This window comes from Acipenser ruthenus, chromosome 4 (genome assembly GCF_902713425.1).
Source record: "Acipenser ruthenus chromosome 4, fAciRut3.2 maternal haplotype, whole genome shotgun sequence".
NCBI classification, from domain to species: Eukaryota; Metazoa; Chordata; class Actinopteri; order Acipenseriformes; family Acipenseridae; genus Acipenser; species Acipenser ruthenus.
Window position 1 is genome coordinate 65,369,802 of NC_081192.1, and position 242,908 is coordinate 65,612,709.

At 37.5% G+C, this 242,908-nt stretch overlaps 6 protein-coding genes across 17 annotated transcripts; 2 read left to right on the forward strand and 4 right to left on the reverse strand.

Moving 5' to 3' along the window:
• Window positions 1-8,163: 8,163 nt before the first annotated feature.
• zgc:136930 (uncharacterized protein LOC563946 homolog) lies at window positions 8,164-16,520 on the reverse strand. Of its 2 annotated transcripts, XR_009328506.1 has the most exons (10): window positions 15,730-16,520; window positions 15,252-15,312; window positions 14,608-14,703; window positions 14,337-14,519; window positions 13,605-13,730; window positions 11,459-11,679; window positions 10,605-10,648; window positions 9,612-9,682; window positions 9,154-9,198; window positions 8,164-8,512 (listed from the first exon to the last, which is right to left on the reverse strand). XR_009328506.1 is itself a non-coding variant. In XM_059022651.1 (9 exons), the coding sequence occupies exons 1-9, from the start codon at window positions 16,449-16,451 to the stop codon at window positions 8,484-8,486; spliced, it is 1,527 nt and encodes a 508-aa protein (XP_058878634.1). In that variant the 5' UTR covers window positions 16,452-16,520; the 3' UTR covers window positions 8,164-8,483. The 2 variants fall into 2 exon arrangements, 1 of the variants encoding a protein (XP_058878634.1); XM_059022651.1 differs by lacking the exon at window positions 9,612-9,682.
• Window positions 16,521-21,879: 5,359 nt separating this feature from the next.
• On the reverse strand, window positions 21,880-47,891 carry LOC117400552 (leucine zipper transcription factor-like protein 1). 2 transcript variants are annotated; one of them, XM_059022653.1, is made up of 10 exons: window positions 47,682-47,891; window positions 43,569-43,693; window positions 40,980-41,174; window positions 36,179-36,239; window positions 35,472-35,543; window positions 30,486-30,551; window positions 30,250-30,327; window positions 25,553-25,711; window positions 24,951-25,054; window positions 21,880-23,818 (listed from the first exon to the last, which is right to left on the reverse strand). In XM_059022653.1, the coding sequence occupies exons 1-10, from the start codon at window positions 47,682-47,684 to the stop codon at window positions 23,800-23,802; spliced, it is 882 nt and encodes a 293-aa protein (XP_058878636.1). In that variant the 5' UTR covers window positions 47,685-47,891; the 3' UTR covers window positions 21,880-23,799. The 2 variants fall into 2 exon arrangements, with proteins under 2 accessions (XP_058878636.1, XP_058878635.1); XM_059022652.1 differs by having other exon boundaries at window positions 25,553-25,729; window positions 47,682-47,890.
• An 8,852-nt stretch (window positions 47,892-56,743) lies between these two features.
• Window positions 56,744-153,986, forward strand: LOC117400285 (dnaJ homolog subfamily C member 13). 3 transcript variants are annotated; one of them, XM_059022655.1, is made up of 58 exons: window positions 56,744-56,968; window positions 70,442-70,522; window positions 78,548-78,623; window positions 88,159-88,308; window positions 88,624-88,665; window positions 89,511-89,711; window positions 90,087-90,293; window positions 91,424-91,519; window positions 92,141-92,232; window positions 92,635-92,801; window positions 101,590-101,669; window positions 101,763-101,932; window positions 102,118-102,217; window positions 103,216-103,323; window positions 109,632-109,787; window positions 109,892-109,948; window positions 110,305-110,426; window positions 110,512-110,587; window positions 111,167-111,262; window positions 111,755-111,898; window positions 113,411-113,428; window positions 113,912-113,994; window positions 114,640-114,793; window positions 116,867-116,970; window positions 117,141-117,300; window positions 123,444-123,506; window positions 123,696-123,797; window positions 123,931-124,035; window positions 125,559-125,761; window positions 126,507-126,591; window positions 128,402-128,556; window positions 128,797-128,842; window positions 129,119-129,273; window positions 131,167-131,368; window positions 131,453-131,568; window positions 131,740-131,818; window positions 132,300-132,435; window positions 132,869-133,053; window positions 133,727-133,801; window positions 134,118-134,237; window positions 134,772-134,951; window positions 135,282-135,449; window positions 135,807-135,920; window positions 136,372-136,488; window positions 136,613-136,790; window positions 137,528-137,619; window positions 137,880-137,979; window positions 141,462-141,536; window positions 141,724-141,836; window positions 142,326-142,495; window positions 142,959-143,001; window positions 145,112-145,285; window positions 146,581-146,760; window positions 147,657-147,797; window positions 148,047-148,190; window positions 148,677-148,776; window positions 149,435-149,542; window positions 153,041-153,986. In XM_059022655.1, exons 2-57 carry the CDS (start codon window positions 70,455-70,457, stop codon window positions 149,494-149,496), a joined length of 6,705 nt encoding a protein of 2,234 aa, XP_058878638.1. In that variant the 5' UTR covers window positions 56,744-56,968; window positions 70,442-70,454; the 3' UTR covers window positions 149,497-149,542; window positions 153,041-153,986. The 3 variants fall into 3 exon arrangements, with proteins under 3 accessions (XP_058878638.1, XP_033855901.3, XP_033855902.3); XM_034000010.3 differs by lacking the exon at window positions 149,435-149,542; XM_034000011.3 differs by lacking the exon at window positions 149,435-149,542 and having other exon boundaries at window positions 103,216-103,320.
• An 8,284-nt stretch (window positions 153,987-162,270) lies between these two features.
• Window positions 162,271-190,031, forward strand: LOC117399451 (DNA topoisomerase 2-binding protein 1-A-like). 2 transcript variants are annotated; one of them, XM_059022656.1, is made up of 28 exons: window positions 162,271-162,591; window positions 163,457-163,551; window positions 163,970-164,104; window positions 164,544-164,687; window positions 165,078-165,259; window positions 165,359-165,552; window positions 165,859-166,038; window positions 166,344-166,522; window positions 166,711-166,874; window positions 168,595-168,848; window positions 169,149-169,456; window positions 169,548-169,720; window positions 172,657-172,868; window positions 173,051-173,352; window positions 174,295-174,471; window positions 175,959-176,071; window positions 176,252-176,375; window positions 176,769-176,936; window positions 177,678-177,783; window positions 179,298-179,481; window positions 179,596-179,825; window positions 181,908-182,077; window positions 184,478-184,574; window positions 184,772-184,935; window positions 185,039-185,179; window positions 185,690-185,779; window positions 186,156-186,317; window positions 189,739-190,031. In XM_059022656.1, exons 2-28 carry the CDS (start codon window positions 163,465-163,467, stop codon window positions 189,883-189,885), a joined length of 4,587 nt encoding a protein of 1,528 aa, XP_058878639.1. In that variant the 5' UTR covers window positions 162,271-162,591; window positions 163,457-163,464; the 3' UTR covers window positions 189,886-190,031. The 2 variants fall into 2 exon arrangements, with proteins under 2 accessions (XP_058878639.1, XP_058878640.1); XM_059022657.1 differs by having other exon boundaries at window positions 162,272-162,591; window positions 181,914-182,077.
• A 12,213-nt stretch (window positions 190,032-202,244) lies between these two features.
• On the reverse strand, window positions 202,245-219,618 carry LOC117400595 (protein CDV3 homolog). The gene is made up of 5 exons (XM_034000783.3): window positions 219,178-219,618; window positions 212,527-212,603; window positions 210,602-210,741; window positions 204,886-205,045; window positions 202,245-202,579 (listed from the first exon to the last, which is right to left on the reverse strand). The coding sequence occupies exons 1-5, from the start codon at window positions 219,358-219,360 to the stop codon at window positions 202,450-202,452; spliced, it is 690 nt and encodes a 229-aa protein (XP_033856674.1). The 5' UTR covers window positions 219,361-219,618; the 3' UTR covers window positions 202,245-202,449.
• A 4,855-nt stretch (window positions 219,619-224,473) lies between these two features.
• On the reverse strand, window positions 224,474-235,470 carry LOC117400775 (phakinin-like). 7 transcript variants are annotated; one of them, XM_059022662.1, is made up of 9 exons: window positions 234,889-235,470; window positions 231,841-231,923; window positions 230,986-231,142; window positions 230,109-230,270; window positions 229,307-229,435; window positions 227,216-227,451; window positions 226,340-226,422; window positions 225,343-225,404; window positions 224,474-224,716 (listed from the first exon to the last, which is right to left on the reverse strand). In XM_059022662.1, exons 1-8 carry the CDS (start codon window positions 235,342-235,344, stop codon window positions 225,349-225,351), a joined length of 1,362 nt encoding a protein of 453 aa, XP_058878645.1. In that variant the 5' UTR covers window positions 235,345-235,470; the 3' UTR covers window positions 224,474-224,716; window positions 225,343-225,348. The 7 variants fall into 7 exon arrangements, with proteins under 7 accessions (XP_058878645.1, XP_058878646.1, XP_058878642.1 ...); XM_059022663.1 differs by having other exon boundaries at window positions 224,474-224,719; XM_059022659.1 differs by lacking the exon at window positions 225,343-225,404 and adding an exon at window positions 225,664-225,733.
• Between the last annotated feature and the right edge of the window lie 7,438 nt (window positions 235,471-242,908).

The window sequence follows — 242,908 nt, forward strand, 5'->3', positions numbered from 1 at the left end:
CGACTGTCCTCATTATGCGAGTGATGTAAGGATACACGCAAAATGATTTGCGGGTGCAAAACCCCCATAATGCTGCCATAAATCGTGTTTAGCAGCTGTAAAGTCTGATTTTACTGGCAGCTAGAAATGCGGTGTATGTAAAGAATGGTGTTCACCTGGCGTTCTGCACCCGCTATCAAATTTGCACTTTGCCATTATTTATCCATTACAATTATATTGAAATGCATTCAAATGAAGAGCATGGAATTGGGTGTGATCTGGATACTAAGCTGGCGCAAACATTGTAATTTGATGTAAGGATTTTGCCTTGCACTTTTAAGAACATAAGAAGAACATAAGAAAGTTTACAAACGAGAGGAGGCCATTCGGCCCATCTTGCTCGTTTGGTTTTTAGTAGCTTATTGATCCCAGAATCTCATCAAGCAGCTTCGTGAAGGATCCCAAGATGTCAGCTTCAACAACATTACTGGGGAGTTGGTTCCAGATTCCCACAATTCTCTGTGTAAAAAAGTGCCTCCTATTTTCTGTTCTGAATGCCCCTTTACATAATCTGCATTTGTGACCGCTGTTCCTTGTTTCTTTTTTCAGGACGAAAAAGTTCCTTGGGTTGACATTGTCATTACCTTTTAGAAATGTGAATGCTTGAATCAGATCGCCATGTAGTCTTCCTTGTTCAAGACTGAATAGATTAAATTATTTTAGCCTGTCTGCCTATGACATGCCTTTTAAACCTGGAATAATTCTGGTCGCTCTTTGCACTCTTTCTAGAGCAGTAATATCCTTTTTTAGTGAGGTGAGCAGAATTGAACACAATATTGTAGATGAGGTCTTACTAAAGCATTGTAAAGTTTTACATTATTTCCATTGATTTAAATTCAACACTTTTCATTATATATCTGAGCATTTTGTTGGCCTTTTTTATAGCTTCCCTACATTGTCTAGATGAAGACATTTCTGAGTCAACATAAACTCCTAGGTCTTTTTCATAGATTCCTTTTTCAATTTCAGCATCTCCCATATGATATTTATAATGAACATTTTTATTGCCTGCGTGCAGTACCTTACACTTTTCTGTATTAAATGTAATTTGCCATGTGTCTTCCTAGTTCTGCTGTCTAGATCATTTTGAATGACCTTTAATGCTGCAACAGTGTTTGCCACTCCTCCTATTTTTGTGTTGTCTGCAAATTTAACAAGTTTGCTTACTATACCAGAATCTAAGTCATTAATGTAGATTAGAAAGAGCAAAGGACCTAATACTGATCCCTGTGGTACTCCACTGGCTACCTCGCTCCATTTTGGGGTTTCTGAGCTAGACCCCAGCGTCAATCTAGGGACCCCTTTCCCTGCACATGTGAAAGTGCTGTGTTCTCTGCACTACTTAGCCTCTGGTTCCTTTCAGACCACAGTTGGAATGTCTGGAGAGATAGCCCAATCCACCTTTTCCAGAGTGCTAGGCAAATTTCCTGATGTCATGCTGAAAAGGGCAGGCCAATACATATAATTTCCTAAGGATACTTGCATAACTCATGTTGGCTGTGGCTTTTCCAAACAACTCTTTCATGCTGAGTGACCTCACCCATATGACCATAAGGACTCTCAGCACCTTCTCAGAAAAAGTTTCTTTTTTTTCCTGTTTTAAATGCTTACATGGGCGCAATGCAATTAGAATTTTGCATCTACCCCCATATCCACTTCGTAGAGGATTTCATCATCTTGCTTTCAGCACCAATAGGTTGCTAAATACAAGCTTGTACACTCTTGTGGTTAGCCACACTGCACTGCCCTATTATGGTGCTAATGCAGCTTGATTTAGACATCACTCTATTACATATTCTTTGTCATTATTTTAAAACCTTAGTACAAATGTAATATTTCCATCCACTAGGGGCAGAGTTTTGCAGGGGTGCTGCTTAGAGATTAGACATGAGTCTTCTATTAAGGCCAAGGGGTTTTTAAAAAGTCACCAAAGCACTAATCTGAAAACGACCCGTTCCCAACTGGTTAGGATTAGTGAGAGTCTATTTTACCATTGTCCAAAATCGGTTGCTAGGCTGTGCGAGCACTTTAAAAAATGCTACTTTTTCATATATACAGCTTAATAAATATTTGAATCTACTGCAAACCCATACTTATATTAAAACAAGGTTTGGGCAATGTGTTATTTAGCAGCTTTTTTAAACACTAAAATGAGGAAACCAAAATGCCTTAGACAAGAATTTCCTCTGTGTCCTCTGCAGCATCAGAAAGCTTCCCACAAGTTCAGAATAACTGAGGAACACATAGCACAAATCATAGTGAAACCGTACTAGGAAATAGACTGTGGTCAGCACGTTTCACATGTTCTTGGTCTGTTTGCCTTATACCATTTGGCCACATGCTGATAGCACGCTTGTCTTCTGGAAGTTTCACATCTAAAAATGTAACATACAGCACTAACTCTAATGGCCATCAAAGCATGATTCTTGTATCACAAAAAATAAACCACACACAAAAATGTTGGCAGTGCATCACTCAACACAGCCATTATATCAACCTGAAGAAACTCTAGCATTTGGAAGTCTAAGGCAGCGTGTCAAAATTGTTAAGGGGGCTTCATAGTTGTTCTGATAATACAGTATAGTATAGTACAGTTACAGTATAGTAATAAAACAGATTACCAAAGTTTTCAAAAAAATGTAAGCTTGATATATTATTTCAATTTGTATAATTTGAAGTTCCTTATTTAAAACTATCACGTTAATAAAGTAGAGCAGTGTTTTTCAACCTTTTCATCTCAAGTACCAGTGTTTCCAGCAGGGACCACCAGGTGTACCAGTAACTATGTGCAATCTTAAACGGTTGAGACCTGCCCCATTACAGCCGTTTTTCTCACTGAAAATGTGACTGCATCATCTAATGGCTGCTTTGGTTCCCCATCAGTAACTGAAAGTTCACAACAAATACCTCTCATCATAATTTCTCAATTCTCTGTGATTCAGTGGGGTACAAACAGATTGATACGTTGCGATTAAGGGAGTATCATCATAAAGAACAACTACCAGTTACAGGTCCGTCACTTACCAGTAGTGGTCCTGCGTACCAAAAAACCCACTGAAGTAGAGAACTAATCACAGGCACAGTGATGGGTATGTTTGCAATGCTTTGTACCCAAAATGTATGGAGTTTGTTCGAGTGATTGAGAAAATGGGATTCATAGCTGGAACTGCACTGAATCAGAAAAAAGGTGTTGTATGCTGTCATTCAACAATATCTGCCAAAGTGACTTAGAGAATATTGTTATCATGTTATTAAACTTTAGTATTTGAAAAACTGCTCCATGAAGACGAATTGTATGATATTACTTAAATGTAATCAATTATAATAATCTCATAAACAAACGCAAAACCAGCATTCGGGAGCTGGATCTTTCCCAATTTACTGTGAGTGTTGTGGTGGTTGGCAACAGATTACGTATTTTTGTTAAAGTGGGTCAAAAAAAGGTTGAGACCCCCTGTTCTAGGGCATTTATTTAAATAGCTGTATGTAAGTGGCATTTGACAGGACTTGGTACTGTATTTCAATTTTGATACTCCGGACATCAAACATAGCTAGTTTATTTCTGAGAGCATTACAACATTTTACTTGCATAGTAATCGTGATAATATATTTCTGCTTTTTAAAGAAAATAGAAAAAGTGTCCAGCCAGCATCTGCAGCTACCTGTTTTAGGGAACCGTCAAAAGAGACCAGACAGGAAATGCCATTATAACCACAACCAGACAAAAAACCAAAACAAGTGTGTAGGCCAAGAAAAAAAAAAAACGGTGCTAGTTTAGTACACAAAACCTCTGGAAGCTATTAAAGGTACCACAGCCACTTGAACTACCCTATAAGAAGTGGTCAAACACATTGAAAAGCATCAAAAGCATCAACAACAAAAGCATATAAAAAGATTTAATGAACCCTGTGATTTAACAGACCCTTTGATTTATATATTACCAAACCAGTGACTAGTTGACTTTCATATACAGTAGTTTTACGTCACAGACACCAATTCATTTTGTCACACATTTGATATACATTTTTTTTTTTTTTTTTACCATGTGCAAAAGCTAATACCAAGTTTCATGGCAGTTGGATAAGTTCTTCTCCAAATATATACCAAAATGTAAGTATGACATAAAGACACCCCCCTATATCTCCAGAATCTAATATTCTCAATAACTTATCTTAAATAATGTTAATGCCAAGAAATGTGAACTGTGACGTACGACTGTCCTCATTATGCGAGTGATGTAAGGATACACGCAAAATGATTTGCGGGTGCAAAACCCCCATAATGCTGCCATAAATCGTGTTTAGCAGCTGTAAAGTCTGATTTTACTGGCAGCTAGAAATGCGGTGTATGTAAAGAATGGTGTTCACCTGGCGTTCTGCACCCGCTATCAAATTTGCACTTTGCCATTATTTATCCATTACAATTATATTGAAATGCATTCAAATGAAGAGCATGGAATTGGGTGTGATCTGGATACTAAGCTGGCGCAAACATTGTAATTTGATGTAAGGATTTTGCCTTGCACTTTTAAGAACATAAGAAGAACATAAGAAAGTTTACAAACGAGAGGAGGCCATTCGGCCCATCTTGCTCGTTTGGTTTTTAGTAGCTTATTGATCCCAGAATCTCATCAAGCAGCTTCGTGAAGGATCCCAAGATGTCAGCTTCAACAACATTACTGGGGAGTTGGTTCCAGATTCCCACAATTCTCTGTGTAAAAAAGTGCCTCCTATTTTCTGTTCTGAATGCCCCTTTACATAATCTGCATTTGTGACCGCTGTTCCTTGTTTCTTTTTTCAGGACGAAAAAGTTCCTTGGGTTGACATTGTCATTACCTTTTAGAAATGTGAATGCTTGAATCAGATCGCCATGTAGTCTTCCTTGTTCAAGACTGAATAGATTAAATTATTTTAGCCTGTCTGCCTATGACATGCCTTTTAAACCTGGAATAATTCTGGTCGCTCTTTGCACTCTTTCTAGAGCAGTAATATCCTTTTTTAGTGAGGTGAGCAGAATTGAACACAATATTGTAGATGAGGTCTTACTAAAGCATTGTAAAGTTTTACATTATTTCCATTGATTTAAATTCAACACTTTTCATTATATATCTGAGCATTTTGTTGGCCTTTTTTATAGCTTCCCTACATTGTCTAGATGAAGACATTTCTGAGTCAACATAAACTCCTAGGTCTTTTTCATAGATTCCTTTTTCAATTTCAGCATCTCCCATATGATATTTATAATGCACATTTTTATTGCCTGCGTGCAGTACCTTACACTTTTCTGTATTAAATGTAATTTGCCATGTGTCTTCCTAGTTCTGCTGTCTAGATCATTTTGAATGACCTTTAATGCTGCAACAGTGTTTGCCACTCCTCCTATTTTTGTGTTGTCTGCAAATTTAACAAGTTTGCTTTCTATACCAGAATCTAAGTCATTAATGTAGATTAGAAAGAGCAAAGGACCTAATACTGATCCCTGTGGTACTCCACTGGCTACCTCGCTCCATTTTGGGGTTTCTGAGCTAGACCCCAGCGTCAATCTAGGGACCCCTATCCCTGCACATGTGAAAGTGTTGTGTTCTCTGCACTACTTAGCCTCTGGTTCCTTTCAGACCACAGCTGGAATGTCTGGAGGGATAGCCCAATCCACCTTTTCCAGAGTGCTAGGCAAATTTCCTGATGTCATGCTGAAAAGGGCAGGCCAATACATATCATTTCCTAAGGATACTTGCATAACTGATGTTGGCTGAGGCTTTTCCAAACAACTCAGTTTCATGCTGAGTGACCTCACCCATATGACCATAAGGACTCTCAGCACCTTCTCAGAAAACGTTTCTTTTTTTTCCTTTTTTAAATGCTTACATGGGCGCAATGCAATTAGAATTTTGCATCTACCCCCATATCCACTTCGTAGATGATTTCATCATCTTGCTTTCAGCACCAATGGGTTGCTAAATACAAGCTTGTACACTCTTGTGGTTAGCCACACTGCACTGCCCTATTATGGTGCTAATGCAGCTTGATTTAGACATCACTCTATTACATATTCTTTGTCATTATTTTAAAACCTTAGTACAAATGTAATATTTCCATCCACTAGGGGCAGAGTTTTGCAGGGGTGCTGCTTAGAGATTAGACATGAGTCTTCACATACAGCACTAACTCTAATGGCCATCAAAGCATGATTCTTGTATCACAAAAAATAAACCACACACAAAAATGTTGGCAGTGCATCACTCAACACAGCCATTATATCAACCTGAAGAAACTCTAGCATTTGGAAGTCTAAGGCAGCGTGTCAAAATTGTTAAGGGGGCTCCATGGTTGTTCTGATAATACAGTATAGTATAGTACAGTTACAGTATAGTAATAAAACAGATTACCAAAGTTTTCAAAAAAATGTAAGCTTGATATATTATTTCAATTTGTATAATTTGAAGTTCCTTATTTAAAACTATCACGTTAATAAAGTAGAGCAGTGTTTTTCAACCTTTTCATCTCAAGTACCAGTGTTTCCAGCAGGGACCACCAGGTGTACCAGTAACTTTGTGCAATCTTAAACGGTTGAGACCTGCCCCATTACAGCCGTTTTTCTCACTGAAAATGTGACTGCATCATCTAATGGCTGCTTTGGTTCCCCATCAGTAACTGAAAGTTCACAACAAATACCTCTCATCATAATTTCTCAATTCTCTGTGATTCAGTGGGGTACAAACAGATTGATACGTTGCGATTAAGGGAGTATCATCATAAAGAACAACTGGCGATGTGTACCAGTTGCAGGTCCATCACTTACCAGTAGTGGTCCTACGTACCAAAAAAAATCACTGAAGTAGAGAACTAATCACAGGCACAGTGATGGGTATGTTTGCAATGCTTTGTAACCAAAATGTATGGAGTTTGTTCGAGGTATTGAGAAAATGTGATTCTTGGCTGGAACTGCACTGAATCAGAAAAAAGGTGTTGTATGCTTTCATTCGACAATATCTGCCAAAGTGACTTAGAGAATATTGTTACCATGTTATTAAACTTTAGTATTTGAAAAACTGCTCCAAGAAGACGAATTGTATGACATTACTTAAATGTAATCAATTATAATAATCTCATGAACAAACGCAAAACCAGCATTCGGGAGCTGTGAGTGTTGTGGTGGTTGGCGACAGATTAGGTATTTTTGTTAAAGTGGGTCAAAAAAAGGTTGAGACCCCCTGTTCTAGAGCATTTATTTAAATGGCTGTATATAAGTGGCATTTGACAGGACTTGGTACTGTATTTCAATTTTGATAATGCAACTCCGGACACCATACATAGCTAGTTTATTTCTGAGGGCATTACAACATTTTACTTGCATACTAATAGTGATAATATATTTCTGCTTTTTAATTGACATTTTTACTGTGTCAGTACTGTTTAATGTTTATTTAAAAATCTTTAAAATGACAAAAGACTCCAACATAATAAGCTTACAACGTCGTATTAGAACTTTACAGAACCCCCATGACTTTAATCTCTTTATCACTACAGCAATGGGACCAGAGGAAGGGCGGATGTGTAAAAAGGTGGATAAATTAATCCTGTTCTAAATACCATTATACACAGCTGTAACAATTACTATATTCACACAGTTATTGTTTTGAGATTCAGCTTTTATTTGGGAGCTCCCCTAAATCTCTTGTTTAGAAAGACCAGAGTATTAATGCTTGTGACAGAGTAGCTGTCTGCCGTGTAGGTGTGTGCATTTGCTGCTGAGTGACAGGCAGGAGAGCGAGACGGAGGTTGAAGTAGATACGCCCCGCAGCCAAACAGGATTTATTTACATATCAACACACAGAACAGCTCACGTGACACTACCAGCAATGGTTGCGCACGGAGCTCATACAACACAGTGTACGGGAACTTTGGTAGAATCTACAGTCTCTGAACTAATCTTCTCTATTCAATAATAAACTAACGTTGCTGAAGAGATTGATCATAGCGGATAAATGGTTAGGGCGGATATGTGATGGGCAGATACATGATGGATTACAGTACTTACTATTTCTGTTTCCCATCTCAACATAATAATGAGATGCACTCAATCAAGAAAAAAGTCCCTCTAAAATACAGCTCTCAGCAATAACAGTCGGTTATAGGGACTTTTATTTTGACAAAAATCTGAGTATGACGTTCAACTGACTTTCTTTGCAATGTCCCCAGTTCACTAATGACTCGTGGTACAAGAGCCATCTTACAGTTTGCAGTATAAATCAGCTTTAGTGTTCATTTCTGTTGACAATGTGAAAAAAGTACAGTGACAAAGACACAGTCTTTTTATAATGCAAGACAGAGGGATTTTATTCAGGGATAAGGAATTCTAGATTTCTAAAGAAAAGCTGCATTGTAAATTGACAGACTCAAGGCACCGGTCAATGCATCGTGAAGAGGAAGCTTGATTAGCTGGTTTTAAGGGATTGAAGAAGTCTCTGTATCTTCTAAAAACAAGAAGAAAAAAAAAACAGATTACAAAAGTGTATGCCCCCTTACCATGGTAAATTTGCACTGTAATTTTTCAATTTTATCCTATGTATTTACTATAGTTTACCATGGTTTTTACCACACTTGGCTTATCATACTTGGTTATTGTTTGCCATGGTTTCACTATGCTTTACTACACTTTGCAATTAAATTTACATTATCCAACACCATCCATTCTCCCCTCTATCCTGTACGGTCATGGTTCCCATTTGTCCCATAAAGCTATTACACTAACACTAGTAGTCTTGTTATAAGGCGGAACACAAACAGCACAGTCTCTTAACTATGGCTCCCGACTACAGCGTTATAAAGGGGGCGCATTATAGTTGGTCTTTTAAGGGACCCAGATGCTCTTTAAGCTTAGGGAACACCAAGCCACATTTTCAGGAACAGTGGCTTTAAACCTGGTTCCAGGAGGATGTGATGGCCTGAAACCTAGTCTCCTGAAACCAAATTCCAGGCCACAAAGTGGCTTCATGTTCCCTCAGCTTTATACATTTGACTATTTAAGATCTGTTAAGTATAGATGAGCTTGTTTTGTTTTTTATTTATCACCCCGGGTATACTGATTTTAAAAGGACTGTTGAAAGTATTTTACCTGCTGTGATTGACATTTCTTTCTTTTGCAGTCCACTATTGGATACTAGAGGAAACAAATACAAAATACATTCTATTAATAGGATTGACAAGACATATTGTACAGTACCAGTACTTGAGTGTAAATAAGCAGAAGGAAGTCAACAAGAGTTTAACCATTAACCCCCTGTAACATTCTGTCTCTAGCGAATGAAAGAAATACATCAGTCGCAGAGGGAACAGGTTAATGGTTACAGATGTACTTTGAGGTTAGACGTGATTCTGAGAGCTTTTTTGAGCCCACAGGGGTGCTTTAAACTTCTGAGTTTTAAAAATTCCCAGAATATAGGCACTGAAACAGAATGATACACAATTAATCTAAACAACAAGAATACATTAGTTAACTCTGTTATTTCATACCCATACCAAGTTGCTCTTTAAAGATGTCATAAATACTGTTAAGTACTCATGATGACTTGCCTTGGCTGGTATTTATTTTGTCTTTTCTGGGGAGTGCTGGGGAGTGCTGCAGGAGTGAGGGGCATTCCATCCTGGGAGAGGGAAAAGCTTTCATGAGAGTGCTCCACACCGACTGAGCACTTTCCACCAGTCACTCCCCAAGGCTTACGGCAAATCAGGTTCAGACTCCTAATCTGAATATGAGTTCACTGTGAGAGAATGTCATCAGCCAATACATAGACAGTAGCAAAACACATTTTATTTAGCTATTATGGTTATTACTGCCCAGACCTACTCCATATATGACTATGATGACAAGGAGGCCTCAAAACGAACTGAAATAACAAATAATGTATTGCTAAGCTTTGTCAATTTAATTGAATGTATGGTGTGATTCTATGGGCGAGGATACAACTACTGCTTAAATATAGTGCATGCCTACTCCCCAAAAGTCTTGAAGTTCTTTCTCCTCTCCTCCTCTCCCCTGCAGGGCATCTCCTTTCTGGGGGGGTCAATGTTCCATCCCCCAGGCCCTGGTTGACTTCTGACAGTGTCAGTCTCACCTTAATTGAGATCCTGGGCCAAAACTTTCTAAATCTCTCCCCTATTCAGTCCACAATACCCTATGTGTGTTGCCTCTCCCTTTTAAAATGTATTGATTATATGAGTGTGTTGACTGAGCATTTCAGATCTGAATATATTAATTCAATTTGAGTGTTGAGCTTTGCCATTTTTTAAATTTACTTTCACCTCTCATACACCTCTAACTTGCTAAACGTGTTATTCATATTGACCAACACGTAGAAAGCTTTACAGTGTAAAATATTGGATTGTGCACTGTGAGGCTGTTTAATACGGCAATTGAGAATGCTTGAAATAATACCCCAAGTGAGAGTGCCTGAAACATTCTGTAATATTAAAACAGTAATTATCTTCACTTGAGAGGAAAACTGACTATTCATGACCTAAACATTGTCTTTTTCAACATATGCAACAATGTTTTGGTGTGCTTACCTGAAAAACTGTATGTTCCTGAGTAAACTTCAATGTCTGGAAGTCTGTGAATAAAATATTGGACAATAAGTATATTAATGAAATGTACCAGTGGAATACCTGTGTATTGACCAGAGGAAAGTAGCAAAATGATTATTTGACCACATTAATAGCAACATATTCGAAACAAATATTACAAAGCGTTATGATACTGTTGCATCACTGGTTTAGATATGGCACCATGTTCTATAATGAATTACCATGTGTTATTATGGTTGACGTAAAAAAAAAAAAAAAAGAGTCAACTCTTGGAATTCCATTCAACTACAAAGTCCATTTAAAACGATGACATCACAATCAGCCACCTACTTCAGCCATGTACAGTATTCCCCTCATCACCCTTTTACCTCTTCTTAAAAAGAATCACAAACTACTAAATAAAGGATGGTCATGAATTGAAAACAAATGTGTCACTTCTACTTGTATTGCTATTCCCTCATACACAGACGTTTGCCTTTCTCTAATCCTATAGTGTTTAAGTTGTTCTTCATATCATCATCATTGGAAAGGATGATTTATCTCAATAGCTTTCTTTCCAGGTAAAATATTTTAAATAAATAAAATAAATGCACTCTGCAGTAGACTAATTTAGACACTTGCTTATATGATGCATTGTATTACACTGCAAATCATTGCTGCCACCCATAGCACACTAGCCGGGATAACTACATGTGCAGTTTACCGTAACTAAAAACAAGGTAAACTTGAACAATGACTGGTAAACCATGGCTGAATTGTACTAATGGTATTGCTCGAAATACAGTTTGCCATTATTATTTCCATGAAAAGAAAAATGTTATGAAGAGTAAACTCACTTCAAGTCATCTCCTTCCAACAGCTTCCTGTATGTGGATATCTCCCCATCGAGAGCTAGTTTGACATCGAGAAGCTCCTGGTAGGACAGGATCTGTTTGTGGAGGTCCACCTTTGCTACTTCGATGGCCGACTCCAGGCTTGTGATTTGAGCTTGGTATTCAGCCACCCCGACACTGCTTTGTGCGTGTGCTTCTGCCAGGCTTTGTTCTAATGAGAAATTCTAGAAAACAATGTGGTTGTATATATAAGTGAGTATATATAGAAGTGAGTATATATTAGTGACTTGCAATTTTCAAAAACAAAATATATTTAAAAAACTAAGAAATCACTACAATAGACAACAATGAGTGCTGTTCACTTCATAAATCTGCTACAATGAATTAGAGCAAATAAAATCCACAGCAATTGTACACCCATATCAAAAAATAGTATAGAAAAAAAATGGGCAGCAGTGTGGAGGAGTGGTTAGGGCTCTGGACTCTTGACTGCAGGGTCGTGGGTTCAATCCCAGGTGGGGACACTGCTGCTGTACACTTGAGCAAGGTGCTTTGCCTAGATTGCTCCAGTAAACACCCACCTGTATAAATGGGTAATTGTATATAAAAATAATCTTATAACAATTGTAAGTCGCCCTGGATAAGGCGTCTGCTAAGAAATAAATAATATTAAAGTATAGCAGTTTTCAAAATTACTTTATTTTACTGTTGCATCCCTATTGGTGCTATTGCCCACAGAAACCTGCCCAATAATCACTTTGGCAGTCAATTGTCAAATATCTATTGCCTTCTGTTTGGAAACTGCAATAGAATACAACATTAGTACAGTTATTATCAGTATAGCTTTTCAGTCCCTTTGCTGGTAGTAAAAGTGGTATTTCACTGGATTGATATCACACGTTTGCTGCTTGATCAAGCATGTCTCCATTTAAGAGGCTCAGTCTTGATGCTTGAGTGGAGAAGTAAAACGTTTCAAGGCAGAACTTGAAACAAAGAAATTGATGAAAAAATTCTAGTTCATTATTTTCTACAATAGAAAAGCATGTTATCCTATACTGTAATATTCTTAAATGTCAGTGTTCCATTAAAAAACAGCATCAATACATATGGAAAGTCCACTGAAAAGATTATCATTCTAGATGTACTGTAATATTGTTTCTCATAACTAAACAGATAAGAATCTTAATTAAAATCAATCAGAGTTTACAGGAAATAAGCCGTTGCTACAACGGATGCGGTCTGTCTTGATTCAAAGTACATCTAAATCCCACAGACATAATACATACTATGGTATTTTTTTTATTGGGTTTGATTCCAGTAACAATTAACAGCAGATGAGTAACAAAATATATTTTGCTCAGAGGACTGAGAAAGCCATAGTTTTGCATTTGTCCTGCTATAGTATACAATACATATATATATGTAACAGTTATAGGTTATATTTAAATGGTTAATCAAGGGGTATTCGTTTTAATAATTAGAAAGTCTAAATAACATTTATTGTTAACTGAAAGTGAAACACAGTACAATGTTTAAAAGTAAATCAATAATAGTTTGTGATATAGTGTTTCCTAGGGGGAATGTTTTGGGAGGAGTTCAGTTCCGCTAGAGGGAAAAAAAAAAAGAGAGAGCATGTGGCTTGTGGTGGTGTGCTCACATTATGCAGCGAGAGAACAGTCCATGAGTTTAATGTGGAATGGCTGTAACGTTGGACTGTGATTAAAAATCACCTTCTTGGAGACAATATCTGGAATGGTCTTGATTTACAAACCCACATGAAGTCTCGGCAGTCTTACATATATATAGATGGATAGATATATAGATAGATAGATAGATAGATAGATAGATAGATAGATAGATAGATAGATATTCTTTCCTCTTCATGCGTTTTGGTGACAGAATCAAGTTCAGTAGAAAGACTTTGATACTTGGACTCCAGATCAATGCGAAGGTCGATAAATAGATATATTCACATAGCTTTATGTGTGTCTGTTAAAACCATATCAAAAAGGTTGAAACTTAAAAGTATTACACTTTTTACCCTTTTTGTGGCTCTTGACAGCAGGATGTCAGAGGTCAGATTTTTACACCGTATTTGCCATAACTATGGTAACAGCAAGGTTAGTCAGGTCAGGAGAAAGTCACTCACCACGGCGAGAAGAGACTGTAGTTCCAAATTCAACGTCTGTAACTCTTTTCGTGCTACTGAGACTTCAACCTTGGCTGCTGAAATGGCCTCTGTGCTCTTGACTGTCACACTTTGAATTTCATCCATCTGCAAAATAATTGTTGGACTGTGGTATGTGCTGTAATGTATACTATGTATGTAATTAACATTGCCACCTATTCAAGTATTGTAAGGACAGTCACAGAATTTTATCATCCAACATAACAATTTATTTTTTCTCATGTAAAGACGGGTTTTATCCTGCATATTCCAATCCAATGATTCTGATGCCCCCTTGTGGACAAAAAATATAATATTGGTATTGTCTCTTTAATCAAGCCTGTGTAGTAGATGATTTTGACATTATATTATGTAACATGGAAATGTTATTGGTGAACATTTGGAATGTCACTTGTAATACTGTGAATATTACTAAACCCATGTAATTTGTTCCATACATTTACATTCAAATTATATTTGAATTCACTTTAAATTATTTTAATGTAAATATATATCAGAGACCTAGAACCCTGCTATACACCAGTTATCTGGTGACCAGGAATTATAGGGAACTGGTCATGAAATGGTTTCATGTTGTTACCCAGTTATTTTATGAAAAAATGGTCACAAAGTCTCACATCAGTATGAATAAAAGTTAATTAAAGGAAAACAGCAAACATAAACAGTGGCCAGAAAATCAAATTAAAATCTTACCTTGAGTTTGAAGTAACTTTCTGCCTCTTCTCTGTGTTGCTGGACAGATTTCTCGTACTCTGCTCTCATCTTACTCAGTGCCGTTGAGAGGTCAAATGATTTGACTGTATCTACCTCAATCATGGACACAGATGAGGTGTCGCTGGTGGTGGAACCCAGTTTAACCTGCAAGCTTGCCAATTCCTGAAATATACCAGGATACAGGTCTCAGTTAATGAGATAGATAGATAGATAGATAGATAGATAGATAGATAGATAGATAGATTCTTACCTCTTCATGTGTTTTGGTGACAAAATCAAGTTCAGTAGAAAGACTTTGATATTTGGACTCCAGATCAATGCGAAGGTCTGAAGCGGTTTCGATATCCTGTTAATAAGACACATAGTTTAAATATTTTCTACTTACCTTTCTTTTTTACATATTCTAAAACTGATATACAGTGCACTGATTCTATCTTGATTTTAATGTTGGTATTCAAATAATAGAGATAGTCAAATTCAACAATTCTACAAAGATGAGGGCATCAGGATGGCTACAACCTCCCAAGCTCCCCAATTGATGTTCTGTACATTTCATAGTAGCCTTTCCAAAGCACAAAATACAGGTACAGCACCTAAAAAAGTTCAACAAGACATTAAAATGCCAAATTATCATTATACGAAGACATAATCAATCTTGCCCATAGAATATGCCTCTACATGTTTGATACCATAATGACTCCATGGAAATGTTACAAGTTTACAGTTTTATTTTAAGTAAGCTTATGCCAATATTATGATGATACTGTATAATTGATAATGATAACACTGACAGAAGTTCCTTCTATTAGTATGCAACTAACCATACACAACAGGTCAATCAAGAAAAAACTAGTAGTGTTTACATTTTGACATAATAAAATTAGCTCACCATACCCTTTTCATGGCTGCAATGTCCGCCTCCAGCTGATATTTCACTCCCATTTCAAAATCATACCTAAAGAGACATATTTTTATGATAACTTTAGTGTTAACAATAGCATTAGATATAACAGGTGCAATACATCAACCACATTTCATTACACTTGTTTTAAGCAACACATATTTCATATGGTACAGGCATAACTATTCATCTATTATACTGTAAGAATTGTACTGTACTGCATATACATTCGTCTGACCTGGCAGCTTCCTGATATAAATGTTGATGTGTGTATGTAGAACAATTACCTTGTGTCATAGTTAAAAGACAACATCTGCAATTTCACAAACTGTCTAAAATATACCAAATAAAGCTTATTTTGAATATAACAGCTGTCCCTGTTATAAGTAACAGCAATTTGAAATATGTTTTTCAAAGTACATCTAAACAATATTAACGCAAGAATCTTCAATACATTATTTAAAAACCTACTTGGCTTTCAGTTCCTCTGCGGTTCCCCTAATATTGTCCAGCTGAATCTCAAATTTGATGTTTTCCAAGGTGAGGGTCTCCATGGTGGTCCTGAGCTCTTTAAGCTGGGTATCGTAGTTGACGTTAACAGAGGAATCAGGTGCCACAGAGGCCCCCCCAGTCAACTGATTCAACTGGGCCTCCAGGCTGGCGTTCTCATTTTGTAAGAATCGCACCTTGTCAATGTAATTGGAGAAGCGATCGTTCAGGCTGGACAGGGTGTGCTTCTCAGATGCCCTGGTTGGTATTGGACGAGGAAGGGCGTGCATGGAAGACCCAGCAGACAGGGCAGAGCCTAGGCTCAATCCCCCTGCTGTCAGCGTGCGGCCCATGGCAAAAGCTGGGCTAGGCAACAATGCGCCAGCAGAACCCATGCCAATGCCCATATTTGCTGTTCCCATACCAAGACCATAGCCCACACCCATGCCAGACCCACCAATCCCAAAGCCAGCACCACCAAGCCCATATCCACTGCCCATGCCAAGGCCACCTGCTCCCATTCCAATGCTACCTCCTATACCCAGGCCACCTGCTGCCAATCCGCCACCTCCACCTAGGCTCATACGGGACATACTAGCTGACAGCCCACTACCAGCCCCCAGCCCGTACCCAGCTGACAGGCCTCGGAATCCTGAACCCCTGCTGCCGGAGCTGCTGGATTGGTACGAAATTCTAGATGGCATTCTGAGAATCGCTGTTCAGTCAAGTCTAACGTAGGCAGCACTGAACTGGGAGCATGAGCAAAGTGCTTTGGGTTTTCAATGTATTTATAGGCTTGAAAGCAGGTGAGGGAGCTTACTCCTGGTCATGCATTCCTTTTGCTAGCGTCTGCCCTCCAGCTATGCTTGGCTTTCTTTTTTAGATTAACTACAGTACAAGATTGGATCTGCCAAAATAGTTAGTTATTAGTATCAATGTAAGGTATTTGTGAGTGTTGTATAAGAGCAGGTAGGGTCTAGGCTTGCTTTTTATTATTGACTAATCTTCATTATTTTATAAGCTGTTATGTATACATATATACAGTGGTTTGCAGAAGTATTCACCCCCCTGCAAAGTTTTCACATTTTGTTGGCACATGAGCGTACTCCACAACGCTTTCAAATTAGACTTTACATGTAGAATCTACACAAACTACTCCACATTGATAAAGTAAAAAAATGCATATAGAATATAAATAAGTAAGATTTACAGAGAAAAACAGATTAATCTCATTAGCATAAGTATTCAACCCCTTTGCTACTACAACCCCTTTGCTACTTCTCTTCAGCAGGGACTGGGAAGCTTGTCAGGATAGAGGGGAGAATGGATGGTGCAAAGTACAGGCGAATCCTTGAGGAAAACCTTTTTGAGTCAGCCTAGAATCTGAAGCTGGGAAGGAAATTCACATTTCAGCAGGACAATGACCCGAAGCACAAAGCCAAAGCCACACTGGAGTGGTTGAACAAGAATATAATTAATGTTCTTGAGTGGCCCAGTCCTGACTTGAATCCAATCAAAAATGTATGGCGAGACTTGAAGATTGCAGTCCATCGACGATCCCCAACAAACTTATCAGAACTGGAGCAGTTTTCCTGTGAAGAATGGGCAAAAATTTCACCATCCTAGTGTGCAAAGCTAGTAGAGACCTATCCAAAAAGACTCATAGCAGTAATTGCTGTAAAAGGTGCTTCTACCAAGTACTGACTTAAGGGGCTGAATACTTATGCAAACAGAAAATTTCATTTTGTACATTTTCTTTGCACGTTTTGACGTCTGACATTTAACCTCCTCCTCATATAACATTGTTCAGTTTAACCACTACAGCTTTGAATAAAAAAAGTATGTTTGAAAAAACTGTGCATACATTATTTGTAATTCAACAAAATGTGACATTATTGGTAGGAAGTGAATACATGCAGCTATTCATATACAAAATATTTCATAGGTTTTTTTTTTAGTATGAGAGAACTGTCCTAGTGAAAACTATCACTACAGTACATTTTGAAATCCCTTATTTTTTAACTCTAATAATTAAATGTGTGCTGCTTTCCTTGGTCTACTTAAAGTGCGAGCAGTAAAAACACATGCACATATGGTTTCAAATACTGACCCATGTAGCATCTAAAACTTTCTGTTAACAAAGAAAACCATCCAATTTCAATGCTTCAACAGCGACTTTATCATTATTCAAGTAATAATAAATTGGCACCCCTATCTCTGTTCTGCTACAATGTTTGACATTGATATTGTTACGTGAGAAACAAAATCTACAATAGGCCAGGGGGTACAACGTTAGACTCTTACAGGTTTTTCATTTCCTATACCAAAGACCCTATTCAAATGAACACATAAGAGGTAAAGGGGCTGATGTAAGGATAGGTGTAGTGCAAACAATTGCAGATGCAAAATACAAATTGTCTAGCGGCCAGGCAATTATTTTTCACTGCAGCCTATGTAAGCTTAAAAAAATAATAATAATGAGCTTCAATCATGATAATGAGGGTCGCAATGAGCGCCGCCTGTGCATCGGCCTATTTAGCGGCCGCACTTACAGCCCAGAGGTGAGGTGAGTTAGGAGTGCAGAGAGCAGTAGGCGCTGTATAAGATTTGTGGAGCATGAAAATCAAAGCAATCAAAATAATATGTTACAAGGGCAGCAAAGTCCACTTGGCACATGGAAAAAAGAAAGGTTTTCTGAGGAGGACCTGAGAGTCCTTATGGCTGAGGTCACTCAGCATGACATTTACTTATTTGGAAAAGCATCGCAACATCAATTATGTTACCAGAGAGGCCATATGATCCTCTAGTGGAGAAAGTCAATGCTGTCAGTGTTACCAGGAGGACAGTCAACCAGGTGACCCTGGGATTGAATATGCTGGGTCTTCTCCATCTTGCCCTTCTCCTCCAAAGGTTTTCCTGCCTGTTCTCAACAAGAGTCAAGCATTGCTGCATCAGGAAGTGTACCACAGCAACTATCCTGAGGCCAATGCCAGGTCTCTGAAGGTGTGTGGTTTTATACAACTCTTAATTACTCGCTTCTATAATGGTTTACACCTTGTAACAGGAGGTGCAAAGTTTTTGGAGGGTCAGCAATTACCCAAGTGCATCTCATTATAATGTGTGCGCCCTCTTAGTATTCCAGATCCCCGCCCGATTTCATGCTCTTTTCTTTGAATACATTTCAATATCATTTAAATGGATTAATGATGGCAAAGGGCTAATTTGATACTTTGCACGTATCCTTACATCAGCCCCTAAGTCTCTTAACTGATACTTACTTCCTTCATGTTATTCAAACCAAAGCATTTGTACCAGTCAATAGTACACCAGCTATAAAGTATGAAAGGTGAAGTTCAGAGCCGGTCCAGGATGTTTCTGCATTGGCTGTGTTATATGGGGAAAATAGACAATGAATCTGAGTTAGTGAGATAGCAATCAAAAGAAAGCAGTGCAATCGATTTCACATGCTTCATCCTGATGGGACTTGGTTTCATCAGTATTTTAATTTTAATGTGTTCTATGAACTGTTACCATTGGCTCTTCTACAAATTATGAATTATTATAATGGAGCTCCACTGGGCAGCGGCAGCACTTGCTCCTGTCCAAGGAAGAACATTTGGCTGTGTGTTGTTTTATGGGCTTTGTACTCACAACGAAATTTTACTAATATAAAAAAGCAATATACTTGACCTTTTATTATCCAGTGTTCGCTCTGTAGCAATGGCATAAACTAGAAAACTATTATACAGCATTCTTCCCAACTCTACGGCCAGGTCTATTCCATTTCAGTGCAGTGGTCTATGTCAGTACTATTGCCACTGGAATTCTTGCCCAAGTTTACATCAGTAATTAGGGTTTAAGGATCTGACCACCTTTTTATAGGCTCAATTTTAGTTATAGTACAACAGTAACTGTTGGCAGGTATGCTACAGTAGATGCAGTAGCCTGTATCATTGATACAGCCAGTTTAAAGTGTGGCAACAAGTCTGTAATATGGACCATATTGCATCAAGAACAAAAATTAAATAGCCTCATGTTTATACTCCAATGTAAATTTATTACGTGTACTGAATTCATACCAGTGGTCTTGTGTTCCAGGATACTGACCTCAGCACCAAGCTAGAAAGCAAGTTAATTTGAAATCTCCCTTAATATAACTCACAGGGCAAGAACCTGTTGGCTTTACATATGTCTTTAAAGAGACATACATGTGGAATTATCAATCTGAAAGAACTAAGATCTAAGGTACAAAAATGCCCAGGATGCCCCAGAGACATTTAATATAGCAGGAAATATACTGTATCATAATATATTGAAATGTATCTTGTATCATAGCCTTTAGTAGTATACAACCATTATTTCTAAACTGTAGCCAACTAAATATATTAAAATTATAAATAACTTATATTTCTGTAACTTAATGAATCTCTGGGTTTATTTTTTGAAATTCATGTAGCAGACTTTAAAACCCAAATTAACCTATACATGGACTGATCAGGGTTATTTTTTCTTTCTAATACTTTTTTTTTTTTGCTGCATGTGCTTCAATACAATCTGAACTCTCACAATCTGAAATAGTCGTGCAAGGCCAAATTGGAACACCGTCATACATTGAATATTAATAGGGTCATTTGAATTTTGAAGGATAATTTCTCTCTAAAAGAAAACATGTTAACCCAAATTGATGAAAAGGTAGTACCAAAGTAGCATGGCAAAAGATTTTTTTTTTGTACTGGCATGCAAACCAAGCTATTGTATTCAGTTACTGCAACACGCTGTAGAAAGATGTGGGGTGTGGATCAGTGTGGAGTCGTGGTTTGGGCTCTGGACTCTTGACCAGAGGGTCAGGGGTTCAATCCCAGGTGGGGGACACTGCTGCTGTACCCTTGAGCAAGGTACTTTACCTAGATTGCTCCAGTAAAAACCCAACTGTATAAATGGGTAATTGTATGTAAAAATAATGTGATATCCTGTAACAATTAGAAGTCGCCCTGGATAAGGACATCTGCTAAGAAATAAATAATAATGGAATGTGTGCAATTAATACTGCAGATTCAAGAGACAGAAAGTTGTGTCAGTACTTTGATGCCTCACATGTTAAGACAGAGTACTTTCAAAGTCACATAATATATGGAGAATGGTACTATCAGATTGGAGCATGCCTGGGGAATGTATAATATTTGCCACATTTGAAGACATTATACCTCAAGACTGACATGTACAGTGAGTATTGAAATACCTACTCAAAGACTTTATATTAAGTTACCTGTAAAAAAATGTTATAGTGGTCTTCCATAACTAATAAACAAGAAGTAGTACTACTGTTTGAAATGCCAAAATAAACTTAATAAATTAAATGACAAATGCTTAGATGGCCAATACGTGGATCGGGATCACAAAATATTTTTGGTGGATCTTGAGACAACTCAGAAAAACCACCACGTCTGTGTCATGACAAATCCTTGTTTGTCAAATTAATACATTTTTTTCAGGAATGGCAAAAAACTATTATAATTTTGTGATGCAAAAGTATTGAACTGCACAAGAAAGGAAGGAGAAAAAAAAATGTGTATATATTTAACAATACATTTGAGCACATTTTTGTTTTTTTGTGTTTCCTAAATTTTTCAGTGCAGGCCTACATTTTTTTTATTTAGGTGCATATGTGCCTAAAAAAAAGTTAGCATAGAGCTCTGCTTGCACCAAGTTACAAGATTCAGATGAAGCATGCTGGTAAGTTTGTTTTATAACTACCTATGCTTCATATTAAAAATGCTTTGGTTGTGCGTTTGTTACATTTTGTTTGTTACATTTTTTTTGTTGTGGTTGTTTTGTTTTATTATTGCTATTACGTATTGGACACTATTATATAGCTTACTGGTGGATCGCGGAGTCCGCTGAGATCCACCAAAGTGGACCACACTGTTTGGTGTATTGGCCACCAAACATCTTTTTCTTACATTGTAGACACCGAAATCTTTGTCATTTAATTTATGAGGTTTCTTTTATTATTTCTAAATGTTAAAACGGGACACTATTTTCTATGTTTTCATGATCTGTTTAGTATCCTGGACATCATCATCTACTGTTGACTCTGCTTACATTATTAAACAAAAAACTAAAAATCTGAACAAATGTCTAATACCATTTATTTTTTCCAAAGCTATACATATAATGTAGTCACACCAACAGCCTTTGAAAATTAGGTACATAATAGGTACATTCATAAAATCAGATACATTTTAGTACCATAACATGATCCCCTCACTGTTCCCTTTAATAAGAATACAGATACACACCTATTCTGTAAAAATAAAAAAGTACTATGTAACACCAATCCATTTCCTCTCTTTGTATACAGAAGAGTGCAAAAAATATATGTAACCAATGACTTCCACCTTTAAGTAAAGGAAATCATTATACATTAAGGGGCAGATGTAAGGATCCAAACTGCATAGTGGCCAGGCAATTATTTTACACTGCGGTCTATGTAAGCTTAAGAGCAATGCAAATTACTTACACATAGATATTCAGCAGCAATCATGATAATGAGGGTCGCAATGAGCACCGCCTGTACATCGGGCTATTCTGCGGCCACACTTACAGCCCCGAGGTGAGGTGAGTTAGGAGTAGAGAGCAGTAGGCACTGTATGAGATTTGTGGAGCACGACAATCAAACCAAATAAAAAAATATGTCAGCAGTTTTCTGAGGAGGAGCTGAGAGTACTTACGGCTAAGGTCACTTGGCATGAAATTAAGTTATTTGGAAAAGCCTCACCCAACATCAGTTATGCTACCAAAGAGGCCATAATGGACAACGGCAATGCTGTCGGTGTTACCAGGACAGTCAACCAGGTGATGAAAAGGTGAAATTCAGCTATTGGGTCTAGCATGACCTGCGGAGTGAGACGATAACGCTTTAGCACCGCATCCTCCGACATCCCAAACAAAGTGACCCTGGGATTGAATATGCGGGGTCTTCTTCATCTTGCCCTTCTCCTCCGAAGGTTTTCCTGCCTCTCCTCAACAAGAGCCAAGCGTCGCCGCATCAGTAAGTGTATCACAGCAGCCATCCTGAGGCCAATGACAGGTCTCTGAAGGTGTGTGGTTTTATACAGCTCTTAATTACTGGCTTCTACAATGGTTTGCACCTTGTAAGAGGTGGTTCAACATTTTTGGAGGGTCAGCAATTGCCCAAGTGCAAGGCAAAATTCTTACATTTCATTATAATTTTTGCACCCGCTTAGTATTCCAGATCCTCACCAGATTGCATGCTCTTCTTCATATGAATACATCTCAATAGCATTTAAATGGTTAATGATGGCAAAGTTCTAATTTGATAGCAGGTGCAGAACGCCAGGTGAAAATTCATTCTTTATAAATGCTGCATTTTTAGGCTGCTAAAGTCCCACTTTGCAGCCGCTAAACACGGTTTGCGCCACAAATCACTTTGCACATATCCTTACATCAGCCCCTTAATGTGCTTCAATGACATGAGTGTATAACTTTTTGGAATGCATGAGCAGAACGTGTTAAAGCAAAAATAATTATATTCCTAAAAGTTGAGGCTAACTAACAATGTTATAAGACTTAGTAATGCACAACATAATATAAAATTGAATTGGAAAAGGGAAATCCAGGTGAAATGTAAAAATCTTAATTTCAACTCTAAATCTATTTAGATCTTCACTGGCAATTCATGAACGCTGCCCCCCTCAACTTCACAATCACAAGTTTTCATTCAGCTAATTTTTCAGTTTAAGCTATTTTCTCATACTGACACATCACCCTATTGCTTTAAATTAATATATATTTTCTATAGCCTGATTGATAATAGGTGCTAGTTTTTGAAAGTTAAAACTAAACATACACTATTTATATTAATATTATCAGTATCATCATTATTGCTGCCCAGTAGCATGCAAGTATGCAAGCATTGGTCCTATTCTGATTCCTTCGTGAGAACAGCAAGTAGAATGCCATTAAATTCCAAATTCTTAGGTTTCCAGTAGTGACAGCTCTTTCCACTGTTTAAAACATGATACGACACATTCACTCATCAGGCTCATACCTAAAAAGAGAAAAAAAATCAAATGATCAAATTGGTGCTAAAGTATCCTTGATGAGTTATTAGGTTTAATACTACTAGGTAAATACATTGTCATTGTAAATAGGCAAATGCATGCAAATTCTTGTCAAACTGTTTTGTTTGCATGCAATTTACACCCACAAACCAACATTGTAAAGGCATTTCTGCCACTGTTTTAGGTTTCAACAATAATACCCTCTGCATCAGGAAATAAGAAAGATTGTAGATAGCATTATATCTGGTAATTCACAATGTGGAAGGTATTATTGTGATTATATAAAAGGATATGAAATGTTAATTTGAAATTCATTTTTGATTTATTTCTTTTTTTATTATCCCAGAGGAAAGCTGTTCGTTATTTTCTCTTTTTTTCTGGTGGGGCACAGACATTTTTCGTTTATTTTATAGTAATGAAGTCTTAGTCACAATATCAGGGATTACAGATCTGTGTTTAGCCCATCATAAGTTTTGCAGCTATTGCTATATAATTAGGAATACCTTTTAACTTCCTGTGTTTTACAATATGACATTGACATTTTGTTTCAGCATGTATGGCTCATAACAATATACAGATTATATTTCTATATGCATCTGTGCAAATGGTGTGTGGGTGTGGGTCTTGGCTTGTCAGCCACAAATCAGAAATTTATTTTTTGTTAAGAAAACCTCACATCAAGACATGACCAGAAAACAATCACATTTTAATGCACATCTGAGTTTAACCTATTTATAGATTTACTGTAAAAAAGTAAAAACTCAAATCGTGTTAAATAATAAATGTGTAACAAAAAATAAACTTATTGATACTTTTACCATGTATAGGGTCAAATTCACCAAATTTCTGTGGCATTTAAAATCAATAGTAAGGTTAATCAACCAGGGCATTCATTTGACAACAAGGACATGCCAAGTAATACCAAGTAACATCTTTGTTTGTCTTTTCTCTGCAGTTACTGTTTGTGTACTTTGGGTAGTCACATCTTTTGTTGGCGATTTTAATACCTGCACCACTACATTGTACTTGAATTTAAGACGCAGGATAAAACTCCATCTTAAATTTAAAGGAATACGGTATATATTTAATATACGACAACAATACGTATCATAAACTTACTTCGAAAGGCGTTTTCTTATCTCCTTTATCTGGTCATTCTTCTTGGTCAGCATTTCCTTCATGTTGCGGTATGCTGCAGTTTGCTGAAATTTCTTTTCTAATTCCTTACAGCAGTTAAAAAAAACCAAAAAAACACAACATATCACTACCAAATATAAAATTCACACTGGCAATATTACTTTGGATTTTAAAACAACAGGCATCTCATTCTTTATAGTATGGATGAATCATAACAGGTCATGAACATCCTTTAGAAGGAGGGTAACCAGTACTCCACAAGTAGAATACAAGATGCAGCAACATAAGTTGTTCACTGTTCTAAAATCACAAAACACCCAGCAAATAACACTACAGTAGTTTTGATATTTTTATTCAGGTCATGAGAGGTATTGACACAAAAAGTAATTTCATTGTCCTGACATGTTTAATGTATAACAATATGTGGTCACATGACGAGTCATGTAATCCACTTGATTTACTGTATACAAACTGTATGTGCAACAATTCATCAACAATCATTTAAAAGCAGAAGGATCTATGTGATTTCATGGGGCGAGTCAGTTTTGTGCTTTGTGGGTAGCAGTGCAGTCTGTCCTGGTTACCTTTTCAGCCATGGTAAGCTGTTCCTGGACCTTGAGGAAATCATGCTTTGTTGCCACAAGGTTTTCCTCCAGATTCTTTTGTGTCACTGTACTGGCATTTAGTGTCTTCTGGAAATCAGATCTTAATGCTGCCACTGTATCTTCCAGGTTTGTGATTTCCTTATTTTTTAACGCAAGCTGTTAACACAAATAATGACAATGAGAGAGTCTTGCTGGGGCAGAACACATTTATGATGATTATATGTACTTTGGCTATAAATTGTTAAAAAGTCAAGTCATCTATCATATCAATCAAATGTTCATCTACTGATCGATCACAATGTTGAGTGATACAGATAAGTTTTTAATAAAGAGTTGATTGTAAGTCTGATACATATATACTGCCACAGCAAATTACCTTTCTGTACAAATCCACGTCGCCTATAGTGAGGGGTTAAAATGTTATGGGGAAATTTAAAAGCCTGCTACCCTCTTTTTGAAAATTAACGCATGAGTAACTATATTGTGTTATAGTAGGGCTTCTGTTTTTATTAATTACATTTTTAGGTGCTTATATTTAGCTATTTTCGAGTTTTATGTAACTTATTTTCTGGGCTTTCACTTTATATATACTGTATGACATTATTGTTTTTGGTTACTTTCCAAATGCTTGAGACATTTTTTTCTGTCAAAATATGTATAGTAACTCGACAGTACTTGCACACTTAAGTTGTACCTTCTTTCCTTCGCTGTCTTCCACAACGAAATCCTTATGGCAACGGGCACATTCTTCCGTGGTTTTTGTGTGTAGGCATTTTTTTTACATTTACCTTTGATCTCCCACAGGTTAAGCAGGAAAATTGGCTGGGGATAGTTCACCTCACAGCAACTCCTACTGGTCAGACACTTGACTGACAAGGGCAGTCTGAGATGAGCCAGACTGGGCCTCATCTCCGGGTTCTCTAACTTAATAACCTGTTGCTTATGCTTGCTCCTAATTTCAATTTTATAACAGTATAGGTAAAATGCAACAGGTTTTTTAATAAGCGCCCTATAGCTTGGAGATCGCAGGTTCGAATCCAAGCTATGCCACTGCCGACCGTGGATGGGAGTTCCCAGGGGGCGGCGCACAATTGGCCAAGCGCTGCTCAGGTGGGGAGGGGTTGGCTTATCGCACACTAGCGACCCCTGTGGCTGGTCGGGCAACTGCAGGCCGGCCTGTACACAATTCAGAACTGCGTGGTCCTCCGACACTGCAAGTTCTGAGATGGCTGCATGGTGGGCATGCAGAGCGAAAAAAGTGGATGGCATTTGTTTCGGAGGACTCGTGTGCTCGTCTTCATCTCTCCCGAGTTAGTGCGGGGGTTGCAGCGGTGAGCAAGGTTGAATAATAATTGCACATTCCAAAATTGGGAGAAAATCGGGAATTAATAAAAATATATATATATTTTTTATTATTTATTTTTGTACATACCATTGATGATCCAGGAAAGCAAAGAAAAAAAAAACAATATGTTTTAGTTGCCATGTATGTAGTAATCTGGCATGAAAAGTAGTAAGATTTAGGCCATTCATACACCTCAGATGTCTATGGTTACCGTGGTTTTTAAAGTATAACACGCACCTATGAAAAATGTTTTGAGGATAATGAAGACAGGTGCAGGGAATACATCAAAATACGCATTTCCTGTGAACGCGCAGCACAACATACACGGGAGCGCAAACACATGTTGCATGTACAGTTCTGTGCCCACATCTATGCCAGAGAACAGCTGAGATGAAAGCCACTAAAACTTTAATACCAGAATATACAGGTTTCCTGAAAAGCTTGTGGGAGTTGCTGGTAGTGGATCACAATAAATCAATGAGATCGTATAAGAACTACTGCAACCAATGATACAGAATAAAGAAATTATTTTTATTTGATGTTTTGCTAATAGTAACACATTACAATTGATGTCCCATGCATCATAGCAGTAACACTAGGAAAACGTGGTTTACTACGATATGCTAAATTAAAATGCATCAAGTAACATATAAATCACGGTACATGTATATAATTTGTATACAGTGCTAGTTAGCTGTAAATAAAATGCATAATGTAACAATTACGTAAGGTCTATATATATATATATATATATATATATATATATATATATATATATATATATATATATATAATTATAATAAATATACTTGCAATGCAATAGTAAATAGGGATTTAGTTGTATCATTTCTTGATGATATTTACAAACAGATGATCCTATTTCCAAAGACATTTCTTTGGATCAGTTAACCCTTTCTTATGCAGTGGATTGTGGGCAACTAGAAGACTAATGGTGGTTCTTTATTTTTGGGGTGTGTTTATTTACAAACTTGCTGGGACTTTCTCCCAAAATAAATCTGGATGTAAATGGACTTGGACCCAAGTCGTCTACAGTTTTTTTTTTTTTTTTTTAATCTTACTGACTTTATAGTATAATAATGATGAGACAAGGTACTGTACATTAAAGATAGGAATTTCTATTCCCGTTTTGATTACAGTACAAAAGCTATATATATATATATATATATAGTATGGAGAACAGCTGATCAGTTTTACTTGTTTGCTGCTCATGAAAATATATACGAGCCAATTTGCACATTCACTTCATTCATGTGACAGGCAATTTTAAAATCCCGTCTCAAAGTGTCATTGGATTGTGGAGCATGTTGGCAACCCTAGTCACAAGTCGACACCGGCAGTAACGCAGACTGGCTGAAAGTATGACCGACAGCTACGACCACTGCTGCGTCAAAAAGTCTGAGAACTCAGGGGTGCTTCAGTCCTTCTGGCGCACCCGTAGAAGTGTCTGCAGCTGACGTAAGGCTTTTGTCTGCGAGAGAAGTATAAACCAACCTTAACTCTCCTTCCTATGTTTGGAGTCCTGTCATTCTTCATAGATACTCCAGTTTCTCCAGTTACTCGGGGTGTCCCACAGGGCTCTGTTCTGGGCCCCTTACTTTTTTGTATTTACATGTTACCACTTGGCCAGATTATTAGACGCTTTGGCCTCAGGTATCATTTTTATGCTGATGATACAATTATATGTGTGCACGAAACCTGATACAAGCACTGCTACCTCTGTCAGTTGCCTTTGTGATATAAAAATTTGGATGCAACTGTTTTCTTAAACTAAACTGTGACAAAACAGAAATTATTTTAATCGGTTCCCAGTCTCTTGTTTAGAGAGTTGGTAATTTTAATTTGGATATTGACAATGTAAATGTATCTGCTTCCACTGTAATACGTAACCTGGGTGTTATTTTTTATTCTTCTTTGACCTTCGAAGCCCATATTAAAAATGTCACTATGGTGTCCTTTTTTCCATCTCCGCAACATTGCACGGATAAGGTCCCTTTTATCTTTCTCTGATGCTGAAAAACTGATTCATGCTTTTATTACTTCTAGGCTTGATTATTGTAATGAATTAACTTTTTTCTGGAGTCTGTACAAGAGTTATAAGCAAGTTGCAATATGTGCAGAATTCTGCTGCCCGTGTTTTAACCCATACAGCATCTCGGGAACATATTACACCTGTGCTTTTTAAACTACATTGGCTCCCAATACAATTCAGGGTTGACTTTAAGATCATGCTCCTCACATACAAGTCGCTCCATGGCACTACTCCGGGATACCTGCAAGACCTACTTCATGTCTACTCTCCTGTCCGCACTCTCCGGTCTTCCAACTCTGGTTATCTTCCACCACCAATTACCAAGCTATAGTCCATGGGAGATACAGCCTTCTGTAGAGCAGCTCCTTACCTCTGGAATGCACTACCCAGCTCCATAAGAGACTCAGCGACTGTGGAGATTTTTAAAATCCACCTCAAAACACATCTTTTTAAACTAGCTTTTAGGGATCTGTGTTCATGCTGTATCTTACTTTGTTGAATGTATTTTTATTACTGTATTTTATTTTGCCCTGTCATTTATCTTGTCTTCTATCAACTATGTTAATTGCTTTGGGATTGGAAAGGCGCTTTATAAATAAAATGTATTATTTATTATTATTATTTCTCTTATACAGGTTCTCCAATAGGCATGTCATGAATAAAATGCGTGCAGTACAAAACCAGTACAAACTTACATTAAAAGCCAATAAGTCAATGTTATTGATGTTTTGTATCAATGTTATTGATGTTTTGTTTATTGTTAGTTTATTTAGTCCTCGAACTTAGTACTCTGTTTCAAACTGCTTGTGAAAACTAGAAAAGGACCATTGTATTATTTTTTTTTTTTTAAATGCAGTGAATTAAAAAATTAACTAAAATGGAGACTGTATGGCAGCCTGTGGGGAGCATAAAGAGGGAAAATATGAATGCAGTCATCAATTGATTACACAAACATGAGAGCTCCCTTTTCAGATTTGGGAGAAAATGTCTATAGTCCCTATGCAACTGTAGAGAAATGAAAAAACTGGTTTATCAAATAAAAATCAGCTACTGACTTGTCACCTACACAGATGCCACCCACAACAATTTCAAACCAGATGGAGGTGTGCTTAGCAAACATAACAGCTTTGGTAGCTCACATTTAGAATTGCAGTTGACACAAATCGAAATACCACAAAAGAAAAACGAACACTCAACTATAGCTTTAGAGCAGAATCACAAAATAAGCACATTTTTTTCAAATCATTTACACATCCCGTAATAAAGTATGATTGAATGTACCTTTTGATCTCCTTGTATTCTCTGTAAATCTTGCAGAGCTCTTTCCAATTTAGATTTTTCATCCAATGCACTTGTAGCCTGAAATTTATTTTAAATGTTAAATTAGTGTCCAACCTCACATCAAATGAAATGCCACAGACAATTGTTTCATGGTCCATTCTAGTTGATCTTTACCTGCCTTGTACTAATGACTATAGCTTTGAAGAACCTACTGTAGATGCTGGTGAATGTTTTACCTGGGATTCTATTGTCCGGAGTCTGGCTTTCAGTTTTTCGTTTTCATCTTGTAATCTTAAGATTTGCTAAAAAAAAATATATATATACAATAAATATAGTTAACATTTGGTCACACAAGAGACTTTAATTCTTGCTTCAATTGAATGAAGTGTTTATTTCAGTTTTGAAAATGTTTTGTTGGTTTGTTCTTAGGAACATTACCTTATTTTAAACTCCTTACATGGAATAACAAAGGATTGAAAATGGATTTGCATAACACAAGTCCATCACCATTTGTGCAGTACAGGAAGGTTTAGGTGAGGCCACATTACATAAAGTGTGGTGAAGTGAAAATAAAAAAATCTGAAAAATAAACATAGTAACAAAACAATATGGGACTTTTATGCTGCTGAGCGGTACAAAGTCAACCAGTTTCCTAACTGTTTTTTTGTGGTCACATACCCATTTTAAACCCTGATTAGCACTACGTTTCCTTTCCTAAAGTAACATTAGGAAGTTCTAATCATGAGACACTAAACCTTTCAAATGTTTCCACTGGGGAAAATTATAGCTGTCTAAAACAGCTGTCTAAATATTTAAAGACTTATTATTAAGAAAATATTTGAATATTGCAAAGGTCTCTAGATAAATATTGGTATGTACATAGGATGCTGCTTGATAAACAAATATGAAGCCAACCTCAACTAAAACACATACAGTAATAAGTCACATAAGAAAGTTGGTAGGTGGGGCTGATAGATATTATACCAACATGCTGAAAAATATGTATTATTTCCAAGCATACATTCAAACATATCACAGTTCTATATGGTTCACATGTTTATGTTACAATAGAATTTAACTGAAATCTAAAAGCTTCTAAGATGTTATCACTTTTTCTGCATTCAGGTTGCATTCGATGAGCTGCACACACAATGCTGTGGTTTTGTAAGATAAACACTTGCAGTTTTTAATTTGAAAGATCTAAATAGAAACATGCATATTACAGTAAGGCTGTGCTCTTCTTTAATTTCATAAGCATAGTTGCTGGCAACACGTTGCATCAAATAGAGAAATCAAGCCAAAATCCCCCAAATCATCATTTTTATTAGAAACACGTCTTGAGGTTATGATCTGGTATAACTGGCCACAGACAAGCCCAGCTGATATACTGTACACTTTTGTATTCAGCACTTTAATAACTCTTTCCTCTTAATAGCATCTTTTAAGGCAATGATTTGTACTAATTGTTTAGAATATTAAGTAGAAGCATAGGCTAAAGGGATAAGTTTACTTCTTTATGATATTAGGTTGCCTTGGCTAACACTTCAGATTTTATATGTTAAAAACAGTATTTTGAAACGCATTAACAGTAATACCTCCAATATCATAGGTGTGCCACCTTTACATTTATATAATAAACTCCATGTGCACCTAACTCCTGATTTTGTTTTAGATTACATCTGTCCAGTGCCCCAGATAAGCTGCGTACTGGGTGTTTTACACATTGAAAAAATATAAATTATGTATGTTGGTGGTTTTCAACCTTTATTTAAAACTGTACTCCTTCTGCCTGGTGGTTTCAGCTCAAGTACTCCTTTACAATTTTCACTCTACTAAATAGCATCACAGTTGCAATAAAAGGAGGAACAATCCAATTAACAAATGTATTCTTTTTTATTACCATTTATTTAATATATAGTTTATATCACAACAGTTTGGAACAGACAAACTAGTTGTTTAGGATAGAATACCAAACAGTAGGCCTAATTCTTAAAAGTTTTAATTACAAGTCTGCACAGAATCAAGACAATATTTGGGAATCACTTCAGAAACACACGTAATAGCTTTCTATTCAACAAATTCCAAAACAGTCTGCACAGTAAGTGTTTATCATGTTACCATTTACTACCCCTCTCAACATAATTGTGTGTGCCATTTAAAATAATGTTTACAACAATCTGGATATACTCTATCAAACAGAATGCAGCCGAGCCTAATAAATAAAAGAAAAACGTCAAATTATGAATATCGTGATTATTATTTATGTTTACCGGAGCATGTATACTTAAAATGCAAAAAGATTATGCTCCATTGATTAGTATTATTAAATTATATGATGAGTTGAAAACTGAAAAGTTCATGAGCAGCACAGCACGCTCTGAGCAGAACTCTTGAGAGACATAATTGTCAGATGCCTGCTTCACCCACCCTAACAGAGTGGAAATCAGCTCAATCGAAATGACACAAAATATGCATAGCAATGTTGTTGCACACCTTGAGTTTGCATATTATCAAGCTTCTTGTTCTTAATTGGTTCTCAATGTTCAATTGTAAATATACTGCATGCGGTAGCTAGAGAATGGATCATAGAAATGCTGGGGATTTCTGGGATTTGCCAGAAACAAGTGACCAATAAGCCTGGGTTTTTATATATATATATATATATATATATATATATATATACACAGTATATATATACAGTGCCTTGCAAAAGTATTCAGACCCCTGACCAATTCTCTCATATTACTGAATTACAAATGGTACATTGAAATTTCATTCTGTTTGATATTTTATTTTAAAACACTGAAACTCAAAATCAATTATTGTAAGGTGACATTGGTTTTATGTAGGGAAATATTTTTAAGAAAAATAAAAAACTGAAATATCATGCTTGCATAAGTATTCAACCCCTGTGCTGTGGAAGCTCCCAGTTTACACCGATGAAAGAAATTGCCCTAATGAGGACACAATTACCTTACCATTGGCCTCCACCTGTGAACCATTAAAGTTGCTGTCACATTTTCTGGATAAAAACCCCACTCTTGAAGGGTCATTGGTCAGGCTGTGAATCTGAAGGAAAATTAAGACCAAAGAGCATTCTACAGAAGTTAGAGATAAAGTAATACAAATGCATAGATTAGGGAAAGGGTACAAAATAATATCCAAGTGTTTGGATATCTCAGTGAGCACAGTTGGATCAATAAATCAGGAAGTGGAAGCTGCATCACACCACCCAGGCACTGCCAAGAAAAGGCCGTCCCTCAAAACTCAGCGCTCAAACAAGAAGGAGACTTGTGAGAGAAGCCACAGAGAGGCCAACAATCACTTTGAAGGAGCTACAGAGTTCAGTGGCTGGGAGTGGAGTAATGGTGCACCAGTCAACCATATCAAGAGCTCTGCATAACACTGGCCTGTATGGGAGGGTGGCAAGAAAGAAGCCGTTACTCAAAAAGTACCATCTGAAAGCACGTCTGGAGTTTGCCAGAAAGCATGAGAGTGACCCAGCTGTGATGTGAGAAAAGGTTTTGTGGTCAGATGAGACCAAGATAGAGCTTTTTAGCCAAAACTCAAAGCGCTATGTGTGCTGCAAACCTAACACTGCCCATGCCTCAAGACACACCATCCCTACAGTGAAGTATGGTGGTGGCAGCATCATGCTGTGGGGATGCTTCTCATCAGCAGGGACTGGGCATCTTGTTAAAATTGAAGGAAGAATGGATGGAGCAAAACACAGGGAAATACTGCAAGAGAACCTGCTTCAGTCAGCTAAAAAACTGATGATTGGGAGGAAATTCACCTTTCAGCAGGACAATGATCCCAAGCACAAGGCCAAAGCAACATTGGAGTGGCTCAAGAACAAAAAGGTGAAGCGTCGTCCAACCAACCTGAACAACCTGGAGCAAATCTGCCAAGAAGAATGGGCCAAAATCACTCCGACACTGTGTGCAAAGCTGGTACATACTTACCCCAAAAGACTTAACCCTTTGCGGTCCATTGTCGGACTGGGTCCGACATTGCAATTATTCCTCACAGGTCCTTTGTCGGACTGGGTCCAACATCATTATAGCAACGCAATAAACGGGTGTCTAGTCGTTTTTTCTCCGGAAAAAGCCGAGAAAACCATTCAATTGCCGAGTGGGAGCGACAGGAGCCGAGACAAGTCGAAAAAAAAAAAAAAAAAAAGCGTATCTCATGATTAGTCATACATGGTATCAGGTATGAGATAACGGGGGCGGTCGTAAGTAAACAAGTTGGCTGACTGAATCAGCGCACAGAAAACACAGACATTTGCAGAGCTTTTTTGAGATGTTATAGTAATAAAATAATAACTTGGATCGCATTATTGAGGAGTTTGGTGATAAAACAAGTGATCCGGAGATGATCGATCGGTATGTACGACTATTATTATTATTATTATTATTTATTTCTTACATAGGTGAACACTATAGCAAACGAAAGGGTGGGGCGGGGCTGGAGATGCCTAGTGAGTGCTTTGTTGATATGCAGGGCCATTTAAACCCATTTGACTGTGGAAAAAAATACTTTTAAACAGCGCGTCTAAAATTAACTGCGCGTGTGAAAATTAATTATACCTGACATGCCTGACGCGCAATTAATAAATGGACCGCAAAGGGTTAAAGCTGTTATTGCAGCGAAAGGTGGCTCTACCAAATATTAATGTGTGGGGGTTGAATACTTATGCAAGCAAGATATTTCAGTTTTTTTATTTTTCTTAAAAATATTTCCCAACATAAAACCAATGTCACCGTACAATAATTGATTTTGAGTTTCAGTGTTTTAAAATAAAATATCAAAACAGAACGAAATTTCAATGTGCCATTTGTAATTCAGTAATATGAGAGAATTGGTCAGGGGTCTGAATACTTTTGCAAGGCACTGTGTGTGTGTGTGTGTGTGTGTGTGTGTGTGTGTGTGTGTGTGTGTGTATATATATATATATATATATATATATATATATATATATATATATATATATACACATTAAAGTATGTACAGTATTTATTTACTCATGACTTCAAGGTAATGTTGCATTTTACTCACCCAAAATACATGTTACTCACACAGTGTCTAAATTTGAGAGTAAATTACTCAATGACACATAACCTTATCTGGAGAGCTGAACATGTCAATGCAATTCTACTACAGGACAGTTTTCTACTATTTCAACTTGATGAATGCTCCAGAGTTGATGCAGGTCTTACCTTGTTAAGCAGTTCTGACACTCCACCTTCATTGAGGGGAGCAAGCTTAGGTTTGTTAGATTCTTGGTTTGCCTAAAGACAAAACAGCTAACAGCAATCAGCGAGTCAAAACCTAGACAGGAATTCTCAAGTTGAATGTGTTATATTCATTGTTGTTTTCGATCACTTGTATTGAGAACATATACAGATCCCGTACTCTGCTTATGATTATTGCAGCCAAGCATTCTGTTCTACATCCGGGATTCCATTAATTCTACTTAATGTTCAAATGTGTCATAATTTGTTTCAGTTATTACATCCTTTTAAAAACATGTCTTCTCTCTTAGTACAGCTGATGCAGTAGAGTGTAACTATTTGTTCAATGAGGGATTTCTTAATGTGTTTCTTACATTCAGTTTTGCCGGGTTAATGGCTCCACTTGTGTATGAGCAACAACACATTTGAGTGCCCTTTTGACACAAAGATGCAATGACTGAAATATCAAGTGATATACAAAGTGAATCTAAACAAGAGTACATTCGTTATAAGTTTGTCCGCATAAAAACAGTTTTTAATGTGACATTAAATTAATCTTGAAAATACAGTTGAAAGCATTTTTCCCTGCCTTCTTTGTTTTGAATACGGTCCATTTTTTGGAGACCTTGCTAAATTAGTACCATGCTGGTTTTGAAGACATTTAAAAAAAAAAAGGGTGTATTTAAGCTCACCTTTTTATTTGATGATGTAAATTCTGTCTTTTCAAATTCTGCAACTTGTTCTAAAAGCTCCCTAGAATTAACAGAAAAAGAATTTGGTTAATAAATAACCTAAGCAATATAAAAATGTATTTCTATACATGTTACCTAATATAGTGTCCTTTCCTAAACCTCTACCAATGAAATTGTCTATTTCTGATACCTACAGTTTGTTTGTATCACAGATCTAATTAGTTTTTTTTAACAAATGTGGAAATCTGTAGATAAACTATAGGGGGTGTAAATGGATTTAGTTCCTGTTTAACAGCACAAATGTGGCAGAACAAAAAAAAAATACATATGCAGGTGGTTTAGACTTAAATTATTATTTTAAACAAAAGTCATAAAATAGAAGTTGATTTAGAAGTTGCTTTTGTAGTACTTTTTGAAAACTGCTGCCCCAAAGGCTCCTTTTTTGCCTTGTTGGTAATTTTTTACCAGTTTTTAATGCTTGCGTTACAAAAATAATAAATCTTGTGAAACAGAGTTTTCTTATGCCTGGAACAAGCTCATACAAATATGAAATATTAGGGTTCAATAGCCTGCAGCTATGACAAACGCAAAATTGTAATCAAATAGTTTACTGTCAGATGGTACAGTGAATTCTTATTACACATATGTAGTTTGCCACATCATCACTAATATACTGTAGCTTCTAATGACTAGATACACAAGCCATTTATGTTTTTTTTTTTTTAAATAGCAATAAATATATTCATGAAATATATTAAATTACTGTACTTCTAACATCTGGTTTGGGGGTAGAAGGGGGTGACACTGTATTTTAAAATAGGACACACAATTGGTGATTCTTATCTCTTATGTTTATGAATAATTCAACTCTTCTTGTTACTCTACAACAAATTGTTTCAAAAGTTCCTTGCAGCTTTTTGTCTCCAGAAGCTTTCACAAACTTCTCCTCCCCTAATGAGAGCTTTGCAAAGGCAATTTCAAGACTCACGGAATACGATGCAGCTACACTAGAAAAGTGATTTCTTGTACTGCAGCTTTTGACAAATAGTTCTGCTGGATGTATAGAACTGGAACCCAGGCTCTGGGTTCAGCACCCCTGATGCTTTTAAACCATGTCTAAAATGTGTGCTGGGCCAAATATTCAAACAAAAAACAGCTGGCTGTATTCATGCAGCAATTTCTAAATTATTATATCAAAATGTTATCTTGCAATGAAATCTGAAACTTTTTAGGAGCTGAGAACAATTAAAAAGGTCAAATTAAGCAAATAATTAGTTACATTAAGGTCAGCAAAGCTGAATACAATTAGAAACTGCAGGGTGTCAACAATTGGTTATAAAAGGACAAGGGTCTATACAGTAGCTGTGTTTTCAAGTCAAATAACAGTAAGAATTTCAACAATATTAATTTGTGATTGACCTAAACAAACTTAGTAAATACAAGTCTCCAGTCTCTAGCTTACTGCATCTGGATCCAAGCAGCCCACTGTTAAAGAGAGAATAAAAGGCTAAATAAAATAAAAGTATTTTAACCTACACAGTTATTACACTAGTCAAAGCTATTATGATGCTGTAGGTTTAGTAAATATAATACACATTTAAGTTAAACTGTAGTTTTATTACAAATACAGAAAGCGTTCTCTTTTTTTTTTTAGGTACTGTTTAACATTATATTCAAACATGAGATTGTAATTTTATTTATTATTACAGTAACATTACTGTATCCTAATTAATTAATGACTGAATTAATTCATTCCGCTCTTTCTCCCCCTCTGTCCTTGCCTCCACTGCTCTCTCTCACCTCCCTCCTATCGATTCCTTCTCCCAACTCTCTGTACTCTGCTACCTCCACCCTCTTCTCCTCCCTCGACTCCCTCTGTCCCCTCACCTCCCGACCTGCTCGCCCCTCCCCTCCCCAACCCTGGCTCTCCTCTGCGCTCCGCTCAGCAAGAACCACACTGCGATCTGCTGAAAAGAAATAGAAGAGAACCAAACTCCCTGATGCCCTAGACCTCTATCGCACTCTCCTCTCCTCGTTCTCCTCTCTCCTCTGCTAAATGTACTTATTTCCAATCTGTAATCCAAGCCTCCACTAACAACCCACGTAAACTATTCTCTTCCTTCTCCTCCCTCCTAAACCCTCTCCCCCTCCTCCTCTCTCCTCCCTCCTCTATCTCCTCTGATGACTTTGCCTCTTTCTTCTCTTCTAAAATCTCAGATATCCGCAAACTCCTTAACACCTCTCCCTCCCCCACACCCCCTCCTGCTCCAACCCCTACACCCACTGCATCCCCTACTAACTCATCCTCCTTCTCCACCTTCTCTCCCCTCTCAGACTCTGACCTATCCTCCCTGCTCCAGGGTCACAAACCCACCACGTGTGCCCTGGACCCCCTCCTCACTGACCTCTTTCAAGCTGCTGCTCCTGCTCTACTTCCCTTCATCTCCTCCCTTCTCAACACCTCTCTCCTTCAAAGAAGCCTCCATCACCCCCTCCACAAAAAACCTACTCTCGACCCCACCTCCCTCCAGAGCTACCATCCTGTCTCCCGCCTACCCTTCCTCTCCAAAACCCTCGAGCGGGCTGTACACCGCCAGCTCTCTGCTTTCCTGTCCAACCACTCTCTGCTCAACCCTCTCCAATCTGGCTTCCGCTCTGCTCACTCCACTGAAACCGCCCTCCTGTCTGTCACCAACTCACTTAACTCTGCCTCTCTCTCCTCTGTCCTAATTCTCCTCGACCTCACTGCTGCCTTTGACACTTTCGATCACTCTATTCTACTATCCTCTCTCGCTGACCTGGGAATCTCTGGCACTGCTCTGGCCTGGTTCTCCTCCTATCTCTCCAACCGCACTTACCAGGTAACCTGGCATGGAGCAACCTCTCCTGTTCTCTCTCTACGCCCGCTCCCTGGGCCCCCTCATCACATCCTATGGTTTCTCATACCATTTTTATGCTGATGATGCTCAGATTTTCCTCTCCTTCCCCACCTCTGACTCCATCATCCCCTCCCGTATCTCCACCTGTCTGTCTGCTATCTCCTCCTGGATGCACTCACATCACTTCAAACTCAATCTCTCTAATATCTGACCTCCTTTTCTTTCCCGCCTCCTCCTCCCCCTCCTCTGATCTCTATCTCCGTTCCTCTGGAATCTACCACACTCTCTCTCTCCTCCTCAGCTAAGAACCTCGGAGTCACCCTGGACCCCTGCCTCTCTTATTCCCAGCACATCTCCACTCTGGCACGCACTTGCCGATTCTTCCTGAACAACATACGAAGAATCCGGCCCTTCCTCACCAACTACCCCACCCAACTCCTGGTCCAGGCCCTGGTACTCTCCTGACTAAACTACTGCAACTCCCTCCTGACTGGCCTCCCTGCGTCCGCCACCCGTCCGCTCCAGCTCATCCAGAACTCCGCTGCTCGCCTGGTGTTCTCTCTGCCTCGCTTCTCCCACGCAACTCCACTGCTCCGGTCACTCCACTGGCTCCCCTGCCTCCAGAGCCCGCTCCCTGACCACCTTCTGGCGCCTCCTCAAGACTCACCTCTTCAGACAGCACCTGTAGAACTCCTCTTTTTTCACCTCTGGACACTTATCACTCTTCCTTAAATGCGCTTTACTTGCACTTATCTGCCCCCTATTTTTTTGCATTTAATCCTGTACTTTAGAGACTGTAATCTGTCAAGTGTTATTTAATCTGTAGTATTTTGTATTTAATTATATCCTGATGTAACTATCACTGACACTTATCTGCTCCGTTATTGACTTGTATTTTGTCATACTTGTACTTGCTAGAACCAAAGTCATTGTATTGATCTTGCTCTTAATTGTATTATTACTTGTACTGTGATTCTTGAAATGATTTTTGTTTACGACTCTATTTCTGCTAAGAAATAAATAATAATAATAATAATAATAATACATAGCAGCATACACGCAAGGAGCCCATTCCTCTGCGTAGTCAGTACTACACTTTGGAATAGAGCCAATGTCTTGACCAAGCTTCCGAAACACCTAACCATTTGAAGCTCTGGTTAGGAATCAGGCACGAGCTGAGAACCGAACATGGTCTTAAAGGTTATATCCAAAGCAGTCATGAAAATGCACCTTCTAGATGGGGATTTTTACAAAGGAAAAGTTCCTTTAATTTAATGGAACTACCATAAAGTATGCAGAAATAAACTTGTCTATGGTTACATTATTATTTGTATTCATGTGTATCATGAAGGTGGTCCAGTGGTTAAAGAAAAGGGCTTGTAACCAGGAGGTCCCTGGTTCAAATCCCACCTCAGCCACTGACTCATTGTGTGACCCTGAGCAAGCCACTTAACCTCCTTGTGCCCAGTCTTTCGGGTGAGACGTAATTGTAAGTGACTCTGCAGCTGGTGCACAGTTCACACACCCTAGTCTCTGTAAGTCGCCTTGGATAAAGGCGTCTGCTAAATAAACAAATAATAATGTATCAAATCCTTTGTTGGCCCACTCGTGGAATTTTGCTCATTTTAAGATATTTTTTCCTACTTTGTATCCATTTGTGTGTTGCCATCTTTAAACAATATAATCTTTAAATTGTTATCACATCTAATAATGCTTAACAACATACAGAAGACTGAAGCTGTTTAAAGATGGGGCGCACATAAAAAGTATGACAAGGGGCCTACATTGTATAGGACTCAATACACATGGAAAAAAATAGGACTGTGCCAACTTCAGAAAATATGTGCCAAGGTACATCCACTAATGCTGAAAGAACTCCCACTGTAAAGAAAACACATCCTAAACATTATTAATAACAATACCTGTTTTCCAGCTCTGAGACGTCGGTCTGGAGTTTCAGGTAAAATTTCTCCGCTTGTGAGAAGAGCTGCCGCAGGAGCAGCACATTGGTGTGGGCAGTGTGTATGAGTTCTGACTCCACCTCTCCGTGTACAACCACCTGCAAGCCATCCAACATATCAGACACTTCATCCACTGTGAACGTTTCCTCCACCAGCCTGTAATACAGAACAGGCACAGTTTTAGGGAGTTGAGCAAAATGAGGAAAATAGTATTGAATTATAAAATTGATTATATCCAACACGACATATACTGTACATCCACAATACCTCATATCTAGACGGGTTGAACAAAAAATAAATAAATAAATAAATAAATTATATGGAGTATTGTAGACGAAAGGCGGTCAACTCTACTGACAATTCTAAAGAACAGACTATGCTGCAGAAGTTGAAAAACAGTCAAGATACAGTCAAGGAAGAGCAACATGTAGAAAGCGGATTGGAAGAACCGCAAGAGGGGCTAGTGCGTAAAACAAAGAAACGCTGTGATAGTGGGTATGATGTTATGTGGGGGAAAAAATGGAAATGGCCTTTTTACAGCAAGGAATTGGGTGGTATGATGTGCAAGCTGCCAGAAACACAAAAAAGATTGCAAAGGATAAGGGGTTAAATGAAGCAGTGTAGCCTGTGTACGAATTAAGGTGAATTATTATTCAATTTCTTATTATTATTCAAATTCTGTCTTATTATATATTTAAGGTAAGGCAATTTTATTTTTTCTGTCAAAAGTGCTCCCAGCTATAATGCTCTGCCACCCAGCTATACAGAATTTCTGGGGTGAACCCTGTTTTCTGGAGTGGAATGGCTCTCCAGGGCTGTGATTGGACATCCCTGATGTAAATGTTTTGTCCAACAAAAAAGTGCAACTTAAGCAAAATGTAGTAAGAGATTTTATTGCGTCATTACATGTAAAAAGTTCATTGATTTTGTTGTTAAGGGTTATGAAATTGTTGGTTTGCATTTATATTTGCCACATGCATGCCCTATAGGTTCCTATAAACACCAATCTGCTTCTGAAATAGTTATACAAGATATTTAAGACTTTCAGGTATTCTAGACAGTAGTGAACTGGTACTCGAGTGCTTGTAATTACGATTGACCAACTACTAAATCCAATGTTTAAAAAAAAAAAAAAAAAGCTCAACATTTGATAAAAGCCCCAACTCGTCCCAATCAAAAAAAGACTAAATCTTCCTTAATTTGTGCTTTACAAACACTCCTTACAAATATGTCGCCATAGCCCCAGAGAGAGAGCCCCGCACCGCCAGAGCCCCAGAGAGTGAGCCCCACACCGCCAGAGCCCCAGAGAGAGAGCCCTGTGCCACCAGAGCCCCGGAGAGAGTGCCCCGCACTGCCAGAGCCCCAGAGAGAGAGCTCTGCACTGCCAGAGGCCCAGAGAGGGAGCCCAGCGTCGCCATAACCCCAGATACAGAGCCCAGCACGGCCATGCGGGAGTGTTAGTGTTAGTGTATTGCTGTGAGTAGACGTGCGTTTTGTGTCAAGGCAGTGCTGGCGCGCTGTCTGGGGTGTCACATGCACAGTGCAGCTGTATGTAGATGGGGTCTGTGTTGGCTGCACTGTGATTTGTGGTCGGTTCTGCCAACCAGCTGTTTGCGTGGGACCGGGGGTCTGAGCAATTGGACCATGTGTATGTAAATGTACCTCTGTGTGTGTGAGCGAATAGGGCTTTGGGGGGATCACTATTTAGGAGCTGCCTGCGTGCAGCTCAGGGTCGTGTTGTGGTTTTCATGTAGCTCTGTGTCCTGGAGATGTCTATCTGAGCTAAACCATTTAATAAGTGAGCGTCCATTTGCCTGCTGTTCCAATCTTCAATAAAAATAGCAGTTTTCACTGTATCCTGTGCCGTCTCCATTTCTTCCTGCTGCCGACCACATACGCTGCCACTACAATATATAGCAGATTGTTAAGTATCTGGAAAGTGAATTGAATGCATTGATTGCTAGAATACTATTTCTAGTAATCGGATAAGGTGTTAAATAACAATGAGTACCGGGTGCATTTAATAGATCACTTTTGGGATGTAGACTTATTTTGCATCTATACTTTCTACTATATATATATATATATATATACACACACACACTCAGGTCTAATGGATTTAATGGATTCAATCAAATATTTTAAACAGAGATGTCAAACAAAATTACAGAAAATGTGAACAAAAATACAGATCAAAGAATCATGATAAGTTTTCAGTATGAAATGTGACACACTGTCAAAATGAAAACATTACAAAGTTAGTAGCGGGTATGATCTCCCTGAGCATTAACACAATCCTGGCAGCGTTGACGCATGGACCTGATCAGCCTCTGGATAGACTGCTGTGGGATGTTCCGCCACTCTTCCTGTGCAGCTGCAGCCAGCTGGCGAAGGCTGGCTGGTCGCGGTTGCCCCACCGGTTGGCTTGAACAACGCAACAGTCAGCAGAATAGTTTTTAAGGTTCTTAAAGGTTTGGTACCTCTTTATCGGAATGTTCTGGTGGAAAGGATTCACACTGGCTACATACAGGAAACAAAAAAAACCCTCACCTGCTGTCTTTTAAATCTTGAAAGCAGGAGTCCACAGTCTTCAGCCTGAGAGCTCTTTTTGAGCGAGCAAACCGCATATAGTTGATGACTTCATTTTGGTGATGCTCACTGAAGCCAAGCTCTGCCTGTGAAGGTAAGAATCAGTGACATGTTTTTCAACATTGATTTTGATACAGTAAGCGGCCATAAATTATCATGTCTATAAAATACATTATACAGGTTGAGGCAAAAGTTACAGGACACAGAAGGGATTAGGCCTTATTTGTACATTCACTTTATAAAGTGTTCTTTGCTTTATCCTGTCCTAGAACTACATAGGTCAGTGATTTCAGAAAATCGGGACTTTTGCTGTCCTCAGTATTTAAGTATTTTTTTTTTCAATTACATCCTAAATTGACATTTAATTAAATGTTTATATTTTAAAGAAGGATCAATTTACTACAAGTTATCAATAATATTTTGAAAAAATATACAAGTGTAATTTATAGAAATTTACACTTAAGTCAGTAACATGGTTAAAATAGAGTGTCCCAAGCTAAAGTCCCAAAATTTCAAAATCTCACCAACAAAAATATTTCTACAAGTTGTAAAGCAATTCAGCCTCTCTGATAATAAACAGTTGTATCTTTTTAAATAACAAATAATCAAAACATAAAAATAAATGTCAAATTAGAAATAAATGCATTTTAATTCTGAAAATATCATGTCACGCAAAAATGTCAACTTGGTCACAGTTTACGGATTTCGCCAATTTAAGTAAGGAATTTAAAAAGACAGCTACAATGTTGGGGTCCTCAGAGGGGTCCTACCTCACTGCTGATAGGAAGAAGATGAGAGGCTTGGTATGTTTTTATCTTTTATTTCTTTTTTTCATAACGTATGTAGAATTGATAACCATAGCATGTCAACTTGGTCCTTAGTCTCAATTTGACAAAAGTTGTTTAAAATATTCAAACTGTACAGAAAAGGCAAAGGTTATTTGTATACTTTGGTCTAACATTACAATGAGATGGGGTTTTTTCTGCAACTGTCATTTTTTGGCGTGAAACCAAGTGACCAAGTTGACATGGCTTGTGACTAGGGCTGCAAACTACTTTTTAGTGTTGTTATTATTATTATTTAGGTTGGCACGCTGGTGTGGTGGTTAGCGCTGCTGCCTCACAGCTCTAGAGTCCTAGGTTCGAATCCGGCCTAGGGGTCTGTCTGTGTGGAGTTTGCATGTTCTCGCCGTGTTTGTGTGTGTTTTCTTCCACAGTCCAAGGTTGATTGGTCACTCTAAATTGCTGTGTGTGTGTTTGTGGCGTCCCATGCAGGGTGTAGTCCTGCCTTGCACCCTGTGTCTGCCGGGTTAGGCTCCAGCTCACCGCGACCCTCTAAAGGATTAAGCGGTTATGATAATGGATGGATAATTATTATTTAGACATGTAGCAGATGCCTTTATTATTTTTTTTAAGGGGGGAAGGGGGGGGGGGGGGGAAAGAGATATTTTGTTTTCTGTTGATACAGTGCAATTTTGTAGGCATGCACACTGAAACACACCCCCCGAAATTTTATAATACATTAATCAGTTTTTTTTTTTGTTTTTTTTTATAAAAATGTAGTCGTTGCCAATAATTTTTGTATTATTTTCTCCCAATTTGGAATGGCCAATTATTTTTAGGATCAGCTCACCTCTGCCACCCCTGCGCTGACTCGGGAGGGCAAAGACGAAAACACGCTGTCCTCCAAAGCGTGAGCCATCAGCCGACCGCTCTTTTTCACACTGCGGACTCACCATGCAGCCACCCAAGAGCTACAGCGTCGGAGGACAACGCAGCTCTCGGGCAGCTTACAGGCAAGCCCGCAGGCACCCGGCCAGACTACAGGGGTCGCTGGTGCGCGGTGAGCCGAGGACACCCTGGCTGACCTAACCCTCCCTCTCCCCTCCCCCCGGAAGGCGCTCGGCCAATTGAGCGCCACCCACTGGAAGCTCCCATCCTCGGCGGCAAAGGAATAGCCTGGACTCGAACTCGCGACGTCCAGACTATAGGGCACATCCTGAACTCCACACGGAGCACCTATACTGGATGCACCACTCAGGAGCCCACATTAATCAGTTGTATTACATTATGGAAGTTATTACCCTATAATATTTTAATGTTCATTTTAAATAATACTTGAAAAGTTAAATTCTTTTTTGCATTGGCTAATTTGTTAACAGTTTTGTTTTTGATAAAATATCAATATGTATTAGATTGTTTTCTATTTTTCTTGCTGACATATTGCACTTAATGATGTTTTTATTTATTTCTTGTTGAAATATTGCACTTGTTCGTACTGTCACATATTTAAAATATTCTATTTGATAAATACATATTTTCATTTTTCTTAATTCTATATTGTTTATTTAAAAATCATTAAACAATTTCAAAGAATACTAGTCACTAGTCAATTCTTATTCTTGTCAACGCGGTCACGGTATTGCCACAAGATTAAATTGCAAAATAACAATAAAACTGCTCAACATTTTTTTAAATTGTTCAATATAATGTTTATCCACTATACTAAAGATCATCAGTAGCATAGTTTAAAAAAAAAAAATCTTGTAAAATCAAACAAAAAATACCAATGTATTGTACTTGTCTCCATTTAATTGTATACATTTCTAGGCAGAAAATTGAAAATATATTTGTTTGCATCATTAACAAGATCAGATGGTAAAGTCTTCACAAACACTATAAAAATGGTTTGAATAATAATTTGTATTTACATTTTTTTAAAATGTTTTGTGTGACCAAGTTGACATTTGAGGGACCACAATGTTTGTCTTGTTGCCATAGCAACACAAATTTGGTGGCAGCTTGGCAACTTCAGTTCCGTGTACTCTAGGGGTAGTAAAACATTTTGGGACCAAACACTAGACACTGCATTGAAAAATAAAAAAGAAAAAATGAAAAAAAAAAAGCCAAAAAGTCCCAGTTTTCTGAAATCACTGAGGTACACCCAGTACATCCAAACAGAGAATTACACATGTAACTAGGCGTGTTAGATACAGTTTAATTTCCTCAATGTTTTAACTTTAGTGTTAAATGCTTTTAAACTTTAACATATTGGGATTTTTTGTAATCAAGAAGGCCCTCATGAGGAGACTCCATTAGGGTGCTGTTGCTTTCTATGATGCGACGCTACATTAAATGCGGATGAGACTACATGTGTGCAACATGTATGTGTATATCTTCGTTAAACATTTAGCCTAAACTCTAAACTATTAACACCCCTATCATCTCCCTATTTAACACATTTTGTCTGCAGCAAAATTACAGCCCCTTTGGGAATATTATTTATTTTATTTTTTTTAAATCACCATGACAGTGTGTCAACTCCTTTCAAGTGCTCCAGAAAATAATGTTACAGGTACATTACAGTTAAACAGACAGGCCTAATAGTTTATCCAACTAACTGTACGTTATCTAAAGTTGCTAAACAGGTGCACAATCATACTGTAGGTCAAAACTCCGCGTTGACCCACATCAATGAATGCTTCTCCTATAAGAAGTCAACCCAAATAACCATCATCCATTTATTCATTCATTAACGACGGCTTTTGGAATGGTTTGCTCTGTGGCAAAAAGAAAACTATTTGTACAAATAATTTTAAAACCAATTAAATGTTGCTTCCAACAGGACGTGACAAAATGGACAAATTAAAAAGGTGGCCTTATCTGAAATAAAGTAAAGCAGCTGAGGCTAAGCCGTGGGCGTTGTGACTCATGTACTGCTGCAACAGTAAACGCGATAGTTAAATCAGTCCCTAATAAATATCAAACAAAAATACAGTAAATCGATAACTATACGCCCTCTAGTGTGCATTATTAACAACAGCAAAAACAAAATTGGCTATTTTTTTTTTTTTTTTTAACAAAGCGATGCCAAATATGACGGTCAAGTATATATGTAGCTGTCAAACTAAAACAAATGATCAAAGTTTAAAAATGCTTGACAAATAATACATTTAGTATAAAAATCTATCTTGTTTCTTTTGTATTTCTCCGTGGCCTGCGTGTGTTGGGTTTTGTTACCAAGCACTCACTAGCTGCTAGGATGGATTTCCAGACTTTTCTTCGCAGTACTTACCATTTTAATCAATGGACAGTCTGTTTCGTTCAATGCACTCCAGGTGTGTTGCAGTTTATTTTGCAAAAGTTCGGATTCTTACACCCTTTTTTTTTTATCGATGTTGGTCATTAACCGACTGTCTCTAGCCAGCGCCGCTACACCTGGAAACGAACGGCGTCATCACTTTGGAAACCGTATGCTACGCAATTGATACCGACGTAAGCACAACACAGAAAGCACAGACGTCATGAATTTTCTGGAAAGAATGGAACTGGAGTTCTTATCTGGATCACACGAAGATTGGCTGCATATCTGTACAATTTTCAATCTATTATTATTATTATTATTATTATTATTATTAATTTCTTAGCAGACGCCCTTATCCAGGACGACTTACAATTGTTACAAGATATCACTTTTTTTTTTTTTTTACATACAATTACCCATTTATACAGTTGGGTTTTTTACTGGAGCAATCTAGGTAAAATACCTTGCTCAAGGGTACAGCAGCAGTGTCCCCCCACCAGGGATTGAACCCACGACCCTCCGGTCAAGAGTACACAGCCCTAACCACTACTCCACACTACTGCCCATTTTTTTTTTCGATACTATTTTTTGAAATGGGTGTACAATTGCTGTTGATTTTATTTGCTTAATACATTGTAGCAGATTTATGAAGTGAACGACGCTCATTTTTGTCTGTTGTAGTGCTTTCTTAGTTTTTTAAATATATTTTGTTTTTGAAAATCTAAAACAAACCCCGTTAATTTCACAAAACTAGTAAGGAACACAATGACACATGCAGCAATCTTTAATTTGTTTAAAACAACAAATTAAAAAATGCTGCTAAAATGATTTTGACGTTTTTTGGGAATACATTTGTTGAGTACTTGCTATTCAGTTATTATTATTATTATTATTATTATTATTATTATTATTATTATTATTATTATTATTATTATTATTATTATGATGATGATGATGATGATGATGATGATGATGATGATGTCTCAAATCATTACAAATAATTGATTTAATATATAGACAATGATAGCTAAAAAAAAAAAAGAAAAAAAGAAAAAAGAATACATTTTTTAACAGAATATATTGTTGCCAGTGATTTAATATGCTGTGGAAACATTTTGCGCATGTTTGTTTTCTAGCTAATAGGCTACTTACATATATCTACCTACCTGATTCCACCAAAGTACAAACTGTACTGTGTCATGTTATCACAGTGAATGGCAGGGAGATACTAATATTCTTATAACGTGTAGTAGGGATTCAAGGAAATGCATGCACATGGATTAGGGAGTGGTTAACATGTAGAAAACAGAAAGTACTGATTAGAGGAGAAACCTAAAATGGAGCGAGGTAACCAGTGGTGTATCACAGGGATCAGTATTAGGTCCTCTGCTATTCCTAATCTCCATTAATGATTTAGATTCTGGTATAGTAAGCAAACTTGTTAAATTTGCAGACGACACAAAAATAGGAGTGGCAAACACTGTTGTAGCAGCAAAGGTCATTCAAAATGATCTAGACAGCATTCAGAACTGGGCAGACACATGGCAAATGATATTTAATAGAGTGTAAAGTGTAAGGTATTGCAAGCAGGCAATACAAATGTGCATTATAAATATCATATGGGAGATGCTGAAATTGAAGAAGGAATCTATGAAAAAGACTTAGGAGTTTATGTTGACTCAGAAATGTCTTCATCTAGACAATGTGGGGAAGCTATAAAAAAAGAAGATGCTCGGATATATTGTGAAAAGTGTTGAATTTAAATCAAGTTAAGTAATGTTAAAACTTTACAATGCATTAGTAAGACCTCATCTAGAATATTGTGTTCAGTTCTGGTCACCTTGTTACAAAAAGGATATTGCTGCTCTAGAAAGAGTGCAAAGAAGAGCGACCAGAATTATTCCTGGCTTAAAAGGCATGTCATATGCAGACAGGCTAAAAGAATTGAATCTATTCAGTCTTGAACTAAGAAGACTACGCAGTGATCTGATTCAAGCATTCAAAATTCTAACATATTGACAATGTCAACCCAGGGGACTTTTTCGACCTGAAAAAAGAAACAAGGACCAGGGGTCACAAATGGAGATTAGATAAAGGGGCATTCAGAACAGAAAATAGGAGGCACTGTGGAGAGAGAGAATGGGTCATTGACTGGTGTGACCTTTGTTGCAAAAAAAGAAAATGTTCACCTGGAATAAAAGGTGTTGACTTTCTTCCCCACTGATGATATGTTATTCTTAAAGGCATTAATATTATATTATGTGTTTATTTGTTCTTTTTTCTGCTTATATTATTTGACATGCTTACTGACTATTCCAGTTGAAATTTCTTCTGAAAAGAGGGTTACTGAGGGGATGTGAAGTGGAAAGCATTTAACAGGCTTTTTCTATGGACTTCAGTGCACTATGAAACAGTCCCCACTTTACTTTCCAATAATCAGCCTTAAGGTGCCTTTCAGAAGCATTTCGCAGAATAGTTACTTAGCATAGCAAATAATTATATTAGCAGAACCAATAACAGAGAACACACGTCATAGGATATTAAACAGGGTAAGCATTGAACATGTCGTATGATGTAAAGTATCCCTTTAATGTTAACCCAAAAACATTTCATAGTCTGGTATTAAACAAAGCACAACCTATAGCTTTGGTGATCCGGTATCATTTTCATCCACTTAGTTTTCATAAAATTGTAATGGTAGTGGAATCTAAATCAAAAGATTTGGGACAGGCCTCTGAGTGGCTCACCAGGTAAAGGCACCACCACTTGGTGTGTCCGCAAAGTTATTCAGTCAGAGGAGAGCAGGTTTGCCTCCCGGCTGTTATAAATTGTGGGTTCAGTGAGACAAACTACACACTCTTTATTAAGGGGAAAATCAAAAACTGCTGATGGCTTCTTTATTTGCTTATTCCACTCTCTAAACTCAGACTCTTGGCAGGGTCTTACTACTGTATATATTAATGTTCCCCAACTAACACTTCCTGGTGGAACTGAAACCCCAATACCAAAGGTTCCTACCTTATTAACTATACAATACAAGCAGACAGTCTTTGTTACTGATTTCACAAATAGCATTGGCTGCTGGTTAGGGAGGCAAATTTGGGAGACTTACCGAATGGTTCGATGCCCAGTGAGCTAAAGCTGACACCTGCAGAGCAGGTCTTTGGCCTCCAGGGCCATCATCCACTGTCGATCTTGGCGGTGCAACTGCTCTTCATTCAGTTGCCTGCCATAGGTTAATTTAATGTAGGCTAAATTTCCTTATATTAGTAAGTGCCAGTACCATATAACACAATACATGAGTAGTTGAAATTGTATTGCAATAATAATTGCAAACATTGAATATCAAGCAACCAGCAAAAAGAAAACAAAAATATTATCAGTAATTCATATTATCAGGAGTCTAAGCCAAATGCATGCTGTCAGTTTTTATTGAAGTTACAGTAACACTGAAATCAAATTTCAATTACAGAACAATGAAAAGTATTATACTTTTTAAAAGTACTGTGCATTTTATTGAAAATACAGTTCTATACATTGCATTGTATGCATTGCAAATGAACCATCTAGAAAATTTATAGTATCAGGAAATGTGTCTAATTTGAGGTCATTTTAATAAAAATTGACTTTATTATATTTTAATGTTAAAAAATGACATCAGGTTAAAGAAAGTTCTTGGCTTCTATTCCTTACTAAGTACATCTGTTACACTTCCTAGGTAATTTCATCTCAATCCAGTGTATTCAAGCTCAAAACATGTAACTGGCTGAAAGCATGTCAGTCAATGAGGGAAGCAGCTGATTGGTTAATGACAGGTTACTTCACTATTCAGATCTTTATCATTTCTCTCTATTGCTCTGTTTGGCTGACATCTTGTTGTTGACCTGTGTTGTTTTGCTTTGGTTCCTGGTTCTTGAGAAATCATGTGATATTGTGACCACAAAACATATTTCAATTGTGTTATTGAGGCAAAAGGCTCGTGCATTAACTCGCTGTGCACTACATTTTTTTTAATGTATGTTTTATTTCAGAATGTTCTGTTCATTGTAGCATTTCATTTCCACGCATTTAACAGTTAATAAACAGTTAAATGAAGGCTAGCCCCAGCTGTTTTTGTGATGAATTATTAAACAGCATTGAGCTGGGTCCTTTACTGTGTCTCAAAGCTCTCTTTTTTTGCTGTTACAGAGAACTCTCTTGCACGATGGCTCGCTAAGGACAGTGAGAAAATGTATCTTGAGATCACAAGATAAATGATCTCAGGATCGCTACATTTCAGACATAACACATTTTTATTTTAACTTTTGTCAATGTCCTCAATGAGCCACAAATACAGCACAAGATACAAAACCCAGACAACATTGTAAAAGATTACCTCTCAAATGTGTATTCCTTGTAACATTTTAAATCAAATAAAACAACACATAGAATACAGTAATATACAAGTAATAAACAAATCACTTTTTATTTTAGGAGACTGTGTGGTTCAGTGGTTAAAGAAAAGGGCTTGTAACCAGGAGGTCCCCGGTTCAAATCCCACCTCAGCTACTGACTCATTGTGTGACCCTGAGCAAGTCACTTGTGCTCCGTCTTTTGGGTGAGATGTAATTATAAGTAACTCTGCAGCTGATGCATAGTTCACACACCCTAGTCTCTGTAAGTCACCTTGGATAAAGGCATCTGCTAAATAAACAAATAATAATTATATTTTCTGATATAATTAATATGCACAGCTTCTATTTCTATCTACAATCTAATAAAATATGCTTGCTGTAATAAGATCAGGTTTAAACACTACCTTATGAATCCCTGCAAAAAAAAAACTCTTGGTGGTCACCTGTTCTTACAAGTCTGTAAACCCAAGAACAGTTTTTCCCCAATAAAAGTACATGACAAGGACACCTTGAATACGGTGCTACCTGTCTTAAACAGCCACAGCTTTTCAGTATCTTTGGTGAATCAGATTTCACTGTATTTAAAAACGTATTATAAATCATGTATGGGAAATCAATCAGTCAAAGTTTAGGATCTGTACACTATTCATTAAGTGGGATTTATAATAATTAAATATGTCATGTTCAGGGGGTCTCTTATTATTGCAGAAATAATGTTGAACTATTTGAGCACTGAGAACCGCTCAGCTTTGCCCAGATTACACACAATGATCTATTTTACAAAAAGACACGTTGTATATACTTATACTAAATGTACTTGCTCAAGAGTTCTTTTGTTTGTTTTTTAAACACAAACAGGCCAGGGACAACTGACTAGAATGGCCTTGAACACCAGTATTGTTGTGTATTCAGAGAAACTCATACAATGTTTGTTCCATGCAATATCGCTTTATTGTATTACAGCATCAAGCATAGTAATATTTCTTAATCTATTCAACATACAGAGGTCTTTCCTTGTTCCACAATACAACATCTGACTCGTCGGCGCACACCAGTTAGATTTATAACCTCGGAGTGAGCATGTATAGTACACATGCATGCAAGCTCACTCATTACCCATGGAACATATATATATATATATATATATATATATATATATATATATATATATATATATATATATATATATACAGTGCCCTCCATAAGCATTGGGACAGTGAAGTCAAAATTGCTATTTTTGCTGTACACTCAAGCAATATGAAAATACGATTAAAAGATGAATATGAGGCAAAAGTACAGAATGTCACCTTTTATTTCTGGTGGTTTCAAGACATACATGTTTTACCAACTAAGAATAACAGCACTTTCAGAGTTCCATCCCCCCATTTTATGTGAGCATAAGTATTGGGGCATTTGGCTCACAGGTGTTTCTGATTGATCAGGTGTTTCCTGTTGCATTGATTGTTCACACATAAAAGAGCTGTGAATGTGTAGTCTCAGTTCTATCCTTTGCTTTTGCCTTTGGAGTCTGCGCTTGGTGTCAGTAGGCATAATCCAACATTTTGACTAGGGAGCTGTCTATGAAAGAAAGGCAAGCGATTTGGATGCTAAAAGAAAAGAGGAACTCAATTAGAACCATAGCACAAAAGTTGGGCATAATCAAATCAACAGTTTGGAATGTCCTGAAAAAGAAAGAAACCACTGGTGTCTTCAGCAATCGGCAACAACCAGGTCAGCCAAGGAAAGCAACAGCAGTTGATGACCAGAAAAATGACCAGAGCTGTGAAAAACAACCCTAAAATAAGTGTCAGTGAAATCACCAACAACCTCCAGAATGCTGGGGTGAAAGTGTCACAATCTACTGTTCGCAGAAGACTTCGGCAGCAGAATTACAAAGGCTACACTGCGAGATTCAAACCTCTGATCAGCACCAAAAACAGAAAGGCCAGATTAGAATTTGCTAAAAAGTACAGAGATGAGCCAGTAGAGTTTTGGAACAGTTTTATGGACAAATGAGACGAAGATTAACCTTTATCAAAGTGATGGGAAGGCAAAAGTGTGGAGAAAAAAAGTAACTGCAGATGATCCAAAGCATACCACCTCATCTGTGAAGCGTGGTGGAGGTAGTGTCATGGCATGGGCATGCATGGCTGCCTCTGGAACGGGCTCACTCATCTTTATTGATGATGTAACGAATGATGGTGGCAGCAGAATGACTTCAGAAGTGTACAGAAGCATCTTGGCTACCAGTGTACAAGAAAATGCCACCAGACTCATTGGGCGGCGATTCACAATGCAACAGGACAATGACCCAAAACACACTGCCAACACAACCAAGGAGTTCATCAGGGGAAAAAAGTGGAAGGTTTTAGACTGGCCAAATCAATCTCCTGATTTAAATCCGATTGAACATGCACTTCACTTGCTGAAGAGGAGACTGAAGTCAGAAACTCCCCAATACAAGCAACAGCTGAAAATGGCTGAGTAAAGGCTTAGCAAAGCATCTCAAAGGATGATACCAGAGTTTGGTGATGTCAATGGGTCGCAGACTCACTGCTGTTATTGCATGCAAGGGATTTGCGACTAAATACTAGATTTTATACTTCTTATATTTGCTTTAAGTTGAATTGTCCCAATACTTATGCTCACATAAAATGGGGGATGGAACTCTGAAAGTGCTGTTATTCTTAGTTAGTAAAACATGTATGTCTTGAAACCAGAAATAAAAGGTGACATTCTGTACTTTTGCCTCATATTAATCTTTTACTCGTATTTTCATATTGCTTGAGTGTAAAGCAAAAATAGCAATTTTGACATCACTGTCCCAATACTTATGGAGGGCACTGTATAAGTATGGCTAGTAATAGATACATGGACATAATCATAATTTGAACACATTAGCGCGATTTACCATGTTAGATCCTATTCTTAAAGGCCCGTTTGGAACTGCAGACCAATGCAGTACCTTCACACAGCAGCTAGGGGTCTCTAGTAGTTCACTTTCTATAGACTGTCGTTGCTTCTTAATGCCTGCTTCATGTTTTTATACCTAAAATAGGTTACTGCAATGACAAACCTAATTTATATCAAAGATCACAACAGATGTAATGCTGCCAAATCCATCATTCTAGTTCTTAAAAGTAAGTTTACAATTAACCATACTTTCCCCATACCTATATACTATAGTATATCTAATACCAAACCTTCCTGAACTTGATCATGCTTGCCTATGCTTTACCAAGCTTTCACTATAATCTACATATTTTACTATACTTTTATAATTGATAATGCATTCACTTTTAAAAGGGAAATTTAGCATTATTTCCTTTAACCTTTCCTTTCCACTGGGTAAGAACATAATACAGTGATAACTTCCTAATGTGATCCTGTTTGTACACCTTCACTTGGATCACACAATAGGGTTGATTCATAAAGTGGTAGATATTGTACTAGCTAAATATAAAAGGGATTTTTTCATTACATATTAATTTCATTCAATTATCAGTGATTCTATTATACAGTTTCACAGTACTAAATAACTGTGACTTGAGACATTATATAACTTTACACTATATTTCAGTACCACAACATTTATAAAGTCAATTGTTGTATGACTAAATCAGTGTTCACAGAATTCGGTGTAAGAATCTGCTAAACAATATTCCTCTTCTCCAGTATTCTTTGATGACTGTGCTTAACGCTTCCATTATGTATAAGACCAACTCATTAATCAGCAATAAAAAATATGAATCTTGATTAAGGATGCCCAGCAATTAAGTTCAGGGGGCAAACAAGTCAGGAAGACTCCAGTCTGAACAAAGTCAGCTTGGCCACTCATAAAGTTAATTTGCTTCTTGATAAGTTGACTTGTCTTCAGACCATTTAAGGACATTAATAATAATCCAAAAGCCAATTCAACATAATGACAGGTCCCCAAGAAAAATGTACAGAATTGTATAAGTATTATGAAATTGCAGGAGCTTGTATGTATATTAAAGAACCCTCTTTTTCATATAGGGCATGCCTTCAGCAGCAGCGTCTGCAGCTCTGCCTAAGCTCCGGTGCAAGACTGTGTCCACTGCTGTCTGATTGGTGTCTTGGCTAGTGTGTGGCTGTGACAGTGCAGCGTTCCCTGAACTGCTGGGCGTTGGCACCGGCTGATTCACAGCTGTTGGCGGTCCCTTGGTTGAGGTTTCCGTCCCCCTGTGAGGCCACGCGGGGGGGTTCTTTAGAAAGAAAACTCCTCTATGAATTGATGGATTCATTTTGTCTTTTGAAGTGAGTAATATTCTTTTTTTTTAGTTAGGAGTTTAATTGCAATTCAGAGGCCATTTTTTAAGGCCCACAAGAGCTGGATGAATAGCATGTGGTGTCAGGACGGTGGTGTCAACAGCCAATCGACTAATATTTGAGTTTTTTTCAAATACACTAATTACTTCAAAGAAATACATTTTGTTATATGCAGTGCCAGAGGTTCTGCTACTAAAATAAAAAATACAGGGGAAATTGGTCAGCCTCGTTTAATTCATCTTTCTAAATACAATCTCAGAGCGGTATCCAATTTGACTATTCATATTATTGCATTTGTAAAGCAATCTCCAAAACCAAACAGTTAAAATGTGTTAAAATATAGTTATGCAGAACGGCCAGATTTACAAGTCTTGGTAGCCGGTGTTTCAACTTCCTGCTGGTACAATCAGCTGACAATCCCATGACAGGCTGGGCGTGGCGCATGCGCATTGACCCGTTTGTTGTAGAAGGAAGATGGCAGCCTCCTGAGTGAGAGCGCAGAGCTGGTGCCAAGATTACAAAAAAATAACAGTAATACACATTGGAGGGGGACAAAAACAAAGAAACAAATCCCGATTGAGATCAGCATTCCAGGTAAAGAAATCTAATTGAGTTGCACGAACATAACGGAAGAAGAGTCAGTCTGCTTAATGTCTAAGCAGCTGCAATTGCTGTAGGTTGGTGATGACAGTCTGGACTTAGCCCTGCTTACTGAGTAGTCTCGGGAGGCCTTTTTGATTTAGTGTCTGATGTGTTGAGAATTAATGCAGATGAAATAGATATGTATTCATATTTTTCAGGAATTTGGGTAACGTTTTAGATGCATGAGACAAAGTGATTTGGCAGGTTTCTGTGGACTTTCTCGTCTTGCTTAAGTTAGCTGACTAAACAAATCAAGTTCTGTGAGCTACTTATTTTGCACACTAACGTTTCAAAATATAGTAGAAATAGGCGGTCTAGCGGAAATGCTCGGTGTTAGGTTGCAGTGTTTTCTAAATTAAGATTTTAATTTTCAAAACAGCCAACTTAGAGGTACAAACCACGTAAAAACGTGATCACTACACGATTTCATTGAATACAACATGTTTTCATATTTTTTTTCTCATAGACAGTTATGTGACCATAACTATTAGATTTGTATCCTGAAGTACTGTATTGAGCTGTACACAAATCTGGAATAATAAGGATACTGTAGTGTAAGCCTTTTTTAACCGAATATGTAGCTCTGTTATAAATTGTCGGTGAACCATTACAATACACCAGCTATATGAACAGAATATAAAAAGTTTAACGATGCCTTAAGTTCAAATTTCTGACGTGACAACTTTACAATTAAGTACTTTTTACTGTGTGTTTTTAGGTATTGTAATACTAGGTTTTATTTTTTTCCGGTTTACCCGCATACGATAATTAAGTTTAATTATTATAAAATAAAAGATAAGGGGGGGGGGGGGGGGGGGGGGGATTTATTTAAACAGAATAATTAGGCTATATGTCAAAACAGAGAAAACATGGTGTCACTGTCTAAGAGAAAATCCTAAATGTCATCTAGTCAGGTACCCAACCAATTAGAACCTGGATAGGAAGCTGACAGTGGTTACATGCAGGAAGATCACCTTCTTTCCCCTTGGTGTTTAAAATCTTCTTTGTCATTGCTTTTGGATGGCAAGTGACTCTGTATCAAAGAATGCACACAACACTGATGTTTCATGAGGAACTGTCTCAAAAGTCATTCTGTATGCCGTTACTGTAAACTGTTGATTCCCAAGCTTCCATGAAGGAACTGGAGGTGTTTATCATTGAGGAAACTGCCATGCGTCTCTCCGAAACAATTTAACTGTGTTAAATCATTTTAGTTGTCCAGTAACATTTATTGACAGTGAGATGACCATGTTTTTAATACTGTCCAGTTAAAATTAAAATAGGCTAAGCCTTGCAATTCAAAAAGTACTGTGACCCACAGTGAGTTTTTTGTCAGTTTTTCGTTAAGTATATGTAAAGCTACAAAGCAGTATGTAATTCAGTAGGATAACATAATTCAGCAGGTTTATTAGGCTTTATGAAACAAAATGAGTTCATTCTATAGGGTGATGCAAAAAACATACAGTAGCTGTTTTCAGAGAGTTGATCCATTTACAGCACAAGCAGGCAAACCCAGTAGAGACGGCTCTGTGTTTGCAGCCATTTATGTTTTTATTTCAGTTCTAATCATTTTAGCTCTAAAGCTATATGTCCAAACATATCGACCTGTTGAATATTTTGAGCAGTGATGGTTTTTAAATCTTGTCTGCTTGATTTGAATTGATTTCCTGCGTTCCTACATTGTAAGTTTGTGTAAATTCTATTGGGTGTTTTCTGAAGAAGGTGTTAGTATTTTGATACTGATTTGTACTGTATCAGAGTAGCTACAGTAGTTGCTTTTAATTAGAGTTATAGTAGGGTAATTGTTAGTGGTGGAAGTACTTTATTTTACCATGCTGATGCTTAGTGACACATTTCTTTATTGTACATTATTATTAAACCTATTTTGAAATTGGTGGTTTTAGAATTAAAAAAAATAATAATAAAATAAAAAAAACATATCCCTGGTATTTACTATTTAGTTTTCTATTAATTTATTTTCTATGTAAAGTTAAATACACCACCATCACCATTGTAAAATTGCTGTTATTTCTTTGACATTAAGGGACCTATTATCACAGTGTTTTTCACTTGAGAAAAAAAAAACAAAAAAAAGAACATCTGTCCCTTAGTCCTATAATGAGCATAGAAGGACTCCAGTACAACCAACTAGCCCTAAAAATAGAGAATGGCTTTAATAGCCAGTAATAAATACTGTAGCTCCCATAGCACTGTTAGAGTGGAAACAGATATGTGTATTGTCTGGGTAGACAGCTTCTGTCATTTTGTCCACTGTCACACATCTGTTGCTTGTTATGATGCACTTGTGACCATAACTTTTCTTCTGGTGGTCATTTTTCTACAAACATGCCATTTTGAGGTCCCGGGAGCCTGCCTTGATGAACATTGTGCAGTCACTGCATTGAGGTACGAGACAGTTGCAAGGGCATCCACTAATCACTACTTATGAAGTTACGATTTTTATACTTTCTTATGATGTAGCTTTCATCTGTTTCTAATGGGTCACATGACACTTCATGTGAACAAACACATTGCTGACTATAGGATTTTTTAATTTCTGTTTCTAGTCTTCAGTTTTATATGTGATACAGTATCAGAGAATTTGAAGAACCTGACTTTTGCAAGTACAATCTCTACAAAGTTGATTTTGGCAAGAATTTTGTTAGAGATGTTATGCAGTATTCAATTGCTACTGCTTCAGCATTTGAGTGCCACATTGTTGGAAGAATTTGTTTTACACTTGACACATATCACATAATAGTAACAGCTAAGTAATTCATTAAGAGAATTGGGCCATTGATGCATGGTTGAAGAGTTAATTTGACATTAAGTTGAGTACGAAAGCCTGCAGGGTGAGAGGGTGGGGATCAATTGGACAAAGAATTGCATGGGTAACTGATTCACCCGGATTCTGTTGCTGAGGAGCGATAGTCTGCCAGTGACAGTAATGATCATTCTGCATACTCAAGGTACATTTTTTATTGATATAGAAAAATCCTACTGTACCTAACACTTTGAATGCCCTTAAACATAATAGTTGAAATAAAGGGTACTGCAGCGATTTTTTGAAACCTTTCATAACACAGTTTGCGCTTTGGAGTTTCCAAATTTCAGTAAACCTCATGTTATTAGTTTATGAAAACGTGTCTGTGGCCACTGTTTACTGTGAAGAAACGGCAATGGCAAGGAATAAAAAAAAGAAAAATAAATCAAATGCGGTGTCAGCGAATAAACAAAACAACATTTAACTTGAACTGATATTTGGCATCCTTTGTTTTGTAGTTAATTCACTGGGGTAAAGTAAGCCCTACACAACTTATTCTTTACTCCTGGGATATTCTTCTGTTTTAACTTGTTACATATTGTAAGGTCTTGCTCTAAAATAAAGCCCTTGCTTCTGTGCTGTCTCTGCCTGCGTTCAGAGCAATATGATGGCTTTTGTTAGTTTTTGAAAAACGAACGAGCGAATAGCTATTAAATTGAAAGCAATTAAACAGGCTATTAAAAGCTATTAAAAATTGAGCGAATATCCGAACATGAAAATCCTGTGTTCGTCCCAGCACTAATATATATATATATATATATATATATATATATATATATATATATATAATACTGATGCACAAAGGAAATGCAACACAGGTCTAATGGATTTCATAAAATATTTTAAACAGAAAATGTGAACAAACATACAGATCAAAGAATCATGATAAGTTTTCAGTATGAAACATGACACACTGTCAAAATGAAAACATTACAAAGTTAGTATCGGGTATGACCTCTCTGAGCAGTAACACAATCCTGGCAGCGTTGACGCATAGACCTGTTTTGTTATCCCAAGGAACGGTACTACTCAAACAATCAACTATTTAAAGTGTAAATAACATTATGTATGAGCTATTGATGTAAAACTTATTTTATTGTGTATCAGTGTGCATGTATCAGTGTGCATTATAAATTACGAGACCGAACTAAGGCAACTCTGTCTGTCCAGGGTATACGAGAAACACATGCAAGCAGTTTTACAGCAAGTGCAGCATAAACCAGTCTGTGTTGTTGCAGCTGGAACTACATATGGGAGAGATGTGTATTTAATTGTATTTAATTTGTAATCAGAGCTTGAATTTCATTTTTTTGTGCTGGGGGGATTTTTTCCCCCTGTGCTGCAGCCAATGGGGGAGATTAAAAAATTTAGGGGGGAATGGCAAAAGAAAAGGTACTTTTGCATATAAAAAACGATATATATTTTACTGCATCATCATTCACACTGGTGTTGCTTTAAAATAAGCTGCTCTCAGGAGACCTAACAGCTGTTCATCACTGTGAGACATTGCTTTTGCCATTGCCTGAGGTGAAGTTTTTGCATGCAGCAGAAGAAAAAGGTGCTTTTCTTTTTAACCAGCTCTCCATTTCTTTTTGTAACTCTTTACACTCAGCCTTATTTCCACCTGTTTTTCACTGTTTTCATTTATGTATGTTTAACTACTGGATAGTTTGTACTGCATGCATGTAACATATCAAATGAAAGGCCACCAAATTACCTTTCATATTATGTAAGTTGCAACAGGATCAGGTAGAGTGGTAGAGATGAGAATGTATGTGAAAAAAACCCAAAAAAACGCTTTTCCAAAAAAATCATTTTTATCACTGCTATATATATTGTAATCATAGCTTCTAAGCTTTCCAACGATACCGCCCCTTTCAGTCTAGCTGCTAACCTATGCTGTACACATGATGAGAGGCTTAACTTCAGGCGATCCTAGTTCCGGCTAGGAGTACCGCATACACACACTGAATACGTCTATGGAAAACCCAAAGTAATATGTGTGTAACCTTCAGTGCGCTGGCGCCGCAAAATGAATGGGGCTGAGTTTTAAGAGTTAAAGCGTAAGTCACTGCTTGCAAAACAACACCTAGATAGACTTAATATTGTCTTTTTTTTCAAAACTGTTTACTTACTGCAGTGTACTGAGCTTCTATAATCCTTAAAGATAGCGGCTGAGAATCACGTATCAGAGAATAAAGTCTTGCGGTACTTAAAATATCCAGCACTAATTTTATTTATTTATTTATTTTAACCAGAACTAATCAGAATGCGGCTCATAGTGCTTTCGTCACCGACACCCACTTCCTTAAAGATTATTGTAGTGTTTCAGGCATTCTAAATTGGGTGAAAAATACAGTAGCTTGATGTCTTCAAATATCTCTGCGGGATTTTCCCGCACTGAAAGTTGCAGATATGCGGGACCAACTTGGTAAATGCGGGATTCCCTCAATCCTGCGCTGAAATTCAAGCCCTGGTAATTTTATGAAAATGGTATATTTTTGTAATAATGCCCCTCGTTTGACTAGTCTGTATACAGTCAAACCTGCTCATGCGACCACCTTTATTTAGCGACCAACTGGCCTAAGCGACCACTTTAAATTCCTCCCAATGATGCTTGTGCTTTTATTTAACTGTATTAAGCCACCACCTGTCTAATGCTACCAACGACCACAATTCTCTTAACCAGCAACGGACTCAAACCTGTATTAAGCACCCTTACACAGGGCTGTTATAAGAAAAATATGGTTTTAAATGGTACGTCCTAAATTCAAAGGAATATGGTAACCATTTTAGCAGTCTTTTATCCATAATCAGTAAAACAACAGTGCTCTCTTGTAAAGGAAGAGAGAAAATGTGGAGAAACAAAAGGTCCTCTCTAGATGACAGAATTAAAGTTATTAAACTTGTAAAGACAGTAAGTGCCAGAAAAACTGCTGGAAAATTCGGCACTAGAAAGATGCAGATACAGCATTTTGAAACGGAAAGAAATAGGGCTTGAAGTTTTAAATTTTTATTTATGTTCACCTGACAGTATTTTGAGCTGATTTCAATATATTCATTAAACTGTTAATTACTAAACAAAGTCACTTCTTTTTACCTTGATGTCCTGATTGACCTGCTGATTTTGTTTCACCTTCTTCATTATTCGAACACAAGAGCAAGCAATGACATTAATCACTTTCCCTAGATTCTACTTTAACTTGCATTTCATTCTCGCACTTGCCTGGAAACTAGGTAGCTTCCAATGTGTCAGTTTCGTGTTGTGTTGTTCTTTCCCGCTAATTTAACAGAATGTTCTCATAATTAAGATGTGGTGGCTTAAGATTTAAAGGCAAACCATTAAAAGGAAAGTAAACACTGAAAATTTCAAGCCAGAGTATGAAAACTATGTGTGCGGTAATCGAAAAGATCTTATGCTTTTGCTGGCGTTGGTTTCAGGATGCAATGAATCAACACGTACCTGAAAGGCAGACACAGGCATTGAAATTTGCAAAGGATTTAAAACATTTTCTGTGACCTGAGACAGGCAAGCATTCATTACTTTCACAAAATAATTTGATTTGTAAATGCATTATCTAAATGAATGTTTTAAATTACATACTTCCTTTTGTTCCTATTATATCTTCTGGCTTTTACACTGTTGTGTAAGACATACATAAATACAGGAAAGCATGTCAGAGACAAACAGAAAATTAATAAGTTACGGGCCCTCTTTTAAGAGACCACCTGTGTTAAGAGGCCACTATTAGACTGATCACTTTGGTCCCCAGTTCATATCCCAGCTCAGCCACTGACTCATTGTGTGTCCCTGAGCAAGTCACTTCACCTCCTTGTGCTCCGTCTTTCGGGTGAGACATTGTTGTAAGTGACTGTGCAGCTGGTGCATAGTTCACACACCCTAGTCTCGTTTCTTGTAAAGCGCTTTGTGATGGTGGTTCACTGAGAAAGGCGCAATATAAAAATAAAGATTATTATTAAAAAGAAAAGTAAACACAGTGCAGTAAAATTGTTATTATTCTAGATTTGTAAATATACAAAAATTCTGTGGATGATGTCATGATTATTAGAATAGAATGTTCATTCCCAGAGGTTCCAAAGTTCCCAGTCTGAAGATAAACTCTCGTTCCTTTTGTTTCCGAGCAACATTTGTTCCATAGCACTGATTGATCACACAGACTGTGATGTCTTCAGCAATGTGATCATCACTGTTGAAGTGATGGGCTACTGGAAATGCAGAGGTTTTAATGCGAATGCTTCTTAAGTGTTCTACAAACCAGTCTGCTAAACGCCTTTTAGTTTCCCCAATATACAATTTATTGCATTTCTTGCAGATAATGCAGTAGACTGTTCCTTTAGAGGTACATGTAAAATGCTCATGAATGTTGAATGAAGATTTAATGCTTATCTCTGTTTCAAAATGAATGTATTTACAGGTATTACATTATGGTCTATTACATGGATATGTGCCTTTCAAAGGTTCCCCAGAAGGACGAATAGCACTGTTCACCACATATTCTCTTATATTATTGTCTCTTCTATATGACATCAAGGGGGGAGTCTTAAAAATAGGTGCTGTAGATGGGTCTTGTTGTAAAATTTGAGTTTCTTTGCACACATGTCTGTATCTTTCTGTTGGTAGGGTGGTAAGTGAGGACCAGAGGGATTCTATTATATGTGTTGTTATTATATAAGGCATTTTTTCTATTTTTTATTTGAAATGCGGGATTTAGCTTTGGTGATAATGTTGTCCGGAAAGCCACAATTTAATAAAAACACACACAATTCCTCACTTTTGGAGAAGAAATCTTGATCGTCGCTGCAGATACGACCGAGTCTTAACAGTTGTGAATAGGGAATAGAGTCACAGGGATCAGTTGAAAACAGATTTTTACAGCAATACAATGGAAACACACCTAGACTATGTCTTAGGTGCATTGATGACATCTTTGGAATTTCCACCAGCTCCAGTGAGGATTTAAAACAGTTCATTCAGTCAGGAACACATTTCCACCCAGCCCTGGATTTCACATGGAACATATCAGAAACGGGCAACAGTATATCTGTCTTAGACATTTCCACCACTGTTTTGAATTCTACCATTAACACCACTGTCTACTGTCTACTACAAACCATCTGATTCCCATTCTTATCTGCAGTATGTCTCCTCACACCCTAAGGCTTGCCGTGACTCGATTCCCTATTCACAACTGTTAAAACTCACTCTGCTGAAGACATCACAGTCTGTGTGATCAAGCAGTGCTATGGAACAAATGTTGCTTGGAAACAAAAGGAATGAGAGTTTATCTTTAAACTGGCGAGTTTGGAACCTCTGGGAATTAACATTCTATTCTAATAATCATGACACGATCCACAGAATTGTTGTATAATTACAAATCTTGAATAGTAACACGTTTTTTAAACAGCTGAAGGGCTTTAGCCCGAAATGTCTTCAAAATAAGAGAACTTTTTCTTTCATATGCCTTCATATGTGTACACTGCAGTCTTATATATAGATTTTTTATATATATATATATATATATATATATATATATATATATATATATATATATATATATATATTTTAATATACCCACCCCTTGTTATATTGCCCCTCGCTATACTGCAGATTCGGATATATCGCGGTCCTGGAGTTGGCTCCCCATTTTTACTGTCTAGCTGCGTATGCCTTAGCTGCAATATACATAGGCACTTAGAATTACTGTTTGTTTTATTTCGAACAGCACATCACAAACAACAATATACAAAACAATTAAAAACAAAGCATTAATATCGTACTGTTATCATATACACACGTATTGCACAATAACACAAAGCAAATTAAATATCTACTTGCTGAAGCGGTTTTTATTTTAGCCAACAAAGTGTTCACATGTGGCAGCAATGCACTAGCAAAAGCCACAAGGCAGTGACGTCAGCTCCCTAGCAACACGCCTCCTATGTTGTTGTTGGGAATGGATTATTTCAATTTATAAAATGGCTTGGATAAATTAAGTGCTGTGATTGGCTGAACAAGATCACATGGCCATGCAGTAATAACTGTCTTACCGCACAGCTATGACATCATAGACCAGCTTACTTACCTGATCTATTAATATTACTACGCCTTAATAGTAACAATTATCTAAACAGTGTTTCTGTAGGTAAAAATGTCAACATACAACTGAAACAGCATTTAAATCACTCAACAATCTGTTTTTTTTCTTCATCTCTGTCACTAAGAATTACAGAAAAATTGGCAAATATACTGCTGTATTTATTTAGTCAGAGATGAGAACAAAGAAAACTCCAAGGCAAGCAGTAGCAGTAACTACTGCTTGCAATCAAACAGTATGTTACAATCAAACAGTCTTCAGGGACTATTTTTTCTCAGTGGAAGGATAAATAATATATTTCGTATTTTTTCCTTAAAGGTAGTTTGTAATTACTTTCAGTACAAAAAATTAGCCTTTTTATAAGCGAAATAACCCACTCCAGGGCGTGTGGTAAGAATTGTCTTGCCACACACCCTGTCGTGGGTTATTTCTTACGCAGCGGTTTTGTGCATTTGAGAAAGGAGAGGAAGGCTCATGAAATTAATTGGAGACTGAAGTTGATGAGAAGCAATTACCCTCTCCTGTACGAATTAAAACCGTGTGCTGCTTTTTATACGAAAAATTATAAAAAAAACAGTCGTAAACAAATACATTTCAAGAATCACATTACAAGTAATAATACAATTAAGAGCAAGATAAATACAATGACTTTGGAGGATTTATACTGGACCCTGATGTACCTGATAAAATGAGGGAGTTTTTCTGTGGGTCTCTCGCTATGTCGTGGCCCTCGATATATAGTGGATTTATATTGGACCCCGACACCCGCGATATATCGAGTGGATGGTGTGTGTGTGTGTGTGTGTGTGTATGTATGTATGTATGTATGTGTGTGTGTGTAATATATATATATATATATATATATATATATATATATATATATATATATATACTGCTGTGCAATAGTCTTAGATATGTTGCATTTTTCTACTCTGATGCATTATGAGCATCAACAATTTACTCAAAACCTCCACTAGCGTTTTCTTCTATTATAACAACTTTGACTTGCATAAAGACTCGCATCACTTGATTTTCAAGGTGTGGTATCTGAAGCATAATCAGGACTGGAAGACCCAAAAAGCTGTCTAACAAGGATGAGCAATACTTAGATAATATCCTTAAGGAATAGAAAGAAGACAAGCGTTGAATTGACAACAGAGCTTGCAGAAGGCACAGGTGTCGTCGTCCATCCATCAACAGTCCAAAGCACCTTTGAACATTTTTCCGTAGTCCAATTTCTGTGTTCTTGTGCATATTTTAGCATTTTAGTCTTACTTGGATTTCAGGTATTCACCTCTTTATCCCCTAAGCTGTGATTTTTGAAGCCTCTAACCAGTGGTTCTCAAACTTTTATGTTCGCGGACCACCTGATTTATTTATTTTTAATCTTGGTGGACCACACTATAAACAGTATGGCTGACTGAAAAATAAGCACATAAAAAATCACTATAATACTAAGAATAACCGTAGACTTACATTTCTTTGTTTCAATGCGATGGGCGGGTCTGTTTCTGTGAGCAAAGTTATTTTAGAATTGGAATTTTAAAGAACGGTTCTAGTTTACTTTTCATTAACACAAATTTACCGAAAGGTTAAAAAAAAAAGGGGATTGTTTTATTTTTAAATTGATAATTACATCAGAAATTTATTTATGTGAATTAATAATCTGTGAAGTTATAATACATCCATGAGGTACCAGCACAGCTGGAGCTACGACTCTGCAGCTATAAACTTTATATAAAAAGGAATGTTTGGATGCTGCACGCTGATTGGCTGTTGAGGATTTTGTACCGTGCAGAATAGTACAGTGCACGGCAGAATTAATTTTTTGCCGAAGCAGTTCAATTAATAAAATGTCACTACACAACATATAAGACTTGCAATAAATATACATGTTGTTGTGAGAGGTCTTTTGAAGTTTTTAAAAATGAGCGACATTCCTTTCGTCACATTTGATCTTTTCAGAGGCATGACAGTGTGGGGGGGTGGTAATTGACTTAAAAACAGTTTGTCTAAAATCTAAACGGTCTGTTCCGATAATGTTATACTTCAGTGTGTAATTCTGCTGCCCAAGCGTAATCAATTTTGCTATGTTAGCCTCCATGCTGGTCTCAATCGCTCCATAAACAGTGCTGACATAAACCGCAATGATAGTCTGTTAGTGACCATGCCAATAATGTATTTTTGTATTAACTTCTCCGAATACCTAACCCTAAACCTAGACATTAAAAATCATCCGATGCCCTCAGGACACTTTCTAGTGGATATTCCTTTGTGCTGCACACTGACAGCAAGTCCTTCAGTTGCCTGCTCTGAGTATTTCGCCAAACATACCACAAAGCATTTGGGGATATTGGAGGATACACAAAAAATGTAGTTTGGTATTATAGCGTCCACACTACTGACAAACCTCACTGATGCGGTCTAATTAGAACCGGACTCGAGACTACCTCGTTCTTGAGTACGGTATTAAACGCTGTGTAGTGTGGATGCTAATCCGTATTTAGCACTTTTAAGCCGGTTTAAATGCAACTAATATGGTTTAGTGTGGACGGCCTAACATTGTGGGTTATGTCAGCTCTGTTTACGGAGTGATTGAGACCAGCATGGCGGCTTCATTCATTTTAATTAATTACAATAAATGGAAACGTTGAAAACCTCCAGTTTAATGTTTACAACAAATAATACAACCTTGTTTGAGGAACTATTTTTTTCTCCAAAGCAGAATATATATATATATATATATATATATATATATATATATATATATATATATATATATATATATATAATTTTGCTCTTGGGACTGAAGTCATTGCATTTTGTATCAAGCTCTTAATTGTACTGTAATTCTTGATGTATTTTTTGTATACAACTGTAAATTGCCCTGGGTAAGGGCATCTGCTAAGAAAAAATATATATATATATATATATATATATATATTATTATACACTTTGCTCACCCGTCATAACATGCCTCGTTATAGTGCGGAATCGGTTATAACTAGGGCCCTGTGAAAATCGCGATTTCACGGGCTGTGCGGAAATCGTGAAATTAGCCCAATACCGCGATTTTTACAATATTCTTAAATAAAAATAATTTCATAATTATTTGCATTTAATAGAAAAAAATCACATTAACGAAACTGTACAGCTCTGCTATGTGCCTGCGTGTAATATTTGCCGTGCACACAGTGCTGTGCAGTGATTGTAATGTGACTATATGCAATCTAAGCAGAACATTAAAATACTACACACTGTAAACAAGAAAATGGATGTCTCTAAAAAGGCTAAAAATGTGTCTGCAGCAGATCATGTAAAGCAGTGTCCAGCAGTTTTACACAGCGATGGAGGTAAGCTCTTGTTCTGTACGTCCTGCAACGTTACTGTAGATCACTACCGAAACTCGTCTGTTGACAAGCATTTAGATTCACCGAAAGAGAAAGGCGGAAATCCAGAGTTGTACTGCGACTGCTTTACCTGCAAAGAAACAAAAAATGGTAACTTGCATATTCTAGAAGTCCACTTATTAAATTTTGACCTTACAGAGGCGTTTGTTTGCGCAAATAACCCTTTTGAAAAGACAGAGTGTAGCAAATGGTGGAGCGATTCCTTCATCAGCCCAGCTTAGACGTGAATACTTACCTAAAGTTGCCGAGTATCACAAGCAGGAGATTATGGAATTGGTAAAACAGTCTGGTTGCTTGTCGGTGGTCACTGATGAGTCGACTGGTGCCCAAGATCAGTATGGGTTACACATTGTATTTGTTTTGCAAGACCTAAATGGTGAACATGCATCTGACCTACTGGAACTGAAAGCTGTTCTTGCAGATACACTTTACCTGCAGGCTGTTAATTACAAAACCGTTTCAGCTATTGTAAAGTGCTTGAATAACTTTGATGTTAATTTTGATGTCAGTGCATTTATCTGTATATTTGCTGTTTAAAAAAATATATATATATATAATCTGTACATGTAATTTATTTTATGTTTCCGTGCACATTCCATGAAATATGCTACTTTACCCATGACAATGCCGTGAATTTTAAAGAAAATTTCTGCGATTTTCACAGGACCTTAGTTATAACACGGTAGGGTAGTGGCTCCCATTTGCTCCATAATGCCATTGCAGTAGCCTTTTTATACTTGTTATAAGGCAGAACACAAATAGCACAGTCTTGTAACTATGGCTCCCCACTATAGCGTTATAAAGGGTGAGCACTGTATATATATGCTATATGTTAATGTAGCACAATGCACGCCTTGTCGTGTATGACTTTACAAGCTGCTGTGGTGAGTGCACGTGAGCGCAATACACGAAAAATTGGGTTTGCAATGGGATCTATAAACTATGCTGCTGCTTCACTCCCGTAATTATATAACCTTTCAACGGACCACCTGAAAGGAGCCAGCAGACCACAGATTGAGAACCACTGCTCTAAACAAAATTGTGTTCCTAAGTTTGCTTGTCTTTTGTGTTGTAGGTCTTGCTGGAAGATGAACATCCTCAAAGACAATAAAGACTTAGCCTGTTTCTACACCACAAAGCACTCCTGGAGGGGAAAGTAAGTGCCTGGTTTTCATGTAGTGTTGAATGTTAATATTGGCTTTCTAATAACATCAAAACTCCAGGGTGCCAGAGCTCATCCTTTATTAATAGGCAGTAAATCTTCTAGAAATGCTGTTGTCTTTATAACAGTAAATTTGAGTTAGTTTTTAGATGTTGGACTAAGCCTGTTTAGGAGGTCCTTCATCTTGAAAATTGTAAACATCTGTTTCTTGACAATAAAGACATTTTTGAAGCTCTGCTGCCTGTTGGGTTGCTAAATACAACCCAGGCTTTCTTTTTACATGTGTTTTATACTCTGTTACTAAAGACTGAAAATGTCAAGTAAACATTAAAATGTTGCTATTATCTGGGTCTATTTTGTGAGATTGGAGCTTTGGGACTTCCTCTTGAGTTGTAAGTTTTGCAGTTATACTACTGAGGCATACAGTACATCAGAGAGAAAGTTCTGCAGTGTCACCGTTCCATTAAAGAACGTATGATACTTGCATGGAAGAAACCTTTCCGTGCTTGTGCACTACTAAGCTTTTGCCTTGACATGGAAAAGTGACACTCTTATACGTTATACGTTGATGTACTGTGAGTTTTTAATCATGAAGTCTGTGCTTTTTGTAGTGCCCGTGCCCGTGTCAAACAGTTTTGAGCACAAATGGTTCTTTTTCCTGTGAGCTGTCTGCACAAAAAGAAAACGCACACAGATTGAATTTAACAATTTGGGTTTCCATGTAGGTAGACAATATATTTATAAACCATACATTTGTAAACATAATTTACTGTTAACTTGTACTTAATTGTTTAAGTATATCCTGTTTAAGTCATGAATGAACAAGTCTAACAGGAAATAGATTTTCAAAGCCAGTCCAAGTCTGTATCTAGTCCAGATCTAGTCCAAATACTGTAGTTGTAAAGTCTATTTGGTAACCTAAAAGTGTAGCTGGTTGGGGTTCCCTGTTACAGTTTGGTTTGTTTATTTACTAAGTAACTGCACAACTGTAGTTTGCTAACCACTTTTACAAAACCTGTACAAACAACTAGGCTTTGAAAAAAAAAAAAAAAAATACTCGAACTAGACATTTTGTCGGGGAATGCAGAATGCTCTACATTGCAATGATGAGCAACTGAATGTACATAATGTTAGATGTTTACATTTGAGAGACTTTATATAGATTCACAGTTCTTGAAATTTACAGTTGCGAAGGATTTACAGTTTTGTTATGGTGCATTGCTGGACGCTCGATTCAGGAAAAAAAAGGTATGCTGTTTTTAAGCATACACATTCTAATCCCTTTTCAAGGAAGCACATGTATTACTAGATTAAAAAGCAGAACTACCTATGTAGTGAGAATGTATTGCAGAAAAGTAAATTAAAACAGACATCGATGCTCTTCTCAAGATTTAGTTTCATTCACTATGTTATCTCTCTTGCTTGTTTCATAATGCAGGGAGCTGCTACTTGAACCATGTCTTAACTACTTGCTCAGTTTTTTTTTGTGTTTTTTTGGTGTAAGAATTTGAGAAACTAATTATCTACCTAGTGTGTGTTCATTTTAAGCTTTGGTGTTTTGGGGGCAATAACACCGAATTACAAAACAGCAACGGTCATTGAAATGTCTATATAAATTAGCAATTTATACACTGAAGACATGAAAATAGTTGTGTATTGCACCTTTGTGTTTTATAGTATTGCAATTTCAAGCATAGAATCAGATCTCCTTCTACCATATATGATCATAGAATATGTGATTATGTGTTAAAATTGTGTTTTTCTTTTTTTTTTACTAAGCTGTAAATTAAAAAAGGACATTTAAATATAGGTCTACATTATTTGAAGGACATTCACACGTGTGTGTGAAATAGCGGACAGTGAAGCATCGAAAAGAAATTCAATTGCAGCTGCTAAAGAAACGGTCTGAAAACCCTCTGCTGTTTTATTTTTATTTTTTGTGAAATGCCTAAATGATCCAAACACAGTGGAATGCAAACTGTGCAAGTGGCTCTTAACATATGAAGACACAACCACTTTTTCTGCAGTACTTGACAACTGTAAGTTCTTCTTCTTCTTCTTCTTCTTCTTCTTCTGGACTAATTGTTGTGCACACATTTCTTACCTCAGCATTAGGTAAATCTTAGAACACTTTGCTGCAGCTTTAGACAGCTTCCTTCTTTCTTTTTTAAATGTTTTTGAGTTGGCATGGGGCTCACAGATGGAAAAATCAATGACACTGCCAGTGAACACATGTCATTGAGAATTCCTGGAAGCACGGTCATATTGAGCTTCGTCTAACAGCGTCCTTCCCTCTGTTTGACCTTGATTAACCAATGATGCAGTCATCTTTCTCGTGGCATAGTGCTGGCAGGTGCACAGTAAAATGAATGGCAACAATAATACATTATGATAATTAGTCATTTTCTTGCAGGACGGAGATTAGACAGAATTAAATTGCAACTGAACGGGCCAGCTGACGCTGAGCAAGTTTGTGAATGGGTTGTAGATCAGATGTGCTGGTGCTGAGGGACACCGGCAGCAATGACGGGCGGGCATACAGGCAACTTTAGCCGTAATTTCTTTTTAAATTTGAGAGGCATTGCGGAAAGTGGCTTGGGCACTGCGGCAGTTGCCGCTGGTGCCATCGATTATTTCGCACCCTGATGTGCAATGAAGGACGGTAACAAATAAACATAATGATACAAATAAAAATGTGATTGAATACAAATGCTTGTAAGCATAGATGCTGTTTTAACACCAGCAGAATACGGTAACCTCAGTTTCATGCAACAGTTGTGACGGTGACCAAACGTGTGCGAGTGTTGCGTATAGATTTAGTATTTAATATCGTAAATAGCAGAACCCAACTCACTGCAATTTAAACTTGTTTTTACTGAAAAAAATAAGCGGTAATATGTAATCCTAACAGCTGTCTGTGTTACGCTGTCAGATCAGGACTTCACTCACACTGAGCATTGGAGCTGCAATATGCTGTTTCCCATGTTACACAATTAGAGGTGCCGTCACAAATTCCAGACACAGCACTTGCAAACTGTTTAAAATATAAACATGCTGAGTTAATTGCAGTCATCAGCTGCATAGATTAACCATTCAGCAGAATGAGGCAACAAACAAGTGAGTACAGACATTAAGGTAAGATCAATTTGTTTCTCCTGACTCAAACAACATGGAGTGGGAGTTCACTTTGTGTGTGGAGTTCATTATCCTATGAAGAAACCATTACAGATGATCTTCATCTTGGTTTAAGTTTGTGTTGGGCACAAACAAGCGAGGTAGCATGTAGTGACTTGCAATGCTCCATTTTTAATCTTTATTTATTTATTAATTGTATTTATTACATACATTACCTACATGTAGTTGTATGGTATTTGTACTGTAACAGAGTTGATTCAGCAAAAGTGAAGGAAAGGGGTTGACTTTTCATATGCCATAAGTTGACAATGCAATTTAACAGTATTTAGAACATTGTTTAATTTTCATTTCTTTCAATGCACTGTTTCCGTGTATTGATGGATCATGTACATGTATTAAGCTGTAGTGCGGGGTCAGATTCTGCAACATATGCTGTATGTAGCCTGTATGTGGGCAAGATCATCTGAAATGACTGGGTTTAAAAAATACTGAAAGTATTAATTCGGTTAATGACACTCATAAGAAAGCTATACATCTTGAACAGCAGGTCTGTTTTACGTGCTCAGAATCTATATAACCTTGAGAAAATGTTGATACTGAAAATCCACAAACTGCAATCTAGGTCAGTTTAGATTTGTTGACTGAGGAGAGCATTTACAGCCGAGTCTTAAGGAAATTCAGTTTCTGGACTTGTGAGTAAAGTCCATTGGCCGTGTATTAATGATACACGTACTGTAACTTGCTGGAAAGCTGCAGTCTGAATACTGTAACTATGCTGTGTGAGCAGAGCTGCTGCTGTGCCGTGCTGGAAAACTTGGCCCGAGTTTATGAAGACTAAGGTTTTTTTTTTTTTTCATTGTTGTTTTTTTCTTTGACCTGAGCAATGTTCTTTGTCTGCTCCTCACAGTGCATTTATCTTGCTGAGATCAAGAGTGTCTCCCAAAACATGTCCATTGTAGATATTCATTGACACTCTTGTAAGCATCCTGTGACACTGACAGGAAGCAACATTAAAAACACCTTTGATGTGAGTTACCACTAGGAACATATCTGTTTAGTTTCAGTTGAAAGTTTACGTGAAGAAATAAAGAAGCATATTGTGTGGCTTTCTTGTACAATGATATGTGCTACTGTATGCAGTGCTCAGGTTACAGTAGCCTGCCTACAGTATATGAAATAATTGCTGGAGCATAAAGCAGGGTATTCTCAAAGGTTTTAGTGTTGCTGACTAAAAAGTGCCATTACACATTCAAACTGCAATTAATGTGAAGCGTAAGCTAAACCCCCATTTCCACTTTGCTCACTTTGTGCTTCCTTAAAAATGTGCTGTTGTCAGGTGTCAGAGTTCAAGGGCATGTTTTGTTCACTGAGAAGTCTCATCCAACAAAAATAACTTATCCACGCTTTAATTTTTCAGGTTTAAACTACAGTATAACAAACCACGTTAAGTGACAATTCTTTTACTTTTCATAAATGGTTGGTAGATATTAAAATATGATTGCAGTGAATCATTTCTCATACGTTGGTGTACATGTAAATGTATTTTAATGGAGGTATTAATAAAAAGGGATAGTTCAGTTCTAAAATGGAAAAAACTGAATCGTTTTGGTTATGTTCTTTATTTTACAATTACAGTATTTTTTTTAAATGTTACACATTATATATAAACAGTCTCTTACCTCTTTCTTACAGCACACATAGAACAATGGGAGCAGGCTGAAGCACACTACCACACTAAAATTTAGGTCTAGGGCCTGCTTTGTTTTAAAGAACTAGGACAATAATTCTGTCATGGGCTCCTGCTGAGATATTTAATGCAGGACTGTATTAGAAGGTTCAAAGGTTCGTTCGCTAGCCAGGGATTTGAAGATTGTTTTAAACCTTCGAAGGTTCGTCAGACTGCATTCACGCACTGTGTTTTTTTCCTTTTTTTCTTTCTGTTAACAGAAATCGTTTGACAATGTGTGAAATACTATAAATCACACATGAAATGTCACTTTTTTGTATTAAAATCTACTACCAAATTGTTATACGTAACAACTCTATATGGCGCCGTATGGAGCAGGGTATATTATTGTGCCAAAGCACTGGGGGTGGGGGGGGGGGGTACCTATAGAGGTTGTAATGCTTCAGTAAAATATGTACTGAATACCTAGTGTACAGTACAGTGTAAGAGAAGTGCTATGGTAGAATATGTATGAAATATAACACTAATAATTTTAATTTCTAAAAAACTGAGCACCGTCCGTCCCTCCCCCTCCAGCTCATGTTAACCAGAGGCAAATTTCTTCATTCGCTATCTCGACAACAAAGCTGTATTGAAAGAAATGTCTCGAAACCCATCTGCTGTTTGGGATTTTTTTTGTTAAAAAAGAAAAGTTAAATGCAAACTATGCAAGCATTTGTTGATGTGTCATGGAGGCACATCCAATCGCTGGGGTCACTTTACAATCGTAGGTTCGTAGTAGTAGTAGTAGTAGTCGTAGTAGTAGCATTCACTATAATCTGTATCAGTTACACAATGTGTTAGATGTTTGAGTTGAACTTCCTGTAAGTGAACCTGATGCATTAGCACTGTAACTGAAACCACGAGTGCTTTCCTGGTTGATGGGAAAAGGCTTGGCTTGGTGTCAGAGGCATGAAGAGGAAAGTGAAAGCTAAAGTTATACTGTACAAACCGGTTCCCAGTATTCTAGTAGGTGGGTTCAACTCCAGTTAATCTGCATCTACTGTAATCTACCTGTACTGTACTTCTCTCCTCAGTAAAAAAATATAAACTATAGAGCTTGGGTTGATAGAAGGTCTTGGATCATAAGGGTTTTATTGTGAGTTCAGAACAGTCCTGTACCATTTGAATATTCTACAAAGTCAAGATAAAAGAAAATAAGGGTGTGTTCAATTCTTTACAGTTCCTTTGATAACCTGGCGAACGACTAGAATGCATTATGTAGTGCAGGAAGGATTGCATTTAAGCCCCATTCAATAGGCTTCCTCTGGATTGTTGCCAGGTCTATAGCTGTGAAAGGGTGTCTTTTTTAATCCTAGGCAAGGCCTACTGTTTATAAATATTTAATGTACTGTAAGGCCTATTTGTGAAAAAAATGTTCCTTGTCTGTGTGAATTTAGGTTGTGTGTGCATGCCTGTTGGCAGTTTAACAATAGTTAAACATACAATAATGAGACTTGAAAGGCTAGTAGGAAACACGAGAAGGCAAATTCTATACTGAACAGTACTGTAGTCCGCTGTGATATGTGAGGATTTGCCATTAAGTTGCAGAAACATGGACAGAGATCCCCTTGAATGACAAACAATTTGCATAACCACGAAGAATGAAAACAATTCAGCTGCAACTGGTCAGCAATTTTGCAGAAAACTGATAGACTTTTAGGGATACTGTGAAGTATCTATATGGCATAGTACAAAGTGGGTGGATATATTCTGTGGCTCTAGTAAATACAGGAGTAAAATATTGCATTTCTAAAATTGTACAGTAAAGCTGTAATACTGTAAAGAAACTGTTTCCAATATGTATCATTATAGTATGCTCCACCAAATACTGTATCAGGAAGTGATATTTTACTCTCTCAAGGTTTATTGTTTCTGAAAACAAAGGAGGAGTGAAGCATTAGGTTGAGGAGGTGTACTGTACAGTATTACACAAAAAGTAGGTGACTGTGCACCTTTTGTTTAACTGCATAGTTGGTTGTGTTTATTGCACACCACTCAACCTAAGGAGAATGGATGGAGGACAACGAGGGCCATTGAACAGTAATGGAAAACAACTGTTTTAATTTACTGTATTATAAATAACATAATGTTACAGATTTATAAAAATAAAATGCCACCTGTGTCCACATGTCATCCTGTAAATAGTACAAACAGCAAATAACACAAACAACCAGCAGCACCTTTTCCATTTTTAACAGTAGTGTTGGGTGCCTTATAAAAGAGACATCGTTTTGCATAGTTTGAGCAGTCACTCAAAATGCAAGGAATTACATGCCTTACAAAATGCGAGACATCCTACACATGACATGCTGTAGTAATTGAACTTTTAGTACACCTTAGAATGAATGTAGTGTATCATTCTTTCTAGACATGTTTTGATTTTATTTTTAATGTCTTCCAGTTTAGTAACTTTAACAGCAATGTGGAAAATGTATTTGTTCACAAAAATGCTGTCTACCGCTCTTGAAGGTCCTGTTATCCCCATAGTAACCGCAATCAAAACAGTTGACATTTTCAAGTAATGACCCAACAGGGATGTCAACTGTTAAGAAATGACAACAAAATGTTGAGCTTTCCTTGTCTCATGGGGCCTCCCATATATGGAATATTTTATTACAAATGGAAATGTGTCTCATCCTCAATAATACCTTACACTACTGTATACTTATTATTAATTGGTGTAAAAGAATCCTTCAAGGCCCTACAAAATTGCTATGTATTCAGATTTTATATTCAGATGAGAACAGTACATTATCCACAATACAAGAGTTGAACAAATGTCATATAACAAGGTGCCTAAACTGTGACTGAATTGTTTTCTGTGTAAAGTGATGTTAGTTTCTGTGACTTTTACCTCATCCGGTATGGCACATACTAGATGCCAGCTTACCACATTTTAGCTCTAGAGAGACTTAATGAAATGATGCTCTCTTTCCTGCCTATTTGAAAATATGGTACAGAGAAAATGAGACTGTGTTGAAGCAGGAGCTGTACTCCAGGGGAGATAACTCGTGTCTGAAAAACACCATCGTTCCATTAATTGTTATGTTTAATGTTCTAGTAAGAAGGCAGTGTCTTAGTTCAGGTTAAAATTGATTTAGTCGGTGTGGTGCCAGTATTTCATGTCAACTGAACTTATATTTCTCCTTTTGCAGGTACAAAAGAGTCTTTTCTGTTGGCAGCCATGGAATAACCACCTACAATCCTACCACTCTTGAAGTTACAAATCAGGTATACAATTATACATTGTTTTAATTTTCACAACAGTGTTTGGTTACTCTAGTGTGTTCCAGTAATACAATCATACTAGTAGATATAATTTCACATTTCACGTTTTGGTAAGGTTACTGTACTCTATGTAAAGTTGTTTCATGTAAAATATAACCTCACATTTGTACAACTACATTACTGTACGTACAGTTGTCACGTTCAAACACTTCATTCATTCTCTAGCAGAATAAGGGGAGGCAAACAGGAGGACAACTCCGATTTGCATAAACTCCTAGAGTGCTGTGTTCATGTACTGGCTCACAGATTTTCACATACCCAGACAACATTTAATCAGGAATAATCACTCAGACTCACTTATTCAAAGTTTAACGAATCAGAGTATATTAGTACTCTGTTGGTTTATTAGCGCTTAATGGTTTGAGTGATCGCAGATCTACATTGAATCCTTGCTTATAGACAATCCAGGCAGTCTGGTGTCTTTGCAAACTAACAGCATTAATACTATAAAGCAATATGGTGACATCACGTCCCTTAGGCACCCAATACACTTTCTGATGCATACAATATAACAACATCTCTAAAGCTAATACAGTGCTACCCCTTTATAACGCGCCCCGTTCTACTGCGGAATCAGTTATAACACCGTAAGGTCGTGGCTCCCATTTCCCCCATAATGCAATTTGATTCACAAACTTTGGGTTTTATTTTATTTAACGTTGTGTTTTGTTTTGCATTACTGTATTTAAGTTGAATTGGGGACATACAGTACTTAAAGCTCCCGTCCTTGCACTGTTTTTTTTTTTTCTAAAAATAAAAACAAACTGTCCGTTAATGTTACAAAACAAGTACGAAACAATACAAGTGTGTATAAACGTCCTTGGATTCTGTGTTGTTTATTTAGTTTACAACATTTATTATAAAAAATATACAATTCGAATAAGAGTGATGTATACTTTAAACTGGTGGAAAAGCAGTTTGTATTATACTTAGTGCTGGGACAAATATCCAAATATTCAAACAAATATTTTTTTTACATATATTCGGATACAAAAATCTGATGTTTGTATTCGCTACAACTGACAAAAATACCTTGCACTTATTTACCGTCTCACCAAAATTTGCCAGACAGTTTCAAAAAATGGCAAATGAAAAAGAGCTCTGTGTGTTATGTGAGATTAATACATATAAATAAACACAGAATCAACACAGCAGCTTGAGCCTGTATTTAAAAGTTTTAGACGGCAAAAAGTAAACAACCCACTATAGTGACCTCTGTGGAAAGCCATCTGGGACAAAAACTCGTTGTGCTGCTTTAGAGTGAGCCAGAATCTCATGGGACAGAAAAAAGGCAAGCACATCATTCTGAAATGCCTTGCTTAAACAATACCCAACTTCCTGAAAATGTTGTGTAGTGATTTTTATATAGACTGTATATAAAGTCTTGAAGTTAACATATATTTGGTAGCATTTTGCTATCCAAAACTCTTAATTTGTTATTACCATGTTTCTGATACCTTACGCAGCAGTATATGACCGACCCTGAATGAACACATACATAATTACTGGTGTTAACTTTTTTAACACGTACATTATTAGTGGGAAACCATTGCTAATAGAGCTTCCCTATAGATGACTGAGGTTTGTACCGCCCCATGTAGATATGCGCCAGGCCCACAATGGAAATCGTATTGGACAGTGAAGTACAAATACCTACAGCAGCGGTTTTCAACCGGGGGTACTCGTACCCCTGGGGGTACTTCTAAGGGTCATAGGGGGTAAGCAGGATGACTAAAAAATGCACAAATAAAAATGAAAGTAAGAGAAAATAATGATCTTGAATTTTTTTAACGATATTATATATTCTCTAAACCACGACATATACTTATTTAATCTTTGTTTAGCGGGTCAACTTTAACCGCTATGCTTTTTAACTTGTCGTATCAGTGAAGCACAGTGTTTCTGCGTTTTTTAAAAGTATAAATGCTCTGGTAAACATAAATAGTCGTCACAATACTTATACTTGGACGGTTTTTGTTTATTACCACGACTGCATTTTATTAACAGCAATAGCGGCTGGTTGAGTATGTGTTTGGTGTTTGATACATTTCTTACTGGCAATAGAAAAACAAAGGAAAACACAAGTCAGAAAGTGCAAAGCGACAAAGTTATACAGAGACCCTTTCTTCTGCAGGTAGCAAATCCTTACTACTGCCTTAAAGTTAATTTCTAGCCCTGATATTATATATTTGTTGCGACTTTCTGTTATGTGGAATGTAATAAACGAGAACCAAAAAAGTGAGCTTTTTCCCCTACACTTTACGATGCCATTTCCACATTTTGTTTTATTTGTTGTGTTAAAGTTAAATTTCAGTTTTTGTTTGCTTGTTCAGCTACAAAGAGGCACAAGTAAACCTCATGTTATTACTTTATGAAAACGTGTCGATGGCCACTGTTTACTGTGAAGAAACGGCAATGGCAAGGAATGAAAAAAATAAAATAAAATGCGTTGTCAACTTTATTTCGGGAATAAACAAAACATGTTTAACTTGAACTGCTATTTCGCATCCTTTGTTTTTTATTTAATTCATTGAGGAAAAGTAAGTCCTACACAACTTATTCTTTACTCCTGAGATATTTTTCTATTTTAATATGTTACATATTGTAAGGTCTTGCTGTAAAATAAAGGCACACACACAGGGACCACGTCCCCCCTGCCCCTGCTGCTATGATGTCTCTACCTGCGTTCAGAGCAATATAATGGCTTTTATTACTTTTTGAAAAAAACGAATATTCGAACAAATATTTAAATTATGAACAAATATCCGAACATGAAAATCCTGTGTTCGTCCCAGCACTAATTATACTGTATGTATTGTAATGACCCGGGATTTATACTGTTACACGACTGGTCTGTGGACCCTATGTGTCTGTGTGTGTGTGTAATCATGGAAGCGGTATGCCTCAGCCAGGATCGATTGATGTCCACGTATGCGATGACATGAAATCCCAGATCAACGGGGACGGAGCTGACAGCTGAGTCAGACAAGCTGCTGTGTGAATGTGCAAGACTGTTTGTTGTTTTTGGTGTGGCCCAGGCTGACCGGGGCCAGGAATAATTGTCCCAATAAACCATGGATTCGAGTACCTGCAAATTGTGTGTGTGTTTCCTTCCTTCATTTTCTACGGTATGCTACAATATTAATTTGGCCATTGTAAATCATTTCGTGAACAAAAATGCCAAAAGTCGAAACACAAATAATAATGCTATCCTATAACATCATGCATCAGTATATGTAAACTATATTCAAGATCATGCTAACCCTCCATGGAGTCTTTCAGCACAAAAGGTTTAAGTACAGCAACAAGTCAGCTTGCAAAGTGGTGTTCTTCAAAAGATGGATCAGCCAACCCGAGTTGCCAGGTTTGACTGATAGCAAACTGTAATTCTGCACATATATTTATAGGACTTTTCTCTCATTATCTTGTGCGTCGAGGCCTCCCTGTCATAAGTTAAAACACCTGTTGTGTCAGGCAACTTTTCTCTGAAACTGAAAAACATAGTTGTCTGTGCCAGGAGACTCCCTTCCTCCCAAGATAAGCATGTCCTGTGGCAGGCCTAAGTTAAAACAGATGCACATAAGGTATTATGATAAATGCATGTTCGAGAGGCCCCTATAGGGTATTTAGTTATGTCAACTCTTTTTCAGTTTTAAGCATTTTCTAAATTTTCACAGTTTTTCACAATACTATTCCTGCTTCTGAAAGTTACTTTTCGTTCAGTGGTCTCCTGACCATAGTACTGCTTCCAGGAGATCGGGTGGCATGCAAAGTGCCTTGAGAGACCCTTCTCAAATCCTTGTTTCCAGGTTCCCAGCAAGGCTGGAAATCTTTTGCTGGTACTGCTCTTAAAGGCTCCCTCAAAGCAATCACTGGGTTAGGGATCCAAAGCTGAGAATCACAAATGTGTTTTACTAAATCAGTTACCTGGTATCTACATGATACTTTAACTCTTGTAGCAGAATTCCCATCTTTACATTCTAGTTTTCCCAAATGAGCCCTTTTCACCTGATGCGTTTCATTACATCCCATACATAAGTCTCCTCATATCTTCTGGTTCAACATTTAAATGAGAAAAGGATAATCCTTGTGGGTCATTAGGTGCACATTCAAACGGTATTCTACAATGCTCTACCATGTGAGAGCATGCAGGGCAAGGCATCGGTTCTGCTTGTGGCAGCCCAGTTCTACCCCACTGGAAATGTATATGTTTTAATTGCAATTTCTATTATATTAAAATACATCCTTCGACCATATCATTAACACATTATTATATTTCAAAATATATTATAAATCGAATATTAATACTATATAAACAAAATGGCAGCACACTTATATTGCAATTTTATGTCAGGCAGACATAGTTAAGGTTTGAACAAAGGTTCTGTTTAAAGTCGATTTTACAACCAGCTCAAAAGGGGGGTAAAAAACCCACCAGTATGCATGAACATTTGTATGTGTGGTCAGATTGGCAGGTAGCATTTGGTTGAATACTTTGAGACAGAATGGCGTAAAAAAACAGCTGTTTTTTTTTTTTTTTTTTTTTTTAAGAAATGATTAAGATGCTTTTTTATACACCTGTATCTCAAAAAGTATAGCAAATTAAGGAACCAAGCTCAGCATACGCATAGTCCCGGGGGTATAGATGTAGAAATTGAACCAACGGTCTGACGTTACTGCTGTCTGACGTCGTTGCTAGGCAGAGGGACTTGCGACCGTTGCACTGAGTAGGGAGACATGGAATTCAGCACACACGGGTCACATCGGTGTTTCTGGCTGGATTAAAACTGGTAATCAGTGATAATGTTTTTTGTGTTTGTGCCTTCAACACTGGGGAAACTAATAATATGTTTTTAATCCGATTTTCATTTCCCCCCCTCTCACTTTTGTAATGGTACGGTCGGGAGTTCAATGATACCGTTCCATTCCACAAACAAATCTATGTTGCTGTCGGTATTAAAATTGTTAACTTCACTGTGCTTTTAAATAATAAAACATGAAAAATGAAAGTGACCCTGTGTATAGTGTTACTTATTATACAATTAAGATGCAATTAAACTGATGGGGGCGCAACCTCTAGCATGTAGCTATTGCAGCAATTGCAAGCAATGACACTGTTACAGTACAGATTTCTTTCTTTCAGAGGTACGTACTGAGGTCCACATTTAGCAAAGTTTAACAATAACAAAATGTTGGTTGACAACAAGACATAAATGATAAAATGCTCCTGTTTACAGTTTTTAAAAGAATATTCCAAAATGAAAATGATTTTGAAAAGACATGAATGCATTTTATACATTTATTCCTACAAAAAAATACTTATTTGGAATGTCACTTGTGCTGATTTAGAAAATAAACATACTGCTCCATATCAACAGATTTATATAGTGCCATTTTAAAATTCAAACACGGAATTCATTATCCCCCATATTGTTTATTAGTTTATTAAAATTATATGATCTTGCATTTCTAGACATTGTGTGCATGTGTTATTTGTGTATATTATTTACTGTATTTGTTTAGTAGATTTATTAAAATGATAAGATATTGCAATTAAAACAGCACTTGCCAATTTCAAGCATGACAGAGTTGTAATTGATAGGAAAACATTTTAGACTCTGGCAATTGTGTTCCACAAAGGGAAAACCATCAGCCATGGTCACTGTGTTGCCTGGCTGCGAAAAGATGAGTAATGGTTTCAGTGTAATAATATTCAGTGCACACAACGCATCAGACTGCCTAAAAACCTGCATGATTCTTACATGATCTTTCTAGAGAGAGTGGACAAAGCCACACAACATGAAGAATAACTGCCCTCAGCACTACTGTTCAAAGTTGTCCCCACCTCTCCAGCCCCAGGGGCAGGGATTAACATATTTCACATTTGATTTGGCTTCAATAAATCTGTCTTTTAAAAAAAACAAAAAACTTTACATAATTGGTGCGTGTCTCTTTCTTCTGTGCTATTTAGTGTCTCAAGATGTGGTTGTTTGATTTTTCAGGATGCCTTATGGAAATTCAGTAGCAAAAACTTCATTAAAGTAATGTTAAGATTTGGTTGCAAAAGTCCAAAAGGTTAGGAAATTGCAAGTTAAGGTAGCCACGCAACCTTAATTCTGCACCTTTATGTGTGTTTCCTGTCACACTTGACATCACATATGACATCATCAATGACATCGGCAATGACATCACTAAGCACATGTCAAATTCTCATTGAAGACTGGCCATGCGGGCGTAACACTGAGAAATCATAGTCCTTGTGACTGGTAACATTAGCATTCCCACATTGTTTGCTGTCAAGCTAATTATTTCACCAGTAAAACCAATAAACTCAGAATACAATAGTGCTATAAAATCAATTAGGGACCTTCCATGTATTACTGGAACTAAAGTTAAACAAGTCATATTTCTCCAAACACTATCAGCAATATTCCTACAAACAATATTTTCTGTATCTGGAATCTGCAACATTGGCTTTCTTGTATTAACTGCACTGTTTCGTGTGGCAAAAGGAGTCACTGCATTTTCTGCAGTATGTGTATGTTTGCACTGTGATTAACCATTCTTCTTTCAAACTTTACAGTTGACTAGGAATTCTTGCTAACAAGAGCCAAGTTATGATATTAAAATGTTTTGGTACAATTGCAGATTTCTGCAGTTCACCGTTGTGAAAATGTAATGGTATTCAATGAAGTACATAAACAAGTGGTGGATTGTAATGCGTGGATGTTATGCTTTCAAGAGACATAAAACACTGCTTCATGTACCACAGCATACATGTAACAACAATATACCATACAGTACTAACTGTAATGGAAAGTGTTAACATACATGTAGGGTTTGACATATTGCATGCCCCATTTGTTTTCAGGTACTCCTTTCCACAAATCTAATACTCATCACTACATACCTCAACATGAGTTACACATTTCTGAGTACAAGGAATTCTGTTGTTTATTAAAGCACACATTGACAGCAAACATTGTGGGAATGCTAATGCAGTTACTGAACATGTTACCAATCACAAGGACTATGACTATGAAAGAACAGCTCCCTGTAACAGTAAAACCTAAAAATAGACGAGCAGATATGAAATAGGAAACGACTTTAGTAATGTAAGATAAGGAAGCTTTATTGTCTCTGTTTCCCTCGTATGCAATTTAAGTAATTGTTGTAGTAGTAGTAATAATAATAATAATAATAATAATAATAAAGCAGGTACAATTTCAGTTGAGTATCAGCTACCCAGTTAATTCAACTTAAATGAGTTCACTGTTCTTAAACTCGTTCGAGCATTCACACCCAAACTGCATCCATATGTGAATGGAACAAATATTACAATTAATGTATCTAAATGAAACTTGACCACGGTGGGACTCGAACCAGGGTCCTCACGATTTGCTTTCTGTCACCCTCCCAACTGCTATTGGAGATTGCAGTTACAGCAGGTATTACGTTACAAATTAAAATGTAGTGGAGCGCTAATATTTTGACTTCAGGCACTCTAAGTGTGAGTTATTAATTTAGGTTGATGTTACGTTTCTGAAACTATCCAGCTGCTCCCAATTCCCCCCTCCACAACAAAAGTTTTATTTAGATACATTTATTGTAGTAGAATGTGTATATAAAGTAGCACTTGCTTTTAAAGATAAAACTTCACTAGTCTGCGAGTGCTTATATCTTGCAGAATGCTTTTCAGTTAAATGGTGAATATGGATGTAGCTGGTGTGAGCAAACTGGTGAAATGATTTCCATGAAGTTTTATCGTGTCTACCCTGCTGCATTTCCTAATGTACTGCAAGCTCATGATTTTGTTGTTCAAAATGCATTACATGCTTTGCATTTTGATCAGCCAGTTAAGGGAATTAAATCTCTGTCACCTTTAATGGTTATTCCTTGTTTTGATATGGCTGATGGCTTTGTTCCAGATTACATGCATGCGGTGTTACCAAGTGTTAAACAAATAGCATATTTGTGGTTTGTCTCATGTTCTCATGGGATGTACCATGGTATATTGGTAGTAAGATAGCAGGTGGATGATTTGCTAAAAAGCTTTAAACCTCCAGACGAACTATCCAGGTACACAAGGACTCTAAAAGTTAGGAGATACTGGAATGCGAATGAGTGGACAAATGTTTTACTTTTGTATTCTCTGCCTTCTCTACGTGGTAAATTAGAAATTATTTAGAAGTATTTTCATTGGTTGATATTGGTTAATTGTATTTATGCCCTCCTTCAAATGGAAATTCAATTTTTTGAACTAGATGCAGCCCAACAAAATCTACAGTCTTTTGTAAAATTGTTTCAGATGTTGCATGGAAAGGAACATGTGTCCTTTTGTTGCACATTTGTCGAAGTGTCTTTTGAATTTTACTATCATCACCTACTGTTGTTCTGTCATGGTGCCCAAGGAGTATCTATGCAAATATTAAATGTTTGCCTGTTGGGAGATGTGAGATATAGTAGTCACTTTTATTTTCAAAATGCCAACCAACAGTATTTTATTCCTAAACACAATTTGGCAATTTTTACACAAATTAAATGTCTTGGTCAACCTAACCCTGTTCCCATTGCTCATCCAATGGCAGCTGAATCATTTTTAAACTGTATTTATCCAGAAATACTTTAGAAGAGCATAACAGTTAATTCATCAGATCATGTAATGGATGGACAACGACACCTGTGCCTTCTGCCAGTTATGTTGTCAATTCAACGCTTGTCTTCTTTCTATTCCTTAAGGATATTATCTTCAAGTATTGCTCATCCTTGTTAGACAGCTTTTTGGGTCTTCCAGTCCTGGGTTTGTCAGTTACAGATGATGTTTCTCTGTACTTGTTGACTATGCTTCGGATACCACACCTTGAAAATCAAGTGATGCGAGCTACTTCACTCAATGTGTTTCCTTCTTTATGCAAGTCAAGGTTGTTATAATAGTAGAAAACACTAGTGTAGGCTTAAGTAAATTGTTGATGTTCACACCAGAGTAGAAAAATGCAACATGTCTTAGACTTTTGCACAGCAGTATATATATATATATAATGAACTTAAGGTTTAGTATAAGGAATCCCTCCTCCTATAAAATGTACAGTAGTAGGATAATTGGATTACATCAACCCCAATACACAGTACTCAGTAGTGACACCTGCTGGGACACATGGGACTGGAGCAGCATTAAGTTCACACCCAGGCAGTATGTATGCCCAACGACTGGTGTAATCGTGTGTATTGGCCTAACAGCTGGAGGTTCTGCCCTGGGCTGAGTTCCTGGACTATTTGCAAAGTATCTGGAAACTGTACACATACTGTAGTCATCAATAAATGAATCAGCTGTTACTCTGGTTCATGCTGCCATAAGTTATTTTGGTTTTTCCTTTTCTATTGGTTAATGTCTGTGTACTTCAATACTTGTTGAACATCCTATTATTACTATTACTATTGTTATTGAGATTTGTATTTATCTTTTTCCATTTTATATCAGTGGCCTTATGGGGACATCTGTGGTATCGCTCCAGTTGGGAAGGGACAAGGCACTGAGTTTAACCTCACGTTTCGAAAGGGTAGTGGAAAGAAATCGGAAACGTTGAAGTTTTCAACTGAACACAGGACAGAACTGCTAACAGAAGCATTGGTGAGGATTTTTAAACAATCTTTTTGCCTCATTATATGACTGAGTGTGAAAAATATCTTCATTTCACACATTATAATGTACAAAACCCCCTGGGACCTCACACAATGTTTAATGTTTCACAAGGGCCCTAGACCATGTCACAATAAAAGCTGACACATTTAAAGTTAATTTCTTTATATACAACTTGACTTGTGTGTCTTTGGACTCATAAATCCATAATGGGTTGTTTTGTTATTTGACTGTAGTAGAATAGTTTTGGTTCATTGTTTAGTTTACATACATTGTATGTGTTGATTTGGTTTTCTGTCATTACAGAGATTTCGAACTGACTTTTCTGAGGGTAAAATAACTGGAAGGGTAAGTGAAAATCTGTATTCTTGCTTTAGACTCACTTTTCTACCCACTGTAATGTAGTGTTTGTAGAAATAGCCAAATTAAGTGTTACACTCTTTGGTCAAAATAGTATAAATCTGTATTCTCTTTCTTGATTATTTACATTTTATTTCCCTTCACATTATTCTGATATCTCCAAGCCTATAAGGTTTTACACGGCTCCTATTCCGCTTAATCACTGGATTTCATCATATAAATGTGCCGTCCATGCTGCTGTAGGGGAGCTTTTTTTAGATGGATGCAGGAGAGGTTGATAGCAGCAGCTAATCTTCCAACCAACTCCAGAACCAAATATACCCCTGGATCAGCTAGTAATGAGCCAGAACATGAAAATAGAAACTTGAAAAGTGATGTTATTTTTAAAGACTTTATTTAAAAAATATATTTCATATAGGAGGCTGTGTGGTCCAGTGGTTAAAGAAAAGGGCTTGTAACCAGGAGGTCCCCGGTTCAAAGTCCACCCCAGTCACTGACTCATTGTGTGACCCTGAGCAAGTCACTTAACCTCCTTGTGCTCCGTCTTTCGGGTGAGACGTAGTTGTATGTGACTCTACAGCTGATGCATAGTTCACACACCCTAGTCTCTGTAAGTCGCCTTGTATAAAGGCGTCTGCTAAATAAACAAATAATAATATGTATAACAGGATGAAAAAAGACATTGGGAAGAACCAGGTAATAGTAAACATGTTTATTAAACCTAAAAGTGTGACTCAACATTTTGTTGAGTCAAATGTTAGCTGACGCCAGGTTACCAGACAGGTGGATAATGGGATTTCTAAAAGGAATGCATAGTTGCATTTACATTGCAGCGATACAACTGTTACAAACATCACTGGAGTGACACTCGAAAGTCTGTGGTGCTGGAAGTGACGCCTGGAGGAATTGATCAGATCGACCCCTCAACCAACAGAATCCACTGTTCCTATGACTACAGAAACATTGAAGGCTTTGCAGAGGTCTCAGACTATCAGGGGGGGTTCTGTATACTATATGGAGGCTTCAGTAGATTGGTAAGTGCTTTACTGTGCAAATGACAATTAGCTTGGTCCCTTGGTGGAAGATTTCATAAAGAGTTCATAATGTTAAACATTTGTTAAATTATACAGAAGTCTTTTAAATGCGCATAGACGATGACAGAAAAATTAAAATGGGTGGAAATGGAATTTAGTCATTTTGTTCTTCAACAAATTCCATGGGCAGTATCTTGTATTCCAATATGTCCTAGTAGTAGATCTCTAGCGGTCTATGACTGCGGGAACCGTTCACATAATCTTATAGTCTTTTTCACTGTTTGTCCTGTCTACTTTGCTAAACCCGGTATTAAATATACGGAAAGGCTTTTAATTATTCAGAAACAGTAATTGATTCATCTATTACTATTGCAGCACTTATTTGCATCTGAGCAAAGGGATGACATCATCAAAAGTGCTATCGAGCACGCAGGCAACTACATAGGCATCACACTGCGTACCCGGAAGGACCCCATAGAGTTTGAACATTATGTGAACCACAGACTGGGCAAATACAGTACAGATGATTCAATCACCTCGCTAGCAGAATTCGTTGTTCAAAAACTTTCACCAAGACATTCGGTAAGAGCATTTGTTTAATACAACTCTGTTCTTTGTGGTAGTTTATATAGCATGCCTTACAGGAGTCAATCATCAGTGAGCATAGCATCAACGTGCCAGAATACCTCGGCCAGTTCTTTAACTGTAAGAAGAGTGTCTTGAGTAGGTGTGGGAGACCCATTTGGTCAACTGATATCAATGCAAACGACAGCAGGGTCTGAAATAACACTGTTCTTTCCTCTGAGTCCTGCTGGGCGTTGCTGTAGTTCTTTTTACAGCAGGATCTTCTGTAAAAAGTTCATGCTGTAACCCTCTCCAGATCAACAACTTTCCCTACAGTTAATAGCAGGATCTGTCATAAATAATGAATGCATTGGACTAATGGGAAAACAATAAACTGACTCTGCCTTTTTTTAAAAATCTGTTATCCTAGAGAATTCAAGTCAAAAGAACAGATTCCTGCAATTGAGAGAAAAAGAAAAATATACAGGATAAGAAGCATTGCCTCTGACTCCCCAATGCCACACTTTCTTACGGTTTAATTGGATAAGAAAAGCACCATAGATGATTAATGTATAATGTGACTGTGCTCGCAGTGGGAAGCACTTATTGTAGCTGGAAATAAGCATGCTGCATGTGGAATCCAGTTTGTGATAGAAGAGATTAGTTCCACCTTCGCTGCTGTCTTGAGACTTTTTTTTAATTCCCCTGTAATTTTCAATATAAATTTGGTGCTATCCCGTTAGATCCAATAAACATTACCACATGAACCTTTGGAAGCAACGATTCTGAGATCGACAGGGGGTAGGCCATTTACTGACCATTTTGTATTGATCTCTTTTCCCACTAAATATCTTTGTATCACAGTAATTGTCCCCTCTTCAACACATTTCAAAATATTGCTACTTCCCAGAGTCACTCCTGTTGAATGTAGGCATTTTCTTTGTCTGGTTAATAATAATAAATTACAGCTTTTCTCCAAACTACAGTGAAAAGCATTTATGTATGTATTTATTTATTTTTAGTTAGTGCTTTTAGGTGTTTCTAACTTGAAAATCAATACATAATAAATCCCTGTAACGTTTAGCAACTGCTCTCTACTTGACTTTTATCAGTTCTTATGTTTGAATTCTGTTTATTTTCTTTTATAGGAACCTGTGAAAAGAATATTGGCACTTACAGAAACCTGTTTAGTGGAACGTGATCCAGCCTCCTATAACATAGTAACGCTAAAACCATTTGAAGAAGTAAGTATCACGGAGTAGAGAAACTTCAAACAACTTTGATGTTGTCAGGAAATATTCTGTGCCTAAGATTCCTTAGGTCCTTTTGGTCTCCCTGTCAAAGTGGAAGAGAAATATTAGCTATTCCTCTGGCTACAAAAGAGGAACACTTTTTATTACAGTAATTATTAAAATAGGTCAGTTTGGACACATTATGACTGCTGGCTGCCTGGCTAGCTGTGTATGAAGATTAAAGTCATTTTTGAGTGTTTTAAAAGCTCACAGCCATTTGGCCCCCTTATTAACACCACATGCTATTTAAGGAGCCTGTTTTACATGTGCTTATACACACAGTAGGACAGCCTTAATGGTTATAGGAGTGTTGCATTGTTTCTGTCATGACAAATTGGTGAACCACATCTAAACTTTAAAATATGTGAATACATGTATTATCTGTCATCTATCTATTATATATATATATATATATATATATATATACACACACACTGCTCTGCAAAAGTTTTGCACTTTTCTACTCTGATGCATTATCATCTATATCTATCTTTTTGTCTATCTAGATAGATAGATAAACAGATATAGATGTGCTGTTTTAACAAAACCTGTATTTGATTCTCTTGTTTCCAGATATTTGCTTTAGTATGTGATGTAGCAAATCCCCAGCTTTTCACTGTAGAATTTATCAGGGGGCAGATCCGAAATTATTCATCAACTGAAAGGTATGTACATTATTTAAACTCTTTTTGTAAATTGCTTTATCAAGGAATAGAAGCTGTTGATGGAGTAATTGTGTGTAGTTCTTTAAGGCAATCTGCATTTTACTTTTATACAAAGGAAATTTGGATCAGTTTGCTTATACTGGAGGAAAGATTTTTAGCCATCAGATTGCTCACACCCAAAAACGCCAATAATTGCTTCTAAAGTTCATAGGAAACCAGGTATTCTGTAGCATAAAAAGAAAATAATAAAACTTGGGGAATTTTGGCTGTTGATGAAAATGGACTGTCTGATCCAAAAATATTTTCCAAATAAGCAATGTTGCTACTTTAGGGCGGGTGTAAAAATCACAGATTTCTGTGCAATACTTCAGTGAGTGTTCAAGCCTGGTCTCTGTCTTCCAGAGATTCTTTGATGGCCAGTCTGCTGGATGGAGTAAGGGCATCAGGGAACAGGGATGTATGTGTGAAAATGACCCCAACACACAAGGGACAAAGGTGGGGTTTACTCAGCATGCCAGTGGATGAAGAGGTGGAGAGCCTTCATCTAAAATTTCTTGCTGCTCCCCCAAGTAAGTCTGCTATTGCTGAATGTTAATAGTTGGACCTTGTATACTATACAGTAATACTCAACTTTCAGTGGGAACAAAATAGTTTAAAGACTAACCTGCCCTGTCTTATGGCAACAAGAATTAAGAAAGTGACATTTAATATTTCCAGCTGTTTGTAGGAAATCTTCCTGGATAGGATTTTGGATGCCTTGTTGTTTTTCTACCATTTAAACACATGTAATTCCTAAGAGAATGCAGCCAATATTTAAGAGATAAGCAATGATAAGTGCTGATAGTTGTTCAGTAATGAGATTCAATTGATTGTTAATTTGGTAAATGGATTTGGTTTTTGCTCTTTTGTTACGCTTAGTTCAAACAGTTGAAATGTTTGTCTGTCATATTGTGGGAATGTTGTCATGAGTTTTAGTTTGAAATCCCACTTAAGCTGATAACAGTGTCTGTTGTAAGTGAAGACAGTAGCAAGGACTGTGTTTTAGATGTACAACATGAAAGTGGCATTAGAAAATTAAAAATGTAAAAAACAAAGGAATGTAAATCGGGTAGAGAATAAAGTTATTGATCATCACTAACAAGAGTGAATGAGTGTGGCTGTAGTGTGCCTCTAATGCGCCTCTAGACAATGCCCTTTAAAGGCACAGGCAATCGAAGGAGTGATTGATTCGGCAGTTCCTGCCTTAGTGTTTGCTTGTAAACAAAGCAAGTCACCGATAGGGTATTCAATCCACATCCCCTCCTCTTGTTCCTCCTGGAGGGGAGGATTTGTTTATTTCGTTTTCATTCATGATTCCGATTGGTTGTGCCTTGTGTTCATTGAAATGAAAGCATAAAGTGCAGTTTATTTTTGTAGTGTTTTTTTACGTGTTCTCTTCAGTCTGGTCTTATGTAAGTTTGCACACCCAACATATTTTGACATTATTTGAAAATAAAACTTTGTTTATAAACTACGTTCTTTCATTATTATTATTTATTTATTAGCAGATGCCCTTAAACATGTTCTGCTTAATTAAAAAAATAAGGCTGCAAAGTGAAAGGATTTTTTTTGTTTGTTTTACTTTTTCACATAGGCCTATTTGTTCTCCATAACTACGTGTATGTGCATCGCTTTAAGAATAAACAGGTGTCACATGACTGACGATGATGTTTTGAGTTGTGACTGGTAAAACATTTAGTGACCAGTCACTGACGGGCAGCAGCTTTTCCTAGTGGAAACACAGATCAGTCTTTAAAATGGACACGTGATTAGATGAGTACTACATATTTCAGGATAGGAACTTATAATAATGTAAATTTATGTATTTGAGGAGATCATTATAAGAAATGCTCTCATTATGCCTACCAGCACCGTGCCTGACTAGCCAGTACCATTGTCATTAGTCTTTCATAAGCACGAAATTCACAATTGAGAAGAAAAAAAGAACACTTACATTCTGTAAATGATGTCCCATGTATACACTTAATGCCAAAAAGGACAAAAGGAAACTAAAGACACACCATGGATGGATTGAATTATCAGAATTTACTTTGTACATTTTCACAAAGGAGGTTGTACACATGCTATATATAATATATATATATATATATATATATATATATAGAGAGAGAGAGAGAGAGAGAGCACCAAAAGAAACTTATCGCTATTATGACACATTTATTTTCGGAAAAATGATATAAATGATAGACATTGACGGAATGTTTTTGGTTTCTTTTTAATCACACGATCATTCATCCTTGAACATTACACGCTTGAGTGACTATGACTGAAGCATATGCACTTAATCACCTAATTAGTGAGACAGTTGATTGGATGTTGATCTGAGTGATTTCAGCTGCTGAATTGCAAGCTTGAATAAAAGCAATAAAAAAATCACAGAAAAACACCAATATGCCACGTCTGTCAAGAGAGCAGCGCCTTCATGCAATCGGCATGTTGGAGGCTGGACTAGGGCAGTGTGCTGTGGCTCGCCATCTTGGTTGCTCACAGCCAGCAATTTCAAACCTAGCGAGACAGTATAACCAGACACACTCTGTCAATGACAGGCCACGAACTGGAAGACCAAGAGTCACAACACCTGCCCAAGATCGACAGATCTTTATGCAGCATCTTCATGATCGTTTTCGCACTGCTAGTCGCACAGCATCTGATACTGCAGGTCGTAACAATTCACGCAGCAGCAGTTTAACTGTAAGAAGGCGGTTACACAGTCATCTACAGGCCAGACGACCATACAGGGGTCCGGTGCTCAGCAATGTGCACCGTCGCAACAGGATGAGGTGGTGCCAACACCTTAGATGGACTCGCCTTCAGTGGAGCCAAGTCCTCTTCAGTGACGATTACTGATGGTCAGCGAGTATGGCGTAGACGTGGTGAACGATGCGCTAATTGTTTTGTACAAGAGGCCAATCGGTGGGGAGGTCCAGGTGTAATGGTCTGGGCAGGAGTGTCGAGTCGCTACAGAACTCCGCTGGTAGCGATTGATGGCAACATGACTGCACAGTGATATGTTGACAAAGTCCTAAGGCCTCACTTGGTGCCCTTCTTGCAAGCCCATTTGTAATACCTGTACATACATTCATTCTGAAACAGAGATTAGAGGCATTAAATCTTCATTCAACATTCATGAACATTTTACATGTACCTCTGAAGGAATAGTCTACTGCATTATCTGCAAGAAATCCAGCAAATTGTATATTGGGGAAACTAAAAGGCGTTTAACAGACTGGTTTGTAGAACACTTAAGAAGCATTTGCATTAACACCACTGCATTTCCAGTAGCATCACTTCAACAGTGATGCTCACATTGCTGAAGACATCACAGTCTGTGTGATCAATCAGTGCTATGGAACAAATGTTCCTCGGAAACAAAAGGAACGAGAGTTTGTCTTCAAACTGGGAACTTTGGAACCTCTGGGAATGAACATTCTATTCTAATAATCATGACACCATGCACAGAATTTTTGTATATTTACAATTCTTGAATAACAAAAAGTTTACTGCACTGTATTTACCTTTCTTTTTAAACCGCTGAAGAAGGGCTTTTGCTTGAAACGTCCTGAAAATAAATGGACGTGTTATTAATGATTATTAAGTTATTAATGATTAATGACTTTTCCGCTGTAGGAGAGCTTAGTTAGAAGCCAACCCCAGTTTCCTAGTCGGCCTTTTACCTGTTCTAAAACTCTGTCCCAGTTCTCTCTCTCTATTCCCTGTCCTCCCAAGTACACTCCCAGGTACCTGAAAACCTCCCGGTTCCATTTTAGCCCTGGTGGCAAATCTGGTGGTCGGCTACCCTCCCAGTCACCAATCAGAAAAGCATTACTTTTAGCCCAGTTTACCCTAGCTGAGGACACACTTTCAAACATCCTCAAGCTATTGTTTGAATGTCTTTCTTGTTTGCTATTAACACAGCAAGATCGTCAGCATAGGCTACCACTTTAACAGGCTCCATCATCACATTAGTCAATATTGTTCTCAATTTTAACATTAGGGGTTCAAAAGAAACAGAGTACAACATTCCCGATAGAGAACAGCCCTGGCGAATTCCTCTCTGGACCTTAAAAGGGGAGCACATTGATTTTAAGTACACTAAAAATGTTACTATAGAGCAACTTAATTTTTCCCAAAAAACTGGGACCAAAACCAAAATGCCTCGCCTACATCAAATAAATACCTATGATCTACCTGGTCAAAAGCTTTCTCTTGATCAAGGGAAAGCAGACCAGCTTTAAAACCAAAGAGCTTGGAGGCTGATATTAAATCCCGAATTAAAAAAAAAAAATTATAAAATATTGATCTGCTGGGTACACAGTACGCTTGATCTGAATGCACAATACAGCTCATTACTTTGCTCAGTCTATTCACCAACGCCTTCAACAGAATCTTGTAGTCGGAACAGAGAAGACTTATTGGTCTCCAGTTCTTGATATTACATAAATCCCCTTAGGCAACAAAGTCAATACTGCTCGCCTGCAGTTCAAAGCTAGTTCATTTTCCGCAATACGTTCTTCTATCACACACAGCAGATCACTCCCCAACTCAGACCAGAAAGCTTTATAAAAGTCAGCAGGTACTCCATCAATTCCGGGTGCCTTGCCCATATTGAGCCCTTCCAGAGCACTAGAGAGTTCCTGCAGCGTCGGTGCATTCTCCAGCTCCCTCTCCTCTTCTGGAACCTGTGTCAGCCCTTGGAGGAACTGTTGGGTTCTCTCAGACCTGTCCACAGCCTCTGCTGTGTACAGCTCTGAATAGAACCCCACAGCATGCCCCCTGATGGCCCTCCTGAGGCTCACACAACAGTTGACTGGCTTCTGTTCGCAGGCAGTGTATTGTTTTACTCTGAGACACTTTTTTTTCTAGAGCAAAGAAATACTGAGTCGGAGCATCCATATGAGAGAGACTGAGAAACCGAGAGCTTCCTGTACCTGTGATTCCAGCAGATCAGCCAAACTACTCTTTTTTAGCTTCAGGTCTTGGTATAGCCTGTCGCTATAACTGGCCTCCAATGCCTTATAGAGTTCAGTAATATCCTCCTCCAGTTCTCTTATTGCCTCACTAGTCCTCTTGGTAACATTTTTAGTGTACTGCTGGCAGAATAATCGGGTCTGAACTTTACCCACACCTCACCATTGCTTTACTGATAGAAATTCCCCTTGTTGCCTCCTCCATTGTTCCCCAAAAAATTTAAAGCTAAAAAAATGTCTTTTAATAGTTTAATATTAAAATGCCAATAGGAAGAATAGACACATGAGGTAGGAATAATCATATTTACACTGACCAAACTATGGTCAGGTAGCCCTGTGGGGTGAATAGTGCATTTGGTAAAATAATTTAAATGATGCTTAAAAACATAAAGTATCAAGTCGAGCTAGACAGATATTCCCAGCACTCTCTTTACCCCAGGTGTACTGATTCATTGATCTCCACGCATCTTTCAAATCATGCGCTGTTAGGACAGTAACCATCTCCCTGACTGACCTGGGGTGAGGCTCTGAACTATTTCTGTCCAGCTGTTCGTCAATTGTACAATTAAAATCTCCAGCTAATAAAACTATTTCTTCAGACTGACTTTGTGCTAAAACTCCATGAGGGTCTGAAAGTATAGCACTCTCTCCCTCCCATCATTTGGAGCATAGATATTAATAAATACAAAAGTTCTGCCCTCTACACACTTTCAACAAGTGCCCTTTAATTATCTCATTTACTGTGATAGAATCATGCTTAACCCTTTGCAGAATATTTATTAAGTGAGTGTCAGGCTCGTCAGGTCCAATTTATTTTCACATGCACAGTTAATTTTAGACGCGCTGTTTAAAAGTATTTTTTTTCCACAGTCAAACAGGTTTAAAAGGCCCTGCATATCAACAAAGCACTCACTAGGCATCTCCAGCCCCGCCCCACCCTTTCGTTCGCTATAGCTTTCACATATGCTAAGAAATAAATAATAATAATAATAATAGTCATACATACCGATCAATCCTCTCATGATCACTCGTTTTATCACCAAACTCCTCAATAATGCGATCCAAGTCATTATTTTATTACTATAACATCTGAAAAAAGCTCTGCAAATGTCCGTGATATTCTCTGAGCGCTGATGCAGTCACAGCCAGCTTGTTTCCTCATGGCCGCCGTTATCTGATTCCAGGGGCAAGTATGACTATTCATGAGATGCGCCCTATTTTTTATTTTTTTTTCGGCTTGTCTCGGCTCCTGTCGCTCCCACTCGGCCATTGAATGTTTTTTGCGTCTTTTTGATGATGTCGGACAGGGTCCGACATTGGACCGGATAGGAATAATTGCAATGTCGGACCAGGTCAATCATAGAACCGCAAAGGGTTAAACCCCTTTGCAAATAACATGGCAACTCCAGCACTAAAATTTGTACCATGACTAACAATACCCCCCCCCCCCCCGCCCATTCATGAGTCCACTCTGATTTATTGTTCTCGTCAGTGTGTGTCTCTTTGAGCATGGCCACACTAACTTTTTTTGGGGGTTTTAAATATTCAAAAAGAGCTGCTCTCTTCACTAAATCTCTGCACCCATTTATATTAAAGTTCCTTTATTTATATTCTGCATTGTAGAATTATAAAAGGTGATAGAGAGAAAGGAACAGATAATGGTGAAAACATACACAGAAAAGAAAAAAAAGCTTTTGTAAAATTAACCATTAATGCTTTTAAGAGAGACCTGCACTTTGTTTATTACATTTTTTAACTGATTTATTTATTGTTTTTCCATCCCCATTGCTACTGCATTACATCTCACTTGCTGCGCAGAATTTAGGAACAATTTTAAATTGGAAAAATGGTCAATCACTCCAATCCTTCTTTTCCCTTTAACTACTTGTAGAAATGCTTGAATGCTTTCAGCACTGTACCCCCCTCTCGCTAGCTGACTAGCCGACAAATCAGAGCTAGCTGAAGAGTCAGTATCATTATCTTCATCTTCACTAAAATCAGCAATAGCACTGCCCGCTATGCTCTGTATCTGAACGCAGTCAGTTTTCACAGACAACTCGCTCTCTGATTCATCAGTACCTGGGACCTCAGCTTCAGAAACTAAGCTGCACTTTGCTGTATTAGTATTGCTGGTTCCTGCCTTTTTTCCCCTTGGGCATTTTAAACTGAGAAAATGTCAATTCTTTCTCCATATCCGTTTCTATCTCTTTCTCTAACGCTGAGACAGTGGCTGTGTCACCTAACAGCCTCCTTGCAGGCGTCTCTCCACCTCTGTTCACATTAGCTGCTTCTCTCGCCGCTGTATCTATTTCAGACAGTCCCTGTACCTCACTTTCCTTATCTACCGCAACATTAGACGCAACCAACCCCGATTGAATTTCTTTGGTCTCTCTTACCCCTACTCTGCCGCGCTTCTAGTTGAGGGACCAGCTACCTGGCTCTCTGCTACACTCTCACTCGCCTTGGGGATTCCTTCCCCCTCGCTTTCATTATCTCCTGCAGTCAGCTTGCAGTTCTTTGCTCTATGCCCCTGACACCCACATTTAAAACATTTCATCAGTTCAGATGAAGCAAAGACTACGTATCCACTTCCGTCCACACGAAACCTAAAAGCTATATTTAACTCCCCGTTCGGATCATTAAGAAGCATATATAACTGTCTTCTGAACGAAACAACATGTTTTAAATCAGGGGATTTACAGCCCAGAGGAATCATTGTAATACTTGACATTATCTGTCCGTGGCGACTCAGCTCTCTCACTATGAGCTCATTTTTTAAAAAAGGAGGAATATTAGAAATTATTATTTTCCTGGCGGGGACCGCAAGAGGCAAGATAGAAACTAAAACTCTGTCAATTACTAAGCCTTGCTGAACAATTTCCTGAACTAATTTCTCACTGCTGAGGAACACCACAACAGATTTATTCATTTGTGAAGCTGTCTTAATATTTTCACACCCAAGTATATACACATTTCTCAACAGGGACTACCACTTCCACTAAAATCTTTATACCATTTCTCCGTGTTAAATTTTGAAAATTAGCGCTTCAATCTGATTTAATAACACTATAACATAAGAAATAAAGAAAAAATTGTATAATATATATATATATGTGATCAGTGATCAGGTAGAGCATGCCACACAGCACTAATAGCTGCCCATCACAAACCTTATTTAGCAGTCATGCTAGGACTTCTGGCACAGGGGTGAATGAGCAGACTTTGCTTAGCTTGGTCTAATATAATCCAAGGCTTGTTTGCGTTCGATTTACTGACTTGACTTATCTGAATTCCAGTGTGAATAGCTTGGATGAAGCTTGGCTCCAGTTTTAGAAAGTACAAGTGGCAAAGTGAAGTGCAAACAGTACAGATCTGATACCAGCATTTCATAACTCCCAAATCGCTATCCAGTTTGAGATGGGGTTGCAGGAAGGTCATACATTAACCACAAACAAGGTGTCAAAGCAGTGAATAGACATGTGTGCAGCATTAACCATGTGAATATCCCAATAGATTCACATAAACAAAATAACACAAATGTATCATGTCCATGGCAGAGCTTCTATTTTGTGTTATTATTAAGAGTATTATTCTAGCTTTTTGACAAGCTTTTCAGAAAAGAAAAAAAGTGCCAGATAGATAGATAGATAGACAGACAGACAGATATATTTTTCTGTATGGCCGCCTTTGGTTTATTTTTTGGTAATGAAATGTCTGCAACTTCAGTCAAGCAAACTAACTTCATATATTCAAATGTCTTCATGCATCATGTCATTTTCCAGAGGGCCTCCTCAGGGCCTACTGTAGTGTACAAGATTCTGGATTGTAAATTATTAAAATACAATTTCATGGGAGGCCAAGTTGTTAGATATAATTGGAGCCACAGTGGTACTGATAAGCAAGAAAAATATGTAGCTGGCCTTTTTGAGAAATGTTCTTTATCATTGGAGAATCCTACTCCTTTTGCATTGGGAGTGTTGCTAACATATTTTTAATGAAATAATGGAATCATTTTTTAGCTTGCCTGAGATACCATTGTGCTGGCTTTAGTATTAATCATGAGATGATGTTTAACATTGTGGATCAGCTAGAAATTAGTTTGAACATCATTTAACCAAAGCTGTTATTCTGACCACCTGAAAGTGTTTTGCTTCATAGTCAACATCACACCTTTTGGAGCAGCAGTTGGCTCAGGGTAGGGGTAGAACGAGAACATTTTCTTGATCAATATGTTAAACAGTGATACAATACGTGCCTATGTTAAGTTACTTCTTTTTGCAGTTAATACATGAGTGTGTTTGTGTTTTATTAATTATTTTATTTTTTACAGACGGCAACTTTGCAGATGCGGTTTTCAGGTTCAACGCTAACGTTTCATATAGTGGAGTGCTGCATGCTGTTACTCAAGACGTAAGGAACAGTTTTCTTTCTTCTGGTTCTCTTTAATGAATTCCCTTTTCCCTGCCTGGCAATGCTTAAATGTTTCTTCTTCATGATCCACAGGGCCTGTTCTCAGAGAACAAGGAGAAGCTGATTAACAACGCTATCACAGCACTGCTGTCACAGGAGGGGGACCTGGCTGTGCATAATGCAGAGTTAGAGAGCCAGTTCCAAGCTGTCAGAAGACTGGTTGCCTCAAAAGCAGGATTCCAGGCCTTCACACAACTCCTGAAGTAAGATTCGTTACAAAGAGCATAAGAAACAACTTTAGGTGCCTTGCCAGGTTTTATTTGTTATTTGGTGCAAAAATAAATGTTTTTCTTTTTTTTTTTTAATGCAAGTTTTAAATGCAAGCCTCCAAGTATGAAGGAATAACTACAGATAACTGATCTCCTCATTTTATTTTTATTTTTTTCAGATTTCGAGAAAGGCTTGGAGTGAAGACAGTTAAGGCTTTAAAAAGAAACAATGAAGGTGTTACACATGCTGCTATAGATATGCTTTGTGCCCTTATGTGTGTAAGTGGAATTGGTTCCTAAGTTACACAAAACTTGTCTTTCAAGCGGTATTTGAATATCTCTGTTCCTTTTTAGTTTCAGATCTAATCAGGCAGTTTGGTTTTGTGTTCTGGGTAGTTCCAAGATCTTTTCTTTCCCCAAATGGCCTTTGTGATCAGTGTTCCCCTGCACTGTACTAAAAGGTCAAGCCTTGGTGTGTTTTTAAAATAAACATTGGTTTATTGGTTCCTGGTTCTCTGGGGCATGGTTATGGAAACAAAAAGGGTGTGAAGAGGAGATAGTGGCTCTTGTGCTGCAATGAGCTGTGAAGCCATGGGAATATTTCATGCAATATTCACTAATTTGCTCCTGATGTAACTTATGTATATACACAAATGACATTGCCGTACATCCGTTTTCCAGTGCCAGAAACGGAGCATCATGCATTTTCTACACAGAAACTTTGATTTCCTTTTAATTAATATTACCTGCTCTGTGAACCCAAGACATCTGTAGCTTTAAAATGTTGATTTGAGGTACAGTCTCCTTAAACTTACTAGGATGTGTTGAATAATTATATATATATATATATATATATAATCTTTTTTTGTCAAGTTTTCCAATATGTATGCTTCATAGAGTTAAACAAAGTTGAATTGTACTGGCATTCTACATATTTTTATAGACATTTTTGCTTTTCATAACTTTGCTACACAAGGTCCTATTTTAATAAAAACTATGGCAGATATTTAGGTCCGCCAAGATTGAAAACAATTAAATAGACCCACTTGGAAGGAAAGAAAGAACACAATGTTTTAATTTTAATGAAAAGCTAAATTTACTGGAATATCAGAAGTTATGGCCGATTGTTTGACATGTTGTGATTTTCCATCAACACAAACCAATTAAAAGAAAGATGAGAGTGCCAAGAGATGAGCTTACTGTCAAGTCTGAGTGTCTTATCAATCTTATTGCATATGCATTGGAAAATTGTTTTTCATTTCTCGGTTTCCTTGTAGCCCATGCATGATGATTACGATTTGAGACAAGAACAACTGAACAAAGCTTCACTTCTGTCTTCTAAGAAGTTTTTAGAAAATTTACTGGAAAAGTTTAACATCCATGTGGTAAGTACAATTGTCAATCTTGTGTCCTGTATTTTGTATTATTATTATTATTATTATTAATACAATAAATGGATAATTAAGTCTTATAATTGACTTGAGTCCTAACCTACTACTCTATATACAAAAAAAAAGTCATAAGTACTCCTAAACCTTATGCCTTTCCCAATGCATTTTACTTTAGTGTGTAGTGTGTCTTTTCAACTACAGGCCAAAGCTAGAGAATTATACATCGGTGAACATGTTTATAAGTTTTAAGTGATTTTCTAGAAGTGATCTAGTCTTCATATCCAGGAGGATTTGATCATTTATAGACAGGTATTCCTTGAATGCTTTTAATACAGGTCTTATACTTTTAGCATTGTTTTTCATTGGTAGTGCATTTTCCATGCAGTTATTAACAAAGTCAGCTGTATTGAAAAATACATTGTTATCTGGAATTTACAAAATATGAGTTGTTACCTCAGTCTTTTCATTGCTTTTTTAAATAACTAAATACTACTGTTTTGAACATTTAAAATAAAAATGTACAACTATAATTATAATGTAAAAAGCATATACAAAAACCTGACCATATATTACCACACAATAAAAAATAAAATCATATATTTATAAAACCTTATTAGTCACATCACTCATTACCCTCCTATGTTTGGATAACCCATTTTACTGTATTATGGAGGGCTCTCTCTTTAGTAAATTGAGAGTCAGCTGATAAAATACTATATGAAAGCTAATTTAAAATACTAATCAAATTGGGGTTTTGTTTTTTTTGTTTTTCAGAGTATGAATAAAAAAAAAATCATGAAAGTGGAATCGAACATGGCTGCCAGATTGGCCAGTGAAATTAAAGGGGAAGTTCTGATTGGTCTGTTGGACTGTCAAAATCAGTTCAGTAGACCAATGACAGTTTTCCCTGCCCAGTGATTGGGTGTATGTTAATTCCTGTACATTGTAGTAGGATAATTTTGTTATATAGTTAGCGATGTTGGTTAGCTGTACTGCTAATGTGGTAATAATGTTTATTGCAGTGTTTAAATTCTGTATTTTGAAATCAGCATGGACAAACCGGACAAATATCAGATGTATTGGGCCCTATTCAAAATACATGTTCTATGCCAGTAGTTCTCAAACTTTTTTGTTCGCGGACCACCTGAATGTTTTTTCTGATCTCGGCGGACCACACAATAAATAGTATAGCTGACTGAAAAATAAGCACATAACAAAACCACTATAATACTAAGAATAACCGTAGACTTACATTTCTTTGTTTCAATGCGATGGGCGGGTCTGTTTCTGTGAGCAAAGTTATTTTAGAATTGGAATTTTAAAGAACAGTTCTAGTTTACTTTTCATTAACACGAATTTACCGAAAGGGGGAAAAAATTGTTTTATTTTTAAGTTGATAATTACAGCAGAAATTGATTTGTGTGATTTCATAATCTGTGAAGTTACATCCATGAGGTCTCAGCACAGTCGGAGCTACGAATCTCCAGCTATAAACTTTATTTATAAAAAGGAATGTTTGGATGCTGCACGCTGATTGGCTGTTGAGGATTTTGTACCGTGCAGAATAGTACAGTGCACGGCAGAATTAATTTTTGCCGAAGCAGTTCAATTAACAAAATGTCAATACACAACATATAAAACTCGCAATAAATATACACATTGTTGTGAGAGGTCTTTTGAAGTTTTTAAAAATGAGTGACATTCATTTCATCACATTTGATCTTTTCAGAAGCATGACCGTGTACAAGTGCGTAGAATTACAAGAAGCAAAACCTCTGTTGAAAAAAGATTTAACAAGTCAACAACTTAATGAAATAGAAGAAAACAAAAATGCTTCGGCAGCTGGTGTTTTTATTGATTTGATGAAACATAAAGACATTGTAATCGACTTAAAAACAGTTTGTCTTGAAAATCTAAATGGTCTGCTATGATAATGCTGTGCTTCAGTATGTAATTCTGCTGCTCAGGCATACTCAGTTTTGTTATGTTAGCCTCTGTGCTGGTCTCAGTCGCTCCATAAACAGTGCTGACATGAACCACAATGATAGCCTGTTAGTGACCAAAATGCCAATAATGTATTTTTGTTTTAGCTTCTCTAGGTCAGCGGTAGTAATGCGTGGATAGTGAACTTTGTCTTTGCCTTTTTTTTATGTTTTCATTATCAACAAAAATACATGATTGGCGTTTTTAAATGCTTGGTCGCTAACAAGGCTAACATTGCAGGTTATGTCAGCTCTGTTTACAATGAATTACAATCAATGGAAACGCTGGAAACCTCCAGTTTAATGTTTACAACAAATAATACAACCTTGTTTGAGGGACTGTTTTTTCCCCAAAGTGGAAGAATATAATGATATAATTATATAATTATATATATATATATATATATATATATATATATATATATATATATATATATATATATATATATATATATACACTTTTTTTTTTATTGTATCCGTTTTATAATATAAGCGGGATAACACTCCAGCTCTTGTGTGTGTAGCATTAACATTCAGCTGTATGATAATGCAACATAGCGCACACCTTGTTGTGTGTTACTTTACAAGCTGCTGTGTTGAGTGCATGTGAGCGCAATACACTAAAACTCCCTAATAATGAATACATTTTAGACACTCCAAAACTATATATGACGGAGAGTTTAGACCTTTTTTTAACTTGGAGATATTCTCCATGTATGCATTTTCTTCCTGCATCTGTAGGTGAGTTTTTAAGGTCTCAAATTTTGGGTTTGCAGTGGGATCTATAAACTATGCTGCTGCTTCCTTTCCATAATTATGTAACCTTTCCACGGACCACCTGAAAGGAGCTGCGGACCACAGATTGAGAACCACTGTTCTATGCTATTTTGAAAGAGCGTTTTATACAGTATATGTTTTATCTGTTTATTTAGGACTTGGGTCAAATAATATTTAAAAAATTGATAAAAAAAAAAAAAAAATTGATTTAATGCATCAAATTTGATTTAATACATCAAAAAAGTCTGTTTTGATGTATTAAATCAAATATGCTTAACTTTTTACTCATCTGTCGATAAATAAATTAATAAGGAAAGTTTTATGAACAGGGCCCCTCTGCCATGCATACTGCACAATGAATTGTGGAAATGTTTTTACTATATCATTCAATGCCAAATGCAAAGCCAGTTTTTAATGTTACAATGGGATTGCTTTGATGAGGTTGACAGTGTTGTGGCATAATATTGTCACCATTCTACACCAGATTTTCAGTGTGCAATTAAGTTTGAGGAAACCAATAAAACCATGTGGTGCTGGTCATGAATTTCAAAAGTGTGTGTGTGTGTGTGTGCATGCATATTATGTAAAACATCAGCATTCAGCGTGTGCGGCAATATACATTGTAGAAAATCAACGACTTAGACACTAAGCATATGAATTAAGAAAGAGAATGTGTAATGCTTTAGCAACATTCATAACATTTAAAAATGAAAGCCTATTATAATTAAGGCCCTGTGTAAATCGCGATTTCATTGACTCCATGTAAATCGTGAAATTAGCGCAATACCACGATTTTTACAGTACTCGTAAGAAATAAATACATTTTCATAATTATTTGTATTTCATACAAAAAATAACATTAACGAAACTCTGCTGTGTGCCTGCGTTGTACTATTCGCCATGCACATAGTGCTGTGCAGTGATTGTCATGTGACTATCAAATCTATATGAAATTAAAATACTACACACTGTAAACAAGAAAATGGATGTCTCTAAAAAGGCTAAAAATGTGTCTGCAGCAGATCACGTAAAGCAGTATCCAGCAGGAGTTTTACACAGCGATGGAGGTAAGCTCTTCTGTACGTCCTGCAACATTACTGTAGATCGCTACTGAGAATCAGCTGCTGACAGGCATTTAGATTCAAGTATTCACCGAAAGAGAAAGGTGGATATCTAGAGCAGTACTGCAACTGCTTTACTTGCAAAGAAACAAAAAACGGTGACTTCCATGTTCCAAAAGTCCACTGAAAACCTTGAAGCACGAAACAGATTACATTTTGACCTGACAGAGGAGTTTGTTTGCGCAAATATCCCTCTTGAAAAATTGGACAACCAAAAGTCACGTACATTTTCAGACTGAGTGTAGCAAATGGTGGAGTGATTCCTTCATCAGCCCAGCTGAGACGTGAATACTTACCTAAAGTTGCCGAGTATCACAAGCAGGAGATTATGGAATTGGTAAAACGGTCTGATTGCTTGTCAGTGGTCACTGGCGAGTCGACTGATGCACAAGATCAGTATGGGTTACACATTGTATTTGTTTTGCAAGCCCTAAATGGTGAACATGCATTTGATGTACTAGAACTGAAATCTGTCCTTGCAGGTACACTTTACCTACAGGCTGTTAATTACAACACTGTTTCACAATCTATTTTAAAGTGCTTGAATAACTTTGACGTTGATTTTGATGATGTCAGTGCATTTATCTCTATATTTGTTGTTTAAAAAAATAATTATCTGTACATATAAAATAGTTCCGTGCACATTCCGTGACACTGCTGTGAATTTTAAAGAAAATTTCCACGATTTTCACAGGGCCTTAATTATAGATTATGCAAAAGGAGAATACATTTTAGTGTTCAATCTAAATCAAGTTAACTCAGAAATCCAGTGCTGTTCTACCAAATAATGCCCATTTTTGGGGTATCATTAAATATTAACAACAGCAGACAGTTGCAGACAAATGAGCTGGTTGCTGTTTTTCACTCCTTGATATCAAGTGGAGTAGCTGCTGTTTTTTTTTTTTTTAAATCTTCATTAATGTATAGATAGATAGTGTACTGGTAAATAAGAGTTGCAGCTGAAAAGGTAAGGTTGAGTTCACATTGGGTACAAACAGGTTGTTTGGGTGTGAAATTAATTTTAGTTATTTTGCTTAATTTCAGTTTTTTTTGACGACTTAAGTTAATTTGTGTTCACAATGCAATTTGCAAGTGAACTTGGTTTGTTCAATATAAATTACAAACATCATCATACCCTTATGTACATAAATCAGAATGATTAAATACATATCCTGGCTTGTTAGTTGTAACCCGCGTCACTGAAAAATCGCAGTGACACTTTTAAACTGAGTATTTAGAGTTTGATAGAGATCATCCAGCCACATTCAATCTTTTGTGTCAGTGCTCTGACCCTTCCCACAGTGGAGGGTGGGGGTTGGTATGTAACAAAAATGCTCTTTTATAAGGACTTGCATAAAGTGTTTTGTGAAAGTCTTGTTAATATTATTGCTAAGCAGTGTGGCATACTGTTGATATGAGGGGCTTGATATAAGAAAATTAATTATCTGACTGTTATTTAATTTAGATTTAAAGACTTTCTTTTCCATAAATCGTACTTTCACACAGGGCCATATACAACCCTCTTGACTCTTGGGGGCACGTAGGATATTCGGCCACCCTCAGTCGTGAAATAATTATGGTAGAGTGTGGATCTTTTCTCTCAATGCAAAAGGTCAAACTATCCTGAGTACATTTTATATATTTTTTATATTGTTCAGGTTTTCATCTATTGTCCAGCAGATTAAGTAGATGTATTTTCAACTGTAAATGGCACATCCTTATTTCTCTTACCGTGATTGAGAATGTTTTGTTAGTGTCTTTCTGTTATTATAAAAGGAGTGCTAATTCTAGTGACTCCAAGTACACAATAAATGGGATTTAGAGAAAGTTAGTTTTGTAATAGTGTGGGGGACACAATCTAGCTGTAAGATTATGATATCATACATTGTTTATTTCTCATTATTAAAAGCCAACAGCCATGCATATAGTTGATGGAGACCTACTGGGGTCTCCATCAAACTGGTGCTTATTCAAAGCTTGTTTGCATTTGGCCAAACATTTGACACAGTCACCATAACTGTAAGTATGGAATACATTTCTATTAAATACAAAGAAGTTAATATGTCAATTAGGCAAGTGTTTCAGCTAATGCTTTAGCTAATGCCTATCACTGTTAAAAACGGATGAAAGCATTAGTCAAAGCATTTTTGTACTTGACAAGTTTTAACTCAGAATTATAAAGGTATGGATTTGTTTGTAGTACAAACAATAACCAAGGCTGCAGTTTCTGAATCATTTGTAGTCATTATTTCTACGAGGGACAAATGATATTGGTGTGTTTGTAATTATATTAGTGTGTTTGTAATTGCAGGATCACAGCATTTAGAGTATCTGTATTGCGGAAACTGTCACACTTGTAGTGGAAACTAATTTGCAGGATTATTGCACACATTTAGTGTACTGTACTTGTTGGTATTTGCAGGATCATGGCACAGGTGCCCTTGTTATTAGCTCCCTTTTGGATTTCCTCACCTTTGCCCTCTGCGCCCCATATAGCGAGACTACAGAAGGGCAGCAGTTTGACATGTTGCTGGAAATGGTGGCATCAAATGGAAGGACCCTCTTTAAACTTTTCCAGGTGAGAATGATTTATGATAAAATGTTATGGATGAACATATTTTCTATTACAAAATTCTAAGGGAATATGTCCTACTCATATATATTGTTTTTGTTTGTTTCCAGCACCCTTCCATGGCTATAGTAAAAGGAGCCGGTTTAGTAATGAAAGCTATAATTGAGGTGGGGACTAAATTGAAAATTAAAATGCTGCACTACACTTAATTCTTACACTGGATGTTTATATATAATAATAAAAGTTTTGCTTTAGATAAAGCCTGTTTTATATCATGGAGAAATAACTCTCATAATCACTGGGTACTGTACCTCCCAGGGAGTAGCATCCTTCATTTGTACAGCTCAATGTACATTCACTTTGGTTTATATTGGCAAGAAAGTTAATGGTTCAATCTGCATGTGATCCCAATGGATTTTTTATAATCGTGCTTTCACATCACTGGATTTCAAAGCTCAAGAAAGAGTTTTGGGGATCTGGTTAAGTAGAAGGGTAAACTTGTTTTGTGTTCTCTCCATTTTAGGAAGGTGATAAGGAGATAGCTACAAAAATGCAGGATCTTGCCCTTAGTGAAGGTGCCTTACCTCGTCATCTACACACGTCAATGTTTACAATAAGTTCAGATCAGAGGATGCTAACGAACAGGTATAAGATATGCCTGTTCAAACCAAAAAGTGCCATCTGGCAGAAATGTTAAGATTTATGAGCTAAATTCATTTCATTGTTTCAGGCAGCTAAGTAGGCATTTGGTGGGCCTGTGGACAGCAGAACACCCAACAGCTTTGAATTTACTGAAGCGTATATTGGTAAGTGTATAATTGAAGTATATTTATATGAAGAGATTTAATTAACAATTTGAACTCGGCTTTAGGGCTGTATTTCAGCACACACAGTTGAGAGGCTAAATATGTAAGCCTAGCCTATTTACAGTAATTCTATACAGAGACTTGTTGTTTATGTACAGTATATTGGCTGTGTTCCCACCCATTAAACTGCACCAGATCTGTCCCATACTACAATATAAGTCTTCAGTTTTTTCACACTGCGGACTTCGCAGCTCTCGGGCAGCTTTCAGGCAAGCCCGCAGGCGCCCGGCCAGACTACAGGGGTCGCTGGTGCGCGGTGAGCTGAGGACACCCTGGCCGACCTAATGAGGATTCACACCATTGTATAAAATATGTCTGAAATGGCTTTGTGTCCAGTGGAGGGCTATATGGTGGCTTTGACATTCATACAGTATTTACGTGTTGACCAACAGTCTTTGACAATTGCCTCATTTAAGTTATGGATGCAAAATCATAACACACTTTGCATCAATCAGTGTGGGTGAAATAATTTGAAAGACCCAGTACAGTCTAAATTTTAAATTTAATCTGTAATTCCAGCCGACAGGTCTGCTGGCATACCTGGACAGCCCTGACCCAGTACCTGAAAAGGATGTTGACAGGATGCATGTCAGGGACAATGTGAAAATTGCAACAGTGAGTAGAAAACTAAATGTTACAATAAAAAAGAATAAGAATAATTTAATATTTAAAATCACTGATTTGTTTACTTCTACTATTTTCTTTCTTATATCAGAAAAAAGTTGAAATTTAGTATTAAAAAAAGCAGTGAGAATTATCCCCAATATTTCTTCTCGAAGATTTTTTTGTGTGCTTTTGAATTTTAAAACCATAATTAATTGTAATGGCACATCAACGTTGTCTGTTAAGTCTGTCTTTTATAATAGGAAAAGCAGGACCTGAAACACATTAAAACATAAATCAAATTGAATCAAAGTTGTTGTTATCCATTTTTACATTATTTTAGTGAGCCATGCATATGGCAACATGCACAGACATGTAAATTGCCTGACTTCGTTAAGCGGCATGTGAGAATGCTTGTACAGTCACATTTGTAGAGTTGTTTGGAAGATTTGGAAGACCTATGATCTGAAATCAAAATGTTCATAATTTCTTTTTTTTTTTCAGGATCAATATGGAAGATTTAATAAAGTCCCAGAGTGGCAAAGACTAGCAGGAAAGGCTGCCAAGGAAGTTGAAAAATTTGCCAAAGAAAAGGTTGATTTGGTTCTCTTGCACTGGAGGGACAGAATGGGAATTACACAAAAGGAAGTAAGGCCATTCAGACGTACCATTCACACCACTTTATTACCCTCCAGGGTATTTGTACTACAAAGAAGAGAGGCTCAAGCTTATTCAATGAAAATGACCCTATTTGTTAATACTGTAATTTCAGTTCCTATATGCAGTCTGTCACCTTTCAGTAATTGCAGTATTTTACCTTAAGATATTAAAACAAAAGCAATGTTATTTATCTTCCAGCTGGAATGGTAGTGCAACTTTCAATTGGGGACAAGGAGTTTTCTTTTTACATTTGTAACTGTACAGTCGTATTCGACTGAAAGTGTTGTGTGGTGCTGACCGTTCTTTTTATCTGACAATTTGCCAGTGCTTTAAAAACAAATAATTAAGGACAACCTATATCAGAAAGAGATTACAGTGCAGTGACATATTTATAGAAGGTATAAACCATTGAGTTGTTTAAAGCCAAAGGAAACCCAGTAGTCTTGCTCATTTAGAATCCTAGAAACTAAAATAAATGTTCAATATTATGAAATCCATGTTACATGACTTAGTGGCATCCAAGTTCGGTTTCTTCTTATTAAAAATTACCACATTAGAAAAACTTAATTTAAACAGTTTATTAAGTTAATCTCATTACCTACCTCAAAAACACATGTTTATTCTTAATTTTATATCAGCCTGGCATTGTATGCAAGTCATATTCTCACATTGCCTCGAGTGATTTTGCAGTTAAGAAGACAGTATACTTTCTGTATTTCCAGAAACATGTGCGTACAGTACATCTCAGAATAAATACCAAAAAGATTGTTTTGAGTTATTTTTATTTTTTTATTCCAGTTGTATTTTGCGTTTCCTTTGGCTTTGGGCGGCTGCTTATTCAAAGCCATTTAGCTAATTTATAAAAAATATAACTCAAGGTACCCTTTGTCTCTCTCTCTCTCTGTCTATATATATATATATATATATATATATATATATATATATATATATATATATATATATATATATATATAAAGAAATTAAATACTCCTTGACTTTTAAGCTAGCATGTCTGAGCAATTTCAAATATTGGTCTATGTTGGCTTATGTCAGCTGTACACAGTGGTATATAACTTATATCTTGTGCAATAACTTAATTGTGTTATTCATACAGAAATTAATTTTCCATGAACAGTGTAAGCTTTTCCCCCTTATGAGCACATAACAGTATGTGTTTTACAAATCACCCGATCATCAATGTCAGTATATTGGCAAGCACATGACTTTTTCATGTACAAACATATTGTTTTTGCCAGTCTGATATTGACATGTTTTATCTGAAGAGTTATATTAAGTATTGGTTTGTGTAAATAATTGACTTGTAATTTATCAGTAAAAAATATAAAATAAATACTAAAGTATTTTAATTAAACCGAAACCACACAAGAGTCTCAGCTATACACTGCAATCAATGAAAAGTGACATTAATTTCTTCCTATTGTCTTTCCATCCCTCTGTCTTTTTCATATATTCTTTTCATTGTGCTCTCAATCAATATAGCAGGACAGAAATAACTTGGTAAGTAAAAGCCCTTATATATGGCTTTGTAGAACTGCTTTATGGAGTGCTTAGAAATTATGTGACAAAAGATTGAATTAAAAGAATTTATAACAAGCGACAGGATGCATAACCTGCTTTGTACATCTGCTACAGGAGAATATTCTTACTGATTAACCATTATCTATCGCATTATCTGATAGTACTAACATCAGAGGTCATGTTGGGATTTTGCATGCGTTGTCTGTCTGGGTTAATGTCGGCTATGACCTTGTTTTTTCACTGTGGGCTTATTGCATTTACATGGAGCAATGTTGGTAAATATCTTCAAAGTAATTTGGTGGAACATTATACATTTGCTACAAGAAGGTTTTCCACAATACTGAATGCAGTCTGTGGTGAACAACTATTTGTTATTGGTGATGCTAAATTAGGCTGCAGTACTGTGTACTTGCTGCTTTTTAAATATTGTAATTGTAGCTAAGGTGTTTCTCCCCTTTGCAGAACCCTAACCAAAAACCAGTCATATTAAGAAAAAGAAGACAGAGAATCAAAATTGAATCTAACTGGGAACTCTTTTACTACAGGTATGGTGCCAACAAGATGATCATAGTGCTCCTGTTTTTGTCTCCATCCTCTTAATCACATGCAAACTATTGACATATAAACTATGCTAATTTATTGTGCAATTATCGGCTGTTTAGGTAGTTTGGAAATACAATAAATATGTATTTAATCCAAATTAGCTATAATACATTTTTTTCTCAAGTTGGATTATAGGTATCATCCAAAAAAATGAACCCTTCAATGATTTTATAAACCTGTTACCTATGCACTCTCAAAACCTTATAGCACAAAGAGCAGGTACTGACTACATATATGCAGGTTTATTTAAACACTGCAGGCTAATGTGACATCTGACCCAGTATGGCTAATGTATTAGGGTCATAAGACTTTAAGTTTCCTCATAAAAAGGGACAGCACATTCTAATGAACTGGAGCTAAACCTGAAAAAAAGAGTGTTGATTGTTGGTTGTATGGAGTAAAAATAAAAATAGAATAGACACAAAATAACATCTGTTATAGTTTAATAGCATCCAAGACTGCATTTTAGGCTTCAGTGGTGACAGAGTTAAGAGGTGCATAGGGCATTAGAAGTTGTCCAGTAACGTCAGAAGACGTCTCTTGGGGAGATAAACTTTCATGACTTTACTTGTAACCTGCGTCTCAAGGTTCCAGGTTGATCATGCAAGGTCAAACTTGATTTGGAACTACAAAACAAGGGAAGAATTGCGAGATGCCCTTGAAGGAGAAATGCGGGCCTTTAACATCGACAGAGAGCTGGGCAGTGCAAGTGTCATCTCATGGAACCATCAGGAGTTTGAAGTAAGATGTGTACTTTGATAGTTTCCTTTTGTATTGTAACTCAGAACGATGTGTGCAGAGAAACAAGTTTGCTGTTTACAATCTAATCCCTGTTCCATTGGAAATGTGCCTTGTACAGGTGTAGAATTGAATTTGTTGTAAGGTGTCACATGTTTTGATGTGGTACCAAGAGCAAGGTCCTGTGCAGTAACTACCACTCGGCAGTGGAATACAGTGGTTTTAGACACAGGTCATCCTTACACAGTCATTTTTATACTATATTCTTTATTGTTAACTGACATGCAAGTCTGTGAAAGAACACTAGTAAGGCTCCTGATTTTCCATTCTTGGGAATGGCAAATTCCGTTTTTCAAAATGACCAATTCCGTTTTTTTCAGTTTTTCTAAACGACCAATTCCGTTTTTTTTCTGTTTTTCAAAACGACCAATTCCGTTTTTTCAGTTTTTACCAATTTATTAAGAATTAACAATGTCATTTGAACATAAATAACATTTTTACATTAAAAATCTATTGAATTCATTTTTTTAAAAAATTTAAGTCCCTGAGATACTGTAGTTTTCAGGAAAAATCTTTCTTAAAGCAGTCCTAGTAACAATGTACTGTAGGTCAGTCAACAAATAAAGGTGTTTTACAATACAGTATACACACTAGTCAAACGAGGGGCATTGTTACAAAAATATACAATTTTCATAAAATTACAAATGATGTATAATGTTCAGGTCAGGACACTTTTATCTCTTCCATCGTAGTTTCATCTGCAACAACGCAGACTGGTTTATGCTGTACTTGCTATAAAACTATTTCTCGTATACCCTGGACATAGAGTTGCCTTAGTTAGACAGGGCTCTTCAATAGTTTTTTAAATTTAAGGGGACCATATTGGAAAAAAGTTAGGAGTATTTTTCTCTTCACATTTTTAAGCAATAATAAATATTACATAACTTAATGTTCATATATTGAACAAGACTTACACATTTTACCATATGAATAGTACTTTAATAATAGAACAGTGTGAGAATTTAATGGAGTATCATTACAAACATTTTAAAATGTATGTGATATATTAATAGAATAACTGTTAAGAACTAATCTGTGCTTTTGAGCTTCTAACTGCTGTGCCCTCTGAATATGAATTTCCAGAAGCTCCTTGTTTGGTTTCAAAATGCCTTTTCATATTGTATTCCTGAACTACTGACACACATTCATTGCACAATAAACACACTGGCTTTGCGTTCGGTACAGTTGGTAAAATAAATAAGTATTTATTGGTCCACTCATTGTTGAATCTACAATTGTCACCATTTTCTGTTCCTACTACAGTAGCTAGAGTAGAGAGAGCCATGTTATAGCAACACGAGTAAAATAAATAAATAAATAAATAAATAAATAAATAAATAAATAAAAATCACGTAGTATTATTAAGGAGTTAATGATAAATTAGAAATAATAGTTGTAAAACTAAATGTTTCACCTCAACCACCGTGCCGTTTCCTTGTGTTGAGCGGGTGACAGAGTAACGGATTTGCCATAATAACTAAATAAATGAATACATAAATTAAATTATTACTTTTTTTAATCTGGGTTTTTTTTTTTTTCTGGTACTTTTCACTTTTCTGTATATACAACTCCAAAATGATTCCACAGAACTGAACTCACAAAACAGCTAGTTGGTTTTTCAAACAACTCGACTCACACAGCACACAGGCAGCGCCGCAACAGAGAGACAGTCCATCAGTGTAACGCCCACAAAACCACCTGTTTTTTCATTCTCCATTGATCCAAATAAACAATTTAAAACATTTTATACAAGCGTCATCGCTGGGATTCTGGGTAGTGTAGTTTTCTAAGCAATCCATTTTTTTTATAGGAGAATTAACAGCGGTAAAAGACAAATGCCAATTCCGTTCCCAGTGCCTAATTCAGTAGCCCTACACTAGGTACCATAATAGAAAATATGGCTGAAGGGGGGAAAATACATGCAATTATATCTCCCCATCTATTGTGGTCAACAAAGTTGAACATTACTTGAGGTGGTAGATGGAAACCTTTTTATTTGCTTTCACATCATTCTAGGTTAAATATGAGTGCCTTTCAGATGAAATCAAAATTGGAGATTATTACCTGCGGCTGCTTTTAGAGGAAGACGAGAGTGAAGAAACAGGGGCTATCAAAAGATCGTGAGTGTTTCATGTATTGTGAGTTTTTTTATCACAGTCCTCCTACAATGTACTTCCTCCCTGCGCTGGTCTCTGTGTACAATACAGCAACAGCTGGGCCAGTACGTAGCCTACTGAACACATTATGAGGGTCATCGTTCTATGAACTGCATGTTCCTTTTTGTCCACAGGTACGAATTCTTCAATGAACTCTATCATCGTTTCCTACTTACGCCTAAAGTGAACATGAAGTGCTTATGTTTGCAAGCATTGGCCATTGTTTATGGAAAGTGCAATGAGGAAATCGGACCCTTCACTGATACAAAATATATAGTTGGAATGCTGGATAGGGTAAGTGCATGTTTTGCTGCAGTAAATGTCACAATATGTAGATCCACATTTATTAGGGCTGCAGCAGACCTGGTGCAATGAACAGCTTGTTCTGTTGTCATGCTGTTAGGCAGTGTGAGGTCTGTGCATAATTTGCATGAAATGTTTTTGGATTAATTTACTATTACTGAAATCGATAAGCATTAATGTAAGCTCAGTTTGAATTTACATACTGTATCCTCTATATAAAGACACCCAGCATGTCTCATTCTGGCAGGTTTAAGCCATTTAGATGGTAAAAAATAATGGTTTTGATTGAAAAATTATTGACAACAACAACCTTGGGAGATGTAGGATATTTAGTTGTCTGTAAAAATAAATGGGGAACTGTAAAATATGGGAATGGGCGATATAAATGTAATATGTACAATTTGCAATTGTTTGCAGTTGTCCTATTGACAACTTGTTGTTTCAGATACTCTGTAATTTAACTGTCTGATAACCTTTTTACACAACCTAAATAATCCACAATCCTAATACAGTACACCCTCGCTATAACAAACCTGTTGGGGTTCCAGCCTTTTGTTCTTTATGTCAAGGGGTTTGTTATAGCGAAAGGACAATCAAAATGAACGATACACTGTTGGAGTAAGTTAACGAGATGAGATTGTGAATAAAAGTAGAATTGCATGTACCTGTTCGTCTCATACAGTGGCTCTCAAAAGTATTCACCCCCTTGGACTTTTCCACATTTTATTATGTTACAACATGGAATCAAAATTGATTTAATTTGGAGTTTTTGCCACTGATCAACACAAAAAAAGTCAATAATGTCAAAGTGAAAAATAAAATCTACTTGTTGTAATTGTTCTAAATTAATTACAAATACAAAACAGAAAATAATTGATTGCATAAGTATTCACCCTCTTGAGTCAATATTTGGTAGAGGCACCTTTGGCAGCAATTACAGCCATGAGTCTATTTGGATAAGTCTCTACCAGCTTTGCACATCTGGACACTGCAATTTTTGCCCATTCTTCTTTGCAAAATTGCTCAAGCTCCGTCAAGTTGGATGGGGACCTTTGGTGAACAGCAATTTTCAACTCTTTCCACATATTCTCAATTGGATTGAGGTCCGGGCTTTGACTGGGCCACTCCAGGACATTGACCTTTTTGTTTTTAAGCCACTCCAGTGTGGCTTTGGCTGTATGTTTGGGGTCATTGTCCTGCTGGAAGATGAATCTTCTCCCAAATCCCAGGTCTCTTGCAGACTTCAGCAGATTTTCCACCATGATTTCTCTGTACTTTGCTGCATCCATTTTGCCCTCTACACAAGCTTTCCAGGCCCTGACGCAGAGAAGCATCCCCATAGCATAATGCTGCCACCACCATGCTTCACGGTAGGGATGGTGTTCTCAAGATGATGTGCGGTGTTAGGCTTGCGCCAAATATAGCGCTTAGCGTTGAGGCCAAAAAGCTCTATTTTGGTCTCATCAGACCATAGAATCTTCTTCCACTTGGTCTCAGAGTCTCCCACATGCCTTCTGGCAAACTCTAGCCGAGATTTGATGTGAGTTTTTTTCAACAATGGCTTTCTTTTTGCCACTCTCCCATAAAGGCCAGTTTTGTGAAGCACCCGGGCTATTGTTGCCGTATGCACAGTGTCTCCCAGCTCAGCCGTGGAAGACTGTAACTCCTTTAGAGTTGCCATAGGCCTCTTGGTGGCCTCTCTGACTAGTGCCCTTCTCGCCCGGATACTCTTTGAGGATGTACTGTTCTAGACAGATTCACAGTTCTGCCATATTTTCTCCATTTCTTAATAATGGACTTTACTGTGCTCCAGGGGATATTCAATACCTTGGAAATGTTCTTATATCCTACCCCTGATTGATGCTTTTGAAGAACCTTATTCCGGATTTGCTTTAAATGTTCCTTCGTCTTCATGATGTAGTTTTTGTTAGGAAATGTACTAACCAACTGTGGGACCTCCCAGAGACAGGTGTATTTAACCTGAAATCATGTGAAACACCTTAATTGCACACAGGTGGACTCTATTCAACTAATCATGTGACTTCTAAAGACAATTGGTTGCACCAGAGCTAATTTAGGTGTGTCATAGCAAAGGGGGTGAATACTTATGCAATCAATTATTTTCTGTTTTATGTTTGTAATTAATTTAGAACAATTTGTAGATTTTATTTTTCACTTTGACATTATGGACTTTTTTGTGTTGATCAGTGGCAAAAACTCCTAATTCCATTTTGATTCATTTTGATTCCATGTTGTAACACAATAAAATCTGGAAAAGTCCAAGGGGGGGGAATACTTTTGAGAGCCACTGTATATGCAGTATTCTGCCTTTGCTTTATCCTATTCGTTAAAGAATTTAAACGCAGTACAAAAAGCAAAAATCCCGAATTGAAGCTGAACTTTTATTCAAAATCAATCTGCCATGAATCGTTTCAATGTGCCGTAGATCTTAATCCAACATGCAAGAATCCCAAACTGAGCTTTTATTCCAAATCAACCCGACATGAAAAGTTCATCAGATCCTCATGTGTTTTTTTTTCCCTTTAATCAATTTTGCTTTGCCACATGATTGCTGAACAGCAAAAAAAAGAGTGCTTTTTGACAACCCATATTCACGACAGAGATATGCCTGCGTTATTGCTTCTTTCAAACGATCAATATAGTTCCAGCTTTGTTGCAACATAAAATGATTTTCGTTTCTGAGGCATAGTTACACAGCGCGTATTTATTAAGACAAAAGACACTGCGGAGGTGGCATCCTGTGCGTACAGACTGGGATGTTGATAGTGGGTGTTTAATTCACTTTTTTATATTTTTTTTATTTGGGGTCCAAGGGCCAGGTTCATTATAGGCAAAGGTTTGTTATAATGAAGGGTGTTATAGCGAGGGTGTACTGTGTGTTGAAAACATGATTGTTGATGAATTTAACAGCAATCGCATGTTTTCAACACTTGTTGTTTGTGCATAATATAGTTGGTGAGGATTGGGTAAAAATGGGCTGTTACAAGTTAATTGATTTATTAATATTACATATTAATTTAAAACTTACAGTTCAGCATTCAAATATAAGGTGTTTGGGTTGTACAGTATCTGGTACAGATGCAGTCTCTATCTGTTGTCTTGTACAATGTGAAATATAGCAAAACTGTAACCCACTTCCATAAATAGTATTTACTTATTTCAATGGGCCATACTATTTAATGAATCTTTGCAAAGAGTGTTCCTATATAGTTATGACTTCAAAAATGCAAAACAGGTTTTGGGAGACCATATCAGTTTTTGAACTAAGGAATCCCATCTGGAGGGTTCTTGGCATAACTGTAACAAATACATATCAAGTGGTTAAAGAACATGATTCTGTAGTTCCCTTTCAAGTACGAAATGTAACCATTACCTATGGGATATAATCTCTTATAGCCAGAATTACCTGAGCACTTCTATCAAAGCTGCTCCTTTAAGAGCCCCATATGAGTCAGACGTCATCTCCACCGCCAGGAGATAAATAAGAGTGACGCATAAGGCTCAGTGCCATTTTCTCTTTCAACCTTTGCCTGAGGAAGGCGTGCGCTCTGACTTTAAGTCATAACTACGGAGATAAGTTGATTTAATTCACTTTTTCTCTCATTTCATATTTTGGATTAATTTTGCTTTTAAAACGTATAATTCTTCTTAGCTTTAGGTTCTGATGAAGTCCCCTCCGCAACTGTGTGTCCTGCACGAAGCCGGTGGCTCTCCGCCCCTTCCCCAGGATTCAGTACCTTGTTGCGGCTAAGTTCACGGGCTCTTCCTTGCTGCTCGGCTTTTTGTGAGTCGATATTAAAATTCTTGCTAGTGACTTTTCATATATTTCATATAGAACCTGTACCCTGGTCGGTACCAGAGCCGGTACCAGGAACCATGTCAGGAGTCGGTACCACAGCCGGTACCAGAGCCTGTACCAGTGACCAGGTCGGTACCAGAGCCTGTACCGGTGACCTGGTCAGTACCAGAGCCTGTGCTCTTCTAAATTCTGCTCTTCATCATCTGGCTTGGAGAGCTCCCCTGCTAGAGTTAAGGGGCAGAACCGTTTTCATGGTGCGCAACGCAGAAGCCGGCGCAATTATCGGCGCCCTGCTCACCAGCCGCAGGCACAGGCGCAAGACTCTACCAGCCAGCAGCCCTAGGGATTTGCTACCACAGGTCCAGGACCCATTCTATCAGCCCCACCTGGATTATTGGCCATCGTTCACCACGGACACCTGGGTGATTTCCACCATTAGGGCCGGGTACTCTTCTGCAGTTTCGATTTGGCCCCCCTCCCTTTCAGAGTATGATCGCAACAATGGTCATAAACCCTCAAGACATTGTTAGTGTCTCAGGAGGTGGCGGCCTGCAGAAACAGGCTATTTCAATTGTTCACCCTCTCAGCGAGAGAGAAGGGTTTTATTCCAGGTACTTCCTGCTGCCGAAACGGGATGGCAGCCTCAGACTGATCCTCGACCTCAGACAGCTCAATCTGTACTTGAGAGTCTGAAGGTTCAAGATGCTGACAACATAGCAGCTGTTGAGGTCAGTCAGGTCAGATGACTGGTTCACTACAGTGGACCTCAAGGACGCCTACATTCACATCCCTGTAAGACCTGGCCACAGGAAGTACTTGCAGTTCACCTTTCAAGTCACCTCGTACAAGTTCCCTATCAAGTACGAAATGTAACCATTACCGTATGGGTGCTTACCTGCTAAAGACATTGAACCTGAATAATTATATCAATGCTGCACGCAGTGCCTGTGACGCAGTCTTGCCCACCCCCGAGGGCATATAAGGACTGCCCGCACAGATCACAGCATCGTTTTTCCCCCAGAGTGGAGACATTTGAGCCGTCTCGGGCTATCTGACAGTCTACATGCTCCCAGTATGGTTACAAATGGGGTATATTCCTGACGTGGTGTCAGTTGCGCAAACTGGACTTGCCCCATGACAGATATACTGCAATTTCTGCAGGACCTCTTTGATGAAGGGAAATCTCCCTCCATGTTTAAGGTCTACCTGGCAGCTATCTCAGCTTGCCATATTAAAATTGTCTCCTCAGGAGCACACTTCTTGGTGGGACAGTTTTTGAAGGGTGATCGGAAGTTAAGACCCCCTAGAAAGGACCTTGTTCCTCGCTGGCGACTTAATGTAGTGCTGGATGTGCTTACAAAACCGCCATTCAGCAGAACTGAAATTCCTGTCATTAAAGACGGCTTTTCTGCTTGCTATTACCTCTGCTAAGCCGGTAGGTGAAATGCAAGCATTCTCAACAGCGAAAGCCTGTTTATTTTTTGCAGAGAGTAGAACTGAGGTTTCTCACCACACTAATCCTGCTTTTCTCCCTAAAAGCATTTCTGCTTTCCATATCAACCAGTCAGTGGAATTGGAGGCCTTCCATCCACCTCCTTTCCAGTCTGACAGGGAGAGAAAGTTCCATACACTCTGTCCAGTTAGGGCAATGGCGTATTATGTTGATCACACCCAGAGTTGTCTGCAATCAGAGCAATTGTTTATTTGCTTCAGATCTGTTCCATGGATAAGCCTTGTCTAAAAGGCGGCTGTAAAGGTGGATTGCAGACACGGTAAGGATTGCATACGATCTAGTCAACTTGTCCCAACCCGGAAAAGGTCACTGGTCACTCCACAAGAGACCTAGCAACATTTGCAAAGCTGCAGTATGGGCCACGTCTCGTACTTTTACCAGGTTCTACCGACTGAATGTCGTAGATCAGCAGAACCCTGTTTTTGGGACCAGAGTGTTAAGAGCAGCCACTCATACTGTTACCATTACCCTTCAAGGTCTATGCATTCACTCCAACACAGCAGGCCTGAAAAGAAAATGGTGCTGAGCTTTATGCATCACTTGGGGTGAAGACGACATCTGATGCATACAGGGCTGTTAAAGGAGCAGAAGTGCTCAGGTAATTCAGGCTATAAGAGATTATATCCCATTTGGTAATGGTTAAATTTATATTTCATGTTCACTTGTTTTTTGCACTTTTAAGTCACAAATATATAGTGGCACACGGTCTGTTTTTACAGCACATTTTAAAACCTGGATGGAAATTGGCTACACAGCCGTTGGTATAGATTACATGCCCTTTCTCACTCTTTCTGTTTACAGTGTACTGACAGACTAGAGAGAGACAGAGTTATCCTATTTCTAAACAAACTCATTCTGAACAAGGTGAGAAACCCATTTGTATTCTCTTGTTTGTATAATTGTTATTGGTACTGCAAAAACTGATAAGATTTAAAAAAAAAAATATATATATATATATATAGAGAGAGAGAAAATACTGACACCCTGTCAAACAACATTTATTTTACAGACAGTTTATATCTGTCCTCACTAGTTACCATTTTGATTTTGCAGAAAAATGTGAAGGAAGTCATGGATTCCAATGGTGTTCGCATTTTTGTGGATTTACTTACACTGGCTCATCTTCACACAAGTAGGGCTACAGTGCCACTGCAGGTAAGGGTCTCCTACATTTGAACTTTACAGTTGCCTAGCTCGAGGGTCTAATTTTCAAGCACTGCCAGGTATTCTGAAAACACCGTTTGGATTTTGTTTATACCAAGTTGTGTAATACTTTTCTATTTCCCAGAGTAATGTTATCGAAGCTTCGCCTGATATGAAGAGGGAAAGTGAGAAGGAATGGTACTTTGGGAATGCAGATAAAGAAAGAAGAGGCCCGTTTAGCTTTGAAGAGGTAATTACTATGCCAATATGGTTAACCTTCAATTAATATGGTTAACTTTTCATTATTAATAATTTCTGCTATTGTATGCATTGTAAAAGTATGGAATCCTAGAACTGTGTCATGTATTAATGTAGATTGTTCTTTTGTTTTTTAAAAAGTGGTATGTCGCATCATATTAACTGTTGCCTACAACAATAATAGCCCCAAACTATAATACTAAAAGTCATTCTGTCTCAAGGGACAAGATAAAACATAAATAAGCTCCGATTCCACAGCAGTTTCACCCATTCCAGGTTTTAGTCCGAGCTTGATGAGCCACATGTATAGATAACACGCAGAGTTGCATCTTCTTAACCCCTTCAACCCTTGATGTAGAAATGAAGGTACGTTGCAGGTACCAGGTTTTGAAATTATTTATTTATTTATTTATTTTTATTTTTTTATGAACAATAGTAAGTACTTATTTTTGGAAAGATTAACACAAACATCATACACAAGAAAAAATGTCAACTTTTTTGGTGAATAGCATCGCATGCAATGAACAATAAAATGTTATTTTTGTAAGCAGTATAATACATACAAAACACAAGATTTCTAAAGAATAAAAATATTTTTTTATAAACAGGAAAACATACATGAAAAATGTGTAATGAACAAAAAAACGTTTTGTAAACAGTAACATGCACATCGGCAAGCACACAAAGGAATGAACACCTTGAAAGCATGCAGAGATGAATGGCGGGGTGTATTGCTCTATTGAAAGCATGCAGAGATGAACAGCGGGGTGTATTCCTCTATTGAAAGCATACAGAGATGAAGTGCAGAGTGTAGTAATCTTTTACCATATACTCTGGTGCAAAATCAAAGGGTGGTTTCGGCTCCAGGTTTTCATCATCATGTTTTTCACAAAATAAAACCTTCTTTCAAAGTTACTCTTTTCAAAACACCCTCGATCACGCATCAAACTCTTATTTAGCTTATACCAATATAAAATAAAAGTGAACAAGTAATACTGCAAATAAACTTTACCAAAATGAAAGTAAATACTACAGTGTATACACGTTAAGATCGCTGATGGGATATATGTATCACCAGACAAACCCCCAACTGCAAAACAAACCTTCCACAGTACACAGCCTATATATACACAGCATAGTGACAGACCAGGCTGAAAGAAATCTACATAGAATAGACGGCAAACCTTGACATACACAGGTACGGCATGGTACTGCAAGTACTCTGTCTTTTGATGTTCCTGTGAACGTCCTGGAGCTGAAGTGGTTAAACTCCTAGTAAAATTAGGAATGGATCAAACTGCTATGCAATGGTCGTCTTTTTTTTTCCATTCCTGTAAAACCTCTTCAGTGTAGCTCAGTGCTGCCATCTGCTGTTTTATTCTCGTCGGCAGAAAAAATCTTTGGATCTCATCAGTGAGGGGCAGGAGGTCCAGTCTTTTGCACTACTATGTGTACCACTATAGAACACTGGTTTTGGCTTCTAAATCTTATATTACCAATTCTTCCTTATTTTAGATGCAGGAATTCTGGAAGTCCAATGTGCTGACTCCAAAGACGCGATGCTGGGCACAGGGTATGGATGGCTGGCGCCCATTGCAGGCTATCCCCCAGTTAAAGTGGTGCCTCCTGGCCACCGGGCAAGCTGTGCTGAATGAGACAGACCTGGCCACTCTTATTCTCAACATGCTTATCACCATGTGTTCGTATTTCCCCAGCAGGTACAGTGCTTATTTTTTTATGGGTTGGTGGTCCATTAGTGGTGATCAACTCAAGGGGCTCCCGAGTGGTGCATACGGTAAAGGTGCTCCGCGTGGAGTGCAGGATGCGCTCTATAGTCTGGACGTCGCCGGTTTGAGTCCAGGCTATTCCACAGCCGACCGTGGACGGGAGCTCCCAGGGGGCAGCGCACAATTGGCCGAGCGTCGCAGGGTGTCTTCGGCTCACTGCCACTGGCGACCCCTGTAGTCTGGCCGGGCGCCTACGGGCTTGCCTGTAAGCTGCCCGAGAGCTGCGTTGTCCTCCGATGCTGTAGCTCTTGGGTGGCTGCATGGTGAGTCCGCAGCGTGAAAAAAAAGCGGTCGGCTGACGGCACATGCTTCGGAGGACAGCGTGTGTTCGTCTTTGCCCTCCCGAGTCAGCGCAGGGGTGGTAGCGGTGAGCTGAGCTTCTAAATAATAATTGGCAATTCCAAATTGGGAGAAAATAATAAAAATAATTGGCAACGACAAAATGTAAAAAAAAATAAATAAATAAATAAAAATCTGATCAACTCAGATGTGCCTGGACAAAGTCATAGGTATTTTGCTTCATACAGAAATGTCAGGATTTGTATTGCATGATTTAGCATTTTCATTTTAAGAAAAATAGGGTAATCTTTTGGTTACATGAAACTCGGCAGACATAATCGAGAAAGAGGAGAGGAGGAGTATGCCATGGTCTGCTAATGCCTTACTGTGTCCTTAGGGATCAAGAGAACGCAATCATCAGACCTCTTCCCAGGGTGAAAAGGCTCCTTTCTGATAACACTTGTCTTCCTCATATTGTTCAGGTAAGTATTCATGCCAGTTAAGAACATGTATTATGATATATGACAACACACAATGCATATTTCACATCAGCCCTTTTCTGTCTTCTTTTGACCTAACCTAACCTGGCTCTCGGTAGCAGCCATAAAGATAGCATCTAATCCTAATCATCTGGGGACAACTCAGATAAATTTAAACTGAGAGAAAACATTTTAGGACATGATGCATTGTGAGGTACAGAGAGGATAGGTCTTTCTAACTATGTAGTTCAATGATAGTTTTGTTAAGAAGTTATAGCATACCTCTGCAAAAAACAAAGAAAAAAAACAAGTTGTAGTTTTTTTATAGCCTATACTTTAGAGGAGAACAACAACACAATATAAACAAATGTTATTTGAATATGTTATTCCATCCCCCTGCTTTGTATCACGTTTACAAAAAAAGGGGAAAAAACAAGCTGCAGTTTAAACATAATTGAGAAAAGACCAACATTATATTCAAATTTATGTTGGTGGATTATGCAATTTGGTTAGGCTACACAAAAAGCTTTGGTCTCTGCTATTTCTAACTCTAGGGTTCAGTGGGTTTTGGGCACCTTGTTTTGTTTTGAACCCCTGCTTAGTAAGTTTACAATGAAAGACAGAAAAAAGAAACAAAATTCAGTTGTCATGTCGTCTTTTTTCAATGAAAAGAGAAACGTAACAGAATTGAAAGAGTTGTAGGAGATATTACAGAGTGTAATTTCGAGTGAAACTTTTGTAGGTGTGTGGAGGCTTGACGGTCATCCTCAAAGGGCCGAGGTTCAGGTAAATCTTTAGAAGTTGTTGATAGTGATAGGGGAAGTATCAGGTCCAAATGGAGAGGGAGTTAATGGAGAGATATTCATGTGGTTACTTGACTGGAACATTCAGCAATTTTTTCTGTATTCCTTGCAAAGTAAAATGAATGGAGCAATCTTTCATTGTCCATAGTTAAATACTGATTTAAAACAAGGTTATGAAATGTGTACATGCCATGCGACCAGATGTAACAACAAAAAAGGTAAAGCTTTTTTAATAACAGTTAAAAGTAGGCCTACTACTACCAAAGGTTGTTCAAGGCATTAAAAAAACCCACACAGCATGGTCACCACTAAAACAATTAGAAAAAAAAAGAAAAATTGCACTTTTTTTTTTTTTGGTACACCGGTGTACCTCATAATGTAACAATTCTCTGTTTTTTTGTTTTGTTTTTTAACTGTTATTTACCCAATTTGAAATGCCTAAGTTAAATGTTACCATACTGCTGGAACCCAATTACAGACCAAGAGGATTGAAGAGGGCCAACTTCTGCTGTCAACCCAATGTTCTCAAGCTTATGAAGCCCAGCCTGGCTTCTGTCTGCCTTGCCTTGTGAGCACTTGACCAGTAAGGGTCGCTGAACGATCCCCAGACCAATCTAGTGTGGGTCCCTCGATACGATTGGTAACTCGATAAGATTGGTAACCACTGGAGGCCTTTTGATTTGATTAACACATCATTGATGATGAATCAAAATAAAAATGGATCAACATGTGCTTTGTTTTTATTGGTTGAATTAGTATTTTCATAAGACTTTCCCAGGTAAAAGTTATTGAATTGCTGTCTTTGTCGAGCAACTTAACAATATTTGTGTTATGGTATTCTACAGTGTGATATTAAGCTATATTTAGATAACTAATACAATCCATTTGGTATTTGGTGTAATGCATACTCACTTTTTGAGTTGAAACGGGGTGCATTTCTGCATTCAGCTGCATTGTAAGCAATGACAGAATAGTTTTAGATTTTTATTGTTTTGTTTTGTCTTTTCAAGCTTTTGCTTACCTTTGACCCAATCCTGGTTGAAAAGGTTGCCAATGTATTGCATCACATCGTGCAAGATAACCCCCATTTACCTCGCATGTACCTCACTGGGGTCTTCTTCTTCATCATGATGTACACAGGCTCCAATGTGCTCCCTATAGCAAGGTAAGAGGGCCATGTGCCATTACAGCACAGGTTTATAGTGATATGACTGGTGATTTTATTCTCATCTGGTAAAACACAATCACTTGAACTCAAACAGACTATGGGCTGTGTACTAGCTGCTTGAAGGATGGATGATGAACTCTGCAGATGAAGAATAATGACACTGAACTTTTAAAAGGTGTTTTCTGTTGCATAGGCTTGTGTATTTTATTTTTTATATTCTTTTTTTGCTTATTTAAGGTTCCTGAAGTACACTCACCTGAAGCAGGCCTTCAAGTCTGAAGAGGTCAGCAGCCCAATTTTCTATTCTTTATTTATGTATTTATTTTTGTTAAAGATCAAAGACCATATTCATAAGCATAAGTCTTATCTCATTAGTCTTATTATTTTTCAGCACACTATTTTAAATAGAATTGTGCTTTTTCAATATGCTTTATGCTACATTGTCATGCGTTTAATACAAGTGTGGAGATCTGAGGTTATTAATGGTTGTTGTTGTTAACTATTTTGTCAGTTTAATAATTTTTTCCTATTTTTTTTTATTTAATTTTACTTAATTTAGGCAAAAGGTCAGGATATCGTACAAAGGAGCATCCTTGGCCACATTCTTCCTGAAGCCATGGTCTGTTACTTGGAAAACTACGAACCAGAAAAATTTTCAGAGATTTTCCTGGGGGAATTTGACACACCAGAAGCTATTTGGAGCAGTGAAATGAGGTAGGGATTCCTGAGCGCTCTCGCGGTAATGATATCTGTCAGCAAAAGCCATTGCTTCATTTGGAAACTGCAGCATTTAAGACCTTAAATAAATCGGCAGCAGGGTAGAGCCTGTATGAGCCATGTGTCAGTGTATTACCTCGCTTGAAATATTGCACTGTCTTTTTAAAAATGGCTCTTTGCTAGCAATTCATACTCAAAATGTCTGTGTCTGTCAGTTATTTTTGTTCTTGTTGTTTTTCATGACTGGTGCCTTGGATAACACATCTTGCATGTTTTACCCACTATATATCTATAAAGGGACATATTAATTCCTTTGCAAAACTGTTGCACCACCAACTGCCTATACATCCTAGCCCCGTACTTCATATTAAACAGCTAGATCATTTAAACATTTTTATGTTTCTTTTCACACTATTTGTTACAAAAGGCTGTTTTATTTGAATAAAAGGTTATGAATTTTCCAAAAAGCTTATCGGAAGCCTTAAAGATATAGCACAATATGTTCTCTATCCACTCTCGTGTATGCATCTTAGTTCTTACAGCCAAGATTAGCCCATGACAGTCTCTTACAAGAAACGCATTACATTATCTTTGCTGTTTACTGTGTTGCCCGTATTGCAGCGCTATATTTTTAAACATGTTGACATTTTAAATTTCATATCATGGGTCATAAATTAACTGGGCAAGCACACTAATATGCTTTGACTGTGTCTATGGCAGGGAACTAGAACAGAAGAGCAGGTCCTGTACTCAAGTGAAAGCCCCTGAATAATAATTAGCTCTTCGTTCAGGTTTCCTCGGGCACTGCAGGTTTAAGTTTACTATTAGCATTTCCAGCTTATGTCATTTACTGCCAACGGGCAGTTTTTATTTGGGGGAAAAAAAAAAAAACTATTTATTGACTGCCATATATATATATATATACACACACACACACACACATACAAATATTACACACACACACTTGGACTCCGTTTTATCCACATGATTGGAGGTCCACAGCTGTGTGAAATGCACGGATAAATGAGGTGTCATTGTGTGTGACTAGAATGCACGTATAAAATACAGCAACTAGTAATGTAAACCAAATTAGCATTTACTGGAGATACATGCAAAATCAAAATGTGACACACCTCCAACCCTGTTTCCCTAACTTTTTCTGTTAACAAAAAAATAATAATAATAAATACAGATACAAATACTACAAGATCATAAGACATTTTATAACGGGAATAAGTTATTCAGCTCATCAGAGCTCACAATTTTCCTGTAAACTAAGTCATGTGTCTAACGGTTAGTGGTAAGTACGTGTTACTAGTTTTCTGGGATTTCAAAAAATACATTTCTATTTTTTTTTTAAACTTTAAAACTAAATAAACAAAACTTTTTTTTTTACATTTCAACAAAATATGTACCAACTGAAGTGTTTTTTTTTCGTAACAGCTTTTTTTAAACAATTCACTGCTGCAAGTCGTTCTTTTGAATATATATATATATATATATATATATATATATATATATATATATATATATATATATATATATAAATTATTTGAGTAATTTAGAATGATTGGACAAACAAAATGCTCTAATATCTGTTTTCTTACCTCTTACTAACTTTCTTACTCGTCAGGTTTTTAGTGTGCAAAGAATCTTCTGATTCTTCACTTTTTTTTTTCTTTTCATTAATTCAAACAGTGTACACGTAATTAGATTTAAGGTAGCAACAGCAACATCTATGATGTCTTTTAAATTTTGGAAGTATGAAGTACAAGCAGACACAGAAGGTGATCCAGGTATAATATTGCTAGAAAATGGATTTACACAAAAAAAGTTGTGACTGAGTCTTTCTTGACATTTCTTACTTTTTTTCCTTTTTTTTTTTTTTAGGCGTCTGATGATCGAGAAGATTGCTGCCCATCTTGCTGATTTCTCTCCCCGTCTTCAGAGCAACACCCGAGCACTTTACCAGTACTGCCCCATCCCTTCCATCAACTACCCTCAGCTTGATAATGAACTCTTCTGTAACATCTATTACCTCAAACACCTTTGTGACACACAGAAATTCCCAGACTGGCCTATCAAAGAACCTGTGAGTTCTCACAGCATCTTGATCTCTTTTTAGCCCCAGGGTAGGTCCCTTTTCTAAACCATTTTTGTTGTATTGCCTATCCAGGTGAAACTCCTCAAAGACACGCTTGAATCATGGAAGAAGGAAGTGGAGAAGAAGCCACCTTCAATGTCGGTAGACGATGCTTATGAGGTTCTAAACCTTCCTAAGGGGCAAGGACAGTAAGTGTTCCAAATAATGTATCTTGGTTGAGAACAATTAGGGTTTTTTTTTAAATCCCACCACCAAGTTTGGTAACTGATTTGTAGTTATATTACCCTGATGAAGGGGCTAGCCGAAACCTTTGTGCTTAACTGTAGTTTTTATAAGTCGTACCTGTGTTTTACTTGTAGACATGATGAGAGCAAAATTAGAAAAGCTTACTTCAGACTGGCACAAAAATATCACCCGGATAAGAATCCAGAAGGCAGGGTAAGTTGTTTTCTTATGTAACCCTTAACCGAGAAGGATTATATGCCTGGCTAGGGGGATACATGCATGGCTAGGGGGATTTATACTTATAAGTGGGGGGAAAAGAAACACACAAAGAAAAAAACATGCATGATCAGTTATTGTGGAAATAAATATGAGAATTCCTTCTAGATTGTAATTAATCAATTTCATGCTGCAATTCAATTTTAAGAACACCATACATGTAATTGTAAAAAAAAAAAAAAAAAAAAGCGATGTTTTTTCATTAGATGTGCTTGACAATATTAGAACTGAAGCCTGGAGGTCTGATCAGAACAACAATTGTAAAATTAATATGTGATTGTTATTATACTGTATAATAACACTTGGATCCTGCAAATGGCTGTGCTTATTGACACCATAACTGAGTTTGATTGATTTGTGAAATACAGATCAACTTGAAACAACCCAAAATGTAATCCATTCACTTCTTTGCATACAGGACATGTTTGAGAAGGTGAATAAGGCCTATGAGTTCTTGTGCACAAAATCAGCAAAAATTGTGGACGGTCCAGACCCAGAGAATATAATTCTTATACTCAAAACTCAAAGCATCCTCTTCAACAGGCACAAAGAAGGTAGGCTATTATGCGCAGGGTACTAACAGACCTCAATATGTACTTGAATCAGGGCTAAACCTTTATAACTGAGATTATATGTACAGTACATGGGCAGCAGTGTGGAGTAGTGGTTAGGGCTCTGGACTCTTGACTGGAGGGTCGTGGGTTCAATCCCCGGTGGGGACACTGCTGCTGTACCCTTGAGCAAGGTACTTTACCTAGATTGCTCCAGTAAAAAAACCCAACTGTATAAATGGGTAATTGTATGTAAAAATAATGTGATATCTTGTAACAATTGTAAGTCGCCCTGGATAAGGGCGTCAGCTAAGAAATAAATAATAATAATAATAATAATTCATGTTAGCAATTTGTTGTTGGCTATTGTGGTCCTGTGCCACTTACTCTTTCTGCGTCATGATTTCAAGAGTGTCTCTGTCTTTGTACTTTCCAGACCTGAAGCCCTACAAGTATGCAGGCTACCCAATGCTCATCAAGACCCTCACCATGGAAACTACAGACAACCAGCTCTTTTCCAAGACTTCCCCTCTTCTACCTGCTGCTGCTGAACTTGCTTTCCACACTGTAAATTGCTCAGCTCTTAATGCAGAGGAGCTGCGAAGAGAGAATGGAATTGAGGTAAAACTAGATTTTCATTCTTACTTGTGTGCACTGTGAGTAGTATTGTTTGATATTATTGTTCCTAAATGGATCTCGGCAGTATTTTAGGGTTCCAATTATTATTAGAATAATGATCGCATCTATTATAATATATAAACCTTTTCTCTATCGCTCCATAAAAAAGACGTCATAGTTCGTGAGTTTAAATAGATGATGTGAAGATTTTCCTTTCTTCTGTTCTTGTTAGCATTAATTGTAACTTGTTGTTTGTGCTACTCCACGAGGGGCTGTCTAAGTCTGCTTTCTTTGATTAAGTATCACAACCATGGAATCACCATGGGGCCTTTCTTTATTAGTTAAAGGAATGTAGAGACCTGTAATAGATTCCTGCTAAATAAAGTCATATGATCTACAGCGCTTGAAGAAGGCTTTACATCCAAAGTGTTGATTACTACCCTATGTTTCAGTCTCAGTTACTCAAATACAACAAACATTTAACAGCAATTACAACATCCATATATCGCAAATCTGTATCATTTTATGTAGGTTATATTTTTTTGTGTATACTTAAGTTGTATCTATATGCAAAAGGAAGACGACTTCATATTTACAGTATACCTAACAAAGTACTGAGGTCAAACATCTAATTTCTGATTTGACCCTGAACCTAAGAGGAGATTGTTTTCACCAGGTGTTACAAGAGGCCCTCTCTCGGTGTGTAGCAGTACTCACCGCCTCAAGCAAACCAGATGATATGGCTGTCCAGGTAAGCAGAAAACCACACTCCCAATACGGATTAATCATGCCATTAATGTAAAGACAGGTAGCATTTTATATATGTGGTATATATTTTGCTATGGTAAATATCTATATTGTTAAGTAGTAGAATGTCAAGGTTATGTTCTGTGCTGTAGAGTTACAGTATTTTATATGGACAGTTGCAGGATGTTAAAAAATCTATATTGCCTTCTAGAAGTTAGAAATTATGTCAACCAAATGGTGTCCATCACTTGACTTTCATTGTGTATAAAGATTCTGTAAAATTTGTTGGGACAAAACATATTGATAACATTGCCTTTTAGGTGTGTGGGCACATATACAAGTGCTACAGCGTGGCTGCTCAGTTTGAGGAGTGCCGGGGGAAGATTGTTGAACTTCCCAACATTATCCGGGACCTCTGCAGAGTGCTCTATTATGGAAAGGTGAATTGCAAAGTTAATTCTATAAAATGCAATATTCCCACGACCAAGGCTGCCACATTGACATTGTTTTGTAAAAGTGTAAACTGAACGGCACCATTTAAAGAATAGGCAAGGCTTTTTTCGATTGGTCAGTAGCTTTACTTCACATTTTCAACAATATCAAGCAGTACTTTGTAGTGAGGTAGGAAATAAAATAGGTAAGGAAAATTTATTTGCACACATGAATTAATGATTTATATATTGTCATTGGAAACAACAACTCATTATTGAACTTCGCCTACCTTTTTCTTATATCAGTTCCTAATTGGGGGGGGGACGAAGCAATTCCAGACAAATATTCAGTTGGCAGGCAGTTGAGTCTGGCCAAGTGCATGGTTGACTCTAGTTTAACAGCTGCATGTATACTGACATGCACGTATATAAAGAAAAATGCATATATAGCCTTACCATGACAAAAAAGCTAGGTTGTTTAATTATGAACAGAAATGCCTTGAGTCGGGTAAAAAGATCTGTGATTGATTGTTTCATTTGCAGAACATTCCACGGATGGCCACCTTGGCCGTGGAATGTGTCAGCTCCTTCGCTGTGGATTACTTTCTCCAGACTCACATGTTCCATGCTGGGGTCCTCTGGCATCTCTTAGGCTATCTTTTCAATTATGATTACACTCTGGAAGAAAGTGGCATTCACAAGTGTGAGGACACCAACCAGCAGGTGGGTTACTCCATTTTAATAGCTACTAAATTAAACAATAAATAAGTAATAAAGGGAATGTTTTAGCCAGTCAGATTACAATTTTCCAACTATTTACATATAATTACCGTTATAGAACACCTATACATACTGTACAGTGCTAGTTAGGGAATCCATTGATGCTTCTATGTATTTATGTAGTGGTTAGAGTACTGTATTACAGTGTAAAAGTTATTGGTCCCCCTCTCATAACTATTAGGACCAGTTTTATCCTGCATACTGGCCTCAGATGTTGTTGTCCTTTCATTTGTAATCTGGTTGAGTGATGTTTTTTTTTTCCTTCCCTAAAAGGAAGTGGCCAATAGTCTTGCCAAGCTTAGCCTGGTTTCTTTGAGTCGACTGGGCGGTTACATATTGGAAGAGGATGGCCCACCTGAAAATCCCACAGTACGGAAAAGCCTGGCTGCTATGCTTACTCCCTACATTGCCAGTAAATTATCTAAGAATACACCACCTGAGGTATGTGCAAATGTCTAACCAAAAATTAGGATTCATGACAATATGAACATTTTGTCATCTTCTCATGTAAAAATGGTATATAATTCCAATAAATTCCAAAAGGATTGAAACCCAGACACATAGGGATCTATTTAATTGATCAAAATGATGGCAGAACTGGTTAAAATCTGTTCTAGATGATTAGAACAGGGTGTAGCAAAGTTATGAACAATAACAGTGCATTTAAGTGTTATATTGTAAACGTAAAGAAGGATCCCAGTAAAGTGATTGAAATGACAGTGGTACGTAGAGTAGACTGCACAGTCAAGGTTGTTAATGCTATTATGTTAACTCAGTAACAAATGGTTTATTTTTCAGGTTCTCAAGCTGCTTAACAGCAACTCTGAGAATCCCTATTTGATCTGGAACAATGGCACCAGAGCTGAGTTGCTGGAATTCCTTGAAATTCAACAAGAGGGCATCATCAAAAGGGTAATGAGTTAATAACCACTCGTATGTCATCTGATCCACTACTCAGGAACACACTTGGCACGGGTTCACTTTTTTACCCATGGCTGTAGTAATTGTTGTACTATTCAAGATACTCTTGTTTGTGTGACTTTACGATTAACGTTTGGTAGTTTGGATAATTGTTTAAATGAGTCATAACTACGAGTGAAACCTATCCTAGATGTAAAGACATCTGTGATCACTGCTATAATTCTGACAGAGATATTGTAATGTTTCTCTTCTATTGTGTATGTATTGCTTGCATTGACATTTTTAGTTGATCACTACAATATGTCCACACTTGACGTAACTTCTATAACCTGAGAATAGTGTCATAGCCTTGGCTGGGGCTGGTCTTGCGTCTGCTTGTATACTGTTGACAAGCAAAACATTTTTACTTTTTATATGCACTTGTTTTCCACACGATTTACAGGGGGATTGTGATAAGAGTTTTGGAGCAGAGTTTGTCTTCAGTGAGCATGGTAAAGAACTGATTGTGGGGGAGATTTTTGTCAGGGTCTACAACGAACAACCAACATTTCCATTGGAGGTGAGCATTTCACTTCTTACTTCATTAGTGTATTGCTAAAACATCCAAAATACCCTGTTTCAAAATATGCAAAAGCAAATTGGTATTGCTGTACTTGAACGTCTTGATCATTTTTCTCTTCCAGTTTCCAAAAGCCTTTGCTGCCAGTCTCTTGGATTACATTGGGTCACAGGCTCAGTACCTCCACACTCTAATGGCCATCACCCAGACTGGGAAGGTGGAATCTGATCAACATGGGGAAAGATTACGCTGGGTGGAAATGGCCCTGGAAGCTTTGAGAAACGTCATTAAAAACAACCCAGGTAAACATTGCTCTTCCGGTAAAACTTGTCTAATCCAGCATGGCTTAGGACAGGAAAATAGTGACAGACTATACAGTGGTGTACTGTAAAATCTAATACTGCAATCAAAATAAAATAAATATATACATTATCATTTAAACACTTTAAATACCACAGTTCATACAGAACATATGCAGTCCAGGTATACTCTGTAACTCAAATTCAATACTTTCTCCATTATGATATTTTTTTTGTTTGTTTTACTCTGCAATACCTGCAGGACATGTGCATATTTACCCAACATACTTAATTATAAACTTAAACAAAAATCGCATGACTTTGTGCTGGACTGCACAGTCGGATTTACATTGATTGTAAGCAAATAAGAATTATAAATCATGCCGTATTTCAGAATATGCAGGTTCCCGATTTGCAGAGGGTATTGGACCATTCATTTTAATAGGGATCTGGTCAGGACCCAAAAATGAAGACAAATTATACAGAATGCTGGTTTGTAGAGGCTGTGGATTAGACATTTTTGTTTTTTAATGTAGCAATGGATGACTGAAAGGACAGTAAACAGCTATTTAATTAACCAGGTATTATTCCAGGTGGGATGTTGCTTTTTGAAATCATAACATTGTAACTGTTTAAAATGTGTTCATATAGCACATTCTATTTTAGTTCCTTGAGTATTCTGTCTGCTGCCATTTGGGTCAGTATTTCCTTTTTTTTTCTTGTGTTTATTGCCTCTGTAGGATCGGAGACTGAATGTATGGGTCACTTTAAGTTGATATTCTCTCTACTAAGAGTCCACGGAGCTGGGAAGGTGCAACAGCTGTCATTGGAGGTAACCGTGCCCATCATTTACTACATTTCTAAACTGTAGGTGCTATGTTCAGGAAGTATTGTGGGATTTCATAAGCAGATTTTCAGAAAAAAAAAGCATTTTTGGCATGAACATTGGAGCATAGCGCAATAAACATTCTGAATTACCGACTTGATTATGCTAATAATGATTTAAAATACATTCACGTATTGTGTGAAGTTTCCTGATTTTATACTGCAACATTGCCTTTTATCTAAATCTTATCTTGTCTCTGTTTTCAGGTGGTCAACATTGTCACAAGTAACCAGGAGTGTGTCAGTAATATTGCAGAGTCCTTGGTTCTTTCTAACCTTTTGCCCCTGCTGCATTCACTGCCATCTAGTAAGTATAATATACATATACAGCAGCTACTATATGAAAAAAATTATATCGACACAGATTGTGGCATTTTATGTTGAGGATGGGATTCTAAACAGTTGACACCTTTTGAAATAACACAAAGCTTTAAAATACAAAAGAAATCTGCCTTTATTAGTATGTGAATGTTACTATTGCACTTTGGATGTGACATAGATTACGCATGGATCAGGGGACAATTGTTTTTTAATTAAGCTGCCATTAAGGGATACAGCCGATGCATTTATCTGGTTTTATTACTGTAAGTTTAAGAATTGTATTTTCACTTTGTGTTTTAAAACCTCTGCTGGCTCAAACACAAATTAAAAATAATATTTGGTGAAAACCAGCGCCTTCCTTAGACTTGCATTTGTATGCTCATTTTAAATATTTATATGACATTATCCAATTTAAGTGCATATTAAATAGAAGTGAACATAATAAAAAATAAGGAGACTAGTAAAGCATAATGGTATTTAAATAATGTATAATTGTATGTACTATATCAGGGGTGGCCAAACTTCTTGACCCCATGAGTCGCATACCAAAATTTTCATATGGCTGAGAGCCACAAGACACTGTAAAACATGAAATTAAATTAGATACTAGCATTGTTTTAAAAAAAAATATATATATATATATTTTTGTTTAATTATCATGACGAGATGTAAGATATGTAAATATAATATTAATTTTAGACCTGCAATATAACATTTAAACATGCATTCTCTAGTCTAGCGTCAACACTCCAATTTTATAAAAAGATTCATTCATCTGAATAAAGACGTTTGGCACAAGCGATGTTCCATGCCTAGGGCTCTTTATTTTTGTTTTTTATTTTTGAGCCGACTCCATTCAATTAAACTCTTGGAAAAGTGTTGATTGTGAAACAAGTTTGCTTTAGTTTTTTCTCCCATAACTTGATTGAGACTGTGATTCTGTTTCATTGATAATGTTCAAACTGAACGCAAAAAACAAGTTAAGTTAAATTTATTTAATTAAATCGTAATTAAGAGGAAACTATTATTTGCAAAACAGGTTATAACATTTTTGAAATGAGTCATTAAGATTTTAAATCCGGGAAAAGCAATCTAAATGAACTTGCTTTTTTTGTTAAGTTTGAATTAAAAATAAGGACCTGCCTTTTGTTTTTGTTCCATTATCAATGAAACAGAATCACAGTCTCAATCAAGTTACAGGAGAAGAAACAAAAGTGATCTTGTTTCACAATCAAAGCTTTTCCAAGAGTTTAATTAAGAAACTGAGTCAGCGCAATATCTTTAAACTAGGGCTGCTCCGATTTAACAGATTAACTAAAGAGTTGATTGCAGATTATTATTTTTTTTATTTTTACAATTTAATCATGCAGAATTTTATTTTTGTATATAAAATAAAATCAACCAATAGAAGAAATGTGTTTTATCCACAGCAGTCCAATCATAAGTGAGCGGAGGCGGGACATAAACAGTTGAAGGGTTTTAGTAGGTTTAACCAATGGGAGAGTCAAAGATCTACCCTGGTTTTACCGCTGTCCAATCATTAGTGAGCAGAGGCAGGACATAAATATGCTAGGGTAAGGGTGTAATAGCTGAATTTCGTGCGATATTGCTTATTATAAAGACCATTATTGAGAACTTAGAAGTAATATTTTGAATTGCTTTTTACAAATTAAAAATAAAATGTCATAAGACAACGGAGACATGTAGTCGATTTGGTTGCGAATCCATTTTCAAGAAGAACTTTCTCAGAAAAAATTGAGTTATACACCACAAATACCCAAACTGACACAGGAAGGGAAGGGATGTACTTGCCACTTCCAACATTCAAATTATGAAAGGTATCCATGGCTTGCCAGTAGCTGTCAATTAAGAAAATTATACTGCTGGAACTGTCTTTTGTTCAATACAGAAAAGGTGATATGGAACTGCACTGGCTACAGCAATCTAGGATGTCTATCAATCAGCACAAAAACACGAGCGTTCCCAAAGTCACTTGCAAGCCACAGTTACACTCAAACCTTTTGGACAAACTTGGATTGATGTTTAACTGGATGAGCAGAAGTGTAGGGATACAATACATCACAATGACCAAGTAAGAAGGCTGAGGTTCTTAAATGCTTGATTGATTCTGTTGTTTACCTTGGCAAGCAAGAACTGGCATTCAGAGGGCACATTGAAGGCACACATTCCTCAAATAGAGGGAATTATGTGGAATTACTTTCTCTGATTTCTGACTACAACAGCATGTTAAGCAATCACTTGTCAATAGCCACAGTATTCTCGGGTACCTGTAACAAGATTCCAAACGGCTTCATCTCTTCGGTGCCTCAGATTCTGCTAGGTTCAGAAGTACAGGAAGTACATAGCTGTAATGGTAGATTAAACAACCGATGTTGGAAACGCAGCTCAGCTGTCTTGTGTTTTCAGGTATGTCTGACAGTGGCCCAAAAGAACGGTTGTTCTGTGAAAATGCTTTTAAAAAGACCAAATTCACATTGGGCTTGCTTTTTTTTTTTTTTTTTTTTTTGATTCTATACATTTTTTTAGTATTACTGTACTGGACAGCCACTATAATATCATTCATTACCTTTATTAAAAATGTGCACAGATTAATCTACCAATTTTACTCAACTAATGCCCATAAATTAACCAATCAAAAAATGTTAATTGATTGACAGTCCTACTTTAAACTTTAAAGGGACATCACGTGACTAAAAATAAAAACTAAAAACGAAGAGCCCTATCCATGCCATACAAAACTCACTTGAGTCGTTACATCAGCTTCTTTACTGAACGCTAAAAGGAGCATCTGCTGACTGCTGAGGCATGCTTTTAAAGAGGCTAGCTTGTTTCTCCTTAAGTCTGATCCAGGAGGATATTCAATTGAACATTTGCTGTGATTAGTTTCATAATGACATTTGAGGCTGCTCGCCTTATACAGACTACAGTATGTAATCGATTTCTTGCAGATGAGGCACAGGTTTACTACTGTTTTCAGTGAAAGCAAACTCTTCCTCCTATTCTAGCTTAAAGCATCATACTTTCGTTTATCACTTGTGATGGTTTGCTCAATGACATTGTCTCCATGAAACGAACAAGCAGTTAATTCAAGATTATGAACTGCACACCCGGATTTTAATCAAGGTGATTGAAATACGCATGCACCTATGCATGGTGTCAAAGGTCTTTGCAGGTCAAATAAACTGAAGAGAGAGAAGAAAGAATAATAAACATAAATCAATACAGAGAACAAAAATAATAAACTTGTTGTGTTTATTTTTACTTTTTCTCTTTTAGTTTATAATTCTTTCTTCAGTTCATGCAAGCCGCAAAGTGTGCATCACCCAGCATGTCACGGGGAGCCGCATTTGAACTGCCAGGGAGCTGCGGTTTGGCCACTTCTGTACCATATGATATTTCAAGACACAAACAGAAACCCTTTCATTCCCTATTTCATTTGTTTTCCAGGTCGACAGCTTGTCCTTGAAACTCTTTATGCTTTAACATCCAACACCAAGATAATAAAAGAAGCTATGGCTAAAGGTAATACACCACAGTATTGATGTCTGTAGTTTTTTTTTAGGATTTTTGTTTTACTTTATATCTATGTATTCTTCATCTAGTAATGAATAAAGCATTTTGGTTAAGAATTGGCAAGTAATATTTAATTTTATTAGACTTCCATGTAATGTTAATGTTACATAATTCACACTGTTTCCTTGGGTTACAGGTGCACTGATATATTTATTGGACATGTTCTGCAACTCCACTCACCCTCAAGTGCGCTCCCAAACTGCTGAGCTGTTTGCCAAAATGACCTCAGACAAACTCATTGGCCCCAAGGTGAGAGTTGTCAGGGTTAAATGCCCATGCTACTTTTGATATTTTGTATTTTTCCACAGCACTACAGTAAAATCATATTTAAGGGCCTGGTTGGAAGAATGTCATACATCATTCCTAAGGATTAGAGTTGTGGAAATTTAAGAGTTTACCTTATTTCTAATAAAATACTGTCAATATTACATGTCTTGCACTTGCATTTGCTTTTACAAGTCTGTGTGAGTCTCACTAAAAGCATATGTTTTAGAAAATGTGTATTTTCATTTAACAAAAAGGATCATACAAGCTTAAAGAAAGCTCACAGTTTGTATGCCTTATTTTCAGGTGTTCCTCTAGCACTTTTTTCCACCTGGAGACTGAAATTATATTATTTTAGTCAGTGCATAATTTGCTGTCCTTAACCATCAGCTGCAGACATGACTGCACAATGTTATCCAAAAAAGGGTACAAAGTTCTGGCAATAAGTCTAACTGTTGTTGCTTTGTACTCCAGGTGAGGCTCACACTGATTAAGTTTCTCCCTGGTGTGTTCATGGATGCAATGAGAGATAACTCAGAGGCTGCTGTGCACATCTTCGAAGGTACTCATGAAAACCCAGAACTGATCTGGAATGACAACTCCAGGGAGAAGGTGTCCACCACTGTCAGAGAAATGATGCTAGAGTAAGTTTTTCCTCCGATTGCCAGGTGGCAAAGAAGCCATTCCATATCCACACTGTCCTGGGTTGCTGTTGCGTTTTAATGTGTGTACAGGTTTTTTGAAAGAGGCTTGTATACTAGTTTTAGATCTAGACTCTTGGAGCAAATGTTGTATTTCTTACATTCAGTCTTGCAAGAGGACAGGTTAATTGTTACAACCTGGTGTACCTGAATACTGAAACAGAAAATGATACAAAGTGAATAATACATTATTTAATATAACAGATAAATCATACGCATGTCAAGTTGCTCTATAAGACAAGGGTAGATCATAAGGGTTTTGTCAGATGTGTTCTTTAACCATAACCTCTCAACTGTTCGTTTTAGGCACCGTTTACACACCAGGTTATAATACCACAGGTAGGATGATTCCATGGAAACTTAGAATGTTAATTGAAAGTCATTTGTTTTTTCTTCTTCTTTGAAGGCACTTTAGACAACAAAGGGATAATCCAGATGTCAACTGGAAGGCAAGTGAAAAAATTAATTACATTATTTTGAGATTATTCATTTAGAAAAGACGAACTGATGGATACCATCTTTACAGCCAGGTCTGGACTGGCATTCAGGGGTTTGAAAATATTTGACTGTGTGTTTATATGTGTGTGTGTGTGTTTATATATATATATATATATATATATATATATATATATATATATATATATATATATATATATATATACACACACACATACACACTACCGGTCAAAAGTTTTAGAACACCTCCATTTTTCCAGTTTTTATTGAAATTCACGCAGTTTAATGTCTCAATGTACTCTGAAATTAAAGCATAGAACAAATAAACAATTGGAGATAAAAAAGAAATCATGGAATCGTTTTGTTTAACAAAATTTAATCTAAATTTTTGACTCATCAAAGTAGCCACCTTTTGCAGATATAACAGCCGAACACACTCGTGGCATTCTTTCTACAATGGAAATCAAATATTGTTCGGAAAGTTCTTCCCAACACTGTTGCAGAAGTTCCCACAAATGTGTTGTACTTGTAGGTTGCTTTGCTTTCACCCTTCTGTCCAGTTCATCCCAAACCAGTTCGATGGGGTTTAAGTCTGGAGACTGTGCTGGCCATGCCATGATTTGAAGCCTACCGTCTTGTTCTTTTCTTCTAAGGTAGTTCTGACATAGCCTGGAGGTATGTTTTGGGTCATTATCTTGCTGTAGGATGAACCCCTGACCAAATAGACGTATAACAGAGGGTATTGCATGGCGCTGCAAAATGCTGTGGTAGCAGTTTTGGTTCAGGGTGCCACTCACTCTGTACAAGTCGCAGACTCTGGATCCAGCAAAAGAGCCCCAGACCATCACGCTTCCTCCTCCATGTTTGACAGTTGGTGTCACACACTGAGGAACCATCCTTTCGCCTACTCGACGGCGTACAAAAACCCTGCGTGATGAACCGAAGATTTCAAATTTTGATTCATCGGTCCATAAGACCTTCTTCCAGTCTTCAGTAGTCCACTGGCGGTGCTTCATGGCCCAGGCAAGCCTCTTTTTCTTATTTTGCCATCTTAGCAATGGCTTTCTTACTGCCACTCGACCTGTCAAACCTGCAGCTGAAGTCTTCTCTTCACAGTTGAAACTGAGACTTGCTTACTTCGACCAGTGTTAAGCTGTGCTTGAAGCTGTTGTCCTGTGAGCCGCCTATCACGCAAGCTGTTGACTCTCAGAAACTGTTGTGGCTTTGGGTCTGCCAGACCTCTTCCTGTCAGAGTTTCCTCCAGTTTCCAAGTGCCTTTTGATGGTGTAGGAAACTGTACTCACTGACACCTTGGCTTTCTTTGCAATTTCTCTAAAGGAAAGACCTACACTTTTAAGGGTTATAATGGTCTGTCTGTCTTCCTTTGTTAATTGCCTTTTTCTCGCCATTATGAGAGCAATATACTACTTCCTGCAGTACAATACTGTCCAAATAATGCTTAAGAGGGTGTAGTAACACAGTCTGTTCCAACACTGCTTTTATACAGACAGAGGGTTTGTAAGTAATCAACAAAAGTTGGGACACCTGTAGGAATTGTTAGCATCAACTTTCAAGGCTTAATTTACTTCCATTGCTGCAGAACAGCTGTAAGTTGTTAACCCATTACTTGTTCCCTGATAAAGGCCTTTTTGTATAACTCTGAAATGTACATTATTTTTCAGTTTTTGGTAACCTAAACTTTTTTTTTTTAACCTCTGGCAGTTTACCGCTTACCTTTGTACCATTTCAGATTATTCACTGGACTTGAACTGCTTAAATTTCAATAAAAACTGGAAAAATGGGGGTGTTCTAAAACTTTTGACCGGTAGTGTGTATATATATATATATATATATAGTGTGTGTGTTTAGTTGCCTTTTAGCTTTTACATTGAAAAATAAATGTAATAATCATGATTTTTTTTTTCCACCTAAAAACACAGCCATATAACTAGGAAAGACAGCCAAGTATTACTGTTGTATTCATCCTTACATTCTACCTTTTCCTTACTACACGGCTATAAACAGCTGAAATTTGGTAACATATTATGTAGGAAATCTGGTGGTGACTGATGATTGTATTCTGACTGGTGTCTTCACTCTTAGTTGCCCAAGGAGTTTACAGTGGCGTATGGATCTGCCCAAGGGGAGCTTTCAGTTGGAGGTGTCTTCCTGAGAATCTTTATCGCTCAGCCAGGATGGGTCTTAAGGAAGCCACGAGAATTCCTAGTTTCACTATTAGAAAAACTGACTGAGCTGCTAGAGAAAAATAACCCAAATGTAAGAAGCCTTTTCAAGTTACAGTATGTCTCTTAATTACATATGTAAATACTGTTTTTATGTGATTCATGGACAAACAATCCTGCATTTAGAGAAATATTATTATTATTATTATTATTTATTTCTTAGCAGACGCCCTTATCCAGGGCGACTTACAATTGTTACACAAGATATCACATTATTATTATTATTATTTTTTTTTTACATACAATTACCCATTTATACAGTTGGGTTTTTCTTACTGGAGCAATCTATGTAAAGTACCTTGCTCAAGGGTACAGCAGCAGTGTCCCCCACTGGGGATTGAACCCACGACTCTCCGGTCAAGAGTCCAGAGCCCTAACCACTACTCCACACTGCTGCCCATTAAATAAAAAATACCATTGGGTTAAGAAAGTCTGCATGCTGAAGAAGACAAATATACATGACTAAAAATAAAAAGCATTGTCTGGTTTCTTTCAGTTTCTGTTCATAGGTACTAAACCACTCACAATCCTTTTATTTCTGATAAAATCTAAAAGCTACCTATGTTATCTTTTTGTTAGGAAACAATAGCTGCATTAATGTCTTTTTTTTATTCTTTTTTTTTTTATTTAGTAATTGGCAATTGATTTTTACCCCGTTTTTCTCCCAATTTGGAATAGCCAATCTATTAATTTTAGGCTCAGCACACCGCTACCACCCCCGCGGTGACTCAGGAGCAGTGAAGACGAACACACGCTGTCCTCCGAAGCGTGTGCCGTCAGCTGACCGCTTTTTTTCACACTGCGGACTCGCCATGCAGCCACCCAAGAGCTACAGCGTCGGAGGACAACGCAGCTCTGGGCAGCTTACAGGCAAGCCCGCAGGCGCCCGCTCAGTCTACAGGGGTCGCTGGTGCACGATGAGCCGAGGACACCCTGGCCGACCTAAGCCCTCCCCACCCGGGCGACGCTCGGCCAATTGTGCGCCGCCCCTTGGGAGCTCTCATCCACGGTCTGCAGTGGAATAGCCTGGACTCGAACCGGCGACCTCCAGGCTATAGGGCGCATCCTACGCTACACGCGGAGCGCATTTACCGGAAGCGCCACTCGGGAGCCCTCTCATTGATGTCTTTTTTTCTGTAATTTCTCAAACTATTAATTGATAACCGTGTAGTGAAAGAATCTTGGGGACCTTAAAACTCGACGGGTACCCGACAGGAACTGTAATATTTACACAACCAGCCCCGAATACCAGCTTTTGTGCTAATGTAATGTAGTTGCTTCGAAGCTCTTGATGTGTTTTATGTATTTATTTTGATTTTTCTTTTCCAGGGTGAAACCTTAGAAACTATTACAACGGCCACTGTGTGTCTCTTCAGTACTCAGACTCAGTTAGCAGATCAGGTGCCACCCCTGGGCCACCTTCCCAAGATCCTACAGGCCCTCAATCACAAAAACAACACCATTCCAAAGAGCTCCATCCGTATCATTCATGCACTCTCGGACAATGAGGTAACTGCTTGCACTGTGCAGTGGGAATAATATATACAGTAGTCTCTGGCTAAGAGAACACCCCTCTGAAAGCAAGAAAAGTGTTTTCATAGCCAAAGTGTTCTCTAAGACAGAGTTGACCACGGACGCAATATGCCAAAGCCAATCACGATATGAATAAATAAATACAAAGGTATTTATTACTTATGTCATGACGCATGTGCATCAACAAATGAAATGAACAGAATAAGTAAAACAAAAACAATAGGCAAGGGTATGTTAATAAATTATAATAATAAACTAACTGACAAACTAAATTAACAAAGCACCCTGTGGTAAAAATGCAGCAAACAGTAATTATGAATACGAGAATGAATTTTAAGACAACGGTTATTAGCACATCACTGTCCTACACACGTTAAGAAATGCAGAGGAAGCTGTAGATTAGTCCCGTGATGACTAATCAGTTTTGAAAACATTGAATAAACCATTTGAATTGGAGTTTTGATGATGACGAGTTAACAAGTTACAAAACAGTACTGTATCAGTTTTAATCGAATCGCTCACTGCCAAAAAGGTGTATATGCAATAACTTACTGTACTTTAAACTTTAAAGTTTAAAGTACAGTTTCATATGGAAGGAATGCATTGAGTATGGAGATTTGTCCTGCACAAGATCATCTCTATAACAGTGTTGCTTCTAGTAGACAAAAAGGATATGCAGAGATATAATTACATAGTACACACAATAGAGTACATAGTACATGAGGTGAATTTGAGTCATTTTTCGGCTGCTGTTTACACAAACTGAGGATTCAGACTTCAATCTGTAAGCAGCAGGTTTATCAACAAACTGGAAACCACAACATATTTCTGACTGAGATTCCCTTTTGTTTTTTCTTTTTTTTTAATGATAGATTTGCGTACGAGCTATGGCATCATTGGAAACCATTGGTCCCCTAATGACTGGAATGAAAGTCAGGTCAGACATGGCCGGTTTGGCCTGTGAAGCACTGAATCGGATGTTCCAAAAAGAACAAACTGATCTTGTGGCTCAGGTATGGAGCTAAAATTCAAGGTAACATCACCACACTTTTGCCCAATTTCTCTATTAAATAATAATAGGGATGGGCACTACCAAGACAGCAATGCCTCTGAGCATCGCTCCAGAGCAGTTCTGGTCCAGTTTGAGGGGCCCAGTAATACAGTGTAGTGTCATACCTGTATATGAAGTGTGGCTTGAATGATGTCTTTGCATCTCATTGTCACATCTCTCTCTTATTCTCTGTCTTGTGCTCAATGTTCAGGCACTGAGGGTAGAATTGGTACCCTACCTCCTGAGGCTGCTGGAAGGGATTGGTCTAGAAACTCTGGATAACCCTGCCGCCACCAAGGCACAGATTGTAAAAGCACTGAAATCAATGACACGCAGCCTGCAGTATGGTGAACAGGTACAACCACTTTCTTTACACAAGGACCCGAATTGTGACCATATGCAGCAATACAAACACTAATGGCTTAATATCTGTGTATTATATAGCTTAGTTTATAAGCAGAAGATATAAAGCATTTCAAACAGTAATACACTATACATTTCTATTTTTATAGCTGACAATATGCCATAATTGTAATATTACAATGCTATTTGTCATCTGTTATTTGTAAAGATATTGTTCCCCAGTAGACCATGATAAAAGTTGTGTACGCTGAAAAAAAAAAAAAAAAGAGCATGAAAATAAACACAGTAATGTTAAATTAAACCAAAAGCATGTTATCCTTCATTAGTCATGTAACGCAGTCTTGTGAGAAGACAGACACCATCAGAACTACAGGCTCTGCATAAAATGTTACTGGTCCCCATACTGTCAAGCAGCGTAGGAAGAGATGAAGATATTCACATGATATTACTGTAGTTGTCTAATGCCCATTTCTTTCAGGTGAATGAAATCCTCTCTCGTTCCAACATCTGGAGTGCCTTTAAAGATCAGAAACATGACCTGTTCATCTCAGAGTCACAAACTGCAGGGTACCTCACAGGTTGGTAGCCTCCTTCTTTGTTCATTACTGAACAATAATGCTCAGCAGTACTGTATAGACGAACAGCAGGTATTTTTCTTTTTTTTTTCTTTTACATTTAATACAACTTACTGTGGTAAGCCAACAGCATACAAATTCATTTGTAAATCAATCTGGTTGACCGCTGCATACATTCACACTCACTCACTCACTCACTCACTCACTCACTCACTGGTTGTGTCATTACTTACTACAGTGCATTGTGGGAGATTGCTTTGGAATAAGTGTGGTGCACTTCAGTTCGCCAGTATGAAATCAATTGGTTCATGGAATACATTGAAGTGCGGCTCTAACATGTATTTATTTTTTTTAAATGATCTTTAATTATGGATTTTGGCAGATATACGTATTGTTTATTGAGTCATATCCAATTATAAAACATCATTATACAGGATTTCAGCTTAAATTATAATTTGCCTTATAAGCTTGAAGGAAAAGTACACATTTGCAAGAGCCAAAAACAGTGGGGTGTAATATTGATATAGGTCTTCAATGTAACCTCCTTCTCTGCTTTTCTTGCTAAATTGACTGCCTTTTCCCTCTAGCTCAATGCTTGGCTCCACCTCACCACTACCCTTGCCATCTCCATCCCTTTCTATGCCCTCTTCTTTCTCCTCAGGTGTATCCTCGCCTTCCCTTCTTTCTGGTAGTAGCCCCCTTCATCTCAGGAGTGGGCTTTAGACCTTTACAAAGGCTCCTTGCTTACTTCTCTGTAACTCTGAAGCAGGTAGATACGTTTCCTAAACTGTTTTAATTTTCGTCCTTGCATTGTTGTCTCTGTACGGCAAAATACAAGTTTGATTGTTCTCTTCCCTCAGTGATATTTTAGTGTAGTTATTGTTGACGAAAAGAAAAAGCCCAGTCCTGATCGCCAAATGTCTGTGGGCCTGACTGACTGCTGAGGTATAAACTGTACATTAGTATGCTCTAGGCACTCTAGGCACCTTCAATTTGGTTAGTTATTAAGTGCACTTTTAAACATTTGTAGATAATAGTAGGGCTGCAACGAAGAGTACATTTTGACCTTCGACAGTTCGGAACACATTACCGAAGGAAGGTTCGAACCTTTGATGGTACTCATTTGCATAATTTACTAGTTATGTCACCATAGCTACTTGTTTATATTTGATTGAAAATCCTATTATTTTACAGGTAATCCATATAAATGGAATAAAACATTCATATGTAGTTTAAAAATACGTTATATAGAAAAGCAATCAATTTTTATAATTTAAATAAAAATACATGTTGTTTATTTACATGTAATTTGTTCTGTTTGCGAGTAAGCTTGCATTGCAGCGGTACTAACTGCAGCGGATTGGGGCAAAACAAACTTAATTTAACAGTCACCGTTCCAAGCAGGTTATCAGTCACATTTTACTACTACTACTACTACTACTACTACTACTACTACTACTACTACTACTACTACTACTACTAATATGAACCTACGCTTGTAAAGTGACCCCAGAGATTGGATGTGCCTCCATGATACATCAACAAATGCATGCACAGTTTGCATTCAACTTTTTTTTTTTTTTTTTGGTCATCTGGGCATTTAATAAAAAAAATGGGGTTTCGAGACATTTCTTTCAATACAGCTTACGCTATACAGCGCTTTGCTGTCGAGATGGCGAGTTAAGAAATTTGCCTCTAGGTATTCAGTACATTTTTTACTGAAGCAATACTGCTATGGTACCCCCCCAGTGCTTTGGCATAATAATATACCTTGCTTCATACATGACAACGGCGCCATATAGAGTTGCTACTTATAATGATTTGGTAGTGGATTTTAACTTTTTCTTTAAGTAATATGCATTTTACATTTTTATAGTATTCATACATTGTCAAATGATTTCTGTTAACAGAAAAAATGTGTGAATGGCACCTGACAAACCTTTGAAGGTTTAAAACATAGAATTCCTGGCTAGCGAACAAACCTTCGAATACAGCCCTAGAAAACCTGTTTTGAATAGGGCTGTAAGGGTTTAAACGGTAAACGTGGGTTAAAAATATTTTCGTTTAAAATTTGTATTATACGTTTAAACGCAACTTAACAGTTAAATATATTATCAAATTATTTTTGCATATTTTCCGCAAAGATATGTTTCCCTTTCTATGGTTTTCCCCTTTAAGGAAACCTGACCTGCTCAGTCTAAATACGTCTTGCATAAATTAAGGACAGACCAGCTTCCTGCGTTGTTGTGTATCTCCATCGCATTGCCTTTTTTCGGGTCTTATAGGGCCCTATGGAGTCTGTTAACGAGAGCACGGACGGAATCACGGTATCAAAAGAATATTAATGCGGAATTAAGTGCTGTACAAAAAAAATGCATTTGGCAGTAGAGCATTAAGCTTGAGATTTACATATTTGAAGGGAAAATGTGAAACTAATGATCAGTACAGGCAGTGGCGTAACTTTGGTTTCAAAAGTGGGGGGATTGTTTCTGTAGCTGGGTTATAAATGAGGCGGTGTATTCTGTAAGGGATAAACAACGAGAAGGGCTGAATCAGTGAAAATAATTCACCGTTTGAGTGCGTTAAATACATGCAATCATGGAAAATAATAGGACTTAAACAATTAGACAACGTTGCAGACTATTATAACGTCTGTATTACAAACAAAAAGTACCTCACACAGACTGCTATTACAGCAGTCACTTTGAACAATACGATCCCAATGTTCACACAGAGAAGATTTATGGTAGTGAAACCATGGGCATAGCAGTAATATAGAATTGATCAAGTTCAAAACTAAAAGTTAATTGGAAAAGAAAAAACATGTAGCTACTATTTATTTATTTATAAAAAGAACGGCGAATAAGATGTCTGTTACAAAGTGCTTACAACTTTTTATTTGTCCATATTTTATTGTGTGTGTTCACATGACATCTGCAATTACAGAACAGCTTTTAATTATTCAAGCGAGCTGAACCGAGGAGCCGTGAAAGAGAGGAACGATGGGAAATGAAGTCTTTATTTTTTCACGTGAATGCGCAAGCACCGTTGTGAAAGGGAGGGACGCTGGGAACTAGTATTGTATCAGACAACGGGTTTGATTTGTAATGAAAAAAATAAAGGTTTTTGGTTCTGGACATGTTTTGTTTCCTGCCAACAATGTACAAGTGAATGAAACAAAAAATGTAGTCTTGTCACTGTGTTTTAAGTTTAATTTAAGTAGAATTGTTTTTTTTAGGGCAGCAGTGTGGAGTAGTGGTTAGGGCTCTGGACTCTTGACCGGAGGGTCATGGGTTCAATCCCCGATGGGGACACTGCTGCTGTACCCTTGAGCAAGGTACTTTACCTAGATTGCTCCAGTAAAAAACCCAACTGTATAAATGGGTAATTGTATGTAAAAATAATGTGATATCTTGTAAGTCGCCCTGGATAAGGGCGTCTGCTAAGAAATAAATTATTTATTATTATTTTAATGTTTTTTCGATGTTGGATACACACGCTTTTTATGGAGCTTCTGGAGAAATGATACGTTGTAGAATCGACTGAATGTTTTTTTTTTATGCTATTAAAATAGATTACATTTTAGTGCTAACTTACAGTCCTCCTTTATGCTTTTATGTTTACCATTGTTTGTCTTTAAGTAGATCTATATGGTACGCACTTTGAATAACAAACCAAGGTTAAAATATGACTTAAAATATTGGAAATAAAATATAAAAATATGAAATGAGTGAAACGTTAAATTTATGGCCGTTTAAACGGTTAAATGACCGGATTAACAATGGGTTTAAACGTGTAGTCAATTAAACGTAGATTTACAGCCCTAGTTTTGAACTAACAAGACTAATTTGTGGAAATTTAAATATATAGTGAATACTGAATAAACTATCCTTCAAAGGGATTGGCTGTTTATTCATGGCTGCTCTCATTACATTGAATTGAAAAGAAGAGAATATCTGGGTTTTACTGGCTGGTAAGAGCAAGTGAAACTCAAAACATAGAAATCTGTTCTTTACCTTGGTTTCTAGAATGCCCATAAACCTAGCGAAGCTTGGGTTGCATGTCATCTGAAGGAACACACAGAAACCATATATACACTTGTGTGTGACACAAGCAGATACTGTAAATTATCATATTATTTAGTGGTCCAACTGAATCATTAACTGGGATGAAGTCACACTGAAACTGTATCAGTTTTGTAGTATGTTGTCTGTGTGTGTTTTCACACATGTAGTCCTTATTAAGACAGATTTTATTTCTCGCACAGGTCCTGGAGTGGCAGGCTACCTTACTGCTGGGACTACATCAACAGTCATGCCAGTTGTACCACCTCCTGTTGACAGTGAAAATGGAGACCTGGGTTGACAGGTGATGTGCATGCCCAGTTCCAAGTCCTTTCAAAAGACATCTGAGAAACAGAAGAGCCTACAAAACCATCGGGATCCTGTTCAGAGCATTTTCGCCTTGTTTTGGGGTTTTTTGTCTTGCACGATAACAAGTGTCATTACTTTTTCTAAGAATATATTTTTTATTTGTGAGAAAAAGATTAAAAGTGATCCAGTTCTGTTAGCATTATGTTAAAAACGATAGAGGCACTCTGGATACACCTAACAAGATGAGTCTGCAAGCATTTTTCTTGCCGTACTTGCATATTGTTCATCCGTGTCAGGTTACAAGACTGTGAATCGGATTTATAAATTGTTTTCCTAATTTTTATAATGTTGTTTTACAGTGCTGTATCAAAAGAAAAGAAAAAAAAAACATGACTGGTGTTTAATTGAAGTTTAATTTTTGCTAGAAAAGAAAAATAAACATCTGGTTACCAACTAGATGGCAGTCTAATGATGCTGTGTATATCACAGTTTGTCTTAAGTCTTATTGTTATGTTAACTGTTACTCAGATCAAGTCCTGAACCTCTCTGCTCATGCTGTCCCTTTCTGCTAGTCTTTCATATGATTTTCCGCATTGCAAACCGCACTAGACATTTGTACGTATAACTGCCTTTACCAACCTAAACAAGCTTCTGCAAAAGAAAGGAACAATAGCATTGACTCCAATTATCATATGTAAAAGACTAGTGTAATTGTGAATTGTTCTATATATAACCCATATATAAACTTTCTATATTGAATGTACATTTAAGAAAAAAAAATAAAAAAAAGAATCAGATGCACTTGTACATAAAATTTTAGGAATAAACAAAGGGAATCTACAGTATCTGTGTTTTTGTTCAAAACCATTTATTTAACTTTGTCATCAATTATATAGGGGTATTCATAAACACAATAGGAAATAAACATTATTACAGAACACTGTATGCACTTACTCATAAACATTCACAGGCTGTTGGATAGGTGTCTGTGGAGTGGTGCCTTTAGAATGTGCAAACATCAAAATGTCTTCAGTTCAGTTTTATATATTTAACCAGAAACCAAAGAACTAATTTATAATGGTGTGCTGGTGAGACAGCAAACCATTCGTAAACATCGTTTTCTGTGCAACTGGTATTAGAACCCCATCTGAATCCACAAAGTCATCAAAGCTAATCCCGGCTACACAGGAATGTATAATGTGGTAGGCAGCAGAATGAATTAGATTCAGCTCGGTCAAAGCTAACATTATTTAGTGTAAATCAACTAAAGCTCATGAAAAAAACTTAATTTCAGATTAAATTAAACACACATAGCAACCAAAAGGGTGTGTGCTAAAGAAATTATGCTGTAAAATCTTTATACTATTCAGCCTGAACATTGAATCACCCTCATGCACTCCCTCTAAATTAACTTTGAGTCTTCGTGTGGCACCAGCCCCCCCATTGACTAAAAAATGTACTCAACCTTTGGGGTACCATTGCTCCTGTGAGACCATTTGCTCATAATTATTTGCATGTAACTGAAAAGGGGATGGTTACCTAATAAGGTAAGATAATTAGTAAGCAAGCCTTCTGAGTGGGGTAAAACAGGCAATGAATCCCCAACCCCAAGCACCAAAAACCAGAAGTGGTGACTGAATACTTTGTATCTACATCCTAGGGTTCGAAAGAAACTCCTGTAAAGGCAAACACGTATTTTAATTTTCATTTCTGATAATCTAAATGGTGAAGGGTATCAGTGACTGGTTTCAATATGCATATTTAGAGAAGTGTGTTTGGAAAGTGATAAACAGCTGGTCCTCTCCTCAGTCTGATAAATATTGCATCTAAGCTAAGACAATATGTTTATATTATAATTAATTTAAATTTACAAATAAGGGTTGTTGTTTTCCTCAAGATATTAAACCAATTCAGGATTTTGAACATTTTTTAAGGTAGTCCTAAATGAAAAATGTATATTAAATGAATTTGTGATGTTAACAATTGGAAATGCAAATACATTTCTGAAATACAGAATAATTAGAGGGGAAAAAACATTGCCACTTTGGCAGGTCCTTGTTAGAGCAGTATTAACCAGGCTTACTTACTGTATGTCCCTTGTGGATCACATGGGGGCTGTTTCTGAAAATAAGTCAGAAAAGCTGAACTTAAAAACTAGTTAAAATTACCACTTGGGTTGTGAAAAAATCAGAGTTACATAGGGGTCCTTTAAAGCAGAAATGCATCTGATCAGAAGCATTTTTTGTTTTGCTAGAATAATAATAATATAGAGAATACAGAGAAATGTAAGTATATTACAAGCGTGCTAACCATTGCTTCAAATCCATCTTCTCTAGCTAATAGTCCCAATTTTATTGGATTGCTTTGTAATGTTAATTCAGGATATGCAACAGGCTGTAAACTGCTGATAAACTGCTGCATAGTAATACCTTTGCTGTAGTGAGTTTGAACTACACAACCTGAAGTGATCAGATAACAGCAGCAACTTTTCATCTGTAGCGCTGTCTTCAATATATCTGAATAATCCAAAGGTAAGTAATATTGAAACAAAGAACCAAAATATCTTCAACCCAAGACAATTGGGACCAGTGGTAATATTGTTAGTACTGATGAGAGGTATACTAAATAGTTTAACCTTTTGTTAGCACTCCTTTATGCAGGTAAGGAATAGAATAGTATGAACATTATTCAGTAAATGGTATAAACTCCGCACTGTATAATATAGACGGCGGCGGCGTCTAAAACTTAAACAACTTCTTGCTCCGTCATTTAAAATCAAGTCGTGTCAAATGAAATGGGGAAGCTTGGCTTTTTGTAATGATGTATCGCATGTTTTTCTATGTCTATCTGTTGTCGCGACAACGAAAATATAGAATATATAATTCTGAAAGAAAAACATAATAAAAATGCAAATGGCATCTTCCGAAGGGACAAGACAGGCTTCAAAGTATGTAAAAAAAAAAAAAAAAAAAAAAAAAAGCCTGCTTAGGAGGTTTTAGAAGAGATAGAGAGATGGAGTGAAAGTGATGGAGGCTCCGGTATAGAGAGCTGCGATTCTGCTGAGGAGAACGCATATGGAGTGGATCCTTTGCAGGACATGTAAGTATAATATTCCTTCTAATTATACGTATTTATATAATATAGTTTATAAAGTATATTATATTAGTTTTTTTTCCTCTTCAAATTATAACGTGTGTGTGTTAACTTGAACATTGCTGTAGGCTGTAATCTGATCTTGGTGCAGACTTGGGCACCTGCACATTTACTGATACGATCAGAACCATTTGTTTACATACCAGGCTACGTGAATTTGAGTGAGTGTGTGTCTATGTAAATACCTGTAATAGCTATAAAGGTGTCTTCTAAATAAATAATAATATCTAAATAATAATAATACATGTATTTATTATTTTATCATTATTATTTGTTATTCATTTATTTATTTAAAGTGAAGAGGTTGAAGAAATTCCAAGCATAAGCAACAACTAAAAGAAGGAGGGCATCAACCCCACCAATCAGAGCTAGAAAGGCAAGCACCAACCCTCATAGCCACTGTTCATGAAGAAAGGTGGAGGTCAGAAAGTGAGCCTGATACCTACCCAGTGCAACATAGGTTTGTACCAGCAAGACCTCCTGGTGTGCAGCTAAACAGTACAGCAAAATATTCAGTACTAGAATTGTTTCAGCAGTTTTTTACAGGAGATGCTGTAAAAACTCTGTATGATAACACAAATAAACAGGGGGAAAAACAGAAGGCTTGGGGGAAGAAATATCATTGGATTCCTTTGGGGGTAAAGGAATTCTACATGTTCCTGGCAATCATACTGTATATGGGAATAGTAAGATTGCCTTCAATCGCTGAATACTGGGTAAATGATAGAGCGTAATGAGCAGGAACCGATTCCTCGCCATTACCTGGAATCTTCACATGAGCGATCCCGAGGATGAAGAAAATGACAGAAAAAAGGCACTCCAGATTACGATAGGCTGTTCCGACCTCTGCTAGACAGCATTGTTACCTCCTGTAAAGCTTACTGTCAACCGAGAAAAAACCTGTCCATAGATGAAAGGATAGTTGCTTCAAAATCAAGAATAGGAATGAAGCTACCAAATGGGGCTATAAACTTTTTGTTTTGGCAGATGCTAGTAATGGCTATACCTGTGAGTTTATCATCTATTCAGGGAAAAGCACGTTTGACGGAGGGAAAGGACTGAGTTATCATTCAGTCATGTCTCTGATGCAAACAAGTTTTTTTGGGACAGGGTTACAATTTATATTGTGACAATTTCTACAGTATTTCACAGCTTTTTCATGACCTACACACAAATAAATTTGGTGCTTGTGGGACAATCAGGGAAAAGGCTTCCCTCGCACGAAGGTCAACACTTTACCGAAAAAAACAGAAAGAGGGTCCTTCAGATGGATTAGGAGCGGGGAACTGCTGTTCATCAAATGGATGGATGCGAGGGAGGTTTCAGTATGCTCCACTATCCATAAAGCCTTTTCAGGTGACACCATCCAGAGACGACAAAGATTGGAAGATGGCTCTTGCTGGAGGAATAATGTGACAGTTCCAGCAGCAATGAAAGATTACAACAAGCACATGGGTGGAGTGGATCTGTCAGACCAGCTGATTCAATATTATAATGTCCATCATAAAACTGAAATGGTACAAGATCTTTTTTCACCATTTTATTGACATTGCTGTTGTAAACAGCTTTCTGATTTACAAAGAGCTTTGTCAGCTAAAGGGACAGAAACCAAATACGCAGAAGGAGTTCCGACAGATTCTGTGCAAAGAACTTGCTTTGAAGCAGCTCACAGAGGCTTCAACCTCAGAAAGACACAGTGTTTCTTGTGTAAAAACACAACACCTGCCAGAACCCACTGCAGACAGCGATGTTGAACAATCACAAAAAGCCACTGCTGGAAGAAAGTATTGTGAACTGTGCAAGCAAAATGGACTGCTTTCCAAAACTCCTTGGAAGTCCCAAACATGTGGGGTGGCTTTGTGTATTATTGTAGATAGGAACTGTTTTTTGAAGTGGCACCAGTAATTTTGGTTAGGCCTATAGAAAAAAAAGACTTTTATTGATGAGGTATGGAGTGGATGAATTTTTATAAATAAACGATTTTGTTGTTTTTGTAAATATAGATGTATTTTATTAGTTTTTTGTTCAATTTGCTCAATTTTTTACCAGATGTTCCTTATTGTAAATAGTTATATTTGAGCTGGCATTTCTAACCCTAACCCTAAACCTAACCCCCAAAAAAATGATAAACAATAAATTAACATTTAAAAAAGAAAGTCTTTATTATTTTCTGTTTTTTCTAACTGTTATAAAAATGGTGAGTCTATGATTGTTACCGGTACTGATGTATTTTCCTGAATCCCCAGTTTGTCCCCTTTCATTTCATATAAGGCACTTACATGTGACCCCTATAGTTGAGGATTTATGTAAAAAACTAAAAAGAATCAAAAACAGGCGAAAACAGCTTGGAGTTTAAATTTAATCTAATTGTTGCGTATTCATTATTAATGTGTGTTACAATCACCGCCTCACTAGAAGTTGCTGGAAAAATGGAGTAAGCAACGAACAAAAAAACCTGAGCAAGTGGGGTAGAAAAAAGAAGTAACAAGACAGAAAAACTACAGGCGGGACCAGAAGATTGGAATCTCAATAACAGAATAGATAGACTAGGATATAGGAAGACTGGGGAATAATAGGCTGTGAGATTCCGGAGCTTAGTCTGTGGAGAGCCTTGAATGTGACATGCCACTACTATAATACATGTAAGTTAAACCTGTTTCAAGGAGGATGGGTTATTTATTAGTAATGATCCTATGCCCCAAAGGAGCTCTTCCCTCATAAAAACGTTTCAAACACCCATCTTCCCAGTAAAACAGATATAACAGGGATCTTAGTAGCTAGACTGTTTTTTGCCATCTTCCCGTGTTAAGGTCTTGCTTATAAAGACATATTTCCACTTTACACTTGTTAAATTCTGAATACTGAAAGTAGTGTTTTAAAATTAATCGTTTCTGTAAATAATCATTTGCCCACATGTATTTTAAAAGCCACCTTTCCTTTAAAAACAGATTATTAATAATATTTGGGTTGTTCCACTCTATTTTCTCATATATATACTGAGCATCAAAAGAAACTTATCACATATATTTGAGCATCAAAAGAAACTCATCACTTATATTTGGATAAAATTCACTAAATGTGATTGAAAAATGACAGGTGCAGGTGCATTGACTTTTTGTTGTGCTGATTAACATTTGACATCACGAAGATGCTGCAAAATGATCTGTCGATCTTGGGCAAGTGTTGTGACTCTTAGTCTCCCAGTTCTTGGCCTGTCACTGACAGAGTGTGTCTGGTTATACCCTCTCGCCATGTTTGAAATTACTGGCTGTGAGCACCCAAGACGGCAAGCCACAGTATGCTGCCCTAGTCCAGCCTCCAACATGCCGATTGCACAAGGGCACTTAACATCCCTTGACAGACGTGGCATATTGTTTTTTTCTGTGATTTTCTTTATTGCTTTTATCCAAGCTTGCAATTCAACAGCTGAAATCACTCCATATCCAGTGTCCAATCAACTGTCTCACTAATTAGGTGATTAAGTGCATATGCTTCAGTCAAGCGTGTCATTGTCAAGGATGAATGATCGAGTGAATAAAAAGAAACCAAAAACATTTCATCAATGTCCATCACTTATATATCTTATTTTTTTCGAAAATAAATGTGTTATAATAGTGATAAGTTTATTTTGCTCGGTATATAAGAACATAAGAACATAAGAAAGTTTACAAACGAGAGGAGGCCATTCGGCCCATCTTGCTCATTTGGTTGTTGGTAGCTTAGTGATCCCAGAATCTCATCAAGCAGCTTCTTGAAGGATCCCAGGGTGTCAGCTTCAACAACATTACTGGGGAGTTGGTTCCAGACCCTCACAATTCTCTGTGTAAAAAAGTGCCTCCTATTTTCTGTTCTGAATGCCCCTTTATCTAATCTCCATTTGTGACCCCTGGTCCTTGTTTCTTTTTTTCAGGTTGAAAAAGTCCCTTGGGTCGACATTGTCAATACCTTTTAGAATTTTGAATGCTTGAATCAGATCACCGCGTAGTCTTCTTTGTTCAAGACTGAATAGATTCAATTCTTTTAGCCTGTTTGCATACGACATGCCTTTTAAACCCGGGATAATTCTGGTCGCTCTTCTTTGCACTCTTTCTACAGCAGCAATATCCTTTTTGTAACAAGGTGACCAGAACTGAACACAATATTCTAGGTGAGGTCTTACTAATGCATTGTTTTAACATTACTTCCCTTGATTTAAATTCAACACTTCTCACAATATATCCGAGCATCTTGTTGGCCTTTTTTATAGCTTCCCCACATTGTCTAGATGAAGACATTTCCGAGTCATCATAAACTCCTAGGTCTTTTTCATAGATTCCTTCTTCAATTTCAGTATCTCCCATATGGTATTTATAATGCACATTTTTATTGCCTGCATGCAGTACCTTACACTTTTCTCTATTAAATGCCATCTGCCATGTGTCTGCCCAGTTCTGAATGCTGTCTAGATCATTTTGAATGACCTTTGCTGCTGCAACAGTGTTGTTTTTGTAGCGTGCATGGGGGAAGGCAGCAGCATGGCTGGTAGGTGATGTAATCACACACGAAGACATAAGCCCCGATATAGGTTCCTTGCAAAGGAGCCGCCGGGCCAGCTCTTTTGTACGGCGGTATCGGCTCTGTGCTAGTGCGAGAGGTCCGGTGTTCGCGCTCACCCTCCCTATGGATTGCCTCGCCCTGTGTGATGCGCCTGCCTGCGTTAACCAAGACCGCTACAATATATACATATATAATATAACGACCTGGAGAGGTGGCGGGAATCTCGGAGGACACACGTGATGGACAGGTTGCGAGGACGCTGATTGGGCGGAGGGGGAAAACTGCCAAGAGGTCTCCTCCAACCGGGTCTGAGAAGCAAGAGGGGGCGTGCTAGCATATAAGAGTGTAATAAATATAATGATTTATTCTAAATAAATACAGGCTAACCTCACCCATTCACCACAATCACTGCCTCTGTCTGAGTCCATAAGGCCGGAACTCAAAAACGTAACAATTTTTTTTATTTGCACTGCCATCTAGAGTTTGGAGATTAATTCCAATCTTCCCAATCCTCCCATTCGCTCTTTTAGTACGACCCCATAAAGCGACAACTTTTGAACTCTGGTATATATGATATGAAGGAAGCAAATAGTAGCCTAAACATCATTAAAAAAGCGGCATTGACTGTACAAAAGCCTTGTGAACAGTCAATCCCATTCACCCCATAACACTTCAGATTTCTTTGAATAAACAAACGATTATATATATATATATATATATATATATATATATATATATATATATATATATATATATATATATATATATAAATATAAAACATCTAATCAGCAGTGTGTGGAGTAGTGGTTAGTATATATAGTAGTGGTTAGGGCTCTGTACTCTTAACCTGAGGGTCATGGGTTCAATCCCAGGTGGGGGAGACATTGCTGCTGTACCCTTGAGCAAGGTACTTTACCTAGATTGCTCCAGTAAAAACCCAACTGTATGGGCAATGGGTAATTGTATGTAAAAATGTGGGATCTTGTAACAATTGTAAGTCGCCCTGGATAAGGGCGTCTGCTAAGAAATAAATAATAATTACCAATCACAATGTTACTAAGATAACAACAAAGGGTTTTCTTATTTGTTCCCGCTTCATGTGTATGTCTGTTACTGTAAATAAAACATGGGGTCGTGTACTATTATAAATGATTTAATATGTAATGTATTTTTTTTTTTTAATGTAAAATCATTTTACGTCTACGGAACCTCATTAGAGCATAAATATTTTTTTTCCATTTTTTTTTTTTTAATATCCTGCTACTTGAAACAGATTTTGAACAAAATACTTCTTAGAAGTATATGGGGTCCTGTTGGTTGTTGTCTTTTTCAGATGCCTGATAGGTCTGCGTGTGAATAATGAACTCGCCCTGTTATTTTGTTAGACCTTTTAATTAATTTATTTAGCTATAGATCAAACTAGTGAAATGTCAATTTACCACGTTTCTTAACTGTGAAATATAATTTGTAGACTCCTTTGTTATTGCCAGTAGGACCCCGAGCTAAATGTTTCCGGTTTTATTGAAGTGAGTGTTTGGCGCCAAAGAGAATAAAGGGTATTTTGCTTTTCAATTAAAATCCAACTGTGCCAAAAGCGTAAATATGGCGAGTATTCGCTGTTATATCAGTTAATTATTTGAGCAAAGAAGATCCTGTGACCTTTTCCCTTCTGCAACAGCAGCGGGCATCAGTAGATGGTTTTCATGTTTTACATTTCATGAATACATAGGGTCTATCCCCCAGTGTCATTTACCACGTAAGTAACACAGTCAGTTATTTCGTTTTACTTTGTACTTGTAGATTTTAACAAAATAACAAAAAACTGTTTCTTTATTAAAATCTGTCGCATCGCGTGCATTGTATGTTGTCATTTTGAGTTTCTAAATTTTAGTTGAGGTTGATAAGGATATTTTTGTTTGTTTCATACTGCCTGTGATTTTATTAATAAACACGGTAAATCGGTTCATATAGTTCCTGTCAAAACAAAGGCAGCAGAGCAGTTATGATTTAAATATTGTTTGTTGTGAAGACGTTTTAATTTTACACCCAGTGGTGTGCATGCCTTGATCACTTTAGATGTTATGATAAAAAAAAATAATAGTAATGTTTCCAGAACAGTACTAGACTGAGCTATATTTCCACTTTCTCTCAAGAGAAGACATGAGGTTTGAAAAACTTGTGTGTGTATGTTAAACACTTAACACCAAGTTCTGAAAAATAAGTTGCTATAATTAACCTATTGCAAATCGGTCATTTTGTGTAAAATACTGTCGTGAAACGAGTATCCTAGCTTGAACAAATGTATGCCTGTTTTTTACCATCTATGACAAAACGACTTGCTTTACCGGTACATTAATGTAAATCACCTCCCACCTGTCATTTGGGACTGGAATATCAATGGAAGCATTATTGGTCAATTTACTGTCATTGTCCCTCACGGTTACCTAACTTTTTCATGGTACCTGACACTGGCTGAGCTACTGACAGATTTGATGAAGCTATGTGTGGACTTCTGTAATGTGATTTAGCAAACTTTTTAATTTTTGTGACAATTGTAATAACATTTGTATTATTGTTGTTTGATATGTTACACACTTTTATTATTTTATTTTGCCTTTCAGGATTAAGGATGTCAAAAATGGATAGAGATCCGTTCTTCGTGAAATTTGTACAAAACTTAGAACAGAGTTCAGATCTTGCAACAAAGGCCTATGATGTAAGGATGCACATCGGTGCTACTGTACAGTAACGTATTTACTGCTGCTTTATATTTAAATGTCTGGAGAATGGTTAGCTGTTGCATCTGGATATTTAATGCAGTGTTGCAAAATTCTGTGATCAAGCATCTGCATATTGTGGTTAGCATATATTGAATATTTTTTTAGTGTAAAATAAAAAATAAAAAAAAACAATGGATAATGTCTTGGATCCAGGAGACCCTATAAAATGTATAGCCCAGTTATACATTTTATCCCCAAAATTTATTATGCTGTCCGTGAAGAAATTAAAAAGGGCAATAAAAAGGAAAACCTGAGGGATCCACCACCACACATTTAAACAAAAAAATACAAGCTCATTGGCATGTGTGTTCTGAAACATATTTGTTTAATTGTTCATGCTTTGTTCTCTTCCAGGCTATTAGAGAGTTACAATCAGAAGAGTTCCTGCAGACTGTTGATGAAGAAGCAGCACTTTTGTTACAGCAAAAAGATAAATCTCTCTACATTTTCAGTTCTTTTAATGGACCAGCATTCATCCACCTTAAAAAGGTTTGTTTTTACATAAAGGGTGTTTTAAATTTATAATGATACCAGATTTATAAAATTGGGTTGGAATGCATAGGCCTATGTATTATGTGTACTGTAGTCAAGCATGACATGTATTTTGATATTCAAAAACAGACAACAGAGGAATTTTAATATAAATTCAAGTGTGTGTGTGTGTATAATATATATATATATATATATATGTATATATATATATAATTTGTGTCATTTAGCGTACTGTATCTCAATAACCAATACCAGAACATTTTGTCTTGTATACTGTGTGCCTCTGTACAGTATTACTTTGTTGTTCCAAATAAATAGAAACCATCCAAGCAACTAGTAACTGTTTGTCGTAACTCTGAGATGAACATCTCTGTGGGTTATTTTGTGGTTAAATGCATACATCAAATAACTAATAACTTGTTCTCGTTTCCTATAGCTGGGCTGCAGGATTGTCAGCCCACTGGTGGTTCTTTTCTGCCTCCAGCATCAGCGATCCGTGCCGAAAGCCGAACACCCTGTATACAACATGTCCATGGCAGACGTGACTGTTTCCTGTACCAGTCTGGAGAAGGAAACAAGAGTAAAGAACTTGTACAATAATATCAGAACAGTCTTATCCTTAGCTTACTTGTTATGTATTACGAATCCTTGTTACTCGGACAGCCATAAACAATCATAAAGGTTAAAGGACTTGGAAAGACGGGTTGATCTGACAGTGATGAAGGATGTCCTTTATCTGCAGGTTGATGTTAATTTCCTGTAACCTGTTAATATGAGGCAAATTTGTATTTCAAAGGCATGTCTTGCCAAACACCGTGTGTAATTTATTCAATTTTATCATCAGTGGAAAAACAAATATTTGGCAACAACTTGGAATTACTCATAAATTGTTTAACTGTTTTCTCTACACTATTCTTGGATATTTTTGTATATTCTTGGATTATATTTAAGAGCACTTTTTTTTCTCCAGGAAGAAGTGAGTACGTTGGTGCAGTTAATGGGAGGTCGTGTGTTCCGAGATCTTAATGTTTCGGTTACTCATCTGATTGCTGGAGAGGTTGGCAGCAAAAAGTACGTGGTGGCTGCCAATCTGGGGAGGCCCATCCTACTGCCCTCCTGGGTGAAGGCATGCTGGGAGAAATCCCAGGACAGGTAATGTTCAAAAAATAAATGTTGTTTGTATGTCCACAATATAGTGTGTTGCTGTAATATTCAAATGTATTCATATTTTTCTCTTTTCCTGAACCCCAGTTTGTTTAGGTACACAGACCTGAACACTGATGAGTACTTGTGCCCTATATTTCGTGGCTGCACAATCTGTGTAACTGGATTGAACAACTTGAATAGAAAGGAGGTTCAGAGGCTTACGATAGAACATGGCGGCCAGTATACAGGGCAACTGAAGATGAACGAATGTACGCACCTCATTGTGCAGGAGCCCAAAGGTAAATACTATGAGTGTGAATGGCACTAATTAGTCTTATTTATTAAAGTTTTGTTTAAAAAGGGTATTTATTTAGATTAAAATAAATACATCAAAAGATAAATGTGTTCCTGGGGTCAGTAAACCAGACAAAAATGTATGTGAATGTGTATGAAACTAGAAACAAATTTGTTGAAATTTTATTTTGTTTGTTTTATTTGTATCCCCTATGTTAAGCGCTTTGTAAAGCAATATATTAAATGAATGCTGTAAAATGCCTAAATAAGTAAAAAAAAAAACATATATATTTGTTAACCGGGGTTTACAGGTCAGAAGTATGAATGTGCAAGAAAATGGAATGTATATTGCGTGTCCATACACTGGCTCTTCAGCAGCATTGAGAAGAGATTCTGCCAGGACGAGTCCATGTACATGGTGGAGCCCACCATGGACAGAGAGCAGGCCCCTAATACATCCACACCTACAGGTTGTGAGAAGAAGCAAGACGGTGAGTATGCCCTGAGCAATGCTGATTTATACATTTTATATATTTTTTAATAAAGCCTAACCCTGCTGCATACAGTGCAAATATTGCTTAGGTACCATGACATCCACCTAGTGTAAAGTTGGAATTAGGTGATATGAAAAGTTTGTTTATAACAGAGTTAAGATTATTTTTTTTTTTTTATTAATTCCAGACCTGCTAGCACAAGGAGATATCTACTAGAGTGACCTTCATTTTAACCCACTGTATTGCCAAAGTAGGAATTTGAAGTACTAAGTTTTTTCTTTTTTCTTTTTTTGTGTGTATAGTTTCTTCAGCTTCATTACTTCTAGGCGTGAGCCAAATTTCCAACATCAGTATGAGCTGTATCAACGAATCTGCCTTTAACACTATTACTGCCAGTCGGCTGGAGCCATCTGGAGATAACTTAGAAATGCTTGATATAAGTGTTTTCAATGCACAAGATGACCTGCTTGATGGCTGCAAAGTAAGAGAATTGTTAGTTTTCTTTCATACTTGAGGGCATGATGACCACCTCCAAAAGCCAATAAAGTCTTTGATTTGTCTGCAATAATCAGATCTCCATCATCCCCTTCTTCACCATGTGTTTCTTGCCAGTGGGTTGCAATTCAATTATAGCCAATGGCTGTATGTCATATGATTTTATTTTCTCAGATCTACCTGTGTGGGTTTGGTGGTAAGAAGCTAGATAAGTTAAGAAGGCTTATCAACAGCGGTGGGGGTCTACGCTTCAACCAGCTCAGTGAGGATGTCACCCACATAATCATGGGAGAGAAGGATGAAGAAGTAAATCAGTTCTTAAGCAAGGCATCCCACAGGTTCTGCTAACTTTATTATGCTATATTTTTTGTGGCGTGGTAGTGGATTATTCTTTGCTGATTTTATACCTGTTGAGAAACATTCAGTTAATGTGTGTAAAGATAACCATTTTGATAAGTAAGGAGTAGAGAATAGGGGTGGGAATTTCGAGTAATTTAGTGCTTGAGTACTCAAGCGTTAAAAATGGAGTACTCGAACCTAATGCCAGACAATATTATTCTACATATGCGCCACAAATTACCATGTTAACACTAGAACCGCAGCGGTTATAGTCATAACTGAAACTGCCGCCGGCAGTCATTATGACGGTACATTTTAAACAACATCAATATTAAAATGAAAGACAACTATCGGATACAACACAAAAGTTTTATTCAGGCATGTCATATCAAACATCTGCACAGCCGAAACGCCGTATTTAAATGAACAATTAAACATAAAAGGGTTTATTTTCTAACTTGCCACATATAAAGCACTACTTCAAAAAATGACAAAAAATATAATAAAATAAACATTTTAAAAGAAACTAGTGTGTAAACAGGTATGTACATACAAAACTGTAAAAACGAAAGTAGTTTTTAATTTAAAACGAAAGTAACGTGTTAGCTCTTGTGTGTGTCATTCGGTGCAGCACAGAATCCAGGTTGCGCTGCTACAGCCTGCAGCTTTGCAGTTTTCTGATCAAAATGTTTCTGCTGAAGCGCTGTGGCTAGCTTCAAGATGAAATCTCTCCTACTGATATTTTCCCTGGTGCATTCCTTGTACAAAATGAAGGAATTGATGGCTGCCAGGTCCAGTAGAGATTACAGGATTGTTTGTGGGTGTGCGTGTGTGCGTATATATACAGTATATATATATATATATATATATCATACATGCATACATACCTATATAAATTATATAAGAATATTGTAGGTTATATTCAACATAAAAACATGTATTAAAGTCAGTCAAAATTACTGCTTTTTTGTTAGGTGGGCGGGCTTATAACCTCTTAATTTTCGTGATCATGTCTTTCAATCGCCCTCGGGGTATTTATTTAGGAAAAGTCATAAACGGACAACCACATAACTTTCAGACATGCAGAGTAGTTTAAATTTGAAAACCTCAACCTGTCAAAATGGCTTCCGTGGCTAGTGTTAAGGTGGTATATGTGAATAAAATATTGTAACAACCCCTGGTCTTGAGGCTCAAAGCAGGAGACAGAGATGGGCGTCAGGCGCTAACAAAACTACTTTATTAATTAAACAGAGTCCGTGTTGTGGTCAGGACCACACCACAAAAACAATAAATTCTTTCTCCTGTCTCTATCCTAAAAACCCGCTCACTTTCTCACTCTCTCTATTCCACACACACACAGGCTCCAGCTCTATCAGTCCCCTCACACACAAAGAAGAGAGCGGACCACTACTCTCATGGAGGGTGGGGGCAGGGCAGAGCAAGGGCATCTAGATGACATGGTCCACACCCAACAGTGACACACACACACACACACACACTACCAAAACTAGTGGTATGGTCCCACCCTGGACCAGTACAGATAACGTGAATGCACAGGACCAGATGAAACAAGTCTGCCAACCTGAACTGTACAGGTCACTACAATATATTGAACTTGCATTCATGATGAGATATTATTTAAATTGTTTCGAGTACTCGAGTAATAAGTTAGTGCTTGAGTAATACTACTCTACTCTAACCCACCCTTCCTCTCTGTAGACCCCACATAGTAACAGTAAAGTGGTTGCTGGAGAGCTTCTCCAAAGGCTGCCTTCTTCCAGAGGAAAAATACTTCCACTCAGACTACCTACCCCCAGCACCCTCTGCTGTAGAGCCCCCTGTCCGCAAGTCTGCGCCACAGAGGCGAAACACCAGTGTTGAGATGAAAACAGCCGTGGCAGTCAGCCCTGGCAGGGAACAGAGAAAAGATGACGATTTGCTGTCTCAGTACATGGAAGAGGACAAAACAGTTGGTAGGATATTTTGCTGTTCGCACTTGCACACATGCATATTTGTGACTCCCACCAACACAAATCAGAAATGTGAAGCGTTGCAGATATTTTCAACACGGTTATAAAACTTCAAAAGTTTCATATACCCTAAAAAAATGAATGTAGTAAATCCTGTAGAGGTTTTTCATTCTAATGTCCCCCTGAGTTATGTTAAATTAGAACAAGGTGTGAACAGTGCAGATTTTATGGGTTAGAAATATGGTGTAAAACCCAGAACCATACATAAGTCGTCTTTGTAATTCAGAATTTGATTGGTTGTAGTTGAAGCTGGGGACAGAAGCTGTGATGATGCAACTCATGTTACCATGTTGGAGACAGACCCTTCAAGCAACACCATGCTGGAGGAGGCTGCCACAGTGTTGGAGGAGGGGGGTCTATTCAGTGGGAAGCGGTTCCTGATAGCTGGCTTCAGCGGAGAGGACGAGGCCTGCCTGGCAGAGTTGATCAAGGAGCATGCTGGGAAAGTGCTTGGGGCCCGTAGCCGAGCCATTGCTGACTACGCAGTGGTACCACTGCTGGGCTGTGAGGTGGAGTCCACAGTGGGAGATGTAGTGACCAACACCTGGCTGGTAAGGAAATAGTGCTTCTACTTGTATCATTGCCTAGATTGCCTCATTGTGCAGTTACTAGAGTTGTAATGATGCTGTATTGTGTTTCCAGGCGATGTGTATTGAACAGCAGATTCTCTTAGACCTGCAGATGAATCCCATGTTCACTCCAGTCGCTGTGGTGGAAGGAAGCACTCCGCTGAAGGACTGTGTTCTTTCTGTCAGCCAGTTTATTGGTGTGGAGAGGGACTCGCTAGTCTACCTAGCTGAGCTTCTTGGAGCCAGGTACACCCTACCTTTGCATATACTTTTACATGAACTGTGGTCTTTGCTTTTATTTCAAATACCAACAGGGGGGTGGAAATTTTGAAAAAAAACTTCTTGTCCAAGGGACAAAATGCTAGAAAAACCTACTTGTTAGAACACTGGGTAGATTTCTAGAGAGCCACACAAGTTTCTGAAAACTGAATTGCGGAAGTCTAGCACATACACACAAATATTTAAAAATGTGTACCTCTAAGTCTTAAACCAAAACTATATTCTCACTTATACATATCCCTTTTATTCACAAACCCTCAGTCACACACAGTAACAAATGTACTCCAATTAATGGAACAATATCATTACTAATTTCCATCGCTTTTGTCTAAAGTACAGTGAAGTTTGACTGCCAGCTCTAGGAAGAACATATAACATAATAAACATTACAAAAAGCTTCAAACTGTTATTGTAACATCTGCCAGCTTTTATTTTCACTCAGAAGTTGGATTTGGGGCTTGATTGCAACATATTTTGGTGCCTAGTGGCGTGAACTTATAAGAATGATTCCAGATAACTCAAACTGTTTTAAATAACAACCCATGTTCGTAGCAGGTTAAGTAGTTGACTTTTTTTGAAAAGTAGGTCATTTGTTGCACCACAGTAGGATACTCCTTCATCGACCAACCTAAACAAACTAAGGACATTACTTACCGTACAGAGTCTTTTAGATCCAGTGGTCTTTAATGATTGTCGTAACTCTTCACCATTAGTAATGTTGATGATGCTGTGGCACTTTACAATTTGACCTTGACAAACACAACCATATTGCCCCACTTAAAACTCAAATTATTAAAATAAGACGTTCAACTCCTTGGTTCAATGATGTGCTTAGGGCTCTAAATACAACTGATAGAAAACTGGAGTGCCAGTGGAAGCGATCGGGTCTGTGGAAAAGACACCTTCTTGATTACAGATTAGCCCTAAATTCTGACAGGTCTAATTTTTTATTATTCTATTATAATTGAGGGGCAGAGAAACCCTAGAGTACTATTTCAAACTTTTAATCAGCTTATAACACCAAAATGTGATGCAGGTACTTCAGTATTAGATTGTGATAACTTTGCTAATTTCTTCACTTGACAAGATTGTTACAATAAGGAATTCTCTTAATCTATCTAGTGAAGATTTAACTGATGTGGGCACCGAGACCATAGTAGCTCCACATAGACTTGCGCATTTTGCTACAACTGATATTACTGATGTTTTAGATATTTATCAATAAAGCTCGTTCCACCTCATGTTGTCTTGATCCTTGGCCGACTAATATTGTCCGTCACTGTGCAGATATGCTTGCTCCTGTGATTTGTAATATTGTCAATCTCTCCCTAAAAACTGGAACTGTTCCATCTAGTTTAAAGTTGGCAATTGTAAAGCCAGTACTTAAAAAATCTACATTGGATCCTGATGTCTTGTCTAATTATCGTCCAATTTCTAATTTACCTTTCCTTTGCAAAAGTCTTGGAAATGGTTGTTGTTGCTCAGTTGTCTGCATATCTCACTGCTAATAATCTCTTTGAAAAAATTCAATCTGGCTTTCGTAAACAACATAGTACAGAGTCTGCACTCATAAAAGTTGTTAATGACATCCTGCTGAATGCAGTTGAGGGGCTGTTATCCGGGATTGTTTTTTTGGATATATCTGCTGCATTTGACACCATTGATCACACAATTCTTCTTGATCGCCTTGAGAAAACTTTGGCATTACTGGCACAGTACTCTCCTGGCTGTGGTCCTACTTAACCTCCCATCATCAAGTTGTGTCCTTTTGGAGGATCAAAATCGGCTAATTCTCTTGTTGTTTCTGGGGTTCCGCAGGGTTCTGTTCTTGGTCCTTTACTTTTTAATTTGTATATGCTACCGCTGGGTAATGTGACGAGACAACATGGTTTTAATTTCCACTCATGCCGATGACACCCAGATTTATTTTAAAATTAGTTCAGATGATGTAAACGTAAACTCCAGACTATCAACTTGCCTTGACGGGAGGGGCTTGGATGTCAGGTTTTTTTGCAGTTAAATGCAAATAAAACAGAATTTCTTTTAATTGGCTCTAAAACAGCATTTTATAAAATCCCACAACCAATGACCTTTGGCAGCCTCCCCATTTAGCTCTTTGCAAGCTGTGAAAAGTCTTGGAGGCTGCTTATTGTCATTTGTGGAATATGTCTCAAGTCCGTTTGTATCTTGTAGAATCTGATGTAGAAATTTTAATTCATGCGTTTGTTTCATCCCGTCTGGACTATTATAACGCCCTATTGGCTCGTCTACCTTGTAAACGTATTGATCGCTTACAGCAGGTTCAGAATACAGCTGCACGAATTCTGACAGGTGCAAAAAGATTTGACCATATTACACCTGTTCTTGCCTGCTTGCATTAGTTTCCGGTGAAGTACAGAGTTATTTTTAAAATTATTAATCACATTTAGGGCAGTCTTTGGAAATGGCCCTGCTTACATTAATGATATGCTTTTACCTTATGTCCCTGGACGCCAGTTGAGATCTGCTGATGCTTAGCTTCTGGAGACTACAATGATAAAATGTAGCTCTTGTGGTGGAAGAGCCTTTAGTTATTATGCACCTGTATTATGGAACAATCTTCCAAATGAAATCTGTAAAGCTGACTCAATAAATGCATTTAAATCAAAGCTTAAAACACATCTTTATGCAGAGCCTTTTTGTAGATTGGGATGGTATATTTTAGAATTTTATTTTATTTAATTTATTTATTTATTTATTTATTCCTGTTTTTGTTTTTGATGTTTTTTGATATTTTATTGTATATTATATTGTATAGTATATTTATTTGTCGTGTGAAGCGCTTTGGGATGCCTTGGCATGAAAGGCGCTATACAAAATACATTTGATTGATTGATCAGGATTTCTGCATCATATTTCCACAGAGTACAGGAATTCTTTGTTCGGAAAGCCAACCAGCGGAAAGGCATGCTGGCTAGTACCCATCTGGTGCTGAAGGAGCCGGAGGGGTCCAAGTATGAAGCTGCCAAGAAGTGGAACATGCCTGCGGTCACCATGCGCTGGGTCCTGGATTCTGCACACACCGGCAGGAGAGCTGAGGAAGACCGCTTCCTAGTGGAAAATGCTGGCTCACCAGGTTGTTCATTTTGAGAATTGTGATAATCCTCTGTTTCTGCTTTCCGCTTTGATATAGTGAAAGTTTGTAGAACCATTACTTAATGTTCCCTTGTGATTAATATAACCCACTTAGTTAAATTATTTTCTTTGTTCATATGTATTGTATGTCTTATTGTATGCCTTATCTGTTTCTGATTTTAGAAAATGAAGAAAGTTGTTACATAGGTGGGTCTCAAAAACAAGAAAAACCCAGCATGTCCATGCGCTCCCCTGAGATTCCCATGGCTCAACTGAACACATTGAAGAACACTGTGGTGACCCCGCTGGACATGAACCGATTTCAAAGCAAAGCCTTCCAGTCAGTGATCTCCCGTCCTGATGGAGGAAAGGTGACACCAGGTATTGAGTGCAGAGCGCTGCAGAGAGAAGCATCCCTACAGCTTGACACACCGTCCAGGTTTCTGTGCAGAGACCAGCTCTTCAAACCATCCTTTGATGTGAAGGTGGGTTAGCTTTGGTAGTCGTGGGAATATTTCATAGCCAAGAGACACCCTGTATAATGATATCAATGTGATGTTTTGGAAAACTAGATGTTTGACAAGAGAGGTGGACACAAGTATTCTAAGATAAAACTAGAATGGAAGTTTCTGGAGAAACTTCGTCTGCGTTGTAAAACACGACAGGTCAAGGTCATTTTTGGATATGGCATACTTGGTCTTCTGTACAGGTTCTATAGTTAACATAACTATCTGCAGTGTTTAAAGAGCAATATACTGTTTAATCTGCAGTTACAAGATTTGGCCACCAGAGGGCAGACCGAGAAAGTTGGAATGTGGCGTTTTTCTGGGCACTGTGCCCACATTTCAAATCCGATCACTACAAAAATTAATACCAACTAAATTCAAACATATTGGAAGAGCTGAGTGAAAAAATCGAGTTGTTCGGTTAAAAACTGTAGGAGTAGGAGCTGTCCAGTTTTTAGCTGTCATTCTTGAAACAGCAAAATGTCCATATCTGGGTCTGGGAAGGTCATAGGTCAACGGAACCTGTGTTGACTTTTAGGAAACCAATGGCTTCCTATACATGTTCAATAGTAACCTATCTTGCCCCTATAAGGAGTTATAAGCTGTTTAATTTTGGGGGGTTCATGACCTGTTACCCCTAAATTCACCAGTCCGATCGTCACCAAAAGTAATAGCAACTCAAATGGGATTGAGTGCAGTACTTGTGCAAAGTTTTGGGTTGATCAGTTCAAAGCTCTAGGAGGAGATGCGTGCGGAATTTTTGTCAGAAACTGGAATAATAATAATAATAACTAGAATAATAAAGAAACCGAGAGAAAACAATGTCTGCGTTTTACAATGCAGACAATAAAGATACAAATAAATGGTAAACAGTCTTTACCTACCCCATGAAGAATGGTTTCTTATCGTACTGTTTTTCAGGATGCCCTGGCAGCTCTGGAGACACCAGGAGGCCCACGGCAGCACAGAAGGAAAATGAGCACCCCACTCTCTGAGGTGATTGGAAGGAACATGAAGGTTGCCCTGGCAAACAGCACTCGCAACAACATGGCTGCTGTCACTGCCAGCCCACAGCTAGCTGCACCTGAGCCACAACAGGTAAACTGGTAACATTATCACCTATTTCCTCTCTTGCAATACTACAAACAGAGGACTTACCTGTGGCGGAGATAATTGTTCTTAAAGTATCAATTGTTTAAACATTTATACAAATAAATTAACCAAACTTATTTGCAGTTTGTTAATGAATAAAGTCATTGTGACACTAAAAAATAGATTACATTACATTTAGTACATTTATAGACTTTACCATCCAAATCGGGATACAGAAAAAACATATGAGGCCGTCCAAAATTATCGTTATTTTCTGAAATCGTTCAAGAGGGGGGTCGAGGGGCAATCTACAGTATTATTTTTTTTATCAAAATTATAACTTGCCTGAAATGTTCACATACCTTCCTTCAAAAGTACTGTAGACACCAGAGATGTAATTTGTCAGCAGTGCTTGATATTTTACGTTTGGTTGAGAAAAAGGATCCTTTTATGTTTATACACGTTCCCTTTCCAGTGCATGTAAGAGTAGAAGGCAATGGAGCATCGCAAGCTCTGGTTATTTTTCTCAATATATATATGTGTATTTTTCTTGGGCCTATGAAGTTCCTTTCTGATGCAATATCAGTGTGTAGCAAGGGTGATTTGTTTGAATAGTAAATGGTACAGAAAGAAAGCACCAAAACAATTAAATTAGAACACAATTAATTGTTCAATGGCGGATATGTGATTATTATTATTATTATTATTATTATTATTATTATTATTATTATTGGTTTATTTAGCAGACGCCTTTATCCAAGGCGACTTACAGAGACTAGGGTGTGTGAACTATGCATCAGCTGCAGAGTCACTTACAACTACGTCTCACCCGAAAGACGGAGCACAAGGAGGTTAAGTGGCTTGCTCAGGGTCACACAATGAGTCAGTGGCTGAGGTGGGATTTGAACCGGGGACCTCCTGGTTCCAAGCCCTTTTCTTTAACCACTGGACCACACAGCCTCCACAGTAGTCCCCCAGTTTGCAAATCCGTGCAAAATGTATTCAAATACATACAATATGTATAAAATCTGTTTCTCATAAAGTACACAGAATTTTTTTTCTTTTAAACAAACAAAAAACCCCACAAAATACAGCTAGATTGTGCCTGTTATTGCAAAATCAGATTAGAAATTAAAAATGACCTTTAGAGGACTCGAGCTGCCTCTCGGTAGATGGAATGCTATAAAAAATATGTATAGCGAAAGTAGCAGTCTGTGCACGGACAGTGATCGATATAACAATTTTTGGACGACCCCTAACTGGTACCTGTCAATTTATGAAGAGTGAAAGTGTAGAAAATGCATATAAAATGTACTGGATATATCCATATTTTATATTAAGTTTTTTGTTGTGTATTTGTTGTGTGTTTTTATTATTTATTTGATAGCGATTTACTTGTTCGTGGCCATGAAATTGCTCTTATTTTAAAACATGTCAAAAAGAATAGTTTTAGTGTTCAGGGCTGCCATGTTAAACTCTCTGTCACTAACTAGGTGGAAGAGAAGCCAACGCCCCTTGCAGGTGTCATTATCTGTGTGAGTAAGAAACTCATTAAGAAGCAGAGTGAGCTGAACGCCACTGCAGCCTCCCTTGGGGCGGACTACAGGTATGCATTAAGGTTATGGCATGTAAACTAAAGAGTATTGCTTGACAGCAGATATCCTTATTAATTCTAAAATAATAACAAAAAAAAAAATTGTATCCAGCAAAGACGTGGTTTGTGTATTTGTGATGAAGCATTTTAGTGCACTGACTATTTTTTTTGCTTTTTATTTATTTTCATCAGGTGGTCTTACGATGAAACAGTAACACACTTCATCTATCAAGGCCGGCAGAATGACACTAGTCGGGAGTACAAGGCCGTCAAAGAAAGAGACGTTCATATTGTCTCACAGCACTGGCTTCAAGCAGTACGTACAAAAACACAATTTACACTCTGGATTTCCAACCCCCGAGAGAGAACTATGTTTGAGACCAATCAAAAGGGACTCTGTCCTTAAGATTTTTCAAAATTAACATAATCAGAAGAAAAAATATCTGACCTATATATGAAGTTGGTTGACCAAAATGCCTGTACTTTTAAGTTGTGGTTTAAGTTTTATAAATGTTTTATTCAAACACATTTTCTGGAGCCTTGAAAGCCACTGCTGAAAATGCCTTAATGAATATTATTTTCAGCCTCCTATCCCAGTCTATACTTGTGCAATAAGTCTGTAAACAAATCAAAAGGAGGGTTATGTGCATATTGCTGTTTGTACTACATTACTGAATTAATTACTGTTTTTTTTTAATTTTATTTTTAGTGTGCAGAGGAGCAGAGGCTTGTGCCTGAATCCCTGTATCCCTTTACATACAATCCAAAAATGAGTCTGAACCTCAGCCAAGTGCAGGACAGAAGATTGTCTACACCTAGGTCTCCACCCAGCATCCCCTACTGTAACAACCTGGAACAGGATTGTGAGCAGGACAAGGTAGGCAGAAAAATGGGAGTAGGTCTTGGCAGAAAAATATGAATGTTTTGATATATGTAAATGTTATTGGTGGGGGGTGCTTTTTGTTGTGTTTTACGGATAATGTTGGTCCAGGATTAGTTAGTTTGATGGTGGATTAATGAGTCAATTAGCAGTCTTGCTATTATCCAAAGCGAGTTACAGAGACTATGGGATACTGCTGTTGCAGAGTCGGTAACAATAGGACCTCAGTTTTTTATGTCTCATCTGAAGGACGGAGCACAAATATTATTTTTATTATTTGTTTATTTAGCAGACGCCTTTATCCAAGGCGACTTACAGAGACTAGGGTGTGTGAACTTTGCATCAGCTGCAGAGTCACTTACAATTACGTCTCACCCGAAAGACAGAGCACAAGGAGGTTAAGTGACTTGCTCAGGATCACACACAGTGAATCAAGTGGCTGAGCTGGGATTTGAACTGGGAACCTCCTGGTATCAAGCCCTTTTCTTTAACCACTGGACCACCAAGCCTTCTATGTATGTGTTAGGTGATTGCCAATATTACATGTTTCATAAAATCAAATACACAAACCCATACATAGAATGGCACCTGGGGAGAGATCTAAAGATTAGTTATGTAATTTTTGAGGCAAACAATGGGTAGATGCTGAAATGCATTAAGTGGTTCCATGTTTAATCATGTTTTTGAGGATTTCCATGTGTATAGTTGTTAGTAACTAAATCCCTTAACTCTCTCCAGTCACATGTTCCATTAGATAAAAATGAAGAGTTGACAGAGGAAACCAGGAACCACCATGAAGAAAGAAACCCTGAAGAAACAAATCTAGAAAATCTGGAGAAAGGGGGTAAATACAAAATATTTAACAGCAAACAGTAATATTTTGCTTGCCTGTTGTGATTTTCACTAGTGTGACTTCTCCTAACAAAAATAGATATTTTTTTGACATCCTGCCAAAATATCTGTCAATCTCCCTATTAACCCTTTGCGGTCCATTTATTCAGCGCGTGTCAGGCGCGTCAGGTCCGATTTATTTTCACACGCGCAGTTTATTTTTTAAAAGTATTTTTTTTCACAGTAAAACAGGTTTAAAAGGCACTGCATATCAACAGGACACTCAGTACTGCATCTCCAGCACCGACCTACCCTTCGTTCGCTATATTTTTCATATAACTCGTAATAATAGTACATACCGATAAATCATCTCTTGATCACTCGTTTTATCACCAAACTCCTCAATAATGCGATCCAAATCGTTATTTTATTACTATAACATCTCAAAATCTCTGCAAATGTCTGTGATATTCTCTGAGCGCTGCATGCGGAAGTAGCTATCTTGTTTGTGTATGTCCGTGTTATCTATGTGGTGTCGGGTCTATCAGTAATCATGAGATACGCCCCCTTTTTTTTTTTTTTTTTTTCCCCGGCTTCTTTCGGCTTCTCTCGGCTCCTATCGGTCTCACTCGGCCATTGAATGGTTTTCTCGGCTTTTTCTGGAGAAAAAACAACTAGAGACCTGTTTTTTGCGTCTTTTTGATGATGTCGGACAGGGACTGACATTGGACCGGAAAGGGAAAATTGCGATGTCGCAGTCCATTTATTAAGTGCACGTCAGGCACGTCAGGTCCGTCAGGTCTAATTAATTTTCACACGCGCAGTTAATTTTAGACGCGCTGTTTAAAAGTATTTTTTTCCACAGTCAAACGGGTTTAAATGGCCTGCATATCAACAAAGCACTCACTAGGCATCTCCAGCCCCGCCCCACCCTTTCGTTTGCTATCGCTTTCACCTATGTAAGAAATAAATAATAATAAAAATAATAGTCGTACATACCGATCAATCATCTCTGGATCACTCGTTTTATCACCAAACTCCTCAATAATGCGATCAAAGTCATTATTTTATTACTATAACATCTGAAAAAAGCTCTGCAAATGTCCGTGATAGTCTCTGTGCGCTGACGCACTCAGCCAGCTTGTTTACTATGCCGCCCCGTTATCTGATATCAGGGCCATATGTATGACTATTCATGAGATACGCCTTTTTTTGTTTTGGTTTTTTTTTCGACTTGTCTCGGCTCCTGTCGCTCCCACTCGGCAATTGAATGTTTTTTTCGGCTTTTTCCGGAGAAAAAACGAGTAGAAACACGCTTTTTGCATTGCTATAATGATGTCGACCCAGTCCGACAAAGGACCTGAGAGGAATAATTGCAATGTCGGACCCAGTCCGACAATGGACCGCAAAGGGTTAAAGACTTTTTTAAAAAAAAATTAAATTTATTTTTTGGTTTGTTTTATGGGGATTGTCAGATTTAAAAAAAACTTAAAAAGGCAACAATGTTTATTGCTTTTTTTGTTGCAGATCTGACAGAAGCATTAGAAATGCGAGAGAATCTGCAGCGGCAGCTCCAGGAGATCATGTCGGCCACCAAGCTGCCAAAAGGCCGTCGGGTTTCAATAGCTGCTTTGCAGAATTCTCCCCAGACCCCTGACAGTGTGGGCCGCTCGGGGAGGAATGGGCGTAGCCGGGCCCTGGAGGCACTCAGGTAATAAAATGGTTTGTTTAGCAGATCTATGTACTGTAGTCCTGGGATGACGCTATATAAATATTACAGATTTATTAAATCGTACTCTTTGTATGGCCCCATCTGTTACCGTAGGCATTCCCGTCAGGCCATAATGGACATTAACACAGAGCCCTCTCAGAACGAGCAGATTACCTGGGACGACCCCACTGCCAGAGAAGAGAGAGCTAGGCTGGCCAATAACCTGCAGTGGCCCGGCAGTCCGTCCCAGCACTCTGAGACTCTCCAGATCAACATCCTCAATGCAGAGGATGACACCCCCCAGCATAAAGTCTCATTGACTGATTCAGAACTAGCTGAATTTGGTAAGAGGATTTGGATTATAGTTTTTTTTACATTTTATATAAAGTATCGTAAAAATCGTTTCATAGGTTGCACTGGCGTAAACGTTGCTCCCCCCCTTTTGAGACTTAAATTTTAAGAAAACACTTTTTTTTGTGTTTTAAAATACTTTTTTTTTCCTACATGTTCAACACCAATAAATAAAGAGAAATACACAGGTTTAGTTTCGATTATATTCTGAAAAACTATTCTGTTTTTCATAATTTCAAAGTAATTGGTTCAAGTCAATTTAAGTACAATGTCAAAATACATCAAATTACATTATTATTATTATTATTTATTTCTTAGCAGACGCCCTTATCCAGGGCGACTTACAATTGTTACAAGATATCACATTATTTTTTACATACAATTACCCATTTATACAGTTGGGTTTTTACTGGAGCAATTTAGGTAAAGTACCTTGCTCAAGGGTACAGCAGCAGTGTCCCCCACTGGGGATTGAACCCACAACCCTCCGGTCAGGAGTCCAGAGCCCTAACCACTACTCCACACTGCTGCTCTTATAATACTATAATACTACTAAGTGGTACTTGAATGGATTTAAAAAGGTAATAATTAACAGTGCACCACTAAGTAAAATCAAGTTATACATCCTACATCACATCTGTATTAACCTATTTTATTTTAGAACATATCTTTTGCATTACTGAACATTTCTTTCCAAAAACTTGGACAATATAGTTTTAGCTGCATTGGCTTTTACAAATGTGATGTATTAATTACAATTTTAAAGAAAAGGTATTAAACAGTGAGGCTTGCATCAATTAAAAAAGCAAAACAATAAACTAAACCGTGCGCCATCTAATAACCAGTTAACAAAACATCTTGGTGTTGCATACGGTGCAGTACAATAGCATAAAACTTCCAGTTGTACAATAATACATTTGTTTTCTTAATTAGAACAATAAGGATACATATACTTTGCAAGTGTTGCACTGACATGAAGAACAAGTTACAGTATGTATTAGTCATTAAAAGTACTCCATTCAAACAATGTTTTCTACATCTAGCCATAAACACTTTCCTCCTCTATCAGCTTGTTTTTCTTTCACCATTTTTTAAAATTTGTCTTTGTTTTGTTTCCAGTCACGTACTGTTTTTTTCATTAATTCCAAATTCTCTTTAAGCATTGCGATTGCCATGCTTTTCGGCAAAGCCAACAACATGCAATTTCAAACCTGTTGTGTAGCTTTTTTTGTCTGACTGTCCAACTTTATCCTGTCTCAAAGACCCTTGCATTATAATACTATAATAAAACTGCAGTGCAATTACAATGAATGCAAGACTTCATAAGTTTACTCGGCTTTCTGACCAATTGTGATTTGCTACGGATCCAGGGGTTCAGTCTCAATGTTGACAAATCAATGGCTCGGGAGGGTGGGATTAAGGAAATTCATAGAGATGGACAGCTATTGTGTTAACAGTAAAGCAGAGTAGCTGTGACCTTTTCATATTCCAAAGATTGATAACTTTAACAATTTTTTTTCCCTCCATGTACACACATCCGGGTCGAGAGGAGGTCAGTCAAGAGTCTGAAAGCTTACGTTTAACATTCAAAATGATTAATGGTATTGAGATAACTAATTAAAACTTTTAATTAGAACAGAAGTTTTGTGTTTCTACCAAGCAATGATGATGTGAATGTCGTAGATCCTGAAAAAAATAATCTGATTGTCGACAGTTACTATTGTGTGAGCCATAACCGTGGCTGTAGTAATCCCATTGGTGTATTGTTTGTGGCACTGGTACAGCAGTTTAATGTTCGATACCCCGGCGCATAGGTCACACTGGTGTATTAGTCGCGCCCCCCTTTTTAGGGCCCCCAAAACATGCCTAGAAAATCTACTTATGCAACGTTTTTTACAGTAATATTTAAATAGATAATGCTGTCTTTCACTGAAAATAGTTTTGATCTTCTAACACTCATGTAAATTCATTTTATAGTGTTAATTGCCAAGTCATACAGTGTTTGAGTGATGTAATTTATAACGGAATCAAATCAAATGTAACACTTGTTGCTTCCTTCTTCATACTTTGTAATCCTGAAGCTACAGGTGAACTTGATGAAACAAACAAGAACAAGACTGCAAAATCTCCAGGCCCAAAAAAGGTTGAAACCCCACCAAAAGATAACATTATCCTCACGCCACAAGCTCCCAGCATCGCTTTTCCTCTGGCAAACCCACCAGTTGCACCACAGCCCAAGGGACAGGTAAGAAACCATGTGCTGGCACTTGCTGTATATGAAGTAAGAAGTAAACCTTGATAGTTTCGATCTGTATGTACTGATGGCTGGAAACATTAAGTTAATCCTTGAAATACTGTATATTGTCCTTATACCCAGGAAAAATAATAATTGGGAGCTGCTGTGAAAGATTGCATACAAGATTTAAATGAGAAATATTTTGCATCATTATCAAAATCTAAAATATTCTACTTACAGTTGCTAACAAGTATGCAGCAACTTTCTTCTTTTTCTGATAAGTATACGTCATTGTTTTGTTTTAATTGGCATGCGAGCACTCAATATCTTTTATACTTGTATTCATAGTAGTAAACTGCTTTTTTAATAGTTAGAACAGGTAAAAGAATAAATGTGTTACACCTTACTAAATCCTTTATACAAGCAACTGTAAATCTAAAAAACTACCCCGAATAAACTGATGTATTTTAAAATAATGCTTGCCCCTAACACCGTTTGAGTTGTAGCCACAGATGCTAGAAATCCTCTTTACAGAAAATATTGTAGCAAAAATAGTAAAAAATAACTTTTCTGTCCAGCAATTGCCTTTATCCATCACCATTATTACACATAGCTAATTTACAGCTGATCTACTTTTCTGAGCTGCACAGCAAAGTACACAGCACAAAGTATAAAGCATGCACACTTAGGGTGCTTGGTTTTCTGATTGAGCTTTTAAATCACCCAAGCTGTTAAACATTCACTCAAGACTTTGATTTAACTTCTGTGAATTAGGATAGACCCATGACCACAAAAAACATTGGTGCCAAACATCTTTCATTGAATGGTCCTACTGCAGTTGTTGAACCTTTAATAAACAGTTATCTGGTGTCTGACTCGCAGTGTGTGCAAAGTGCAGACACAAACAAATCCTCTTGCGTTCAAAGCTCCATCACTGATCTATAAATACAACTATTTTGAGATCTGCGAGCTCTATCTATAAAAATGTGACAAGTTTATGACACAGGAACGCTGCTATTTACATCTCGGCAGCTCTTGCACTTCCAATAAGCAGTAAAAATGGCTTATACTGCGTGTTTCTAAAAAATAAAATAAAAAATTCACGGTCAGGTGTCAAAACTAATCTATCTTGGAACGAAATGCTGTTCGCCGATACCACAATGACAAAAATGCTCCACCGGGCAATGAAACACAGTAAGACTGTAGACTGTAAACGTATCTGTTTGCTATACCAAAACATAGTCACGCCTGCCTGATTAGTTATGCCTGAACTGTCAAGTGGCGATCGCTTAGTTTTGGACTGGAGAGCGAGAGAGAACCAGAGAGTAAGAGATTGAGTGACAGAGCGAGAGAATGTGAGAAATGCATACTGTATTTGTTGTTTATTTTTACTGTTAAAGTGGGAGGGTCCGGCAAGATGGCAGTGTGAGGTAGATGCATTGTGCAAAAAAATTGCACGTTGGAGTCTCAAATGCATAGCATTGCAGCTACTATTTCTAATATAGCCAAAGCAGTTGACTTTAATGCAGGCTATTTAAAGTGCAAAAATCTTAAATGAATGCTTTAGAAAAGAGAGTGAGGAATTAAGAGATGTGCCTTGAACATGATCATTATAAAAGAAGATGGGGACTAAGACTTATTGGTTTACTGGAGAAGGTTGGCTTGGTTTCTTAGAGCTGCTTCTTAATTGTAAAATAATAATAAATGTGCCTCTACGCTCAGCAGTTAGTCCTTTCGTTTGACCCCCGCATTTTAACAGTTAGGCGCCTATGATTTAGCCACAAAATTCTTGGACTATTGCTTCTGACATTAAAATACCAAATTGTTGTACTGCTTTTAGAATGAAACACTGACCTATAGGAACAAAAAACTGACTCTGTTACTGAATAAGAAGGGTTACTGGTCCAGAGCTTATCTATACTCAAAGGGAGTATAATTTAGATTTTTGTGTTATTATACAGTTAAATAAACTGTTAATGCAAAACATTTATTTTTATTTTTAAGCAGATATTGTATATTATATTTGCAGCTGAGGTTTTTTAAAATTAATATGTGAAACAGGCATGTAAAAGGATTGATAAGGAACATTTCAAAAATGATGTTTGTTAACTAGCCTCGTGTGATTTATCCGGTTGATAAATCTGGTAAAATGACAAGTTATAAGAAGTAATTTCTGAATTTCTTTTTATACAAAGTTAAGTTCAAATTTGCTTCTGAAAGTGGTCCAAAATGGCTCAGAATGCATCTGAGAGCACGTAAAACCACAGAGCTTTTGGGGGCAAAGACGGACCCCAGACCCCCGGCCAAAACATTGGATTTGCCCTAAGAGTTTCAGTCAAAATGATCATTGTGTTTAATCTTTTGTAATCTAATGACTAAACAATCCTGTTTGACTTTCATTCTGAGAAGGAGGAGAAAAAAGGAGGAAAGATCCAGCCCGTATTTCAGCTGTCTTCGCTTAACCCTCAAGAAAGAATTGACTATTGCCACCTCATTGAAGAACTTGGTAAGATGATGATTATTATTATTATTATTATTATTATTATTATTATTATTATTATTCAGGGTCTTTCACTTTCACATTTATGTATCCCTTGTCAGTTACAAAAAATTGTAATTGTGTGACTGCTGCAGTATTTTCTTAAAGGCTCCTTCCAGATGTGTGATTGTGTTTTTTTTTTGTTTTTTTTTCTTTCCCTGCAGGTGGGGTGGTTCTGGAGAAACAGTGCTTCGATCCTAGCTGCACACACATCATTGTGGGACACCCCATGAGGAACGAGAAGTACCTGGCCTCAATGGCTGCTGGAAAGTGGATACTCCACCGGTCCTATCTGGAGGCATGCAGAGCTGTTGGGCACTTCATTGAGGTTGGAGTAACAAGCTTTATTTTAAATAAAACCAATGGGAGCAGTTCAATTTCAAACTGATACTGGTGACTCAATGAATCAATGATTTTTTTTCCCCTTCCAGGAGGAGGATTATGAGTGGGGCTGCAGCTCCATCCTTGACGTTCTTCCTGGAATAAATGCCCAGCAGAGGAAACTTGCTGTTTCTGCGTTGAGATGGAGAAAGTTCATGCAGAGGCAAAGGGAGAACAACAGTAGCTCAGAGGCATGGGAAAGAGTGTTGCAGAATACTACATTTATATATGCAGGACATTTTAATAAATACAATTAATAAAATTACAGCAAAATATTTCTAAAACACATATGTAATAAGACTTTAGACTATATCCCATGCACTACATTCATTGACTTCTCTATGCCTGTCTGACCCAATCGATCAAAGCCCAGAAGCATCAACTCGGGATTGGTCTGTGAAATACTGTCATGGTTCTGGATCATAGTAGAAAGTACAGTACAATACACAGGCTATACTGTAGTGTATACTTGCTAATGCTAATTCGTATGTGAAATGTGGTTGCATGCTGCACTTTATTTTTTACTACTGTTTGATTTATCAAATAAAACATGCTTCAAGGTAAGCAGTCCATGCACTTCTGTATACAAGTCATTCTAGTTGGAAATATAAAATTTAAAAAATGTGACATAGACAAGTAACATTAATATGTGTATTAACCCGACTGACTTTCTCTCTCTCTCTCTGACTTTCTCTCTCTAGGGAGCATTTAGTGGCTGGAAAGTAATATTAAATGTTGATCAAGCGAAAGAGGCAGGATTTAGACGACTGCTCCAATCTGGTGGAGCTAAGGTGAGACATAATTCCAATATAGCTACCACTTTGGTACTGTTAATGTGGTGTTGTCGTTGGCTGAAAACAGGAGACGGTATATTTTATTTTGTAATTGTTTATTTTATCTAACACATTCCCCTTAAAGACTTGTCCCTCCAAATACAGGCTGCAGGACGTCTGATGTGTGTTGATTTAAATATGCACAAAACAAAGAGAATGCTAGTACTTGATTTGGTAGGAGGTTGTGACTGGGTCTTGGTAGAAGTGTACAGTCAGTTGTAAACTAACCACAAGATTTTTGTACTTTTTTACATTTGTTCAAAGATATATTGGTTAATTAAAAAATCTGGATAATGTTGTCCTTTTTCTTGTCTTTTTTTCTTTTCATAAATAGGTTTTTTCAAGTCATTCTCCATCAATGTACAAGGAATCCAGTCATCTATTTGTGGATTTCAGCAAACTAAAAGCTGAGGATCCCAGAGTGAATGTGGCGGAGGCTGCTGCTCATAAAGTGAATTGCCTTAAACCAGAATATATTGCAGATTATCTTACGCAGGTGTGTATATTAGTTTAATATAAAATAGCATAGAGAGAGATCATCCTAGTTTTTTTAAAATAAGGGCTTGAACTTTTCAGTTATTATTTTCCAAATCTCTACCTCCCTTTTTTAATGTTAATTCGTAGTTGTTAAGCATCCTAATAAAGAGAAAACTATTCATTACAAACTGGGTTAAAATGATAAACTAAGCGACTGCAAGAATGAAATGCAGTTAGGATCAGGGATGAGCAATTATAGGGCCCTATGAAATCCGCATTGCGGAGAATTCGAGGACATTACCACAAAATCAGTTTAAACAAGCAAAATATATATGTATATATTTAAAAAATTACATTGAAATAGCACAGTGTTGGAATGACAAGGGTTCAAGAAAGACACGTCATGGGAACGCATGAAAGAACTATTTTTGCACCTCTCAGCCACCATACACGACCGTGATTTTAACTGTAAAAAAGCGCAGCCTCTCGTGCCACTTCACTTGATAGCTACCGTTATCGCTTGGGCAGTGCTTAATTTGTAAAGAAAGGGGACAATAATACTGACCCTAAGAACCGCACATTCAAAATCATGCACATTATTGTATTGTACGTACTTGTGTTGTGATGTTTACAATCACGTATTCTACGTCATATACAAAGTAGTAGTATGTGCAGAGAAATTAATTAAAGGCCACCGCAGGACAAATAATTAAAAAAAAAAAAAAAACTGTATACATGGTTTTGCATTTAATGGTTTTAAAAACAAAAACAAATTAAAAGGCATTTGGAGGACTCCAGAAGGATGACATTGATTTGCACTACTCATTTAATCAAACCAAATAGTGTAAGAAGTTGCTTGTATCGTTCATTATGTTTTTCTAATCAAGTAAGCTTATTTGTGTATAAAAAATGACATGGGGGGGACGACTACCTATAAGTTATTCTGAGCAGATAGTACTGTAATGACTACTGCAGAATGTAGGGTCCAGTTGCTGCATTTTTTCTCCAAAGTTCTCAGGGATATAATACATTGTCATTAATTATTAATGAAAAAATCTATTTTGAAATGTTAGTTCAGCTTGTGTTGAAAAGAAAAACTACTTAAAGCCTACATTTTGTTTTTTATTTTTAATTTACAATGTTCCTAGTTTGTTTCTATTACATTGTGCCAATTTGTACCCTTTTTTTCTGAAAGCACTTTGATTAAAACAGGGTTTTTTATCATATTGTTCATGCATTTCTAGCTTCATCATTGCTGTCAATGTATCAAAATACAAACTAACTAACAAATTAGATTTTTAAAACTGAAAAATCAGAAATCAGGAAAAAATAAATCCAAAAATTCTAAATAATAAAACTGATTTCATAGGGCCCTACGGTTAATATAATTTGTCACCTCTGTCTAAATTAAAATAAGACAAAACAGATTCTAGCTCGATCAAGATATGAAGGTAAAAACAAGTAACATTGTTTTGTAATCAACAGGTTTTTTGAGATTAATTAGGAAATGGAATCGTCTCAATTAGTTTAAAGGGATGTCATGTGATCAAAAAATAAAACTTAAACTTCAAGCCCTAATTCTGTTACCTGCCAACCAGTAACTAGTTTTCTGCACATAGTATATATCTATACTTTTAAACTTCTAATACAAAATTTTGCACTGTAATTTTACATGTGCATTGTGTAAATAGATGGGAGTCTAAACTTTATATGACAGATATTAGTTTAAGTTGAGTCAATGTTAAAAATCAATACAATAGACATTGTACATACAGTAGCAAGCATCAGAACCTCTATCTGTCAAAGTGAGTTTATAAACTTTTTTAAACTAATTGTATTAAAAGAACAAACATAATATCTGACAGAGTTGATGGTGAATGAGACATTTTGACTGAAATGCCATTAAAGGATCACTGTCAAATGTATCTTAGCCTCCATTTAATAATAATAATAATAATAATAATAATATAGTGAAATTTGTTTTATGTCACTGCATTGAAATGTCACGACCAGAATGTAATGGGAGTCAACGGGGGAAAAGAGCTCCTGGTAATATCACTTATCACACTACAAAAATATCAATCAAATGTATAATACATTTAACTCATTTGCACCCCACTTAATATCATTTAAAACTGCTGCATGATCACATTTCTTGTCATGCAGAAACTGCTGGATGTGCAGCGTCTGTTCTCACCTTTTGGTGTTTAGTTTCAGATTTAATTGGAAAATTGTCAAAGGAAAAGATTTGGGAATAACCACAAAGACTGAAATAATTCCTCTATCCAGTGTGTCTAGGCCTACATGTAACTAGGTTGCTGTTAAGTAACTTGTATAGTTACTCTGTTCACAGGAAAGAAAAAGATCTAAAAATTACAGTTTTAGCAAACAGTCCCACTCTCTTTGATTCCAAGGCAATAGAAGTACAGGTATCTGAACGTTAAAGCATTAGGCTACAGTATATAGAACATATCTCGTTCTCCACGAACATTTTGAAATATATTAGGTTATTTGTATGTTTTTGATTAAGATCAGAATTTGGAAAATGTAATGTTGATCTTTCTGTGCATTGGACCACATATACTGTACTGTATTTCACTGGATTTAGTTTAACTTCCTGTTTGATCAAATTACAGTAATCCGTTACATATCCGACTGCGGTGGGACCAGAGTAAGGGCAGATGTGTAAAAAGGTGGATGAATGAATCCTGTTTTAAATACCATTATACACAGCTGTAACAATTACTATATTCACACAATTATTGTTTTGAGATTCAGCTTTTATTAGGGAGCTCCCCTAAATCCCTTGTTTAGAAAGATACAGGGTATTAATGCTTGTGATAGAGTAGCCGTGTGGATGTGTGCATTTGCTGCTGAGTGACGGGCAGGAGATCGAGACGGAGGTTGAAGTTGATAGGCCCCACAGGCGAGCAGCATTTATTTACACACTGAACAGCTCACATGACACTACCAGCAATGGTAGCGCACAGAGCACATACAACACAGTGTACGAAAACTTTGGTGGGATCTACAAAATCTGAACTAATCGTCTATTCAATAATAAACTAACATTGCTGAAGAGGTTTGTCGGGTGGATATGTCACAGGCGGATACGCGACGGATTACTGTATAACAAATTATTTCATTTTAGAAGAGGACCTTCTACAGTGACCTCATCTTCAGCATGTGACACCCACTGGTGAAACATTGTATTTCAGTAATAATCTGTGACAAACAATTTCTAGTCAGATAACGCCCTCTAGCATGCAGAAGATGCAGGACAGGTTAACTAAACTACATATTGCATTGCACTCAGTTTTGTCATGGAGCATAATGCGCCATACTTTGCCATTTTTATAGCTGACCATGGCTACCACTGTAATGCACTATTGTGTCCTATCAGCATAGCATATCTAACTATATTTTCTTCTGCCCTGTAGGACCCACCTCCTGCAATGGAAAATTACTGCCTACCAGAAGCTGCACAGTATCTGCAGAATAAGTTGGATTCAAGTAAATGTATAACCTCTCGCAAACGGAAAGCTTCTGGAGATGCATCAGTAGTGAAGAAGTCCAGGATAAACTAAAGAATGTATTTATTCAGATTTGCTTTTGTCTGAGACAAATTTATAGTGTGTCCAGGTTTTTATCACTTTAATAAGTCATTGGGGGAAAAAAAATGATTTATTTATGTAGGCTATATTTGTTGTGAAAATAAATAATTGTACCATTATTTTGTTTGTGGTTATGTACTGTATATTGCTCCACTTTTTAAAATTAAGTATTCAGCTTGTTAGTAAGTAAACAATGTAAATGAAACCATTGGATGGTATGAAACCTTTTTAATGGATATTTCAGATGGAACTTTGTTTTGTGTACCAAGTCAGTTCACTTTCTGAGTAACTGCTGGTTTGAAGGCAACTTTGTCACACAACTGTGACCTTTAACTTTGGTTACACAATCCCCATACTACAGAGAACCACAATACAGTAGTGTGCCAGCATGTATGCATTTAGACTGAACAACCCCAGTAATGGAACCTGACTTAAAAAATTCATAGAAAACAGCTGTGTACATCTGCCATATGGCCAGAGGTTAAAACAATTTGGTAGTAGGTGTCCCAGAGTGGCTCACCTGGTAGAAGCTCAGCCATGTGGTGCACAGGGTGAGTCATACTGTGCAAGCTTGCATCCTGGTTCAGGCGCTCCAGTGGGTTAGGGAGGTAAAACCAGCAGGGACTGTTCCTCCTTGTCGCACCGGCCTTTTGTCCTCCAGAGGTTGGTAGCTTGCTGACATCTGCTCTCTATTTCTAGGTGAAAAATAAGCTGTCTTGGTCGTGGGATTGGAACCTTTAGGTCTCCTGAGCTGTGTGGGGAAATGCTGCAGTGAGGGGAAAAGTGATTGGGCATTCCAAATTGGGAGAAAAATGGGGGTAAAATAATTATTGGACACACAACAATAACTGTATAACACCATAGACAGCTGTGTACCAAACAGTAGCTCAGAGATCAGTCATTACACATGTAGCCTAGTGTTTATATGCACATATTTGCAAATGTGAAGTCGCTACCTCAAATGCAGTCTGAGGTATAAGGATTTTAAAACTGGCAACGACAACTTTGTAAATGAACTGCCACAAAATAGTTGTTCTCTTAGAAGATACCAATAATCAGACTTGACAGAATCTATCATGTACTGTAGGAACATAACAGGTTAATAAGATTCAGCATGTCTAGAGGCAGCTAGTCCAGTCTCTGACAACCAGAAAGATAAGGAGTGTAGCCTTTTGTTCCCTATCAAGTACAAAATGTAACCATTTCTGTATGGGTGTTTACCTTCTAACAACCCCGAACCTAAATAGATTATACCAAAGCTGCACGCCAACGCCTGTGACATAGTTATTCCTGCCCCCCGAGGGCATAAGAAGACTGCAGGCACAGATACCAGCATCATTTTTCCTTTCACAGGACTGAACCTGGCGAAGGAGGTTCAAAATGTTGACGATGCAACACCAAGGTCACCACGGTGGACATCAAAGATGCCTATTTCCATAGCCCCATGAAAACCAGCGCACATGAAGTACCTGCAGTTCACCTTTCAGGGAACAGGGTACAAGTTCCGGGTCTTGCCATTTGGCCTCTCTCTAGCTCCCTGTGCCTTTTTGAAGTGCAGGGAAGCTATACTGGCCCCATTGAGAAAGATATTGAGTACTCTATTATTTGAAAAACTGGCTCATTTGTGCCCAGTCTCCAGCATAGGTAGACGCTCACACGTAACTAGTCACTGGCCACCTTCAACGGAGTGTGCTTCGACTCTGGGTCCATGCTGTCCACTCTGTCGGAAGGCAGAGTGCAGAGAATAGCCGCCTATTTAAAGTTGTTCAGCTCAACAGAACGCTGACAGTAATGATGTTCCAGAACTTACGGGTTTCATGGCAGCAGCTTCTAAGACCCTCCTATTGGGTCTCCTGTGTATGCACACTCTGCAAGCCTGGTTCAACAGCAGGGCTTTTTCAGCCCGCATTGAACCGCGATTGGCTATTGACGGTGTTTAGTCACTGTCTAAAGGAACTCTCTTGGTGCAAACAGTCTGCCCATCTGTGCCTCGGCGTAGCGTTGGGCAGTGGTGTCAGAAGGGAGGTCGTCACCACGGATGCGTCCAGCCTGGGCCGCGGTGTTGTGTAGAGTGGCAGGGGGAGTGTGACCCCCTTTGGCACGGTTCCCACATAAATGTTTTCAGGCAGTTTAACTAGCCTTGCAGCATTTGTGCATAAGGTTCGAGGGGGAATGTGCTTGTCCGTGCAGACAACACAACAGTGGTGGTGTACATCAACCACAAAGGTGGCCTCAGGTTGCCCAGTCTCCATCGTGTGGCCTGTAATCTTTGCTCTAGGCACACGAGACCCTCTTCTCACTGCAGGCAGTAAACCTACCCAGCGCCTGAGAGAACCCCGAGGTGGTAGCCTCATTTGGGAGTGGTTCAGTAGAGCAGAAATCAACCTACTGTCCCCTCTGGCTTTCCATAATAGGAGACAGGGACCCGCTGATGGTAGATACCTTGGCACACCAGTGGCCAATGCAACTGTTATATGCCTTCCCACCGCTCGCCTTGCTCCCGCTGTGTGTGGAGAAAATCAGGCACCGGGCCAAGGGACTCCTAGTAGCCCCTTATTGGCACAGGGCCCTGATGCAGCTCCTGAGCAGCCAGCCATGGGGACTGCCCAAGCACCGTTACCTGCTCAGTCTGGCACGGGGGACCTTATGGCATTCCGACCCATCAAGCCTGTAGCTCTGGGTCTGGCCCCTGAATGGCTGTATTGAGCCATCTGGGTCTGTCCAGTGGGGTTATTGACCTTAAATGCCACAGCAGCGTCCACACGTTCCCAGTACAGGTACAAGTGGAGCGTCTTACAGACGTGGTGTCTGTTTTGTGGGTTCGACCCAATGGCTTGTCCCATGGCAGTAATACCGCAGTTTTGCAGGACCTGTTTGATGTGAGTAATTCCCCTCTACATTAAATGTCTATCTGGCAGCCATTTGGCTTGACATGTACAATTTACTTGGTCTCCCCTGGAGCTCAGCTTCCTGGCGGGGGCAACATTTTTGAAAGGGGTTCAGCAGCTTCAGCCACCTATGAAGGACATTGTTCCTGGCTGGAGGTTAAACATGGTGCTCAATGCACTCTTGAAGCCACAATTTGAGCCCACGCATTCAGCTGAGCTGAAATGTTATCACTCAAGCAACTGTTTGCTTGCTACCACCTTTGCAAATCGAGTGAGCGAGATGCAGGGTTTCTCCTTAGTGAGAACATGCTTAGCCCAGGTCAAGGGTTACTCTCATTCCATGTCAACTAGTCTGTGGAATTGGAGGCTTCTTTCCACCTCCTTCCAGTCTGACAGGGAGCTGTAGCTCCATACGCTCTGTCCAGTGAGTGCCCTGGAGTGCTATGTTGACAGGACAAAAAGTTGGAGGCAGTCCGGACGATGTCCCATGGTCAAGCCCTGTCTAGGCAGAGGCTGTCCAAATGGATGGCAGACACATGCAAGACTGCCCCCTCCAGAAAGTTCACTGCCTATTTCTTCAGGTGCATAGCAAATTTGTGGGCTTTATTCCAGGGTGCATCTGTCAATGATATTTGCAATGTAGCGGTGTGGGCTACTCCCCATACCTTTACTAGGTTCTACAGATTTAGGTCGTGGAACCACAAAATCCTGGCTTTGGAACTAGTATTAAGGGTGGCTTCCAGGTTAACCCTTACAAATAGACATGGAGGTGAGTTTTTACCTCAATTTTTTTAGCCCTAGCTACTGGTTACTGGGATTCCGTATGGTAACACACAAGGTAGCCTTCGGTTTAGTCTTGTAGCATTCCAGTCATTATGCAGTATTTCCTTGCAACAGCTTTGGTACACTCACCCATATGGTAATGGTTACATTTCATACTTGATAGGGAACGTTAGATTATTATCATAACCCTGGTTCCCTGAAATAGAAATGTAACCATTAACCTTCAAGGTCACTGCGTCAATGATTGCAGCATACTTGAAGGAAAAATGATGCTGGTATCTGTGCGTGCAGTCTTCTTATACCCTCGAGGGGCAGGCATGACTGTCACAGGCACTGGTGCACAGCTTTGGTATAATCTTCAAGTCCAGGTAGGAGGTAAACACCCATATGGTAATGGTTTATTTCAGGGAACCAGGGTTATTATTATTATTATTTATTTATTAGCAAATGTACTTACCCAGGGCAACTTACAATTGTTACAAGATATCACATTATTTTTACATATAATTACATTATTTTTTTACACAATTACCCATTTATACAGTTGGGTTTTTACTGCAGTAATCTAGGTAAAGTACCTTGCTCAAGGGTACAGCAGCAGTGTCCCCCACCTGGGACTGAACCCACGACCCTCCGGAGTCCAGAGCCCTAACCACTACTCCACACTGCTGCCCTACAATAATAACCTAACATTCTTTGTGTTTTAAACTTATTTTGAGTTGTATTGATTCTGCAAAATTGTAATAAAAGGTGTAATACGGAATAAGCCTAGCTCGGTCACTATAGCTACACTGATAAGCAGGGCCCACTGGACAACCAAGTTTGATTTCCTAGAATAGTTATTATGATCCATGAGGGATATGGTAAGATTGAAATAAACTTCATGACTGAGAAAGAGTCTTTAGTGTGAATCTTATACAGTCAGAGAAAAGCTTGCTTTTAACATCTTGAGCTGCAATGCTGCTAATACCATCCAGCAAATACCAACATAAATAATGTCAGTCAAAAGAAGGCAGCATGTAACATCTTAAAATGCAAGATCCGAATAACATCTACAAAACACCCAATAATTAATAAACTTGAAGATTGTTGAAAGAACTTCACTACCTGGGATCATCCTTAAAGAAGAGGACAACTAATGATTAAAGACTTATTATTTAATTGACTGAATTGAGCTATGGGGAATGGTCAATTTTCCTGGAAGAGTTTATGGTTTATTAAACAAAGCCTGGAAAGGGACACCACCCTGCCAGTCATCACACATTGTTTCAACACTTCATCTGAATTCAGTATTTTCTCGTATTTAATGAAAGAGTAGGAAATTACAGAAACTATACTTAGAATATGGAAAATGTGCATTTGCAGGAAAGTTGATAGTTGCATAATGTGTGTGTGTTATATTTTGTTTTCTTACAAAAAGAAAGGCTAGTTTTAATCTTCCATGAATGTGAATTACCAGCTAAGAGCTTGAATGATTACAAGGCGATCTATGAACTTGATCAGGGTGCTGAATCTTGAATGGGTGTTAAAATATTTTCGTGCCGTGATTCTAATTAAAGGATATATTTTTTTAACTGATTAATAAAGAATTAAGTTGGGTTTTCTAATATCCTATTCATTAGAATTAACTGAATTAATATTCATTTGCTAACTCATTTTTACTCAACAGTTACTCTGCTTGCATATTCATATATTTACTGACTTTAGAGTATAAATAGTTCTAACAGAAAAGACACAATACAGAAAGTTAAGGTATTGCTTTCACATATAATTGCCATTGACACTGAACTGATTTTGCATGACCATTATTGCTTACTGAGATTAATGTGCTGATTTATGTTATTTTGATATTAACCTTCTTTCCTACTTTAATACTGCATTTTGATAACATAACATATAAGTGTTGCATGTTTTATGTTGACTCAGAAATGTCTTCATCTAGACAATGTTGGGAAGCTATAAAAAAGGGCAACAAGATGCTCGGATATATTGTGAGAAGTGTTGAATTTAAATCAAGGGAAGTAATGTTAAAACTTTACAATGCATTAGTAAGACCTCACCTAAAATATTGTGTTCAGTTCTGGTCACCTTGTTACAAAAAAGATATTGCTGCTCTAGAAAGAGTGCAAAGAAGAGCAACCAGAATTATCCCGGGTTTAAAAGGCATGTCGTATGCAGACAGGTTAAAAGAATTGAATCTATTCAGTCTTGAACAAAGAAGATTACGCAGCGATCTGATTCAAACATTCAAAATCCTAAAAGGTATAGACAATGTCAACCCGGGGGACTTCTTTGACTTGAAAAAAGAAAAAAGGACCAGGGGTCACAAATGGAGATTAGATAAAGGGGCATTCAGAACAAAAAATAGAAGGCACTTTTTTAGACAGAGAATTGTGAGGGTCTGGAACCAACTCCCCAGTAATGTTGTTGAAGCTGACACCCAATTAAGATAACGAATGTGTGTAATGGTTTAATTCAGTTAGCACATTTCGTTACAAACGTCGCCCAAACGAGCTCAAGATTGCGAGGAAACAACTGCAGAATAAGAACATAAGAACATAAGAAAGTTTACAAACGAGAGGAGGCCATTCAGCCCATCTTGCTCGTTTGGTTGTTAGTAGTTTATTGATCCCAGAATCTCATCAAGCAGCTTCTTGAAGGATCCCAGGGTGTCAGCTTCATTTCTTGAACTTTTTCTTGTTAAATACATTGTTTTCTCTCTGGACTTCATTTTGACATGCTGGCTCTGTTCTGAGGCAAAAAAGTTTTTAACTAAAGCAGCCACATGGGTTTCTGCTGTGACCCTTTTTGCACATATAACTGTAAATAACAAGTAAGTCAGTAACATACTGAACATCTTCACCATAGTTGTAAATTCAAAATTAGATCCATTGGTATGATGAAAATGTTGTTGTCCATGACTTATGTCAACTAATGCAAGTGTCACATACATACAGATACAGTCACAGGCAAAAGTATTGACACACTATGCTTATTGTATCATAATTCAAGGTAACAGATTAGGACAAGCATTTAGTAAACTTTAAACACTTTCCAATGAGACAAAAAGCTAAATACACAATTTCTAGTAAAAAATTATTTAATCCTCCTTTTACTTTTATTATGCCTTCAAACATTTATGATAATTCTTAACCAGTATGTCATATCTTGTTGGTGAAATCTGTACACATTCTGTCTTGCATATTTTCTTCAGCTCAGACAGATTCGATACACAATGCTTGGCTACAGCTTTTTTTAGATCAGTCCAAAGCATTTCTATTGGATTGAGATCTGGTGATTGCAAAGTCCATTCCAAAACCTTTATCTTAATTTTCTTCAAGAATTCTAGAGTTGACTTAGTCATACGCTTTGGGTCATTGTCGTGTTGGAAGATGTCTGCCAACCAGCCAAAGAACATATGGTATCATTGTACTTTGTATAATGTATTGATACATGGCTGCATTCATTGAGTCCCTGGACTGCTAAAACACCACCATATCATGATCAAATTACCTCCATGTACCTGTAGGTATACAGTTTTCTTTATTAAAGGCCTTCCCTTTTTTTCACTAAACATTCTGCAGTCCAGGGGCCCCCGAGTGGCGCATCTGGTAAAGGCACTACGCATGGAGTGCAGGATGCGCCCTATAGCCTGGATGTCATCAGTTCGAGTCCAGGCTATTCCATTGCCGACCGTGGATGGGAGTTCCCAGGAGGCACCGCACAATTGGCCGAGCGCCGCCCAGGGGAGGGAGGGTTTAGGTCAGCCAGGGTGTCCTCGGCTCACTGCGCATCAGTGACTCCTGTAGTCTGGCCGGGCGCCTGCGGGCTTGCCTGTAAGCTGCCCGGAACGGCACTGTCCTCCGACGCTGTAGCTCAGAGGTTGCTGCATGGTGAGTCTACAGTGTGAAAAGAAGCAGTCAGCTGACGACACATGCTTCGGAGGACAGCGTGTGCTCATCTTCACCACTCCCGAGTCAGCGCAGGGGTGGTAACGGTAATCCTAGCTTAAATAATAACTGGATATCCTAAATTGGGAGAATAAAAAAGAATGGGCAACTACTACATTTTTAAAAAGGAAAAACAAACAAAACATACTGCAGTCAATTTTGGGGGAAAATCTCTATTTGGTTTCATTGGACTAGAACATTTTGTTGAAGAATATTTCTTGGCAAGTTGTCAGTGTTTCTTTTTCGTCTTTAAAAATCAAGTTCTACGTGCATACAACTCTTCTGTTTTCAGGTGCCTTTCTACAGTTCTATCATGTACAATTATGCCTGATGCTTCTAAATCTTTAAGTTATTGGCTGTTAATCTTAGATATCTTTTAGGTGCTTGGACAAATCTCCTACCTGCTGTGCCTGTAATTTACTTTGGCAGCCACTTCTTTCAAATGGTTCAGTTAAATTCTCTTTGTTGTGGTATTTCTTGATTATTGCTCCAATTGTGGATTTTGGTATTCCTTATTTATTTGATACTGTTCTGTAGCCATTTCCTTAGTTGTAGTTTGCTACAAGTTCATTTTCTCAAACATGAATCCAAATCCTTTATCTTGACCATCTGGTGTTTTGCCAAAATGCTCTTAACAGACATTGAACATAATTACCTATTTTTCTGGCTACCGTGTAGCTTGGTTACTGTGTAATGGTTTCCAGTAAACAAATATATTTTAAAATGTGTTCTATACCATTTTTACAGACTTAATGTAAATGTGCCAATGCATTTGTCATGCACACATTTGAAAAAGCTTTTTTTTTTTTTTTTTGAAAGATTGTTTGTTAAACTACCAGAAATTGCATACTTTGGTCTTTGTCAAATTAGTGGCTAATGTTCACTAAATGCTTGTATTTAACGTTTTCCTGAATTATATTAAGTGGTAGGTGTCAAACATTTGTTTGTGATTAAGTGGGATATACAGATCCCCAGATATTTTTGTTCTTAATACCTTAATTGAACCAGTTAAACCACCATCCAGAATCCATAAACCTAGTAGATAGCTAGATTATATCAAGGAAATCTAGCATTTGTGAAATAAAAAAAAATCCCTAAACTAATTTCCTCCATTCAAACAGATTTTTTAAAAAAATGTTATGAAGTTCTTGGGGGTCTTAGAGCCAGACACTGAATACAAGGACTCATTTATTTAATTGCCTGACATTTAGTAAGTGAAGAAAAGAACAAAAGCATGACACCATGCTGTATGCCTTAGCATCAACAACGGTCACTATTCACAAAGCTTTTACTCCGTTACCTTGTGACTTTTTTTTCAGTCTACACTATTTTAACAAATTAAAACAAATTGATATTCATGAACATTCAGACTGTTGAGTGATTTTTTTGTGTTTTTACTGTAGTTTTGACAGATTTAGAAACTTATGCTTTTCAATAGGATTCTAGATTTAGAAACTTATGCTTTTCAATAGGATTCTAGATTCCCATTCAGACTTTTTTTTTGTGTGAACAACCAGGATCTAGAAGCACCATCTTTAAACAAAATCACATTTTAATATTAAAATCACATTGAATACTGCTAAACATACTGAAAACGATATTAGTTTAAAAGATGGGCATGCGTTAGGACGCAATTTAGGAAAAATAACCTTGGCTTGCATACAATTCAATAGAATGTGTAAATAGATTAAGTTTATTTCTGCAAATTACTCTATTGAAGATCAATTAACGGTGAAACTTCATTTTTGCCCATCACTTAAAGGAAAAAAATGTTTCCATTTTTTGTATACCCTTATCCTAAAACCTCACAAGTGAACACTATCAACAGGTGTTTATGCTGCCATGCAATGATGCCTAAACTGTAGTAATGTGTGTAATGTATGGTAAAAGGGAGTGTGTCAGTCTGCCATGTACGGTAAATGTTAGAATTGGCCGAGGCAAAACGTTTCTTTATTTCAATGCCTTTAGTTAGAGGTGAAGAAATTGTCACTGCATTGATAATCTTTGTCCGCCACATTTTCTGACATTAACTGTCCAGTGAGGCATACACTAATGCGCAAAATACCATAAACTTAGTTTGATTTAATAAAATTAGTTTATGTAATCTGTCAAATGTTGACCATCAATTGGCCAAAACCCTGAATATTAGTAATTTTTTACAAAGTAATTACACTTGTAAAACATTTGAACAAAAAAAAAAAAAAAAAAAAAACATCTATGAACACTTCCCGGTTGCTTATTTGCAGAGCTGTCAGATCAGATGTAATTTAGGCTACACTTAATACTTGTCCCACATTAAAATTAGTGTTTGTTTGTGCTGTTGCACCAATTGGAACAGTTGCCTTTATTTGCATTCACAGTCAGAACTTGATAAGATAAAGCAGAGCCTAATCTATTGTTGCTGCTACTCTGCAATGATGAAAATCAAGCAGGGAGAACATAAACAAGAAACAATGCTCTTGCTCTGCCTAGTAAATAAATCACATTATTCACACAGAAAGTATGTCTAATTAAGTACTTTGACAGTATTCTTGGCATTTCTTTATTCTTCCCCAGTTAAATAAATACAATGAGACAATTAACACAGTGCACCAAAGACTCGTAAAAACTGCCGAAGTATTGCAGATTTATTGAAATATGTATTTCCACAGCTGCTCTAACATTGCCACAACACATGTCCCAGAAAATCAAATGAATGGGCAGTATCTTCTGCACAGCACACAGGGTAAAATAATCACCCCTGTGCTTTTGTACTGTCTGAAAGGTTCAGTTGCAGAATGAACTGGTATTGCAGTGAAGATTAAACTGAAGGCCTGATAATGTTGAACCAAAAATTTATCCTAAAAACAAATTCACAACAGTGTATATCTTCAAAATCGCCCATATCAGTATCTTATATTTTCTATTGGCAACAAAGAGTATTCTATGATAATAATAATAAAAAAAAGGATTAGACTTCAAAATATACTGGTTCTTCCTCAAATGTAAATTCCTCAACTAGTAAAGAAGATTAAAAGGAGCATTCCCACATTTTCCCAACCCCTTTATTTGCCCAAGAGCTGAAGATCTCCTGCCCGCCCCCAAAATTGGCCTATGAATGGCTGGCAATACAGTTTTGCCTGTGCAGAAAGTTCTGTTAAAACTACAATGTATGGACCTGGAACAAAGGTTCTATTCATTCAATTTTTTTTTTTCTTTAACATTTTCTCCAAGCAAAATTTGCTAAATTTATATAAAGGGTTTAGGTATCTGCTTATGTGCAATTCATTCCTCCCCCACCCAGTATTCTTAATAACACAGAAACGATGCCCGTAACAAAAAAAAAAAATACTGTGTCACTTGAAATCAATCCGGTAAGAAGTCATAACCCTATTGCATTCCAGTAAGGATTTGTATTTCATAATGCAACACCGTCATATTGATTGATAGAGATTAGATAGATAGATAGATAGGAGATTAGATAGAGAGAGATAGAGAGAGATAGCTAGAGAGATAGAGATATTATATAGATAGGAGAGATAGAGAGATAGATACACAATTTTCTTAACATAATTGAAGTTTGACTACTAAGACAGCACGTTGTATAATTGTGTTCCGCATGACAATTTAATAAATATTAAATCCCACTCAGAGACAATCCCAAGCTAATGTTCAGAGTTTCGTTTTACCAAAACAAGAAGTGTTAAATAAAACTGTAAAAGGCACACAGAGTAAGGTTTTAGCCACAATGTTTCACCACAAGGCACAGTAAAATATCAGTGGAAGGACCTTACCCAATGCACATGCCCCAGATTGTTTTCTTTAACTGCTCTTCAGCAAAACTACAATTATAAAATGTGCAGAATCATTTAGGAGGTGCTTACAAACTAACAATGCAGGAATACAAAAAATAAATCTCCCTTTTAGAATGAAAAAAGAGGATATGGCCATCAAATCAGATTAACTTTCTGAACACATCTAATCTAATCTATAGTGTACCTAAACCCGTTTACAATTGGGAGAAATAGCAGAAGAGCCCCCCAGCAGGCACTTGTGAAAATGTTAAATTTGAGTGCACCTTTTTTAATGTTAACCTAAATGTTTTAACGATGTGAACAAAAAAAACTGGTTACATTTATATTAAGCAGACGAATCAAACTACAGCTCTGTACTACTTCCTTTTATAAGGGATAAAAAGAAAGCTCTTTCTTTGCTCCCCCCCCCCCCCCCCTTTTTTCAAAAGTGGTGTGCTCCAAGCAGTCAATTGCAGCCTATAAAATAAAAAGCAATATTATCCTGGGAGGACAATGCACAGAATTGTATTTTACAGTAAGGCCACTTAAACTGTTATCCTTGTAAGCAGATCATAACCTTTTAATGGCTGACAGTTTTTCACACTGTTCCATTCTTTGTCAGAATGTCTTCAGCTTTAAGTTTCACATCAACATCCTCCTTGTGAAGCAATTACAATCTTGAGGTTCCAAACAAGATGTGGTCAATACAGTATCCATTAGTGCACAGTGTACACCTGAGGTAGTGACCCTTTAAGAAGGCCCAAACTCGCACAACAAAACTGCAATGAAAATGTCCACTGATTGGCTGCAAAACTTCACAAAAAAAAGCCTTTTTTGCTTGGCATATTAGTGACAGTAAAAACATGTTAGCTGTTAACACCTCTTTTCCAAATATGATCCATAGTAAGCCCCCCGCCCCCCCACCCAAAAAAAAAAAAAAAAAAAAAAAGAATCCTTGATGTTCCAGTGCTTTAAAGCTAACGCTTTCATGATGGCCCTTATGGTTGGTCTGTGTCTTTGCCAGCCAAGTATTCATTTTGGCCCTGTTCTGCAAAGGCAGATGTAATCCACAGCTGTAGTTTAGTTGCCATAGGTGATCAGATGGGTACCAGCATTCTGGAAAGAACAGTTGTGCACACTAAGTTACTTGTCTTCTAGAACAGCGAACTGGTTGTCAAGCTGAAGTTGTTGAGATGGGCCTTTTCCTCCGCCTTCTTCTCTAGCTCTGTTTTTGTGTTTCACTGTCTCAAATGTCTTCTCCATTTCCCTGTCTCTGAAACAAACAAAAAATACAGTGAGTACAGAATCTTATTTTACATGTATTGATGAAAACATGTGTTTGTCTTCTTGAGTTAATAAGAAACCCACTGGTAATTCTGGCAACCACAGGTGTTTCAAGTTTAAATGTTAGCCAAGTGTTAAACATTACAAATTTTGCCTAAAGGTTTAACCATTGTCAAATATGCAGGGTAAATAAAGCTGTTCTCTTGTGTTTACAATGTAGTAATATTTAAAAAAAAAAAAAAAAATTCAATGACAAACATTTAATCTAAATTCAGCACCAGAGTGTTTTAGTTATGGATGTTACATAATACAAATGTAAAGAGTAAGCCAATTTCATATTCAAATATTTCTTCTGTCTTTTCTGTATACACACAATCTTACATTTTGGATTTATTTATGATAGCTTTTTTGATCAGTTACAAACATTCCCAATATGCTTTGTGTTTAATCCTAAAGTTTAAACAGGCACCTGCAACTTTATTGGCAACTCAAAGAAACTGGTTCAATGCACCTTTAAGCAGCCAAATCACCACGTTCCTCAATTAAAACTTATGCTGATATTGTTACTTGAATAGAATGTACAAAATTAAATAATTTGTACGTATGTTTAAAGAAGTTTAAACCAAACATGATTTACAACAACGTTTCCTAAAAGATGCTTCTAGTTCGTTCGTCACAAGGGCTTTCTACATCGTCAATGCAAAACTATTACCAGTTTTAAACCGGGCTTTAACCCTTCATCAGAGGCAAGGGGTGAAAATGCACCCAGCAAGTTTAAAATGAACATCTCATGACATCACAGGATATCCTTACATTTATTTTGATACCAAGAATGTCCTTTCCAACTTGAAACAGGTGACTTTTTGGGGTGGAGAAAATGATAGGTCTTTCAATAACACAGTACCAACGCAGGCTTGTGCATTGGTATTGTGAAACCAATATTGCTGAGAAGCGAAGAGATGTAGGAAAAGGGATAAACATGTATATTTTATATATATATTTTAAATCTATTTTCAAATTGCACACTGCACTCTAATTTCAGGATTAAAAAGCATCAAACCATGTGTCTAGGTTAGTATATACGTTTCAAGCAATATGTGACCGAAGACAGTCGATTTTTTGTCTTAATTATAAGCTACGCATGTTTGTGTGTGGGGTTCATTTGCACCTCATCCCGCCATCCTTGTGAGCTTAACTTTTGCTGCTGATGAGCGGTTAAGACGGTAAACAGACCACCTTCGGATAGACTTGAAACTGTTTGCCTTCACACCAAAGGGACATTGGAGGAGATTTCACTTGACTCAAATACTCAGTCCACACTTCTTGCTCCGATTGCTTTCCCAGTGCATACTAAGCCATGGTACATATCAGATTTACTCTACATACTTTGCCCAGAGTCACATCTATCCCTTTGTGGACTGTCATACATGACTATCAGTGCAAATATCCACCTGAAGTAGACAGTATTATACATTTGAAGATTATTTAAAAATAAAAATGTTTTTACCCTACAATTACCTAGTTTGACTGTTAAACATTTTTCTTCTTTAGAAATGTCCTCAAGTGTAATTTAGTGACCTACCTACAGACTAAATTACCAGTGGGTAGCCACAACCCTCAAGAACTAGGATCAGAAAGAATTTTATAAATACCACGCATGGTTTTGATTTTACACAAAATTGACTTGGGTGCCAGGCTCATCTACTTCTGATTCTAGTAAAGAATCTGATTGAAGTAAGTATCTCTACTGGCTTGGGGCTTTAGTGAAATGCGTTTTGATTGTGGATTCATCCCTGAAGTTCCTCCGACGGATATATTTACTACAGTAAATATTTTGTTAATTTCTTTTTGGGTTTATGAACATACTGAAAGATTTAGTATGATTTCAGTACTTTTGATCGCCAAATCTCCAGCAGAAACTAAACTGTTTAAAATAAATAAATAAATAAATAAAAAATACAAAATCGCTCCTGACATGGCTTACTGTGTTACGGTTGTTTCCCTGAAGTCTAACGAAGGCTTTTATGCCAGTTTCAAAAAGAAAATAACGTGTCCCGGCGTTATATTCCATCAATCAAATTTATAATAGGCCATCTGTAAAGGGGTAAGGATGCCATCCCTCAAACAGGAATGCCCGTGCCTACCAACCCACCACAACAGCGAAACGCGGCAACAAACTGCACATATACCCAAATCTCTAGGCAATAGAAAATGTGCAGTTTGATAGACAATAAGCCCAACAATCTACCAAGGATAATGATTCTTAGCTGAGACCACTACACAGGAAAAACATACTTTCTGGTTTCTACATGCTTAGCAGTTGATTGTAGAGACGGGAACTGGGTGTCGCTGAAGATTTCGGGAGGTCCTTGTGCAGGCCCTCTCTTCGTTGTGGTCAGTCTGGCTCCAGGAGGTCTGTACACACCTGAAGGTTTTGGCTCTGGAACTTCAACTTCTACAAGAGACATGTACTTAGCATTAGAACAAACTCTATAAAGAAACATTAATTTAGTATTAGAAAAAAAAAAAAAAAAAAAAAAACTATTGACATCAAACTAGCAGCTTTATTCTATGTCCTAAATAAGACCATTTTTTTCACGGTTATCACAGATTTCACGATTTCTGTGAAATTAAGCAATTTGCTGTGCAATATGTCATTCCCTGTGAACCCCCCACCCACACACACAAAATAAATTAAAACACAGAAATGGCTGCTAAGAGAGCCTGTGGCAATGCACCGACTAATCTTTTAAAAAGGTATTTACATTTTTTGTCAGTTAGCAAATAAGTGATATTGCTTTCCTAATACATGAACCTGATATTTAAATGCTGCAATCTTGTAAAGTTACAAAATTAAAAAAAAAAAAAAAAAGTTGCTAAGGTATCAGTGGATTAGAAAAAAACATGTTGTGTAATTTCTAACACTTTGTGGTCAATGTACTTGTTGAGATGTTTTATTACTGTTTAGAAGCATTTCAAGACAAACTTTCCCTGGCAAAAAAAAAAATTACATTTCTTTCAATTTCTGTTGCTAACCTAGTTTGCCATTTACCATTTTTACATATTTTAGTGTTAAATGCTATATTAAAAAAAAAAGCTAGATTTAAACAGAAGCAATTAGTTATTTATTGGACATGCACAATCCATCAATTTGTGAAACTAGTAAAACGTTAAAACTGACAAATGATAGAAATGAAATGCTTGAGATTATCTGTACAACATACATATATATATATTATATACATAGATATATGTATGTGTATATGTGTGTGTATATATATATATATATATATATATATATATATATATATATATATATATATACACACACACACACACACACATACACACACATATATATGTGTAAATGTAAATCTCATGGCAATGTGTTTATGTATTAATTCATTAATTTATGTATTTATTTTTCAGTGAGAGTAGTGCAGGGAAAGAATGTTGCCCTCCCCCCAAAAAATGCCACCAGGGTATGAAACCAGGATCCCCCTGCTGCAGCAGTGTTCCAGTTAGCCATCATGGGACACGATGTTAGATGAGGAGAGATAGCTGTAAATGTTGCCTGTTTAAAAAAAAGTACAATAGAAATAAACAAAAGAAAAAAAACTATTTAGTCTTTGCATAATTTGATGGAGCCTACTGCAAATGTGTGCATTTTGGTAGAAAAAGTGCAGATAAACTTGAAAGGTTATACACAAGTCTTTTAAAAATCTGGGGTTCAGAAGTTACAAAACTGAAAATGTCAAGAAAATCAGAATTCCACAAAGCAGCAGTAATATTTTGTATCTGTGGTGCAACAAACCAAAACACCTGTACACCAGGAGTTGGATTCAGCTTAGAGAAAGTGGAAACAAACAGGCAGAAGCTATTTTTATACTTGAACAACTCAAGTATTGCTTCGTATAGTTGTACTTAGTACAGAGATGAAAGTGAGGAAAAAAATAAATAAAACACAACTGAAAACTGGCAGGAATCTGGGATACACTGCTGTGTTGGATATTTTGCTCAGGAACCCAAATTGAATGAAGTTAAGATTCAGATTACACCTGAAATTAGAATGTATAACTGTGACAGAAATTTTGGTTGTAAATCTCCCTCCAGACCTGTGATGGCGCTAAACAGCGAGAACAGAGTTCTTTGGACGGGCTGGTCTGACAGTTCATTCCCCGGGTCGGGAAGTCGGCCAGTCTGGATGAAGGCGAGACTCCGTTGCAAGAACGCATTGACCCGGAAGGGAAACGATTTGGCAGCCGCAGATTGGAGAGGCGGTTGCACTCGTTTATCAAGGGGTCATGTGTGACAGCATAAAAGGGGGCGGAGAATCGCAATATGTTCCTTCGCTTGGTTTGTGGTTTTTAAACCTAGGACGGTGAGACACCCCAGAGACTGTAACAGTATCGTGAGTGTTTTTTTGTTTGTTTGTTCTGTCTGTTAGTAATTGTCTTGTTTGTGAATCAGACAGCTAACACGATTCCGGAGCTGTCGCCTTGGGTCAGCACAAAGCCGGAACAGCACTTCACCACTGTCACAAAATAAACTGTATCATCCACCACGAGCACTACTGCACGCACCCAGGACTGGTGACCGTGTTAGTATATTGTGGGACAGATATTTGTGTTTATTATTTGGGACTGCAACCCTGTTGTTATATACTCGTTGTGTATTGCTAGAGATTATTATTTGGTCACCAGACCTGGATAAAAATAAAAACTGTTCCAAACCAGATTATAAATCTCTGTCTGTTTCATTACTGCACTGCATCACCCCTGCACCTGCACGTACCACTTACCAGAATACCAAATAAGTGAACTTTAACTGCTGGTTTGAGGTAAAATATATATGTAGTTCTTAAATGTTGTGCAGCATGTCTTTTCTTTTAATGTTCTTGTGCCTTTGGATCTCAAATGCAACTTGTTTACATCAGAAAGTCACTCCCTTTTAATTGTTAAAGGTCAAAAAAGAACTGTACACTTTCAATTGTTCTTGTTAATTTCTATTAGGCACCTTCCTTTGTTTGAGCTTTAATAACACAATAATAATAATAATAATAATAATAATAATAATCATTGAACCTACAAAAGAAGCCACACAATACTTTCAGTGCGGGCTCTTGAACTTGAGTTAATCATCCACTCGTTTGGGCCTATTTGCAAATGTTCTTAATAAACATTTGCAAATGTTAATATTGTAAATGTTTACTTTAAAGCACAAAGTTGACATATTCTATAGTGCTAATAAAAACAGACACTAATTGCTTATGTCATGTAAGTTTAATAAAAAAAAAAGTTTAAAACTTACAGTCCATGTGCAGCTTAAAACAAATCTTAACGTTCTGTTAATAAAATAAGTTTAAAAATAACCCAGGGCTTGAATTTCATTTCTGTGTGCTGGGGGATTTCCCCCTTATGCTGCAGCCAATGTGGGGGGGGGGATTCCAAAATTTTAGGGGGGGAATGGCAAAAAAAAAAAAAAAAAAAAAGCACTTTTGCATATAAAAAACTATTTATATTTTACTGCATCATCATTCACACAGGTGTTGCTTTAAAATAAGCTGCTTTCAGGAGACCTAACAGCTGTTCATCACTGTGAGACAGAGCACTCTCCATTGCTTTTGCCATTGCCTGGCGCGAGCAGCCAGTTTCATCAAAAACGGTCCGCCGAGAACTCCACAGAGCGGGATACCATAGTGGCCCAACGCCCTATTAAGTGACTTTACATTAGTGTTTCCATTTTTTTGTCCACTACATACATACATGCATGTATATTATTAAACATAGATGCACCATTGAACCTCAATATTAAATTAACATGGGGGGACGGGGGGAGGGAGACTGTCCAACGATACCGCCCCTTTCAGTCTAGCTGCTACAATAACGGAGCAATAGACTCAAAACAAAACCTAAAGCTGTGAACTCTGTCACATGATGAGTGGCTTAACTTCAGGCAGTCGTAGTTCTGGCTAAGAGTACCGCATACACAAATTGAAGGAGGCTGTGTGGTCCAGTGGTTAAAGAAAAGGGCTTGTAACCAGGAGGTCCCCAGTTCAAATCCCACCTCAGCCACTGACTCATTGTATGACCCTGAGCAAATCACTTAACCTCCTTGTGCTCCTTCTTTCGGGTGAGACGTAATTGTAAGTGACTCTGCAGCTGATGCATAGTTCACACACCCTAGTCTCTGTAAGACGCCTTGGATAAAGGCGTCTGCTAAAGAAACTACTACTAATAATAATAATAATAATAATAATAATAATAATAATAATAATAATGCGTCTTTGGAAAGCCCCGAGTCTACATTTAAACAAGCCAGGTAGGTGGCATTTACGGTGCCTGAGTAATATGTGTGTAACCTTCGCTTGTTTAAACATGGGGTGTATTTTATAATTCGCTGGATCACCATGTTTGTCTCTATCAACATCAGGTCACAAAGAAAAAGCTGTAGTTACTGGGACGAGTATTTATTAGGTCTACATGTTTTCTGCAGAGAATATGGCTTTCCAACGCCTTGTATCCTCTTTCATAAATCAGGGGTTCACGTAACCGGTACGTCGCAGGTACGCATGCGGACCAATAAAAACAATGCAGACTTAGTTACTGTTGTATAAGACGCAAGTGTAGTGTCAGTATATTTAACAGAAAAGCATTTAATAAAAGGCAGAGATGGTGCTCACGGTTTGAAGGTGAGCTATACATGCCTAATTTATGCATTATTCCAGGAGAGTGGGGGTTTACAGGCTTTGTCAACAATGTCCGTGATCAACCCCACCTCACCCCATTCACTCCACAAGTGAAACAGAAAAGAAATATATATCTTAATTTTTTGCCAGCACCTTCCTTCTGTTCCATTATTTACCATTTTCTGCAATGTGAACTGGAGAACTGCACCATAACTCTTAATTATCATAATTCACAGTACTGTACTTGTTTGTGGACCAATGAAATAGCAACTTGCCAAGACAGCCGTCTGCAAGCACCAAGGCAAGGGGTATGTAATATAAAAACAACTGCCTTATTTTTTCAGGTTTTTTTTTCTGTTACTTTGCCAAGATCAATTTCTATAAACAATTTAGCTGTGTTACGCTGCAAAAACCCTTTACACCAACTGTCATGAATGTGTTAGTAGCTTAAAAATAAACAAACAAATAAATAAATAAAAAGATTAACAAAACAAAAAAAACATTGGGATTTTTTATTTCCCCCGGATCTGCATTGATCACATCAGTAGCCTCCTGGGGACGGAGTAAAAGCAGAAAACTGCCAATTAGCAGAGATTTTTCATCTCTGTTAGTAGTATGTTACTTAAATTTACAAGCAAAATGTGTTCCAAACTGCACTGAAAGGAATATTTCCTTAAAGTATGTTATAAATTTAAAATAATTTAGTGAATTTACATTTTAATACAACAAATTTGCGAAAGCCAATGCACCTGGAACATTATTGTCTATAGTTTTGGAAAGAAATGTACAGTAAAGCAAAGATTGTATGTTCTTGAAGTGTTTGAGTACTTGATAAGCTAAAATAAAATAGGTTAATACAGATGTGATGTAGGATGTATAACTTGATTACTTACTGGTGCACTGTTAATTATTACTTTTTAAAATCCATTCAAGTACCACTTGTCAGTGGTTTACACTGTTACTACAGGAATTTACAGTAGTAGTATTATATCTATATTGATGTATTGTGACATTGTACATAAATTGACTTGAACCAATTTAGAAATTTTGAAAAATTGTTTCTATTAACAGTTTAACTAAAAACACAAATTATTAATGGCAAAATGTTGCAAACAATGGTTATTTCAAAACTAAACCTGTGTATCTGTATTGAAAATGTAGGAAGAATAAAACTTGTATAAGTGGAGTGACTTACACCAGTGCGACCTATACAATGATTTTTACGGTACTTACTGCTTTTATTGCATAAAACAGAAATATCTACTGTTCACAAAATCATCATATTAGCTGGCTATTAAGTGTTGTAGTTCAGTGCGCACTCACCGACAGGTGTAGCTGCAGTAGGTGCTGGGGCAGACTTGTTCCAAGGGCCTGAAATTTTGTCTCCACCACTGATCATGACCATTTCCCCATCTTCACCCATTTCTTCCTTCTTTTCATACTCCTCTTCCTCCTTTTCATCACTGTCAAAAACAGACAAGAGTTCAGTTATTCTGTGACCACCTTTGTTAGTTAAATGCAATAAAACATCTCTAGGTAGCAGTCATTATTAACTGGATAATTTACAGACCAAGGGTATTCAGCGATCCCAACAGCTTTCTTGCATGCAAGTATTTTAGTACTATTTGTTTAATGGGCTGACCTTTAATAAAGGGTTTAACCCTTCCGCTGCTATCAATCGTTCATATATGAACGATGTAATGGTGATATTAGAAGCCTTTTTAAAACATTTGGTTGCTTACCAAATGACTGGCCTCTCCAAAGGCTTCAAAAAACAAGCAGGGATGGTTTTATTTACTTTCAAAAGAAAAGTTAGACGAAGCTAGACGAGTAAGTTTGTTATTTGTTCAGTATCTGAGTTTTCTGTCGGGAGATTCTGCGATAACAAGTACAAATCTTACCACAAATCATACTAAAACCATCCAAAATAAACCCAAAAAGAAATTAACAAAATATTAACTTGCGATACATTCATAGGAGAAACTTCAGGGATGACTCCAATTAAAACGCATTATACGGCCCAAGCCAATAAGCTTCCTTATTATATGGTGCACCATTTCAGTGTCTAAGGGTGGGTTTACACCAGGCAACTATTGCTAGCAAACTTGCTACTGAATTGCCTAGTGTAATTTAGTGAAGTGTCAGACTCGAGAGCAATATTGCCGGCAGGACCCAGTAAGTGGAGCGTGGAAGGAGAGGTGTCGCTGATTTCTTTTTTTAAGTTACTTATGTCTTTGTGACTGCAAACATTCATGTCGTATGCAGACAGGCTAAAATAATTCAATCTATTCAGCCTTGAACAAAGAAGACTACGCGGTGATCTGATTCAAGCATTCAAAATCCTAAAAGGTATAGACAATGTCGACCCAGGGGACTTTGGACCTGAAAAAAGAAACCATGACCAGGGGTCACAAATGGAGATTAGATAAAGGGGCATTCAGAACAGAAAATAGGAGGCACTTTTTTACACAGAATTGTGAGGGTCTGGAACCAACTCCCCAGTAATGTTGTTGAAGCTGACACCCTGGGATCCTTCAAGAAGCAGCCTGATGAGATTCTGGGATTAATAAGCTACTAACAACCACACGAGCAAGATGGGCTGAATGGCCTCCTCTCGTTTGTAAACTTTCTTATGCTCTTATGTTTAAAAAAAAAAGAAAAAAAAAAAAGGATATGCTATATTCTCAACTTGCCCTTGCCTTAAATTCAACACAACTTAGGCATAAGCAACCAATTTATTGTCTATAATATAGATAGTCGTTGACATTAATTAGCTAGTTAAAAAAATGTAACCGTTTATGTTGTGTTTTTTTTTTATGTTTGATAACGACACTCATTGCAAACGATACATGAAGAATACTAATACACCTTAGTTGATTAATTGCTAAATGCACATTTTTATTGATAATCTATACTTGATTAAAGTAGATACAAAGTAAATCACACTATAAATCACACATTAAATGTCACTCACATGCAAAAATTGGCTCTTTGGATTTGTAGAATGCATATTACGTAAACAAAAGTTGTATTAAAATCTACTTTGGATTTTGTTTGTTGAAATCTAAAATTTCGTTCAACCACCTAGGTCAAGTTATGTCAGTCAGACCTCAAAAAGGTAGGATTGTCACCGTAGACAAAGGGTTAAGGTTGTCTTAAAATGCAAGCCATTCTTTGAATATACAGGGCATCCTCTACTGTTAATATGACAAAGTACATGAAAAAAGTGCAGCACTTTAGTGCATTACCTTAGCTGTAGTGCATGAACCCTCAGGCCAGAGTAGTCCACTTCCTTCTGCTCAAATTCCTTCCATTCTTCATCATCCTGCAAGAATAAATCAGTTAGGGTCAAGAAACTTGTTTAGAGCACACTGCTTAACATTAAGCTTGTAATGCTGATTTTTCAGTTTCTTGCTAAACCAGACAGACAATCTGAACAAGGCACACTAATTGTTGTGAAAAGGAAGCAGCTGAATGCTTTTGCAGGTATGAAACCGATACTCAGACTTGGAGAAACACAATATCCTTTTTTATACCACATGTTACAGCTACATGGAACAGAGGCACAATGAATTGCGTGGAATAGGTCCAACAATCAACGTGGCTGAGTTGGGATAGAAACCAGGATTTCTTAGCTCCTTGGCTCCCAACACATGTGTCACTTAACAGGGATACCTTACTTGAATACCAACATCTAGTGGCGCAAAATTGCAAACAATGTGGAGGTATAGTATTGTGTACTATGGCATTTCTTTTCTTACGGACTTCATACAGCAAAAGCCTTTGGTTAAATGCCCTGAACAAATCACAGCGTAAAGCAAATTCCAGCTCAACTAATGACTTTTACAGGAATGACCTCAGACAAACAATGAACCTTACCTTCCCGCTAGCTGCTTGCCATGTTGCCACATACAAAATGCTTTCCTGTGTGGCTCAACTAATTTTCACCAATTCTGCCACGGTGGCAATGGCTTTGAAAAATGTACTTGTGCAAGACTATGCCAGCAGGATTACTTTGAAAGTGTGCTGGTAGATGAATCAATACATACTGTTTCATTTAATTTCACCCAACAAAAGCCCTTTAGCTTGATTACATAACACTCACCAATGTTGTTTGGCGGGAGGACAGAGGTTCTAATTAGAAACAGTCAGTAAAGTAAAAAAAAAAAAAAAAAAAAAAAAAAAAATCAGAGTCATGCAAGAAGCAGTCATGCTTTCAAACTTACCCTTGGCTAATCCATGAAATACTGGTATGTTTTTTTTGTAAAATCTGCAAAGCTGGTTACTGAAAGAACATTTTTATAAACGGCAAACCAGTAACAAAACCAAAAGCAGACGACTTCAAGAAACATGCAGCTTCAAAAGATCACAGGTACGTGGGACTACGTTTGGCATTGATTAAATGGGAATCAGTATAGTGCACTTTAAATATACTGTATGTGTAAGTAAAGGGTAGGGTCTGGCATTTAAATATCTACATGTTTTCAAATAAAATACTTTGTCTTGCTGAAACAGTACGTTTATAACCTGTTTATGTTATTAAGTATAAACATTTTGTATAAAAAAATGTCCACAAAAATCCTGTAGTAAATCCATGGAAGATCTACCTCAGAAGGAGTCATGGCCAAAGAAATACTCTCTATGCAATTTGCCTTCCAACACCATCCACATCGTGTTTACACAAAATTCTGCGTTATATATGCTGGACATTTATAAAAAAATAAATAAATAAATAAATAAAGCAGTGGGGGTCTCAGTATCCCATATAGCACTGCACACATCCCTGGTATTAGAGTGACTCAGTAATCTGTATCAGAGCATTTCACCTGTTCACTCTCAGCCAAGAATTTGGACGTAAAACATGTGCTCAAAAATCATGGTTTTAATACCATGAATAAGGCCTGCAGGGTTTTTATTGAGAACTATTCCGACATCTTTCCTGCTTTCGCAAAACTTGCAGCAATTGCAATTATGATACCTGTATCTTGTGTACCAGCAGAACGGGGTTTTAGCCGTCAGAACGTGTGTCATTATGTTATTTATTTTTTTCACCATACAGTACACACACCTATGCGTGCTTTCCGTGCACGATGTACTGTGGGTTATGCGTTACATCAGTTTGCTCGGTTTCGTTTTGCATCTTGGATTGTAATGCGATTGCTTTCACACTCTCCGATTTTGAGGTTGAAACACATAACAGTTCCCTCTCAAACCGGGCCGAGACCACCTGTTTAACTGAATCCTAGTCCACTTGTTTGGTGCACACGCTGATGCGTTTGGACGTTTCACACCTGCCAAAATGAACCAAACTTAGGTGTCAACTGAACTCAAGTGCGAATTATCCTCTCCAAACAAACTAGGTGTGAAAGGGCCCTAAGACTTTGATTCTGAAAGAACACCAGTCATTGTTTACTTCGGTGCTAAAAGGAAAATTAATAACTTTTAAAACAGCAAAACTAAATTGTTATGATGTTGACAGCTACCCGCAGAGACATTGGTGCATGTTCTACACCACTGATTTTGACGTCGTGAATGGGGAATTTTCAAAAGAAAACGGTTTCATGGTAAACTTGTCTGTCTATTTCTACCATTATTTATACTGTGCACTGTTTTGCATGTTAACTTTGTTAATCTGAAATAGTTACACTGAAATAATATAGCTGTTGATGCAATATGTAAAAAATGCAGATTTTGAAACGGTATGCTTTTTACAAATGCACATTTTTAAAGGCTAGCGCGACCTCTGCATCTCAATTACATGGTCATGCAAATTAGTTGAGTTACCAGAGTATCCCAAACATTACTTTCTTTACTTTTCTTTCTTGCAGTCTTACTTTAGAAAATAATTGTTAAACATCGAAAGGCATTGTAGCTCGGTCAATACAGTATTTGTAATTCTAGCACAATGCTCTTAACTTGCTCTGTTAGTTTGAAGACTCCTGCACAGATCCAATCCCAACACTAAACACTCACATGGGGCGGGGCAGGGGGGAGAAGGTGAGCTCAATCGCATGCAGATTCAGTGAATCAGACCTGGGGGGAGCAGAGAAGCTCTGAGCTTAATGCAAAATAATAATTGCAGATTCCAAAGTTCCTGAGTGAATGACTGACAGTCTATTGTTTTCAAATCAGCCTTGAAGGCTGGCGCCTGCTTGCCAGCTATGCTGCTTTGGTCAGTCAATTAGCATCGGGACTAGTGAAAATAAATACCAGAGACCGTGGAGTTTTACAACACAACAAAATACTGAGTTGATGTTTTGGATCAGAAGGCACGGAAGTATTCCGTGAAAGCTGGCTCCCGACGGTGGTCCGTTCAGGTATTTTACAATGTATTGGACCTAGCAGCCATCAACTCCTGGGTACCTTACAAAGAATGCACGGAGAAGAATTTACCAAGGAGAGAATATATTTTACAGTTCGCACAGGAACTTCACAAGAAGCATTTGGAACAGAGGGAGACTGCCAAGCATGTACCCACAGCTGAAGCTGGCAACCCGGCTGAGAGCCGCCAATGCCAGGTTGGCAAGTGTAATAAAAATAAAACTTCGGACAGCTGTACCGTGCAGAAAGGCGGCGTAGAGAAGCGCATTACCTGTGTTGATTGTGAACAGCCTTAGACTCAAGGTAATAATCTGATAATAAACCGATTGCTGTTAAAGTTAAAAATGTATTGCTATAGTTTCAGTTTTATAAATATGTAAACCGATGTCTGTTCAGATGTTTATTTACATTTTCTTGTTTTGATTTGTAAAATAAAATGTTCATATTATATATATATATATATATATATATATATATATATATATATATATATATATATATATATATATATACACACACACACACACACATATATATATATATACACATACACTTCAGTTGTTTGTGATGTACACAATAAAAAATAATAATGAATTACATCCAACGTTTCTCCTTTCGTTATACTATTTACAGTGTTTTGAATACAGCCGTCAGAAAGACTGCTGCAGGGCTTCTAGGTATGAGTATATCTCCGGCCCTTCTAGTGTTAAACCCTTCACACAAAAATGATGCACAGGCTTGATTATCGATGGTTGTCAAATGATACGATGCTTTGCCTCGGCCTTATTTACCGTAAAACCCTATCAAGAACACGACCAGACTCTACTTTGACTAACACTCCCCTATATTATTATTTGTGTTTAGGGAAACCTGTGGTGTTTAGGGGAGAGGGTTGTTAGACACAGTTATAGTCAATATGTTTATTGTATTGTGTACAATAAAACAGTTTTACTGTTTGTTTTTTTTAATATTCTTTGGTGTGGCTTATGTTTTTCCAGTGCGGTTAGCCACTGTGACTAACAAAAGGAAAGTCTTAGGCCCGGTCTACACTACATAACCGATCTCGAGAACCGTACTCGAAACTGTTATAATTAATCCAAAAACTTAAGTGTCCACACTGAAGTACCGTTTCATGTTTAGTCAGGCTTAATGTCTAGACACACAATTAAAATAGTTCAGTTACAGTTCCTAGCAGCACACTGAACTGAGGAAATGAATACAATCGTAACCCACCATACACTATTTTATTTTTACATAATGTGTTATGCCCCTAATAGTGGTCCATAGTGCTACAAATAAATAAAACAGGGGTTTTGGAATAAGTAAATGCGAACACACACAACATGTAGGGCCTGAAGTTTTGGGGTTTTACTTTTAATCAGGTGACGTCCCTTTAAACAAATTGAGCTTATTCTGTTTCATAATTAAACTCAGAAAAAGCGGTTAATTACAAAACAAACACTCTTTACCTTCATATCTTGCCTGAGCCTAATTCTGGTCCCATTAATTTTAGTTCAAACAGAGATGACACATTAGGTGAATCGTTCATCCCCGATCCTACTTTTAACTTGCATTTCATTTTTGCAGTCGTCTACTTTAATGCTGTGCTTTTGTTATTTCCCCCATTCGTTTAACAGAGATGTCCTGATGGATATATTTGTTTTAAGCATAAAAATGAATACTTGGTGCAGAGTGTACACTTATAGCAAGTTCTTCAGGCCCCTCTTCTGAGTATTTCGCTAAACATATCACAAAGCATGTTGGGATATTGGAGGATACACAAGAAATGTAGTTTGGTATTACAGCGCCAACACTTCTGATAAACCGCACTACCTGATGCGATCTGATTTAGATCCAGACTGGAGACCACCTCAGGGGTCCGGTTCTCAAGAACGGTGTTAAACGCTGCATAGTGTAGACGCAAACCGTATTTAGCACTTTTAAGCCGGTTTAAAAGGCAACTATAGTGTGGACAAAGCCTTAGAGGGAACATAGGAACCTGCTTCATCCATATAAAAATTGTGGAGAAACATGACAGGTCAAAATTAAGTTTTGTATCTGTATGCCAAACCTATATAAAAGATAAATAAATAAAAATAATAATAATAATAATAATAATAATAATAATTATTATTATTATTATTATTATTATTATTAATTCACCTATTCCAATTGACATGAGACATACCAGAAAGGTTTTATTTTGTTTTTATTGACATTAACTCAAATCATCTTTTTTGATGTCTGCCTTTGAGACAATTAAGTCTGACCACAAGCTGTTCTGAAGACCATTTATTCCTGAAGATGTACATTCAGGAAAGTAGGAACATTAAATACCAGCAACCCACCCAAAACCCTGATTACCATCACCAACAGTAGGCATTTTTGACAAAGGAGTACTGACCATGGTTTTAAAACCAAAAATCAATTTAACTTCCTCTTATCAGCATTATCACTAGTCCCCCCTTTGCGTGTTTAACCCCAATACATTTGGAGCAGTATTCTACAAACTTACGAGTTGGATAGATACTGGTATAGAGATTTATTAATCTTTGGATGAGACATAAAACTATTGCAAGTGACTCTGCAGCAGCAGCAGCAGTCCCAACCCCACCCCCACAGTCTAAATCGCCTTGGATGAGCGTCTGTTGAATGACTAAATAACCAGTTTAAAAATGCATTGATTAATTTAAAATTATCAATGCATTTATGCAAAATTATTTATAATTTGTTTCTTATTAATGCTACACAACAGGCAAATATATTTTTTAGTTTCCTTGGACAACCATGTGGTCGTCCATGATGCATCACTGCAACAGTTAAGGCTGTATGACACACAATCCCATTTTCTTTGTAAACCACGAAAACGAATGTACGTGGTCGTGCTAGTGCTGCTTTTCTGATGAATCTGCTGGCTGCGTACAGTCAACACATACCAAATCATCAACCAGGCCTTCAGATTATGACTTTCCGTCTCGCCCAGCTGGCATGTACAATGTGCATGTCAAATATTCAGTGCTATACCTCTGTACAAAGCAGGCCTCGTTAAGCATTGCGGCTTCATCCCGCATTCGATTGGGCCAGGTCATGATATTGCCACATATATACCAGATTTATTAAAGAAAACAATTTTCAGATTAGAAATTTTTCATGCCGATGCAGTCTGCATATTATTGCCACCATATCGGTACTCTGACATTTAAAAGCATACTATATTTTAAGATTAAGGAACACCTTTATTCTGTAAAACATAAAACATTTTTTATTTATTTTTTAATAAAGGGACAAAGTTCTGTAAACTCCTTAGGTCTTTTTTTAATTTGATTTTTTTAAATCAATTTCGCCTTATGTCCAGCATGTGTTGTGGCGACATATGCGGCACCAGCTGACGAGGCTAGAAATTCTAGAATTCAAATGAAAAAGAATGCCATTTAACATGTTTTAAACCCCTGCTTTGTAGAAACAAAGTATTATTATTGAAACCTATTGTACTGCAAACTAAAAGAAATGCTTTGTCTGTGGATTTTTTTTCTTTCTGCTGCGCTCCCGTGTCCCAAATATCCAGTGGTCAATTTTACCTTTTCCTGCTGGGTATCCTGGTTCTCGTTTTTCGTCAGTTTCTCCTTCTCCTTTTTTGTCTTCCTTTGGGTAATCGGTCCTGGGGCTACCGCTTGTTCTTTTCCTTTCTTCTTCTTTTTGTCCCTCTTGGCAAAGAAATCATCTAGGCTCTTTTCTGCACTACCACACGTAATATCCGCCATATTCTTCTTTAAAAAAAACTATTTTATTTCAAAACATGTAAACACCAAAGCAAACTCTAAAAACTGGTCTTTATTTCAATAGGAATTTCTTAATTACAATTTATTTTCCTATGATTTAATCAGTAGATAGTTATAGTTACATTTGTTCACCCGCTCCCTGTCTCTCCAGTGAACCGCTGACTAGCATGCTCAAAAAACCAACCGGATATACACAGCCTAACCCCTCAGCCAGCTCGGGCTCTGAAAATGCGAGTGACGCAGGACGTGGGCAATACAATAGCAAGTAGTTTAAGAGTGAACCAATCCATAGCCAGAAAGGCGGAACTACCGGGGAATAGGGTTGGTTGCAGCTCTAGACAAGCATGAACTTCAGGGTGCAGCAAGTTTGTGCTCGAGCAAGAAACATGGAGAGTAGAGGAAATTAACTGTGGTAACTGGGGCCCGAAACCTGATCACTAATACAGTAACCGACCTGCCACGTGCAAAGACTCCCAATTGTGCTTGATCTCCCGTCTCTGAGTGACTTAATAAATTCCAGAGAATTTAGATTGTCAATTCTAATACATCAAGTTAATTTTCAAAAACATGCACATGAGATCTTAACACTCCTCCACCGCAGCCCCCTTATCCCCCCCAAGACGCTAACAGCGCTTTCTGCAGCATAATAAGGTTAACAAATGTATTGCTTCATCCACAAATCAAAGGCAAATAACCCCCACCACTATCACTAAAAAATCATTAAAAAAAGACTGATATTCTAATTCTTATCTTAGGTTAACGAGCCACTATGTCACTTAACCACTACTACCATATGAAAGTGTACTGTACACAAAATATTGATACCAAATGTATTACCCTTGCCCCTGGAAAAGGACCCCAAAATCAAAGGTAAATAACCCACCCCCTCAATCTATGGTTGCTAAGGAATAAAAATAATAATAAAAAAAAATATGTCTACTGGGGCCAGAATTTTATGTTGTTGGCGCTTAATGAGAGGTATTCTGGTGCTAAAGTCTAGTGCCGTAGCGCCAAATTTGCACTCCTGTAGTTCTGCCTTCACTTTTTAGTTGCAAAATATCCTGAAGTAGACCAGGGGTGTTATGACTGGTGTCCTTACCACTCCACATCCAATATTACCAACATTCCGAATAGGCTTTTAGGCGAAATTTGTTTATTTGTTAAATATCTATTTCTTGTACAAATGGATATACATTTAAGATAACACTTATTTTGAACAACTTTTAATGCAGTTACAACATAAAACAGAGAATCAGGATAGTGTAAATGGTGTGATTGTATGTGCGTGCAGGGGTTGCATGGTGTGTGTGTGCATGCAGGGATTGCATGGTGTGTGTGCGTGCGTGCAAGGGTTGCATGGTGTGTGTGTGTGCGTGCGAGGGTTGCATGGTGTTTGTGCGTGCAGGGGTTGCATGGTGTGTGTGTGTTGGCATGCAGGGGTTACATGGTGTGTGTGCGTGCGTGCAAGGGTTGCATGGTGTGTGTGTGCGTGCAAGGGTTGCATGGTGTGTGTGCGTGCAGGGGTTGCACAGTGTGTGTTTGCATGCAGGGGTTACATGGTGTGTGCACGTGCGTGCAAGGGTTGCATGGTGTGTGTGTGCGTGCAGGGGGTTACATGGTGTTTGCGCGTGCGTGCAAAGGTTGCATGGTGTGTGTGCGTGCGAGGGTTGCATGGTGTGTGTGTGCGTGCAGGGGGTTACATGGTGTTTGCGTGTGTGCAGGCTCATCAGCTCGCCGCCTTTCATTTAATATGCTTATGAGGTTATTATGTACAACACGCCTTTTAACTGAGCACAATATTAATAGATTCTGAAAACAAATGTTGGTTTTAATAGCCCAGCAGTCCCTTTAGTTTGTTAGGCTACCAGCTGCCACGGGCAATATCAGTGACAGCACTTATCCACGAAAGAAGTGCACATGTTATTCTTCTCTACAATGTTGGATGCTATCCCTGAGCTGCACAATTGTGTTGTGGTAACCGACAGAGATTGGAATTGTGAAGGCCATAACAAATGCACTTCCAGATGCAAGACATTTAATTTGTAGGAACCATTTATTGAAGGAAATGGAACACTAGGTTACAACACATGAAGGAACTGAGGCAGACAAAGCTGTATATTTAAATAATGTTGTTTGCCTACTGGATAGCAAAACAGAGGATGATTTTTAAACCCTTTAGAGCAACTTGATAAGAAATGTAGTTTAGGCTTTCTATAATCTGAAACAAAAACACATAGGAAATGTGAAAAAAACTTGAAGGAAGGAAGACAGCTGAAACAAACTGAACAGACAACAAGTCCTGCAACAAAGCAATTGTTGCAATATATTTTTTATATTACAATTGAACAAAAACTGTTGAGTTTTCGTTTCATACAGTATTAAATGGCAGTGTTTATATCTGATAGTGAAAAATAAATATCAAGATAAAGAAAGAAATGTCTATGTATTGATTTATGTATTAATTTATTTCAATATTTATTAATGTATTTATTTATTTATGCTTTACTTTTACCAAATATATAGGCTGTCCTTCTGCATAGCTATTTCTCAGAAATTAACGTTCCTTTTTGCCCAGTGGGGACCACAAATAGCGTTACTCTCATCAACCAGTATCAAGAAGAACCGTACTTTCTTGCGCCAACAGGGACCACAATGAGCGTTACACTGACAGGAAACATAATGTATTTTTTGCAGGCAAATGATCTGTTTTAAAACTGAAATAAATAATTTAATATAATATATCATTTAATATATAGACGTCACAATAAGTGTGTTCCCTAGTATATTTCCGTGTTGACAAAACAAGTTAATTGTCATTAAACTCGGATGTCCTGTAATATACATATGTGTGGATAAAAGTGCCTAGGGTCTGCAAAAATCTGCCAAAAAACAGGAGAAAAGAAGAAGGACATTTTGACCTTACTTTGGCGACTTATGTCTTACTGTATGACAGGTATTGACTTTTCTTTCTACATTTCACCTAAGAGTGTTGGGAACTACAAAGTAAAAGTGAAATGGTGCTTTTGGCTGATTTACTTTTGCTGCGCCAATACCCTGAAAACATGTAAACTATCATTGCTGTATAGAGAGTCTGTGGCAGTTCTCTCTGATCACTGATAACTTGGCACAAGGAACTGCCGATCCTCTCAATACTTTGGTGTAACAACAAACGTGTCAGAAAGCATGAATGCTGTGCTCAAATGACTCATGCAATGGAAGGAGGAAGTCAACATAGATGCCATTGTTCATGCGTTCTATTTTCTGCAAACGTTTTATCACAGGGAAGTTTTAAGAGGATTCTGCGGGAGTGAAAACTACCATCTAAGAAACTAACATTCCCATATGGTGATGAACCCTGCAGAGACTGCAGAGTTTCTCTATGACTATGTTGCACCAGAGGACATTATAAAAGTCTTGCAAGACGGCAAGTGGAAACCAAATTGCAAGGATGAGAAACCAGAAATAAAAGATTGTAGACCGAAAATGTTGCAGGGATTAGCAGAGATGATTTTCAAACAAAACCGTGTATTTATTCATGCACAGTTGGCTAACTTTTTTGTTAAAGTGCTCAGAGGTAAGTATTATGTATGTTCATGTAACAGCACCCACCATATTGTGGCTGCAAGACTGTCAATTGCTGAGAAGAAGGTACAAGAAAGTGTATAGTTTGCATCCTTGAAAGTTGGCCTGATCATCCAGTTACACTACTTTTGCTAATTTCCCCGGTTTTTCCACCGCAGGGGGTGGACCCTTCCTGCAGACATCTGGCAGCAACGCACTGCTAGGTCACTAGGGCCCGGCCGGGCTAGTTGTGGACTGGAGACAGGTGGTGTGGAGCTCACTGGTCCCTGCAGGGTCATCCCGGGGCGGTCACTGGTTACCATGGTTTGTCCACCGCAAGGGCTGGGCCCTTTTGTAGGCATTTGCCAGCAGCACTGAGAGACGGTTCTGAGGAACCCCCTCTGGAGGTCCAGCTTGCTGCCGGTCTGCTGGAGGAATTCCAGGCCCAAGATGCAGCGGTCCCGGACCGTGGTGGGATCCTTCCTGCTTCTGAACACCAATGTAATAAATTAGCGAAGAAGGAACAAACTGCGGCAGCAGGAATCTTCCAAACAGTAACGCTTTTATTGTTATAGCAGGTTACAGCAATGCAGCAGGGTCTTCATAGAGACTACAAACAGCACAAACAGGCTGCTATCTTTATAACTCCCCCCCCCCCCCCCCCCCCCCCAGCTCCAGGTGCACCCAACGGTCCCTTGAAACCCCGACCGTGCAGGTCATTGCTGGTGCAGAGTTGCATGCAGAGTCCCAAACAGTAAAGCATAAGGCTGCAGTCAGAACGATTTCCACGTGCGCAAACAGCACAGCTGCAGGATTGCGTGTGCAATCACTGCAATAGCACAGTTCAGCAAAGTCCCCACACACAGTTTAAGCACAGACACACATAGGGAAGTCCCGGTATCATCCCTTTGTTACAATATTATGCAGTGCCTTACATATACTGCACACACTTTACAGACATAAATCTTTTAAAAACTTACATAGAACATTTTATAGTGTACACATGGCTGCCTGCTTAGCTGGCTTTGTGTTCCCAGGGTTTTTGTCAATTTTAGTCCTCATGACATTATCAAATTGTGCCTTCAATTTAATAGTAACAGTATAAGAAATCAATAACATTTTTATTAAACGGCAGAAAACCTTATCCTGATAGAATTAAAAAGGATATTATTCAGCTCTATCTTATTCCTATAGCAATTGACAGATGTATATAGAAAACTAAAATGGCTTTTTTTTATCATCGTTCAACAATTCTAAAAATATTTGTATATTTTTGGAAAACTGTAGATATTTATAGTCATTTATAGAAACCTATGGAAATGCATAGTTATTTGTACAATTCCATAATATGACTTAGCTACTATATTAGTAAACTATAGTGTTCTTCTGGCCATTGCTATAGGATATTATTGTATTTATACTGCTGATTTGGTGCCTTTTATTTAATCTTGTAACTAAATAAATGAAGTTTTAGATGTAAACATTTTATGTGACACATTACCAGCCAAACTGTACTTAAAAAATGAAACAAAAATAAATTTTAGCATGAGGGTGAGGTTTTATTCAGTCACAAAATGCAGGTTAAGATAGGTACAGCCACGCCTAGATGTCAGATGTCACAGCCTTAAAAGCAACTTAATATCTTCAAATTTGAAATGCAATATCAACCACAAATATAGGACCCTCTTTAGAAATATGTCTAAACTCCTTCTTACAGATTCATATTACATCATGTCTTGTAATTGTGTCTTCTATTTTTGACTTGCGGAGGAAAAACCTGCTAAAACAAAAAGAAAAATGCTTCATAATTGAAAATATTCACAGAATCAGTAATACATTTAAAATGAACTTAAATTAACACCAAGGGCCTGAATTTCAGAACTTGGTCATCTATGTTGAGTAAATTTGGACTAATAAACTGGAACTAAAAAAGCAAATTACATTTTTTGCATATTTATGTAGACAAAATTATTATTTAAAGCAAAACAGAACATTACATTTACAGTGAAAAGCAATGAATCAATATCAATGTAGCTGTATACTTTTGAAATTGTGAGTACATTGAAAAATCCACTTGCCAAGCTTTGGAAATCATGCCCCATACATCCCCCCTTTTTAATAAATGATTAAAATGCTGTTTACTGTACAGTATTTTACAAACATAAAGGCATAAGAATTTAACTAATAGGGTTTAGTTTTATTAGAAAAACTCGAAGGTACAAAAATAATTCTGACAAAAATGGACACCTAATTTTAATTTATGACTACATTTCCCTAACAGAACACATTTCCAAAACCTTGCTCTTGATGCAAATGTGTTATCAGCATTCTATAAGGTTGTATATGTCATGAATAGATAGGGCTTGTAGAAATTCACGTCAGAATTTGCACAAACGGACTGACCTGCAATTAAGTCCTATACTGTACTCCAAGATTGTCTGTATAGTGATTCCAATTAAACTGATCTAAAAAAGTAATTAATTAACACAATAACTAATTATAAAACATGAATTAATAATGGGGGACAATTAAGGTCTGAGGCTGACAAGCTTATTGTAATGATAAAAAGGTTTTAAAACTTTTAAAAAGCATCTAAAAAGATGCAATCAGAAAGGTGACAAGTTCTCTACCAATAGAGTTGCTCATTGATCTGATACAGTGGTTTGAAAGCTGTAACGAGTTCATCAAATATATAGTAAAGTTGCTGAATTAATAAATACATACCAAGCAGTGCCACGAGAGATACACAGCACAGAAGCCAGAATAAACTGTATTAAAACTTTCCATGAAGTTTCTGAAAAATTGACAAATTCAACCAGCTTTTTCCTTCTCAAAATCAATCTGTACGTATTTGAAGGGGTGTACATTTAAAGAATGTGATAGTAAAGTGCCAGCAGCCTTCTAAAGTGTTCTGTTTAATAAACTGCCAATCTGTATTTTATAAGTAGAGAGATAATCAATTCACCAAATAATAAAAAATACATTAATTACTGCTAATTACTTATGTTAAGTGATATAGTGTGACTCTAGGACTAAATTAAAGACATGCAGACACGTTGTCTGTGGACCATACTCTAAAAGCTCTTTACTCCAAAATGTCACATTTTTTTCAGAAAAAGAAAACATCAATTACATTTCTAAAACAAATAAGAAACAATGCTATTAAAAACAAGACGCATTGAATATCTGGGTTGTTTATTTCTGGTTTGCTAAATGTATCAGGTGTGTGTTTGTCTTTTAGAAAAAATATGTTAATGTGTAGTATAAAGCTTTGAGCATCCTGTTTAAAAATAGAAAGTTTTATGAATACCAGAATACCAGATATTATTTAAATTCATCGATCCAATCTATTATCTATTTAAATGTTCAAACACTAATCTCTGTATTTCATTGTACCCACTTGTGGAAGGTTCTGGGTCTTGTGTTTCTGAATGGTGGCTAGCAGGCTGGCCTTCACTATCTGCTGGGCCCCCATGGACCCACCTAGATGAAGAAGTTTAGCAACATGTCTCAGTGGATTTATCACACATTATAGGAACATAAGAATAAGAAAAGCTAGGAACAAGCCACGGTAATTTGACCCTGCTTATCTGTTTCTTGTAGTTGATTGATCTCATAAGGATCCCAATGGCTTTGTATTTAATTCCTACATTTTTGCGACTGGTGTGCAATACTATTTAAGATATTAACATGTTTCTGCCTAATTTTGTATGCTGTCTAAATCTCTTTGAATTTCTTGGGTCTAAACTGCTTTAGATTGTCAAAGCAGACGTTGGATGATCTGGCAATGAACTGATCTGCTCTGCTCATACTGAGGCATTAGATATAGAATATTTGATTTGATTATTAACTCTAACCCACAGCTTCTTAAGAATTTAAACAGCAAGCTAACCAAAATCTAGAGTGTTTAATTTATTTTATGACATAACCTGTTCTTGCAATCTCTGTCCACACAGGTAAATATCAGTATATAGTATTAACTCAATATGAACTCAGTATTTTACAGAATGCTCAACATTATTTCACTATACTTATTAGCTTCAGTGTGCTTTTTATAGTTTAGTTCAACTTTTCAATTCTAATTAATTCCCCAGACGGGAATAAATAGCTGATCAAAACAACAAGAGAGGGCAGTGAAACAAATATATTTAGCTAATTAAGGTAAGTAGAATTGATTTTTAAAATCTTAGTTACTAAATAGTGACATAAAACAAAACAAAAAAACTAATTAAAGGGAGACTGCTGATACAACCTTAATTAGATCCTGTCCACTTACTTATGTGGATGGTACCTGCTTTCCTCTCCATCTAATATGCCATGATAAGAGCTGATCTCCAATTCTAGTTTCATTCTGTTATTCAGCAAGGTTTCATAGTCTTTTTTCTGCTGATCAACTTCTCCTCGGATTTCACCCAGCTCTGCTTCCAGCTTAGAAATCACAGAGCCCAGATTCTGCAGTTCAATATCATGCCAGTGCTTAGCATCATATAAGGAATTCTCCATCCCCCGTTTCTGTGAATACAGAACATAGAAATAGGTTTATTATTTTTTTCCAAGACTATGCGAACACTTTAGTAATAGTAATATACTGTATGTACTTAGATGACATTTTCAAAACTTAACAAGAGATGTTTGAGTGAATTTATTTACTTTTCTCATTTTGAAAAGTAAAAATTGACTTTTGTTTTGTATTCCAACTAGCCGGTATTCTGCCCTGTTATGTTGTTCGAGTAATTAGGCACATTTGACTCTTACCAAGCACTGCACAGCTAGTCATGTAGCTACCAATGGGCGGAAGCTGGGCATGAAACAGCAACCACATACACAGTAAAGGAGCGTCCCAACCACCATGCAAAGAGCCAAGCTCATCTGCATGTGTGGTATAGGGCTGTTAAGCTTCATCCCACTGACAGAGATTAGAAATCGTATCACACAACACTGCATCACACAACTCTGCCTGATGATGTACAATCCCCTTCATAGTCTCTTGGGTTACTGGCTATCGTCATTGATGGGGTAAATAGTAATGATACTGTATGAAATGTGTTTGAGCACCTATTTCAGGCATATGCTGTTTTTGTTTAAATCTGAATTAAAGACTGTGGCTACTTTCAGAATGTTAAAAAGGGGCCCTTTAGTGGAAATTTTGTGTAGCTGGTTTTTGTGGACACATCTGATTTGAAGAATGGAAATATGTGAACTTTATCTTTATTACAATTAGTGACACTTCTTTTTTTTAAAGTGACTGCTGATCAAGATCATTGAGGGTTACAAAAACACAATGTGTTTTCAATTCAAAGGTTTAACAAACCTTAAACATAGTTATACAATGCCCAGTGCAATTGTGGCCAATCAGGGCTCAGAGAGCCATTCATTGTATATTCAGGAACAGCACAAATCCAACCCTCTATGTAAATACACCCTCAACCAGCTAGATAGTTATACTGCTAAATGTGTAATTATATCCATGCAGTTATACTAGATCTATATATTGTGAGATAGCGGGTTGTGAGAGACAGCAGGGAGGGGGTTAAAACCTCCCTGCGAGAGAAACATGTGCGGAATGCACCTTTTTGTTTGATTGTTTCTGCTTTTTCAGTTAATCAGTTTTGTTAATTGTCTTATTGTTTAGTTTAACTGTTTTATTATTTAATTATCCCCTGCACCTGGGTAGTAATTGAGAATTGGGACCAGGTGCAGGGTATTTAAGAGGAGCAGTTAGACTGCTAATGGCTGCTGAGTAGAAGGAAGCAGAAGAGAGGTGCTCTGCTTCCGAGCAGTCCAGAACAAAAAAAAGAAGTAAGTGCTGTGTTAGTGTGTGATGCCAGGTAAACGGCTTAGCCGTCCTGCAAGTTAGTCAGGGAAATTACCTGTATAGTTAGTGCTCCAAATCGGAGTTAGGTGTTTGTTTGTATTTTGTTTTATTTTTGTGTTTATTAAAATAACAGTGCGACAGCACTGAAAACTCCATTTCTGTGTTTCTGGGTCGTATTTTTAAAGGGGCACGAACCCGAGTGAGTGCAGCTGGTTCACAATCTCTCTCTCTCTCTCTCTCTCTCTCTCTCTCTCTCTCTCTCTCTCTCTCTCTCTCTCTCTCTCTCTCTCTCTCTCTCTCTCTCTCTCTCTCTCTCTCTCTCTCTCTCTCTCTCTCTCTCTCTCTCTCTCTCTCTCTCTCTCTCTCTCTCTCTCTCTCTCTCTCTCTCTCTCTCTCTCTCTCTCTCTCTCTCTCTCTCAATGTGGTGGCAGGTTCATTTACATTATTTTGTTTAGAGACAGCCCCTAATCATAGCCTTTCATACTGTCAAAATTATTTCTAAATGATATGGAACAGGAAAGCGCAGATAATGAAATACATGACATGCAATACCAGTGCTCTCATGGACTCGGTTTCTGCTTGTAGGCTCTGAATCTTGCATCCTATATCATTGCACTCCGTCCTTAGTAACTCCACTTCTTCCTCTTTCTGGCTCATCTTGGCATTAACACTCTCAGACTGCTGATGAAACAAGAGCAAAAGCCAGTAAAGCAATGTGTATATAACTTTGTGAGTTATATGTCAACCATCCATCATGAAGATAGAGACAAGGGTACATCTTTAATTTAAAGGGGTAGTCTCATTAGTACTTTGTACAATTTCAAGTGTCATATCTCCTTGAAAATTAAGTATTTGAATTATTTGTATAATTTGTTATATATAAGCTATTTGCATGTTCTGACTGCTGCATTTCAGGTATCTGGCATGTTTCAAATATTTTTTATTAGACCACTAGGCTAAACCCTATGGGGTGAGATGCTATTTTTTTATGGCTGCAGTCAGATTAAATATATTCTTCTAATTTAACAATCCGCTCTTGAATTAAGCCCAGTTTGGGGTACTGAATGTATTATGCATGTGTTCGATCACAATAATTATTGTAAAAATAGTAACTACATTATTACAACATAATAACACATTACCATAATGTAACTTTAAAAGTAACAAACTATGCAGTAGCATTATTGAGTTAATACAGCATGTGCAATTCATGTAGCATTGAGCCTTATTTAGTTTGAAACCCTTCACAGTAGTAAATATCAGGAAAATTATGAAGTACTGTTCAGCGATATTTAGGTGTCATGTTTTTGAAATTATGTTTAATATTGTAAACATATCTTTCTAAATTCCTTACCTTATATTCCAGATAGGCATCAGTTTCTGTCTGGTCCCGTTTTATAGCTTTCTCCCAGTGGGCTCTTATGTACTCCAGAATATGGTCCAGACTTGTCTCAGTTGGAGCATCTGGTTCATCAAACTGGCTACCAGCAAGCTGGTTAAAAAGCACTTTCACATCCTGAAGGCAAACAAACAATCTTTGGAACTTTGCAAAGCCCACAAAAAACTAAAAGTTGGGTACTATTTTAAAATGATACCATGTATGTTAAACTAGGGAAACCTAAGTGGGACTATCAGCAGACCACAACATAATAGATTTAGAACATATATATATATATATATATATATATATATATATATATATATATATATATATGGTACCATCCATATACAGGCTTTACTCTTGTGTTAAGACCTTTAGGTTCTGAACTAGTTTATTTTACTTTATTGGTACATACTGATTTGTCAAGCTCAGATTCAATGTATGTCAGAGCTCTCCAATCTTTTTGGTTAGGGGGAGGGGGAGCATTGTACCTTAATGTCACTTTGAGGAAATAATTCAAATCATTATCAACATCATTAGCCATTGTTGAAAAAATCAATTGTGATACAAAAACAGCTTTCTTTATCTGGGCTCAACTGCACGCTAAATCTCTAATTGCCAGTTGAGGCTGTTTGGCTCATCAGTACGAGACCTTTAGGAATGAGTGTCCATCTCAGCATCATTAGGTTCACATATGATTTTCACTTATACTTACGGAGAGGCTTGCAATCAATACTGTGCTCATTTCTGTTTCCTGTCAATCTAATCCAAAGTAACCTTTCTTAAAACCATTTCTGCGGTGAGCCGTAATATACAAATCCGTTACCGTCAACATCTTGTCATTACGTACCTCTTTATGGCCCTTTGTCAGAACATCAAGTTCCTCCCTCATGTTCTCTATCTGACTTTCCAGATCCATTTTAGTTAAATGAGCATCATCAATCACTTTATACAAGGAGTTAATTTCATCTTCCACGGCTCTGCGGAAAGGCTGTTCATTCTCGTATCTACAGAGAAGAAAACTAATAAAGGTTACATCGAATACATTTGCTTTGACAGTTATCATAATCATGTTATTGAGTCTTTCACACTCTCACTTCAGCATATCAATATACAGCTGTTATCTGTTATCCTAAGAATGCACATCCATGCAAGCATATTTAAACCAATCAATTTCACATTCTAGAGCAAACGTTTACTAGAGTGTGTATGTGAGCTGCAGGGCACTGCCTCTCCAGACACAATTTGCTGTATTCTCTCAAAAAGAGAATACAGCAAAGAGAAGAAAAAATTAAATAAAACTAACAGTGGTGGATATTTTATCTTAATTCCTAAAGGGATAACATATGACTCTAGTGCTGGTCTTAATATGCATCCAAAAGCTACATTTGTCCTTCATGTAGGTCTGATATTTCACACCACATCTGAGGGTAACCTCAGTACCGCCAATGTTTCTTTGGTCTCTTATTAAAATGTTTTTGAAAAACTAACCTTAAATGCATTGTACTTTTCCCCGAAGGTGTTTTTTATTGTAACGTACAATGTCTTAAAAAAAAGTTGAAATTATTTCACTACTTTTCAGTCCTCTAATGTAAATGCACTCTCTCACACACACATGCAAAACTGTATATAAAATAATATCTTTTATTTACAGTCAATTTTTTGAGGGATATAATAAGGAGGGGAATACATAAAGAGCAATCACCTGTCTTTAAAATCCTCTGCACTGGCTTGAACATTCTCTGTCTGAAGCATGAGGCGAGCATTATCCAGGATTGAATCACTCACCTGTTAAAAAATATACTGGTAGTACTTTCATTTTAAATCAAACCTACAGTAAGAAACATATTACATTTAAAAAAATAATAATAATACCTGTACTCTTGTAGTGTAAATGAATATTACGGGCCCAACAACATTGCTTTTATAAAGGCCTGTTTTGTTTGATGAAATAAAGTTTGTTAACTATTGTGGCAAAGTGATTGAAAGTAAGTATGTCAGCCATAGAATAAAAAGACCCTTATTCCCTGGGTTGACGTAAAATGTGGTTTAGCCACCAGATGTCACTGTTCGTGGAGTTTGATGCGTTTGGGAAATTCCACATGCTACCCTGTTATGTTAATTCTGTAACAAGCTGTGAATGGTTAATGGATGGACAGCTGTATAAACGCACGGCTGTCTTAGCTTCAGGGAAGGAGAGTAGGCGGAAGTGTGTTGTTGCATTGCTGAAACCCATTGTTTAAACTAAGAAGATTGCAATTGTGATAAGGAAGTACCATCTGCCTGTTGTGGACCAACTGTGTGACTGTCCAGAACCTGTTACTGTGTGTAACCGCTACTGTCTTGTTACTATGCTTGGCTTTATTTTGTGTTGTTGGGTAAATGGCTTAGCTGTCCCAACTGTAGATAGGGACTAGAAGATGTCTGTTTAGTTAGCGCTTTAACAAGAGCTACATTTGTTTTTGTTACCTTTTATTTGATTTTTTGACCTCCTTTGTTTACCCTGTGTGGCTTAAAAATAAACATACACTTCAGTGTTTTACTGCAACCTCAAGTCTCTAACCTGGTTATTTACACCTCACCACCGGCCACCCTCTCACACTATGAACTATGAAATGTTTTTCTTCACTGCTTTGCTAACGAAACTGACAACAATCTTTAACAGTTACCTGAATATCAAATTATTTAATTTATTAAAAAAATGTGTAGAATGCTTGAATTCCATTTGTGAGGTACATCTAAACTATGGCCATTGAGGAGGCTTTATGCATTTTACTATTTATATACTGTAATTGATGACTTTTACACATTCTGTGCAATTATGTTATTTGTTTAAGCAATGTGTCATGTTTCCACTCAGAAATGACTGTAAATAGATCTTATAGTACAGTATGTATCACGTTCAGAAACATGCATTGTTATTTGTTCCTATTTACTCTTATGAGAAGGTGTTTATAGTACCAACCTCAAGTACTATGTACATGCCAAGGGCTATAATTTCCACTACTCTTTGTGAAAAATGTAAACATTTCAAGTTTCTTAAGAAGTAATGTTACCTGTCTATAGCTTAACCACAAATAAGTATGACGATAGTAATGGTATACACTACCACAGTCAAAAGTATTTATTATTACTCACAGTAGTGACTACACAAGTTGGAATAAAGGATAGTGAAAATCTACCGAACCAATGCCAATTTAGTAACTATTAATACTCGACTAAATCTACCTGTAAAGATGGTATAAATGGTAATGATGAGATAAGTGATTTAAGAGTAGAATATATTTGACAAATGGTGTCTTGTGTGTTTTATTGCTACAGTTTTTGCACAAGCAATTCAACAAAGGAAAATAAAATTTCCGTGTACACTTAAATGCACCCTCTATCTGGATAGACTCCCCAGTACATTTACACTCACATCTCTTAAGATTGTTCTGTATTTAACTATCGCCTGCATCTGCAGTATGTTTCTGTCTTTATGTTTACCTATGCTTTGTGAAATACTGTTAAATATCAAAATGACACGACAAAATAAAATGTACACATTTGCATATCAGAATCACATTTACACTGTGTTCGATAGTAGTTCTACCACTTTTATTTCACAAGTGATAAATGTTTTTATTTCTCAAATGGAAGGCTTATATATGTACTTCTGTGTTCATATAAAAAAAATCTGAATTAAATAAAAGGTAATCTGAAACACAGGGGGGGCAATATTTGTTTGGATTTGCATTCTTTCAACTACACTGGGAGGATTTAGGGTTAGGGTTAGGGTTAGGGTTAGTTTGGATATATATTTGTTTGGATTTGCATTCTTTCAATGACACTGGGAGGATTTAGTTTATGCTGTTAAACAAGTCATTTTGAATAAATATACTAATATTTAGAATTTTAAATAATCAATTGCTTACACCCCCCCAAAAAAACACATTTAGGATGTAAAATAAGGAGCATTATGATTTGCTATGAGTGCTCAGTTAGTTTCAGGAGTGATATATTTACAAAACAAATGTTCCTTGTTTTTAAGTATGTTTTGAGTACACTTCACAATACAATTACATGAACTACATGTGGTTACACTGCAAGTATGATTTACTAATGTTTACTACAAGCCCTTAATACACACTTTTGAGGATGGAACTACTGCTCATGTTTTTTTTGTAAGCACATGTTAACTGATGTGTAAGTATACCGTAGTTACTGCTAATGACCTGTATTTTGAAGTGTGTTTAATTCTTTTTATAATGTACATTTACTCAAAAACATTGAACAGACTCATTTCTCATTTCTCAGAGATGCTGTACTCAAAGATACATTTTAAAAGCTTTGAAGCTCATACTCTACAGCTATGGCCAAATGTTTAGCATCACCTACAATTTTAGGATTGAGACTTAATTAAAAATAAAAAAAAACTATATGAAAATAATTGAGATCTTTTATTTAACATTGTGTAATCAAAGAAATGATATTGCAAAATGCCATAACAGTAGTACAGTATTTCATGTTAGATTTCAAAATGTCACAGTTTTCAATTTTTGTCAGTGTTTGGAAAACTACAAAATGGTATATACCCAATTCAATATGTTAACATAACGTTATTCAGCAGGTTTAATTAAACTTTATGAAGCAAAATTAGTTAATTCTATAGGGTGATGCAAAACGTTTAGTCATAGCTGTATATTCCATGAAGGAATCAGAGAAGCAAAATCCTACACTAAAACAATTTTGGACCCCAAGCTGCTCTCCTTACTTGTCTGTAGATGTCCTCCCAGTCCTGCCTCAGTGTTCCCCAGCTGGCAGCACTGGAAGCTTTCTTGTCCAGGTAGACCCTGATCTGCTCCTCCAGCTCCCGGTTCACCTGCTCCAGCGCCCGCACCTTCTCCATGTACTCGAGCAGGCAGCCGTTGAGACTTTCAAAGGTGGGGCTGCGGCTCCTCTCCACCCCTTGAGTCAAGATGACCGGGGTGGTACTGCGAAGGCCCTGCAGGAAAACACTGCTGATGCCCAAGGCTCGACGGGACACCCGGGTGCCCAGGCTGCTGGCTCCACCGATGGGCACCATCCCCACATAGACCCCCGTAGTCCGGGAATAGCCACCACTGCTTGTCCCAACGCTGACCCTCCGGCTTCCCCCAGTCGGGCGATCAGCTTGGGGGGCCTGGGCCTGTTGGCCAAGGAAAGAAGACCTACGTCTTGGCAGAGGCATGCTGAGATCAATGTGTGCAGAGAGCCAGTGTACCTGTGGACATCACTACTACTGTATGTTCAAAACACTGCCTCCACCCAGGATCTGTTAAGACTAGCAGGTTTAGTGGAATTTGTTTTGTTTTCTGCATTGTCATCTGAACTTCTGGAATGCCAAGCTTTATGTGCAAGCGACTGTCATGCATCCCGGGGCAGCCATTGTTGTCAGAGAGCTTTCAGCTGCCTCAGCACTGTGTTTCAGTCCAGAAAAGTCTCCACACAACCCCATCTACCATCACATGAACTGACAAAATTGTTCACAAACAAAAAGACAGTTTATGTGTGCGAAAACTGTGTCATCATCAAATTACAGGTTGGAGAGTTTCACAGTTGTTCTGTTACTTGGTCATCATGTAAAGATAAATACAAAACAAACTGTGAATCCAGTATTAACAGATACATAAAGGGACACATGCAAATATATGAATGTAGATTAGGAAGAAGACACATTCTTTGTTGTATGCTGTGTATATGCATATGGAATGATAGATAGGCTGCAGTAAACTAAAAAGAAATTCCATCAGCGACCTATGACATAACAAACTACAAGTAGTTTAAACAATGACACCCCAAGAAGGAATAATTACTATGTAAGCATCGTTCAGTAATTAAATACCATGTTACTCTGAGCACAAAAGAAAGTTTAAGAATGTTAGGTTATTATCATAACCCTGGTTCCCTGAAATAGAAATGTAACCATTACCAAATTGGCATTATTATTATTTATATCTTAGCAGATGCCCTTATCCAGGGCGACTTACAATTGTTACAAGATATCACATTAACACAGCAGGGCCATTGGTATCTCTCCACGAGTTTCCTAAAGAGCCGGTACGATGTCGGCAATGGGTGAAGTTCGTGAGGAGGACCGGGGATTGGGATGCTAAGCCCAACAGCAGCTGAATCTGCAGCATCCACTTTACCAAAGACAGCTTTATTCATTTAAAGAAGTTCAAGATGGGTGCTGTTATAAAATTAAATACGGATGCAGTACCATCCATTTATCTGGATGGTACCTGCAGGACAGCAGCATCTTCTTCGAGTAAAAAAAAAAAAAAGCAAAATCACTGGGACTCGAGCGGCTGCCAGGAAAAGATAGGTGCAGAGGGTAAGGGCATGATCCTATCATTGCATTATAATTATCTCTTACTGTTTGATGAAAATATGTATAAAGTGACACAACAATATAGCCAACAAGCTCCCATGTACATTATTAATAAATAATGTGAGAAAATGATCACGTTGTGTCACGTTCTTGTATGCATTCCTGTGAAGTCTCTCGATTTAGTCGGGATACTTTATTATTATTAATTTCTTAGCAGACACCCTTATCCAGGGCGACTTACAATTGTTACAAGATATCACATTACTTTTTACATACAATTACATTATTTTTTTTACACATTACTTTTACGTACAATTACCCATTTATACAGTTGGGTTTTTACTGGAGCAATCTAAGTAAAGTACCTTGCTCAAGGTTACATGTATTACTATGTAAGCATCGTTCAGTAATTAAATACCATGTTACTCTGAGCACAAAAGAAAGTTTAAGAATGTTAGGTTATTATCATAACCCTGGTTCCCTGAAATAGAAATGTAACTGTTACCGAATTGGCATTATTATTATTTATTTCTTAGCAAATGCCCTTATCCAGGGCGACTTACAATTGTTACAAGATATCACATTATTTTTTCATACAATTACCCATTTATACACTTGGATTTTTACTGGAGCAATCTAGGTAAAGTACCTTGCTTAAGGGTACAGCAGCAGTGTCCCCCACCTGGGAATGAACCCACGACACTCGAGTCAAGAGTCCAGAGCCCTAACCACTACTCCACACTGCTATTAACCTCTTTAAGACCCCAAACCTGAATAAGATATATCAAAGCTGCTCATCTGAGCCTCTGTGACGCAGTCATGCCCACCCCCGAGGGTATAAAGGACTGCACGCACAGATCTCAGCGACATTTTTCCTTCAAGCCCGCTGCAATAACGGATGCAGCGACCTTGAAGCTTAATGGTTACATTTGTATTTCAGGGAACCAGGGTTATGATAATAACCGAACGTTCCCTTTCAAGAATGAAATGTAACCATTACCGAAGGGTTAGGTGGTGGAAGGAAGCCTCCAATTCCACAGACTGGTTGACATGGAATGCTGAGATCGTCTTCAGCAAAAGGCAGAATTGGTATAGAGCGTAACCCTTGTCCTGGCCTCTGTAAAAATTAAGCAGGCTTTCACTATGGAGAATAACTGCATTTTGCTCACATGCTTTGTGAAGGTTAGAGCAAGCAACAATCGCTTGAGCGATAAATATTTCAGGTCAGCTGAATACATGTGCTCAAATGGAGGCTTCAAGACTGCATTAAGCACCACGTTTAACCTCCAGCGAGGAACAAATCCTTCATAGGTGACCGAAGCTGCTGAATCTCTTTCAATAATTACCCCGCCAGGAAGCTTAGCTCCTGGTGAGACCAAGTCAATTTTAACATGGCAACCCGAATGTCTGCCAGATAGACCTTGGCACACCCCACGTATGAAAGACACTCCACTTGCACCTGTACTGGGAACTCATGGACCCTGCTCCACCATTTTTTTAAAGTGTCAGTAACCCAATCAGACAGACCCAGACGGCTCAATGCAGCCATTCAGGGCCCAGACCCAGAGCTTCAGGCTCGATAGGTGGTTTTGCCATAAGTCCCTAGTGGCTGGCCGCTCAGGAGCTGCATCAGGGTTTAAAACCAGTCTCCTGGGCCAATAAGGGGCTCTTAATAAGGGGCACCTTGGCCCGGTCCTGCCTGATTTTCACCAGACACAGTGGGAGCAAGACGAGCGGTGGGAAGGCAAGAGGAGGTCCTCTACCCAGTTTTTCACCCTGTGCGGATGTACTGCCCGCAGTGAGAGGAGGTTCTTGTGTGCCCAGAGCAAAAGCTTACAGGCCACGCCGCCTTGGTGGTTGATGAAAGCCATCACGGACAAGCACATGCCTCCCTCGAACATTCTGCAACAAATGCCTGCAGTTCCTAAACATTTATGTGGAGACCCTGCCAAGGGGGGTTCCATGCCCCCTGCGCCCCACTGCCATTCCACACAGCAGCCCAGCCCAGGCTGGACTTGTCAGTGGTGACGACCTGCTTTCTGGTGACACTGCCCAGCGCTACGCTGAGGTGCAGATGGGCAGACTGTTTCCACCAAGAGCGTGCCTTTAGACCGTGGCGAGACACTGCCAATAGGCGGTCAAGGCTCAATGCGGGCTGAAAAACCATGCTGTTGAACCAGGCCTGCAGAGGGCGCATGCACAGGAGACCCAAAGGTAGGGTTCGAGAAGTTTCTGTAATCAGCTCAGATGTTTCTGGAACTTCAGTACCATGAGCGCCCTGTTGAGCTATATAACTCTAACACGTGGCTATTCTCTGCATTCTGCCGTCCGCTAGAGTGGACAGTATGGACCTGGAGTCCAAGCACACTTCTAGATAGGAGGCTGTCTAGAGAGAGGCCAAATAGTAAGACCCGGAACTCTTACGCTGTTCCCTGAAAGACAAACTGCAGGCACTTCCTGTGTGCTGATTTTATAGTGATGTGGAAATATGAGGTCTTTGAGGTCCACCGTGGTGAACCAGTCACCTGGCTTGATTGACTGCAACAGCTTTTGCATTGTCAACATTTTGAACCTCCTTCGGCTCAGATACAGGTTGGCCTGTCTGAGGTCGAGGATTAGTCTGAGGCCACCATCCCGCTTGGGCACTAGGAAGTACCTAGAGTAGAACCCTTCCACCAACTGGAAGGGGTGTATCATACGAATAGCAGCAGAGCTGCTACCTCCTTAGACACCACCGTTGCGTCTTGTGGGTCTGTGGCTGATCTTGGAGTCACGCCCCAAAAGGGCGGGGGATCATGCTTAAACTGCAGAGAGTAGTTGGTTTAAATGGTAGTAAGTGTCCGTGGTGCACTGACGTCAATACTCCAGATGGCTCCCGGAGAAGGGGCCCTGGGCCTGTGGCAGCAAACCCCTGAGGCTGCTGCTCACCTTGTGGCTTGGCCGTGCTGCAGAACTTATTAAAGCCTCCGTGGCGAACAGCCGCAGGCCGCTTCTGAATACCATCTCTGGCTGCAGGCGGAGGCCGCTGGATTGCACACTGGGGGTGGTCGGATTTTTGGAAGCAAGCGCACCAGCTCCTTCGCGGATTCCCGCATGCGGTGAGAGTGCTGCAGCATCTCGTCCACCGTGTGACCAAAGGTATGCCCTGGTGTAATAGGGGCATCGAACAGTGGCGCTTTTTCCCCCATCAGTCACATGTGCCTGGGAAAGCCAAAGCTGCCTGCGGGCGGAAACCAGCACAGCCAGGTTTCTACCTACAGCCTGCCCGTTCAGTTTTGACAGACAGAGCTGGTTCTTATTAACCAGCTTATTGGAACTGGGACGGTACCAGGTCAGTTCGGTACCAGTTCAATGACTTTAGCACTGGGTCAGTACGGTACGGTATCAGTGCGGTAACCTCAGTTCCGGTTTGGTACGGATGGTACAGGGTTGGGAACGGAGCGGGTAGGTGACCTTGGAACTGGTGCGGTACGGGTCCCTCGGTTCGCAGTTACCGTGGGTAGCAATGTACAGGGATGCCCACCGGTGAGGGAAATCTGCTTGTTAGATTAACTAACAGCCCTCGTAATGGTGATGTGAAAGCTGTCACCAAAACAGCATCAAAATGCTGTGGGAGGGATTCCCGAAGCAGCCTCTTGGTCCTGTGCAGCAGCTGCTCTCGCTACACGTGTGCCACAGCACGCAATGCAGATAAGCCTGCGCGTAGTCTCTGTGAAAACAGAAAAACATAATGAGAAAAGAAAAATATTTCTCTCATACAATAATACAGTAATACAATTACTTAAATTATACAAACCATCTGGTAAAACAAGAATAAAATAACTCCAGCTGGAGCTATTGCAGCCTGGGGGAAGAGCACAAAGTCAGCCGACTTACGTTGCTTGTTCCCTGGGAAGGGGCGACTCAAGCCGCCGGATTCACGTGGTATGTAACAAACAACAGACTGTAGTGCACACATACGTGTAATTAGTAAAACTAATACAGCGATTATTTGTAATATCACCTACAATTTGTGTAAAACACAATAAATGTGAACATTTATAACAAGAAAAAGAAACAAGTACTATCTGAATAGGCTCTCCTGTCAGGTCAGTTCTTGAAAGGATGTTCTTGCATACAGTCCTTTATACCCTCAGGGGTGGCCATGACTGCATCACAGAGGCTCGGCTGAGCAGCTTTGTTATATCTTATATTCAGGTTAACACACATTCGGTAATGGTTACATTTTGTACTTGAAAGGGACAAGATAATTCTGGCCATCAATGCTTGTTTCCTAGAACCTGATTAATCTTAAATGTTTGTCAAGTCTTAAAAGATCCCAATGAATAAGAACATAAATGAATGAAAATAGAGCAAAGAGAAAGTATGTGCTAATCACAAACAAAATGCATGGTTAATACATTCTTTTGCATCACACTGTAGTTACATGATATTAAGTCATATTCAGACCAATGATGAATGGGAAGCTGGTCCTTATGGAATAGCAAGGTTCTGATTTACTAAATTAAGCAATCTTTTGACAAATGCATTTCTAGGAATTTGTGGAACCAGTTCATATTTTCCACAAAGTAACACATTAGCACTGAAGTGGGTAAGTCAGTCTCACATTTTCATACGGTGGCCGAGAAGTGCAAAGAGACAGCAAATCTACACAAAGATGCAGCTGCAACCAGGGGGCTGAAACAAGGTGGGAACAAAACAAAGGCAGGCAGATCGTTGAGAAAGCATCTGCCAGAAGTTACATTTTGTGCCAGAAATTACGTCTGAGCAAAGCAAGGTTCTGGTGAATGTCATATTTACGAGTCAGCGACACCAAATGGCAAAGAAAATATAAAACATAGACAGAAAGGCATGAGTTTCTGATTTATACTGCAACGTTATTCAAACTCTTTTATTATTTCATTAAAAGAAGTTCATTTTCATTACCGAAGCCATTTCTAAGCTACAAATAGATAAATACTAGATCAAAAAAATCAATTTTGCTGAGCTGATAATATTGTAAGTGTCACTGACTGATGATCTGATTGAAATGAATACTCTTAACACTGATGCTCTTATTGAAATGAATGGCTGTCATGGGAAATGTACAGTAATGTGTTTCTTGTAACGCTACAGGGTGTTCTGTAACCCATTGATAATCATTAGGAGAAGAAGCTCGTGGGAAGAAATGTGGTCCTCTGTGACAACTTTGATGTGTGGTGTGTGTGGTACAACTACAGGTCTGAAGATAACAGGTTCAGGACAGTCATGACATATTTTGCTGTGATCTGATTCAACGTTTTCTTTACCCAATTCACTAACTAGACTTGAACAGATTTTAGCAACTGGTAAATTTTCAATAGAAAATGTGGTGACAAGCACTGCTTTTAAAATATACTTGAAGTAATCCTTGAACACACAAACAAAGGAATTTGTATAAAAATATATTAGTTTTGTTTCTAGTTAGTGTAAGATAAAGAGAGAATGCACCACAAGAAGAACTGAAAAGCATTTGTGAATCATTCCCTGTAGCTACCAAAAATATGTTGGTATAGTATAGCAAAATATGTAGAATAAAATATAGCCCGGAGGAAGGCATGGCTATCTCAATGATGGTTACAATTAATTATAGTTATAATAAATCAATGTGATTGAAATGTTTCTTTATGTGAGCTTTTTTTGTTGTTGCTTTCTTTCAGCTGAATACTTTATCATCACTGGAGAATTTACCAGTATTGTTCCTAGAATGTACCTTTAGTGGCTCTTGTTCCTAAACCATCATAACACAGAATTATGGAGCACCATTTGTGCCAAAACTATCCAGCCATTAATTTGTCCATTTGTTTGTCAATTCATGAATTGATCAATTTGCCCAGCAATTCGTCCATAAACGTGTCAATTCATACAGTAATTCATAAACGTATTTGTTAATTCATCTAATAATTCACTAATTAATTTGTCAATTCATTAATACGAAAGGCTGTACGGACCTGCAAATTTCCAATCAACCAGACGAACTTCCCTTTAAACTTCCCAACAAACAGACAAACTTCCAACTGTCAATCTCGCACTGTGCAGAAAATACTGCAACCTTTCTAGCCAATGGGAGCACACACTAATATTTTAACCAATGAAAATCCAGCCTCACTCAAAACTGCTTCAGCCAATATTACAGTTCATTAGAAGGGCGTTTCAAAAGATATTCTATTGAACAAGATACTCAACTCCGCTGATTTTCAATGGAGACCTCCGTCTCACTGCACGCAAAGCATTGTGGTATATACAGAGAATTCTGCAAAAAAAATTCTATGGAGAGTCAATGGAGGCGTAAGAAATGTTGCTGGTTTTCGCCATGTTAAAAAAATGCATCAAACTTTTGAAGTATATTTCACATTTGCCCAAGGCCTTTTGAAGAAAATGGCAACATCAGCAAATTATGACA

Excerpts from the sequence above, each read along its gene's own strand:
- LOC117400552 (XM_059022652.1), bottom strand. Across the intron at positions 41,175-43,568 it reads CAAGATTTAAAAGACAGCAG|GCTGGTGGAGGAAACGTTCA; the intron begins GTGAGGGTTTTT and ends TCTGTATTACAG. Across the intron at positions 25,730-30,249 it reads GAATACAAGGAGATCAAAAG|CTTGCGTTAAAAAATAAGGA; the intron begins GTACATTCAATC and ends TTGTGTTAACAG.
- LOC117400595 (XM_034000783.3), bottom strand. The coding sequence starts at position 219,360 with ATGGCGGATATTACGTGTGGTAGTGCAGAAAAGAGCCTAGATGATTTC. Across the intron at positions 210,742-212,526 it reads GTTCATGCACTACAGCTAAG|TGATGAAAAGGAGGAAGAGG; the intron begins GTAATGCACTAA and ends TGTTTTTGACAG. Across the intron at positions 202,580-204,885 it reads AAGCATGTAGAAACCAGAAA|AGACAGGGAAATGGAGAAGA; the intron begins GTATGTTTTTCC and ends TGTTTGTTTCAG.
- LOC117399451 (XM_059022656.1), top strand. The coding sequence starts at position 163,465 with ATGTCAAAAATGGATAGAGATCCGTTCTTCGTGAAATTTGTACAAAAC. Across the intron at positions 182,078-184,477 it reads CACCACAGCCCAAGGGACAG|GAGGAGAAAAAAGGAGGAAA; the intron begins GTAAGAAACCAT and ends CATTCTGAGAAG. Across the intron at positions 185,780-186,155 it reads TCCAATCTGGTGGAGCTAAG|GTTTTTTCAAGTCATTCTCC; the intron begins GTGAGACATAAT and ends TTTCATAAATAG.
- LOC117400285 (XM_034000010.3), top strand. The coding sequence starts at position 70,455 with ATGAACATCCTCAAAGACAATAAAGACTTAGCCTGTTTCTACACCACA. Across the intron at positions 92,233-92,634 it reads AATTATTCATCAACTGAAAG|AGATTCTTTGATGGCCAGTC; the intron begins GTATGTACATTA and ends TCTGTCTTCCAG. Across the intron at positions 92,802-101,589 it reads ATTTCTTGCTGCTCCCCCAA|ACGGCAACTTTGCAGATGCG; the intron begins GTAAGTCTGCTA and ends TATTTTTTACAG.
- zgc:136930 (XM_059022651.1), bottom strand. The coding sequence starts at position 16,451 with ATGCCATCTAGAATTTCGTACCAATCCAGCAGCTCCGGCAGCAGGGGT. Across the intron at positions 14,704-15,251 it reads ACATTGCAGCCATGAAAAGG|GATATCGAAACCGCTTCAGA; the intron begins GTATGGTGAGCT and ends TCTTATTAACAG. Across the intron at positions 13,731-14,336 it reads AAAGTTACTTCAAACTCAAG|ATGGATGAAATTCAAAGTGT; the intron begins GTAAGATTTTAA and ends ATTATTTTGCAG.
- LOC117400775 (XM_059022658.1), bottom strand. The coding sequence starts at position 235,344 with ATGCCTCTGCCAAGACGTAGGTCTTCTTTCCTTGGCCAACAGGCCCAG. Across the intron at positions 231,924-234,888 it reads GGGAGGACATCTACAGACAA|GTGAGTGATTCAATCCTGGA; the intron begins GTAAGGAGAGCA and ends ATTTTTTAACAG. Across the intron at positions 231,143-231,840 it reads GCAGAGGATTTTAAAGACAG|ATACGAGAATGAACAGCCTT; the intron begins GTGATTGCTCTT and ends TCTTCTCTGTAG.